General features: G+C 45.0%; 1 protein-coding gene across 2 annotated transcripts; it reads left to right on the top strand.

Moving 5' to 3' along the window:
* The first annotated feature begins 19,126 nt into the window (after window positions 1-19,126).
* On the top strand, window positions 19,127-233,609 carry NRBP1 (nuclear receptor binding protein 1). Of its 2 annotated transcripts, XM_033937868.1 has the most exons (19): window positions 19,127-19,435; window positions 27,746-27,987; window positions 36,497-36,619; window positions 36,699-36,800; window positions 46,433-46,522; window positions 62,413-62,453; window positions 86,668-86,762; window positions 139,146-139,169; window positions 142,104-142,187; window positions 142,887-142,945; window positions 143,046-143,144; window positions 150,281-150,413; window positions 150,616-150,718; window positions 174,205-174,255; window positions 195,596-195,731; window positions 203,442-203,495; window positions 217,112-217,175; window positions 217,290-217,345; window positions 231,590-233,609. In XM_033937868.1, exons 2-19 carry the CDS (start codon window positions 27,778-27,780, stop codon window positions 231,683-231,685), a joined length of 1,620 nt encoding a protein of 539 aa, XP_033793759.1. In that variant the 5' UTR covers window positions 19,127-19,435; window positions 27,746-27,777; the 3' UTR covers window positions 231,686-233,609. The 2 variants fall into 2 exon arrangements, with proteins under 2 accessions (XP_033793759.1, XP_033793760.1); XM_033937869.1 differs by lacking the exon at window positions 139,146-139,169 and having other exon boundaries at window positions 19,129-19,435.
* The last annotated feature ends 279 nt before the right edge of the window (window positions 233,610-233,888 follow it).

The raw sequence follows: 233,888 nt of genomic DNA, 5'->3' as shown, positions 1-233,888 counted from the left end.
ACAGTTAAACTGTTGAACACGCCGGTTGTTTTTCCTGCTGGCAGATTGGAGGAGGGAGCCTCCACCGCTTTGGGATTGGATACGTCATTGTCTCTACCGGCGACTCTTCCTCCACCGTGCCCGGCTGGAGAACTGGAGCTGAAGACGCTGAGCCCGAGAGCCTCGAAGACGGAATCCCACCCATAGAGCTGAAAGATCTTCATCAGGGCTCTATTGAACTACCAGCCGTGGGAAGCACTGTGGTAACCCTCAATACAGTCTGGAAGGCTATTCAAAATCTGATAGAGTTGGTTTTCAAATCGACCCAAGAGATAACGCTACTTGTGAGTAAGGTGGACAATTTGACTAAGTCTTTGGAAATGAATAAACAGGAAACTTTGGCCCATTTTGTACAAGTAGACAAAGATGTTGCAGGTCTGAAGGATTTAACCTCTGCTATAATTAAGGATAATAATGTTATTCATCAAAAACTTGAAAGAATTGAAAACTTTAATCGAAGGCTGAATTTGAGACTTTTTAATTTTCCTAGAATGACTGAGATAACTCTGGTTGATTTGCTTAGAAAATACTTACAGGAAATTTTGGACTTTTCCTCTACAAATATACCCCCTTAAATAAGGTGTATTACTTACCATATTCCTCGAAAAAAGAAGTACCGGTCTCTCTCACTCAGGAAAAAGAGAATTGTGGTCAAATTAAAGAAAAACGTGACTTGATTCAGGACTTGTCAGCCATTTTGGAAGAATCATTGACGGAGGTTACAGAGAGATCTACATTTTTAGTTTCATTTGTTTTTGAGAATAATTTTAATTTAGTTATGAAAGGTTTTTTCAAAAATCACAATCATTATTTTTGGGACAAAAGATTTGGATATATCCAGATGTTACAAAGACTATTGAAGATAAAAGAAAAATATTTCTAGCTATGCGGAAGAAGGTTAGATCTTTGGGGGCCTCATTTCTTTTAATGTACCCTTGCAAATGTGTAGTGAAATACCTTGGTTTAAAATATATATTTTTTGAATTTCAACATTTGAAGGCCTTTATAGACTTGAAAAAGATCACAAAGGGAGTAGAACCAGCTAAAGTATGAAATAATTATTCAACAGTTCTCAATTAGTAGCCTTTTCCTTATTATGTTTTCTTTTTCCTTTTTTTCTCTCTTGATTTGTTGTATGCCCACTATCTTTAATTTATGGTCTAAGGAGGATTGTTTGTTATATTAATTGATGGAAAGTTTCCTGAATGTTTTGTTTTTTATCCATATTTCTGTTTCAAGAATGAATCTTGTTTATCCTATATAATAAAACGCTAGCCGCGCATGTGCAATCAGACTTGCGTGATCTGTAATCCCTGATCCGTGATCCGTAGGTCCGTGGCTAAGGTGATGTGCGGTCTTGCCGGCTCTGCCTCCCTTTCCCTTCATGGGTTATTTGTACGTTCACCCAGCTCCCTTACACTGTATGTCCGTGGCTAAGATGATGTGTGCTCTTGCCGGCTCTGGCTCCCTTTCCCTTCACGGATTTTGTACATTCACCCAGCTCCCTTACACTGTAGGTCTGTGGATAAGATGATGTGTGCTCTTGCCGGCTCTGGATCCCTTTCCCTTCACGGATTATTTGTACATTCACCCGGCTCCCTTACAGCGGCGGCGGTGGCTCCTCTCTCCAGTCTATGGCTATGCTACTGCCTTGAAGCGAAATTCCTTCTCACATAACCTGACAAAACACAGAGTCGAGCTGTGTTGCTTTAAGATCAACCCATGCAGCCGGGGAGCGAGAGATAAGCCTCCACTGCCGCTTGGAACTTTAAAAAAAACATACTCTGCAAGCCACTTGGGGGAGGGGGGGCTCAAGGGATGAAGTTCCCCTCCAAAATTGGGTGACGGGGTCAAAAGCGCGCGAGACAAAAGTGCACCGAAAATCTAACGCGGCCGCGCCTTTGTCTCGCGCGCTTTTAACCCGTTACCCAATTTTGGAGGGGACCTTCATCCCTTGAACCCCCCTCCCCCATGACTCTGCCACTGCCTTGAAGGGAAATTCCTACTCACATAACCTGCTCCAAACACAAGATTCTTCTTCAGAGCAGCAGCATTACCAAGCCGAGTTGAGCCAATCACATCGCAAGCAACATTCTTATAACACCTCCCCATCCGGGTAATAGCAGACACGTTCGACGGTCGGCATAACAATTTTTCAACGTATGCACGTTCGAACCACGAACTTACGCGTTTAAATGAGTGTTGAGTAGCGGTTGACCCTACATTTTTCACTCAGCCGATTTCACAGTTTATACGATTTAATCTGTGCCAGTTTACTATAAACTACTTACTTTCTGCCGTTTTGAAGTTACTTTGTGCAACTTCCGTGCTTATTTTAAAAAAAAAAAAAAAGGTAGGTGAAAGAAGGGGAATATTCACCCAACAGCCCCATGACATCTCCAAATACACACCGAAGGACAGGGGGCCAGGGAGAGATATTGGGGAAAAAAACCTCACACATTGACATAAATATGTCACAGAAACACACACACAAAAAAAGATGGCATTCAAATACACACACAGAAGGACAGGAGGCTACAGAGACAGCAAACACAGGTAGATGGCATTTAAATACACATACAGAAGGACAGGGAGCTACAGAGACAGATTGAAAGCAAAAACAAAATGCCTCAGTACAAAACAGATCTACTTGAAAAATGGGAAATCAAAAAATTTCTTAAACCCAATACATGCAACAACTAATAGGAAAAACTTATAATAAGTCAACCATACATGGTAAGTTTTCAGTAAATTGTTTTAACTCTTAAGTCTGCACATATATTCTAGCACCCGTTAATCTAACGGGCTTAAACACTAGTGTATCTATAAAATGATAAATAAAGAATTTAAAAAAAAAAAAATTTCTCACTTAAATATTGTGAAACAGTCCACATCATGAGAGGTAAAGAGAAAATAAATCATCAATAGAAATAATATAAAAAGAAATATGTGGAATAATACAATCCTAAATATTTAGTTCCTATTATTTATTCATCCTTTTGCTGAGAAGATTATATCTTATTTCCTCCCAAAAGAAGATTCTCCATTTGATCAGGTTCAAAAAATATATACGGTAACTCTTACCTTCATAGGTGGCTAAACACTTACAAGGAAATCTCAAATAACATGTTCCACCTTTTGAAATTAGCTGAGGTTTCAGAGCCAAAAAGGCCTTATGTCTCAGCTGAGTAGTGCGAGCTACATTGCAAGAGTTTAATTTTTTGACCACAAAAAGGAAATACTTTTTTACAGAAAGGATGGTATTTCTAGCTGTCAGCATTTTCTGTTGATCTAACCAATGTCAGCAAAAGCCTATGGGAGATTATATCAAACAGATCTGATCTTGGGGGATGTCAGTGCAGATAGACCATTCAGCCTTAGAATGCCCTAAATTACCATATATATTCGAATATAAACCAAGATTTTGGGGTCAAAAAAATGCCCCCCAAATTATCTCGGTTTATATTCGGATCAGCGTGATTTCCCCTCCCCCCCCTTTCGATCCTGTTGCAGGCCTGTGGTAAGACCTGGTGGTCCAGCAGTGGGCCGAGACAGGAACAATCCCTCCTGTATCCTGTGCCAGTCAACTTTAACAATTTTTATCTCCCTTCCCCAACCCCCATACCTTTTAAATCCCTGGTGGGCCAGAACAGGAGGGATTCCTTCCATCTCCTGTCCCGGCCGACTTTAAACAACTTTTATCTCCCTCCCACCCCTCAGCATACCTGTTAAGTCCCTGGTGATCCCGCAGTAAACCGCAGCAGGAGTGAACTTCCTTTGCTCCTGCTTGTGCGGAGCTGCTTGCAGCTGGCCCCATCATCCCCAGAAGCCCCCCTCAACACTCCCTGACTCCACCCCACACTCTCCGACACCCCAAGATCCCCCTCGTACCTTAATCTGATGGCCGACAAGAGGGATGCCCATTCCTTTCTGCCGGCAGGCCTTCCCCTTCCCCGCTGCATTCTGGATGCACCAGGGAGGGACCTAAGGCCCTGATTGGCTCAGATGCCTAAAGCCCCTCGGCCAACCAGAATCCTAGGTCTCCTTCCCAGTGAATCCCAGGATGCACTGGGAGTGGCCCAAGACTCCAATTGACCAGATCCCTAAAGTCATAAGAGGGGCCTTAGGATCTGGCCAATCGGAGTCTTAGACCCCTCCCATTGTATCCCAGGATGCACTGGGAAGGAGGCTTAGGACTCCAGTTGGCCCAGGTGCCTAAGGCCTCTTCCCGGTGCATCCCAGAATGCACTGGGAAGGGGAAGGCCTGCCGGCAGGAAGGAATAGACATCCCTCTTGCCAGCCATCAGATTAAGGTTTGGGGGGTGTCGGGGAGATGTTCTGGGATTGTCAGGGGGATCTTGGGGAGTGTTTGAGGGGGATGATGGGGCCAGCGGCAGGAGGGGTTGGGCATCCTTCCTGCCAGGGGATGTCGAGGGGGGGGAAGAGGAATTTGGCACTCCTCCTGCAAGGTGATATCTTAGGGGGGTGTGGCTTTGTGACATCAGAGAGAAGGCTTCCGGCTCAGCCATGGGATGTTCGTAGGAGATACACCTGCAGCTGAGAAACAACTGCAGTAGTGAGGAGGAGGGAGTCGGCCAGAAGTAAACACCCGCCGGAGGGAGCTATGTACTTGAGGCACAGAATGGAAGGAGAGAGGGGGGCATGTTGGGACTCGAGAGGGAGGAAACACAAACTTTGGACAAATGATGGAAGGAAGGAGGGAAGGGGCATGAACATGGGACACAGAATAAAGGGAAGGATGGAAGGGAGCATGTGGAGTGTAGAGAGTGAGGGAAAGAGATGCTGAGGTGAGGGAGGGAATAGAATGGGAGAATTGGGTATCAGAGAGGGAAAGAGATGGTGCACATGGGAAGATGAAGAAAGAGGAGGATTGTTGGGCAGAGAGAGGCAGGGAGAGAGAATTATTGGACTTAGTGGTGGTAAAGGAGTGAGGTTGAGATGCATGGGGCAGAGACAGATGAGCGGGAATAATGTTAGATGTTGTGGTAGAGAGGGAATAGTGGGATGGATGGAAAAGGATGCAAGAGGGGCCTAAAGGAGGTGAATGTGTGAAGAATACTAGGATCCGAGTTACATACAAATTCAGCTTAAGAACGGTTTAAAAAAAACAGAACTCATTTGTAACCTGGGGACTGCCTGTACGGCCTGTGGTGTGTTGCTTCTAGTGTGCGGCCTATTACTTAGGCCGGGGTAATTTATTAAGATTTGAAGAGGGTGTGAGAGCTGAGTTTGGAGAGCCTTAGTGAACCTAACACCCAATAAAGTGCAAAAAAGTCATTTATAATTAAAAAAAAAAAAATCTGCAGCTGATTGTGATTTGTGATGGGGCAGTTCTACAGGTGAGGGGTAGATTTTTTTTTTTCCCCAATGAGATATTCATTAAAATGCTGAGTGTCAACATGATGATGGCTCTAACATTACTGAATATCTCATAGGCTGCTGTTACATACAAATTTGTAAAATTAATCTTAAGGCTCCTTTTACGAAGGTGCGCTAGCGTTTTTAATGCAGCACGCGCTAGTTGAAAAACTACCGCCTGCTCAAGAGGAGGCGGTAGCGCTTAGCGTGTGCGGCATTTTAGCTCACGCCATTCCGTGCGTTAAGGCCCTAACAGGTCTTCATAAAAGGACCCCTTAATTTCTTTGAAACTAATCTACCCCTCACCTGCAGAACTGCCCCATCACAAATCAGAATCAGATGCAGGAGATTTTTATTATAAATGTCTTTTTTTGTATTTTATTGGGTGTTGGGTTCACCAAGGCTCTCCAAACTCGGCTCTCACACCCTCTTCAAATCTTAATAAATTATGAGTGAGCTAGGGAGGGCCATGGAAGTGACTGAATCTGATTTATGGAACTCCTGCTACATGCAATTAATTTGCGACATATGAGGACCCACTCAACACAACAGTACAATTAAAAACTTCCCAGTTCAAGGAAAGGCAAAAGCAGCAGGTAAATTTTCTGGAATTGGAGCTAAGATGTACAGACTGAAAGAGATAGGAAGTTGGGTGGTTAATTTTCCACATTTTGGATGACTGCAGACTGAGAAGGAAAGGTAATTTTTTTTTTTTTAAATTCTTTATTCATTTCTTAATCTTACAACAAGTGTACAAATAATAAAACATTTAAAATTAAATACATCACTTGAATTTCTTTCTAGTATAACATCAAATAAATAAATTTATTCCCTCCCCACCCACCTTTTTCTTTAGCAATTAATCAAAAATATACAAAAATAAATATTCTTTTCTATTGATTAAACCTACAGTAAAATTTTAATTCACCCTCCTCCCCCCCATTTGCAAATATACTTTCAATAGAAAATGGTATCTACTCATTACAGTAAGTTGTCAATGGCCCCCAGATCTTTTTAAATTTATTATAATACCCTTTTTGAGTAGCAATTATGCTTTCCATTTTATAAATGTGACACAACGAATTCCACCAGAAGGTATAATTTAATCTACTGCAGTTTTTCCAATTATTTGTGATATTTTGAATGGTGACCCCTGTCATAATCAATAAAAGTTTATTGTTGTTTGATGAAATCTGACTCCTTGTTCTCATTGATGTACCGAATAGAATCGTATCATATGATAATGCTACATGATTCTCTAATAAACAATTAATTTGGGACCAATTTGATTTCCAAAAGGCCATGATAAAGGGACAATAGAATAATAAATGATCTAGAGTCCCTACTTCAAGTTTACAATGCCAGCATCTATTAGACTTAGAGCTGTCTAACTTTTGTAATCTAACTCCAAGATTCAAATTGGTGGATTTAGTCGTCTGGAATCATTGGATTATTGCAGGCATACGGGTTTTAAACGATGTTATTTTAAATGGTAAATTGCTTGATTTTTCACAGTTGCAGCAAAAATATGGTCTTAATAAAACACAAAGTTTTAAATGGTTGCAACTGAAGCAGGCTATTCAGGAGGGGTTCCCTGAATGGAAGAATCTTAATAATCAATATAGTCTGGAATTCTTATGCTTTCAGGCGGACTTCTTGGGACACCAAGCCGCACAGTGGTATAAATTGATAACAGGATTTATAAATAAAAAACCAAAGACTGACTTCAGAGACATTTGGAGCATTGAGATTAAGTATCAAATTTCTGCGTCTCAATGGCCACAAATTTGGTTTTGGAGGACGAGGTGTACAGTGTCTGCATTTATGAGACAAACTTGGTTCTTTTTGTTGCATAGAGCATTTTGGACCCCAGGAAAGGTAATTTTTAATAACATGAAATTGCCAATTGGCTTGCACCTCAGTTATGTATATCTGTTTTCAAAGGAGACTTTTTTTTTTTTTAAATATCAAAAACAAATTTAAAGGGACACTGTGGAGAGGAACCCAAAAAAGCAATAATACTTACCTTGACTGAGCAATCCTCCATGCAGTGGCGTACCAAGAAGGGGGGGGGGGGCGATCCACGTTGGGCGTACACTCCAAGGGGGTGCCCAGCTGGCCGGGTCCAGAACCTCCTGCGCTGCTCTAAATGGCACCTCAGCGCGGCTACAGTACTTATTTTGGAGCAGAGTCGGCAGCTGCTATGAAGTGCAGGAAGGTCCTGCGATGACTGCGTCTACCGCCTCTGTTCCAGAAGAGGTAAGTGACAGAGGGGGGTGGACTGGCAGCCACAGTCATTGCGGGACCTTGCTGCAACTCCTTGCATTTGCCGGCCCACCCCCCTGTGACTTACCTTTTCCAGAGCAGAAGCAGTCATTGTGGGACCTTGCTGATTTGGATGGAGAGAGAAAGGAGCATAGCAGGATGGTAGAAGGAGAAAAAGGTAGTCAAGGTGGTATGGAAGGGTGGTGAAGGGAGAGAAAGGGGGTCAGGGTGGTATGGAAGGGTGGTGGAGGTGAAAAATGGGGTCAGGGTGATGGGAGAGAAAGGGCATCAGGGTAGTATGGAAGGGTGGTGGTGAGAAAGGGGGTCAGGGTGGTATGGAAGGGTGGTGAAAGGTGAGAAAAGGGGTCAGGGTGGTATGGAAGGGTGGTGGAGGGAGAGAAAGGGAGCAGATGCTAATGGAATTGGTGTGCAGGGAAAGGGGAAAGAGACATAAGGGGGAAGGATACAGCATGGAATTGGGTTGGAGGGAAAGAAAGGGGGCAGATGCTGATGGAAGTGGGGGGAAGGGAGAGGAGAGAATGAAATACCAGACCACGGGGGTGTGGAAGAGGGAAGAAGAGGAGAAGAGAGAGATGCTAGACCATTGGAGGAGGGAAGGGAAGAAGATGGATGCCAGATCAATAGGGGGTGAAGGGAGAGATGGAAGGGAGAGGCATAAAGTTTCTGGAAGGGGAATAGGAGAGAAGATGCCATATATAAGGGGCAGAGAGAAGGTAGACAGTGGATGAAAGAAAGAGAGTGACACGAGTTGAGGAAAGCAAAAACCAGAGAAGACAAGGTAAAAAAAAATTATATATATATATAATTTTTTTTTTTTTTTTTGCTTTAGGGGAGATGCATCACTGTTTCTATGGTGTTGCATAGTATGCAGAGTCCAGCTTCTTGGTGCTTCAGTTTAACTTTTGTCTATGTATTTCTATTTTATCTCCCCTTTTACAAAACTGTAGAGCGTTTTTTAGCGTTGGCTGTGGTGGTAACAGCTCTGATGCTCAGAATTCTATGAGCATCTGAGCTGTTACTACTGTGGCTAAAAACCACACTACAGTTTTGTAAAAGGGGGAGAGGTTAGTTTGTGATTACATATTCCATACTAGGCGAAGGTGTTTTCTGTGTTCTGTGTGTTCGAAAAGACATGGTTTTCTGTTAGGATTGAATGTAGGATTGATCTGTACTAGTCTGGCTTGTTTAGTTTTACAATGGGTGTATTGGTGTACTGCTCACTGCAGTATATAAGATGCTGCCTTTTCCTAGGTACACTCTTGTGTGACATGTGGATTGTTACTAAAAAAAACATGTTTTTCATACAAAGGGGGGGTGTCAAAAAATGATGGGCCCCGAGTGTCACATATGCTAGGTACGCCACTGCCTCCATGTGCGCTGCTGACAGCTGCTTCAGCATCCCCACTCTAATGAGGCTGACCATATTCGTAAAAGAAGTGAATGGGAGAACCAGGCTTCCACTGTCAGCGGTGATGTGGAGGATCACTCAGTCAGGGTATTGCTGCTTTTTTGGGTTCCTCTCCACAGTGTCCCTTTAATGAAGGTTTATTATTAGATGCTAACGAAAACAAAAACTGTGGATACAGATGTTCTAGACATAATTAATTAAACACTGACATATAAAACCATGAAAATTCAATTTAAAAAGTACAATGATAAAAAATACTGTGATATAAATCATACTGGATCCTACACAGTCCGTGTTTCAGTGAACATGCCTTCCTCAGGTTTGCAAACTCACATATAAAGAATTGGACTGAAAACATTTTATTGTCTTTAAACGTGAGAAAAGAACACCGCAGACAAGCTGAAGTAGCATAAAAAAAAAATAATGCTACTCTACTCTGTACTTGTAAAAGCCTATTTCTATCTCTATAATAGAATATTTTTCTTACTTTAGAACTAAGCATATACAGTAAAACCTTGGATAGCAAGTAACCTGGTGTGCAAGTGTTTTGCAAGGCGAGTAAAACTTTTTATTTTAACTCAATAAACGAGCGTTGTCTTGCAATACAAGCACATATATTTATTTATTTATATATGTGCGTCACATCAAGTATGTACAATATATGCACTTCGCATCGCATCGCATCGCTGATCATGGATGAACATAATACAAGCACCCACAGTTTAAGCACACACAACATATGCGCATCTCACACTGAGCGTAATGACTGTTCGAAACGAGCGAGGTCTTACAATATAAGTATGTACAGTACTGTATTTTGTATTAAAGTTTTGGGGTTGAGGAACAAATCGTCTGAGTTTCCATTATTTCCTATGGGGAAATTTGCTTTGATATATGAGTGCTTTGGATATTTCCAGAATGAATTATGCTCACAAACCAAGGTTTTATTGAATCTGGAAACGACAGGATGCACCAATAATAGCTTTCCATCCAGTGGAATATGGAAAGCACTAATAGCACTCAGGTGAACCAAAACTGACAAGGTCTTCAGGCCAGGGTTGGAAAGGTGCAGAAGATAGTCCAGCATTGATGGGAGAGGGCAATTGTTTGGATTTAGCAAGGTGGCATTGCACCAAACAGTAAAACTAATCCATTTGAAATGGTAGGAATGTTGTGTAGAAGGCTTTCTAGAAGCTTCAAGGATGGCTGATACTGGAACCAATAGTGGAACAGCACTCAAAGGCTGGGAGAGACATTCCACACTGTGAGTGCTAGCGAACATAGATTGGGATGCAGGAGAGAGCCTTTGTTCTGTGTCAACAACGTTGAAAAGATTGGAAGTGTGATGGGTTCCCAAGCATTGAGCTGCAGGAGAAGAGAGAACCATAGTTGTCGCAGCCACCGAGGTGCTATGAGGATCATAATGGCTCATTCTTGGCAAAGTTTGAGTAGAGTTCTCTCAAGCAGAGGAATTAGGAAAGCATAGAAGAACTTGTTCCGCCAATCAATGAAGAAGGCATTCGACTCCAGCTGAGTGGGTGTGTAGAATCTGAAGCAGAAGAGTGGAAGTTTGAGATTGCAAGGGGAATCAAAAAGATCTACTTCTGGGATCCCCTAATCCACAAAGATCTGATGGAGTATGGTGGAACTTAGTGACCATTCATGCGGTTGTAGTCGTCTTCTTAAAGTGTCAGCCAGGACACTTTGTTTTCCTGCTAGGTAGACTGCTTTCCATAAAATATTGTGAAGAATTGCCCAAAACCAGATTGCTTCTTGACAGAACTGGCAAGATCCTATACTGCCCTGTTTGTTCACATAGAACATGGCTACTCAGTTCCGCACAGTGCCTGCCTGTCGGCTCTTTCCCTGCAACTGAAGTGAATGGAAAGGATTTTCTGCCTCAGAAATTCTCCAGTCTAATCCACAAGATCTTTGGGCTGCCAGATGGATGGACCCCAAGACCTCCACCTCCATGGAACTTTGCAGTGCGATGATGATGGGAAATACGCAACCAGCACCCTGATAGCCCGAGGACTCTTACTCAGGGTGCCCTCAGCCTGTGCTTAAGCCTCTGATAGGATCAGAAGGCAAGCTGACTCCCAGGGGAATGGACACTGAGCCAAAGACCTGTGAAGCTGTGGTCTGGCTCTGCGGAACCTGTGTCTTTTCCCAGGCAGAGAGATCCCCTATATGAGGGGTCTCGGGCACCAAAAAAGTTGAACTTTTGTTGAAATTAAATGAAGAAATAAAAAAACTAGAGCAGTTCAGAAACACCTCAATACGGTTCGCTTGCAGAAGGGAAAAACTGCTATATGGGAGGTGCTGAAAGCTCTCAGTGTCACTTCAAGACCCAGTTCGTGGGTTAGGATTGAACACCATTCATACAGAATCTGGAGTGGATGTAACAGAAAAAGAGATTATGTACTTATCCTGGTAAGCTCTTTTCCAGTAGATAAGCCCCCCTCATGGTAGTGCAGAAGAAATCCACTCCGGATTTTTCCTTTCGCCTCTGCTGTACTTCAATGAGCTCCTTAGCTCCACCTGCAGTTAATACCTAAGAACGGAGAGCTATCAAATAAACGTGAATTAGAGGCACCTATAGCAAACAGGCTCAGAAACAACTGTTCTGCTCAAGAAGTAAAATCAAACAGCAACATTAAACGCCCAAAGGCTTCAAAGGAGCTCAGAAATTACTCCTGTATAAAACAGAAACATATATAAGAAAGAGCCTGGAGTTCCGACATATGTTGCGTGAAAGTTTTATAGCAACCAGAAAAACGGTCTTGAGCTCAAGTCCAAGAGGAAAGCATCTCAAAGGGGCTCAAAGGGAGCTTTGGTAAGGCTAGACAGCACCAGGTTAAGATCCTAGGAAGGAAAAGGTTACTTAACTGGCAGTCTGACACAAGGAGCCCCTTCAGAAATCTACGGTAGCAGCATCAGGATGAAACACCAACAAGGACTGGCGATCCCGGGATCTAAATCAAGAGAGCCCAGCTACCTAAACCTAAAGAGATGCCACAGTGAAGCCCTTATCCAGGCCAGTGTGAAGAAAGGTGAGAATCACAGAGATTGGAAATGAATAAGGGTCCACCTGGTCATGAGTGCACCAAGGTTAGAAGGCCTTCCATGCTTTAGTATAAGCAGAAACTGTGGACTAGAGAGTTGCGCGGGGACAGAAATCCCACCAGTCCCCGCCAAAATCTCACCCATCCCCACCCGTCCCTGTGAGGAATACCACCCGTCCCCCGAGGAATCCCTCCGTCCCCACCCGTCCCTGCGAGGAATCCCCTCCATCCCCGCCCATCCCTATAAACTTCAGAAATAGTTATTTCATTTAATTATGCTACTGAATTTACAAATGCATTTACAAATAAGCAAAGAGACTTTATTAATGGGTTTCTACCAGAGCCTCTAATGTAAATATAAAATATAAATACTCAGATAATGAGAACCCCCCAAGCTGTCAGCTGAGGACTTCCTTTGCAGTTGGCCGGGGGTCCCTTTTGCCAAGCTTGGCAGGCAGCAGTAGTGTCCCTGAGTCACAGATGCTGGCACCTCAGTGGCTCATGGATGTTGCCGGCAACTGCTGTGCTTGGTGGAGGGGAGTTCTGGCTGTGCTTGGGGATCCCCACCAGTCACAGCAAGGGTCAGCAAGTACTTCAACACTGTAAAAATAAAACCAGAAATGCATTTCCTTTTCTTTTGAACACAATACAAAGACATCTGCTATATACATTTTCCAAAGCTAACATATTTTAGTCAATAAATTCCATTTTTTACCTTTGTTGTATGGAGACTTATTTTTCCATAAAGTTGGTCCAGACTTCATTCCCTCCCCCAACTTTTTCTTTCTTTCACCCTGCCCCTTTCTTTCTCTCTCCCTGCCCTCCCCCAAGCCACCGCCATTGGAGAACAAGCCCCCTCCGCCAGGGAACAGGCTGCCACTGCTGCCGCAATCGGGGAACAGGCCGCCACCAAGTTCTGAGCTCTCTTTGCTTCCCTTCCCCGTAAAGAGGATGCTAAAGCACCGGGCCGACCAACCTTCCCATCTCCTCCCCAGACCCCACCCCCATAATAGTACTAATTGTAACACCATTTTTTCCATCCATTTTTCATGTATACTCACATACAATATAATTGTATTAACAACACATAATGGTTAACCACAAAATTAAAATACAGAAAGCACACTGTATGCTTTTCAACATTCATTTCTACCAGAAAACAGATAACCCCATGCAAATGCAGGACCAAAAACTAAAAGTACTAATATTCAAACAAACCCTAAGATGCAAGACTCTTCAAGCAGTACAACCCCCAGAGAAAACCAAACAAATGCATTTCTTCCTAAACAGACAGCAGATGCAAAATCACTAAATAAAAGCATTTCCTCTACCGTTGTTGTCTCTCTCCCTCCATGCGTCTTGCTTTCTCGCCTGCCCCCCGGTGTTAGCTTCAGGCTGGTCCATGGTGCGATCAACGCAGGGTCTTCGGGCTGGCTCCCTGAGTGCTGCATTGCACAAAGCTGTGGGAAGCGGCTCCTCGCGCGCGTCCCACACCTCATCTGGAAGCCTTCCCTCTGACTTTGTGACGTCAGAGAGAAGGCTTCCGGGTCAGGCACAGGCCGCGGGTAGAAGCCTTTTCCCATGGCTTTGTGCACTGCAGCACTCAGGGATCCAGCCCAAGGATGCCGCATTGATCGCACCGAAGACCGGCAGCTACTGAACAATCTCTTGGGCCCGATGGAGGTGTCGGCCCTGTGGACCGGCAGAAAATGTCTGCGGACCGGCGGTTGAAGCTGAGCCACGAGCCGCACTCAAGTGGATAAAGAGCTGCATGCAGTTCACGAGCCGTGGTTTGCCGACCACTGATGTAGAGTAAACGGCAATCTCTTATGCATTAAGATGGCAACACCCCTTTGCCTCCCACTGAAGGTAGAAGAATAGACTTCCCCCACCCAACCCCTCAGCAGCTTGGCATGCTTGATCTGAGAAAGGTGGGCCTCTTACAATTATGCTATATCAGTACCCAGCTTCCTGAGATGAGTCAATATCCGTGAACGCTTAATGGGAGACTTGACTCCATCCACATTAACCGTAGTCACTTTCAAATCAGCCATAACCACAGACTATCTGGATGCCCAGCTAAACTCCGCCGCAGATTGAGTATGTGCTACCAACCACAATGCCCCCGGGACCTCATCCCACTCCCACACCCACCCTCCCCACACACCCCACAAACATACACCCCACACCAGACATACCATAGCCATACCCCCACCCTCCCCCTCCCCCAGAGCATGCCTCCCCCAGCATACAATCCCATATGCACTTCCCCAGCCCATCCAGAGAGGACCTCCTCCCCAGCCAAAAAAACAACACATTTCTGCATCCCATCCAAGAACACAACTGCAAAACCAAACTGGAGAGCCCAGCAAGACCCCAATCAAATTGGGCCACAGGCAGAGAGCTGATAGCCAAAGCAGATTGGAGTTATCACAGAATGAAGGCCCCCCGGCCCCCTACAGAGTCCTCTAGCCAACAGCATACAGTCCAGGCAAATGCAGGTGCACAGGGGTATGACGGTAGGAGCCCCAGCAGGCCACAGCAAACATGGGGCCCAGGCAGGAACAGGGATGCCAAAGACCAACCCCTAGGGCCAAAACCCTGTGCCCAGCGAGGCGTCCACGGCTAGGTCCATGCCATTCCCTACAGGAAAGACAGAAGTCGTCCATCAGGCCGCACAGGGTCTTGCAAAAGCAGTAAGTTGGGCAGAAAGCCGCTCCATAACTGCCCTGGCTTCCTTCACCTTGGTAAGGGTAATCACCCTGCCATCCTGTCACACACGCAGCTTCGCTGGGAACACCAGTGCGAAATGGAGGCCTCGGTTGTGAAGATCGTGCAGAACGGTGACATAAGTTTGCAGCCACTTGCATGGAGTAATTGTTAAACAACAGCATTTTAGTCTTCATAGTCCAAAGCCCCTGTTTTTTGGAAAGCTCAGTTGGTCTTCTTTTCCCTACCTGCCCTGCCGCTGCACACAGCCGACCAGAAATCTTCCCGACGTCAGCGCTGACATCATGGAAGACTTCTGGTCGGCTGTGTGCTGCGGCAGGGCAGGTAGGGAAAAGAAGACGAGCCTCGCAGCTCGATCCCCGCAACCCTAGGGGGCGTCCCCATGGGATCTCCGTGACCCAAAGGGGGAACCCACGGGATCCCGCGGGATTCCCGTCATCCCTGTTCCCATGCAGCTCTCTACTGTGGACAACTTCTTAGACTTGAGAAGAGTATCAATAACCACATCAGAATAGTCTTTGTGTTCTAAGGCTGTGCGCTCAAGAGCCATGCTGTAAGAGCAAAGCAACCCGGGTCCTCCATGCAGACTGGACCCTACATAAGCAAGTCAGGACAGGCGCTCAGCTGAAGGTTGCGACCCCTGCAAAGATGCATCAGATCTGCGTACCACAGTCTACAAGGCTAATCTAGAGCCACCAGAATGATGCAGCTCTGATGGACCACGATCTGCCGAATGACCCAGCCTATCATTAGCCCAGGAGGAAAGACATAAAGGAGAATCTCTTGAGGCCACGGCTGCACTAGAGCATCAAGCCCCTCGCTACCAGGCTCAGATCTTTGACTGAAGAAGCTATCTGCTTTCTTGTTGCTTGCCATGGCCATGAGGTTGAAATGGGACCGACCCCAGAGTTGCTCGGAACACTGCTGCAGAAAGGGCCCACTCACCCAGATCCAGAGTCTGTCAGCTGAGGAAGTCTGCTTGAACATTGTCAAATCCCGCCACATGCACTGCCAATAGCACTTAGAGGTGACGTTCCGCCAAAAGAAAAAGAAGGCGGGCTACCTGAGTCAGAGGGGTGCTCTTGGTTCGTCCCTGGCAATTGACGTAGGCTACTGCTGTCGCATTGTCAGATATGACTTTGACTGCTTGGCCCTCCAGAGTCTTCTGCAATTGCACCAGAGCCAGCCGAGTGGCTCTCAGTTCCAACTCGTTGATTGACCATTTCCTCTGAGAGGTAGTCCAACATTCCTGAACAGGACAACAATTGTAGTAGCTCCCCCGCCCTGAAGGCTGGCATCTATCATCACCACAATCCAGGAGGCAATTCACAGTGGTATGCCCTTGCATAGCAACTGTGGGAGAAGCTACCAGTCCATGCTGGCCCGAGCTTCCAGTCCAAGGAAGACAGGCCTTTAAGACATTTCTGTATGGAGCCCAGCGAGAGAGTAATGCATACTGAAGAGGACCAAAAGAACCACATCTAACATGGCAGCCATGAACCCTAGGACTTGAAGACAGTCCCATGCCAAAAGATTCGGCTGCTCCAGAAGGGAAGAAATCTGGACACACAGTTTCTGCCTGTGGGCTTCTGGTAGATAGATGCAACCCGCAGCCGTGTTGAAGAAGACTCTCAGATATTCTAGTGACTGTGTGGGCATCAGATTGTTCTTTCTTTAGTTCACAATCTAAGCATGCTTTAAAATCGCTAAATTTGCGCAATCCTGGCAAAATTCCATGAGGAGAGCCCAAAGATGCCATCCCAACAAGTTTTGAGGCAAAAATTGCAGTTTTGGAGAAGCAGAAAAATATTGCTAAAAATTCAAGATGGCCACCATCAAGAAATTTGCGCCAAAATCGCAATATTTTTTTATACTTACCAAATACAAAAAAAACAGCCATCTAGGGAACCCTGTTGCTGTTTACTATAGAGCTCTTATATGAGAGCTGGTATCCCAAGTGCCAACACAGGCGTAATAGAGGCTCTCCTGAGGAAAAGAAACATAGAAACATAGAAAAAAGCGGCAGAAAAGGGCTATAGCCCACCAAGTCTGCCCATTCCAAGTATCCCTCCCCCCTGAGTTTACTCCCCTAACGATCCCACATGAGTATCCCATTTTCTCTTAAACTCCGTCACGCTGCTAGCCTCTATCACCTGGAGTGGGAGTCTGTTCCAATGATCCACCACTCTTTCGGTGAAGAAGTACTTCCTGGAGTCTCCATGAAACTTCTCTCCCCTGACAACACTTGGGAGCTAATCTCCAGATAAGAGGCCTTTGGAAGCAGCTTAGGGTCAAAGGAGGAACAGCAGCAGCAATAACCTTTGAAAGTTATGCTCAAGGCAAATGACATTTGGGAGTAGTTCTGGACAGAAGAAAAGGGCCTTTGGGAGAGACCTGTGTCTGGTGGTTACAGAGCTCTGTTGAGGGCTGGTAGTCTGAAGCAGAGAAAAACATGGGAACAAATGTACTCATCCCCGTGAGTTCTTTTCCTGTCCTTGCTCCATTCCTGTAAGCTCTGTCCTCATCTGCACAAGTCTCAAACACTTTAAAATCATATGTGTCCAGGGTTTGTGCGGTTAAGGCAGAACTTACAGGAATGGAGCAGGGACAGCGACAAAAGTCGATGGGATGGGGAAATTGAGTTCCTGCGGAGACGGGGAAAAATTTGTCATTCTCTAGGCTGAACCTCAGCTGGGAACTACCCAAGAGGCTCCTCTTGAGGGACAAGAGACTGTGATCAGCACTAGTTGCCTAACAGAGAGACAAGACTACCAGAGTGAGATCAGCACTAGTAGCTCAACAGAGGGACAAGGCTATCGGGGTGTAATCAGCACCAGTAGCCCAACAAGGGAGAAGGATTCGTAGAAGCAATCAGCAGAGGAGAAATCTTGGGAGAACAGTGGTCCTCAGAGCTCAGGGAGAGTCCAGACTACAGTGGGAGCAGGCCCAGCCAGCCACCTTTGAACGCTCCAACGGATGGGCGAGAAATTTGTTAGGAGCTTGCAGCTACAGCTTTGGCAATCAGAACTGAAAGAGGTTTAAAGGTTTTCAAACAGTGGTGTAGTCAGAGATGGCCAATTTTGAGTGGGCCTGAGTCCAAAGCAGGTGAACATCTCTCTTTCCCTCCCTTCCCCCAAGCAGCAGACTCTCTCCCTCCCTACCCCTCAGCCTGTGCAGCAGATTCTTTCCCTTTCCACCTCTTCCAGCCTATGAATCAGAATTTCTCCCTCCCTTTCCACACCCCCCAGCCCATGTACCTTTTCTTCAGGTCACCGGCAGCGGTTCTTACATGCTGCTGACCTGAAAGACTTCCCACTAATGGCTTCTAGGTCAGCCGCCAGCAGCAAGTAGGAACTGCTGCTGGTGACCTAAATAAAAGGTATGTGGGCTTGGTGGGGAGGGTCTGATGCACAGGCTGGAGGGGGTGGGAAGGAGAGAAAGGAAGGCTTTGGGTTAGTTGCTGGATGGACCTGCCTGAGCCCATGCTGGGTGGGCAAGGCCCATCTAGGCCTATTTATGGCTACACCCGTTTTCAAAAGACATAAACAAATGAGAAAGTTTAAAGGTTCAAAAGAATTTGAGCTAATGGTTTTGGATATCTGAAACATAGACTAATGCTATTGGGTTAACTGCATAAGTATTGGTTTAGGTATGTGAATACCGACACTGTTAAAAGCTGTGTTTTTTTTAAATGATTAGGCCTGCATACATAGTTCAAACAAACATGTTTAATTTATTGGCCAACCTTATTCACAGATATCTTTTTGGATTTTTCCTGCTAACACTTCTTTTCCCTTGGAGGTGGCACAGAGCGCTAACCAAAGTAAGGGACGACGAAGACTGCCTTCGGAGGACTACAGTCAGGTCAGGCCCAGAGCTCCCCGCAAAGGGAGCGTTACATCAAAGCCATGTTCTGTCGTCCGCTATTAGCAAGCGCTATTTGTGTATCTATTTTGCCCAAAGTTGACGACCACTGTTGAAGGCGTTCTACTTCAATACTTGTAGAGCACAGAGATCAGTGCGTCACGCCTCAAAGCAAAGCATGACTTCTCAATCTCAATATGAGTTATAAAGCGAGACGGAAGTTCCGATCAAACACCACTCCTTATGTGCTTTTCCTTCCTTCCTCCCTCCCCCCCCCGTTCCTAATTAGCTGTCCTTGTACCAATCACAGATGGGTTCTTTTCATGCTTAATTTTCCTATTGGCGAGCTCGAAAGCCAATCAGGCGTGACCTGCGTGCGCTCATTCGGCCGTCAGGCGCCGAATGGCGTTCTTCTGCCAGTTGTCAGGAGGTATAGAGTGGCGTCACGTTGTGCAGCGCGAGCCAGTGCCGGTCGGAGTCTGCGTGACAAGGGGGAGGCCTGAACGGGCGGCCGGAGATCCGGTTACGCTCATAGAGGCTGAGGCCCAGTCCCTATCTATATTCCTGTTTGCGGAGGCACGGACTCCTCGAGAACAACACTGACTTTCGCGGCCCAGGAGCAGAGTTTACGACTGCAGCCGGGGAGGAGCGCATAGAGGCTGGGGTGAGTTGGGGGAAGGGGCACAGCAGAGCGCTAGGGAGATTTGGGGCCGGAAAGGATAGTTTTTTGGGGGGAGGGTAGAAAGTTAAGGGAGAAAAAGAGGGGGCGGACACCAGGGGGCGGAGGAACGAAGAAGCACGGTGGGTGAGTGAAAAGGCGATTAAGGAGCAGGGGGAGAACAGGAGGGTATGGGGAAGAGCAACAAAGAGCAGCGGGAGGGAGACCAGTCTCGAGTGTGAAGAGAATGAAGGCGTTGGAAGAGGCTGGGAGAGAGAGGAGCGCAGATCATGATGAGAAGGAGAAGAGTTAAGAAAGGGGGATTTTCTTTTTTTTTTTTTGTCTTTGACAGTTATCTCAAGGAAACCAAGAATCCCCCATTAGTTAAGGGTCTCCTGCTTAACATTCATTCCTTTCTTTAGCATGCGTTGCCCCACTATACCAAACAGTCTCGGGATCTGAATGATTGCCTTACAACCCTGAACACTGTAAGGGTCTCTGTGTATATTAGGATAACATGGTATTTTGTTTTTGGAAGAACTTCTGATGACGTGGTGAGCCAATGAGATCTTTTTAGGAGATAAGACACTAAACAGCTTTGCCTGTATATAAATTGATTTGATTTTTAAGTACTGCTAAGATTGGAAAGTTTTTTTTTGCTAGAACAGAATCAAGGTGCAGGCTTGTACCATTTTCTGTGAATAAGGGTTCCTTTTACTAAGGCGCGCTAGCCATTTTAGCGTGCACTAAATGCTAACATGTCCATTATATCCTATGGCTAATAAAAGGGCCCCTGAATACTGGATTAGCAGTTTCAGAAATTAAAATGTTCACTGATGAAATATGTCTGATAAAAAAAGAACAGAACCTTGTTTGTTGTGCTAAGGTGTTAATTTCTTGTTAATGGGCAGTTTCTAGGTCATGGTTATATTATGCTGTAACTTATAACATGTAATATAGGCCTTTTTTTATTTTTATTTTTTTACTAAGCCATGTTGGAGGTTTCTACTGTGGCCTGGAGCACTAAATACTCTGACGTTGCTCCGACGCTCATAGAATTCCTATGAGTGTCGGAGCATTTAGCACCCTGGGCCGTGATGAAAGATGGACTTAGTCATCAAATGGAACAAAAATCTTTTTTATGGTGGTCAGTTTCTTCCAAGTGTTGTATACTAATTCTTTGTACATATGCACTAGTGGCCAAAATTGTGGAAACGTCTAGCAATTTAGGCATTATGGTTTAAAAAAAATTATGGCTAGAACATCATATTTGTATTGAATGCATATATTTTTTACTAATAACAGAAACTCTGTAATCACTTAAGACCAGCATAACATTTGGCACATTTCACAAAAATAATGCTGTTCATAAGCTACCCAAGCTAATAACTAACTGATAATTTGTCCAGTTATCCTTTGACTTCATCAGTCTCACTAGTAGCGCATTTGATATCCCTTAGCCTTGATTACTGCCTCATATCTTCTTGGCATGCTGTCCACAAGTCTTTGAAGATCAATATGTGGAACCAGGAGTTGATTATTGATGCTATCAGCTCATGTTTGTTGCATGGTTGCTTTGCCGCTTTTGCTTTCTTTTAATCTGACCTAGAGATTGGGTTGAGATCTGGGCTGTTTCCTGGTCTGTCTAGCAACTCAACCTTGTTCCCTTTGAACCAGGTGAGGCATTTTTTGGCTGTGTGTCACAGGGTGCCATCCTATTGAAAAATGACTGGTTGACTGGCACCAAAGATGTCTGGCTGAGGGCAAGACCTTGTCAGCATGTATCACGCCATCAAGCACTCCCATCTCTGAACATGCAGTTCCACACCATCACACTCAGAGGATGCTTCATGGTGGCAGTAGTACACTCTGCCAAGCAATCCTTGCCTGGTCACCAACGAGCATAGCAGACACCGTCAACTGCCAAATATGGAGATTCAAGTCTCATCGCTCCACAGCACCTTCTTCCTCTGCTTTGTGGTCCAGCTGGCATGCTCTTTAGCCCAGTTCAAATGTTTAAAATGCTGAACTGCATTGAGGAAGGGCTTTTTTCATGGGAATTTTTGCTTGCAGGTCTGCTTTCATGAGTCTGGCAAACTGTCCAGCCTGACACCCCTCTTTCGGCCAGTGACTATTGATTAAGTCACAAGATAAAGGGTTAACTTATGTATATAAATGAAGGGGAAAGTTGTAAAATCCAAATCATAATAATAAACCCCTTCTCTCAAAGCTATAAGGCTATGAGTAAATAAAGCTCAGAAAATGTCAACAGTAATTGTAGACTAAACCAGTGTTCTTCAACCTTTTTACACCTATGGACCGGTGGAAATAAAATAATTATTTTGTGGACCTGCAAACTACTAAGACAGAAATTTTAAAAAAAACCAGTTTCCGCCCCGTCCTCATGAGCTCGGTCCCCACAAACCATCTGATCCCATCCGAACGTATTTTATTAAAGTATAAAAAGAAACAATATTCTGTACAATTGCCATTTTATAAATACAAATAATACAGAGCAAGGATCAACAAAATCCCTGTCTCCCCTCCCCTTCACATATATCCCCTCTACTATCAAGAAAACTGAATAAGCCAAATTATTACAGAATGCTACACAGAAATATCATGCTAACAGAATACCGCAGTCGCACATCACAGGAATAGTGTTAGGGGAGTGCAACTAGGGCAACTGCCCCCTGGTCAGAGAGAGCCCTAAGCCAGCTGGAAGCTAAAGAAACACTGCCTGGGCTTTGTAGTCCCCCAGTTATGTCTAACACTAGCTCTAGCAGGATGCATATTTCAAATCTGATATATTCTAATCACAAAATAGAAATAAAATTATTTGTTTCTACCTTTTGTCGTCTCTGGTTTCTGCTTTCATCTTCTTTTCACTCTCTTCCTTTCAGCGTCTGCCCTCTCTGTCTCTTTAATCCAGCATCTGCCCCATACATCCACTGTCTGCCCTCTCCCCCTTCCATATGGTATCTGCCTTCTTTATATGTCCTTCTCCCCTTTCTATTCAGCTTGTGTCCCCTCTCTCTTTTTTACATGATTCATTCCAGCTTCACTGCTCTCTTCATTTTTATCTCTCCTACACCAGATCTAGCATCTTTGTCCCTCTCTCCTTATTTCTCTGCTGACCCCCTTCCCAGCATCAATCTCTCTCTCCTTTCTCATTCCTGTCTCTCCCCTTTCCCTCATCTGATCTCTCCATTCCACCCTGACCCCTTCACCTCCTCTAACCTCCCTGCCAGCTGTTTCCTTACCCTGTCCTTACCCTTTCTCCCTTCCCTCCTTCCCCTATCCAACAGTAACTCTCTTCCCTTCCCTCCCAGCAGCATCTTTCCTTCTCCCTCCCTCCAGGTCCAGTAGCAGCTCTCCCTTTATCTAGCAACTTCCTAATCTCCAACAGTGGCTTCCTCCCCTTCGCTCCCGTCCCAGCAGCTCTCAGTACTTGCCCGCAGCAGTGATTTATTTAGGCAGTCTTGGGTCCTTTGATGGGTCTCGCCACCTCAGGTAAGAGGAAGTTGCATCATCAGAGGCACTCCGCAACTCAGCAAAAGCCCCAAGGCTGCCTAAGTGAATTGCTGCGCTGATGCAGGCAAGTACTAAGAGCTGCTGGGAGGGGAGCAGAGGGGAGGAAGCTACTGTTGGAGGCTTTTGCTGGCTCTGCACAGACTGGCAGGAATTTTGCGCACTGATCTCGCTGGCTTTGTGCAGACCGGCAGGAATTTTATGCAGACCAGCGGTTGAAGAACACGGTACTAAACTATTGTAGACTAATATATGCTTAGAGACCTGGAGATGCTACGAGAATCTTACTTGAATTCTCACCGACCAATTTGCACATAATGTATTGAAGGTGGAAATTACTTTCACTTGTACAGTCACAAAAATCAGACTGAAAATCAAAAATAAATAAATAAATTTGTAGGGTCCCGACATGGACTATGTTTTGTTCTCTGCCTCAGGGAACCCAAAGCGGAATTCAGATGGAAAAGTTCCAGGTCCTACAAATTAAACTCAAAATGTTTAATATAAATAAGTTACAAAAATTCATGTATAAAAATTCAACATAAGAAACAAGTTTAAAGGGGTTCATTATATGATTTGGAATGACTTATTAATGTCAGCGGCAGTTAATGTTCAATTTTGTAGAGCCATTCTCACTATCCTTCTATCAGTCTGAGGTGTTATAACCTTGTTTCAACCTTGTTTTTTGATGCTTCTAGTCTCTTTAAAGTGCTTGCAGAGTTTCAGTACCCTGGCTGGTGACACACTTTGACCAATTTTTACTGCAGTCTCTTGGTAACTGCAACCTTCTTTTCTCAAGGTTATGGCTGTTGCTCTATTTTTAGGTGACCAGTCATGTCACGCCTGCATAATTGATCATAGAGCTGTAATTTTAGTGTATTTAGACATTTACCATGTTTCCCCAAAAATAAGCTCTAGCATGATTTTCGGGGTAGGTCTTAATATAAGCCCTATTCGGGATTCACCGGCAGCATTTCCCCCCGTACCCCCCTGCTGCTGTGCAGCCATCCTTCCCTCCCATCTGAACCACCGACCGCAAGCGAGTCCTACATACCAGTACCTCTCTCCAAATCGGCTGTTCGGATAGAAGTGAAGGATGGGTGCGCGACGGCAGGGGGCGTTGTCATTCTGCTGCACGAGGGATGGGAGGGAGGGAAGGATAGAAGCTGGGCAAGGGTTCTGCTGCACGAGGGATGGGAGGGAGGGAAGGATGGAAGCTGGGAAAGGGTTCTGCATAAGGGGATGGAGGGATAGAAAGATGCTGCAGAGGGAAGGCACAAGGGGATGGGTGAGAGAAGGGAAAGAGGAAGAATTGGAGTGAAGGAGAGGAAGAGAGAAATGATCATGTACATACCCCAAAAATAAGACCTACTGTATTTTTGGACCCAAAATTAATATGACACTGTCTTAGTTTCAGAGAAACATGGTAATATTAATTCACAATTAATGAAAAGTAGAATTTCAAATTTTGTCATATTGCACAACAGGCTTTTAGACAATACCCACAAGCTGTGACATCAGAGCATCAAAACAAAAAATACAACCCACTGTACTATAAGCACTCGGAATCTAAGCCATACATATCAATAGAAACACATCCGTTCGCTTACTTTTTGAATGTCAAATCACTAAAAGTCATTTTAAACCATAAAATAAAATGACCACAAATATTACCAATAATGTTTAAACAATCAAAGAATGTTTTTATAAATATCAAACATGCAGGATTAAATAAGTAACTGGAGCAACAGTTGAATAAAGTTCTATGATCTCAAACTCGAAGTATTTCCATAATTTTAGCCACTAGTGTATCTTTTCATTCCTCTGTGATAAGTAATTAAGAATATAGACAGGTTGTTTTCATATTGGAGGTGTCTTGTCCTATAGCTGTTTGCCTTTTTGGAGGGTTTGCAGTTCAGATGAAATTGATTTCTGTTGGATGTTGTTAGGCACTGTAACTCCCAATTGTGTACCTGTTAATTTTTGACCGTATCTTTACTTAGGTACAGTAGAAAAGTAGAATCTCAGTTATCCAGCACCCACGGGGATTGGTGGATACCGGATAACTGTTTTTCTGGTTAATTGAGAGTGTGTTAGAAACCTTGTCTATCCCCCCCGCCCTGAAGCATCAGTGTGGCAGTAGTACTGAGCTGCAAAGCCATCTTCCCTTCCTAAAGCCCCAAAGTGGCAGAAGCCTGCAGCAGTCTGGAGCTGAGCGCTCGCTCCCTCCTTTTCTCCCTTCCTTACCTGAGTACAGCCGGTCAACAGGAGGCAGCTTCAAAACAGGCTGCTCACGGCCAGTCCCGGTAGGGCCTTTTCTCTGACGCATTACTTCCAACGCATCAGAAGAAAGGCCTTGTCAGGACTGACTGCAAGTAGCCTGTTTTGAGGCTGCCCCTGATGACCGGTTGCACTCAGGTAAGGAAGGGAGAGACTTTGTGACTGTACCACTGCCTGCTTCTGCCACTTTGGGACTGGAGGGAGGAATGAGGGCTTTGCAGCTTAGGACTACTACTGTGCTGGTGCTTCAGGGAGAGAGGGGGGTTTGTAGCTGCTTGGGGGCTGGAGGGAGGGAGAATTTGCAGTTCAAGACACTGCCACTGGTGCTTCGGAGTACTTTTTTTTTTTTTGCTGGTTGTGTGAGTCCCGGTTGACTGAGACCCGGTTAAACAAGATTCTACTGTACACTTCTCTCTCCGTATTCGCTGTGATAGGGGATTAACAGAACCGCAAATACAGAAAAAACGTAAATAACTTTTTCATATGTTCGCTGTTTTCTATTAAAAACCATCATGAATATGGTGAAACCGTGAATAACATGGTGCGAGACCTGGCCTGTTCCTGAAGGAGAGGCAAAACATGGTGAAGAAAGTGCTGGGAATCGGCAATTTTCTCTGTAAATGCTTGGAATCAGCGATTTCTCTATGCAAGCTGATGTAATTTGGGGGGAGGAGCCAGCAAGTTAAAAACTGTGAATAATCGAAACTGTGAATGCTGAAACCTTGAATACGGAGGGAGAAGTGTATTTTTGATTTGATTTTATTTCTTCATGGTAGTGAGAAGCCTAATAGTAACAGAGTTGCTAAGTTACTCAGTTTCAGGACGGAGACTTTATGAACAGTTCTGTTCTTATTGGTGCATCCCAAAGCATTTATCATTGAAATCAGTACTGCAGATCCCATAATGCATCAAGATGTCTGGTAGAAATCCAGGCCTAAAGTCTCCTTTGGAAGCTCAGTGGTAAGATCACAAACTTTAACTTCCTTGGTTTCCTGAGTGGTATAATTTTTATTGCATTGTCTCTCTGCCCTGAGAGTAGAGACTGACAGAAAGAAATATGATCTATTTTAATTAAGTGAAAGAAGATAACCAATGGACTGGCCAATTGGTTATCTTCTGTTTCTGCCACTCAGGGAAGATAATCATATAAATTCCCAACACTCTTACCAGATTCTCAACTTTCTTACTTGGGACAGATACAGGGCAGTGGTAGTACACTTAAAACATATGGGATCAGCTTCTACTGTTATCAATAGCTAAGATAGCCTATCGGTATGTGTTCATGAATGCTTTCACATTACCTTCTTGATAAGGTTTAGTCTGAATACCTTGGTTCATACAATAAACATTTTAATCTCATCCAATGAACAACTTTTTTGTGAATCCTTCTCCCCCACCTATCCCAATCAACTACAGTAATAGACCTGAGGCATCTGGACTCTTATGGTGACTCAGCGTACTTAAAGGAATCCTTAACCCTACCCAACCTACACCACCCACCTCTCACTTCCTAATGAACCTGAAGAAGAGGTGGTTAAAATAACCTACTTAGATATTATAAGTCAAGTATCCGTGCAAGCAGTCCTTTGTTCTAGTGGCTTAAAACTCACTCAAGACTCTCCTAACTAATTAACAAATCTCTTAGTAACACATAATAGGTAATAATCATAACAACTTGATCAGCTTTAAGACCTTGTGCAATAATAAATAGGGAATACCTAATATAAACCAATTGTTCCTCCCGCACCCCTAATTCCTTGAGTCAATGGTAATTAGCAAGGAGATCCTTTTTAATGAGGGATATGCAAAGGATTTAGAGCTAGAGTCAAAAATAATACCCCCAATCTCTCCTCATAAGATCCCCAAATCATTGTGATTATCCTAACCCTGCAGATGCAACAAACACATTTAGAACCGAACTTTGGGCCCTGGGGGACAAAGTTCTGAATATATGGTTTCCAGATTTGCTAAAAAAATGTGTGTTTGTACTTAGGGGATATAGCTCTAGCTTCTAAAAACATAAAGAGCATGAAAGGTTGCCCTCCCGTGCCAATGAAAGGTTGCCCTCCCGTGCCAAAATGACAGAGAGGTGTTAGCAATTCATGTTTGCAAAATATATTTCTGATCCACATTAATTGCTTTACGGATCAGGTCCCTACTTCCTCTCTTGTAAGTTGGGAAAGAAAAGTACGGGAGGGGACAGAATTGTATAAAGAAGGGTTCAAATAGGAAAACACCTCCCTCCAATAAACTTGGATGAGGGGGCACAAACAAAACGTGTGCCCTAAGGTATTGCACCCGTGCTTACATTTTAATACAAATATCAGTACTAGTGAGCCCACGGTGAAAGGCTTGAACTTGTGAAATATATGCTTGTTCTGTACTAATTTTTATGCATGCTCTTAAAAAATTGTTATACCAGCCTTGCTTAAGTGGAAAAGGTGAACAAAGTACCATAATATGTATTTCTAGTTTTCTAACTAGGGTTTCATTGGTTTATTTTAGATTCTAAGGCCCCCCCCCACCAACAGGACAAAATGTCTGAAGGAGAGGGAAAAACAGCCCCCAGTACGGGCTCAGACCCTAAAGTGGAGTCCTTGTCATTGTCAACTGTAACTTCTATGTCACCACCAGTGACTACATCAACAGCAGCGCCATCTCAGGAGGAGGAAGAGGAGGAAAGTGAAGATGAATCTGAAATTTTGGAGGAGTCTCCCTGTGGACGCTGGCAGAAGAGACGTGAAGAGGTCTGTTATCAAAAAATATAGGGTGGTTTAATCTGAGATGACATTGAATGGTAGGCTTTTTTTTTTTCTTCTGTAGGGATACTTGGCTAAGGAGAATTAAATATCCCAGATGAAAAACCATTATGTATGCCAGCTGTTCCCAACCTTTTCTATACTCCACACCCCTAGAAAATGTTTGATTAATGTTTGCACCCCCTACAAAAGTAATACCATAACCATCTACTTTCACTGCTCAAGGCACACTGGAAGATAACTGAGTATTGACTTGTGGCTTGTCACTAAGGGACACAAGCCACTCTGTTGCACCCCTTGAAATTCCACCTTGTACCCCAGGTTGGGAACACCTGACATAAGCACTTTGGGGTTGTGGGTCATTCCATGTCAAGTGGTCCAGTATTGAAAATCATCATCACTCGATCTTCTCCAAATTGAATAAAATTTTTTGTGAATGTTCCCTATAGCCTCAAATGAAACCAGACAAAATTTCTCAGCTGGATCTCTATTGGTTTGAGTCCTAGAGGCTGTTGAATGTAGGTCACTCTTGTATGTACTGTGCTCTATTTAACAAAAAATGGCAATTTTGTCCAGCCACTACAGCCCAACAAAGCCTCCAAGAGAATTGAAATTTTGCAGATTAATACAACCTCTAGCATTACTTTCATATACAAAGTTTGGAATGTAACAGTAGTTTACTTCCCCTTTTCAGCCAGCAAAATAGGCAAAACATTTTATAAAATAAATTTCCAGTGCAATAGGTGAGACATTCTAGACCAGGGGTGTTAATCTCTCCTCGAGGGCCGCAATCTAGTTGAGTTTTTCAGGATTTCCATAATGAATATGCATGAGATCTATTGGCATACAATGAATGCAGTGCATGCAAATAGATCTTATCCATATTCATTGGGGAACTCCTGAAAATCTGACTGTATTGCAGCCCTTGAGGAGGGACTTTGACACCCCTGTTCTAGACCATAGGGTTATTTCCCTTTACCCACATGGAATGCAGAGGAGTGCACTGATTCTGCAGTTGGACCTGAGCAGTGCGTTCGATCTGGTGGACCATGACCTACTGTTGAGCTGCTTGGATGCAATTGGGATTAGAAGCAAAGTAAAAAAATTGGTTCAATGGGGTTTTGAAATACAGAACGTATGAAGTGTTTACTGAAGATCAATATTCATTTCCATAGAGGAATACATGTGGAGTCCCGCAGGGCTCTCCTTTATCCCCAACATTGTTTATGTTGAAACAATTTTTATTGATAAAATCTGCAAAACAGCAGAAACAGACAGATGATATCAAAGTCAAGAATAGAACACTGGAGCAACATCCACAACATAAGAACAGTCATCAATATTTTTTTTTATAGATACATAACATAGAAACATAGAAGATGACGGCAGAAAAGGGCTACAGCCCATCAAGTCTGCCCACTCTGCTTACCCACCCCCTGTCTATGCCCTAATGATCCAATTTCCTTATCTTGACCCTCGTAGGGATCCCACATGGGTATCCCATTTATTCTTAAAGTATATAGTATAAAGTATATTATTTATTCATAATACATGTTATCCCAGGACAAGCAGGCAGCATATTCTCTACATGTGGGTGACGTCATCCACGGAGCCCCGTCGTGGACAGCTTTTCAAGCAAACTTGATTGAAGATCTCAAAGTTTTCTAGTGCTGCACCACGCATGTGTGTGCCTTCCCGCTCCACTAGAGGGCGTGTCCCCTCCTCGTGGTCTTCAGTTCTTAGTTTTCCGCGGAGCCTTCTCTGCGTTTTTAAGTGCCTTTCTTGCACCACGGCTTCTTTATTTTCACTTCGGGAGTCGCTGTGCGGTATTTTATACTTTTTTCTCCACTTGTTTTTTTTCTTTTCGTTTTTGGTGACCGGGGGATCCCGGTTCGCCTTGGCCGCCTAGCCTCGCGTAGCCGCGGCCTTTCTTTTACCTTATGTCCCGGCCTCTTACCAGGTTTAAGAAGTGCACGCAGTGTGGTCGGGTAATTTCCATCACAGACCCGCACCGCTGTTGTATCCTGTGCATGGGTGCTGACCACCCGACTGACTCTTGCCCTCGTTGTGCTACCTTTCAGCCTCAGGCTCTTTGGCGCGTCGAGCCAGAATTGTGGAGCTCTTCGCCATGGAGGCTGACCTCACTTCGGCCCCGGTCTCGACCTCGGCCTTGGTCTCGACGTCGGCCTCGAAGACCTCGGTCCCCGGCAAGTCTCCCTCGACCTCGAAGGCCTTGGCAACCCCGACCTCGAAGGCCTCGGCTTTGGGTAAGTCTCCTCTTCCTCCTTCAGGTTCAGTTCAGTTACAGAAGAAGCCACCCTCTGAGTCTCTGGCTATCCAGGCGGTGAGTGTAGTCCCGCTGGCCTCGACGAGACCACCTTCTAAGATCTCTAAGCGTGCCTCCACCTTGCGGGAATACTCTTCCTCGAGGTTGCCCTCGGTGGAGTGCACTGCGGCACCTTTCGGGTCCAACTTGGTCTCAGTGCCCATGTTTGAGGATATGCTGAAGGCGATCATCTCACAGCTCTCCTCGGCTTTGGCCCAACTTGCCCCGACCTCGACCTCGCTTGTTGCGGACCAGCCTGAGCGTCGCCCCGAAGTTTCTAGAGGCAAGGTGTGTCGGTCTCGGCGCATGTCCTCGACTGATTCCTCTCCTCTTCCTTCAAGGCATGCTTCTCCCGCTGCCCGACCTCGGTCGCGGCACCGGTCGAAGCGTCTGTCTTCTTCGTCCCGGAGGTCTACGAAGAAGCCCAGGGATTCTTCTCCGAGGCGGGGTAGGTCACCAGGCCCTCGCATTACAGGGTCCCTCAAGCCCTTGGACCTTTGTCCGACCCGAGTCTCCGGCAGTCTCCCATGCAGTCTCAGGTTCCGCACCGTGAGGCCCTGGTGTCGGGGGGGTTCTGCTTCTTTTTCCTGACGCTTGTCTTCGTCCCGGGGCTCTCTGGGGCGGCTTCATCGGTCCTCGGCGCCCCGGACCCCGGAGTCCTCTCCTCCGGGGACCTCTAAACGCAAGCTGTCATCGACTCTCCCCCATTCTCTTAGCGGGGTGTCCTCGGGGTCTATGCTTGTCGACACTGATGTGCCGGCGCAGTACTCTAGGGAGGCTTCCCCCTCCTTTTCTGCTGCCTTGCAGTCTCTCTCGGCCTCCCCCCATTGAAGGGCAGTCTGAGAGCCAACCTTCTTCCTTCACCAGATTTGTGCAGGACATGGGGAAGGCGTTGCATTTGGACCTCCAGTCTGATTCCAGGTACACCAAGGAATATCTGGAGGAGATGGAACTTCCCCATCCTCCTAAGGAGTCCTTGCGGCTTCCCCTGAATCCGGTGTTGCAACAGACTTTTTTTCAAAACTTGGAGACTCCTTATGCTATCCCGGCCATTCCATCTAAAATGGAATGGTCAGACGGTCCCCTGTAAGGTGTTTGAGAAGGCTCAGCTGTCCCACCAGTCTTTGGTGGTGGAGTCTTCCCTCAAGAAGTCTCACCCTTCCAAGGTCTACGTGGCGGTCCCACCGGGCTGGGAAGGCCGGACAATGGATAAGTTTGGCAGACGCCTGTACCAAAATTCCATGATGGCTAACAGGGTCTTGAACTATAACTTTACTTCACAATGTGCAGCGGCCTCAAAAAAAGCGAACAGAATGTTGGGCATTATCAAAAAAGGTATCACTACCAGAACAAAAGAAGTTATCCTGCCACTGTATAGAGCAATGGTGCGCCCACATCTGGAATACTGCGTCCAATACTGGTCGCCATACCTCAAGAAGGACATGGCAATACTCGAGAGGGTCCAGAGGAGGGCAACGAGGATGATAAAGGGTATGGAGAACCTTTCCCGAACGGTTGGACAGGCTGGGGCTCTTTACCCTGGAGAAGCGGAGACTGAGAGGGGACATGATAGAAACTTATAAAATCATGAAAGGCATAGAGAAGGTGGAGAGGGACAGATTCTTTAGACTAGCAGGGACAACTAAAACAAGAGGTCATTCAGAAAAACTGAGAGGAGACAGATTCATAACGAATGCAAGGAGGTTCTTCTTCACTCAGAGGGTGGTGGACACCTGGAACGCGCTTCCCGGAGAGGTGATAGGACAGAGTACAATTCTGGGGTTCAAAAAGGGACTGGATGACTTCCTGGAAGCGATGGGGATAATAGGGTACAGATAGAGGTTTACCTTACAGGACATTGAGCGAATAGGGTATGGATATTTTAGGTTAGGTAGGGAACACTTTCAGGTCATGGACCTGGGGGGCTGCCGCGGGAGCGGACTGCTGGCACGATGGACCCCTGGTCTGACCCGGCAGAGGCAATGCTTATGTTCTTATGTACTATTTGAAGCAGTGCATTAAGTCTCTGCCGTCTTTCCAGGATGATTTACCGGTCCATCGCCGTGCCGAGTTTCGCTGGCTTGTGGATACTCTTTTGCAGATCCGGCTTTATATGTTTCAGGCCTCATATGATGCCTTTGAACTTTCTTCCAGGGTTTCAGCCTTTGCGGTGGCCATGCGTCGCCTAGCGTGGCTCCACATCGTAGATATGGACCCGAACCTGCAGGACCGGTTGGCGAATCTTCCGTGCTTGGGTAACAAGCTGTTCGATGATTCCATCGAGGCTGCCACCAAACGCCTCTCTGAACATGAGTGCTCCTTTGCCTCCTTGGTCCGGGCCAAGGCGAAGCCCGCTTTGCCCAAGTCTTATAGGTTGCCTCCCCAACGCTATCCGTTTTCTAGGCCTCCGCCTCGGCGCCAACAGCAGCAAAGGGCTCCTCCTAAGCCTCAGACATCTGCAGCGGCCAAACCGGCGCCGTCCTTTATATTGTCCCGGTGGGAGTGGGCTGGCCTCCTCTGCCCTCGGCCCTTCTTCTCTTCCTATCGGGGGCTGTCTCCGCGCCTTCTCTCACCGCTGGGCGCTGATCACTATGGGCGCTTGGGTCCTCTCCGTAGTCGGCGAGGGGTATTCCCTGAATTTCCGGACCTTGCCACCGGACAGGCCCCCAGGAGAGTCTCTTTCCAACAGGACACAGCTCCCCCTGCTTCTCCGGGAGGCTCAAGCCCTCCTTCGCCTTCGGGCAGTGGAGGAGGTCCCCCTTTGTCAGGGGGGCTCTGGGTTTTACTCCCGATATTTTCTGGTTCCCAAAAAGACCGGGGACCTCCGTCCTATCCTGGATCTTCAGAAGATGAACAAGTTCCTGGTCAGGGAGAGGTTCCGTATGCTCTCTCTTTCCACTTTGTATCCTTTGATGGACGAAGGGGACTGGTTGTGTTCCCTCGACCTGAAGGAGACCTACACTCATGTTCCGATCCACCCGGCCTCCAGAAAGTTCCTTCGTTTTCAGGTGGGAGACCTTCATCTGCAATATTGGGTCCTCCCGTTCGGGCTCGCTTTGACCCCATGGATCTTCTCAAAGTGCCTCGTGATGGTGGCGGCAACCTTGCAGTCACGAGGACTTCAGGTTTTCCCGTACCTCGACGCCTGGCTTATCAAAGCCCCATCGAGGGAGGGGGTTATTTTAGTGACCCGTCAGACTATTATCTTCCTTCAGTGTCTGGGCTTTGAGATCAACTTCCCAAAGTCCCAGCTGTGCCCATCGCAGTCCCTGCAGTCATTGGGGCCGTGCTGGACACGGTTCGCCTCCGTTCATTTCTGCCTCGGCGGGCCGCCCTCATTCGGCTCAGTCGGCTGGTCTCCCTGAGGGCTTCGGTCTCGGCCAACACAATGTTCAATAAACAGTCTCTGGTTGAGAAACCAAAAAGAGTCCAAACTTAAACAAAACTCTCTTCCTCAGAGGTAAGTTCTCATTTACATCATAGTCCAGGTGGAATTCATTACCAAAAGAAAGGAAAAGCTTTTCCACCAAAACAAAGCTACAAGTCAGTGCAAAAATACTGGCTTCTTCAGCGACTGAAGGCTGGAAAGACTGTGTGCACCGTGTGGTCTTGAATCGCCAGAAATTAGGCCCGCTATCCCACCACGTAACACGGGGCTAACCCCACTGTCTTAGCATACCATAGTACACTTGATTCAAAAAGGAAAACACAGTTAAGCTTTCAAAAATGGAAAAACAAACTTCAAAATAAAAGTCCTTGCTTAATTCAGCATAGTGAAAATCCACTCTTTAACATGAGTTAGAATTATTCAGTCTGAGAAAAAGTTAATCAAAAACAAACTTGCCATCAACTTCAGCAACATTCAAATGCTTGCTTTTATGAGGCAAACCTCCATAGGAGTATTCTCAGGAGTCAGCCCAACACTAGCTTCAGGGCTTGTTTCCAACTCTATGTCACATGGTTCCTCATTCAGACTGGAAGGTGATTCTTCTCCAGCTTCTACAAACTCCATGGCCTCAGGAGCTTGACTGCTATCAGGAGCTCTCAGCCCTGAGCCTTGTGACCTTCCCCCTTGCTGTTCCTCTCTCCTCTGATTTTCTAGGAGTCTAGTCTTCAGAGAGAGCAGCTTGCAGCCCCGCCCCCAACCCTCGGGTGGAAAGGATTTCCGGTGATTCACCTTGTGACCCAGAGGGGGATGGGAACCTAGCACTGCCGCTCTCTTACTCCCTCCACAGGCCCTAGAAGGAAATTTGGTCTGAGAGGCAGAAAATGGGGAATAAGACAGATTATGGGCAGTGTCTGGATTTGCACTGGGACATGTACTAGGGACACTCCTAGCAGGCATAGTCTGCTTATCACAGTATAGAGTATTTAGCTGCAATAGTAAGCCTAGTATTACATGTGTATACGCATAAGACATAGTAACATGGTAGATGACGGCTAACCCTACCCACTCTTTAAATTACTGACTTAATTTAAATCGTCCTTCTTCTTAGCTATGATTGATTCGGCATAAACATGTGCATATATAAGTAGGATGATCAATGAACCAGTTCATAAGTTGGTTGATGGATTATGGCATAATCATGCTGGTATTAATAACTCTGTATTCTAACACCACCACAGAGCTCCGTGTAGTTCAATATTGAGCCCATGCATTGTAACATCTCACAGAAGTTCTGTGCAACTCTGTATGAAGCCCACGTATTGTAACACCTAACAACTCCTTATTATAACATCTCTACAGAAGCTAATGTATTGTGACACCTTTATAGAAGCTCATGTATTGTAGCGTCCTTGCAGAGGCTCATGTAGACCACTCTGAATGGACTTCCCAGTCATTAATAGTGGTATAGAAGCTCTCAATAAACAAACAATAGTCAAAACGATAACTTTGGTGATCACTTCAGCTTTAAGGATGTTGGAATTGCAGGCATTGTCATGCAGAGATCTCTTCCTCAGAATTTCAGATTCAGGCGTAGTTTTGCGTACGGTACCATCTTTCTTATCGAAAGTAGTCTTCAGTTTTCATCTCAATCAGTGCTGTAATTATTGGATGTGCGCAGAGTGTTAATGCAGTATTTGGACGTTATGCATGAATTTAGATTGTTGGATCATCACTTTGTACTGGTGGGAGCTGACTGTAAAATCTGACCAGCCTCAAAAACGACCATCTCAAGATAGATCCATATGGCCATTTTTTTCAGCCTATATTAGAAGTGGAAACCATTCACCTATATCCATAAAGGTACACTCATATAGAAGTGTAGCTTCTTCATAGGTGGAATCTTTATCGGTGTCTCCAGAAGAAATTTCATATCACAAATGAAGTGTCAAGAAAATTGTGGAATAACTTGTAATTTTCATGGCTCCATATCATTCTCTTTTTGGTTGGGCTGAGAACTTTTCAGTGGCCCCTCATACTTGTTACAGAGCAGAGCAGAACAAAACTTCCTTGTCGGGGAGGATCTCTGTACTCCTCCTTATTTCTCCTCTTATAGTGGTTGACTGCTTTGGTACAAGCTGAGGAGATACAGGTACAGGCCACTGAGGAAGGAAATGTAGATGCCTTCTGCACAGCTCTCGGTTGGGGGAGAATAATCCACTGGTCAAGACTGTTCTTCAACGAGAGAGATTATCGTGTTAAGAACCTAATCTTACCATCTTTTTTGAGATGCGGTGACCAAAATTGCACACAGCATTTGAGGTGCAGCTGTACCATAGAGTGATAAAAAGGCATAACATTTTCATTTTTGTTTCCTTTCCTGATAATTTCTAACATTCTATTTACTTTCTTAGCTGCCCCTGCACAGTGAGCTGAGGGTTTCAACGTATCCTGTTGAAACAATGACACCTAGGTCCTTTTCCTGGGCGGTGACTCCTAACATGGAACCTGTATCACATTGCTATAGTTTGGGTTCCTCTTTCCCAAATGCTACGCTTTTCACTTGCTCACATTAAATGTTATTTACCATTTTAATGCCCAGTCTCCAGTATCACAATGTCCTCTTACAATTTTTTGCTATCTTTTTTTGTGATTTAACAATTCTGAACAACTTTGTGCCATCAGCTAATTTAATTATGTCACAAGTTATTCCTTTCTCTAGATCATTGATAAATATGCACCTGACTAAAATTCTGTAGAGTCCTTATGTTTGTATTTTGTTTCAGGTGAACCAACGCAATGTTCCTGGTATTGACAGTGCCTATTTGGCAATGGACACAGAAGAGGGTGTTGAGGTGGTGTGGAATGAGGTCCAGTTTTCAGAACGGAAGAATTTTAAGCTTCAGGAGGTAACTTAGAATGGACCTGGCAAGAGGGAGGGAAGTGACTTGAATGATTTGCTAACACTTTTGACTTGCTGTTCCACAGGAGAAAGTGAAAGCTGTATTTGATAACCTCATCCAGCTGGAGCATCTTAATATTGTCAAGTTCCACAAGTACTGGGCTGATGTAAAAGAAAATAAAGCCAGGGTAAGACACCTTTATTTAGTCTTCCACCCTCTGCTTTCTTATCTTCCTTGTACTTTCCAGTTTGTTATCTGTGCTTCCCAGTATGTTCAGTGTAATTATTGCAGTCTGTAGTTAGAGGTAACATTGTTAAGGTGATTGAAGCAGCAAAATTAATTTTTATCTCCTTTCTTGAAGAAGTCTACACACACTGAATCAGAATGTAAAAGCTCCCTGCAGAGATCAGGTGCAGAGTGGGTTCAAGAGGAGAGCAGTTAGAATGAAGGGAATGATTAAGAAGGGGATCACAAACAGATATGAAAAGGTTATCATGCCGTTGTACCAGGCCATGGTACGCCCCCATCTGGAATACTGCATCCAACACTGGTCGCCCTACGTGAAAAAGGACATAGTATTACTCAAAAGGGTCCAGAGAAGAGCAGCAAAAAAGGACTGGGGGAGTTGCCGTACAACAAAGGCTAGAGAACCTGGGCCTCTTCTCCCTTGAGAAGGAAAGATTGAGAGGGGACATGATCGAAACATTCAAGATATTGAAGGGAATTGACTTAGTAGAGAGAAAGATTGTTCACGCTCTCCAAGGTGAAGAGAATGAAAGGGCACTCACTAAAGTTAGAAGGGAAAAGATTCTGTACAAACATAAGGAAGTTCTTCTTCACCCAGAGTGGTAGAAATCTGGAACGCTTGTCTAGAGGCTGTTATAGGAGAAAGCACCCTTCAGGGATTCAAGACAAGGTTGGATAAGTTCCTACTGGAACAGAACATACACAAGTAAGGCTAGATTCAAATAGGACACTGGTCTTTTTGACCTAAGGGCTGCCATATGAGCAGACTGCTGGGCACGATGGACCACTGGTCTGACCCAGCAGCGGCAAATCTTATGTTCTTATAGTGATACGGTAACGTTTTCTTTGAAAATGTGAAATTAAAAAGTATAAATTGAGAGGAATAATGGAGACATGTTATATTAGAAGCAGCTTATACTTCTAATTAATGTTTACTCCTCTTTTCTCATCTGTCTTATTTGTTTTCACTTATAATTGGAAATAAAATTTCAAAACGTGGCATAAGAAAGTTACAGAAATTGAATAGGAAATCCAAAATCCATTCTAAATTTTATCCATAACAAAAGGAAAAAACATGACCAAAGTTTATGCAAGATACAATTAAGGAAAAACTACTTAGTCACATGATGTGAGCTGCAGCTTGTCTTTAAGCATGTAACTCTGGGAAGTTTCAACTTGAACTTTCATTCTCTTTAGAGACTATAAACTGAGTCTGGATTTAAAACACAAGAAATTCTGCTATGTTCAACACATTGAATTTAAAATAATTTATATGTCGGGAACATATAAATTTCACTGAAAATTAAACTGAAATTGTGACTATATTTCAGTCTAAGTTAAGAGCAAGAGAAGCAAACAAGGTGGTCTTATAGGTTATCACTCTAATGATGACTTGAGGAATTTAGTCAAATTTGTCATTTCCAGTTCCTTATCTTTTTGGTCTGCAGTCCTACTCATAGCTCCTCTAACTCCTATGAGGTATTGAGCTCTCGCTACTGGTGGCATTGATTCAGATGGTATACCTTGGTATTTGAAATAGAGAATGACACGGGGACAAATTTTTCCCTGTCCCCATGGGAAGTCATTTTCCTGTTCCAACCCTGAAAACTCCGTCCTCATCTGCACAAGCCTCAAACATTTTAAAATCATAAGTGTTCCAAGGCTTGTGCAGTTAAGGCAGAGCTTACAGGAATGGGACAGGGACAGCGATAAAACTCATGGGGACAGGAAGGGGAAATTGAGTTCCTGTGGGGACAAATTTGTCCCCGTGTCATTCTCTAATTTGAAACGAGTATCGTTTGTATATATTCCTAGAAGAAACCTAAGGTCTGAATTATTGATGGAGTTAGTGGTTGAAGATACTAAACATGTGACAACAGAATGATCTGCTTTAAAATGTGGAATAAGCTGCCAGGTAACATGTGGTTATATAAGAGCTATGACTAGTCTTGTAAGGTACTAAAAACCATTTATTTCTGCAGGTGTTTGCTCCTCAATGTCAATAAATTAACACAATGTATGTATGTGCTGAAATAAAATAAGAGAAGAAATGATATGTAGCAAATTTGGTTGCATTCCTCCCTTTTTGAATTTGATATTTTAAGTTTTGGTGTTTGATTTTATGTATGTCTCTTTTTAATGTAACTCGCTTAGCTTTTTTTTCCTTCAAAATTTTTATTACTTTTATCAATAATAGCAAGAGAATAAGTACAACGATGTTCAGCAGTAGAACAGGCAATAGAAAGCCGTTCGCGTTGGTTCTTCATGAAAGCTTTAAACAATATGAACAAAAATCAGAAAATTCTCCCCCTCCCTCAAATGCAAAGGAACACTATGGGCTCTGAGACAACCCATTCCAAACAGGGGACCAAATTTCCTTCTACCATCTCCATAATCTAGGTGAACCTTATTTAGCATCCAAATATTCCAGTTTTAATAATATTGACGTTCGTTTTTCCATAATGTGAGAGTAGGAGTTTCAGGTTGTCTCCAGTGCAAAATAATACATTTCCTAGCTAATAAAGAAGCCTTGTGAAACAATACATTCTCCCTCTAGACAAGCCCAAGGACTGTACTTGAGAAACAGCAGGACATCTGCCCTGAAAGGGTTATGTTTACACAACACTGTGTGCAAAAAAAAATGACCAATAAAGGTTTGTATCCTCTCACAGGACCAAACCATATGGAGCAGACCATCAGGAGCATAGTTAGACTTAGGACACTGAGCATGAGGAGCAAAACCAGAGAGATGAGCATGATAAGGTGATATATAGAGGGGTCAGTCCATGTCTACTATACAAGTGGTCCCCACCTTACCATCTTCAATTTTAATGAAATTTAGCATGTAGGTACCCTAACTTATGGCACTAATCCATGCAAAGTTTCAACCCCTAAAACATGAAATTCATGTAGTATGAGGTGCCTAAGTAGAGGCCTTAAAATTTTTGTGCCTGTTGTACGAAACAAATGGGCAACTTAAAGGGCCTCCTGTACACGTATTGCTAACATCAGACTGAAATTTAGTCTACTGGTGCAACTTTTTGTACTTAATAAGCTTTTAGAGTTTTCAAAGTTTTTAGGTTAAGCGTTCTTCTGATGCCTCAATGCCAAAGTTGCCCAAAAACTCAATTGGCTAATTTTTGGCTTCATCTTTTGGGTGCCATTGATTTGTAACAAATGCAAGTGGTGACTTCTTGCTTGGTACACCTGCTCAACTATTGATTACTATTCATCTATGAAAATTTAAAGGCTTGCTTTAATTTATTTGCAAAGATTTTGCAAGTCAAACAGAGCACCCAAAATATTAACAAATTTTACCCATATTTGAAGCCTTGTATCAGATGGTGGATGGGGAGTCCTGAAGCCAATGATTCAGGATGCACTTCTTTCCCACAATATATAACCCTTGCGGAGTAGACTATCGCCTGCAGAGAGCCTTCCCAGATGTCCCTGAGCCAAAAAAAAAAAATCCCTTCAACCTGTGAGGGGAGGGTATAGCCCACCAAGGTCTGCAAATAGCAACGGACCTCCAGCCAGAAGTTAGCAATAGCAGCACACAACCAAAGACCATGTGCCAAGGAGTTATCCACCCGGTGACATTTCAGATAAGTAGGGGTAGGGGCACACCCAAAATGAAAAGCCTGTTTCTGGGAGATATAACCCCTATGAAGGAGTCAAAATTGACATTCCTGGAGCTTAGCACTCTGCACCACCCTGGGGATCTGCTGCACCAGAGGAGCCAAGGATGCCACCCAAAGGCGGCAGCCCAAATCTTGAGCCCACAAGGATAGGAGCTGGGAATATTCCTTCCTCAGCTGCACAGCCACTAGCCAGCAATGGTATTGGAAGACTGAGAGCCAGTCCCAATGAGCATCAAAAAAGAAGTCCTGTAAAGTGATGATAAAGTTCTGAGTCAAGGACTCTTTAGACAAAGAAGCTACATAATGGACAAGTTATCGATGTGCGAAATGATCCATAACACTTGGGGACCAGGACGCCTTGAGAGCCGGGAAAGGAGAAAGACCACCATCCGCCAGAAGGAAATGCCCCAAAGTACAGAGCCCCTTCCTCTCCCATCGTTTAAAAACATTGTCCTGTCCAGGTAGCAGAACCAAGCTAGAAGACGGGTGGCCCCAAAATTGTGAAAGACACCGCCAAGCCCTACAAAGTGGTTCAACCAAACAGCTGCGGGCCCCAAGGCCCAACTGCGCCTTCCCATCCCAATGCAAAAGATAAGGCAGAGCCCAAGGGAAGAAATAATCTGTTTCCAACGCTACATCAGTATACTGAGAACCAGCGAAAAGCCAATCTCTTAAATGGTGAAGCAGGCAGGCCAAATTATAGAGATGAACAGATAGAAGCCCCAAACCTCCCGTAGTCCAGGAGCCCTGAAGAAAAGTAGTATTCATCTTGCCTTTCTTGTCCCTCCAACAAAAGGATAATATAAATCGCTGGAGACATATCAGATCCTTTTTCAGAAGAAACAGAGGAAGTATTTGCAACAAATACAATCACTTAGGAAAGACGATCAGCCTGAATAGATGAACGCAACCCATCAATGAAAGAGGAAGCTTCATCCAGCGGCGCAGGAGCACTCTGATCTCAAGACGCAAACGATCTACATTCAAACTGTACAAAGCCTTGATGTCCACAGTCAACTGAATACCAAGGCAGCGAAAAGAACGATCAGCCCAACATAAAGGAAATCCGGGTCCCCACCCCAACCGCAGAGAGTCTGAAAAAGCGAGAAACCTCCGACTTTTGATAGTTCAAACAGAAACCCGAGAAATAACAGTTAAAATTTTAAAGCAGATACAGGCAAACTTGAAAATTATTCTTGCCTCCACCGGCAGCCAATGTAATTTTCTGTAATAAGGGCTGACATCTGGTGGTTTTTTTCAGGCCAAAGATAAGGTGAACTGCTGAATTCTGAATTATACTCAATCTTTTGATGATTCTCTTAAGATCCAAGATATATTATATTGCAGTAGTCAAGGATACTTTATATTAAAGTTTGGACCAGCAATCTAAAAGATACTGCATCAAAGTATTTTTTTAATAGTGCGAAGCTTCCACAATACAAAGAAACATTTTTTTAACCAGTGAATCAATATCATCATGTTAGAAAGAATCTGAAGCTTATCAGTGACAGTGTTGCAGAGCAATTAAAGTTCATACCTGGTCAAAATTTGTGCATAACTTGTCAAAAAGAGATAAACACTAGAATGATTGCTCAAGCTTCATTATCTGATCCATCATCTGATGAAGAACCAATTGCAAAAATTGAAAAAGTTAATACTAGCTTGGTGGCACTTGGGGAGTCTCCTTTAAAGCTGAAGAAAGTGAGTAATCTACTCCAGATGTTATGTAAAACATAAAATTGCTCAAACACAAACCTCACTGAGTCGTCATATTGCTTCTGTGGGTTGTTTTGAACCTGATGAAGTTTTGCAAAGACCTTGCAGTAATTGCAGTCATCAATGTCAAACTTGTTCAGATTATGCTGAACTTTTACTTTGCTTAAAAAAACCCAACTAAACTTGACTTCAAGTCGTGCAAAAAAATTACAAATCCATACACTATCTCCAAAGAGCTAGTCTATTGAAAAAAGGTTTTTCTGAATTTCAATAAGAAAGGTTAACGAGCAAGATAGCTTTAAATAGAAAGTGGCATACTTGCCATGCCAAGTAAAAAGAAAGTCAAAAATTGTATTCTCCACAGGTGTAATGAGTGTCCTGGTAAAGGTGCACTTGAAGCCTACCTTTTCAATTAATAGAAGGATATTGATCCTGAAGAAATTATTGAATTGAAGCAGTGGATCCAAATAGATCATGCAACTCTAGATATTAGATGTGAAACAAATGGCAGTCGAAGATTTTATAGCTGTGCTTGCTGAAAAGATTACAGATTTTTCAATACATCATTACATTTCGAAACATCAAGCACATTAATTGAAAACAGTCAAAATTTAAATCCTGTTCTAATGGATTTTGCTTAAAATTATTCCTTTGTTGTTCAAGATGCTGTTCGGGGTTTCCATTGGGAAAGTAGCCAAGCCACTTTGCACCCTTTTGTTGTCTATTTCCACCTTAACAGTGAAATTCAATGCACGAGTATTTGTATCATAATTGACAGCTTAAGGCATGATAAGTAGCAGTGCACTTTTTACTTTTATTTTATTTTTTTTTTTAAGTTGATTCTTCACATAAAAAGCTTACTTTATAAGAACATAAGAACATAAGCAATGCCTCTGCTGGGTCAGACCAGAGGTCCATCGTGCCCAGCAGTCCGCACACGCGGCGGCCCAACAGGTCCAGGACCTGTGCAGAATCCTCTATCTATACCCTTCTTTCCCTTTTCCAGCAGGAAATTGTCCAATCCTTTCTTAAACCCCTGTACTGTACTCTGCCCTATTACGCCCTCTGGAAGCGCATTCCAGGTGTCTACCACTCGTTGGGTAAAGAAGAACTTCCTAGCATTCGTTTTAAATCTGTCCCCTTTCAACTTTTCCAAGTGTCCTCTTGTTCTTTTATTTTTCGAAAGTTTGAAGAATCTGTCCTTCTCTACTCTCTCTATGCCCTTCATGATCTTATAAGTCTCTATCATATCCCCTCTAAGTCTCCTCTTCTCCAGGGAAAAGAGACCCAGTTTCTCCAATCTCTCAGCGTATGAGAGGTTTTCCATCCCTTTTATCAAGCGTGTCGCTCTCCTCTGAACCTTCTCGAGTAACGCCATATCCTTCCTAAGGTACGGAGACCAATATTGGACGCAGTATTCCAGATGCGGGCGCACCATCGCCCGATACAATGGCAGGATAACTTCTTTTGTCCTTGTTGTAATACCCTTCTTGATTATGCCTAGCATTCTATTTGCTTTCTTAGCGGCTGTTGCGCACTGTGCCGTCGGCTTCATTGTCATGTCCACCATTACCCCCAAGTCCCTTTCTTGGTTACTCTCATTCAATAATATCCCTCCCATCGTATAGTTGTACCTCGGGTTTCTGTTTCCAACATGCAATACTTTACATTTCTCAACGTTGAACTTCATCTGCCATCTCGCTGCCCATTCCCCCAATTTGTTCAAGTCCCTTTGCAATTCTTCACATTCCTCTTTAGTCCCAGCTCCACTAAATAGTTTTGTATCGTCCGCAAATTTTATTATCTCACACTTCGTGCCTGTTTCTAGATCATTTATGAATTTATTAAATAGCAGCGGCCCGAGCACTGAGCCCTGCGGAACACCACTCGTGACCCTCATCCAGTCCGAGTAGTGGCCTTTCACCCCTACCCTCTGTTTCCTACCCGCCAACCAGTTTCTGATCCATCTATGTACGTCTCCGTCCACTCCATGGTTCTTCAGTTTCCGGAGTAGACGTTCGTGAGGCACCTTGTCAAAGGCTTTTTGGAAATCAAGGTATATGATGTCTATGGGGTCTCCTCTGTCCATCCGTTTGTTAATTCCTTCGAAGAAGTGCAATAAGTTCGTTAGGCACGATCTCCCCCTGCAGAAACCATGTTGAGTTGTTTTCAAAAGTTCGTTTCTTTCCAGATGTTCATCGATGTGTTCTTTAATCAGTGCTTCCGCCAGTTTCCCCGGAACTGAGGTCAAACTCACTGGTCTGTAGTTTCCCGGGTCACCTCTTGATCCCTTTTTAAAGATGGGCGTGACATTGGCTATCTTCCAATCCTCCGGGATCATGCCTGTTTTCAAGGATAGGTTGCAAATTTGCTGCAGTAGTTTCGCTATCTCCTCCTTTAATTCCTTCAGAACCCTGGGATGGATTCCGTCCGGACCCGGGGATTTGTCAGTTTTAAGTTTTTCTATCTGCCTGTGTACATCATTAAGGCTCACTTCCATGGATGTTAATTTTTCTGCTTGATTTCCATTGAAGATTTGTTCAGGTTCCGGTATGTTGGTTGTGTCTTCGTTTGTAAATACAGACGAGAAGAACATGTTGAGTCTTTCTGCGACTTCTTTCTCCTCCTTCACCGCTCCCTTCCTGTCTCCTTCGTCCAGCGGTCCCACCTCCTCCCTAGCTGGCTGTTTCCCTTTAACATATCTGAAGAACGGTTTGAAATTTCGTGCCTCCCTGGCTAGCCTCTCTTCATACTCTCTTTTGGCTTTTCGAACCACATGGTGACATTCTTTTTGATACTTCCTGTGCTCCTTATGGTTCCCTTCAGTTTTGTCCTTTTTCCATTTCCTGAATGAATTTTTCTTATTGCCTATCGCTTCCTTCACTATTTTAGTCATCCATACTGGGTCTTTTGTTCGACCTTTTTTGCACCCCTTTCTGAATCTGGGGATGTGCAGATTTTGTGCCTCGCTCACCGTGTCTTTGAAAAAAGACCAGGCATGTTCTACTGTTTGCCATTTTTTGGAAGTGTTCCTAAGTTTCTTCTTTACCATTTCCCTCATTGCTTCATAGTTTCCTTTCCTGAAGTTGAAAGATGTCGCTATGGTTCTCTTTCCGTTTGGTATGCCTACTTCAACCTTGAACTTGATCATATTATGATCACTGTTTCCCAACGGTCCCACTACTTCCACTTCCTTTGCAGGTCCCCTTAGTCCATTTAGGATTAAATTCAGAGTGGCATTTCCTCTCGTCGGTTCTCTAACAAGCTGCTCCATGAAGCAATCTTGTATAGCCTCCAGGAATTCTGTCTCCCTAGTGCATCTTGAGCTTCCAAGACTCCAGTCTATCCCAGGATAGTTGAAGTCTCCCATAACAACTGTGTAACCGCTTTTGCATTTTCGCTTCATCTCGGCATCCATTTCTTTATCGCTATCTCCGGTTTGCCCGGGTGGACGATAGTATAGGCCCATCTTTATTTCATGCCCTTTCCTACCCGGTATTTTAACCCATAGCAATTCCAGTTTGTTGATCATCTCCGCTGTGTCCATTCTTGTCGATTGTATGCTTTCTTTTACGTATAGGGCTATTCCTCCTCCTTTCTGATCTGACCTATCCCAGCGATAGAGCTTGTACCCCGGCAGTGCTGTATCCCATTTGTTTTCCTCATTCTACCACGTTTCAGAGATTCCAATGATGTCTATGTCCTCTGCATTGGCCATGGCTTCTAGTTCCCCCATTTTGTTACTTAAACTCCTTGCATTAGTATATATGCAGTTTAGATCCTGGCATTTTGTCGTCTTCATTTCTTTTCCCTGTGCTTCGGTCTTTGGTGTCTTCTCTTTTGCTACAATCTTTCTAACCTCCTCTTCTGGGTTAGTTGACTCCTGTAATTTGTCTCTTGTTTCTTCCCTGCCTTTTTTCCCCTCAGTATCTTCTGCCAATGTTAAGTACATAAGATATGTCAACGATGGCTCGGCTTCACAATACAAATACTTTTAAAACTGCAAGTTAAACAAGCAAAACCCAAAAACAACTTTTGTAAATAAAGCTAGATGACTTTCTAATTTGCAGGTGGACAAATTTCTTATTGAATGTACTTTCTTTTAATATAGTGTATTTTGACTTTGATCAGCATTTTTATAATGTAGAAAGGGAGAATTGATGTACTATGTATACAGGTTGTTTGGCTTTGGATTATGATTCTCTTTCCTTTGCAGGTTATATTTATCACAGAATATATGTCTTCAGGAAGCTTGAAACAGTTCCTAAAGAAGACTAAAAAGAATCACAAAACTATGAATGAGAAGGTACGTTACTACTTAACAGTAGTGTATGCTTTCATGTATTGATGACTCTTAATGACTGTTTTTCCATATTTAGGTATTATTCTTGCAGCTAAGAGCAGGGCTTCCCAAACCTTGTCTGGGGTGTTGAAGAACAACTTCTACCCTTGTCCAGAGGGTGAGATGTGGCATGGTTTAGTGGGAGCAGTGCAGATCAAATAGCAGGGTGTGAGAGACCTTTTCATGGACAGTGTAAAAGTGTGTCTTATAAGAAAACATAATAAAAAAATCCATGTAAGGATAATTAACAAAGGATCAGGATATTATATAGAGAGAGGAAAAAGTGAATTATAATATACAGTATAATTGTGTAATTTGTTGGTTAAGCAGGATATAAAGAAAGATTAAGTGCACTGACATTTTAAGAAGGTGAGGTGAAAATCCTGAGTTCTTGCTCTTTGTTTTCAGGCTTGTAACTAAAGGATACTTTCTCGTGTTTTCAGTGGTTCTTTGTTTAAACTACTATGTTCAAGTTTATTATTTATTTTCAAGTTTATTTAAATTTGATTGATCGCCTAATTATAAATTCTAGGCGATGCACAATTCTAAAAACAGTTTAACAATATACAGGGGAATAAAAGTTCATATAGCAAATATATGACTTTCAAGACAGACAGGACCAGTATAGAAATACAATAATTGGAGGCAAATGAGACAATCGAGGAAAATTACAAAAGGACGTGTTTTTTGTTTTTACAAAAGGAGGTTTTTTGGGGTGGGGTTTTTTTGTTTGTTTGTTTGTTTTTGTTTTTATGATGTCTAGTAGTCAAAAGCATCTTTAAAAAGAAAACATTTCAACTGATTCTTAACTCGTCAATATTTATTTCTTCCCTTAAGTAGATTGGCAAGGAATTCCACAATTGGGGGGTCACGACTGAAAAAATGTATTGTCTTCGTGTATTAATAGTTAAGTGATGGAATGATTAGCAAATGTTGGTCATTAGACCAAAGTATTCTAGATGGGATTGGTAACAAGAGCCTCGAGGCTTCTGGTCTGTCTTGTTATAATGAAGATATATGATCTTGCATTCAATTACTTGGTAGATAAAGGATGTCTGTATCTTAATCTCTTATATGTGCTTTAATAATTATTGAATATGGGAAATATGAATGTATATATGTCTTGGATCCAAGAGAGAATGGAAGATGATTGTATGTGTGATATTCAACTAAAAAATTTATAGATATTTTAGGAGGTTTAAACTTGGAACATCCAGATGAGCTGGATTTTCCAAGCATATGGGGTTTGACCTTAGCTGACCTTGGCCAGCTCTCTGTTATTGCCATGGAGATTCTTGGTCCTTGAGGCTTGATTTCAGACACTGGACATTCCAAGAGGCTCAAGAAGGAAGAGAGGGAACAAACCCACACATACAATCAAGGTGAGGTAGAGCGGAGACAGCACACACAAAAGAGACAGCAAGGCAAGCAACATAAGGAAGCAGCAGGCAAGGGACACAAGCACACACAAGGGAAGCAAGAAATGGAAGCCCAAGGAAGTCAGAAGGTGAGCTTTCCGGTCTTCTGTATCGGCTGCAATATGTATGACTACCTCCCTTCGGGGATCCAGGCATACATTTGCAATCGATGCATGGAGATGAATAGCTTGAAATGTCAGGTAAGACTATTGGAAGGAACAGTGATGGAACTCGAAGACAGAATCCGAGCACAGGAGAAGATTCTAGTGGAGTACAGCCCAAACGACGAGGTCAAGGAACTAGAAATGTTCATAGAGGAAGCTCATCAGCACCACGTAGAGACCCCAGGGCTGGAAAACTGTACTCAGGAAACCCATGTGAGGAGAGAAGACACCCATGCAAACACAGAAGAAACCGAAGACGAGGTAGGAGACAACCGCACACCAGGAGGAATAGTGAGAGCACAGGAAGACATCGCCCCACCCAAAGAACAGGAAACAATTTCAAGAGTATCATTGGAGGAAGAAGACTGGCCCTACTCCAAGGACGTGGACCTACGCCCCCCAAGGAACTCCCGAATAAAGAAGATGGGGATCATCGTAGGCGACTCCATTATACGACATGTGGACAGCCACACCGCAGGAGGAAGAGAGGACAGAGTCGTCACCTGTCTGCCTGGAGCAAGAGTGAAGGATGTGACCAACAGGATCTCCAGGATCATAGATGGCGCAGGGGGAGAGGACACCGCTGTGCTTATCCACGTGGGAACAAATGATGTGAGCGGGCGGAAGTATGACAGGGAAGAGCTGAAGGGCCAGCTCCGCTCACTCGGAAGACAACTGAAGATCAGGGAGGTGAAGGTGGCCTTCTCTGAGATCCTCCCAGTACCAAGAGCGGATGGAAAGAGACAAGGGGAATTGCAAGTAATCAACGCCTGGATGAGACGATGGTGCGAAGAAGAAGGCTTTGACTTCGTGCGCAACTGGACGGCGTTCTGGGGAAAAAGCAAGTACTACAGAAGGGACGGACTACACCTCAACAAGGAAGGAGCAAAAGTTTTGGCAGGCAACATGAAGAAGGCAATCGAGAAGGCTTTAAACTGAAAGATAGGGGAAAGCCGACAGTCGACCACCGGTCGATGGTACGGATTGCAGGATGCCCCGACGAAGAAGCCAAGGACTACTACTCCTACACAAGAGAAGACGACCTCACAGCCAATAAGGGAGAAAAAGCAGGAAGGGACAACTCAGACACAGGAGGGGACGACCACACAGCAAACAATGGTGATAACACAGGAGCAGTAAAGGATACCGTAATTGAAACTATAGGGACGGCCAAGAGTAGAAGGTCCAAAAAGGTAACACGAAGGGAACTTAGATGTATGTATACGAATGCTAGAAGTCTAGGTAACAAAATGGGGGAACTAGAGACAATAGCAAGACAAGACATATTGGATATCATTGGCATAACAGAAACATGGTGGAATGAAGAAAACAAATGGGACACAGTACTACAGGGTAGAGGTCTGCACGGGAACGGGGATCGCGGGGATCCCGCGGGTCCCGCGGGGATCCCGCGGGTCCCGCGGGGATCCCGCGGGTTCCCCCCCTGGCCCACGGGACTCCCACGGGGACGCCCCCTGGCCCACGGGACTCCCACGGGGATGCCCCCCTGACCCACGGGACTCCCACGGGGACGCCCCCTTGCCCACGGGACTCCCACGGGGATGAAAACAACCTACCTAAATTCTGGCGATGCAAGTCTGGCGTCGCGTCGGGAAATAGCCATGTTGAGCAGTGAGCTCAGCACGTACACAGATGAAAGCCTTGCTTGCTGATTGGTCCGGCGGCCCCGCCCCACCGTGCCGCCGGACCAATCAGCAAGCAAGGCTTTCATCTGTGTACGTGCTGAGCTCACTGCTCAGCATGGCTATTTCCCGACGCGGGCATTAGGCTGTTTTTTGTCATTTCGGGTGGGGGATGGTAGCGGCAGCAGCAGCCTGAAAAAGAAATCATCCTGGCCGGGTTCGGTGTCATGCTCCGGAGCTTCTACAGCCTTCCTATCTCCCTCTCCCTTCTACCTGCGGCTCTCTTCGGCAACTTAGCAGCAACGATCGACACAAGCTTCTGGCGTCGGGGCCTACCCTCTGCGAGTCCCGCTTGTTTCAACTTCCTTTTTCCACAAAGGTGGGACTCGTAGAGGGAAGGCCTCGATGTCGGCAGCTTGTCTTGATCACCGCTGCTGACGAGTTGCTTAAGAGAGCAGGGGGGTGTTGCCAGGTGCAGGTAGAAGGGAGAGGGCCAGATGCAGGACTCGTGGGTGAGGGAGGAGAAGAGAGAGGGGAGAGAAACAAAAGGAAATATTTCATACTGGGCTGGGCCGGAGTGGAGAGAGGGTGGAAAGATTCTGGCTACAGGGTGCATTAACAAAGGAAAAAGGGGGAAAGCTGAAAATGGAGATAGTGACACAAAGAAGAGAAAGGGTAAGCAGGACCTTCTGAATAAGGATAGAGATACAGAGGGGACATGAAGAGGAGGTGAAATAGAGACATAGAAGTAATGCTGAAAAAGTGTGTGTGGGGGGGGGGGAGATAAAGACATTGAAAGGGCAAATGGTGAATATGGGGTAAAGACAAGGACAGAGACAAATGAAGATTCTGAAAAAGTGGGGAGATAGGGATATAGGTGAGATGGACACAAAGAAGGGTGATGCTGGAAAATAGGTGGAATGGTAATTCTGACAGACACAGAAGGGAAATGCTGGATCAAGGAGAGATGGGGCTCAGGCTGGATGGAATGAGGAGAAATGCCTTGTTGGCCCGGAACTTCCTCTCCTACGTCAGAATTGACGTCAGGGAGCGGAATGCTGGTCAGCGCGACGCTTCTGCAGGGAAAGCTTGGGACAGCGGTGGCTTGGGGACTATTCCCCGATGGCGGTGGCAGCAAACCGAGTGGCTTGGGGGAGGGCACGGAGAAAGAAAGAAAGGGGGCAGACAGAGAGACAGAAAGAAGGGGGAACAGGGAGACAGAAAGAAAAAGTTGGGGGAGAGAATGAGGTCTGGAGGAGAGGAAACATACAGGAGGCTGAAAGAAAGGAAGAAAGATTGGATGCACAGTCAGAAGAAGAAAGTGCAACCAGAGACTCATGAAATCACCAAACAGCAAAGGTAGGAAAAATGATTTTATTTTCAATTTAGTGATCAAAATGTGTCTGTTTTGAGAATTTATATCTGTTGTCTATATTTTGCACTATGGCTCCCTTTTACTAAACCGCAATATTGTTTTTTAGCGCAGGGAGCCTATGAGCATTGAGAGCAGCGCGAGGCATTCAGCGTAACTCCCTGTGCTAAAACCTACTATTGTGGTTTAGTAAAAAGGGAGGGGGTGTATTTGTCTATTTTTGTATTTTGTTACCGAGGTGACATTGCATAGAGTCATCTGCCTTGGGAAATGTATATGGCAGATATCTTTGTTTTGTGTTCAAAAGAAAAGGAAATGCATTTCTGGTTTTATTTCTACAGTGTTGAAGTACTTGTTGGCCCTTGCTGTGACTGGTGGGGATCCCCAAGCACCGCCAGCAGAGGACCTCCTCTAGAGATGGTCAGAACTCCCCTCCACCAAGCGCAGCAGTCGCTGGCAGCATCCATGAGCCACTGAGGTGCCAGCATCTGTGACTCAGGGACGCTACTGCTGCCTGCCAAGCTTGGCAAAAGGGACCCCAGGCCAACTGCAAAGGAAGTCCTCAGCTGACAGTTTGTGGGTTCTCATCAGCTGAGTATTTATATTTTATATTTACATTAGAGGTTCTGGTAGAAACCCATTTACAAAGTATGTATTCTTCCCAATTAATATTTCCAAATTAATAGTCTCTTTGCTTATTTGTAAATGGGTCTCTACCAGAGCCTTTAATTCAGTAGCATAATTAAATAAAATAACTATTTCTGAAGTTTATAGGGAAGGATGGTGACGGAGGGGATTCCTCGCGGGGACGGGTGGGGACGGAGGGGATTCCTCGCGGGGACGGGTGGGGACGGAGGGGATTCCTCGCGGGGACGGGTGGGGACGGAGGGATTCCTCACGGGGACGGGTGGGGACGGAGGGATTCCTCACGGGGACGGGTGGGGATGGGTGGGATTTTGGCGGGGACGGGTGGGGACGGGTGGGATTTCTGTCCCCGCGCAACTCTCTACTACAGGGATACAAACTGTATAGAAGAGATCGAGTAGGACAGAAAGGTGGAGGTATTGCTCTATATGTTAAGGAGGGAATAGATTCTGTTGAATTGGTTACAACAGAAATGAAAGAGAAGCTTGAGTCACTCTGGATCAAAATTCCTGGTCAATATGGCGCAGATACGAAAATTGGCCTTTACTATCGTCCCCCAGGACAGGCGGAGGAAACTGACTCAGAAATGATGGAGGAAATCAAACAAGAATGCAAGACAGGCAATGTAATTATATTGGGAGACTTCAATTTCCCAGGGATAGACTGGAAACTAGCAACCTCCAACTGCGGCAAGGAGGCCAAGTTCCTGGAGGTGCTAGGGGATTGCTTCCTGGAACAAATGGTAAAAGAGCCGACAAGAGGCAACGCCACCTTGGACTTGGTCCTAAATGGCCTCACGGGACCAATAACAGAAGTGGAAGTCATGGTTCCACTGGGAACGAGTGATCACAATGTAATCAACTTTAAACTTGACATCGGGAAAGGGAAACATGCCAAAACCTTAACCACCACCTTAAACTTTAAAAAGGGTAAATACGATCGCATGAGAGCCATGGTAGAAAAACGACTCGAGAAGATGATGGACAAACTTGAAACGGTAGATCAGGCATGGTCCCTACTGAAAAATACTATCACAGAAGCACAAGATCTCTACATTCCGAGGATTTCCAAAGATCGGAGAACAAAGAGCAAAAGAGAACCGGCATGGCTTACCATACAGGTGAAGGAAGCCATAAAAGAAAAGAAGGACTCTTTCAAAAAATGGAAATGCATAAAGACAACCGAAGCCTGGAACAAACATAAAGATGATCAGAAGAAATGTCACAAGGCGGTGAGGGATGCCAAACAGGAATATGAGGAAAAAATAGCCCAGGAGGCCAAAAATTTCAAGCCCTTCTTTAGATACGTGAAAGGGAAAAAACCTGCAAAAGAGGCAGTGGGACCCCTGGACGACGAGGGACGAAAAGGGTACATCAAGGAAGATAAACAAATCGCAGACAAACTAAATTCCTTCTTTGCGTCCGTCTTTACGAAGGAGGACACCTCAACAATACCTGAAGCGGAGAAAGTGTTGCAGGAGAAATAGAAGACAGCCTCACCACAGTTGAAGTGGACTTAGACCAGATATACTATCAGATCGACAAACTTAAAAGTGACAAATCCCCTGGACCGGATGGAATTCACCCGAGAGTCTTAAAGGAATTGAAGGTTGAAATCGGAGAGTTATTGCAAAAACTTGCAAACCTGACAATCAGAACTGGACAGATACCGGACGACTGGAGGATAGCAAACGTCACGCCAATTTTCAAAAAAGGATCGAGAGGGGAACCGGGCAACTATAGGCCTGTGAGTCTTACGTCTGTCCCCGGCAAGATGGTTGAAGCACTGATCAAGGATAGCATAGTCCGGCACTTGGACGCACACGACTTGATGAAACCCAGTCAACATGGATTCAGGAAAGGGAAATCATGTTTGACGAATTTACTCCAATTTTTTGAGACCGTGAACGAGCAAATTGATAGTGGGAAGCCGGTGGACATAATATACTTGGACTTCCAGAAAGCGTTCGACAAAGTTCCACACGAAAGACTTCTCAGGAAACTACAAAGCCATGGCATAGAGGGAGATATACAAAGATGGATAGGCAAATGGCTGGAAAACCGAAAGCAGAGAGTGGGCATAAATGGGAAGTTCTCCGACTGGGAGAAAGTGACTAGTGGTGTACCCCAGGGCTCGGTACTTGGGCCGATCCTTTTTAATATTTATATCAATGACCTGGAGGAAGGAACATCCAGTGAGATCATCAAGTTTGCAGACGATACAAAACTATGCCGGGCAATCAGAACGCAGGAGGATAGAGAGGAACTCCAGAGCGACTTGTGTAGGTTAGAAACATGGGCGGAGAAATGGCAGATGAAGTTCAATGTGGAGAAATGCAAGGTTATGCATTTAGGCAATAAGAATAAGGAATACGAGTATACAATGTCAGGTGCAACTCTGGGGAAGAGTGAACAAGAAAAGGACCTGGGTGTACTGATAGATAGGACCCTGAAGCCGTCGGCACAATGTGCGGCAGCGGCAAAGAAGGCAAATAGAATGTTGGGCATGATAAAGAAAGGAATCTCGAGTAGATCGGAGAAAGTTATAATGCCGCTTTATAGGGCAATGGTCAGACCACACTTGGAATACTGCGTCCAACATTGGTCTCCCTACCTAAAGAAGGATATAAAACTGCTGGAGAGGGTGCAGAGACGAGCAACAAAACTGGTGAAGGGTATGGAGAAACTGGAATACGAGGATAGACTTATAACATTAGGATTGTTCTCCCTTGAGAAAAGGAGACTGCGTGGGGATATGATCGAGACCTTCAAAATACTGAAAGGAATCGACAAAATAGAGCAGAGAAGATTATTTACATTGTCCAATTTGACACGGACTAGAGGACATGTAATGAAGCTAAGGGGGGACAGGTTCAGGACTAATGTCAGGAAGTTCTGCTTCACTCAGAGAGTGGTTGACACCTGGAATGCCCTCCCAGGGGAGATTATTGCGGAATCTACCGTCCTAGGCTTCAAGAGCAAACTAGATGCATATCTCCTTAAGAGAGGCATATAAAGATATGGTGGACTATAAATTATGCCAGGTGTACACCTGGCAGGGCCTCCGCGTGTGCGGATCGCCGGACTTGATGGACCAAAGGTCTGATCCGGAGATGGCAGTTCTTATGTTCTTATTTGACCCAGCCTGGGTTAGGGATAAAGACTTAAATTTAAAAATATAATGCTTTCTAATTTAAGAATATTTTCTGTTCAAAAACTGGTCTGAGTATAGAAAAAATGTGTTCAAAGGTATTGAGAAGAAATTAGTTAATTTTGTTGTGACAAAACTGTTAGTTTTTCCAGGAGGCAGAGAAATAAGTGAGTGTCTGTAAATGTCAGTTTTCCAAGGAAAATCTTCATTGGTCAGAGAAAGAGCTGGGTGATTCATTCTTTAAGACTATATAAGAAGGGTACTGGTTAAAAGATAGAAACGTAGATATATGACAACAGATAAAGGCCAAATGGCCCATCTAGTCTGCCCATCCACAGTAACCATTATCTCTTTCTCTCTCTGAGAGATCCCACATGCCTATCCCAGGCCCTCTTGAATTCAGACAGTCTGTTTCCACCACCTCTTCCGGGAGACTGTTCCACACATCTACCACACTTTCTGTAAAAAAGTATTTCCTCAGATTACTCTGGAGCCTATCACCTCTTAACTTCATCTATGCCCTCTCATTGCAGAGTTTCCTTTCAAATGAAAGAGACTCGACCCATGCACATTTATATTATACAGTTATTTAAACAACTTTCATATTTTCCCTCTCCCGCCTTTCCTCCAAAGTATACAGATTGAGATCTTTGTCCCCATGCGCCTTATCACGAAGACCACACACCATTTTAGTAGCCTTCCTCTGGACCGATTCCATCCTTTTTTTATCTTTTTGAAGGTGCGGCCTCCAGAATTGTACACAATATTCTAAATGAGTTCTCACCAGAGTCTTATACAGAGGCATCAATACATCCTTTTTCCTACTGGCCATACCTCTCCCCATGCAATCTAGCTTCCTTCTAGGTTCTAGGTTTCGCCGTGTCCTTTTCAACCTGTTTCAACCTTAAGATCATCACATACAATCACACCCAAGTCCCGCTCTTTCGTCGTGCACATAAGTTCTTCACCCCCTAAAATGTACCATTCCCTCTGTTTTTTGCAGCCCAAATGCATGACTTTTCTTTCTAGAAATAAGGTTTGCATTTCTTTGGTAAATTGTCAGCTTAAGTGGTGCTGAGGCGTTCTTTTAAGAATATATATACATTATAATAGTTTTATGTAATATAAATACAGATTTAGAATGTTTTAGAAATTACTGTAATAGAAATATATATTTAAGTTTATACTTTGTAAAACTTTTTGTCTGTTCAGAACCTGAGGAATGTCTTTGTTTAAATAAGACCTGCCTTTTAAGGTGACGTGGTAGCTGAACATTGGAAGACTAAAGTGAAGTATCGCTAATCATTTTAATAGTATATAAGCAACTATGATGCCCTTTTTCAAGTGGAGACATTCTCCACATGCATGAACAACTCTGTCTCATGGGTGATACATCTCCCCCACACAGACGGTTTATGGGAATGCATGTAATGCATATAATTAATTGGCATTTTTAATTCTAATTTTAAGCTCAAGTTTAATTTGATATAAATTGAGTAAATATTATTTTTATGAAAATACATTTCTGTGTCTATTAATTGGCATAAGGTATCCTATATGTTGGGCCACAGTACGAGAAGTGTGCTCAAGGGGTGAGTGGTTGGACTGCACTTTTTGAGAAGCTTACAGCAGGATATACATTAGGTTTGGGAGATGTTATTTCCCTTTTGACAAAAAGTATTGGTGTACAGGCTTGTAACCAAGTTTTTAACAAAGCAGGTCTTAGTGATGTGAAAGTAACAAGTGATGAATTTGGAGTTGGTTTTAATAACTACAGACCTCGAATGGGACGTCCTAAGAATCACGCAATGTGCGGCGGCGGTGAAAAGGGCGAACAGAAGGACACAGAACTACTCGAACGGGTCCAGAGAAGAGCGACTAAAATGGTTAAGGGGCTGGAGGAGTTGCCGTACATTGAAAGATTAAAGAAACTGGGCCTTTTCTTCCTTGAACAGAGGAGATTAAGAGGGGACATGATCGAAACATTCAAGGTACTGAAGGGAATAGACTTAGTAGGGAGAATGAGAGGGCACTCTCTAAAATTGAAAGGGAATAGATTCCGTACGAACGTAAGGAAGTACTTCTTCAACCAGAGAGTGGTAGAAAACTGGAACGCTCTTCCGGAGTCTGTCGTAGGGGAAAATACCCTCCAGGGGTTCAAGACGAAGTTAGACAAGTTCCTGCTGAACCGGAACGTACTCGGGTAGGGTTAGTCTCAGTTAGGGTGCTGGCCTTTGACCTAAGGAGTGGACTGCTAGGAACGATGGACCACTGGTCTTTCCCAGCGGCAGCAATTCTTATGTTCTCCCCATTTTGCCCTCATCCCCCAAGTCCATTTACCTTTATTTTGTTTTAAAATTTGTTGCTGTTGGCAGTAGTGAATCTAGCGATCCACAGAGCTCTCCTGCCACTGCTTCTGGCGTCTTCTCTTCACTGAGCCCTGCCCTTAGTGACAACATAAGAAAATAAGAATTGTCGCTGCTGGGTCAGACCAGTGGTCCATTGTGCCAAGCAGTCCGCTCCCGCGGCAGCCCTTAGATCAAAGACCACTGCTTTAACAGACAAGCCTTACTTGCGTATGTTCCGGTTGAACAGGAACTTGTCTAACTGTTTCCACTGGGGCAGCCACAATGGAGAGAAGATGCTGGAACTAGTGACAGGGTAGCTCTGTGAATCAATTTGCTATCACTGCTTGGCACAACTTTTACATTGAATTAAAGGTAGATGTGGGGGCAATGAATTAGATAAATGCTGTTGGGGGGAGGTGATGGGATCGATTCTGTGAAGGAGTAGCCAGTAAAAAAATAAAAGGCAAAAGAAAAGAAGCCAGGGAGATACGGGCTCACCTTGCTGCCTATCTGCTCGCCCAGGCCCGCTTAGGCATTCCTTTTGCCGAAGTCCTTTCTTCTGGTATAATTTCCTGTTTCGTGAAAAGGAAGTTACATTAGATGGTAGGACTCGGATAGAGGGAAAGCCCGAATAGCAAAATGGAAAAGGGGCTGGTTTTACTCTCATGAATTGGTGATTCTGTTTTTCTGGAAACAATTTGAGTCGGGGAACCGAGCACCTCTACTTACTGCACGGCTATTGATCTGCAGTGCTAGAACAAAAGGCTATTCTGATGTGGTCATTGTGAGTCTTCTCAAGTCTCAGATGATCTGAAAATTGGCATGAGTGAGGTGATTAAATTTGCAGACGATACTAAGTTATTCAGAGTAGTGAAGACGCAGGAGGATTGTGAAGATCTGCAACGTGACATAAACACGCTCGAGAAATGGGCCGCAACATGGCAAATGAGGTTCAACGTGGATAAGTGTAAGATGATGCATGTCGGTAACAAAGATCTTATACACGAATATAGGATGTCTGGGGAGGTACTTGGAGAGACCCCCACCCCAGGAAAGAGATTTGGAAGTACTGGTCGACAAGTCGAAGCTGTCCGCGAAATGCGCAGTGGCGGTGAAAAGGACGAACAGAATGCTAGGAATGATTAAGAAAGGGATCTCAAATAGATCGGAGAAGGTTATCATGCTGCTGTACTGGGCCATGGTACACTCTCACCTGGAATACTGTGTCCAGCATTGATCGCCGTACATGAAGACGGACACTGTACTACTTGAAAGGGTCCAGAGAAGAGCGACTAAAAAGGTTAAGGCGCTGGAGGGGTTGCCGTACAGAGATTTTCTTGTTAGAGATTTTCCTTGATTCATGTTTCTTGTGTTCAAGTGAATTACTTGAAAATGTAACTCAAAATTGCAATACATATAAAAATATAAAACAAACAACCCCCCCCCAACTCAGCTTTTGGATCTGTGAGTGAGGCAGAGCTCCAAAGAGGGGAGGAAGAAAAAGCACAGTTGCATTGATTCCCATTTAGCTTATGAGGGAGGAGGAAGGGCAAGCTTGTGATCTTCAGCAAGTAGAGTCAGCGGGTGGAGGTATAAGGAATAGTAAGAGCCTAGGTAATCAAATTTTCCTCTAGCTTTTGAAGGTTAAAGGATCTTACATTTTAATCCTGTGCACAATATTACATGTTCTGGACGTTTTGTATGACATAATACAAGCCACAGTGTTTTGTAGGGCTTGGTCTTAAGTTGAATTGGGTAATGTCGGAATAAACATTACTATATTGAGAAAATAGGCATAATAGAATGTGGAGCTAGTCCATTTCAGGGTAGTCTCTCATGATTATAAGTTGACAGAGCGAAAAAAACCCACCTGACTTCAATACAGTAATGATCTGAGAGTGACATGTCTAGTCACTCCCAAGTACTTGAAGAATGAGACAATTACCAGACAGTGAGTGTATATGAGAATTGGTGGGGCAGAGAGCCTGAAATCCAGGAAGCCACTCTTTTTGCTGAGTTCAGTTCAAGCTATTGATCTTGGAGCCACCGTGCCACATTATGAAGGCAGTCTTGAAGTGATTGAAAGTTGAGGGTTTTAAAATCGGTGTAATGTACAAGTAAAATAATGTAAGCATAGTAGGAGCTAATATCAAGAGACTGAATTAGGAGGATATGAGAACTAAAAAGATGGAGAAAGAGCCCTGTGGAATATCACAGTGAAGGGGGAATGATGGGGAATTTGAAGTGAAAGAGACAACCTGAAAAGTATGCTTCGGTAAGAATGAAGAAAACTAATTTAGGACTGATCTCCAATTCCATTGGAAGAGTCTATTAAGCAGGGTATGATTGCTCTTGTGTCTCATTTATACTCTGATATGAGGTCAGCGTTCAGTTTACTATGGTGATCACTTACTGAAGAAGCTAGGACTGTTTCTGTGCTGAAATGGCAGGAAAACCTCATTGACGATGGCTTAATGCATTTGCAGATTCCATAGACTGTTGTGGGGAGAAAACAAAGCTTTGAGAGAGAGGAAATTTGGCATGTACTACTTTTCTATTGTGCTCCTGTTTCAGGTTGCCAACTTTGCATTGTTCTATCAATCTCTTAATTTCACAAAAACCTTGGCCAGGTCCACTGATTCCCAATACAACGACACAATATCTTCAAACAACAACTAGTATTAACGTTAAAACACTTCCATGACATGACACCTGACTTATGTAGCGAAGAAACTCCCAATATACCACTCTCAGCGGTCCCTCTGTTCGCAACGAGAACTAAGACTTTCCAACAGTCCAGCAAACAGCCTCCACCGGGAGACAGCCCGAAAGCGATCATATTCCTAAATCATATCGTTAAATTATGGAATCAACTCCCTCCTGCCATTAGGACAATTTATAACCTACTGACCTTTCGGAAAGCAGTAAAGATGCTTCGTTTCATGGACCGGATCATTCTGGTCTCAAACTTTGACAGACCTTGCTTCAACGTTCCTTACCTCAGAACATCTGTGCCTACTAACCAGTTCTTCTACCGTTCACTGCAGATATGTTAATACCCATTCGTGACTCTAGGATTTATTTTCTTAGATTCTGCAAAGCATGTGTTTTTAGTCACATTCTTTATAAGTTGTAAGTTATTGAGTCTATAGCTTTGTGTTTTGATCATGTTATTGACTCTAATGTACTATCTCTGTTTCTGAAAACTTTGTGTATGTATCCTTGTAACCCGTTCTGGGTTCCTGGGGAGGACGGGTTACAAAAATGAATGAATAAATAAATAAGGGCTTCTGCATGTTAGCCACCATATTAGAAATTTTCTTTGCCATAATGTTTTTTTTATTTCTCCATATTTTGAGTTAGTGGAATTTGCTTCACCAAAACCTCTCACCTGAAAAGTGCTCTTTTTAGGAGTGGATACTTCAGATAGAATAAATAAATGTCATGCCTTTTGAGAATCAAACAGTTTTATCAGCGTTTTAGGCATATCTTTCCTACATTTTTGCCCTAAACCTCTTAAATTCACACAAGTTTGACAAGTGTATTCAAGTTCCAAGTTTATTTAAAATATTTGATATGATCGCAATATCCAAATCCACTGCGATTTACAAAGATTAAAAATAGAAAAAAATAAAAGATCGAACAACCAGGATATAAACAGTTATGACAAAAAATGCAATTGAGGGGAGGGGGCTAAAAAAAATTTTGGATTAAATACAATTCCAAAATAAAAGAAAGAGGGTGGGAGAGGAGACAAAAGGTTAGGGAACCTTACCCACTTAATTTCTACTTAAGTGTTCCTTGTCCAAATAAGTTCCAGAATGAGATCATATGATTTTGAATGGGTCAGTTAAAGGCGTCCTTAAACAGCCAACATTTTAGTAGGCCTTTAAACTTATTAAGTAATTTTTCTTCTCTTATGTTGAAAGGAAGCAAGTTCCAAATATGAGGAGCTGTAACAGAAAAGATCATATCCCTCCTTGAGTAAATGATTTTTAATGAGGGAATTACTAACAAAGATTTATCTTCTGATCTTAGAGATTTTACAGGAATGTATGGTATCAGAAATCTTTCTAAAAATGCTGGGCTTTATTTACTGGTATTTTATGTGTGAGAAAAGCTATTTTGTAAGTAATTCTATGGTTTACCGGTAACCAGTGATTTTCCTTTAACAGTGGAGTTACATGATCAAATTTTTTTTCTTTTCATAATTTTTATTGCGGTGTTTTGAAGAATTTGTAGTCTACGTATTTCTTTTAAGGTAGTCCCTTTATATAGGGCATTGCAATAGTCAATTTTAGAAATGACTAGGGAATGTATTAAAATATTTAATGATGATTTATCAAGAAACGCGGACAGTGATCTGATTAATCTTAACCTGTAGAAACAAGTTCTTACCAGTGAACGTGGTAGTTAAGCTTTTGGTCTACAAAATGGCTTTGCTTAGAGCTGCATAGACTTTCTTCTCTAGCTGAAATAATTACGGTATTCTAGTGCCACCTCAAAAAATGGCATAATTCTTGGGCTGTGCTCACTTTAAAACTTAGTATTTGGGCAGAATAGCTAATATTTTAGCATGTTTTTAAAATGCTGTGCGCTCATATCTACTGTGTGTACTAACTCCTGTGCAAACCGGTTAATGCAGCATTTGTCCATCTGCATGTTGCTACCCATAGGTTTTTTTCATCTGCTCCTGAGAGTGCTTTTAGCTTTTAATGTTACTGGCAGCTGTTCAGGCCATATGAAGGGGTTGCTACTTTTTGCCATTCTAATTCATAAGCAGCTATAATGGACTTTGCTTCAAATTTTATAATATGCTTTTTGCAGAGAGGTAATATCTTGGAAATCCTTGATTTGCCATGTTAGCTTCTATTTTTCTACCTTTCTAATGAAGGAGTGGCAACATTTTCTTTATGCTTCAATATTTAACATTAATAACTATTCCTATAACATCAAGAAAGTATTTAACAGTGGATGTGAGCAATGTGTGTCTTGGTATCTTTAGTACCTTAATGATCTAATTCTAAGGTTAATGAAATTATATTAGGTAGGGGAATTTTTTTATTTTTCTTTCAAGTTGAGAAAGTAAAATGTCTTACTATTTGTTTTGGCAGGCATGGAAGCGATGGTGCACTCAGATCCTGTCTGCTCTCAGGTAATGGGAACATTAGGCCACTTTTGCTCATGGTTGAGTGCCTATTATCTTGACTTACTGCTTTCCCAACCTTTGCACTATGGTAAATGACATCTGTAAATAGTGTGGATTTATAATACATGCTTTAGGGCTTGAAAGTCTGAATAGATTCAACAGTGGGAGGTCTGAAATTTTAGGCCCACCAGTGCTGCAAAACCAGACTTACCAGAAGTTTTCTGCAACTTGTAAACATAATAGTTTGTCCTATTCAAGGCACTTTTCTTTGATTTAAAAGGCATGTCTAAAGTAGTGTCACCTTTTGATGTATATACCACAGTAACTTACAGCTAGTAAATATCTTGTTAGATAGTCATGCAAATTATCCCAGGACAAGCAGGCAGCATATTCTCACATATGGGTGACATCACCAACGTAGCCCCGGTAAGGACCACTTTAAAAGTACATTGCCACTTTAAGTCTTTAGAAAGATCGCAATAGCCAGAACTGCGAATGCGTGAGTGCCTTCCTGCCCGATGTAGGGTGCATTGTCCCTTAGTTTCGGCAAAGGTAAGAAGACTTGTCTTTTTCAATGGCGATTGAATTTTTTTCTTGCTGCCTTCCTGCTCTTGAAGATCTCTGATGTCTGTTTTCTTTTTCCTTTTATTAAAGCCTTTTTCATTAAAAAAAAAAAGTAAAAATTTTCATTTTTTTTCTTTTGCGGGTTCGGCTCAGCAGGGCCTGTTCAACCACCTTGGCCTCGGATTTTAATTTAGCCGAGGCCGTCTTCCCTTCAATGTCCCGCCCGCAGACGGGTTTCAAAAAAATGTGGATGTTGTGCTCGCCCCATCTCCATGACTGACCCGCATCACTGGTGTTTCCAGTGCTTGGGGCCCGAGCACCGTCCTGAAACCTGTTCCTGCAGTTTGTCTCTGCAGAAGAGGACTCTCAAGAACTGCCTTATTCACAGTGTCTCCTCTTCAGTGTCACAATGGAGAGAGATTTGACACCGCTGCCGATGGCGGCACCCGTCAAATCGACACCGCACCAATTGACATCGGTGGAACCATTTTCGGTGTCGAACACTTCAGTGGGTAAGCCGGTTAAGAAGCCTTCCCCCATCCCCTCTGGGCCTTTGGTCAAAACAGCAATGAGCCAAGTCCTGCTGACTTCGAGGAGACCCAAGAAATGCTCTGCTCCGATCTCAGTGAGCACCTCAACATCGGCCTCCTCATCGTCTGAGCGTAGAGCCGCACCGAAGGTACCAGCAAAAAAGCAAACGGTACCGGTGCTTACTCTTAAGCAACAGATTAAAGAGTTGCTACAAGAGGAATTACTTGAACAGTTCCAACTGCTGGTGCCGACTCAAACTCTGCCCATGTCGACACCGTCTCCCTCGGTGCTAGTCTGGTCTGAGCCTTCGACACTGGTTGCACCTGCACAGGAGTCTCCATCGGTACCACCACATCTTACTAAGGAGCCGACACCGGTAGTCTTCAACCCAAACATCACCTGAGATGATGTCGGTGCGGTCCAGAAAGGCACCGAGAAGTTAAAACATCTCGAGCCTTTGACACCGAGTGCTTTTTGATTTGATGGTAAAAAGTACTTTCACACCTAAAATAATTCTTTTTTAAAGCTAATGTTGATAGCTCAACAATGAATTTGACTGTAGTGTGCAAATAGAGAGGGGACATGATTGAGACCTTTAAGTATATTACTGGGCGTATAGAGGTGAAAGATGATATCTTCAGTCTTACAGGGCCCTCGGTAACCAGAGGATACTCGCTGAAAATCAGGGGAGGGAAATTTCAGGGTGATGCTAGGAAGTACTTCTTCACCGAAAGGGTGGTCGATCATTGGAACGAGCTGCCTCAGCGGGTGATTGAGGCCAGCAGCGTGTTAGATTTCAAGAGAAAATGGGATATTCATGTGGGATCTCTAGGAGAGTAAGAATCAGGGAGTGGGTCATTGGTATGGGCAGACTCGATGGGCTATGGCCCTTTTCTGCCGTCAATTTCTATGTTTCTATGTCCCCGGACAAATCAGGATTCAGATCTCTGGGGAGATTCTGAATAAGATCCTGTTCTCTCTGATGAGGAGGATTCTTCAGATGCAGATTCATTCGCCACTCTTCTCAAGATGTCTGAAAAATAATCTTTCTCCAGGTTTCTAAAGGAAATGTCTGAGACCTTGTCCATTCCCTTGGAAGCTGACTCTAAAAAATCTAAAGAGTTCCTGGATGCCTTGGACTACGATCAACCACCCAAGGAAATCCTCAAGCTTCCCCTCCATGATATCTTAAGGGAAACCTTCTACAAGAATCTAGAAATGCCACTTACCATCCCTGTGGTCGCGCCCCCCCCCCCCCCCCGCAAGCTGAATTCTCTATATAGAGTGGTCCCTATCCCTGGGTTTGACAAACCACAGCTCCCACATGAGTCTCTCTTGGTGGAATCAACCCTAAATAAATCTTCAGGGGCTAGTTTGTATTCCTCTGTACCCCCTCTAGCAGAGAGGGAAAGGCTATGGACCAGTTTGGCAAATGCCTATACCAAAATGCTATGTTAGCCAACCAGTCTAGCAGCTACACTTTTCACTTCTTTTTTATATGAAGCATTTAGTCAAACAAGTTGCCACATTCCAAAAATATCTTCTACAATGTAAGTTTCCTGCGTTTCAACATTTTCATTTCTGACTTGCTTCAGCTCCGTAAGTACATGGTTCGTTTGGTCAATGATATCTTCAAACTTACCTCACGTACTCCGGCAATGTCAGTGGTCATGAAACATCTACCCTGGTTTCGAGTTTCTGAGCTGGACGTCAATCATCAGGACAGGTTAGCCAATGCACTTTATCTGGGGGATGAGCTTTTTGGTGCCTCCATGGACACAGCTACCCAGAAGTTGTCTGCTCATGAGATCAGATGGGACACTGGTAAAGCCCAAAAAGAAACCACCATATTCTCACTCCTTCAGATCAGCCTCTTCATATCAGAGAAGGTTTGCTGCAAAACCTGCAACTCCTGCTCAGTCTCAACCCAGGAGACAGAGACAACAGCAACCACATCAACAACAGCAAAAACAGACTGCCCCTCAAAAATCTACACAGCTTTTTTGACATGTTTCTTCAGAGCATAGCTAATGTCGCCATTCTGCAGACTTCACATCAGCCCATCAGAGGCTGTCTTCAAGTTTTCATAATTCGCTGAGAACTCATAACATCAGACCTCTGGGTCCTCATCATCATTCGTCAAGGTTACACTCTCAATTTTCACACCGTGCCACCAGACCATCCTCCAAAAGAGTCTGTTTTGGACCCTGCACAGTCCTCCCTTCTTCTACAGGAGGTTCAATCCCTTCTCCTGCTGAATGCCATTGAGGAAATTCCCATCAATCAGCAGGGGCAGGGATTATACTACCGTTACTTCTTGGTTCCCAAGAAGACAGGATGACTGAGACCCATCCTGGATCTCAGAACTCTCAACAAATTTCTAGTCAGAGAGAAAATCAGGATGCTATCCCTCACCCTGCTTTATCCTCTCAATCAGAATGACTGGCTAAGCTCTCTGGATCTCAAGGAAGCCTATACACATATTCCAATTCATCCGGCTTCCAGGAAGTACCTCCATTTTCAAATCAATCAATGTCATTATCAATACAAGGTTCTTCCCTTCGGCCTGGCATCTTCTCCCAGAGTATTCACGAAGTGCCTGATTGTAGTGGCCATATCTCTTCGATCACACGGCCCTCAAGTCTTCCCTTACCTGGATGACTGGTTGATCAAGGCTGTATCCTCTCAGGAAGTGGTCCAATCAACATCTCGGACCATTTCTTTTCTTCAGGCTCTAGGATTCGAAGTCAACTTCCCCAAATCACATCTTCCAACTCAACATCTGCAGTTCATTGGAGCAGTCCTAGACGCCACTCTCATAAGAGCATTTCTTCTTCCATTCATCTCTTACAAACAATCAGGGAAACAGGACTCTAGGGAAGTCTATCTGGCCAAGTCAAAAGCCGTCAAAACAGCAGTTAGGGAGGCCAAATTCCGCATGGAGGAGTCTCTAGCGAAGAACATCCAGAAAGGAGATAAATCCTTCTTCAGGTATTTCAGTGACAGAAATAAGAACTCAGGCGGGATAGTACTTCTTAGGAAACCAGACAGAGACTATGTAGAAGCGGACTCGGAAAAAGCCCAACTGTTAAATGAATACTTCTGCTCAGTCTTCACCCGCGAGGCGCCAGGACTCGGCCCTCAGCTACAGACAAGGGTTGATGCAGATGACCCGTTTAATTTCGAGTTTACACCCAGCGGTGTCTACTGCGAGCTGTCAAAGCTTAAGGTTAACAAGGCAATGGGGCCTGACAACCTACACCCCAGGGTGCTCAGGGAGTTGTGTGATGTCTTGGCGGAACCGCTACCCGCGCTCTTCAATCTCTCCCTTAGTACGGGTAACGTCCCGTTGGACTGGAAGACGGCTAACGTCATTCCACTCCACAAGAAAGGCTTCAAGATGGAGACAGCAAACTACAGACCGGTGAGTCTCGCATCAATAGTGTGCAAACTAATAGAAACTCTAATCAAACGTCAATTGGATACGATCCTGAACGAGGAGAATCTACGGGATCCCCGTCAACATAGATTTACTAAGGGGAGATCCTGCCAATCCAACCTGATCAGCTTCTTTGACTGGGTGACGAGGAAGCTGGATGTTGGGGAGTCCCTGGACATCGTATACCTGGACTTCAGTAAAGCATTCGATAGCGTACCACACCGCAGGTTGCTGAGCAATATGAGTTCTATAGGATTGGTCGACACATTGACGAAATGGGTTGGGAACTGGCTTGGAGGTAGGCTTCAGAGGGTAGTGGTGAACGGCACCCCCTCCGAAATGACGGAGGTAATCAGTGGAGTGCCGCAGGGCTCGGTCCTGGGCCCGATCCTATTCAACATCTTTATAAGAGACTTGGCAGAAGGGCTGCGAGGTAAAATAACATTATTCGCCGATGACGCCAAACTAAGCAATGTAGTGGCAAAAGCACAACAGACATAAATTCAATGTCCGACAACATGATGCACGACCTACTCCTACTGGAGCGCTGGTCTAGGTCCTGGCAACTCAGCTTCAATGCCAAAAAATGTAAAGTCATGCACCTGGGCAGCCAAAATCCATGCAAGACTTACACCCTTAATGGCGAGATCCTAACAAGAACTGAAGCAGAACGAGACTTAGGGGTGATCGTCAGTGAGAACATGAAGACTGCCAATCAAGTGGAGCAAGCTTCATCCAAGGCAAGGCAAATCATAGGTTGCATACGCAGGAGTTTCGTCAGCCGTAAGCCTGAAGTCATTATGCCATTGTATAGATCCATGGTGAGGCCCCATCTGGAATACTGTGTGCAATTCTGGAGGCCGCATTACCGTAAGGATGTGCTGAGACTGGAGTCGGTCCAGAGAATGGCCACCCGGATGGTCTCGGGACTCAAGGATCTCCCATATGAGGATAAGTTGCAGCTGTACTCACTTGAGGAACGCAGAGAGAGAGGTGACATGATCGAGACATTCAAGTATCTCACGGGCCGCATCGAAGTGGAAGAAGATATCTTCTTTTTCAAGGGTCCCGCGGCAACAAGGGGGCATCCGTGGAAAATCAGGGGCGGGAAACTGCACGGGGACACCAGGAAATTATTTTTCACTGAAAGGTGGTTGATCGCTGGAATAGTCTTCCACTTCAGGTTATTGAGGCCAGCAGTGTGCCTGATTTTAAGGCCAAATGGGATAGACACATGGGATCTATTCACAGAGAAAGGTAGGGGAGGGTCATTGGGGTGGGCAGACTAGATGGGCCGTGGCCCTTATCTGCCGTCTATTTCTATGTTTCTATGATCGCCTTCAGGCTTTCATTCTCCTTTGTCAGCAATTGCTTTCTCTTCAATCCATCTCTACCAGGTACATGATGTTTCTTCTAGGCCACATGGCTTCCATTGTCCATGTGACACCACTGGCAAGGCTACATCTTCACACTCCTCAGTGGACCCTTGCTTCTCAGTGGTCTCAAGTGATAGATTGTCTCTCACAACATATCTGTGACCTCATCTGTTCTGGAGTCGCTTCGATGGTGGATGACCTCTTCCAAACTATCCAAAGGTCTCCTTTTTCATTTACCCCCTCATCACGATAGACCCATCCCCTTATGCATGGGGGGGCTCATATGGACTATCTTCAGACTTAAGGGCTTTGGACCGCCAAGGAACGGAAATTTCATATCAATTGGAATGTTTAATGCCCTCAAGGCTTTTCATCATCTTCTCTGCCCTCAAGTCCTCCTCCTTCGCACAATCAAGTAGCAGTGTACTACATAAACAAGCAAGGAGGCACGGGCTCTCTTCTGTTATGCCTGGAAGCTCAAAAAATCTGGACTTGGGCTATCGCTTGCAAATTTTTCCTAAAGGCTGTCTACATTCAAGGGAAGAAGAATTCCCTAGCAGACAACCTCAGCAGAATTCTTCAGCCTCACGAATGGACTCTCAATTCTGCAACTCTCCAGTCCATCTTTGCTCAATGGGGCACTCCACAAGTGAACTTGTTTGTGGCTCCTCACAATCACCAGTTGCCCCAGTTTTGCTCCAGGTTTTACTCTCCTCTCCATCTGGAAGCCGATGCCTTTCTCTTGGATTGGACGGGCCTGTTTCTATATGCATTCCCTCCAATTCCTCTCATGTTGAGAACTCTTTTCAAGCTCAAGAGAAAAGCAGCTACCATGATTCTCATTGCTCTACAGTGGCCCAGGCAACATTGGTTCTCCCTTCTACTTCAACTCAGTTCCGGAGAGCCCATACCTCTTCCAGTATTTCCTACTCTGCTTACTCAGAATCAGGAATCACTTCTATATCCCAATCTGCAATCACTACACCTGACAGCTTGGTTTCTCTCGGGCTGAATCCATCTCGCTTGCATCTTTCTCAGCCTGTTTGACAAATTCTTGATGCATCCAGGAAACTTGCCACTTAGCAATGTTATCAACCAAAGTGGACTAGGTTCTCTTCCAGGTGTCTTCTTTATCCCAGGACAAGCAGGCAGCATATTCTCACATGTGGGTGACGTCATCTACGGAGCCCCAGCGCGGACAGCTTTTCAAGCAAACTTGATTGAAGTTTCAAGTTTACACACTGCACCATGCATGTGCATGCCTTCTCGCCCACTAGAGGGCGCATCCAACCTCGTGGTCCTCAGTTCAATTTTTTCCGCGGAGCCAGAAAGCCCTGTGGATTTTGAACTCCCTTTGCCTGCCTTTCTGTCACCGCATCTGGATTCTATTCAGTCGCTGTGCTTTATATTTTTGTTTTTCATGTCGTTATCGATCCGTTTTTCAAAAAAAAAAAAAATAAAATTTTACTTTTCGTTCGGCTCCGGGGGCTCCCGGCAGCCGTGGCCGCGGGACGTCGGTCGTTCCCGGCCTGTTTCTCTGTTCATGTCCCGTCCTGTGACGGGCTTTAAGAAATGCAGCCGGTGTGAGCGGTTGCTGTCCATTACTGACCCCCACCGGTGGGGCATAATTTGCCTGGGGCCCGATCATCCTACGGCCTCCTGTGACCGCTGTTCAACTTTCCAGCCCAGAGCTCTCCGCCGCCGACGGGCGAGAATGGCGGAGTTGTTTGCTGTTGACCACGCGCCTGTGAAGGCCTCGACGTCGGCCTCGGCTTCGGCCCCGGCCTTGACCTCGGCGACCTCGGGGGCCTCGGCTTCGCCTCGTCCCTCGACCTCAAAGTCGACGTCGGGGACAAAACCTGCCTCGGGTAAGTCCTCCTTTCCATCCCCTACAGGGCCTGCTAAGAAGCCATCCTCGGCTCCTGCCGCGGCGGGTGGGTCATCCTCGGCCCCGCCTAAAACTCTGGCCATGCACGCCCCGAGGGAATACTCGAGACCGAGGTCACCCTCCAGGGAGCATGCCCCAACCTCGGAACTCCCGACCTTCGTCGGGATTCCGGCCTTTCAGGACCTCCTTCGAGCTCTAATTTCGTCGGAGCTGTCGGGGGCCCTTGAACAGCTGCAGCGGGCTTCGGCCCCGGCTGCTTCGACCTCGGAGGCCCCGACCTCGGCGGCCTCGGGTATCGGGGCTCCACCGACCTCGGCCTCGGTATTACCCTCGACCTCGGCCTCGGGGGCACCGCCTGAGCGCAGCGTGCGGCCCCGGGACAAGATGCGGCGGGTGCGACACATTTCCTCCTCCTCCTCCTCCTCCTCGAGGTCCTCCCGGGGCTCCTCGCCCTCGACTCGACCTCGGACGAGGCGCCGGCCGAGGAAGCCGAAGCGTTCGCGGGGCTCTCCTCGGCGGCGTGATCGTTCCTCGCCGCTCGGGGGCGAGGCATTGCAGGTGTCGGAGTTGCGCCTCGATAACCCGAGGCTTCTCCGGTCCCCTGCTAGACGGGTTTCCCGTGACTCCTCGCCGAGGAAAAGGGAGAGTGCCCCCGTTCCCCGGACTCCGGGAACCTCGCCTAGAGGCTCTTCGAGGCGGAGACGTTCTCCTACCCCCTCGAGGCCTTTGGAGCTGACTTCGTGGGGCTCGGGGTCCGGCAGAGAACCCATTATTCTCACGAGGCTTCTCCCCTTTCTTCGGCGGTGAGGTCGAGAACCCCTTCCCCGCCCACCAGGCCATCCTCTTTTTCCACCTTTGTGCAGGACATGGCCCGAGCCCTGGGGTTGGACCTCATGGCGGGTTCCCAGTATACGCAGGAATTCCTGGAGGAGCAGGACCTCCCCACTCCACCTAGGGAGGCCCCTCGGCTCCCCTTAAATAAGATCCTCCTACAGACCTGGCTGAAAAATCTGGCTAACCCTCTTACAGTCACGTCTGTCCCGTCCAAGATGGAGTCGAAATATAGGACGGTGCCTACCAAGGGGTTTGAGAAGGCGCAACTCTCCCACCAGTCCTTACTGGTAGAGTCTGCCCTGAAAAAGACACAACCCTCCCGGGTTTCTGCGGCGGTTCCACCCGGCAGGGAGGGTCGGACCCTGGACAAGTTTGGCCGTCGCCTCTACTCTAATTCCCTGATGGCCACCAGGGTACTAAATTATGCCTTCACCTTCTCCTCATATCTGCGTGGCATGGTGAAGGACCTCCCTCAATATCGTGACTCCTTACCGGACTCCCAAAGGGCTGGATTTGACAAATTTATGTCCAACCTGTCTCAATTGCGTTTGTACCTTTTCCATGCTGTGTACGATACATTTGAGCTGGTTTCGAGGGTGTCGGCCTTCGCAGTGGCCATGCGCCGTCTGGCCTGGCTTCGCACCCTCGATATGGACCCAAACCTGCAGGAACGTCTTGCAGACTTACCTTGTGTGGGGTCCGAGTTGTTTGATGAGTCTTTAGAGGCGGCGACTAAACGGTTGTCGGAACAGGAGCGCTCGTTGGCCTCCTTGGTCCGTCCCAAGCCTAGGCCCCCGCCGCAGAAACCCTTCCGTCCTCCTCCGAGGCGATATCCCCAAAAGTCAACCCCGGCTTTTTCTAGGCCGCTGCCTAGACGCCCATCTCAGCGAGGCAGAGGGGGACAGGCGCAAGCCCCGGCGCAGGGTCCTTCCAAACCCGCGCCCTCCTTTTGACGGGCTGAGCGGATGGGGCAGGTTCCCCTCCGTGATCTCACAGGAACCCCTTCCCATAGGGGGGCGTCTCCGGTCCTTCTATGCGGCTTGGACCGAGATAACATCCGACGCTTGGGTGCTCCGGACCGTCTCCGAGGGCTACTCTCTCAATTTTTTGTCAGCGCCGCCGGATCAACCTCCGGGGGCTTCCCCTTACAATCGGGCCCAACTTCCTATCCTTCTGGCCGAAGCCAGGGCCCTGTTGAAGCTTCGGGCGGTGGAACCGGTACCCCACGACCAGCTGGGGACGGGCTTTTACTCCCGTTACTTTTTGGTCCCAAAAAAGACCGGGGACTTACGCCCCATACTGGACCTCAGGAAGCTCAACAAATTCCTGGTCAGGGAGAAGTTCCGGATGCTGTCTCTCCCGGTTTTATATCCTCTCTTAGAGGAAGGGGACTGGATGTGCTCCCTCGACCTGAAGGAAGCATACACCCATGTTCCGGTGCATCCCGCTTTCCGAAAATTTTTACGGTTCCAGGTGGGAGGACTGCACCTTCAGTACAGGGTCCTTCCCTTCGGCCTGGCCTCGTCCCCTCGAGTCTTCACGAAGTGTATGGTAGTGGTCGCGGCAGCCCTGAGATCTCGTGGGCTTCATGTTTTCCCGTACCTGGACGATTGGCTGATCAAAGCCCCGACCAGGGAGGGGGTTATCTCAGCGACCCGACAGTCTATCATCTTCCTTCAACGACTGGGGTTCGAAGTAAATTTTCCCAAGTCGCAGTTATCCCCTGCCCAGTCACTTCAGTTTATAGGCGCAGTGCTGGACACTGTGCGCCTACGTTCGTACCTCCCGCCTCCTCGGTTGGAAGCCTTGGTTCGGCTGGGCCGTCTGGTTTCTCAACTGCCTGTGGTGTCGGCCCAGCGCATGATGATGCTTCTGGGCCACATGGCATCGACGGTCCACGTCACTCCGTTCGCCAGGCTACACCTGAGAATTCCTCAGTGGACCCTGGCCTCCCAGTGGCGCCAGGATTGCGATCCGGTGTCTCGTCTCATTACGGTGACTCCTTCTTTCAGACGATCGCTCCGTTGGTGGATCGACTCTTCCAATCTTTCCGGGGGTTTGCTATTTCTCGTCCCTCCATATCGCAAGGTTCTGACCACGGACTCCTCGGAGTACGCGTGGGGGGCCCACCTCGACGGTCTACGGACACAGGGTCTGTGGTCGACTGAAGACTGTCGCTGTCACATCAACGTGCTGGAACTTCGTGCCATCTTTCTGGCGGTTCGAGCGTTCGACCACCTACTCCAAGATCAGGTAGTCCTCGTACGCACGGACAACCAAGTGGCGATATACTATGTGAACAAGCAAGGTGGGACGGGCTCTTGGCCCCTCTGCAGGGAGGCACTTCGCCTTTGGGAGTGGGCGATCTCCCGGAACATCTTCCTACAGGCGGTCTATATCCAGGGAGAACAGAACTGCTTAGCAGACAAGCTCAGTCGGCTTCTTCAGCCGCACGAGTGGTCGCTCAACTCCAGAGTCCTGCGCGAAGTCTTCGACCGCTGGGGGACCCCGCAGGTGGATCTGTTTGCCTCTCCGGAAACTCGCAAACTGCCCCTGTATTGTTCTCGGATGTACTCCCTGGACCGTCTAGAGGCAGATGCCTTTCTTCTAGACTGGGGAGGGAGGTTCCTGTATGCGTTCCCTCCCTTTCCTCTGATCATGAGAACGTTGGTGCGTCTCAAATCATCCACGGCCACTATGATTCTCATTGCGCCTCGGTGGCCGCGTCAGCATTGGTTCTCCCTGCTGCTTCAGCTCAGTACCAAGGAGCCTCTACTTCTACCTGTGTTTCCTTCTCTGCTGTCTCAGAGTCAGGGTTCGATGTTGCACCCCAATCTTCGGTCGTTACACCTGACCGCTTGGTTCCTTGCCCCTTGACTTCGCCCCGGGTTTCTCAATCCGTGAGGGAAGTGTTGGAAGCCTCCCGCAAGATTTCGACCAGGCTTTGTTATTCTCAGAAATGGACCAGGTTTTCCTCCTGGTGTTCCTCTTATCACCTGGATCCTGATTCGGTCCCGGTGTCTTCGGTTCTGGATTACTTGTTGCACCTGTCTAATTCTGGTCTGAAAACGTCATCTGTGCGTGTTCATCTCAGTGCCATTTCGGCCTTCCATCGTCACCAGGATGGACGTTCTCTTTCGCTCCATCCTTTGGTGACACGCTTCATGAAAGGGCTAATCAAGGTTTGTCCCCCTCTGAAACCTCCTCCCGTCGTGTGGGATCTGAATGTGGTTTTGGCTCAACTAATGAAACCTCCCTTTGAGCCAATCGACAAATCTCATTTGAAATTTCTGACTTGGAAGGTAATTTTTCTGATTGCCCTCACATCTGCACGACGGATTGGTGAGTTGCAAGCTTTGGTTGCGGACCCCCCTTTTACTGTGTTTCATCATGATAAGGTGGTTCTCCGCACCCATCCGATATTTTTACCAAAGGTTGTGTCTGATTTTCACCTCAATCAGTCCATTGTCCTTCCTGTGTTCTTCCCGAAGCCCCACTCCCATCCTGGCGAGACGGCGCTTCACACGCTTGACTGTAAGAGGGCGTTAGCATTTTACCTCCAACGTACCAGGTCTCATAGGAAGGTTCCTCAATTGTTTTTGTCCTTTGATCCTAATCGCTTAGGACATCCTGTTTCCAAGCGCACCTTGTCCAACTGGTTGGCTGCTTGTATTTCGTTTTGCTATGCTCAGGCTGGTCTTCCGCCCCCGGGTTGAGTCACGGGGCATAAAGTCAGAGCGATGGCAGCCTCTGTGGCTTTCCTCCGTTCTACACCTGTGGAGGACATATGCAAGGCTGCCACTTGGTCTTCGGTTCATACGTTCACCTCCCACTACTGTCTGGACACTTTGTCCAGAAGCGACGGCCAGTTTGGCCAGTCGGTGTTACGTAATCTGTTTTCCTAAATTGCCATCCTCCCACCTGCCCTTTTTTGGTTGGCTTGGAGGTCACCCACATGTGAGAATATGCTGCCTGCTTGTCCTGGGATAAAGCACAGTTACTTACCGTAACAGGTGTTATCCAGGGACAGCAGGCAGATATTCTCACAACCCGCCCGCCTCCCCGGGGATGGCTTCTTTGCTAGTTATGGAACTGAGGACCACGAGGTGGGATGCGCCCTCTAGTGGGCGAGAAGGCATGCACATGCGTGGTGCAGTGTGCAAACTTGAAACTTCAATCAAGTTTGCTTGAAAAGCTGTCCGCGCTGGGGCTCCGTAGATGACGTCACCCACATGTGAGAATATCTGCCTGCTGTCCCTGGATAACACCTGTTACGGTAAGTAACTGTGCTTTATCATCACAATCCAACTTCCTTATCAGTGGATTTGGTATTGGATTATCTGTTTTATCTATCTGATTTTGGCCTCAAATCTACATCTGTCAGAGTCCATCTCAGCGTTATTACAGCTTTTCAAATGCCAGTCAAGGGAAAACCTCTTATCCCAGGACAAGCAGGCAGCCTATTCGCAACATGTGGGTGACGTCATCCACGGAGCCCAGATGCGGACAGCTTCGCAAGCAGACTTGCTTGAAGAACTTTAGAAAGTTTGCGACTATTGCACCGCGCATGCACGAGTGCCTTCCCGCCCGCCGCAGAGCATGCATCTCCTCAGTTCTCAGTTTTCCACGGAGCCGAGACAGTCCTCTTTCAATGCTCTGTGCTAGACTCAGTTCTACTTTGTGCCTTCTCTCACCACGGTTCGTATTTTATTTTTTTTCAGGGTTGCTGTGTTTCTTTGCGCGTTTTCATTTAAAAAAAACAAACTTAAATTTTATTTTTCCTTTGTGTCATGGAGGGGCCTGCCTCGCGGCCTCAGCCTGCAGGCTTCGATCTCGCTGAGGCTTTTTTTCCATTATGTCCCGGCCGGTCACAGGCTTCAAGAAGTATAGCCATTGCCAGTGCACGATCTCCCTCACTGACCCACATAGGTGGTGTGTTCAGTGGGACCTGACCATCATCCGGAGTCATATGCCCGCTGTGCTATCCTTCAACCTCGAGCCATCAAACATCATCGAGTTCAGGTGGAGAAACTCTTTGGCAGTGTGGATCCACTTATCCTGGTCTCTATCTCGAATCCCGTCAAGCTTCTCACAGCGGTTCTGCCTTCTGCCTCAACCTCGATCTTAATCAAACCCTCCTTGTTTGGTGGGTCCTGGTTCTCGGGCAAATCTGCTAAGTCTTCTGAGGAGCCGCTTTCCTCGCTGCCTCCCTCAGGTTAGGTACCAGCAGTGGTTATCAAGCTGCCCAAGAAGCATGTCTCAAAGTTGAAAAGTCGTTCTTCCTCCTCTTCCTTGGAGACTATAGCCACACCAAATGTACCAGATCCTCAAGTCTTGGTGTCACATATGGAGGCTATGATCCACACCATTATGGATTGGCAGTTTGGTAATATGCTTGCCAAACATACTTCTACCTCGACTCTACTTCCTGCAGTCCAGTCTGAGCATTTAGCAGTATCACAAGGAGTTGAGTCCTTGGCAGTGCCTCGAGCTGAATCTACCCACTCTATACAAGGAGTCGAGTCCTTGGGAGTGCCTCAAGAGGATTCTACACACTATGCAAGGAGTTGAGTCATTGCGAGTGTCTCGTCTGGAGTATAAGCACGCTACTCAAGGAGCCGGATCCTTGTCAATGGCTTGAGATACCTCGACACAAGGAGCACAGTCCTTTTTGGTGTCTCGATCTCAATCTCCAGCCCTCTTTCCTCGCATAAGGCGTTGCCCTTTCCGAGGCATAGGGCGAAGACTCCTCGACGTTCCTCTCAGCGGGACTGCCTGGTTCGAGGCACAGTTCTCCACATCAGTTGAGGCATCCATCGAGACACAGGTCCTCTTCTTAAGGCAGGCCTCGTTTCTCCAGGTTTCGATACTCTTTGAGGCCTCCAACTCCGAAGTTGAGGACGCCACCTCCAGAGCTTTACACCTATGTTGTTTCTCCTGCGAGGGATTCTATCCATTCTCTCAGTGAGTCATCTATATCTGCATATTCAGACCTCAGGTATCAGTACTCCAGAGAAGCTTCACTTTCGTTCTCTGCCTTGCGAGGTGCCTCGAGGTCACCTTTCCCTTGGTCAACCTTCCTTGGAGCAGATATCTTTTTCTTCTTTCCTACGTCAAATGAGTAAGGAACTCAATATTACTTTGGACTCTGATTACAAATAGTCTACAAAGTATTTAGAAGAAATGGGTATGTCTCCTTGTCCTGCGCAGTCTCTTAAATTGCCCATCAACAGACTTCTTTCTCAGACTTTCAAGCAGAATCTTGAAACACCTTATTTCATTCATGCTGTACCAGGAAAGCTGGAATCTTGTTACAGGATGGTCCACTGCAAGGGCTTCGAGAAATCTGTTATCCCATTAGTCCCTTCTCATGGAGTCTTCTCTGAAAAGGACCAATCCTGCCAAAGTTTGTTACTGTCTCTCCTGGAAGAGAGGGCAGGACCATGGACAAGTTTGGTCATCGTTTGTATCAAAATTCTCTTATGACAACTAGAGTTTTGAATTACAATTTTATTTTCTTTCTTATTTCAAGCATTTGGTTGACATCCTGCCTGAATTTTGCAAATATATTCCTCAGCGTCGTCCTCCAGAGTTTCAGCATGTGACTTCCACTCTGGCTCAACTCCGCATGCATCTCCTTCAATCTTCCTATGATGCATTTGAACTTTCATCAAGAGTCACTGACTTCTCAATGGCAATGCGCCAGCTTGCCTGGCTCCACACTGTAGACATGGACCGCAATCTTCAAGATCGTCTGGCCAACATCCTTTGCCAGGGCAATGAATTGTTTGACTCCTTCGAGGCAGCTACTAAACGATTGTCTGAACATGAGAAATCGTTTGCTTCCATCTTTCGACCTAAGCCTAAGCCTAAGCCTTCTACCTCTAAAGGCTTCAGGCCTCTTCCATCTTACCAGAGGCGTTTTCCACAGAGAGCAGCTCCTTATACTCGAGCGCCTCCTAAGAAACAACCACAATAGCAGCAGCAAAGGCAGCAAAAACCTCAGACTCCTGCTGCGCCTAAGGCCTCTCAACCTTTTTGACCATCTAATACAGAGCATAACCTCAATTGTTCTGCCTCTGTCCTCTCCCCTTCCCATTGGAGGTCATCTCCATCATTTTTACCACCACTGGGAGATGATTACATCGGATCTCTGGGTGCTATCTATGCTCAAGGAAGGATACTCTCTTCGTTTCCTCTAGATTCACCAGATCTTCCTCCAAAAGAGTATCCTTCCAATTCATCGCAGATCACCCTTCTTCAGAAAGCTCAAGCTCTGCTTCGTCTCCGTGCCATCGAGGAAGTTCCCTTGGAACAGCAGAGCAGGGGGGTGTTACTCCCATTAACTTCCTAGTTCCGAAGAAGACAGGCGATCTGAGCCCTATCTTGGATCTCAGAGCGCTCAACAAATTTTTAGTCAAAGAAAAATTCTGAATGTTGTCTCTGGCATCTTTATATCTCCTTCTAGATCAGAACGATTGGTTATGTTCTCTAGATCTCAGAGACTTACACTCGCATTCCCATTCATCCAGCCTCTCGACAGTTCCTCAGATTTTGGGTTGGAAATCTGCATTTCCAATACAGAGTGCCTTCGGCCTGACATCATCTCCAAGGGTCTTCACCAAGTGCCTAGTTGTAGTAGCAGCAGTTCTGCGGAACCATGGTCTACAGGTGTTCCCATACCTGGACGACTGGCTCATCAAAGATTCAACATCTCAAGGGGTTATTGTAACGACCCAAAAGTTTGGGGTTCGAAATCAACTTTCCCAAATCCCAGCTACAGCCCTCTCAAACACTACAGTTCATCAGAGCTTTTTTGGACACTGTACAACTCGGAGCATTCCTTCCTAGTCAACATCAGAATGCTCTTCTTCAGCTCTTACAGAGTGTCTTCCCTCTCTTCGATTTCAGCAAGACATATGATGGTTCTTCTAGGTCACATGGCGTCTACCATTCATGTGACTCCTTTTACCAGACTTCACCTCAGAACCCTCAGTGGACCCTGGCATCTCAGGTGGGTGCAGGCTTTCGACCCACTCTCTCAACACATCAAAGTGACTCTTTTGTTGAGACAGTCTCTCCACTGGTGGATGCTCTCTTCCAGTCACTCCGGAGGTTTACTGTTTCAAATACCCCCTCATCAAAAGGTCCTCACGACAGATTCTTTGACCTACGCTTGGGGGGCTCATCTCGATGGTCTCCGTACTCAAGACCATTGGTCCAGCACGAACCATCAGCGTCACATCAATCTGTTGGAACTCAAAGTGATCTTCAATGCTCTCAAAGCTTTTCAGCATCTTCGCAACTAGGTAGTCCTCATTCGGACAGACAATCAAGTCGCCATGTACTATGTCAACAAGTAGGGACGAACATGATCTCTCCCTCTTTGCCAGGAAGCTCTGAATGTTTGGAATTAGGCAATCCTTCACAACACCTTCCTGAAAGCTGTCTACATTCAAGGAGAGAAAAACTGCCTGAACAAATTGTTGTCATCTACAACCTCACGAATGGACACTCAATTCCTCGCCTCTTCATCACATTTTTTTCTCAGTGGGGAACTCCTCGGATCTCTTCACGTCTCCCCACAACAACAAACTGTCTCAGATCTGCTCCAGGATATACTCCCCACACCGACTGGAGGCAATTGCTTTTCTACTGGAATGTACAAATCGGTTTCTATATGCGTTCCCTCCATTCCCTCTCATACTCAAAACACTTGTCAAACTCAAACAGGATCATGCCACCATGATTCTGATAGCTCCTCAGTGGCCCAGACAACCTTGGTTTTCCCTTCTACTTCAACTCAGCAGTGGGGAGCCACTACTTCTACCAGTTTTTCCCTCTGTGCTTACACGGGATCTCTACTTCATCCCAACCTACAGTTTCTACACCTGACAGCTTGGTACCTCTCAACTTAACTGCCACTCTACAGTTTTCTCAATCTGTACAGGACATTTTAGAGTCTTCTAGGACAATGGCATGACGGGAAGTCATCATGCCATTGTATCGAGCGATGGTGCATCCACATCTGGAATACTGCGTTCAGTATTGGTCGCCGCACCTCAAGAAGGACATGGCGGTACTTGAGAGAGTCCAAAGGAGAGCAACGAAAATGGTAAAGGGGCTGGAACACTGCCCATACGCCGAGAGGTTGGATAGGCTGGGGCTCTTCTCTCTGGAAAAGAGGAGGCTCAGGGGAGATATGATAGAGACCTTCAAGATCATGAGGGGCATAGAGAGGGTGGATAGGGACAGATTCTTCAGACTGAAGGGGACAACAGGTACGAGGGGGCATTCGGAGAAACTGAAGGGAGATAGGTTCAAAACAAACGCAAGGAAGTTTTTTTTCACCCAAAGGGTCGTGGACACTTGGAATGCGCTACCGGAGGAAGTGATCAGGCAGATTACGGTACAGGGATTCAAACAGGGATTGGACGGATTCATGAAGGATAAAGGGATCATGGGATACTGAGGGAGGAGCTGGGATGTAACACAAGTATAGAAAGCTAACCAGGTAATGAGTATAGAAACCAAACCAGGTCGTGCATGTGCAGGACCGGAGGGTTAGGACTTCGATAGGAAGACAGGACTTAAATGAGAAACCAAGGTGGCAAGGGAGCCCCTTCTGGTGATACAGACAGGTCGTGACCTGTTTGGGCCGACGCGGGAGCGGACTGCTGGGCAGGATGGACCTGTGGTCTGACCCGGCAGAAGCACTGCTTATGTTCTTATGTTCTTAATGCTACAATCGTAAATGGACTAGATTTTCTGCTTGGTGCACCATTCATCACAAGGAGCCTCAATCTACCTCCTTGTCTTCAGTTTTGGATTACCTGTTCCATTTGTCTCATCAGGCCTCAAATCCACATCCATTAGAGTCCATCTCAGTGCAATTGCTGCTTTTCATCAGCCTATCGAAGAGTAACCCCTTTCTGCTCATCCTATGGTTTCCAGATTTATGAAAGGTATTTTCAATGCCAAACACCTCTCAAACCTCCTCCAGTGGTTTGGGATCTCAATGTTCTTGCTCAATTGATGAAGCCTCCTTTTGAACCAATGGCTATGGCTCATCTCAAATATCTCACTTGGAAAGTGATTTTTCTCATTGCTCTCACGTCTGCTCTAAGAGGCAGTGAGCTACAATCTTTAGTTGCATACCCACCTTTCACAGTATTCCCTCATGACAAGGTGATCCTCCGTACTCATCCTAAATTCTTACCTAAAGTGGTTTCAGAATTTCATCTCAATCAATCCATTATACTTCCAGTGTTTTTTCCAAAGCCTCATTCTCATCCTGGAGAAACTGCTCTTCCTATTCTGGAGTATAAGCGTGCTTTGGCTTTTTACTTGCAAAGGACTAAGCCACACAGATCTGCCCCTCAACTTTTTGTCTCTTAGGACATACGATTTCCAAGCACACCATCTCCAACTGGTTAGCTTCTTGCAACTCTTTCTGCTATGCTCAGGCTGGATTGCATCTACAGAGTCGAGTCACGGTGGCATCAGTACCTTTCCTTAGATTACTCCTATTGAGGAAATCTGTAAAGCTGCCACTTGGTTCTTGGTTCATACCTTCACCTCCCATTATTGTCTGGATACTTTTTCTAGATGGGATGGTCATTTCGGCCAGGCAGTGTTACAAAATTTATTCTCCTGAATTGCCAACACTCCCACCATCCCATTCTGGTTAGCTTGGAGGTCACCCACATGTTGAGAATAGGCTGCCTGCTTGTCATGGGATAAAGCACAGTTACTTACCATAACAGGTGCTATCCAGGGACAGCAGACAGCTATTCTCACAATCCACCCACCTCCCCTGGTTGGCTTCTCTGCTAACTATCTGAACTGAGGAGACACGCACCCTGCGTCGGGCGGGAAAGCATTCGCGCATGCGCGGTGCGGCAGTCGCAAACTTTCTAAAGTTCTTCAAGCAAGTCTGCTTGCGAAGCTGTCTGCACCTGGGCTCCGTGGATGACATCACCCACATGTTGAAAATAGCTGCCTGCTATCCCTGGATAACGCCTGTTACGGTAAGTAACTGTGCTATACGGCTCATCCTTTAGTCTCCAGATTCATGAAGGGGCTTTTCAATGTTAATCCACCTGCAAAGCCTCCACCTGTTGTCTGGGATCTTAATGTGTTTTTTTCCAGTTTGATGAAGCCACTATTTGAACCAATGGCCACAGTTCATCTCAAGTTTCTTACCTGGAAAGTTGTCTTCCTTATTGCTATCAGCTCTGCCAGGAGGGTCAGTGAGTAGCAAGTCTTGGTAGCAGATCTTACCATTTACAGTTTTTCATGCCAAGGTGGTTCTGCGTATTCATCCAAAGTTTCTTCCTAAAGTTTTCACTGAATTTCATCTTAATCAGTCAATTGTTCTGCCAGTGTTTTTTTCCTAAACCTCATTCTCATGCTGGAGAAACCGTTTTGCACTGTAAACGGGTTTTAGTGTATTACATTGATCGGACAACGCCACATCGAACATCTCCCCAACTGTTCATCTCTTGACCCAAACAAGTTGGGGCATCCTGTTTCTAAGAGAACGATTTCCAACTGGCTATCTGCATGCATCTCGTTCTGTTATGCTCAGATTGGACTGGCACTGGAGAGTCATTTCACAGCCCAGAAAATTAGAGCTGTGGCAGCTTCTGTTGCTTTCCTCAGATCTACTCCCATTGAGGAAATATGTAAAGCTGCCACCTAGTCCTTAGTTCATACGTTCACTTCTCACTACTGTCTGGGGTCTTTCTCCAGACGGGATGGGTACTTTGGCCAATTTGTATTACAAAATTTATTTTTCTAAAGGCTAACACTCCCACCATCCCATTTCTGTTAGCTTGGAGGTCACCCATACGTGAGAATATGCTGCCTGCTTTTCCTGGGATAAAGCACAGTTACTTACTGTAACAGGTGTTATCCAGGGACAGCAGGCAGATATTCTCACAACCCTCCCACCTCCCCGGGTTGGCTTCTTAGCTGGCTTATCTTAACTGAGGGACCATGCACCCTCCTTCGGGCGGGAAGGCACTTGAGCATGCGCGGTAACTTTCTAAAGACTTAAAGTGATGATGCACTTTTAAAGTGGTCCATACTGGGGTTATGTTGGTGACATCACCCATACGTAAGAATATCTGCTTGCTGTCCCTGGATAACACTTGTTACAGTAAGTAACTGTGCTTTATCCCATTCCTTGATGTACTGGTAGGGTTGCACATTTCTGGCACCCTTTTTGATATTAAAACTTGATAAACCAATTTCTAAAGTTAGCTAAATATAGAATTAAAAGAAATAAAGCAAAATGAATAAAAGCAATGCCTTTTTTATTGGAGAAATTTAGTGCATTGTTTAGCTTTCGAAGGTGACTCTTCCTCAGTTTAGAAATAAGTAAATGTTGACAACTGTCACTTTTATAAGTAAACTAGCTGATGTCCCGGCGTTGCACGGGTATTTAATTTTAGCAATAACACTGTAAATGGATTCAAATAAAGATACTTTATAGTGGTGAATGAAATTATTTTTTTACAGCTTTATAAAAAATACAATATTCAAATTATAATGTGAAATATTTGACAAAATGAGTACAATACAACTAACACAAAACTTGATTATAAACAACATTTTTAGTTTCACCTCCAGGAGCAAGAACATATAAATTCTTGGGTGAAGAGACCCCCAGAACATATCACCCCAGTTAGTGAGGGATCTGCATACCAAGTTTCGTTCAAATCGGTCAAGCCGATTTAGATTTACTGTGAGAATGGCAGCTGTTTACATTTTTTCCATTGACATGAATGGGTGAAATCTGATTTTCTGTTTGTAGCTCCGCCCACGTGTGCAGGTGGGCCGCGAGACCCCCAGAACATATCACCCCAGGTAGTGAGGGATCTGCATACTAAGTTTCGGTCAAATCGGTCAAGCCGTTTTTGAATTACTGTGAGAATGGCAGCTCTTTACATTTTTTCCATTGACATGAATTGGGTGAAATCTGATGTTCTGTTTGTAGCTCCGCCCACGTGTGCAGGTGGGCCGCGAGACCCCCAGAACATATCACCCCAGGTAGTGAGGGATCTGCATATCAAGTTTCGTTCAAATCGGTCCCACAGCTTTTTACATTTTTCCCATTGACTTGAATGGGTGAAATCAGATTTTCTGTTTGTAGCTCCGCCCATGTGTGCAGGTGGGCCGCGAGACCTCCAGAACATATCACCCCAGGTAGTGAGGGATCTGCATACCAAGTTTCGTTCAAATCGGTCCCACAGCTTTTTACATTTTTTCCATTGATTTGAATGGGTGAAATCTGATTTTCTGTTTGTAGCTCCGCCCACGTGTGCAGGTGGGCCGCGAGACCCCCAGAACATATCACCCCAGGTAGTGAGGGATCTGCATATCAAGTTTCGTTCAAATCGGTCCCACAGCTTTTTACATTTTTACCATTGACTTGAATGGGTGAAATCAGATTTTCTGTTTGTAGCTCCGCCCACGTGTGCAGGTGGGCCGCGAGACCCACAGAACATATCACCCCAGGTAGTGAGGGATCAGCATAGCAAGTTTCGTTCAAATCGGGCAAGCCATTTTTGCGTTGGCAGCTTTTTACATTTTTTCCATTGACATGAATGGGTGAAATCTGATTTTCTGTTTGTAGCTCCGCCCACGTGTGCAGGTGGGCTGCGAGCCCCCCAGAACATATCATCCCAGGTAGTGAGGGATCTGCATACCAAGTTTCGTTCAAATCGGTCAAGCCGTTTTTGCGTGATCGCGGCACATACACACATACACACCTCCGATTTTATATATATATAGATGAAACATCAAAGCATTTCAATGGAGGAGGGGGTTTAGGTGAGATATAAGACAAGAGGTAGGGTGGCCTATAATATATAGGAAAACAAGGTCCTTATTGAGTTTTGTAGGTGTCAAAATAGTTTATCATTTTGATTACTACTACTATTACTTTTATTAATTATTTCTATAGTGCTACCAGATGCATGCTGTGCTGCAGAGTCACAAAGAATAAGAAAACAGTTCCTGCTCGAAAGAGCTTGCAAGGCCAAGTTGTCTAAGGCCCCTCTCCTCCTATGGGGCGTCTGGGCAAATGAGAGCCTCTGGCCTCTTGCCGATTCTTTTTTTTTTTTTTAATGACTTGCTTTTTTAAATTCGCTACCAGAACGGCTGCGTCTGTTTTTAATGCGTTTTTTAAAAGAATCTAAGCCTAGGTCTCAATAGGTTTAAACACATCTTTAATACAAACTGGTAAGAACTTGGTACTCAGTTTGTACATGGTTTCCCTTCCCTAATGCTCCTATTACTTTACTGTCTGCTGTTTAAGACTAGGTTGATAGGAATTATTTTACTGTATTGCAGTGCCTCTCAAACTTTCTTGAGCCGGGGTACACTTAAGATAGTGGCCACGGCTTGAGGCACCCAGAAGTGCGCGGACGTCACCGTGATGACATCACGATTATGTGTGACATCATCATGTTGACGTTCTCGCATGTGCAGAGGCCCTCCAGATGGGCCCTGAGACGCCAGTAGGGGGTGCCAGCAGGGAAAATGGCCGGAGAGAATGAGAGGCACTGGCGCCAGCTTATTGCCTACAGCAGTGTTTCTCAACTACTTCAAGCTAAGTATCCCTTAAGCCTAACAAATATCAACTGAGTACCCCAACCACAGAGCTCTCTAGGCCCACCCATGCTCTGCCCCAGATCCCATCCCCTTTACTGATTGTAATGCAATTTTTCTATTCATTTTTCATATACAAACAGTTTTAAACGGTATAGAAATTTTTAAAATAAATAAATATACACAGCAGATATAAATTCTCAAAACTGACGAATTTCAATCACTAGATTGAAAATAAAATCATTTTACCTTCTGGCGATCCTCTGCAGGCTGATGTAATTAGCTTTAAAGGTAAGACTGGGAGACCAGGGGTGGAAGCTGGAGGACGCTAGAGAGACGGAGGAAACATGCAGGCCTTCGATGAATCAGGCAGCACTGGCGCTGTACCATAAAGGGAAGTCAGCTGGCAGGCGCCTCGCTTCCTCCTCAGTGTGCCACGGAACACTTGGAATCTCAGGAGGCACACAGTTTGAGATACACTGCTGTATTGCGAGTGTTGGGTGATAGGTGGGGGAGGGAGTATGCATTGTTGTGTAGCTGTTAGGCTGAAAATCAATTTCAGGCTATATGATGATCCTAAGCACTAAACTGCTATTTTGTATTCTTTTGCCCATGTATTGAGATGTGGAGATGGTTAAATAGCATTAAGAATTTTCTGAGGGTTGAACTAGGCACTCAGCCTCGAGCCTGCTACAGTACTCAGCTTGTTAGTGGAGGAAAGCCATACAAATCTTTTTGAGTTATAAAATGCTCTGCCTTAAACTTCACATAAAAACTGGGTATGCATATATGGGACCAACGTGAATTTGGCTGAAAACATTCTTAGCACCAATCCTCGAGGCCCATAAATGGGTCAGGGTTTTGTTATTGATCTTGTTAGCCCCTGTGTTTGTAGAATGTAGGATAACCTAAAAACACAATTTGTAGTACAAACTTAAAATACCTTACCTAAAGTCTTATCTGTTTCAGCTATCTACACACCTGTGACCCTCCAATCATTCATGGGAACCTGACCTGTGACACCATATTTATCCAGCACAATGGACTGATCAAAATTGGATCAGGTAGGAGTTGCTTACAAGGGTTGCATAATCAGCTCTTAATATCCTTTAAATACTAATTAAAGTATTTGTTATCCCAAATCTAGGCATTGCCAGTGTTGTACTAATGCTGTGCTATGTTCTGGGCAAATGTACATTTATGGGCTGCTTGTAAGGATGAACAATATTGATGGATTAAGGGACGATATCAAATCAGAAAACACCCAAAGTAACCCCTTCTGTTGGAGGAGAGGACAAAAGACCTTGGTGTGAACAGGGTACTCTTTTCTGATGCATATATATACAATTAGGGGTGGTTTGATATGGAGAGAACCCTCCAAGTTTCCAAGTTTATTATAAAATTTGATTTATCGCCTATTCAGAATTCTAAGCGATGTTCAATTAAGTTACAGAGTTGAGGGAAACAGACATAACTAACAAAAACTCATACTACTAAACATATTAAAATTCAATAAATACATACAAGGTCAAACATAAGGAGAGTTAGAGAAGAAATACAATTTAGTTATAAAAGAGACAATTAAGGTAAAAAACACATTGGGAAAGGGAAGAGACAAGTCATTAAAATATTATGGAAGAATTAAAGGCATAGGCAATTCATTTAATCCTTGAATGCATCTTTAAAAAGAAAACCCTTAAGTTTACTCTTAAATTTTTCCAAAACCCTTTCTTCTCTTAAATAAATTGGAAGGGCATTCCAAGCTTGAGGGGCCGTAACTGAGAAGATAGATTGCCGCTGTTTATTAATAACTTTTAAAGAAGGAACGACCAATAAATGTTGGTCATTTGACCTTAGTACTCTAGATGAAGCATATGGAATTAAAACTTTATATATAAACGCTGCGGTTTTAAATGTCAAGGACTTAAAAGTAAGCAGACATAATTTATACATTATGCGATGAACAACTGGAAGCCAATGTGCCTTCTCAAGTAGTGGGGTCACGTGATCAAATTTTTTAGCTTTCTCAATAAGTTTGATTGAAGCATTCTGAATAATTTGCAAGCGTCTAATTTTTTTTTGAGCTAGTCCTTTAAACAGGGTATTACAATAGTCGATTTTAGAAATGACCAAAGAGTGAACCAGTATATTTAGAGATTTTGGGCACAACAGACTAAATAAATAAAAATTAGATAGACTTTTGAAACTTTTTAGTTAATTTTATTTTGATTATTGTATTTGTTTCGGGCTTTTTTTTTTTTTTTGACTATGTAAATTACTTAGTTGGTTTTTAGACTGTCAGCCACCCAGAAGGCTATGACCCTTTGTGCAGTGTTTAGGGCTACAGCCTCAGTACCCTGAGGTTGTGGGTTCAAACCCCATGCTGCTCCTTATGACCCTGGGCAAGTCATTAAATCTTCCACTGCCCTAGGTACATTAGATAGATTGTGAACCCACCAGGACAAATGGGAAAATGCTTAAAGTACCTGTATGTAAACTGCTATGAGTGTGGTTGTAAAACTACAGAATGGCAGTATACAAGTCCCACTCCCAATCCCCTAATAACCTTACCAGCTGTAAACAAACAGATCCACAACAATCATAGGTCAGAAAAAAACTCCACTTGTTTTGAAAATAAGCTTGCAGTATTTTTTTTTTTTTTAATCTTTATTTGTTTTCATATCTTACAAGTGTATAATATTCAATCAAAAATAAATTTTACAAATCACTTGACATTCTTACTTATAATCATCAAAGCATAAAAGAATTCCTCCCCACCCATCCATAATAAACCAGTTAAAACAAATATCATATATCCCAATCCCACCCTACTTATAACCATATGTAAAAAAAAGGGGTGGTTAAGATCATTAGAATATGTAATCAATGGCCCTCAAATCTTGCAGTATTAAAAATAATAAAATTACAATGTCTTTTCTCATGCCCCCTCGCCATCCACAGGAATCACATTATAAAGTCACTCTGATAAACATAAACAGCAAATATTTCAATCAAAATAATTCATATAGCTGTGAAAACAGTTCAAAAACCAGTCCACTTAGCTGTAGAAATCTTCTCCAGTCTAATCGTGCAGAACTGTCTATCCACAGTAACCATTATCTCTCTTTCTTTCTCTCTGAGAGATCCCTAGTGCCTATCCCAGGCCCTCTTGAATTCCGACAGTCTCTGTTATCCACCACCTCTTCCGGGAGACTGTTCCATGCATCTACCAACCTTTCTATAAAAAAGTATTTCCTCAGATTATTCCGAAGTCTATCACCTCTCATTGCAGAGTTTCCTTTCAAATGAGAGACTCGACTCGTGCGTATTTATTTTACGTATTTAAACGTGTCTATCATATCTCCCCTCTCCCGCATTTCCTCCAAAGTATACAAACTCAGATCTTTAAGTCTGTCCCCATAAGCTTTATCACAAAGACCACACACCATTTTAGTAGCCTTCCTCTGTACCGACTTTATCCTTTTTATATCTTTTTGAAGGTGCGGCCTCCAGAATTGTACACAATATACCAAACACTAAAATCAATAGCAAATTGGATGAAAGATCACAAGCTGAAATTGAACCCAGATAAAACGAAATTCATCCTCCTAGAAAACAACAAAATACCAACCATAACCAACATTGAAATCAACGCAATCAACTACCTCATACAAACCACCCTAAAACTGCTAGGAATAACTATCGACAGATGCTGCACCATGCAACCGCAAATCAATAAAACAATACAAAAGTCATTCTTAGTCATGAGAAACTTAAGACAAGTTCGGAAATTCTTCGAGAAAACTCAATTCCAGCTCATAGTTCAGTCCTTAATACTAGGCCTTCTTGACTACTGTAATATCCTCTACCTCCTATGCCCTACAAATATAACAAAACAACTACAAACTATCCAAAACACAGCACTAACACTCATCTACTCATTAAAGAAACATGAAGCATATCTCCAATCGCACTGGCTTCCGATCCCAGCAAGAATACAATTTAAATTCTACTGCCTACTATTTAAGACTTTATACGGAGACAGTCCAAACTACCTGAATAACCGCCTCATCCACAACACCGCAACCAGACATAGGAAAACTCACACCCCATTCTCATACCCCCCAATTAAGGAGGTCAAATGGAAAAAACTATATGATGGCCTCCTGGCCACTCAAGCAGCCAAATAGACAACCAAATCGCCAATCTACTGACGGCATCCCTCGACTACAAGACTTTTAGAAAATAAATAAAGACCATACTCTTCAAGAAAACTCTGAAAAAAGAAATAATACTGCAAGTCTCAAACTCCACCTCTCACTAAAGCCAACTACCCCAAACAAATAACCTTACCCATTTCTCACTCTTTTTGAAAATGACCAATTTTTTTTTTTTTGTAAGTTCTTGTTGTAATACATCTTGGATAATTCTTTTGTAATCCGCCTTGAACTGCAAGGTAATGGCGGAATAGAAATCCCTAATGTAATGTAATGTAATATTCTAAATGAGGTCTCGCCAGAGTCTTATACAGAGGCATCAATACCTCCTTTTTCCTACTGGCCATACCTCTCCTAATGCAACCTAGCATCCTTCTAGCTTTCGCTGTCACCTTTTCAACCTGTTTGGCCACCTTAAGATCATCACATAAAATCACACCCAAGTCCTGCTCTCCTGTTGTGCACATAAGTTCTTCGTCCTCAAAACTGTACCGTTCCCTCGAGTTTTTGCAGCACAAATGCATGACCTTGCATTTTTTAGCATTAAATTTTAGCGGCCAAATTTCAGACCATTCTTCAAGCTTCGCCAGGTCTTTCTTCATAGTCACACCATCCTGGGTGTCTACTCTAGTGCAGATTTTGGTATCATCCACAAAGAGGCAAATCTTATCCAACAACCTTTCAGAAATATTTATAAAATTGTTAAAAAGAACAGGCCCAAGAACAGAACCTTGAGGCACACCACCGGTAACATCCCTTTCCTCAGAGTGATCTACATTGATCTGCCACCTTCCACTCAACCAGTTCCTGACCCATCCCAAGGGCACTCAGTTTATTTTAGATGCCTGTGTGGAACACTGTCAAAGGCTTTGCTAAAATCTAAATACACCACATCTAGCGCACATCTTCTATTCAATTCTCTGGTCACACAATCAAAGAAATTGATTAGATTTGTCTGACTAGACCTACCTCTAGTGAATCCATGTTGCCTCCAGTCCTGTAATCCACAGGATTCCAGAAACTTGACCAATCTCTGTTTTAAAGCATTTCCATTCATTTGCTTACCACAGAAGTCAGACTTACCGGCCTGTAATTCCCTACTTCCACTTTTTTGTATAGAGGAACCACATCCCCACCCTTTTCCAGTTCTCCGGTACCACTCCTGACTCTAGAGACTCATTGAAAAGGTCAGTCAGCGGAGCTACCAGAACTTCCCTAAGTTCCTTCAGCACCCTCGGATGTATACCATCTGGCCCTATCATTTTGTCTACCTTTATTTTAGCTAGCGCCTCATGAACACAACCCTCTGAAAATCGATCAGGGTCTATTTCTCCTCAATCCCTTTTCACGTTTGTCTTCAGTGGTCCTGCTCCTGGCGCTTCAGCCATGAACACAGAACAGAAATATTTGTTAAGTAATTCAGCCTTTTCTTTATCAGCTTCTTCATATTCCTCCCCTTCACCTTTGAGTCTCACAATGCCACTTTTGCTCTTCTTCCTATCACTAATATATCTAAAAAAAGATCTTATCTCCCCATTTTACCGTGTCGGCTATTTTTTCTTCTATTTGCATCTTTGCTTTCCTGACTACAAGACCAACCTCTCTTAACTTTTCCAGATATTTTTGCCTGTCTTCTTTCTGCGATCTTTTGTAGTTTATGAAAGTTAACCTCTTATTTCTTACCTTCTCAGCTACTACTTTTGAGAACCAAAGTGGCCTTCTTTTCCTCTTACTTTTTTGCCTCACAAAAATAGGGCAAACGCCGAAGGAGACGGCGACGCTCCAGAATCCGTGAGGATCACCAACACCATGCCAAAGCCACTCTTGCCACTGTGAATACAAAAATAGCTAGCTTGTGTTCCTTAACTGAATACCCAGGAATAGTTGCATTGAGGAGGCAACACTCCCATCAACATAGGACACAGTGTTTGAGTAATGCTCACTAAAATCTCTCCCACCATATTCCAAAATCTTTGTTGCTGGACAATCCCACCAGAAATGCCTAAAGGTGCCTTGTTGCCCACATGCCCTCCAGCAAAGGCTCTGTGTGTGCATAGATGTGAGCCAATCGATAATGGGGGGGGGGGGTTATATACCAGCAATAGTATATTTTGTAACCATTCTCAAGGAAGAAGAGATGGGGACAGAAAACAGAGATTTATTCAAAAAGGACCAATCAATCTCCAAAGCCTCTCCCCCAGTTCAATATCCCATTGAGCTCTGTAGGGGTCTTTTGGGGCTTCACGAAGGAGAAGGGCTGAGTATAAGCAAGAAATTCCTCCCCGCCCCAACCTTTTCCTTAATGTTAACTCTAAACCCGTTTCTGCCAAGAGAAGATCCCAGAAGCATGTCTATGTAGGAACAGCCGCAGTTGTGTGTAGGAGAAAGCATCAGCATTTAATAGGCCATATTCCTCCTGCAGATAATCAAAGGACACATCCCCTCAGCTGTCCACACCTGTCCCAGTGTACGCAAGCCCACTCATACCCAACTATAGCGCATAGATTCTTCCCCTCCAGGACCAAAGCACAGCAGCAAACTAAGGGGCATTTTTGCAAAAAGCCCCACTCGGGGAAACATTTGCTTATGTATTGGTAGAGACACTGATAAAGTATCGCATCATTGATACCTTGATGGACACAGTCTGATGAGAACCAGCCAGCACGGCTTCAGCAAAGGAAGATCTTGCTTGACGAACTTGCTGCACTTTTTCGAGGGAGTTAACAGGCAGATAGACAAAGGTGACCCGGTTGACATTGTATATCTGGATTTTCAAAAGGCGTTTGACTAGGTGCTGCATGAACGACTACTTCAAAAAATTGCGAGCCATGGGATTGAGGGTGAAATACACACATGGATCAAAAACTGGTTGGCAGATAGAAAGCAAAGAGTGGGGGTAAATGGACAATACTCGGACTGGAAAAGCGTCACCAGTGGAGTGCCGCAGAGTTCGGTGCTTGGGCCTGTGCTCTTCAACATATTTATAAACGACCTGGAAATTGGAACGACAAGTGAGGTGATTAAATTTGCAGATGATACGAAGTTATTCAGTGTTGTAAAGATGCAGGAGGACTGCGAAGACCTGCAACAGGACAAACACGCTCGAGAAATGGGCTGAGACATGGCAAATGAAGTTTAACGTGGACAAGTGTAAGGTGATGCATGTTGGTAACAAAAATCTTGTACACGAATACAGGATGTCTGGTGCAGTACTCGGAGAGACAACCCAGGAAAGAGACTTGGGAGTACTGGTCATCAAGTCAATGAAGCCATCCGTGCAATGCGCGGCAACGGCAAAAATGGCAAACAGAATGCTTGAAATGATTAAGAAGGGGATCATGAACAGATCGGTGAAGGTTATTGTGACGCTGTACCGGGTCATGGTACACCCCCACCTGGAATACTGCATCCAGCACTGGTCGCCGTACTTGAAGAAGGACACAGTACTACTCGAAAGGGTGCAGAGAAGAGCGACTAAAATGGTTAAGGGGCTGGACGAGTTGTCATACAGTGAGAGATTAGAGAAACTGGGCCTCTTCTCCCTTGAAAAGAGGAGACTGAGAGGGGACATGATCGAAACCTTCAAGATAATGAAGGGAATAGACTTCGTAGATAAAGACAGGTTATTCACCCTCTCCAAGGTAGGGAGAACGAGAGGTCACTCTCTAAAGTTAAAGGGGATAGATTCCGTACAAACATAAGGAAGTTCTTTTTCACCCAGAGAGTGGTGGAAAACTGAAACGCTCTTCCGGAGGTTGTCATAGGGGAAAACACCATCCAGGGATTCAAGACAAAGTTATACAAGTTCCTGTGGAACTAGAACGTATGCAGGTAGGGCTGCTCTCGGTTAGGGCGCTGGTCTTTGACCTGGGGGCCACTGTGGGAGCGGACTGCTGGGCACGATGGACCACTGGTCTGACTCAGCAGCGGCAGTTCTTATGTTCTTAAAAGGGTTCTGTACCCACAAGCGAGCCCTGAGCTCAGCAAGTCTCCATAACAAAATATCAGGTAAGGATGCCTATTCAATGTGCATCCAGGGTTTATCAGCATATCATATCCATGCTGGTACCTTCTACAGCAGGGCCGCCTGATAGTACAAGCGAAAATTTGGAACCTTCATTCCCCCTGCCCTCTTTTCCCTATACACCCTGGGGGGGGGGTTATACATCCAAATATAGGCAAATACTTTTCTGTTGAGGGTATGAAAACCCCCCAAAGGAATCACAAAATCTGAAGTGCCATAAAAAATACAATAATCTGGGCAATATTTTAATAGCAGCAATACACCCTAACCATCCTATTGTCAATCCCTCCCATCTGTCTACCTCCTGCATCAAGTGGCATTGACGGGCAGGAAAGTTGGCCTTAAGTCGTGAACCTCTACGGTCAACTGGACACCAAGGTATTTAATAGATTTTCACGTCCAACTAAAAGGAAAAGTAGATTGTAACACTGCTGAGGAGGCAAAGAAGTATTTAGAATCTCGGACTTAAGTCATATTTATCTGAAAGCCCAAAGCCTGGCCACAAGCTTCCAACACTTGCATCAAGTTAAGCAAGGATTGTTCCGATTCACTGATAAAGAGAACAGTAAAATCTGGTAAGAGGGATCCTTAATCTGAATCCCCCAGATCCCCTCTTGAGATCTTATCAGGCAGGCCAATGGCTCCATTGTCAATACAAATAATAAAGGCGAGAGGGCACAACCCTAGCGAATCCCTCTTTCCAATGCAATAGGAGCCATCAAATGTCCATTGAATGTTAGCTGAGATAAGGGAATCCTATATAGTAGACAAATCCACTTCATAAATTGACCACTAAATCCCATTTTGGCAAGCACCTGAAATAAAAAGTTCCAACTTATACTATCAAAGGCTTTCTCAGTATCTAGGGAAAGCATCAAAGCAGGGATCTGCTAAGAATGTGCATGCCAAATCAAATGCACAGCTGATTTAACATTATCGAATGTCTGACGCTGATTAATAAAACCTGCCTGATTAGTTTGGCAGCACTTGTTGTAATCTTGATGCCAAAAATTTTGTGAAAATTTTATAATCTGTATTTAACAGTGAGATTGGGTGATACGATCCACAAGCAGCTTTATTTTGCCTGGTTTAGGCAACAACGTAACTGCAGCCATTTGCCATGTCAGGGGCAGCAAAGATTCTTCACCTAACACATTAAATACTCTAGTAAGTACATAAGCACATAAGCACATAAGCAATGCCTCTGCCGGGTCAGACCTGAGGTCCATCGTGCCCAGCAGTCCGCTCACGCGGCGGCCCAACAGGTCCAGAACCTGCGTAATAATCCTCTATCTATACCCCTCTATCCCCTTTTCCAACAGGAAATTGTCCAATCCTTTCTTAAACCCCAGTACCGTACTCTGCCCTATTACATCCTCTGGAAGCGCATTCCAGGTGTCCACCACCCGCTGAGTAAAGAAAGACTTCCTAGCATTTGTTTTGAATCTATCCCCTTCTAATTTTTCCGAATGCCCTCTTGTTCTTTTATGTTTTGAAAGTTTGAAGAATCTGTCTCTCTCCACTTTCTCTATGCCCTTCATGATCTTGTAGGTCTCTATCATGTCTCCTCTGAGTCTCCGCTTTTCCAGGGAGAAGAGCTCCAGCTTCTCCAATCTTTCAGTGTATGAAAGGTTTTCCATGCCCTTAATCATTCGTGTCGCTCTCCTCTGGACCCTCTCAAGTATTGCCATATCCTTCTTAAGGTGCGGTGACCAATACTGAACACAGTACTCCAGGTGCGGGCGCACCATTGCCCGATACAACGGCAGGATGACTTCTTTTGTTCTGGTCGTAATACCATTTTTAATAATACCCAACATTCTGTTCGCCTTCTTCGCGGCTGCTGCGCATTGCGCCGTTGACTTCATTGTTGTATCCACCAGTACACCCAAATCTCTTTCAAGGTTACTTCCCTCTAATACTAATCCCCCCATTTGGTAGCTGAACATCGGGTTCTTTCTCCCTATATGCATGACCTTGCATTTCCCTACATTGAATTTCATCTGCCATTTATTCGCCCACTCCTCCAGTTTGCTTAGGTCCCTTTGTAGGTCCTCACACTCTTCCGTAGTTCTGACCCTTCTACAGAGTTTAGTGTCATCCGCAAATTTTATAACTTCACATTTCGTCCCCGTTTCCAGGTCATTAATAAATACATTGAACAGCAGCGGTCCAAGTACAGACCCCTGCGGAACTCCACTCGTGACTTTCCTCCAGCCCGAGTAGTGACCCTTCACTCCAACCCTCTGTCTCCTGCCTGCCAACCAGTGTTTGACCCATCTGTGTACGTCCCCTTCCACCCCGTGGTTCCACAGCTTCCTAAGTAACCGCTCATGGGGTACCTTGTCAAAGGCCTTTTGGAAGTCAAGGTAGATGATGTCTACAGGTTCCCCTTTGTCCAAATGGCTGTTTACCCCCTCGAAGAAGTGCAGTAAGTTTGTTTGGCACGATCTTCCCTTGCAGAAGCCATGTTGGCTCGCTTTCATCAGCCCATTTTTTTCGATGTGCTCACAGATGCTGTCCTTTATCAGTGCTTCTACCATCTTGCCTGGAACCGATGTCAAACTTAGCGGCCTATAGTTTCCCGGGTCTCCTCTTGACCCCTTTTTAAAGATAGGTGTAACATTTGCTAACTTCCAGTCCTCCGGTATCTCTCCAGTTTTCAAGGATAGGTTGCAAACTCGTTGGAGTATTTCCGCTATCTCATTTCTTAGTTCTTTTAGTACCCTAGGGTGGATTCCGTCTGGGCCTGGTGATTTGTCGCTTTTCAATCTATCTATCTGTTGGAGGACATCCTCATGGCTCACCTCTATTGCCGACAGTTTTTCTTCTTGATCACCATGGAAGATCACGTCGGGTTCTGGTACATTGGATGTGTCCTCGCTTGTGAAGACTGACGAGAAGAATTTGTTTAACCTGTCAGCTACCTCTTTTTGCTCCTTTATTACTCCCTTTTTATCTCCATCATCCAACGGTCCTACTTCCTCCCTCGCCGGTTTCTTCCCCTTAACATATCTGAAGAATGATTTGAAGTTTTTTGCCTCCCTGGCCAGTCTCTCTTCGTATTCTCTTTTCGCTCTCCTAACCACTTGGTGACATTCTCTTTGGCCTTTCCTGTGTTCATCCCAGTTTTCCCCAGTCTGGTCCTTTTTCCATTTCCGGAATGATTTTTTTTTTGTCTCCTATCGCTTTCTTCACCTCATTGTTTATCCATGCGGGGTCTTTTGTTCGGTTTTATTTGCACCCTTTTCTAAATATGGGGATGTACATATGTTGTGCTTCTTGCACTGTGCCCTTGAATAGAGACCAGGCTTGCTCTACAGTTTCTGTTTTCCTTGAGCTGTTTCTAAGTTTTTTTCTTACCATTGCTCTCATAGCATCATAGTTCCCTTTCTTGAAGTTGAGCGTTGTCACTGTGGTTCTTTTCCCTTTTGTTGTACTTACTCCTAATTTGTAGTGTATCATGTTGTGATCACTGTTTCCTAGTGGCCCTACTACTTCCACTTCTTTTGCAGGTCCCCCTAATCCATTGAGGATTAGGTCAAGAGTGGCATCTCCTCTTGTTGGTTCCTTGACAAGCTGATCCATAAAGCAGTCCCTCACAGCCTCTAAGAATTCTGTTCCCCTCGCACAGTTTGAGTTTCCAATACTCCAGTTTATCCCGGGGTAGTTGAAATCTCCCATTACTGTCACATTCCTGTTGTTGCCTTCCCGCCTCAATTCTGCCGCCAGATCTTTGTCGTTTGCTTCCGTTTGTCCAGGTGGACGATAGTATAGACCCAATCTTATGTCAAGGCCACCTTTTCCTGGTAATTTGACCCATAATGACTCTAGTCCTTCCACCTTTGGTTCTATATCCACTCCGGACGAGGGAATGGTGTCTTTTATGTATAGTGCTATTCCTCCACCCTTCTTGTTGGTCCTGTCTCTTCTATAGAGTTTGTACCCTGGCAGCACTACGTCCCATTGGTTATCCTCGTTCCACCATGTTTCCGTGATTCCAATGATGTCTAGGTTTTCTTTTATGGCTATGGCTTCTAATTCTCCCATTTTGGACTTTAGGCTCCTTGCATTAGCGTACAAGCAATTTAAGTCCTGGTCTTTTCTTTTCTCTGCTGGTTTTACATGTGTTTTGCTCCCCATACCATCTCCTATTTGGGCTGCCGGTCCCTCATTTCTGTTCCCTTCTTCCTTATTTTTTGGTGTATCTTTTCTGTTCCTTTGTTCCTTATTTTTTGATGTATCTTTTTCGTCTGCATCCTGATTTCCTGATCTCTCCTGTTCCTCTAATTTTATCTGATTGTCCTTTTTGTTGGTCAACAGCTTCTGTCGTTCGTCTCTTGCCTGTTCCCAGCATTTTTCCCTCTCAGTATCTTCTTTGGATACTCTTGTCCGAACCGTCGACGTCAGGTCAACTATCGGCTTTCCCCTTTTTCTCAGTTTAAAGCCTGCTCAATTCCTCTCTTGACGTTGTTTGCTAGCAGTCTCGTTCCTGCCTTGCTCAGGTGTAGTCCGTCCCTCCTGAAGAGCTTGTTCTTCCCCCAAAAAGTTGTCCAGTTCCTTATAAAAAGGAATCCTTCTTCTTCGCACCATCTCCTCAACCATGCGTTTATTGCTTGTAGCTCGGACTGCCTCTTCACTTCTGCCCTCGGTACTGGCAAAATCTCTGAGAATGCTATCTTCTGTGTCCTCAGCTTCAGTTTCCTTCCCAGGATCTTGAACTGTTCAATTAGCGTAGTCCTGCTGTAATTTCTCCTGTTGACATCATTTGTTCCCACGTGGATTATCACTGCTGTCTCTTCTGTTTCTGCTCCGTCTAGGATCCTCTCGACTCTGTCGGTGATGTCCTTCGTTCTTGCTCCTGGGAGACAGGTCACTAGCCGATCCTCTCTCCCTCCTGCTACGTGACTGTCCACTTCTCTCATGATTGAGTCTCCCACGACGACTGCAGATTTCCCCTTCTTCAGCTTCCTCACAGGTCTCAAGTCTGTATCCTCGGTGTGGTTTAGCTCTTCTCTTTCGGGGCACCCGCCAGTCTTCGTCGTCTCTGCTTGCACGACTCTTCCATGCGATCCTTCATCCTCGGCGTCTGTTGGCCCCTGTCTTCCATCTGTTGGCCCATGTCCTCCATCTTGTGTAGCTGTAGCTTCCTCGCTCCAGTGCTGCTGATGTTCCTGCTCTTTTGCCTGCCTGTAGGCCTCCTCGATGAATCTTTCGAGCTCCCTTACTTGCTCCTCGATGTGGCTTTCTCCTGCGGGGTCCTCAGTTGTCTTGAAAGGTGCTTCTGAGATGTGGAGTCCCTCCAGCTCTTGAACCCTGCACTGCAGTCTACCAATTTCCTTCTTCAGGCTTTCTAGTTCCTGACACCGACTGCATATGTATGCCTGCCTTCCCGAGGGAAGGTAGTCATACATGTGACACTCTGTGCAGTACACTGGGAAGCTCCTCCGGGTTCCTGCTGCTTCCATTTCTCTTTCTTCGGAGTCCACTAGATGTCCTCTCCCTTGTCTTATGTTCTTATGTGTGCGAGCTCTGTGCTCTCTCCTGTGTTTGGCTCTTTCCTGTCTACTTCTTCTGCCGCTTTTTGTATTGGTGGGTCTGTTAGCCTCCCTTGGGCCTCTTTCTTGTCCCCGAAGCCTGCTTCTTTATCCTTTGCTGTCTTGTGTGTGTTTTCTTCTTGTGCGTGTGCTCTCCCTACATGCGTGCTCGCTTCTTCCTTACCTGGTGTTCTGAAGTCCTTGGCTGTCTTTTCTCGACCCTTCTCAAGGCCCTTCGCAAAGGCGCTCTCGCTAAGGCAAGCGCCTTTGCCGCTCGCCTTCGCCGCGCGCCGAACGGCCGCGCGCCGTTGGCTCCCTTCCTGTTAAGGGGGAGTCGGGGCGATGACGCTGCTGACGTGGAGGGGGTGGGCGAAGCTTCCTCTCGCCGCTACCCGCTCCTCTCTTCTGCCTCCTTCAAAATGAAAGAAAAGAAAAACTCTTCCGGCTTCTCTCACCGGCTGTTTCTCCCCTGCCTCCGCTGCTTCTGCTCCTCTCCTCGCGGCTGCTAAAGTGGTCTTCGCGCCCTGGCTCCCTTCCTGTTAAGGGGGAGTCAGGGCGATGACGCTGCTGACGTGGAGGGGGTGGGCGGAGCTTCCTCTCGCCGCTACCCGCTCCTCTCTTCTGCCTCCTTCAAAATGAAAGAAAAGAAAAACTCTTCCGGCTTCTCTCACCGGCTGTTTCTCCCCTGCCTCCGCTGCTTCTGCTCCTCTCCTCGCGGCTGCTAAAGTGGTCTTCGCGCCCTGGCTCCCTTCCTGTTAAGGGGGAGTCGGGGCGATGACGCTGCTGACGTGGAGGGGGTGGGCGGAGCTTCCTCTCGCCGCTACCCGCTCCTCTCTTCTGCCTCCTTCAAAATGAAAGAAAAGAAAAACTCTTCTGGCTTCTCTCACCGGCTGTTTCTCCCCTGCCTCCGCTGCTTCTGCTCCTCTCCTTGCGGCTGCTAAAGGGGTGCCAACAACCCTTTAAAACTTTTATAGAAGGCTTTGGTAAAACTATTGAGCCCCGGGGATGTGCCTGCAGGGAAAGTTTCAATGGCCTCCTCAATGTCAGCAAAGGACATTGGGAGAGACAGCTGAGACCACTCACCTTCTGAGATCGAGTGCAGGGGAATCTGGGATAAAAACGTTTCTCGATCTACTGAGCGTTCTTCGGCACGGTACAATCCCTGATAATGGTACCTGAATACTTCACCAATGTCCCCTACTGAAGAGAGAGATATCCCCTCTGCCGTGACAATATGCAAGATAGTTATGTAATGCTTGTCTTTTCAGTTTATGAGCCAACAAGCGACTAGATTTGTTGCCAAATTCAAAGTATTTCTGCTTCGTGTTCTGTAGCACCGCTGCTACCTCCTCCATCTCCGATGTATGGAGCTGTACCTGTATAGCATGCAATCTCTCCTGGGCTCCCAAATCCAACCCTCCCTTCCTTGCTCGTCCCTCCAAATCCCAGAGCTCGATCTGTAGCTGCCCTTCTTTTTTATGCTTTAAACAAGTATCCTAAGCAGACATAGCGATGACCTTGCCCCATACCACCACCTTAAGAGCCTCCCACAACAATACTGGTGTAATCCCTTCTATATCATTAAATTTCAAGTACTCCTCAATGTCCTTAGCTAAGACCTTCACGTTGGAGGGTTCCAAAAGCAGTGCATCATTAAATCTCCACATAGGCCTAGGGCAGTGGTCTCAAACTCAAACCCTTTGCAGGGCCACATTCTGGATTTGTAGGGACTTGGGAGGGCCTCAGAAAAAATAGTTAATGTCTTATTAAAGAAACTAGTCTTTAAGCCCGTTACATTAACGGGTGCTAGAATACTGTTCACCCTCTATGTTGCCCCTTCCATTCACTGCCCTCTCTTCTCTTTCTATCTCTCTCTTTCTCTCCCATATGGCCTCTCTCCATCTCCTCCTTCCTTTACCCTTGATCTGGCATACCTTCCTCCTTCCCTCCAATGCATTCTCTCCCCCTCTGCTCCCTTTCCTCATTTAACTACTTCATTGGGCAGCAGCAGCATTCACAATTCATTGCTGTTGCTGGCTTCAGGTCTTTCTCTCTGGCCGGTCCTGTCTTCATGAAAACAGGAAGTAGGCAGGACCGGCCAGAGAGGAAGGCCTGAAGCCAGCAACAGCAGCGAATTGTAAATGCTGCTGCTGCCTGAAGCACCCGAGGCAGACGATTCTCTCCCCTCCCAGCCCAACTCCCGCTGACTCTGCAACCCTCCCAGCAAGATGACTTTAATATCAAACCTCCCTCCAGCGTTGGCAGTCGCTGCACGTTAAACAGGCTGCACAGTGTGAGCGGGTGAGAGCGGCGATCTCCAGTTGGGGGGGAGGGGGGTGAGAGCGGCGATCTCCAGTTGGGGGGGGGGTTGCACAGTGGGAGCGGGTGGGAGCGGCGATCTCCAGTTGGGGGGGAAGGGGGGGAGAGCGGCGATCTCCAGTTGGGGGGGGGGGGGGTTGCACAGTGGGAGCCGGGTGAGAGCGGCGATCTCCAGTTGGGGTTTTTAAATTTTTTTTGTTTTAAGTTGAAAGCCGGCGCTGCAGCTCCTCTCTCGATCCTGGTGCAGTTCGAGAGAGGAGCCGGTACCATTGACAGTGAGAGGCGGAGGTGAGGAAGGCCGCTGCAGCTGTGTAATTTTTTATTTTTATTTGAAAGCCGCCGCAAGCAAGTGGTGACGTAAAACCCGCGCATGCGCAATCATGTTTTCGCGACGGATCAGGGAACATGTTTTTTAGTGCGCATGCGCGGCCTACCATTTTATTATATTAGATGACAATTTTGCATGAGGTAAAATTCTTTATAGTTAATAAATCTTTCCTTTTGGCCAAGTCTTAATAATAATATTGTCATTTATAGCTAAAGAGACTTATGATCAAGAAACTCTCTCTTATTTTACTTTTGTGATTATGATAAACATACTGAGGGCCTCAAAATAGTACCTGATGGGCTGCATGTGGCTCCTGGGCCGCGAGTTTGAGACCATTGGCCTAGGGTGTACATCCACATACGCTGCAAAATCAACAGGGGCATAATCGGAAAAGACACTACTCTCTATCTGGCGAGATTGCATACAAGACATTAATCGTTCTTTACTGAGTCACAAGTCAGTTTGGGAAGAAGTGCCATGTACTTGTGAAACAAAAGTTTAGTCCCGTTCCTCCATAAGTCACACAACCCCCCAGTGCCGGAGAAAAGATCTCAATCATGTGGTCAGCATAAGCATAGCGCACTGCTGGAGTGGAATTATCCAAACCAGGATCGGGGGTCAAATTAAAATCCCCCCCAAACCACTAGAGTGCCCTCCAGGCAACTTTGAATCCGTGCCGCCAAGTGTTTGTAAAAGATCCCCTGATTTATCATTTGGTGCATAGAGATTAACTAATGTGAACCAGTGGCCCATGATCTGAATTGACAATATCATCCCAGATCACCTTCTTACAATCCACCTGCAGGTACCTTGCCAAGAGAATGCCCATGTCTCTAGTCTTTTTGCTCCCGCCTTGTTGGAAGCCTGATACATGTTGGGAAACCTTGCATGCCATAAATCAAATTCATTGTGTGGCTGAAAATGAGTTTCCTGAACAAAAATATTGGCCTTCAGGCGAAACAGTTCCCGGAATAACAGGTGATGTCTAGTAGCCACATTAAGCCCTCTCACATTCAAAGTCAAAAATCATCCATCACCTCTCAGTGCACCCTCCCTTTTCAATAATAGTACCCTGAGCCCTGCACCCTCCCAAAACAAAGACCACATTGCTGTATAGGTAACATCTTCCAAATAACCCTGACGCCTATCCCCTCTCCCATCCCCCCCTTCCACAAGCCCCCCCCCCAAAAAAAAAATAAAAAAAAAAAATTCCAGTACGCAAGAGGAACCAAACCTATTTAGGTACCCCTTACAACCTAAGGGAAGGAAGAGACACCCCCCCCCCCACAATGTCTTTAGCCTTACACATCTCGTGCAACCCTTGCAAACCAAACACCCCCGGTAAAGCATACACATATCAACTAACAGTGACTGTTAACCCAGCTTATAACCAAACATAGGCCAGCTAACCCTTTTTAAGTTTTTAGCTTCCCCAGGGAAGATCCAGTTCGCTTAGAACCCAGAATAAGTCCTAATTATTCTTAAGCAGTCCTGAGCAAACATCCAGTCCAGTGTACTATCGCTAACTTCATCTTCAAGTGCTGATCCGAGGTTCAGCACCACCTTTGGGGACTGCTGCATCAGATGACAACCTGTATGTGCTGTTCTTTACCATCGAGGTCTGGAGGGATGAGATGTCAAGGAGGGAGAACTCTCCTGAGATGCTTTCTGTGGAAACAACTCTTGCCCAAACTGGACACCGGGAAACAGATGACTTGCATCCTCCAAGGAGTGAACAGTATACAGTTTGCCCTCCAAATAAAACAGCAAAGCAAATGGATGTCTCCAACAGATACTTAACATTTTTATCCCTGTGGTACCGTAGCGCAGGCTTCAATTCCGCCCTTCTCCTCGAAGTAACGGAAGCCAGATCCTGATAGATTTCAATCTCGTACATATCCCATTTTTAATGAGTGATTGGGACCTGGCTGCTTTCATTACAGTTTCTTTTAGCTTGAAATCTTTGAAACAAGCCACTATGCCGATTGCCACAAGGAGCCATTAATGCTCTATAGGCCCTCTCCAGGCCAATAGAGTCTGGGAACACTGGGGCTGTTTCTGTGGATAAAAGCATGCTAGTCGCCAGTTGGACTACTCGCTCACAATTGTTATAGTCTGCCATCTCTGGAACGCTGCACACCCGCAGGTTTGAGCGCTTGCCTCAATTTTCTAAGTCTTCCAGCTTGTCCAAGTTTCAAGTTTAGTTTTAAGTTTATTTACATATTAATATACCGACCCATCAGCGTGTATCTGGCCGGTTTACATAGCTAAAAATATTAAAATAAATTTTAGAAGGGGGATAGGGAAAGGAAAAGTGAACACCAAATAGACAAAATACAATTATGAACACGAGTTTGAGGGTGAAGAGGGAGGGAAAGTTTGTAATTACATCGTTAAAACAAATTTTAAAAAAATTAAGTGAGGGGAGGGGGGGGGCAGGAAAAAAAACACACCAGGGAGGGGGATCGCTTCTTAAAAGCGATTCATTTTATATTCTACTATGCTGTTAGAAAAGGAAATTATTAAACACTATGGTATGCGTCTTGGATTAAGAAGGTTTTTAGTTTAGTCTTGAATTTATTGAATGAATTTTCTTGGTGGAGTTGAGGTGGCATGGCATTCCATAGAGTTGGATCTGTAACATAAAAATTAGTATTTCTAGTGTAATAAAATTCCTTGATAGGAGGAAAGGTCAATAAATTCTGATCTAAGGGTCCATGAAGAACAATAGGGAATGATAAGTTTATCAAGAAAAGATAAGCACATGTTTATCAAGAAAAGATAAGCACATAAGTTTGATTTTAAAGGCCAGCAGTAAAATTTTATATGTGATATGGGCAGCCAATGTGCTTCTTGCAGAAGAGGAGTGATACGATCATATTTTCCTATCTTATAGATAAAGTTTAATTGCCTTGTTTTGAATAAGCTATAGACGACGTAATTCTTTTTGGGTGATCCCATTATATAGGGAGTTGCAGTAATCTAGATGAAAAATGACCAGTGAGTGAATAAGGGTTGTGATAGCAGCAGTTTCAAGGATGAAAGTTAAGGAGCAGATAACACGAAGTTTGTAGAAACAGCTTTTTATAACTGAGCTTATCTGATCATGATAGGTTAAATCTTTGTCTTAAGATGACTCTGAGCAATTTTATTTTTGATTCCATTTTTACTGGGCAAGATGTGATGGAAATTTGTCCATTTATGGTTTCGTTGTTTCTGATCGGGAAGAGTATACCACAGGATTTATTTATATTGAGAGAAAGTTTGTTTAAACGGAGCCAATCGCTGATTTTGTCCAGTTTAGAGATTATTTCTTATATGTCATGAATATTGGCGGAATCAGTGGGTGAAGAAGTTTGATGTCTGCATAAGCAAAGATTGTGAATCCGATAGACAGCTAGAGTGAGAGAGAATAGAGCCTTGGGGAACGCCAAAAGTTTGAGTAATTGGAGATGGAAGTTTTTTTCTTTCGAGTAGACTTTGAAATTACGGTCTTTGAAGTCAGAAGTGAACCATAGGAGCCTGTGATACCGCAGTTTTTAAGACGATCGAGGAGATGATGATCAACGGTATTAAAAGCTGCTGACAAGTTTAAAGAGATAAGGACGGATTTTTGATGATCGAGGAAGTAGTATATGGTGGAAGTGAGACCAAGTAGGGATAGTTCTGTGGAATAGTAGGAGCAGAAGCAGGTTTGGTATGGGTGAAGGGCATTGGGTTTTTTTTTTTCAAGGAATTCAGTAAGCTGGTTCAGTACTATTTTTTTCGTTTTGTGATGAAAGGAAGGTTGGCGATAGGACAATAATTTGCTTGCTGGGTTTCGTCTAAATTTTGTTTTTTTTTAGTTTAGGAAAAACTAGAGCAGATTTCCAGGTTTTTGGGACAACATTAGAGGAAAGGCTTTTTGTTATCATTTCCAAAATGAATGGCCCAAAAATGGGGAAGAATTTTTTTTAAGAATTGAAGGGGGAATAGACTCTGTTGAGTTATTAGAGATATTTATTGATTGAAAGACTTTTGAGTAGGTGTGGTAAGGAAGGCGGTTTGAGGTTAGAGAGAGTGCTGAAGGGTAAGTGGTTTGTCTGATTTGAGGGATCCGGGGTCTGTAAGATTGTCATAGGTTCAATCTGGTATCTTTTATTTTCTGGTCAAAATAGTTAGCTAATTCTAATTCTGTGGCTGATGGTTGTATAAGTGAAGGGGGAGGTTTCTTGTTTGAATATAGAGATAGTGATTGTACTATACTAAACAATGCGGAAGAGTTGCGAGCAGTGGTTATGTATTTTGAATAGTAGGGGTTTTTTTGGCTTGTTGTATTGAAGTTTTGTATTGTGTAGCGATTTCTTTATATTGAAGTAGGGAATTGTTGGACCGAGATTGCTGCCATTTATGTTCAGAAGAGCGGAGTTGGCGGCGAAGGAGGGTAAGGTTTTCAGTGAACCATGGCTTCTTTTTGGATTGTAAACGGGATTTTTTTTTCCTGGGAGGAGGCTAGAAGGTCTATAAGAGATTGTGTTGAGTCTTTCCAGAGATCGGATTGTTCTTCCATTGTAAGATTAGTGAAATCTTGTAGGTTCAGGTTAAACGAATTTTGTATTGCGGAAGATGTGATTTTTTTATTAATGTCTCTGGATGTGTAAGTACTTTGTGAGGCGGTGGATGGATGAGTAGGAAAATTTAATTGAAGATTGATTAGGACATGATCCGACCAAGGGGGAGAGTGGATTTGTGGATTTTGAAAAATGTGGACGATAGCTTTTGGGTCGAATATCATGTCGATGGTGTGTTCTGCAGAGTTGAGTAGGAGATGAGAGCAGTGGTGTCAGCATAAAAGAGTGCTGGGCAAGCAAATCTTTAGTGCGTCCATCTACCTCTGTTACGCGCTCATGATGTTTTTCCAAGCGCTCTTCTGTTTCAGCCACCCGGTGCCCAAGCTTGGCAATTTCACCCCGTAAATCTGCCACTAAGGTAGAAAGATCTGTACACACCGACTTAAGATCTGTCTGTATTTCCTGCAGCAGTTCTTCAGCTCCAGCATAGGTTCCACTTTGGACGAATCGGTAGTTTCCGGTGCCTGGGCAGATTTCACTCCCGGGGATTGAGGCTGACCAATGCCACTCGCTGTCATTTTCGAGGGAGTCAGATCACTAGGAACAAACACAAAATCTTTCAAAGATTTTTGGCTCCCCGACGCCATCTAACTTCCATGCCACTCCGTAAACACTATTGAGTCTCTCGCACTGCTTTTGGTCACAAAAAGCCTCTCGCACATGCCACTGAGAAGCAATTTGTTATCAAGGCATGAGGATCTCTGTTCTCAGTCAGCCATCACTCCCGCTGACGTGTAAGTTTATTATTTTTATTTTCAAAACAAGTGGAGTTTTTTCTGACATATGGTTGGTGTGGGTCTGTTAGTTTACAACTGGTAAGGCTATTAGCAGTACCATATTCAAACTGAGGTCTTTTTCTCCACTGTTAGATGGATTGGCTCATATAAGCTTTTATGCTAACAGGTGTCTTCTCCTCCAACAGAAGAAGGGGTTACTTTGGGTGCTTGCTGCTTCTAAGGATCCCATTCATTTAGTTTTCTCCAAACGTCCTCTCCTCTACCAGATAGTCACTTTCTTCTTATGTCTGTCATTTTTTTTCTTATGTCTGTCCTGTTTGTATGTGATTTTCCCTTCCCTAGTGCCCCTCTCCAAAAATATTGGGGGAAACCTGCATGGGCCGGTTCTGGGTATTCAAGCAGTAGCAGTTCGAGCATAACAGCTCTGAATACATGCTTTGAATGAAAGTGGCCTAATAGAGCAATGGACTGAGAACAATAGAAGCTGAGCAAGTCCTTTTCATCTTCTATCCTTGATACAAACTAGAGATGTCAAGGATAAACCACCCTAGAAAGGTTTACAAACAATATATCCACAATATAAAACGAGAAAAATCTAAGTGTCAAAAAAAAAGTTTTAGGTGGAGGGAACAGCAAAACATAATTAATCTTCAGTGCTTTGGAAAAGATTATAGGCAAATTCATGAGCTGGAATCTTCTTTCCACTTAATATGCACAAGAGTGCATTTACAAATATTTTTGAAGGGCAACTTTATACAGTATTGTGGCTATTGGAGAAAGATGTACATGTGTGCTTGTTTTTCAGACACACACATCCCTCATCTGTGGTGTGCTGCTGCCTACTGCTCATGCTTACTTAGTGGTTGGTGCTCTTCCCAATCAGCTCATTTATAAAATTCTTGCAGGTGCTACCTTCACTTTTCCTAAGCCTGCAGCAGTTTGCTCATGTTCTATCTTCCTTTCCCATTCTTACCCCTATCCATCTACTGGCTTCATTGGCTCCTTAACACCATTCCAGAGCCTTTTTCAAAGCTTGATCACCACAGAACAGGCACTTCCGCTTGGCTGGCCTTCTGCCTTCATGTGAGTATTGGCCTTCCAATGCTTCCATACTCGGTGCCTTCCTGTGACTCCCATTTTGCCCTTGCTGCATGAGATTAGCTGGAACTGGGGAAACTATTAGGACATTGATTTGGATTGTTTGTGCCACTAAGTAGGCAGGGCAAGTTCACTCGGGGGAATGAATGCACATTGAGGTCTAACATAAATATTTTTTATATATTTCAGATACTTTTTGACTTTTGGGCATATTTGAAAACAAGTCATGAAAAACTTAAGTTGGTAAAACACATAACTGCCTGAGTCCAAAAATGTCTTGAGTCCAAAAATGTCTTGACAGGACTCCTTAAAACATGCAAGTCCTAGCATGTAATTCCATAGAGAACACTTGGAAAGAAACACAAATCCAGCCTTTATCTGAGGATAAGCAGGTATAATCTCAAATATGGGTGTTGGTCATCCATGGAACCCAGTACGAACACATACCAAGGCTCTCTTTTACTAAGCTGCGGTAGAGGTTTCTACTGCGGCCCGGAGTGCTAAATGCTCAGTTGCTGTTCTGACATTCATAGAAATTTTTTTGAGAGTTGGAGCAGCTTTGGAGCATTTAGAACTCTGGGCCTTAGTAGAAACCTCTAATGGGGGTAAGTGTACTGTCACTTTAAATTTTAAGCCACTTCTTTTACCGTATGTGTGCCAGTGCCTTCCCGCTTGACATCGCCTTGCGGGACCTGCACTTCATTTTCTGCGGAGCTGAGAAGCTGTCTTCACTGGTCTCAGTGCATCAAATTTTTTTTCTATTTTTAATTCCTTCCTATCTTTTTTTTTTTTTTCCTTTGGTTTGTCATTTAAGTTTTAACCAAGTTCTTTCTTATTACCGACTTTGATTAATTTTTCTCAGTTCTTCATTTTTGGGCCTTCAGGCTTTTTTGAACCCTCTTCCCTCCCTGGAGCATTAACTATTTTCAGGTTTTATTCAGCTTGAACTCCATGGACCATCGAGCCCTTTAATGTCATGTCAGCTGTTTTCCCCCTCCATGTCCAAATCAGTACCAGTGACTTCAAGGAATGCTCTTGATGTTGTAAGAGGACCATCTTGGGCTCTGACCCACACAACTGTTGTGTTCCATGCCATGGCCCTGAGCATTGGGACATTGACTGTACCCTCTGTTTTTGCTTGCAAAAGAGGTCCCTGAAAGCCCTTTGTTTGTTCAGAGTGAGATTGGGGGACCCTCTTGGGGATCCTACTGACCTCGAGGGTGTTGCACTCTAGTCCTTCCCCCCACTTCCCATGTTTTTTTTCTGAATCTAGGAAGCATCAAGTGTACACCTTGCCACAAATACCAGCACTGACTACAGTTTAGAGCAGTGTTTCCCAACCCTGTTCTGGAGGACCACCAGCCAGTCAGGTTTTTGGGATAACCCTAATGAATATGCATAAGAGAGATTTGCATATAATGGAGGTGAAAGGCATGCAAATATCCTCCATGCATATTCATTAGGGCTATCCTGAAAACCTGACTGGCTGGTGGTCCTCCAGGACAGGATTGGGAACCACTGGTTTAGAGTTCTTGTGGGGACTGCTTGTTTTCTTGATACAGCTGGTTTGCTGTGAGAAGAAATAAAGAGAAAATAAGATACAAGAAATAAAAGGAGCTTTGTATTGGGAGGAAAAAAAATGAAGGCTTGAGGCTGCCATTTTTACATGGTGTTGTTGTGCATGAGTTTTTGGTGTTCTTTATGAGCACTTCAAAAAAGTAGAAAAAGTGCGCTTTTTGTAGGCACTGTTCAGTTGATGTGGCTGCATGAAATGTTGCAGTCATCTTGAGGGAGACCCAGCTTCTGGTGTTGGCAAGCTGGGTTCTCCATGCGTGCATCGCTCATCAGCAGGGGTGAGCCCCAGGCTTCCCCTGTCGCCCCTGCCGGGGTTTCCACAGCTGCTGGCGGTTCGTTGGATTCAGTGTTGTGGTCCGTCAAGGAGGCTGGGGATTCTGTTTCAGCTGCAGCTGGGGCTGGCAGGTTTTATGTGGCAGCAGGATTGACTATGCCTTCGGTGCTACATATGTTTTCTGATGAAAGTTTAGCAACTGCCCTTCCCTCAGTTTTGGTGGGAAGCGCTTCAAATTTGCCCATGGCCTCAGGCGACCTTCCTCCTGTCTTGGAAAGATAAGAACAGATCTTAAATGTGTCTTTTGTTCCTAACATAAATGCTGTGTTGATGCTGAGTTTTCCCCCCCCTGATTTTGTGTTTGCCCTGTACAAGACTTATTTTCAAGTGACTGGGGGTTCTGCTTTGGTGCCGGGGGTCTTGGGATCATCTGAGGGGGTTTGTCCCTTCCACTGCTGATCTTGTTCAGTCACCTGCCACGACTGCCTCTGTCCAACCCCCTCAGCCTTCGTCCAAGTGGCTATGGACATCTTGAGATGAGGATTCTTTTTTGGCTTATCAGTTTTCTCCATATAAGGAATGGGATCTTGGTGAGAATCTTACAGATCCGTCAGGTCCTGACTTTTTTTTTTGGATGGCGACTTTTGAGAGGCATTGGTTAGCGAGGACACATCTGTTGTGTGCATATTTCAAAGGGAAGAGTTGCAGGAGCTCATTCTTCAGGTGTTTTTGGTTTTACATTTTGAAGAGGAAGCTAAGGACCCCCCCTCTCATATTGTGGACCCTTTCCTGAGAGAGATCCGTTCCGGATGTGCCTTTTCGTGTGGCAAGGTCCATGGCAAGGCTCTACCCCCATCCCTGATGGCAATAGAGATACCTTTAAGTCTCCTGTGGTTGATGTGGTGGTCTAGGCTATCACGCGCAGACATAGCATGCCGGCTGAAGGTGGTTTGGCCCTGAGAGACCTTTAGGATTGTAAAATGGAGGCTCTGCTTAAACAAAGTTTTGATGTTGCTGCCTGTCCAAGTGGCGGTCTGGTGGCCTGGGCTTGTTTCGGGTGGATCAGGAAGTGGCTAAGACTGAGCTAGGCACTTCTTATCTCTTTGATGCCATGTATGATCTTTTGCATGCCTCAACTAAGTCCATGGCTCTTGCAGTAACTACCCACCCTACCCTGTGGCTTCGGCGTTGGTCGGCGGATGCAGCTTCTAAGACTAAGTTCAGTAAGTTCCCCTTTCAGTGCTCCTTTCTTTTTGGGGAGGAGTTGGATAAACTGGTTCAGGCTTTGATTCTAAAGTGCCTCGGTTACTGAAGAACCGACCTCGCCAGACTTCATGAGGTGGTTCTACCCGGGGGTGTTTGTATGACTTTTGGAGGTTCTGCCCTGGTTGGATTGCGGCCTTATTTCCTTCTGCAGGTCTTGGGGTCGATGGCAGCCTCCCTAGAAGTGGTCAGGTGGGCTTGAGTTCATATGCGCCCTCTTCAGTATGCATTTCTTTGGCAATGGTTGCTACAGATTCACGATCTGGACTCTCCCATTCCTCTTTGGGGGTTAGTTTGTCGTGGCCTGCGCTGGTGGCTACAGTTTTCTAATCTGATTTAGGGAGTACGCCTAGATCAACCACAGTGTGGCGCAGTGGTTGGAGCTACAGTCTCGGCACCCTGGGGGTGTGGGTTCAAATACCGCACTGCTCCTTGTGACCCTGAGCAAGTCACTCAGTCCTCCATAGCCCCAGGTACGTTAGATTGTGAGCCCACTGGGACAGACAGGGAAAATGCTTGAGTACCTGATTGTAAAACCGTTTAGATAACCTTGATAAGTTGTATATAAAAACCTAATAAACTTGGAACTTAAACTTGCTTCTCATTGATGCCGGTCTCCTCGGTTGGGGGGTCACTTGGCTCAAGGCAGCTGGTCGCCAGTGGAGGCATCGTGGTTGATCATTGTTCCGGAGACCAGAGCCATTCGGCTAGCATTGGTGGAATTCCAGTCCTTGCTGGAGGGCAAGTCAGTTCAAGTTCTCTGACAGTGCCACAGGGGGACACCAAGAGTCATCTAGTGGCACTGGAGACCTCCCTCCTCATGGAACGGGTAGAGTCTCATCTTCTGGACATCTCGGCCTCCCAAATAGCCGGAGTGGACAATGTCTAGGTGAACTTTTTCAGTTGTGATGCTCTGGATACCGGCGGGTGGTGTCTCGGGCTGGAAGCCTTAGAGTTGATTGTTCAGGCCTGGGGTTGACCAATCATGAGTGTCATGGCCATGAGTGTCAATGCCAAAGCTCTGAGGTTCTTTATTCAGTGCAGGGATTGCTGGGCCGAGGGGCTGAACACTATGGTACTGGCTTGACTGATGACGGGCCTGCTGTTTTTCCACCATGGCCTCTGGGCATAGTTCTTCAGATTGCATGACACGCAGGCTGCATGATTCTCGTGGCTCCGGATTGGCCCAGGCACCCGTGGTACACAGATCTAGTTCATCTGCTCTTCGCAGTTCCTCTCCAACTACCCCTGTCATCTGATCTCTTGTCTCAGGGTCCTATTCAAATTCTGGATCTGGGTCCCTTTTGTCTTAAGGTTTGGCTCTTGAAAGGGCTTGCCTAAGGACGAAGGGATATTCGTATAAGGTGATTGATCTCCACTCTTTTGGGATCTCTGAGACTTTCCACCTCATGGGCTTATGTGCATGGTTGGCATCTCTTTTGAGTAGTGTTGCTCTGTGTGGGGGTTGAGCCCCTCCATGCTTCCTTGCCTCACATCTTGGAGTTTCTACAGGATGGCCTGGAATGCAGCCTCGCCTGGTTCTCTCTTAGGGTGCAGATTGCCATGTTATCTTCCTTTCGCAGAGTCTTGCATGGTGGGTGATTGGCCTCTTCTCCGAATGTGATTAGATTTCTGAGAGCTGCGAAATTGCTCTGAAGGCCTAACAGGCCTGCCTGGGACCTCCAGTCTGGTTCTCTTTGTTTGAGCCTCTGTTCCTGTACATTGAAGGACCTTACTCTTAAGGCGATCTTCCTAGTGCCCATTACTTCTGTGAAACGCATGTCTGATCTGCAGGCTCTCTTATAGACTGCCTTTCTTGGAGTTCTCTTAGGAGTGGGTCGTGCTACTGTCAGTTCTCTCCTTTCTGCCGAAGGTGGTTTCGCCTTTTCACATCAACCAGTCCATAGTCCTCCTGGTCTTAGGTTGTCAGGAGGGCTTGTTGGAGCAGACACAGTTGTGCAAGTTGGATGTCTGTAGGTTCCTTCGCTTGTATGTTGAGAGGACCCAGGAGTTTTGGAAATCGGATCATCTTTTTGTCCTCTTAGTGGGCCCTTGTAAGGGGATACAGTGCTTCCAAGGCTACCATTGGATCAAGGATGGCTATTGCTTTGGTGAATGTTCAAAAGAAACCTGTTCTGGCATTTCTCAAAGCTCATTCCACTTGGGGTCAGGCAGCTTCTTGGGCAGAGTCTTCTCTTGTACCTCCGTTGGATATCTGTAAAGCTGCAGTATGGTCTTCTCTCCATTCCTTTGCGCGGCACTACCATGTGGATGTTCATGCTCGTTGATACATGGTGCTTGGTGAGTGCGTTGTGGTGGTCCTTTGGGGGTCCCACTCATGATGGGTACTACTTTGGTATGTCCATTTCTGTGCCAGCCTGGAGGGACGATATAGAAGGAGAAATTAGGTTCTCATCTGCTAATTTTCTGTCTTTTAGTCCCTCCAGACAGCACAGAACCCACACCTATTGTCATATTCTATGATTTTTGCGAAGAGTACGTTTTGTTCCTGCGGGTGTTGGTTGTTGGGAGGGTTACAAAAGCAGCTGCATTTGGTTCAGCTGATTTGACTGGCGAACTATGGGACGTTTGGGGAAGGTTCTTGTTTTAATCAGTATCCAACAGTGTTTACCTGGTCATCTTAGACTAGGCTTATGTTTTATCTCCATGTGAGTGTGAAGTCCTATGTTCTAAATCAGCCTATTTGATTTCTGCTTGATTATTTGTAAAGGCTGATTGATGTAAAAGGGACTGCACAGCCCACTTGTACTGATGCCAAAAGTCAGTGTTTCCACCTGCTGGCAGAGGAGCGTAAACCATCTGTTTCTGTGCTACTCTGGAGGGGCTAAAAAAAAATTAGCAGGTAAGAACCTAATTTCTCTCATTTATATTCGTGTTTTGTTTATTTTTTCAAAGAGGTCAAGGCAGATGGCTTTAAAATATGCAAGGTCACCTCAGTAACAACTATAGAAAAATAGACAAATATAGTTCAAAATATAGACAGCAGATATACATTCTCAAAACTGACACATTTCAATCACTAAATTGAAAATAAAATCATTTTTCCTACCTTTGTTGTCTGGTGATTTCATGAGTCTCTGACTACATCCAAAATTTTTCTCTTCTTTTACAGACCGCATTCTCTTCACCAACCAACATCTCTCTCTGTCCCTCCATGAGTCCAACTTTTCTTCCTCTTTCCTGCACCCCCATTGGCAGCATGTCTCCTCTTTCTCACTGTCCTTCTCTCATTCCCTCCCTTGCTGCAAAGTTAGTGGGGAAAGAGAGAGAGATCCAGGGTGCATCTCTCCCACTCCCTCTACTGCCACATCCAACATTTCTCCCTCCTTTCCACCAGTCTAACATTTTTCTCTCCCCCTTACCCTGAGTGTGACATTTCTCCTTCCCTCTTTTCTGCCCTCCTTATCCATCTCTCCCTCTCTCTCCAAGTCCAATACTTTTTGCCTCTTGCACACTTTCTCCTCGCCCCTTCCCTCATGTAACATCCCTTCTTCCCACACCCCACTCCATCTCTCCCCCAACCCCCCCTCACAACATGCTTGCCCTATGCACCATTTCTCTGTCTCCTCCACACCATGTCCATTTCTCCCTCATCACTCTCTCACCCTGCAACAATTTTCCTTCCTTCCCTCTCTCCAACCCCACTCACAACTAATATGCTCTCTCACCATACACCACCTCACCCACCCCTCTAGCGTGCAGCACCTTTCCCTCTTTCTCCTTCAAGTCCAGCAGCATCTTTGCCTTCCTCTCCCCTTCTTCCAGGTCCAGCAGAACCACTTCTCCCTGCCCTTCCCAATGTCCAGCAGTACCTCTCCTTTCTCAGCAGCTCACTGTGTTCTTTTGGTTTCCCCACACAGCTGCTGCTAGTGTTAGTTTAACCGCTGCTCCATCAGGCAGCCTTGGGGCCTTTGCTAGTCTGTCCCGCCTCCGATGATGCAAGTTCCTCTTTTGTCGGAGACGGGTTGAGGCTGCCTGATGGAATTACCAGCTCAGCGGCAGCTCACTGTGTGGTTTTAACTTCCCCACACAGCTGCCGCTAGTGTTTTGCTGTGGTTCGATCAGGTAACCTCAGGGCCTTTGCTAGGCCCACCTGCCTCTGATGATGCAACCTCCTCTTTCGTGGGAGGCAGGCCGAGGCTGCTGGCCTCTGCTTGTCCAGGAGGGGGGAGGCTGGGGAGAGAAGACGAGGAAGGCAGGAGATATGTGATGGCAGAAGAAGGTTGGGAGACATACAGTGGCAGTGCCATGTACTATCTGACAATGGTGCACGTACCCCCTGTGGTATGCGTACTGCATGTTGAGAACTTCTGGTCTAGAGGGCAACCATCAAGCAAGTAATACTTCTGTTCATCCTCTTCACCACCCGTTTCAGTCCACAACATACATGGACCACCTGCTACCAATAAGGTAAGATAGAAGTAGTCTATCACCCCCAATTATAGGATCTAACAACATTGTTCATTGAAAACAGAACAAGGATAAACCAAAAGAATAAGCATGTGGACATCCAATGCCTAATCTTAATAGGACTGCTCCTATTTAAGGATGGGACATAAAAAGAAGGTGTTGAGAGGTAGATCATAAAGTTCTTGGAGGATCATGAGGAGCGAGGAGCTTATGAATAAAAAGAAGGTTCCTTGGAGTCCATAGCTTTAAAAGAGATTAAGGCAATTTTATAAGTAATGCGATGATGGATTGACAACCAGTGTGCACCTTTCAGCAAGGGAGTGATGTGGTAAAATTTTTTCTTGCTGGTTATAATTTTTATGGTCGTGTTTTGTATTAGTTGTAAGTGTCTGTCTTTTTGACAGACACCTTTGAGTAGAGAATTGCAATAGTCAAGTTTGGAAATTATGAGTGAATGAATTAAAATGTTAAGAGATTGTGGATCAAGATTGTTAGCTAAAGATCTGACCATTCTGAGTTTCCAAACACAATTTTTGACAACTGCGCAAATCTGAAGGTGATAAGAGTTTGTTGTCAATTATTACTCCAAGAATTTTGATTGAATTGATGGAGTTTATTAATGTGCCTTTGATGTTGATTGGGGATGCTAAGTGAATATTTTCTTTCCAAGGGAAGAGTAGACAATTAGTTTTGGAGATATTTAGTGAAAGCATGTTATTGCAAAACCATTGGCTGATCTTATCAAGTTTTAAATTGATGAAGCTGATGTCATTGGGATTAGATGCGTCAGTGGGATGGATAATCTGAATATCATCTGCATAAGCGTATGCGGTAAGACCAATGAATTGACAAAGTGAGCAGGGGGGACAAATAGATATTGAAAAGAAGAGGGATGCCAAATAGATTTTTGAATACAGTTGATGATGTGTTATTGAAAGATACTACAGAGGTACAGTTTGAAAAATAAGAAGAGAACCAGTCAAAGATTTGTTCCGAAATTCCAACTTCAGCAAGTCTTTAGAGAAGTAGTGAACGGTGTCAAAGTCCCTCCTCGAGGGCTGCAATCCAGTCGGGTTTTCAGGATTTCCTCAATGAATATGCATGAGATCTATTAGCATACAATGAAAGCAGTGCATGCAAATAGATCTCTTGCATATTCATTGGGGAAATCCTGAAAACCCAACTGGACTGCGGCCTTCGAGGAGGGACTTTGACACCCCTGGTCTATGGTATCAAAAGCGGCTGAGAGATCTAATGAAACAAGAAGACAGATTTGTGTTGATCCAGATTATATTGTATAGAAGTAGTGAGACCTGTTCAGTTGAATGGTTTTTACGAAAACCGGTTTGATTGGGGTGTAAAGCATGGGTATGGTCAAAGAATTCAGATAGTTGATTGAAAACTATTTTCTCTGTTAATATTGAAAGAAATGGAAGATTTGAAATAGGCCTGTAGTTGGCACAGTCTGAGATGCTTTCTTTACTGTTTTTAAGTATAGGATAGATTATAGAATGTTTCCAAGCAGATGGTATTGTTGATGTGGAAAGACTTTTAGTGATTGATTTAAGTATGAATGGGCCAAAAATAGAAAAATAATGTTTTAGGATAAATGGTGGAATGGAATCAGAATTTGAGCCTTTAGGGTTTAAAGATTGTATAATGTGCTGGATTTCATTTAGGGAAGGAAGATTAAAGTGAGAGCAAGTTGCATATAAGTGGCTTGTGGTATTCTCGTCTGTTTTGAGATTTATTTTTTTATTGAATTCCTTCTAATTTGAATTTTTGTTTGGAAAAAGTTTTCTAGGCTTTGGGCTGTGGGGGAGGAATCACTTTTGATATTTTGTCTTTGCTTGAAGTATGTCAGATTTTTTAAAATAGAGAATAAAGCTTTTGAGATGCATTTTTTTGTAATATTTTTTCTTTGCCAAATTGATCGATTGTAAAATTTTGAGTGTTCATTATATTTATCAAGATTAGATGAAATGGGGTTAGCTCGCCATTTATGTTCTAAGGAGCGCAATTGATGTTTAAGAAGTAGTGATGAATTGAACCAAGGATTTCGTTTTTGTTTTTGTTTTTTGGAAGAGATGGTACGTGTTGAAAAAGGGGCAGTTTTGCCAAGAATGGAATGGCAGGCTGTGTCCCAGATCTGTTTGTTTGTCTGGGTCTTCCTGGTCGAAGGAGTTAATGTCAAGATGGAATAAGGAAGATGTTAGTTTTTCTTTAACCTCCCTAAAGTCTCTTGTGTGAATTCATAAAGGTGGTGATGAGTTTTGGTGGGTTATGGGAAGAATAGTAGTCGAAATGAAATAGTGATCAGACCAGGGTTCTTGAAGCAATGAGGTGTTAGAAAAGTTGGATTTATGAGATGATGGAATAAAGATCATGTCAATAGTATGACCTTTCAAATGAGTAGGATCTAAAAACAAAGGGGTGAAGTTAAGATCAAACATATGAGTCAAGAAATCATAAGAACATAAGAATCGCCTCTGCCGAGTCAGACCAAAGGTCCATCATGCCCAGCAGTCCGCTCCCACGGCGGCTCCCTAGGTCAATGACCTGCAAGTGATCTATTACTCTAAAGCATTTGTACTGTGTAGTACCCCTCTAATTATACCCTTCAATCCCCTTTTCCTTCAGAAATTTGGCCAGTCCCATTTTGAAACCTAACATCGTACTCTGCTTTACTACCTCCTCCGGAAGTGCATTCCAGGTGTCCACCACCTTCTGAGTGAAGAAGAACTTCCTGGCATTTGTTCTGAATCTGTCTCCCTTCAATTTTTCCAAATGCCCTCTAGTTTTTGTTGCCCCTGCCAGTCTGAAGAATCTGTCCCTCTCTACCTTCTCTATACTGTTCATGATCTTGTAAGTTTCTATCATATCCCCTCTAAGCCTCTGCTTTTCCAGGGAAAAGAGCCCCAGCCTGTCCAGTCTCTCAGCATACGAAAGGTTCTCCAGCCCTTTATCATTTTTGTTGCTCTTCTCTGGACCTTCCCCAGTATCCTTCTTAAGGTACGGTGACCAGTATTGAACGCAGTACTCCAGATGCAGTCGCACCATCGCCCTATATAGCAGAAGGATAACCTCCTTGCTTCTGGTAGCGATACCCTTCTTGATAATGCCCAACATTCTGTTTGCCTTTTTCGAGGCCGCAGCGCATTGTGCCACTGGTTTCATTGTTTTATCCACCATAACCCCCAAGTCCCTTTCTAGGTTGCCCTCCCCCAATGGTATCCCCCCCATTGTGTAATTGTACATCGGGTTTCCTTTCCCCATGTGCATGACTTTACATTTCTCCACATTGAAGCTCATCTGCCATTTTTTAGCTCACTCACTCAGTTTGTTCAGGTCCCTTTGGAGTTCTCTACATTCCTCAACTGTGCTAACCTTACTGGAGAGTTTTGTGTCGTCCACAAATTTTATAAAATCTTGAGTAATGGAAGAACTAACATCTTCCAAATGAATATTAGTCTCCTAATATTATGGGAAATTGAGATTGAGTGGCAAAATCAAATATTAGAGACTGAGTTTGAATCTGGCTATTTTGACTATTAGGTGGAGGAAAGTAAAGTAATAGTAGGTCTATTACTGGATTAGTATTGATTTTAAGAAGAATGGATTCAATGGGTATAATTGTGGGAGGAGTTTCAGAAATCACATAGAGGGAGGATTTATAGATGATAGCTAAACCACCTCCGCTTTTTCCAGTATGGTGATTAAATGAGTAAGAATAGCCAGGAGGGGTCAGAAAGGATAATAATGCCTCCTCACCATCACATAACCAGAAAACATTGAGGGAGTTTTGTTGAATTAAATCTTTTAGAATGTGATGTTTGTTGCGAATAGATTGTGAGTTAATTAAGCCAAAATTTGGAGATTTCTGTGAATAGTCGAAAGAACAAACTTAGGTATAATCTGTCAGTTGTGAAGATCGTGGTATGAAAGTTTGATTGGGTAAGAGTGGCCTGTTACCCCAGAAAACTGGGATCTGTTGAGGTTGTGGTTCCATTGTGGAGTAGAAGAAATAAATAAATATTAGCGGAAGGAGAATAGATCGGAAGTGGAAGGAAAGTCGAATAGAGTGAACTTTTGAGAGAAATTGCTGAAAGAACCCCAGATGTAAATTGAAAATACCTGAGAAGCTTTTTGCGAAAAACTTGGAGTAGTCTGAACAGGGTTGATAAAGTAAGAATAAGACGAGCGCCCTCAGTTGCGAATAAAGGAGCGCATTAAGGAACATTACATGCTCCTTAAGTGCACTCCTTTGGTGCGCGCCTTTACGGCAGGAAGCAAGCAGGAAGTGTTTAAATTTCATGTACCAACTGATTGGGCATGTCCAGCGCACTGCCACTTTGCGGCGGGGAATTAAGCAGGCAAGTAAGCTGAAGACTGCATAAAAATTGTAAGATATATAATTAAAATTAATGCAGGACTAGTGAGATAAGTGCTCAGCAGTGAATAAGTGTCAGCGTGTGCCGCAAGCAGGAAGGGTTTAAATTTCATGTACCAGCTAATTGGGCAGGACCAGCGCGCTGCCGCTTTGTGGTGGGGAATTAAGCAAGCAAGTAAGCTGAAGACACCAACAGAAAACACCACTCAGCCCAAGATACCATTACACCAGAAGTTCCAGAAGTAATTATGGGCAATAGAAATATGAAACCCTCCCTCCCCATCAACAAAAAGGAAGAGACTCTAGGAATTTAAAAATGATCACATGTAGCTCACAGCTACTCTTTGAGGAGGATTATACACTAGTAGAGTGCGTATATGTGAACGCTCGATTGGCCTGTAATAAAACCTTGATTTTGAGTGACCTTATAGCTAGACCACAGGTTAGTATAGCATGCATAGCAGAAACATATATCTCTGACTATAATTCCCCAGTCCTACCTATTCTATGCCTGCCAGGATAGAAGCAATTCATTGCTTCAGAAAGACAAAAAGAGGCAGAGATCTACTCATATATAAATAATTTGTTTCATTAACACTATTAGCAATAATGAGCAAAGTCTAGAATATATGTCTGCAGTATAAGAAATCCAGAAAGAGGAAAAGACTTATGAATACTATTGTGTAGACCTGGTAACTGGAAAAAGGTAGAAAATAATTTCATTAATCTGATCTCACATTATGTTCTGATCGCGCAAATGTTTTTATAAACTCACTCATGTTGGATCACATGATGCCATAAGCAAGGGCAGATGCACCCTGCCTGAGCTTCCGGGCCCCGAGTCCTGCACTTGCCTTTTTACCACAGTGTGGACTGCTACACGGAGCATGAACGTCTTCTTTGTTGCCGGACTGGTGCATGGACAGATATTTAATTTCAACGACGCTTCCCATGGCCGCGAAAACAACTAAAAAAGACCTTGAGTGTCTGAAGCCGGCCAATGATAAAATGGCGTCGTGTTTCAGTTTGGAGGTGATCCAGCTGTCCCCGGAGGTGCTCCGGGATATCACACAGGCATGATGGCGATGCAGCCCAGTATGGACAAGCTTTCAGCACAGTTACAGCAGCTGGATGATACTATTAAAGACACAGCCAGACGCACTACCAAACTTGAAACGCGTGTTTCCCATATAGAGGACACGCAGGGGGAACGTGTCTCAGATATTCAGGCCTTACAGGATCTTACTCGTGCGCAAGCGGAAAGACTGGAAGACCTTGAAAATAGATCCCGTCAGTTGAATCTACGGTTCCTGGGGATCCCGGAGATGCTTGAGAATTTGCTCCCTCTATTGTGCAGACGCTTGAGAATTGGCTGCGGGAGCAGTTCCCTTTACGCATGGAGTTGGGCCCTATTCGCTTGGAATGGGCGCACCGCCTGGGTAGAGAGCTGAACTGTGAAACGTGCCTGCAAATGATCATAGCCAAGCTGCTAAATTACAACCACAAGGTTGAGATATTGCGCAAATATAAACAGCTTCGCGACGGATTAAAGTTTGGAGACTGAGGTCCGCATTTTCCAGGACTACTCTGTGGCTCTACTGGAGAAACGGAAAAAATTTTACCCGCTCTGCTCTACATTGGCAGATAAAAAGTTGCATTTTCTGTTTATCCGGCTCTTCTGCGCCTTTATCATCAGGGCCAATGGCATACCTTTGAATCCTCCGAAGACGCAGCACTGTACATTAATACTCATTTGCTTCACTTACAGGAACCCACTTGATAGTGGTTGGGACCAGTAAGGCTGTGGTTCACTCATTGTCCTGGCAGCAGCTACTTAGCGTACTCTGCTACAGGGTTTGAAGTTCTGTTGGTTTCATGATTATTTGTGTTCACCAGGTTTTGTTTTTCCCCCACAGATTTATTGTTCTACTAGTGTTTAAGCCCGTTACATTAACGGGTGCTAGAATAGATGTCTGTCTGTCTTTCTCCTGTCCCCCTGTCTCTTTCTTCCTTTCTTTCTGTCTCTCTCCCTGCCCCGTCTCTTTTTTTTCTTTCTATCTTTCTTTCTCCCTCCCGCTGTCTCTCTATTTCTTTCTTTCTATCTTTTTTTCTTTCTGTCGCTCTCCCTGCCCAGATCCTCACTGAATAGCCCGTTACATTAACGGGTGCTAGAATATATGTGTGTGTGTCTGTCTTTATTTCTTTCTCTCTCTGTCTCCTTAGCTGCTTTCTGTATTTCTGTCTTTCTTTTGGCTGTCCACCACCACCCCTTGCATGCTCCCCCTGTCCATTCTCCCTTCCTTTTACCTCCCCTGTGTCCACCACCACCCCTTCACTGCTCCCCTTATCCAGCAGCAGCCCTTCTCCCATCAGCACCTCTTTCTGCTCCCCCTGTCCAACAGTAGGCCTCTCTTCCTCCCCCCCCCACCCCAACAGTCTGCAATAGTTACATTTTTGAACTTCTGTAGATTTTTTTTATGTTTTCACATAAAAAGCAATCACCTCACATACATCACTGGCTCAAACTCCAACTTCCATTTCTGCTGGCATCTTTGTCTTGGGGGGTGGCTCCTCCCTGGCGCTTTCAAGCCTTTCTTTTGCTCGTTTCCATTATTTCCCCCCAACCTTAAAGGTTTCAATGCGCCTTAGATGGAATTTGCGCGCGCTAAGCCCTGCGGGGCACGTTAACCAGTGCTAATGTGCGCGAGCGGCTCCAGCACTGGCTTCTCCACCCGGACCCTGGGCACGCGCCGCGCTCCGCCCCTTAGCTGCATGGAAGTACCGGGCTTCACTCGCCTGCTCCCGGAGAGTAGCCCAAGAGAGAGGGCGGGAGGGGGGAAGTGGCTGCCGTGGTGATCTGGCTGACTCCCTTGCCGGAGTTATTTTTCAGTTTAAAGGTGCCGCGGCGGCTCCTCTAACGATCCCCGCCTGCATTAGAAGTCTTCTCTGAAGCAGGTGCGGCTGGTGACAGGAGCCGCAGTGGCACCCTTAAACTGAAAAAATAACTCCGGCAAGGTAGCCGGCCAACTGGCAGTTCAAGTTGGAGCTTCTGTCTGGCCTGCTCCCTGCTTGCCTTGCCGTATTGTATTTTTTAGTTGAAAGACTCGGCAGCGGCTCCTCTCATGATCCCCACTTGCGTCGGAGGCGGGGATCGTGAGAGGAGCCACCGCCGCGTCTTTCAACTAAAAAATACAATACAGCAAGGCGAGCAGGGAGCAGGCCAGGACGAAAAACAGAACCCTAAGCTGCACATGTGCACTCCTATCTGCGGGTCCCTACAGCTCACGGAAAACCGGCGCATGCAGTGGGAGTGCGCTTGTGCGGCTTAGAGTTTTATTATATTAGACTAGTCTTATAGCCCGTTACATTAACGGGTGCTAGAATATATGTGTGTGTGTGTCTGTCTTTATTTCTTTCTCTCTCTCTCTCTCCTTAGCCCCTTTCTTTCTGTCTTTCTTTTTCCTTGGCTGTCCACCCCTTGCCGCCTCCCCCTTCACTTCCCGCGGGCCCGATTACACATGGCGTATCAAGCAGCATATGCAGCAGTCTTCACATGCTGCTTCGGGTCCTTCTACTGCCCTGATTTACTCTGGTACGTCCCTGATGACATCATCAGAGATGCGGCAGAGCAAATCAGGGCAGAAGAATGGCCTGAAGCAGCGTGTGAAGACTGCTGCACACGCTGCTTAAATTGTCAGTTGGGCCCGCGGGAAGGGGCGGGCGGCAAAGGACTTGGGTCCCGGGCAGCGGAAAGTTGCTGGGCTCCTCGGTGGGGGCGCTGAGCGGCCATGATCCCTCTCCTCCCAGATCCCCCCCCCCCCCCGCTGGAGGAACGGAGATCTGCGGATTGCTGCGGTCCCGGCTTGTGGAGGCGATCAGGGATGGTGACATATAAGCGCGCATGCGCACTCCTGCGACCACAGATCTACTGATCACGGAAGCACGCAAATAGGAGTACGCATGCGTGTCTAGCCTTTTATTATATAGGATTGTTTAGAGTTTCAGAAGTGGGGGTACTGTGGGAACTTATGTATTGTTGTTTATTTGATGGTTTGACTTGGGCCTCGGGGAGGCATCTTTCTGTGATCTCACGCACCTACACACACACTCCGGTGGCATCTGCAGATGTGTCCAATCTGGAGGGGGGGGGGGAATTGGAAAGGGGGGGAGAGGGGGGTGGGAGGGGATGGTTGGGGAGGGGGGTTCTAGAGGGGAGATGTTTTTTGCAAGGGAGCTATGTGAGCTTGTATGGGTTATATTGGTCGCTCCGGTCTATGCAGTGGCGCACCTCGGCTTTTTTTGATCCTCCACCCTGGGTTAGGCTGGGAGCCCGGGGGGGATTATAGATGAGAGATTAGGTTTGCTTCATGATTAGATTTTATGACTTTACATGGCTTTAGCCTCTACTTTACGCATTGTCTCAGGTATTACATCCCCTATTAAAAGAACAAAAATTTTGAATCAATTGAAACGTCATAAAGCTGATATTGTGTGTCTCCAGGAAACTCGACTGACTGATGAAGAACATTCCAAATTAAAGAGATCCTGGGTAGGGGACATTTATGCAGCTTCTTCTCCGCAGAAACGAGCGGGTGTAGCCATCTTATTTAAAAAATTATTGCCACTGATGTCCCGCCTGATAGAACAGAATCCCCAGGGCTGCTTTATTTTGCTTCATGTTATCATGGGTACTTATTCTTTCTACCTTATGAGTATTTATGCTCCAAATGTTTACGATCACTCCTTTTTTTTGAACGATTGATGGCCATACTGGGGGCACATGCAGGGGACTCATTGTTTGTGGCTGGCGACTATAATCAGGTTTCTGATCCTAGTTGTGATCGCTCTACTCCGAGACCTATTTCATCGGGGATGGGGACTCGTGGAATCCCGTATCTTTGTTCAGCCTTGTACCTGGTGGATCCCTGGCGTTTGTTACATGCTACAGAATGGGATTATACCCACAGATCCAGAGCGCGTGGTACGCTTTCTAGGATTGATTATATTCTTACTTCTAGACGTTCTTTCATGAACGTTGATTCAGCAACTAACGGACCCACGGTGATCTCTGATCATGTTTTGATTTGGTTAGATGCTAATATTAGCTTTGGTATGAGGACCACCCTGTTGGCGTTTTCCTAGCTATTTGTTTCATGATGCTCATTTTCAGGATTTTTTACAAAAAAAAATGGGAGGATTTTTTTTTTGGAGTTTAATGGCCAATGTATAAATAATCTGGATTTGTTTTGGAATACCGCTATGGTAGTTCTTAGAGGGGAATGTATAGCATATGTTATAGCATGTAATCGCCGCTTATCTAGGGGCATACTTCGTTTGGAGAGAGATTTAGCGGCTGCTAGACGACAGTACGCGGCTTGTCCATCCCCTGCTACTAAGGAAACTTTAATTTGCATAGAAACATCTCTTAATACCCACATACACGAACGTACGATGAAGATGTTATTTTATCAAAAATTTTAATATCATAGATACAGTAATTATGCAGGCAAATTGTTATCTTACTTTACGAAGAGGGCGAGAGGACAGTGTTTTATACTGGGCATAAAAGATAGCACGGGGAGACTTCACCACGACACCTCCCAGATTTCCAATTTCTTTAGGTCTTACTTTCAGGATTTTTATGCAAAGCAGGATTGGGGAACAGGTTCCCTGATTGGGGATTACCTCGCTGATTCGGGCTTACCCATGCTTAATGATGAAGATGTTGCTTCTTTAAATGCCCCTATTACACCTAGAGAATTGTAGAGGGTGATTCAGAATTAGAGGAATTACTCTGCCCCTGGGCCTGTTGGCTTTACCGCTGAATTTTATAAATTGCTGTCCTCTCAGCTCGGTGCTCCCCTGAGAGATTATTTTACACAAGTTATTGAACAGGGGAGCTTTCCCCTGGATGCTAATGAGGCATGGATCACTTTAATTTTGAAGCCGGGAAAGGAGGCGACTTCTCCCGAATCCTATTGCCCACATCTCACTCCTTAATGTTGATGTAAAAATTTTGGCTGATCGCCTATCTTTACTTCTTCCTAATCTTATTGGGGTAGAATAGGTAGTATTTGTGAAGGGCAGACAGTCAGTACAAAATGTTCGTAAGGTGCTTTTAACAATGGCCCATGCACAGGTTCATGACATTCCCTTGTTATTGGTGAGTTTGGATACAGCCCGTGCCTTTGATCAAGTTGACTGCATCTATTTGTTTGAAGTCCTGGATTATGTGGGGGGTGACGTGTTGGTATGCGCAGGCGTTACAGACTTTGTATGCTTCCCCGGTAGCACGTTTATTAATAAATGACACGATCACTGAGAGTTTTCCGATAGAACGGGGCACTTGGCAGGGTTGCCCATTGTCCCTGCTCCTTTTTTTGCCTTTTCTAAGAACAGTAGTGTGGGATCCTGATGTGAAAGGGATGGCATTTGCAACCCATAAGGTCAAGGTATTGGCCTTTGCTGATGATTTAATCTTTACATTGACTCAGCCCTTTTTTTCTTTGCCTCATCTTTTACAATCCCTGGAAGAGTCTCGGTTTTACTCGGGGTTTACACTGAACTATATCAAATCCAAGGCCTTAGCTATTCCTATTGCCCTTCAAGATACTTGGGAAAGGGAGTTTCCCTTTTCTTGGGCTCCTACGGCGATTAAATATTTAGGGCTATGGTTGCCTCGTGATGTGTCCACCCTGTATGCTTGTAATGTGTCTCCGTTGTTGGAGGAAACAAGGCGTCAGCTTAAAATTTGGAAACCTTTCCCTTTATCAGTGGCAGGATGGGTGGCCTTGTATAATATGGTACTATTTCCGAAAGGCTACATACCATTTTCAGGTATTGCCATTGTTGTTAACCCATGCACACCATGTCCAACTTTCCAGAGTTTTACAGTTCTATATTGGGGGGTAAGAGGCCACGTATGACCTATCTGTGTATGTGTCTGCCCAAGGAGAGGGGGGGGTTATTGTCTGTTGAATATCCGCTGGTATGCTTTGGCCTGCCAGATGAGACACATCAATGATTGGTTTAGAGGTACAGCTTATTTTTCTGCCACCCAGGTGGAGTTGTCAGTGTTACCTCCCTATCATATTAGCTATTTGTTACATGTCTCAGCCCCGGCTCTCCACATCATGGTGGTACAGTATCCAATTTTTGCCCCTGCGAGGTGGATATGGCGATGGGTTTGTGGATGCTTAAAACTCTCCTCAGTGATTTCTCCCTATCTTCCAATACAGGGTAATTGTGATTTTGTTCCAGGTTTGCAGAATCCCCCTTTTCGGAGGTGGGCCTCCCAAGGATTACAGTATCTTTTCCAATTGTATACAGAGGAGGGGACTTTAGCCTCTTTGATCCTTTCAACAAATTTTTGGACTTTTGGAGGTGGATTTGTTTGCTTATTGGAAAGTCCGTCATTATGTACAATCATTGCCGGGACACCACTTGACAGAAGACTGTCGAATCTATCTCTGAGATGTTCAGTTTATTGGCTCAACAACAGATACCCTTACGTTTTTATCATATAGGACTCCGTGACACTCGACCAGGCATCAATTTGGAGATTCTAGCAGCCACCTGCTCGAAGGATTTACAGTGTGCGCTTACAGCATCACAGGTGAAACAGGTTTTGAAGAATCTGAGGAAGTTGTCTTCTAATGTAACTCATTGGGAACTTCAGCTTAAGTTCCTTCTCCGGCTGTATATCACACCCATGAGAGCATTCCGGATGGGAATCACCCGAGTACATAACTGCCCCAAATGTAAGCAGGCTCAAGCTACACTGGGCCATATGTTTTGGTTCTGCCCGTGTATCCGGCAATTTTAGACTTGTTAGGGACACTTCACGACCTCCTTATGGGGCAGGTGCTGGCTGCCCATGCCCAGAGCACTCTTTGGCTTTTACCAGATAATGTCTCCTAAGCCTAAAGGAATTTCAGGTTTTATAGCTCGAGTGCTGTTGGGTAAAAAAGGCATTTTGACAAGTTGGCTGTCAACTGACCCTCCGACCTATAGTCATTGGAGGTCTTTGATCATCCAAGCCTCTTTGAAACGTAGACACTTTGCAACTCTTGATGGGGGTCCGGGACGTTGTTTTCAGCAGATTGGGAACGCTTTTGGATGGATCCGACTCCTCATGCCCGGAGTAGACTTTTGAATGTCTGACTTGGAGTAGTGATTGTTTTGCAAGCTCACGATCTGGATTTGTTGGGTGATATGGACGGAGGGGGGGGGGGGGTTGTTTTGTGCAAATTTTCAAGAAAACTGTTTTATTTTGTCACCTTTATATGCGCGCATGCACTTTGATATTTAATAAATATATTTCAACATATAAACTCACTCATACGCTCCATCTCTTCTCTTCTAGATCCCCCCTCTATCAATACTTTGATTCACTCGCTTGTAATTTCACACATCGATTACTGCAACGCCCTATATCAGGGCATAACAGAAAGAGATACGTAGTCTTCAATTCTTGCAGAATACTGCAGTTAACTAATTACTGAGCAAAGAAATTTGACCACTTCATCCCCCCTCCTTCTTCGTAAAGTACACTGGCTACCCATTACCCACCGTCTATCCTATAAAATACTTCTAATTGCATTTAAAACCAAACATTTCAACTCACCAGCTTTTATGGACAAACTTCTGATCCCTTATGCTCCCCTCAGGTCACTGCGCTCCAACAGTCAAAATCTACTTACTATACCTATTTGAACTATTCTATGAGAGAGATTTGCCTGCACTGCCTTCTTGGTATGCAAATCTCTCTCATGCATGTTCCTTGTGGATATCCAGAAAACCTGGCCTGCCAGTAGCTCTCGAGGACTGGACTTGGGTAGCCCTGCACTAGACTGTCTTTGGAACTTCAGAAAAGCCGTGAAAACCTTCCTCTTTAGAAACCTTGAAGACCCACGCCTATACCCCTGATGGGTGGATTTCAAAGACATGACCAAAAATTCCAAATGGAATCTCGCAAATACTCGCATGCCACCGCAAATATAACCTGAATTACTGCTACATTCTCCGACAACAAACATGCACCCACTTACTAAGAAAGCTGTCTTACCTCCATGTGACATCTACACTGTATGTGCTGAAATTAAATCCACCTCATGCCCACTAAGTCAGAATTTTATGTCTGCATGTTATATCTATATGTCTAAATGTTGGAGAGTCTGTATTTCTCACCTAAGTATGTCCTAACCGTACTATGAATGTACTCTTGTAACTCGTTCTGGGCTCCTTTGGGAGGACGGGCTAAATAAATGAATGAATAAAAAAAATAAAATAAAATAAATGTATCTTCCTCTTCTCCACTTCCCACCACCATTTTTTTTCTTTCAAATTTGATGTATTTATTAACTTACCATGTCCTTCCTCCCATCTTGTCTCCAATCTCTCAATTTGTCTTGCTCCCTCCTTTTTTATTTTTTAAGCCATTAGTTTTATTTTAATATTATGCTATGTAAAACTTTTATTTTTTAAAACTTTTTTTTAAAATATTGAATCTAATGTAAACCGTTTAGGTACTAGTTTGATAAACGGTATATCAAAGAATAAAGAAACTTGGAAAGTTGGCATGCCACAACACAACCTTTAGTAAATTAATGGTTTTAGGAGACCTAAACCTACATTTAGAAATGCAAGATGACTCCAAAACCCACACCTTTAAAAACCTGCTAGAACAACTCAACTTTACTACTTTTCTGTGCGACCCTACCCATAATGGTGGCCACTGTCTAGACTTCATAGCTGAAATATCTGAAAATCTAAACATCCCCTTGATGGACCATTTTACATGGGAATCCATTATCTGGTCAGATCACTACGCATTAAATTTCCTCCTGAAACTGCCTGTAACACATCGACCCTTGCAGTAAAGTGTGGTAAGATCCCAACAGAAAAATTCTGGAACGCAATTATGGATCACTTAGAACCAACAGGCAAAGATGTAGATAAGCTTTAACCTCCTGTCATGACCTCACATCAGTTTTAGGCAAGATTGATCCAATCAGAAGTATTAAGTCAAAACCGAATCTTCCCCCCCCCCCCCAGGTTTTCAGAACTGCTAATAGCCTTAAGAACCAAAACAAGAAGGCTAGAGAGGTTTTGGAGGGAACAGGAGCTCTATAATACATGGAGACAGGAAATAAAACAATACAAGCTGGTCACAACAGAGGCATAAAAAGCATATTACAATAACTTGATGATAATAATTTATTTTTATATACCGCCTAACCAGCAGTTCATAGCAGTTTACACAATAGGTACTCAGCATACAATATAATATCATACATAATAAAATTCTAAGTAACTAATACAAGTATTAAAACTAATAAATTAAAAAACCCCAATATAAACATAACTACGTGATAATATAAAAATCAGTAATGTATATTATATTATTTAAATAAGTGGGTTTTAAGATCTTTTCGAAACTGATAGTAAGTAAGAAATGGAGAAACGAGAAGATTCAAACATGAATTCATTGATCCTGCTTGGAATGCTAAGGTCCTATGCAAAAATTTTTGTGACGACATGCATTTGCTGAAGGAAAATAAAACCAACCAGATCTATGAATATGTTTCTTAGAAATAAAAAAACTAAAATGAGAAACAAGGTAAGCCGGCGCTAAGACAAATAAAACTTTAAAATAAATGCATCCAGATTTAAATAACACTCTAGCCTCAAACGGTAGCCAATGAAGCTTTTGATAATATATACTGATTTGTTCATGTTTTTTTCAGATTAAAAATCAAATAAATAGCTGTATTTTGTATGATTTTTAGTCGGCTAGTAGTTATTTTATACGATCCCAGATAAATAATATTACAGTAATCCAATATTGAAGGGATTGAAGATTGAACCAGGATTTTAAATGATATAAAATCAAAATATTTCCTAATAGTACGCAATTTCCAGAGGACAATAAAACATCTCTTAACCAGAGAATCTATATGGGCCTTAAAAGATAAGGATCTAAAATTTTCAGCATAGGAGATATCGAATAAGATTGGCCTTTTTAGTCTTCACATCCTTGATCTCTACCAAAGATGTAACATCCAATACCACCTTACTTGAATCTGACAAAGCCAATCTAACTAACTACTTCAATTAAAAGATTAGGATAATCAGAAAGACATTTACCCACTCCTTGGGCAATAGTGTTGAACTGGATTTTATAAATGTCGCAAAGAAGGAATATCAACCAACAGAAATTAGAGAGGATTCTCCCCTGCTACCCCCCCCCCCCAAATATTTCAGGTTAACTGAAGAGGCTCTAAAAAAAAAATATTGATGTTTGGCTTTCTGCCCAGCCAATATGCTAGAGCACATGCCTCCGGGATTTCTCCAGTAATGAATTTCGTAAACATATGGTTTGGGCAGTGGCACGTACCCTAGAACAATATCTGCTATTGCCCTGATCACCATACTTTAGGCACCAGGATTAAACCTCTTCAAAGTTGAACACTTTAAACCAGTTGCGGGATACCAGGGCCTGCAAACTGTTAGAATTCTGTGTTAATTTTGTATGATTTTTAGTTGGCTAGTAGTTATTTTATACGATCCCAGATAAATAACATTACAGTAATCCAATATTGAAGGGATTGAAGATTGAACCAGGATTTTAAATGATATAACACGGTATTCGCTATGCAGGCAAACTGGGAAAATCCCTTCTCTTCAGAATCACAGGTCTTTGGAACGACCTTACTACCCCTCTGCGGAACCTGGGCTCCCTCCAATTATTCCGCAAGCAACTGAAAACCTGGCTTTTCACTAAAATGTAATTCTATCCCCCCTTACTCTTCTCTTCTATATATAAGTTCATGTAAACCTTTTTTTTTTCCTTCTCTTCCTATATTTTAAGTTCTTGTAAACCGTGCCGAGCTCCACAACATCCGTGGAGATGATGCGGTATATAAACTTAAGGTTTAGTTTAGTTAGTTTAGTTTAATATACAACTGACAGACTTCTTAAACCGGGCTGATGGATTCACAGCATGGCTTCAGGGAGTTGCACAGTACAGAATCATTAATACTTGAATTGACATCAAAAGCGAAATCATAATTATGCAAGGGTAGACAATCCATATTGCCGTAGTTCAACATTTTTACTGCATTTGACACAATAGACCACTCACTGTTACTCTTAAAATTGAACGACTTGGGCATATATGGACTTGTCCTAAAATGGTTTGCAGATGTTTTGGGAAACAGGACTTATGAAGTAAGCAAGGGAAATAAGAGATCCTAAAAATGGGCTGCATCTTGTGGAATACCACAGTGATCTCCGCTGTCCCCTTCCTTGTTCAATATCTACTTAAAGAGCCCTGGAGAAAAGATTCTCCACCCCATATATCCACATATATCCACATCTTTCTACTTTGTGAAACTAATAATAATAACTTTATTTTTTGTATACCACAATACCACAAACAGTTCAGAGCGGTTTACAATGCAAGAGACTGTACATACACAGCGAAGATACAATGCGAGGGAATGTACTATGCAGTTGAGAGCAGTTTACAAAGCAGGGGATTGTACATATTCAGCATGGGTGTTTATATAACGAAGATACAAAGCAGATTTACAATGCAAGAGCCTGTACATATACAGCGGAGATATTTATACAGTGAAAATACAGTGCGAGAGACTTATAGAACAGGATACGATGCAAGAGACTGTATAATGCGGTTGAAATGGATTACTATGCAAAGATAGTTACATTCTGGTTATTCTGGTAGAGTTTGGTTATTCGGGGGGGAGGGGTTCAAGAAATTTATCATAGAGGTAAGGTTTGAGAGATTTCCTGAAGGATGAGTAAGATGGGGCAGATGAGATGAGGGTGGTCAGGCAATCTGTCCATCTGCCAGCTTGGAATGAGAGAGTTCTATTAAGGAATCTTTTGTAGGTGCATCCCTTTGGGGATGGGTAAGCAAACAGATATGCATTGCGCGTTCGGTTGGTGCCTGGGAACGCAAAGTGGTGAGACAGATATATCTGGGACAAGCCAGTTAAGGTTTTGAAGCAGAGGCAGGCGAATTTGAAGATGACTCTCGCTTCAATTGGCAACCAGTGAAGTTTTCTGTAGTAAGGGCTGATATGGTCTGACTTTTTGAGGCCATAGATTAGGCTGACGGCGGTGTTTTGAATGAGTCTCAGACGTTTGATGGTTTTCTTGTAGGAGCCCAAATATATGATATTACAGTAATCCAGGGTGCTTAAGATTAGGGATTGGACCAGCAGTCTGAAGGAGGGGAAGTCAAAGTAATGTTTGATGGTACGGAGTTTCCAGAGGGTGTAAAAGTATTTTTTGACCTGAGCATTGGTGTGGTCTTCGAAGGTCAGGCAGCGGTCTAGGATGACTCCAAGGATTTTGATGGTGGGGTTGATAGGGTAGGTTAGACCGTTGAGTTGTAGGATGGTGGTAGTTAATTTGTGGTTGAGACGTGCAAGGAAGAGTTTAGTCTTTTCTGGATTTAGTTTTAGTTTGAACTGGGTGGTCAAGTGTTCGACCATGGTGAGTACTGAAGAGATGTGCTGTTCTGTTTCTTGTGACAGTGAGGAGATAGGGAAGACAATTGTAATGTCATCTGCATAAATATAGGATTTCAGCTTTCGGGCAGATAGCATGTATCCCAGTGAAGCCATGTAGATATTGAATAGGGAAGGTGATAGGGGGGAGCCTTGAGGAACTCCACAGGGATTGGCCCAGGTATGGGAGTAGGTTCCCTCATTGTGGACTTGGTAGGTGCGGTTTTTTAGGAAGCCTGTGAGCCAAGTTAGTACCTGTCCCGAAATGCCTATAGAATCAAGGCAACTAAGCAGAATGTCATGGTCTACCAGGTCAAAGGCACTACTGAGGTCGAATTACCCCCTTGTATTTTCCCTTAATGTTTCTTCTTTACTATAATGAATTGTATTTCATCCCTCCTTACTTAATGTTAAGAATATGTTAAACTGAGTATAATTTAGTCTTTTTTAAGTATTTGTATGTATTGTATTGTCCCCTAACAAATGTAAATTTTAATGTGTACATCGCTTAGAAGTTTGATTAAGCGATTAATCAAGACACCTAATAAACTTGAACTTGAAACTTGAGAGTAGTTGGAGGAGGTAGTCTGTTAGTGACGCTAGGACAGTTTCCTTTTAGGCTACCCTGGAACATCTAGTGAGGATCATAGAGGACTCTGAGTACGAGGACACAAGAACTTCCTCAAACTAAAATAAGACCAGAGTATTTGGTACTATGCACAGACCTGGTATTGAAATGCCTTCAAAATTGAAAAAAAAACTTTGAAAATCCTAGGGATCACCTTTGACTCCTTATTAACCTTTGAAGACCAGATCAAATTCTGATCAAAAAATTCTTCATACTAAAACAACTAAGAGCAATACACTCTCTTAAGCCAATGAAAATTACAAAAATGTAATTAAACCACATTAAACTATAGATCATCTAAAAAGGGTTTAATTTATGCTGATATGTTCTGATGAAGGAAAAGGATCTCGGAAATCCATGCCAAATACCATTAAAATCTCAATTGGCTAAATTGTGGATGGTAGTTTTTCATTGATCCCAAAAAACCCTGCAATTAAATAGAGATTCAATCTTGGACACTAATAAAACAAATTGCAGACCTTGGGCGATGTCGACTCCTATGGTGTGGCACTATCTCCAGGTGTTAGGTTCCATGACAACGACCATAAAGGTGGTTCCTTGAGTGAGGGCCTATATGCATCCCTCCAGCATGCTCTGTTGACTTGCTGGTCTCCTCAGATGGATTTGCGGTGGAAGCTTGGAGGAGCTTACGTTGGTGGCTGTAACCAAAGTCCCTGACGAGAGGTGTACTGCTCCTCATCCCTGCTTGGATGATTTTGACAATTGATGCCAGCCTCTTTGGCTGGGGAAGACATTGCCTTAGACATCCAGCCTATAGCCGATGGGCTTTGCGTCACAGAGGAAGTGGTCTATGAACCGACTGGAGCTACATGCACATTTGGCTCAGACTCTGGAGAAACACCTTGAAGACAAAGCGGTCAGAGTTTTCTCTAGACAATGCCACAGCGGTGGCTTATATCAATTGGCAGGGAGGCACCATAAGTGCTCCACTAAGAGCCGGATCCTCTAACATTTACACTAAAATCTGATTTGAAAGACGAGTCATTCTGTAAAAGCTGTGGATGCAAATGAGGTTCGCAGAGGATCACTAAATTTATATGGGATGAGTCGCTGGTGATAGTGACGGCAGAAGCACAGAATACACCTTGCAAATGAAAAAAAAAATAAAGACCCCCGAATCAAAGATCGGCAGGAGGGATGCCCACTCCCTACCCTGACAGCACAACACCTGCCACAAAGTCCTAGCTGCAGGATGGATGCCGACTCCCTCTCGTCGCCCACTCCCTGCCAACCAAACACCCAACCCCCCTCCCCAACAGCAGGACAGATGCCCATTCACTCCCGTCACCCAACCCTCCCCCCCCCACCACCCCTATACCTTTAGTACAAAGGCCTGCCAGGGATGCCTATTCCCTCTGTCTGGTAGGGCCCGCCTCTTCAAAATGGTGGGCCTTCCTCTTCCTGGTGCGTCCTGGGATGTGCTGGGGAGGGTTCTAAGGCTATGATTAGCCCAGGCGCTTAAGGCCCCTCCCATAGGAGGGGAATGTGGGGTTGTCGGGTAGTCGGGTGGACATCCCTCCTGCTGGGGGTATTGGGAGATGGTAGTGGGAGGGAGTGGGCATCCCTCCTGCTGCCAGAGGGTGTTGGGGGTGTTGGCATCCCCCTTGCTGCTGGGAGTATTGGGTGTTTGATTGCTGGGATGGTGGTGCAGTGGTGGGTGGGAGTGGGCATCCTGGGTGTTTGGTTGGGATTGTCAGGGGCACCCAGCAGTGGGAATGAGTGGGCATCCCTCCTGACAATTTTTGATTCAGGGGTCTCTATTTTATATTTTTATTTTTAATTTGCAGGGGGTGGGGTTCCTGAGCTGTCAAACCTTACTATCCTGTCAGTGCCTGAGCCAATTGGCTCTCAGGGACAGATCGGAAAGTAAGGCCTTGACAGCTCATATATGGTGATTTAGTTTAGGATGAGCTCAGGAGGGACAAGGTGATTAGCATGGGCTGGAGTGAGCTAGCAGTAAGAACCTAAAGACAATACCAGGTAGACTTGCCCAGAAATATTTAAGAAAAAACAATTCAGCTATGAATGTATAATGAGTGTGACTATTGGGCAGACTGGATGGACCATTCAGGTTTTTATTTGCTGACATTTATTATTATTATGATTCCTAGCAGCTAATGAAATATAGTAAGACTATGTAATAAAAGTTCATCTGTTGTCCTAATTAGAATAATTGACTATAAATTAAGACTTTATGTAAAGAAATAAGCTAGGGGTAGGCAGAAGTGAAGAGGGTGGAAGGGAATGAAGACTAAGCCAGACTCTGCTCTGCCTGACAGAGACTATCTCAACAGAAAAGTCAAGTTTTAAAACTAAAAGTGTGAAAGACTTATTCTATGGAGACTAGCTAAGTAAAATTTGCTCTTTTAAGATATAAACTGTCTATATAAAGGAACCTACAATTTAACTTTTATCCCCAAACTTACCCAAGCTCAGAGCAAAATGTTTACTTATCCAGAGATCTCATCTCCTATCTCAGCAAGTATTCTTTTGATTTTTGTTTCTTTGTATAGCTTTCACTGTTCATTTTTTTTGGATGGCAGAAATTTACGTTCTATAATAGAACGCACTACTCCAGGTTGTTTATTGCAGTGTTTTTCAACCTCTTGGAGTACAATAAACTCGGTTATCCACCATCCATGGGGATTGATGGATGCCGGATAACTGTAATTACTCTAAAAATAGTTTTTGTCTCCCTTCCCACCTCACTCTCTTCCTCTATCATTCCCCCAACTCCCACATGTAGGTCCCTTTGGTCTGGGTCACTTTTTCTCCCCCCACTTATGATTCCAGCATCCACCCATATCCTCTTCCCTGCACTATGATGGACCTGCTGGACCCTCCCCCCTCCCCCCCATCTACTCTCCTCCATCTGTGTGGGTCTGGCCTTCTGGACCCCCTAACTTACCGAAGCCTTAGCGACAGCCAGTCAGACATGGCACTGTAAGCAGGCTGCTTGTGGCCAGCCCTAGGAGGTCTATTCCTCTGCCTCATCAGAAGTGACGTGTCAGAGGAAAGGCCGTGTTGGGGCTGGCCATGAGCAACCTGTTATCAGCGTTGCCTCTGCTGACTGGCTGCTGCTTTGGGTAAGGGAGGGTTTTTTTTTCACAGCTCAGGATCGCTGCTGCTGCTTTGGGCCGGGAGGGAGGGGGTAGGGGTTGTGGCTCAGTGTTGCTGCTTTGGGGCTGGAGAGAGGGAGTGGGGTCGCAGCTCAGGACTGCTGCCAGTGCTTTGGGGCTGGAGGGAGAGAGGGAGGTTTATGGTAGAGAATAACACGGTGACAAAATTTATCACCGGTCCCGTCCCCGCAGATAACCGCGGGAAATAATCCCTTGTCATTTTCTAGTGTCTATTTCAACCTCGGTCCTTCTACACCAGCATTCTTCAAAGCAAAGCTTGTGGGTCAGTGGTTGTGGCCATTCATACTCTGATTCTTCCCTCTCTCCTTAAAGAATGACATGAAGATGGTTATCTGCGGGGTCGGGAACGGTGATGAATTTTGTCACCGTGTCATTCTCTAGTTTATGGCTTATGATCACTGCTGTTTTGCGCGACTGGAGGGAGGAGGGAGGGGTTCGTGGCTGCTTGGGGGCTAGAGGGAGGACAATTTTTATTTATTTTTTCCTCTGGTTGGGTGAGTGTCATTTGCTTGAGTATCAGTTAATCAGGATTCTACTGTACCCTCTTGCCAGTCAGGTTTCAGGATATCTACAGTGAATATGTATAAAAGAAATTTGCATATAATAGAGACAATGTATGGAAGTCAAGTTTATGCATATTCATTGTGGATATCCTGAAAACCTGATTAGCAAGGGGATACTCCAAGACTGAGTTGAGAAACACTGGTTTATTGTACTTGACACAATGGATTTTTCAGTTGTGGTATATAGATGAAATTGAAAATATACTTATTGACAGTGGTTATCATTGAATTAGCCAATGATCTTAACTTTGTTTCATTGATCCCTGATCAGACATACAGTGTTCCAGGTTTTGTACTTTTTACCACAAGGTTGTTTTCTTAAGGTGCAAGTATATCTGAAATTAGTAGTCTACATGTGTACAGTTTAGCTCAGTTTTAGATTGAGCGCTCTGTCCAGTTCCTTCCATCTAGATTTCCAAAGTACATGAGTGAAATTGTGTCCCTGAGATGGGCAGTGTGAAATTGGTCTGAGTGTCAGGTTGAAGTTCACAAGGTGAGGAATTCAGGTGGGTGGGGTTTATTCTGGGAATAGGATGGTCAGACTTTAAGGATGTGATCAAAGCTGTTGACTGGCTTATTTTTAGTTCTTGTATTTGTTCTTTTGTGTTTGTGTGGTTTTTCCCTCCTCTTCCCCCCACCCACACCCCACCCCCCCACCAGCTCTCTGTATCGATGTGATTGCTTTGCTGTTCCATCAATTCATTGACTTTCTATCTTGTTTTACTTCCTGCTTACGGCTGCTATTTGCCAACAGTCTTTCATAGGATTTTTGCTAATGGTGAGCCAATTTCTTAGCTCCTGTCATGTAACTGTTAGATATCTTTTTATATTATGCACAGTGTCCCCTTGCTATAAGGCTCTGCTATAAAACAGCCTCTCCACCCTAGTCCCAGTTGAACTTCCTCTTCATCTGTTCAGACACTGCGCTACCACATACGGAAGCCTTATAGAGAGGAGATGTTGTTTCATACTGTTCAGATTGTAATCTCTGCCCCTCTTCCTAGACTAGTACATGGGCTTTTTGCATGACCAGGCCCTTGCATGTGGTTAGAGTTGGAGAAACCTGGAGTTATTTACCTTGGACACAGCTCTTCATACTCATTGCATTTATACATTGCTGTTGCTGCTACTGCTTCTGCTGAGCTGGGATGGGGGGTATAGAGGAAACATAGCACAACTTTTGCTTTTGGTGCTCTTGCCCTGATGCTTGCTAGCTGCTGTTAACCAAACTCTGTAGATATTTCAGTGGCGTACCTAGCATATGTGACACCTGGGGAACAACATTTTTTGACCCTCCCCCCCATCTAAATGAAAAATGTGATTTTTAGTAATAATCTACATATCGCACAAGAAGAGTGTACCTAGGAAAAGGCAACATCTTACATACTACAGTGAGCAGTAGAACATCAATACACCATTGTAAAACTAAACAAGACAGACAGTCAGTGCTAACAGAGAACCATGTCTTTTGTACACACAGAACACAGAAAACACCTTGGCCTGGTATGGAATATGTAATCACAAACTACTCCCCCCCCTTTTTTTTTTTTTTGTTTACAAAATCGTAGTGCTGTTTTTAGCACTGGCCACAGTGTAACAGCTTTGAAGCCCATAGAATTCCTATGAGCATCAGAGCTAATATTGCCGCGGCTGGCGATTTAAATAAAAAAGCCTGCCTCTCCCTCTCTCTCCTCCCCGCTTCCATAAAGTGAGGGCCATTTTCAGTCCAAAAGGGGTGAAGGAGAGCCGACAAATATGTTCCTACTTTGGGCCATGACACCAAAACATTTCTAGTCATTCATTCCTATCAGAACATCTGGCTTTGATCACGCATGCAGAACATAAATCAACCCTATGCAAATACTGGAACACAAATTAAAAGTCCTAATATACACAAACAAAACCCTAATGCCAGACTCTGCCTGCATATAGTACAACGCCAGATAAATAGAAACAAATGCATAGACAGCAGATGTAAATTCTCAAAACCAATATATTTCAATCATTAAGTTGAAAATAAAAATCATTCCTCCTACCTTCGTTGTCCATCTCTCTCCTTCCTTTTCTCCCTTTTTGTGATCTGGTATCTCTTCTCTCCTCCTCTTTCCTCCTATTGCCTACCATGGTCTGGTATTTCTGTCCTTCCCTTCCTTGCCCCAGAGGTCTGGCATCTTTCTTTTTTTCCCCTCGGTCCAGCATTTCTCTAATGACCTCCCCCTCCCCTCCATGGGATCTGGTAAGGCAACCGGCAGTATGAGTGAACATACTTCCTTCAACAGCCCGTAAGCTTTCCCTCTGCTACTGCTTCCCACCTATGAGGTGACAAGCCTAGCAGGCGACAGGAAGTAGTAGCAGAGAGAAATCTGGGCCGCTAAAGGCAGCGTGTGTTCACTCATGCTGCCGGCTGCCCGAAGGATGAAAGAGCAGCAGAGATGGATCCCACGGAGGGGAAGGGGAGTGGAAGTAACTCCAGACTGCTGTAAAACATAGTCATCGCGCCTTTCTGCACCTCCCTGTAGCTGCCAGCTCTGCTCGGGAACAAGGAAGTGACGTCGGAGGGGATGTATGGGGAGGTGCAGAAAGGTCCCGTGATAATTCAATTTAAAGTTTACTACTGCTGCTGGTTCAGGAAAGCAGCAGTGGCAGAGTAGGGAGGGTGGTTCCAGACCCGGTGGGCTGGTTGTGCACCCCCTTAGGGCGTGCATCCTGGGCGGATGACCCCCCCACACTCCCCTTGGTGCGCCACTGAGATATTGTTTCTAAAATATTTTAAATAGGTGTCCTGACACCACTTCCCCCTTCAAAGTTAGATTAAGACAATATGTACGCAAGACTTGCAGTTATAGATACAGTACTATGTACTCCCTTCCCTTGATTAGTATAGTCCTGGGATTCAATAATGACAGTTGGTGTGCACATTAGGCTTCCTTCTCTCCATCCATTGGAAGTGGTGTTGGCTCATAAGATGACATGGGTCCCCAGCTGTGCAATATCTGTGCTTGGTGGGGGAGGGTTACTGAAGGGTCACCTTTTATTGGGGGAGGGGGGAGGGTTGGTGAAAGTGACAGTTCGTTTTCCTTAGTGCCATGTATACAGGCAGGTTTCCAATACAATTTAGTCATTCCAGAAGCTTGTAAACACCTGCCTGTGAGTTGATACAGTTTTGGTATTTGATAGGTAGGTAACTATGCATGGGGAGAGTAGAGATAAAAACAGTGTTAGAACCTAGCTTGTTAAAGGCACAAGGTCTAAAGCTGACCAAGCACATTTAGAGAGCAGTGTTTAAATGGGCAAGTCTTGAATTGTCCTTAGTTTAATTTGTTGCCCTAGACCACACCACTTTCATAGTCTGGCAGGGTAAGGTGCTGACTGCTGGTAAAATGCTTGTTTGGCAGGCATGTGCTGTTTTGGGTGCTTTAACAAGGCTATGTTTAGTATTGAAAGTGTTAAGTGCCACAGTGTAGTTTATTTTGGGGGAAGTTGCTGGAGAAAACAGTGCAAGATATTTGTAGAGTTGGAAGTAAATAAGTGCCCTGAGGTAATTAGCTGTATGTAGGGAATGAATGCTGAAGTTTTGATCTAATGGGATACTGAATACTGCAATGGAACTTTTATTTGGAAGTGTTCAGCATCCTGTAGTTTCTGCAAGTTTCGTCATATTAGGGGAGATGAGGGCTTTAAATTTCCCTTTTTTTTTTTTTTTTTTTTTTAGTGGCTCCAGACACAATCAACAATCATGTGAAAACCTGTCGAGAAGAGCAGAAAAATTTGCATTTCTTTGCACCAGAATATGGAGGTAGGGTAGACCGTACATGGTCTAATTGTGTTTTTGTGGGTTTTATTGAGCAGTAAGTCTTTTGTAATTCTGCACTTGGTTATATGCCTGAAAGTTCCTAGAATTCCCAAGTTGCATAAATCGTAACATCGAAGGGTAAGGATAACTTACCTAATATTGCATTGATGGCCAGAGCTGAAATAGTCCATTTCTAGAACAAGTCTGAGTATGAACTTGTTAATCTTTGGTCCTTTTATTATTGAATATATGCTGGATGAGCTTTAATGTAGTATTGACACTTGGAACTTTTTGATGTTTATGTAAGGAGAGGGAGTTGCATATAAGTGTTGGTCATTTGAGTACCTTGTATTCAAAATATATCGTGATAGTTTTACTTCAGAAACTAACATGTGAGGTTGTTAGCCTGGTAAGGTTTATCTGGCATTACCCGACAGAATGCTTCCATTCATCCCAGCTATTGGAAAACATTACCTGTATCAAAGTATAGTAAAGTAATGGGAGACGCAGGATGAAAAAAATGGATTGCTTATGTCTTTATATCTGATCAGTTGCAAAGGGAGATTTGAATTCCTAATGCAGGGCTTTCCTGCCTTATGTAGCAGGACTCTGACTTTCTTCTAAAGGAAACTTATACTGTTTCATTTTTATAAATATACAGCTTAAGAACTCAACTCTTATTTGCATTTCACTGTTTTACAGAAGTGACCAATGTGACAACAGCAGTAGACATTTACTCCTTCGGCATGTGTGCGCTAGAGGTAAGAACTGTGCTCACTACATGGAGACTAGTGCTTGGTGCTTTTTTGGAGGTTGAAGTGGATACTGTTTTCACTTCTGCACTACTTGTCTCTCTCTTAGATGGCTGTATTGGAAATCCAGGGTAATGGAGACTCATCCTTTGTATCTCAGGAAGCCATTAACAATGCTATTCATTCCCTGGAGGATACTCTTCAAAGAGTAAGTATTGCTGAAAGGGGGACTCCTAGGTAGAATGGAACAAGCAGTGGGCTTTCTTGGCATGCTTAATGTCTCATGGTAATTTTGAATGCACTGCCACCCCAGGCTCAGTAGTAAATTTTTGTTTCTTTGTAGTATTTCAGCAACATTAAGCCTGGTAAAGATGTTTCAGAAGATAACCTAATTTCTAGTGTAATATGTCTAGTGGCCCTGAACCGTGAGATTGTGCATCTGAACTGCAAATTGCTTGCAGAAAACATTCAATCATTTCAATGCTGCCTCCTTCCCAGGGAGCAGCTCCTGCCCCCTCAGTTTTTCTGCAAGCAAGTTCAGGTGTGTTTCTACTCTGCAGTTTTATTTTGGGGTATTTTTCCAAATCTTCGATTGGAGGCTCGGTGCTCAGAAGTTCCCACTTCTTGGGACCTCTGCCTGAGAGGAAGATGCAGATTTACGCCTCTATAGGCTGCTGAAAGCAGGATTAGCCCTTGAGGACACCTAGCTAGCCAGTCTGCTAGCCAGTATATATTTGAAGCTCAGGGGCCATCCCCTTGTAGCTGCTCGCATCCCTGATTTATTTGGGAGCTTGAGTGCAGGCTGTTTGGCTCCTTTTTAACTCAACTGAGATTAATAGTGGGCTGGCTACGTTGTCCTCCCCTTCTTTGTGACAAGGTTTTCTGGGAATTGAGGCTCAGTCCCACCTCAGTCTGACTGGTTCGTCCAGTGAATCTTTGAGGTATATTTCTTCTCCTATTATTCCAGCTGAATTCCTGTTCTGAAGCAGGCAGGTACCACATGTTATCCTTAGACAAGCAGCCAGCACATGTGGGTGACGTCATTCATGGAGCCCTAGTACAGACAGTGAAAAGTGGATGATCATCAATGGATTTTCGACTGCTTTTCTATTCCAGCCTACTCTTCAACTGTATTGGACTCTGGGGCTCTAGATTCAAAGAAGGAAAAACTATTGAATAATGCCAGTTTTTTTTCCTTGTTTGTTTATTTCACATATAAGTCTGGAGTTGGACATCCAGTTCCTGGGTCTAGCTGGTATCTGAGGAAATCGTGACTTCCATCTGCTCCCATCGATAGCACATTAGCTTTGAGTTTCCTTCATCGATGCAGATGCATTGCAGTGGAATGAGCCCTGCCATTAAGCATCAAGCCCGCTTGATGCATGGCTTTAGGGGCGATACAGGCATTCACGCTTCAACACCTGTGGCATGATGATACATTATCATAGTGCTTCATTATCCTTGATGGACATTGATGCTGCTCAAGATGATGCTGTCTTACATCGATAACAACTCCACCTGCCAGTACTGTTGATACCCACGCAGTCAAGTATTGGTACATGTTTGGAGATTGCAGGAGGTTCACTTTTGGATTCTATCCTCAAAACGTCGCTCTACCTAGTATCAATGTTCTTCAAGTCCTGATTGATGTCATCTTCCGAACATCGCTCTATATCGGTACTGGGGCGTTTCCATCGATGTACCTCTTCTAGATCCAATGATGTGATGGTGCATCCTCAAGGAATGCTTTTCTGTGCACCACCTCAATCACTGGGGCACACTCATTCTCACTTTACTCAAAGCGCGGGATATTTGTTAGGGGGTCAATGACTTTATTCACAACTTCGCATATGCTACATTGACTATAACCTGCTTACTCTTGACACCAAATTTCAGAGACTGTTCCCTTTCATTGGCCTGGTACCGCACAAGTCAGGTATCGACATTGTCGATGCTTCTCTTTGTTGGACATTGGTTTTCACTAAAGCCAGGCTATTCTTTTCATCGAGGCTCTGCGTGACGGTATTCCATTTCAAATTTCTTTTTTATTATTATTATTTATTTATGCATTTTCAAATAATATTTACAAGCATCCACTTGCTACAGCAAATCAGATATTAGCAAAGTAAATTCCAAAATTAACATAAAAATCAAATGAGATATCTTTACATAGTGGTTCTTTTAAATTTTGACAAGTATAATTTTAAACTCTTAGAAAGTCCTCAATATCAAGTGAGAAACAATTAATAAAGAGAGAGAGAGATCTCAAATATTAGGAAAAAAAACAAACTAATACTTAAAGAAATGGCTTAACGTAATAATAATCTGCCCATCAAATTGCTGCTACCCTACAGCATTTTCTTAGTGTCCAGAAAACTACGAAGGTGCTCAGAAACAAACAAAAAAAAAAAAACAACATATTTAATCCCAGTGTATCTTATCATGCATTTGCAGGTAACTGAGCAGAAAGGTTGCCCCCAAACTCTTCACTTCCTCTCTCATAGCAAGAAACAACTTCCTCCGATCTTGAGTAGACTGTCACGTCTGGAAAATCCAAATTCTGTGGCCCATAAATAGAGCCTGAGAATGTCGGAAGAAGATTCTCAATATAGCATTAAGATCTTGTTCGAAAACTAGGGATAATATAAGTGTACCACGGTATTCAATGTCTTCTTGGGTGGTTTCCAATATACCAGTTAAATTGTTTAAATCATTAGGTTGGGATCTATTTTTTTGTTTAAAAGATGAAGAAGGTTCAGCTTTTCTTGGAAGGTAATATACCTTATTTATAGGAGGAATTGCATCTGTAGGAAATCTTAAATTCTCAATGAGGTATTTTTTAAACATGCCAAGTAGAGTAATAGGCGAGGATTTAGGAAAATTTAACACTCCAAGATTAAGTCTCCTGTTGTAGTTTTCCAACTGTTCAGTCTTCTTTTGGAAGAAAAGCCTGTCTTTAACCAATGTTCCTGTTAAATTTTGGACTGAAGCAATTTCTTTATTAATTTGCTCAAATTTAGCAGTAGTTTCAGTTTGAATATTATGTACTGAGGCAGAAAGATCATCCAGTTTATTCACAATTATAGTGATATTGCTGGCAGATTTTGGAGCATTCGCCAAATGCCGTCTAGTGTCACCTTTGTCAAGCGTCTATCCTCCACTCCTGGACTTGATGAAAATTTGGCGCTCAGAGCAGCTGCCGGCTCCCCACTGTGAGAGCGCTAGACTTGTAAGGACTGAAGCACCCACGCTCTCGATGTCCTCTGGCGCTGGCTTAGGTGGCAAACGGATAGTTGGAGGGGAGAGCGAGATTTCGAGTCACAAAACTCCTGTGGCTCCCTCCAACTGAGACATCGCTGAGTTCCTACCCCCTTCGATATTGACCAGAGAGCTGGTGAGAAAGCGATACATTGACGCTTGACTGGGCATGGGGGGATCAACCCGGAAAAAGCCCTTGCGTTTTTAGTATGGGGCATCGTCAAAGGAAAGAAGTCCCTCCTTCAAAACAGAGGTACTGCCTTGTCAAAGTTACAAGGCGTAACAGAGCTCAACTCACTAGCTGTTAACATGCCGCCGTCATTTTGTTTCTTCCCCATTTCAAGTTTCTTAATTTCCAACAGACTTTTTCCTTGATGGTCTCTGCTGTACAGACTCGCATACGAAGGGAATTTGATTTTTTTTTCACAGATACCATCGCTACTTGTCTTGGAGCATCTTTCTGGGTCCAGAACCTTAAACATCAAAGACTCTTGCATCAACATTGGTGCTAACAGTTTGATCACATTAGCACTGAGCTTCCTAGTCTTTATTGACATTGATGATTTGTCATCAAGATATCGTCAGACTTCATCTACCTCTCAGAAACCAACTCAAAGTCTTTTTGACCTGCTTCTTGAAACTTCTGTGCTGGGTACCAGCCCTAAGTATAGCATTATGGGGGCTTGAGGGTATCAAATTCAGTTCTCTATTAGGACTTTGCCACCAGGAGTGTAGAGTGTTTAAGGTGTTTTTTTTCCCCTCTGGCTACTGGGGGACTCTTAACATGGGTTTAGAGCAGGGGTGGGCAACTCCGGTCCTCGAGGGCCGGAATCCAGTCGGGTTTTCTGGATTTCCCCAATGAATATGCATTGAAAGCAGTGCATGCAAATAGATCTCATGCATATTCATTGGGGAAATCCTGAAAACCCGACTGGATTCCGTCCCTCAAGAACTGGAGTTGCCCACCCCTGGTGTAGTCTTAAGTTAGATTCCCTTCCATGTTTTACAAAGTAAGAAGTGAAGCACTTTCTGCCTTTGTATTTTCCATCTGGCATCTTTCTTAGAAAGTCTTCAACATAGCAGTGCTATCAGCAGAAATGGATACGGTTCTCAACATGGTGTACTCTTCATCATCAAGATGCTTCATCCTCTTCCATATCTTCACTGTTAGATTATCTATCTTCATTTTTAAAATTGACTTTTTTCTCACCCAAAATATTTTTTTTGTCCACGTCAAAGCCCTTAATGTTTTTTAACAAGTGCTGTAAGAGTCAGAGACATATTTACATCACTGCCCCTCATAGTTTATTGGTAAGGTTTGTTATAGATCAGAACAGAGTTGTTCTGTTGGGGATTCTTCCCTGTTTCCCTCCTTCTGGTTATGTCTTTCATTACAGTGCTACTTGATTGCTTTTGTACAAATTGAGGGGGAAGGAGGCAAAGTTGAAAAGTTGATTTACAGTTTTCCACAAACAATTTGCAGGTTCAGTTGCAAAACCCTACGTTTCAGGACCACTAGACAAATCTACAAGAGAGATTATTGAAGTAAGAACCTAATCATTCTCTCTACCCATACATAGTCACAGCTATTATCTGGCTGATGACATTGAGATTTGATTGTTTTACTATTAGAATTGTTATTGTTGAGATGTTTGCTATGATATTTTATTTAAAATAAAATAAAATATAAATATTTATTTTTATATATATATATATATATTTTTTTTTTTTTTTTTTTTACTTTTGCTCTTATTCTTTCCTTTTCTATTTTTAATGGAGTTCTTTTCTTGATGAATATGAACTATGTATTGTAAACCGCTTGGATCATGTTAGGCTGTTATGTGGTATATAAAGGGAACATGTTGGTTGAAGGTTGAAGAGTGATTTTAATTAGTAGCCAGAGAACATAATCATTCTCTCTATCCATACATAGTCGGAGCTATTATCTGGCTGATGACAATATCTAGGGAACATGTTGGTTGAAACATGATTTTGAAACATTCTGTCTGGTTTTAGTAGCCAGAAACTAAACTAAACTAAACCTTAGGTTTGAATACCGCGCCATCTCCACAAGCGTAGAGCTCGGCACGGTTTACAGGGTTAGGTTAGAAACTAAGTCACATTTTTCCCCTTAAGTCTTATTGTTCCAGGTTCCCCTTCCTCCACTCTCTCCATTATGTTAAGGTAAGCACCAGTAATACCAACCAAACAGTAGAGATGACCAGTCAAAACAAATGAGCTTTGTATGTTTCATGGCTTTCTTTTATTCACTCAATTGCTTAATGACTCGACATGTATATGATACAGACATGGAAATAATTGAAAGATATTAATATAGGACCAAATTTTTTCCAGAGAAAGGAAATTGGTAAAACTAGATGGCATAATTTGAGATTAAAGGGTGGTAGACTTAGAAGTAATATTAGGAAGATTTTCATGGTGAGTGTGGTGGATGCCTGGAATGCCCTCCTGAGGGAGGTGGTGGAGAGGAAAATGGTGATGGAATTCAAAAAAGCGTTGGATAAACAGAGGACTGCTAATTAGTATATGAATGGGCTACCTTTCATGGTCTGAATCCCACCAAGGGGATGGTTTAGATAGGCTGGAGTACGCTTCAATGGCAACTCCAGTATTTGGAACCTAAGGACAGTACCGGGTAAGGTTTGTGGCCCAGAAGAAACAAAGAAAAAAAAAATTCAGTCATGAAATTGTAATGCATGTAGTTAACAGGGCATACTGGATGGACTGTACTAGGGACCACTCTTAAGTGGCTAGTGAAGTGCTTTGAGAGAGTAGTCCATCAAAAGTCCTTCTGTAGTCATGAATGGTGATTTTTCTGTTTTGCACTTAAGCACCAGTAAGAGCCATATTTTAAATTTTATTTATTTGAAAAATTTCTATACCGTTTAGAACTAAACGGTTTACATAATTTATATACATAAAACTATAAAAAAACATAATAAAACAAACACACAAACAATCCTCTGCGAACATATCTGCAAACTAACACCAAGGCTTATATAAAAAGATCATGAATATTCATCAACTATGCCAGAGAAGAAAATTATTGGCTAGAAAAAGGCGTCTACAAATAATTGCGTCTTGAGTAATTTTCTAAACAAACCCTTTTCACAGCAGTTTTGTATTAGGCTCACAAGGGAGTTCCATATTTTAATTCCTGCACAACAGAAAGTCATTTTACCAGTCTCCACAAGTCTCAGGTTAGCATTCGTTTTCAGTAAAGCTAAATGCTCAGAACGTCTGTTTGGTGAATAGCTAAGCATATTATTTTTAAACAATTCTGGTATGATTCCATACAAGAATTGATGGCAAATCATTACTGCTTTATATTGTATTCTGAAAACAACTGGTAGCCAGGGCAATTGTTGGAGATACAGATGAACCTTGGTTTGCGAGCATAATTTGTTCCAGAAGCATTCTCGTAAACAAAAGTACTTGTATATTAAAGCGAGTTTCCCCATAGGAAGTAAGGGAAACTCGCTTGATTGTGTCGTCCCCCCAGGCCACTGGCACTACTCACTTCCACACACACCCACCCCCGAGGCCACTGATGCACTTCCAACCCCCCTCCCCCCCCCGAACAGGCATGGCCCCCCGCCCACAAACCAGCATGTCCCCTCCCAGCGAGAACTTGCATCGCCTGCCCAAACCCTTACCCTGATCTGGCACCGGCACGCAGCACCAACCCACAAGACATGCTGGTGCCTGAAGATCCAGCCTCTTGCTGCTGGGCTGGGCCTTGAGCATCTATGCTCTTGCTCTCCCCGAGAATCTCAAAGAGAGCGAGAGCCAGAAGGCCTTGAACATGCGCAGATGCTCAAGGCCCAATCCAGCGGCAAGAGGCAGGATCTTCAAGCACCGACATGTCCTGTGGGTTGGTGCTGCGTGCTAGTGCCAGATCGGGGTTTAGGGAGGGGGAAGGCGATTTGCTTGAGTGTTTTGCTTTTCTTGCAAAACACTTGCAAACCGAGGTTTGACTGTACTTGCTTCAACTCAATAAGATTTCTCTTTCTTAGTTGTTTCTTGGTGAGAATTTTAATGTGATAAAATTTCTTGGCTCTACAGGAATTCATTCAGAAGTGTTTGGAAACAGATCCTAGTAAACGTCCTACTGCACGGGAGCTGCTCTTCCACCAGGCCCTTTTTGAAGTGCCATCACTCAAGTTACTGGCTGCCCATTGCATTGTGGGTCACCAGCGTAAGTAGAGATCTGCCATCCAAACTGAAGCTGGTAATTCTGTTTTAAGGATTTTAAATATTGATTTGATGGTATAAAAACTTCTTCAAGGACTAGACGGTCTTTGTAAAGCTTTTCTAACTTTGTGACCTCTGATACTGTGATCTATAAGATGACCTGACTCTGGGAGAGTTTGCTTTTAAGGAAATTTATTTCATTATAGATATGATCCCAGAAAATGCCTTAGAAGAAATGACCAAAAACCTAGACATGAATGCAGTTCTTGCAGAGATTTCTCATCCTGACCGAGAAGGTGTACGCATGATGTAAGTAATTTCATGAGTGGAATGCTTTCTACTGCTAGGCACCCTTCAACATTAGTTCTGTTTTCTTTTCAGTACTATTTTCTGGTTCTTCATGCTGAAATCAGAGCAAGATTCTCAAAAGTTTAATGCTGTCGCTAAACTGTTTTCCAGTGGTTTAGCCTGTACGCAGTTTAATGGCAGATTATCAAAACGGATTATCTCCATCTTTAGCAAGGTTTCTAGCAGTCTTCGACACTGACATGCAAATGGGCTCTTCAACGTTGAAATGAGCCCTTTGGATTCTTAAAAAATGCCGAGCCATTTTTAAAAAGCGGCGTCAGTTTTTGGTGACTTAAATAAATGTCTGGTCTAGGGGTACTGGTCAGTGTCGGAGACTGCTAGAAAACCTATCTGCACTAAATAGAAAAAAATCCTGCCCGACCTGACCCGAATAGTATCACCAGCAGCAGGAGAGATTCGCACTCTCTCCTGCTGCAAATAAAAAAATAATTAAAGAAAAAATCCTGGCCGGTACAGCCCCCCTCCCCCCCGCAACAGTAGAAATGTCCACTCTCTCCTGCTAGTAGTGACCCCTCTCCCCTGTCTCTGCTGCACCCCTCCCCCTTACCTAAACAGATGAGCCAGCAGGACGGAGACGGACATCTTCATTGCAGCTGCTGCTATATCATCTAAACTGGATATTTTCCCCTCTCCGGTGCATCTTGATATGCACCGGGGAGAGGCATGAGGCTCTGATTGGCCCAGGGTGTTTAAGTCCCCTCCTTTGGGAGGGGTCTTAAGACATCTTGGGCAAGTCAGAGCCTCAGCATGGGGCCTTAGGCATCCAGGCCAATCAGAGCCTTAGGATCCTTCCTAATGCAACTGGGGAGGGGCCTGGATATTTTCCCCTCCCTGGTGTATCTTGATATGTACTGGGGAGAGGCCTGAGGCTCTGGCTCAGGGTGTTTAAGGCCCCTCCTATGGGAGGGGGTCTTAAACATCTTGGGCCAATCAGAGCCTCAGGGCCCTCCCTGGATACATCAGGAAGGGTCCTAAGGCTCTGATTGGCCCGGATGCCTAAGGCATATTAAGGTAATCTCAAGCAACGGAAGACATCAACGTACCCCAAAAAATAAAAGGATAAGGGAAGTAAAACCTATCAGAACCACTACATCCACCAAACCTATCACATCTACTTCCTTCCGTTCCCTGTACATATCTCAACACCAGATCTGTTAGGAACAAAGCATTTTTAATTAAAGATTGGATCATCAACAAGCAAATAGCCTGTCTTTTCCTAACGGAAACGTGGCTTCTGTCTGAAGCTGACCCAATAATAAATGATCTTATACCAGATAATTTTAAAATTCACATGCTAAATCGTTAGGGTTAGGGGGAGGATTAGCAATTGTCGCCAAGGAAGGATTTGTAGTTGAACTATTGGATACCAAAATGACCAATCAGTTAGAAATATTAGCCTGTAAAATTAGCAATAAGGAACTAGAAGATTCCCTTTCTTGTATACTATTCTATGTTCCACCGAAAAGCTGGCCAAAAGCTAGAGAGGATTTCTATGAATTTGTCCTACATAACTCAATCACTTCATCACATAATCTAATCGCAGGAGACATAAACTTACATCTAGATCAGGGGTGTCCAATGTCAGTCCTCGAGGGCCGCAGTCCAGTCGGGTTTTCAGGATTTCCCCAATGAATATGCATTGAAAGCAGTGCATGCAAATAAATCTCATGCATATTCATTGGGGAAATCCTGAAAACCCGACTGGACTGCTGCCCTCGAGGACCGACATTGGACACCCCTGATCTAGATGAAATAGACAATCCAGAAGCGAAAGACTTTAAAAACTTTCTTTCTTTACTCAATTACAATCTCTCTTCACCCACTCAAACACATGAAAAAGGCCATCATTTAAATGTGGTAGCGATGTCCATAAAGGAGATCATAAAGCCTCCCATCTTTCTTTCGGTACTTGGTGTCATGACATCTGGTCTGACCATTTCACTTATTATTTCAACCTAATTTGGACTTGGCTAAAATCTAAGACACACCCACGGACAAAAAGAGAACACCTCACAAGGGGCCATATCAATCCAGAGGAATATTGGTCACAATATGATCTACAAGCGAAGATAGAAGAAGGAGTTGATTTCTATGCTCACTGGATGAAAACTATCACGTCCATTTTAGATAAAATTGCCCCTAAACGAAATAGAAAAAGCTGCTCAAACAAATACAACAAATGGTTTGACGTCGAACTCTTAACAATGAAACAATCAGTAAGACGATTAGAAAGAATCTGGAAAAAATCGGGAAAACTGTCAGATCGAAACAACTGGAGATCCAACATAAAACTCTACAAACAACTGATAAAAAAAAAACGTAAAACTTTTTACTCATCTAAAATTAACTCATCTAATACTAGCTCAAAAGGAGCCAATACAAAAGAACTGTTCAACATAGTTACAAATTTATTTGACACTACACGCCACACTCAACCCATGCATAATTCCAAGCTACCTTCAGCAAATGATCTAGCACAACACTTTGACTCAAAACTCAAAAACCTAAGAAATAACTACTCGACAATTGTTGCATACAAACATCAATCAATTGATATACAAAGAAATGAAATACCAGCGGACATGATCTGGAGTTCCTTCCACAATTCAGAATGGAATAACTATATAACAAATACTCTAAATCATACTGTGTCCTGGACTCATGTCCCCCAGAGATTATGAAAGCAGCTCCATTAGACTTTAAACTATCTCTATTGAATTATCTAACCAATAACCTAAACAATGGAAAATTCCTCACTAATAATGGTCATATTATAATAACCCCAATCCCCAAAAATTGTAAAGAATCATCATCATCAGTAACCAGCTATAGACTAGTAACATCTATTCCATTTATGGTAAAAATCATGGAAGGATTGGTACACACCCAACTAATGGAATATCTTGGACAATTCTCTCTTATGCACGAAACTCAGTCTGGTCTCAGGCCTCTGTTTAGCACTGAAACAGTAATTGCGGCTATCTTGGACAATTTGCGTTACTTGTTCAGTAAGGGCCTCAACGCCCTAATCATGCAATTTGACATGAGCTCTGCCTTTGACTTGGTGGATCATGTAAAACTGTTACAATGCCTAGACGCAATTGGAATCAGAGGAGAGGTACTGAACTGGTTTCGAGGTTTCCTTATATCAAGCACCTACCAAGTCCGTTTTAATCATGATCTCTCTGACACATGGAGCAATCCATCTGGCGTGCCACAGGGATCACCACTATCCCCTTTGCTCTTCAATGTTTACATGTCCTCATTGGGTGCACAACTGTCCCAGTTGGGGATAAAACTATTTAGCTATGCTGACGACTTCACGATAATCATCCCATTCACTAACTCTGTCTCAGAAGTCACCCCCAAAGCAACAGAAGTACTAAATCAGATGGAGCAATGGATGACTGAATTCAGACTAAAACTAAACTCAGAGAAAACAAAAATTTTTCATAGCATCGCCACACCCACTTGACACTAAAGCATCAATGTGCATCAATATCCTTAATTATCCCATTCAACCCACTATGAAGATATTGGGAGTAACACTGGACCAGAGCCTGACCATGAAAGACCAAGTAGACTCCTTGATTAGATAAATCTTTCTCACCCTCTGGAAGCTTCGGTCCATCAGAGCTTACTTCAATGTCTCATCATTTCTAATTCTGGTACAATTCCTTATACTGAGTCAACTCGATTATTGTAACATCGCCTACTTGGCACTCCCCCAGAAGAATATGCTTAGATTGCAACTGATACAAAATGCAGCAGTTAGACTACTTTGTGGAATGAAGAAGTTTGATCACGTAACACCTTCTATCGACTTCTACACTGGCTGCTGATGGAGGCACGTGTGAAATTCAAAGTTTGGTTGTTTTTGCTTGAAGGTACTTTAAGGCTTAGCCCCTAAATATATAACAGACCTTTTCTCTTTCACAACCAACAGACACAAACGAAGCTCACACCCGAACTTTATTTCTCCACCGGTTAGAGGTTGTAAATTTAAAAGTCATCACCAACATCTTTTCTCGCATCAAGCAGCACTATGGGGTAAAGACCTAGAACAATTACTCGTGCCTACTACCTATAGGAAATTCAGGAAATGCCTAAAAACACATTTGTTCCTGAAATACTTAGGAAACCAACCTATACAATCTTAGTCCTCAGCAAACGATCTCTAGAACTGTCAATCACTAAGTCTGTACTTTGTTTTATTCCATTCAATCTGTAACATCTTTAATCATTGTAAACCGCATAGAACTTCACGGTCCTGTGGTATATAAATTGTTATCATTATTTAGGTAAGGGGGATGGGTGCAGTGGAGATTGGGGAGGGGGTCACTACTAGCAGGAGAGAGTGGGCATCTCTCCTGCTGTAGGCGGGAGAGGGGGTGCTGTTCTCCAGAGACAGACAAGAGATTTGCAGCCCCACTTGATGGTGAAGTATCTGACTGAGCCTAATGATGTCGTTATTCTCCCCTAACTATAGTAAGCTTTTGAGCTTACTGAGCATGTGCATGATTGCCCTACTACTCGAGCCCCTCTCCTCTGCTTTTCAGTTTTTTTTCTGACCCATTCCTGTACAGTCACGGCTCTCCCCGTTCTCAGAGAAAAATATTAATAGGAAAAAGAAAAAATAGTTTTTAGTCAGGATAGCCTTGGCTTTCTAGTCCTTAGGGCAGGAATTAAAAAAATAAGTGTGAAATTCCAACCTGTTTCTCACATTTCTTCAGTGACAGGGAAACTGATTTCTTCAACTGCCAGTTTTTTGACTGACAACTAATCGGGAAAAAAAAAAAAAAGACACAGAACAAAATCCTATCAAGCCGTTCTGCAGAACCAGCGTGGGTCTGTTGTCCTTACAGACTTGCCAGCCCTGCTTTCTCACATAGCGGCTGCTAGGACCGCAGAGACTTTGGCAGATAAGATGTCTACGCCTCTAATGTTACTACAAACCGGCACGGAAAAAATGCCTGCGAAGAAACAGCTGATTTTTATCTTGCCCTCCCCTCAGGGTCCTGCTTCGGTCCGGCGGGGGAGGGCAGTGTACATCCACCAACGCTGACAAAAATGTTTCAGCACCAGCGAGGCAGCAGACGATTCCTTTGGCTCCCTTCCCTCAGAGCTCTGACTCAGGTCTGGCGGGGGAGGGAAGTGCCGTTCCGCCTCAGCTGGGCTGATGACAAGGTCCCAGCATTGGCGGCAACTTATATGATGATGAAGCTTTGCGCTGGAATGGAAAGCACACTGGTAAAGCAAAAGATATTTTTGGTTCCCTCCCCTCAGGGCTCTGCTTTGGTCTGGCGGGGGAGGGAAGTACCGTTCTGCCTTAGCTGGGCCGATAACACCCTAGCACTGGCAGCGACTCCTATTAAAAAAAAGGAAAAGATAAAAAGCTTTGTACCTGCACGGAGAACACCGACGAAGCAGCAGGTACTTTGGCTCCCTCCCTTCAGGGCCCTACTTCGGTTTGCAGGCGGGGGGCTCGCAAATGAGTCAACGCTTGGTTTGCGAGGCACGATTTACTTGAGTATTTTGCTTGTCTTGCAAAACACTCACAAATCGAGGTTTGACTGTACTTGCTTCAACTCACTAAAATTTCTCTTTCTTAGTTGTCTCTTGGTGAGAATTTTTAATGTGATGAAATTTCTTGGCTCTAGACCAAGGCTGACAAAAAAGCTTCAGCACCGGCGCTGCAGCAGAAGATTCCTTTTGGCTCCCTCCCCTCAGGGCTCTGATTCAGTCCGGCGGAGGAGGGAAGTGCCGTTCCACCTCAACTGGTTGCACCCCATCATTGGTGGCAATCAATAATATGAGGCAGATCCTTGATCTACTTTAAAAAGGAGACCGGTGGTGGGTGTTCTTTATCTACACTTGTCTCTGACTAATCAATACTTATTCTATAAGGGGAGTGGCCTCAGATCTCCGTGCGCTGTCAGCCAGTTAACTATACAGCCGCACTAGAAAGGGAAACAACCTCATCAGCCCTTCTCCTCCTCCTCCTGCCTGGCGTTCTGTTAAAGCTATAATTAAAAAACTTAGCTCTGGCAGGGATGATGATTGTTCAATTATGAAGTTCACAGCACACGGGGATCTGAGGCCACTCCCCTTATAGAATATGGAATAAGTATTGATTAGTCAGAGACAAGTGTAGATAAAGAACACCCACCACTGGTCTCCTTTTTAAAGTATTACATTTAACACAGAGGGGTATTAGTGACAGTATTTAGATTGATCTCTGTGCATCCTGTGTCTATTATTGGATTTGCAGATCCCGGATCTCCCAGGAGCGCCCGTTGGGACTGTGGATGCTTTCAACGGCTAATAGGAAAGCCACGCTGGGATGGTGGTTCCTGCACAGGGACTCTGCAGGCCGCACTGTTGAAGATTTTATTGGGTCACGTTCTTCACTTGTTCCCTCCCCTCGGGGCCCTATTTTGACTCCGCAAGGGGAGGGAAACCTATCACTGCCATCACAGCAAGTGTAAAGAGAAATGTATATATTATTAATACTCATAATATGATAAATTATTAACCAAGTACCCAGAAGCTTCTGCCTCTGAATTGCTTTTTTATTTTCATTTCGGTAGCAGCATATTAGACACGGAGTTCTAATTCATGAGTGGCAGTGGCGCGCTCTCTCTTTTTTTTATCTCATTGGGGAGACACCACTGAAGAAGCTGGTGGGTTCTCTAAATGTGGATGGAAATTAAAAAAAAAAAAAAAAAAAATACTAATTTACAAGTCTTGACAGAGCAACCGCCCTCCTACACCCAGTTGCACTGATGGTGGCGGAGAGCTCGTAGTGGGCTATGTCTCCAGTTTCAGAACTGCTGCCCTCCCCCTTGGATATGGAGGAATCTGACAGAAAACTGGTATCCTGAAGTATGGGGGGACTGGCAGATACTGGCACCTGGACATTCTGCTCCCTCCTCTCAAGGTCCTGTTTCAGCCTGCCAGGGGAGGTGAATTATCCACAATGACCTTGACTAAGGTAGGTATTGCCTCGATCTATATCCTTGTCACGACCCTCATCAGTGTGACTACCTCCCCCTACTCAGGCCTGACAGTAGGTACTACAGGGGAAGCTCAAATCAGCTCTTCAGCTCCTACCACCCTACCTTCCATGGTTCTGGTGGCATAGGAGGTGCTGTACCACAGTTCAGGAAAAGCCAGGTCACAGCACACAACAAACATAACCAGATTTATTTACTAGTACTCTTCGGAGTCCAGATCCTGCACTTCCTTGGTGCTTTTTATCTTGACATTTTCGAAACAGCATTAGCTTGCAGTATTCTATCTCAATGCAAGTACATTATGTTGCTGTTCAATATATAATGAATGCACTTCCCTATCTTTACTCCAATCTTTTTCAGAGTGGTGATGGATAGCAGTGCCTCAATACATAGAAGAAGAAAAAAAAACACAACTTTATGTTTTTTCTTAACCACAGCTTAGCCCATACTTCAAGAATAGGGCATGGCTACTAGATAGCTTCACTTTCTTTAGTTGCTTTATTCAGTTGGACACAGGGGTTGTTTCTCTCAAACTTCTTTACAGTGGCATACACTTTCTGTGCTTTCTTCGATGTGGTTTACTCTTTTGGCAGGACATGCCTTTGACATTCTGAATTAATTTCAATTTGATCAACTTGCAATGTACTACATTAGCTTTCATCTCTTCTATTTACTATCTCAATCTGAGCCCTCAGCACTTTGGAGGCTTTTCCACACTTATGTATACATATATTTTCATGGCTAATTTTTTCTATTTTTACATTGGTGCGCTGGATCCAGAGCACTTGTACTCTTATTTCAGATCCAGTTTCTGTCGCATGTTGCACTTCAACGGATTCTTATTGGTCACTGTGGTTGCTCACATCCCCATAGTTACCTTGAAGTTCTTTCCCTCATTCAATCCTAGTGGGCTTTCCATGCTTTTCAGCAGTAGATCTCTCTTACAGGGCCAGAAGATGCTATCTTTCCTGCGCACCTTACATACCACCAATCATATCTTTGAGAAACCATCTAAATTTCATTCCCTTAGCTCAACTGTGAGGCAGCTACCTTCTCCTCACTTCACATTTTTACATCCCTTCATTGTTAAATGAAGACCCATGCTGAACTCTCAAACCTCAGACACTGCCAAAGGACAGTCTGCATACCTTGTGAATACTCAAATATATATAAAAAAAACAAACAACCCAAATGAGTGGTTATCTGATGTACACTCAAGAAAAAAAAATTCAGTTTCACATAGTATAACCTCACCTATCCTCCTCTGCACGGCTATGTCCCTTGCAGTCTACAAAATTTACCAAAGGCTGCACAGGTCCCTTTATATACTGTATGTATATATATATATATATATATATATATATATATATATAGCTGAGAACTTAAGTTTCACCAGACTTCATACCAGCTGGTTCCAAGCTCATATTTAGGAGCATTGGCACTGCCCCATCTCCATGATTAGCTGGTAAAAACTACTTTAGTAACAGAGCCAGTTCCATACAATTTTTCTACACTGCCTAACTAATCTGATGTTCTAAGAACATCCAGTGCTAAAAAGAAAAATTTGACTGCGGAACCTTCAGGATGCTCTGCTATTTCCCTTGGAGGACCATTCCTCTCTTCATTTTCAGCAGAACAGCCATTTTTTACATTCCAGTCTCCACAGTCATAGAAACATAGAAATAGACGGCAGATAAGGGCCACGGCCCATCTAGTCTGCCCACTCCAATGACCCTCCCCTACCTTTCTCTGTGAATAGATCCCATGTGTCTATCCCATTTGGCCTTAAAATCAGGCACGCTGCTGGCCTCAATAACCTGAAGTGGAAGACTATTCCAGCGATCAACCACCCTTTCAGTGAAAAAGAATTTCCTGGTGTCCCCGTGCAGTTTCCCGCCCCTGATTTTCCACGGATGCCCCCTTGTTGCTGCGGGACCCTTGAAAAAGAAGATATCTTCTTCCACCTCGATGCGACCCGTGAGATACTTGAATGTCTCAATCATGTCACCCCTCTCTCTGCGTTCCTCGAGTGAGTACAGCTGCAACTTATCCAGCCGTTCCTCGTACGGGAGATCCTTGAGTCCCGGTGGCCATTCTCTGGACCGACTCCAGTCTCAGCACATCCTTACGATAATGCAGCCTCCAGAATTGCACACAGTATTCCAGGTGGGGCCTCACCGTGGATCTATACAATGGCATAATGACTTCAGGCTTACGGCTGACAAAACTCCTGCGTATGCAACCTATGATTTGCCTTGCCTTGGATGAAGCTTGTTCCACTTGATTAGCAGTCTTCATGTTCTCACTGATGATTACCCCTAAGTCTCGTTCTGCTTCAGTTCTTGTTAGGATCTCGCCATTAAGGGTGCATGGATTTTGGCTGCTCGGGTGCATGACTTTGCATTTTTTGGCATTGAAGCTGAGTTGCCAGGACCTAGACCAGCACTCCAGTAGGAGTAGGTCGTGCATCATGTTGTCGGACATTGAATTTATGTCTGTTGTGCTTTTGCCCACTACATTGCTTAATCCTCTCTGTTTACATGGGTACATTTATTCCATCCGGGTGCAAGTTCACCAACGGTTTTTCTTCTGCATTGTCCACTTGACTTCATTCTCTATGCCTTCTGTATCTCTCAGATACTGGTCTTTAATCACACATTTTATGAACAGTCGTATCATCTTCGGTCTCCAATAAGAGACCCTCCTCCAGTGTGGGACCTACCATTAGGGGTAGATTTCTTAGTCCAATTCCTGTCTAAACCATTGGAATCTGCTTCCATTATGTTCTTTTCTGGGACATTAGTTTTGTCTCACTGCTTTCGACTTCACTTGAGCATGTAGTGAACTTCAAGCATGCCTTACTTCTTCTACTTACCTCATACATTTTTTCCTACTAGAGTGTTTTTTCCGAACTCATCCCAGATTCTTTCCTACACTTGATACGGATTTTCATCTACACCAATCTATTACTTTATCATCGTTGTTTCTTCCTTTGCATTCATCTCCCGCAGACTAAGGTCTCCATGCTGTCCACTGCAGAGGAGCATTGTTTTTACCTCTAGGCAACTACTCAGTTCGCCAACCAAATCAGGTCTTGTTTCCTCTACATCAGCTACTGAGGAACATTGTATTAATTCGTGCTACCCCAGAGTACACCTGATCCCTCCTGTGTCAATTGTGGATCATAGAGAGCAACCTACAGCTTCTGCATGGCGAATTTTCATCTTAATTCCTATTCAGGATTTTTCTAAGCTACATTTTGATCTGCAGTGCATCTATTTTTGCTGTGCAAGAGCTCATATTCAATCCCCTGGTGGGGCATCTACGAGCTACAGCGGCTCCAGTAGCCAACTTGAAATCTGCCCTAATCTAGGGTATTTCCAAACCAGCAACCTAGACTTCTGTGCATACTTTTACAAAGCAGTGCTGCTTGGACCACACTTTAGCTCCAGCTATTCGCTTTTGACAATCAGTTTTACGTAATCTGTTTGCATTATAGACTGTTTTCTACCTCCCTTATGCTTTTTCAGCTTGGGACTCACCCTCAAGTGGGACTCCATATCCCCTGCCTGTTTCTGGAGAAAGAAAAGTTGTTTACCTGTAACAGGTGTTCTCTGTAGGCAGCAGGGGAATGCAGCCACACTTGCCTGCCCTCCATTCCCTCGTCTCCTCTTCTATTGCTAGGAATAAAACTGACAGGCAGAGGAGTAGGGAAATCCTGCACATGCTCACTATAGCTTGCTATAGCTAGGGGAGAGTACTGAAATCATTAGGCTAAGAGACTTCACCATCAAATATGTCTAGGGAGAAAATCTGTTATAGGTAAGCAATTTTGCTTTCTGGTCAGGATTTAAAAAAAAAAAATAAAATTTTTTTTTTAAAATTTGCAGCAGGAGAGAGTGGGAATACCTCCTGCTTGGGGGGGGGGGGGGCATTTGGGTCAGGGTGGAGCATGTGGTCCTGCCTGGGAGGGACTTTCTTTCAATCAGGAGTTCTCCCAGCATGGCCTTTCGGGCTCAGGACATTGCTTTGCCTTTCACCAACTACATCACTATTTTGCTTCCCTTGCAGTTGATACCGCGACTTTTTGCCTGGGACATAAACTTAGAGATTTTTTTGACCGGGTGGACCCAGATCACCCTTTGGTTGCTGGTATTCATCAAGCCCTCCTTTCCTGTTATCCACCGCCCACTTATGTGACCTTGTGGGCTAGTTGGGAAGATGATTTGGCAGTTTCTCTTTTGCACTGGGATGTAGAAGCTATTATCCCAGGACAAGCAGACAGCATATTCTCACGTATGGGTGATGTCACCGACGGAGCCCCGGTACAGATCACTTTAAAAATGCATCACCACAAATGTATTGTTCTTTATGGCCCAGATAAATATGTTTTCTTTGATCCGACACACCTAACAAATTTTGTAGCTTTGAAACGTCTTGAGAAAGGTGGAACAACTGGAATAATAACTGACTCATGATTAGAATACTCCCTGTAACTTCAGTCACTTTTGTTTACTTTTTAAATGATTTCTTTCTTAATTATTAATATCACTCTCTGAAAGTCTTGGATCACAGATAGATAATTGTGGACTATTGATTGCTTAATATTGTAAGGAGAATATGTTATTTCTCCTTTTTTATAAAAAAATTTTTTTTTTCATGTTCCTAACTACAATCTTACTGTACAAGATACTATGCTTGATAATTTTGTGTAAAATGATAAATAATAAAAAAAAAAATGCATCGCCACTTTAAGATCTTAGAAACTTTGCAATAGCCTGAACCGCGCATGTACGAGATCCTTCCCGCCTGACATAGGTCCCTCAGTTTTTTTAGTTTCCACAGAGCTAAGAAGTCGTATTGGCTGTTGAAAAATTTTTATTTTATTTTATTTTTTTGTTTCGCTGCATTCCCGCTCTCGCAGCTTCCGACTTTTTAGTCAGTTCTCTTTTTTTCTATTTCCGTTTTAGTAAAAAAAAACAACAACAACAAAAAAAAATTAATAGTTTCTTTTTGTTGTGGGCTTGGGTTCGGCGGGCCCTTATGGATCGCCCTAGAGTTCATTTTTCCTATGGCTGTCTTACCATTATTGTCCCTCCGCCGATCGTTCTCAACACAGGTAGTTGCTGTGCTTGGGCACTTGTGGTCACTGCCATCCACCGCTGCTTCTTGCAGTGTCTGGCCCTTGACCTTGCCGATGTCTGCTTCCTCTGCTCTTTTCTTCAGCAGGGCATTCCCACTCCACTTCAGCAGCAACTCCTGTTCTGCGCCATCGGGAATCCAGCGCCCACTGCATTTCCAACACTGGCTGTACTAATCCAGCCTGCACCGACCACATCGGTGCCAAGAGTGGATCTCCCTATGCTAACTGCGGTGTTTCACCTCACAGTGGGTAAATCAGCTGTCAACCTCTTCCCTACGGGCTTCCGGTCAAAGTAGCAGTGAGTCTAGTCCTGCCGACCTCTATCAGCCCCAACTATAGCTCCACTCTGGTATCGATGAGTGCCTTGACATGGGCATTCTCATCTTCGGAGCTTAGAGCGGCGCCGAAGGTACCGGCTAAAAGGCCAACGGTACCGGTGCTTTTCTCTCATGCAGCGAATGATAGAATTGCTGCAAGAAGGCCTTACTGGAGGAATTTCGGCTGCTTATGCCGACCCCCATGTCGACATCGACTCTCGATGCCGGTTCAATCTGAGCCATCGACTCCGGTTGTCCCTATCCAGGAATCTCCAATAGCGGCACCGATTCTGGTACGGGAACAGACATTGGCCTCTTGACGCCGATATTCTTCTCTACATAGCACCATATTGGTGCAGTCTACCAAGGCTCTCTGCAAGTCAAACCATTTGGAGCCTTCAGTACTGTCTGTTTGACACCGTCCCCCACTGCTAGAGAGGCAGATTCTAAAACATCTAACCAATTTTTAGATGCTTTAGTTTCTGATCAGCCACCCAAAGATTTCCTCAAACTTTGAAACTCCACTTACAGTACCGGTGGCTCCCCGCAATTTGGCCTCACTATATAGGATGGCTCCCCCATTCCAGATTTGATAAATTCTTTTCCAGAGTGAGGGTCTGTGCCTCTACCTCCTGGCAGAAAGGGCGAGGCTATGGATCGGTTTGGCACACGTCTATATCAGAATGCTATGTTGGCCAACCGGTCTGGTGTTTCCACTTTCCATTTTTTTCCTTCTCCCTGCAGCATTTGGTGAACCAACTGGCCACATTCCAAAATATATTCGGGAACGTACGCCCCCGGTTTTTTCAACATTTCATATCAGACTTGCTTCAACTTATGCCACCCTTGAATTGACCTCTCGTGCGGCAGTACTGTCAGTTGCTATGGGGCGCCTTGCCTGGTTTAGAAGGTCTCGGCTCAACATTAACCACCAGAACAGGCTACTATGCACATGGCTACTCAGAAGTTGTCTGCCCACAAGACCACATGGGACACTCTAGTCAAGTCCACAACGGCTACCATCTTCTTTATGAAGTTTTCCTACAAAACCTTTGACTCCGTTCCAGTCTCAATCCAGGAGACAAAGGCCATAACAGCAACTACATTAGCAACAACACAAGCCATAGGCTGTTCGTAACAATCAACACAGCCTTTTTGACGTGTTTCTTCAGAGCATAGTTAACGTCTCCATCCTCGGCTCTCTGGGTTCTCATCATCATACGGCAGGATTACACGCTCAGTTTTCACACCCTTCCTTCAGACCATCTCCCCAGCGAGTCTGTTTTGGCCCCTGCACAGTCCTCCCTTCTTCTTCAGGAGGTTCAATCTCTTTTCCTGCTGACTGCCATCGAGGAAGTTTCCTTTGATCAGCGGGGTCACGTATTCTGCTCTCGTTCCTTCTGAGTAACCAAGCAGACTGGAGGCCTGAGACACATCTTAGATCTCAGAGCTCTCAACAAATTTCTAGTCCAGGAGAAATTCACGATGCTATCCCTTGCCCTGCTTTATCTTCTCAATTGGACTGGCTCTGCTATCTGGATCTCAAGGAAGCCTGCATGCATATCCCAATTTATCCGGCTTCCAAAAAATACTTCCAACTAACTCGGTGTCATTACCTATACCAGGTTCTTCCTTCGGCCTGGCATCTTCTCCCAGAGCCTTCACGAACTGCCTGGATTTGGTGGCCGCATCTCTCCGACCTCCGGGTCTTCAAGTTTTTTCCTTCCCTGGACAACTGTTTGATGCAGGCTGTTTCATCTCTAGCAGTGGTCCAAGTAACATCTCAGACCATTTTCTTTTCTTCATCACTAGGATTCAAACTCAACTTCTATCACATCTCTTTCCGACTCAACGTCTGCAGTTCATTGGGGCCATCCTAGACACCACTCTCATGAGAGCGTTTCTGCTTCCAGATTCTCTTCAGGCTCTTATACGTCTTGTGTCAGCAACTGCTTCCTCTTCAAACTGTTTCTGCCAGACATGTGTTCGTTCTTCTGGACCACATGGTTTTATCTGTCCATGTAACACCACTGGCAAGACTCCCTTTTTCGCACTCCTCAGTGGCCCTTGTGTCTCAGTGGTCTCAAGCCACCGATAGTCTCTCACCACATATATCTGTGACATCTGTTTAGTCTGTTCACTGGTGGATGACCTCCTCCAATCTATCCAGAGGTCTCCTTTTCCATTTATCCCCTCATCACCAGATTATCGCGACGGACGCATTCCCTTATGTCTGGGGTGCTCATATAGACAATCTTAAGACTCAGGGTCTTTCACCTGTTGGGGAACGAAAATTTCACATCAGTTTCCTAGAACTCAGAGAATTGTTTTATGCCCTCAAAGCTTTTCTTCTTCTCTGCCCTCAAGTCCTCCTCCTTTGCACCATCAAGTAGCAATTACTACATAAACAAGCAAGGAGGCACGGGTTCTCTCCTGTTGTGTCAGGAGCCCCAAAACAAAATCTGGGCTTGGGTGTTCTTCAAGGCTGTTTATATTCAAGGGGAGAAGAATTCCCTAGCAGACAACCTCAGCAGAATTCTTCAGCCTCACGAATAGACTCTCACCTCTGCAACTCTACAGTCCATCTTTGCTCACTGGGGCACTCCTCAAATAGACTTGTTTGCAGCTCCTCACAATCACCAGTTGCCCCAGTTTTGCTCCAGACTTTCCCCTCCTCTCAGTCTGGCTGCAGATACTTTTCTCCTGCATTGGACGGGCCTGTTTCTATATGCATTCCCTCCAATTCCTCTCATTTTGAGAATCCTTTTCAAGCTCAACAGAGAAGCAGCCACCAAGATTCTCATTGCTCCATGGTGGCCCAGGCAACATTGGATCTCCCTTCTACTTCAACTCGGCTCCAGGGAGCCCAAAATCTTCCAGTATTTCCTACTCTGCTTACTCAGAATCAGGAATCACTTTTACATCCCAACCTGCAATCTCTACACCTGACAGCTTGGTTTCTCTCGGGCTGAATCCATCTCCATTCTCAGCCTGTTCGTCAAATTCTTGATGCATCCAGAAAACCAGCCACTCAACAATGTTATCAACAACAGTGGACTCGGTTCTCTTCCTGGTGTCTTCTTCATCATCATGATCCAACTTCATTATCAGTGGATTTGGTATTGGATTATCTTTTTCATCTCTCTCATTCTCATTCACACCTCAAATCTATATCTATCAGTGTCCATCTCAGCACTATTACAGCTTTTCACGAATCAGTTGAGGGTACACCTCTTCCTGATCATCCTTTGGTCTCCAGATTCATGAAGGGACTTTTCAATGTGAAACCACTTCTCAAATCTCCACCTGTCATCTGAGACCTTCATGTACTCCTTTCCAGTTTATTGAAGCCATCATTTCAACCGGTGGCCGTTCCTTATTGTTCTCACCTCTGCCAAAAGAGTCAGTGAGTTACAAGCATTAGTAGCAGATCCACCCTTCACCATTCTTCATGACAAAGTGGTTCTGCATACACATCCAAAGTTTCTTCCAACAGTTGTCACTGCCTTTCACCTCGATCAGTCAATTCTCCTTCAGTGTTTTTTCCTAAGTCTCATTCTCATGCTAGCAAAACTGCTTTGCATACTTTGGACTGTTAATGAGCTTTTGCCTATTACATTGACCGGACAAAGCCTCTTCGAACATCTCCCCAATTGTTCATATCTTTTTATACGAACCAGTTAGGGCATCCTGTTTCTAAAAGAACGATTTCCAACTGGCTGGTTGCCTGCATCTCGTTCTGTTCTGCTCAGACTGGCCTGGCACTGGAGAGTCTGTCACAGGCCAAAAAAATTTGAGCTATGGCAGTTTCTGTGGCTTTCCTTAGATCTACTCCTATTGAGGAAATCTGTACAGCTGCCACCTGGTCCTCCGTTCATACATTCACTTCTCACTATTGTCTGGAGTCTTTTTCCAGACAGGATGGACACTTTGGCCAATCTGTATTACAAAATTTATTTTCCTAAGGCCAACTCTCCCACCATCCCATTTTCTGTTAGCTTGGAGGTCACCCATACGTGAGAATATATTGCCTGCTTGTCCTGGAATAAAGCATAGTTACTTACTGTAACAACAACCCACCCACCTCCCCGGGTTGGCTTCTTAGCTGGCATATCTTAACTGAGGGACCGTGCGCGCATGCGCGGTTTGGGCTATCGCGAACTTTCTAAGATCTTAAAGTGGCGATGCACTTTTAAAGTGGTCCATACTGGGACTCCATCGGTGACGTCACCCATATGTGAGAATATCTGCTTGCTGTCCCTGGATAACACCTGTTATCCCAGGACAAGCAGGCAGCATATTCTTAACACATGGGTGACGTCACCGACGGAGCCCTCGGTACGGACCTTTTTAACTAGAAGTTTCTAGTTGGCCGCACCGCGCGTGCGCGAGTGCCTTCCCGCCCGACGGAGGAGTGCGTGGTCCCCAGTTTCTTCGTTTCCGCGGAGCGAAGAAGACGCGTGTGTTTTTTCAACGGCCGTTGAAACCACTTTTTTGCCTTCCCGCTCGCGCTTTTTTCCCTAATTTTCCTTATTTTGCCTTCGGGTATCTTTCTTTTGCTTTGTAAAAAAAAAAAAAAAAAAACTTGCTTTTTTTCGACTTTTTTCGATTTTGCCCCAGCGGGGCCTGTTGCCATTATACAGGCCTCGGGGTTCGATTTTGCGGAGGCCGTTTTCCCCTTCATGCCCCCGCAGGTCGGTTTTAAAAAGTGCCAGCGGTGTGCACGCCCGATCTCCATCACTGACCCACACAATTGGTGTTTACAGTGTTTGGGTCCGGAGCATCGGGCGGACTCCTGCACCCGCTGTGCCACTCTTCAAAAGAGAACCCTTAAAAACCGAAGAATTCAACAAACTCTTCTCTTCGGCTCCGGGTCGGCGATGGACTCCTCGACATCGACAGCGGTACCACAGAAATCGGCACCGTCTACTTCGACACCGCCCGACCCCACATCGGCGTCTCTGGCGCCAGGTAAGCCGGCTAAGAAGCCTTCCTCTTCCCTCGAGCGCCCTCCAACTACGGCGGCGACGCCGACCTTACCGGCATCGCACCGGTCCCGCAAGCGCTCCGCCCCGATCTCGGTGAGTGCCTCGTCATCGGCCTCCTCATCGCCGGGGCGTGGAGCGGCATCTAAGGAACCGAAGAAAAAGAAAGCGGTTCCGATGCCACCCCTAGATGACCGTATCTCGGCCATCTTAAAAGTTCAACTCCAGGAACAGTTACAGCAACAACTCGAGCACCTGTTGCCCACTATCCTGGCACCGCTCCTTCCGGTACCAGACCGGCCCGAGCCCCGTACCGAACCCCCGGTATCCACCCCTTCGGTACCTATCAACACCTCCATGCCGATTCTTTCGGCTGAGCAGCTTCATACCCATCCAGTGGTTCACTCCCATACCACATCGGATCCTCCTCGGCACCAAGCAGTGCGTCATTCTTCCCGGGACCGGGATCGACGCCGGTCTTCCTCTCCTGGTACCGTTTCGGTGCGCTCTGGGAAATCTTTATCCAAAACCCGCCATACCGCACCTTCCACCCCGGTGTCTCGACATGCACCAGAGGTCCGAGACCCTGACTTATGGGAGGAATCCCCTCTCGGTACCGAGGAGGATCCCTCCTCATCTGATGAGGACCCGTCGGCACCCGATGCCACCTCCAAACCGGAGCAGTCCTCCTTTTCAAAATTCCTCAGGGAGATGTCTGCAGCCTTGTCCCTTCCTCTGGAATCGGACTCTAAAAAATCTCAAGCCTTCCTGGAGGCTTTAGATTTTGAACAACCTCCTAAGGAGTTCCTCAAGCTCCCCGTACATGACATCCTACGGGAGACTTTTTACAAAAATTGGGAGAACCCCCTTACGGTACCGGGGGCCCCCCGTAAACTGGACAATCTCTATCGAGTAATACCTATTCCAGGATTCGACAAGTCTCAATTGCCCCATGAGTCCCTTCTTGTCGAATCCACCTTAAAAAAGACTCAGGGCTCCAGTGTCTATGCCTCTACCCCTCCTGGCAGAGAGGGTAAGACCATGGACAAGTTTGGCAAGAGGCTCTACCAGAATGCCATGCTGGCCAACAGGGCAAATAATTATTCATTCCATTTTTCATTTTACATGAAACATTTGGTTCAGCAGCTGTCCGCCCTTCAGAAATACCTCCCGGAGCGCAAGGTTCCACTGTTCCAACAGCACATCTCTGGCCTTCTTCAATTGCGCAAGTTTATGGTCCGCTCGATATACGACTCATTCGAGCTCACCTCCCGTGCCTCTGCCATGGCCGTAGCCATGCGCCGCCTGGCCTGGCTGAGAGTCTCCGACCTGGACATCAACCACCAGGATCGTCTAGCCAACGCCCCCTGTCTCGGGGATGAACTTTTTGGAGAGTCACTGGATTCCACCACCCAGAAACTCTCCGATCATGAAACCAGGTGGGACACCCTGATAAAACCAAAGAAGAAGGCTCCGCCTGCCCGTCCTTATCGACCTCAGTCGTCTTATCAGCGCAGGTTCTCAGCCAGGCCACTCAATCCGCCTCCTCAACAACCTCGGCGGCCCCGTCAACAACAGCACCATACCCAGGCTCGTTCTCAGGCCACTCAACCCTCCAAGCCTCTCCAGCCTGCTAAGCAATCCCAGCCCTTTTGACTCTTCTCTCCAGGGCATAGCCAGTCATCCACCCTCGCTACCTCTTCCACAACCAATCGGAGGTCGTCTCACCATATTCTCCAGCCGTTGGGAGGTCATCACATCGGACCAGTGGGTCCTCAACATCATCCGCCACGGCTACTCTCTCAACTTCCAGACTCTTCCATCAGACAACCCTCCCGTAGAGTCTGCTTCACACTCATCTCAAACCCCCCTCCTCCTGAGGGAGGTTCAATCCCTCCTCCTTCTCAATGCCATCGAAGAAGTACCTCCAGATCAAAGGGGTCAGGGATTCTACTCCCGCTACTTCCTGGTACCCAAAAAGACGGGAGACCTCCGTCCCATTCTCGATCTCAGGGACCTCAACAAGTGTCTGGTCAAGGAGAAGTTCAGAATGCTCTCCCTTGCCACGCTCTACCCTCTTCTTTCTCAACACGACTGGCTATGTTCCCTACACTCACATCTCCATCAATCAGAATTCTCGCCGCTACCTGCGGTTCCAGGTGCTGCACCACCACTATCAGTACAAGGTGCTACCGTTCGGCCTCGCTTCCTCACCCAGGGTCTTCACCAAATGCCTCATAGTGGTAGCGGCCTTCCTCAGGTCTCACAACCTCCAGGTGTTCCCCTACTTGGACGATTGGTTGGTGAAAGCACCTTCGTCTCAACTTGTGCTACAGGCTACTCATCACACCATCTCTCTCCTCCACCTCCTGGGGTTCGAGATCAACTACCCCAAGTCGCATCTGCTTCCCACCCAGCGACTTCAATTCATTGGAGCCGTTCTGGACACCACACTAATGAGGGCTTTTCTCCCCTCCGATCGTCAGCAGACCCTGCTCCACCTCTGTCGTCAGGTGCTCATGCATCCCTCCATTCCTGCCCGACAGATGATGGTCCTCCTAGGTCACATGGCCTCGACGGTGCATGTCCTTCCTCTGGCACGTCTCCACCTTCGCACACCTCAGTGGACTCTCGCCAACCAATGGTCACAGACTACGGATCTTCTTTCTCATCCCATCTCTGTGACATCATCTCTTCAGCAATCTCTCCAATGGTGGTTGAACTCCTCAAATCTTTCCAGGGGTCTACTTTTTCATCTACCCCCTCACTCTATGATCATCACCACGGATGCGTCCCCCTATGCGTGGGGAGCTCACCTAGGAGATCTACGCACCCAGGGACTTTGGACCCCGCAGGAGCGTCGTCATCACATCAATTTCCTGGAACTCAGAGCCATGTTCTACGCCCTCAAGGCTTTCCAACATCTCCTCTGCCCTCAAGTCCTCCTCCTGTGCACAGACAATCAAGTCGCCATGTACTACATAAACAAGCAAGGCGGCACCGGATCTCGCCCCCTTTGTTTGGAGGCTCTACGCATCTGGACCTGGGCCACGGACCGCAATCTCTTTCTCAGGGCGGTCTATATCCAGGGCGAACAGAACTCCCTGGCCGACAATCTCAGCCGCATTCTTCAACCTCACGAGTGGACGTTGGACCCTCCGACTCTGCTCTCCATCTTTGCTCGATGGGGCACTCCGCAGGTGGACCTCTTTGCAGCACCTCACAATCATCAACTGCCCCTCTTCTGTTCCAGAATCTTCTCTCCTCACCGTCTGGCCCCGGATGCATTCCTGCTCGATTGGAGGGATCGGTTCCTGTATGCATTCCCTCCACTTCCTCTGATGTTGCGGACCTTGTCCAAACTCCGCGAGGACAACGCCACCATGATTCTCATCGCTCCTCGGTGGCCTCGCCAACACTGGTTCTCCCTCCTGCTCCAACTCAGCTCCAGGGAGCCCATTCCTCTTCCTGTGTTTCCTACTCTACTTACACAGCGGCATCAGTCTCTACTGCATCCCAATCTGTCTTCGCTCCACCTGACAGCTTGGTTTCTCTCGGGCTGACCTCCCCAGAGAATCTATCTCAACCGGTCCGCCTCATATTGGACGCCTCCAGGAAACCGGCCACCCTCCAATGTTACCATCAGAAGTGGACCAGATTCTCCTCGTGGTGTCTCCGGCATCATCAGGAACCCACCTCCTTAGCGGTGGAAACTGTATTGGAATATTTGCTCTCGCTGTCCAATGCTGGCCTCAAAACTACCTCCATCAGAGTCCACCTCAGTGCCATCACTGCGTTTCATGAGCCTATTCTCGGAAAACCCCTCACGGCTCATCCTCTGGTTTCCAGATTTATGAGAGGGCTCTTCAATATCAAACCGCCTCTCAAGCCTCCTCCGGTCGTCTGGGACCTGAATGTGGTTCTCTCAGCACTCATGAAACCTCCATTTGAGCCTCTTGCCACAACTTCGCTCAGGCTCCTTACCTGGAAGGTGCTTTTCCTAATTGCCATCACCTCTGCCAGGAGGGTTAGCGAACTGCATGCACTGGTTGCCGACCCACCGTTCACTGTTTTTCACCATGACAAGGTTGTTCTGCGCACCCACCCTAAATTCCTTCCCAAGGTGGTCTCGGCTTTTCACCTTAACCAGTCCATTGTGCTGCCCATCTTCTTCCCTAAGCCTCACTCGCACCCTGGAGAACAGGCGTTGCACACGCTGGACTGTAAGCGTGCCCTTGCTTACTACCTTGATCGTACCAGAGCTCACCGTACATCCCCTCAGCTATTTTTGTCTTTCGATCCCAACCGTTTGGGTCGTCCTATCTCCAAACGGACACTTTCAAATTGGCTTGCTGCCTGTATTGCATTCTGCTATGCTCGGGCCGGTCTCTCACTGGAAGGTGCTGTCACGGCCCACAGAGTCTGAGCTATGGCTGCTTCTGTAGCTTTCCTCCGTTCCACGCCCATCGAGGAAATCTGCAAGGCTGCCACTTGGTCCTCAGTTCACACGTTCACTACTCACTACTGTCTGGATGCCTTTTCCAGACGGGATGGTCACTTCGGCCAATCGGTGTTACAGAATTTATTTTCATGATGGCCAACCATCCCCCCTCCCTCTTTGTTAGCTTGGAGGTCACCCATGTATTAAGAATATGCTGCCTGCTTGTCCTGGGATAAAGCACAGTTACTTACCGTAACAGGTGTTATCCAGGGACAGCAGGCAGATATTCTTATGTCCCACCCACCTCCCCGGGTTGGCTTCTTAGCTGGCTTATCCTAACTGGGGACCACGCACTCCGTCGGGCGGGAAGGCACTCGCGCACGCGCGGTGCGGCCAACTAGAAACTTCTAGTTAAAAAGGTCCGTACCGAGGGCTCCGTCGGTGACGTCACCCATGTGTTAAGAATATCTGCCTGCTGTCCCTGGATAACACCTGTTACGGTAAGTAACTGTGCTTTACGGTAAGTAACTGTGCTGTGTGCGAGCTATACCCCACCTTGTATATAGTGCCCCATCATGTAGGCACATCTCCATCATATAGGCTTTTTGGATAGGAATGTTAGTGCTAAATGTTCTTTGGAGAGCACTGCTTATTTCCATGTGTTTTGGACATGCCCTATTGTGCACCATTTGTTTTTTTTTTTTTTGGAAAAGGGCATGCACATTTCTGGTCGAGTGTTGGGCCAGGTTATACCCTGCACTCCCACTTTACTTTTATTAGGCCTACCAGGGGCTTCACACTTTAGAGGGAATGGAACTTTATCTTGGAGTTGAAAACTTAGCTTATTGGTCATAAGACCATATTGCAAGTTTGGACAACTTTGTAGCCCCCCTCCTATTGGATTTGAAGGGCACATATTGCTAGATTGATTGATTGGGAGTTGCAGATGCAAGGGCTACTTATAAATGGAAGAAGCTTTTTTTGTCTATTTGGGACCCATACTTGCAGTCTCTTTCTCCTAGAGCCCATAGCCACATCTTGATTACATGGGGGGATGTGTCCCCTTAGGGGTGATAGGGACTCTTTGCTACTTGGATCTCTCGTTTTTTGTTTTTTTTTTTTCTCAGGCGTGTTCCCTCTTTTCTTTTCATTCTTTGTTTGGGATTCCCCAAGTATGCTGACCCCCTTTGGTGTCCAAAGGTATGTCTTTTTGTTGACCTTTCGGGACTTAAGGTTTGTTGCAGATGGATGGGTGGGGGGTGTTGTTGACTTGGACTGCTTTTGGATTATTGACACTGGTTTGCAGCTTTGCCTCTTCTGCATTTTTACTCTTGGCATGTCTGTGTCTTTGTATTGTGAGTTATGGGGGGGGGGATGATAAAGGGTGTTCGTTGTTTTATAATGAAATTTCACTGTTCCTATATTATGTTGTTCATTGATGCTTTCTTTCTAATAAAAAAAAAGTTTAATTCTAAACTTGATGTAAGCCTGTCTATTACAGGGCATCTTTTTTTCTATTTTTAGATTCTCTCAGTCTCCTGCTCTGGAGTTGGACAAATTTCTGGAAGATGTGAGGTAAACACCAGAATCAAGTTTTTTGTATTTCAAAAAAATATTGAAAACTGTCAGTGAGAGGTAGTTCAGTGTAGGATTTTTACCCTAGAAATGCTTTGCTGTTTTTAGCCTACTTTTGCATGGACTCTGGTGCTTTCTTTAACCTGATATTTCTTATCTTTGTACATATTGGTCCAGAACTTGTGGGTTTTTCTCTTTTACCAATGGATGGAAATAAAAAAATAGTTCTTTGTGATTTGCCCGTTAAGGGTATTTTGCAGTCCTAGATCCTTCAGTATTTTTTCTAGTGAAGGATGGTAGTGTTTTGTGCAGTTTCATGGCTTTTAAGCCCTTTTAGATTGAGGTATATCAGAATTAGTTTGTTTTGTTTTTATTAACCAGCTGAGAAAATTTTTGCTAACCTTGAAGGAAATCTGCACTAAGGAAACACTTCAAGGTCTCCAAATCCCTCTCCTATTCTTCCCTTACCCCTGGAGGAATGTTGGATTGAGCTGCCTTCAGACTATTCATCTGAATCTGACCCCTGGTCCAGTATTCTGGAAAATTCTGTTATGTCCCCTCAAGAGTTAGTATGATAGGTGTTTTATCTCAACCCACAAACTGGTCTTTCAGAAAACCACACACTTTTTCCCTCTGCTCTTCCCACATGGCTGAGCAATATAGAGCTTCCTACAGATTTTATTTCTTCAAGCTATTCATCCGGCAGAGATTTGTAGAGCGGCCACTTGGTCATCTCTTCATACCTTTACATGGTTTTACAGAGTGGATATTTTGGCCCAGTCTGACACCACTGTTGGGAGCCTCATTATTGTGGGCAGGCTATTCTATCCCACTCTAGACTTTTCCATTGCTTTGGTACATCACCTGGGGGTTGTGCCCCCACGGTGTATCAGAGGTCCTGGGTTTAGTATCCTTAGAGAGGTTCCGTCGTAAGTGAAATTAATGACAATGATAGCCAACAGTGGTTGCATAAAATATATTGTGTAGAAATAGGCTTAATATAACAGATGCACACTGCTTAGAAGAAACTCTCTCTCTCTCCTTATCCCCCCCTCCACACACACACCTCCTCATAAGTGCAGAGTATACAGTTAGATATAAAGGCTGCTTCTGTGTGTGTAAATAGTAACATAGAACATAGAAATATGATGGCAGTTAAAGGCCAAATGGCCCAGCTAGTCTGCCCATCTGCAGTAACCATTATCTTTCACTCTCTGAGAGATCCCACGTGCCTATCTCACGCCTTCTTGAATTCAGATAGTCTATCTTCCAGTGTTCCCGCTAAGCTGCGCTGGCGTGCGCTTGCGCACAAAATATTACCTCGCAGCGCACAAGTTTCTCGTCACAGCGCACACAGTGTAGAGCACAGTTCTTCAACCGGCGGACCGGTGCCGGTCCGCAAACAAAATCTTGCCGGTCCGCGAAGGATTCGGTCCCCGCCGCAACGAAAGGCCGGCGTCAGCTGACTTGCAACTTCCTGTTGCAGTCGCTGTGCCGGGACTCCTGCCTTCGCCGGGACTCCTGCCTTCCACCGCGTTTGCCTCCTGCCTTGTCTCCGCACCTCCAGACCAGCAGCGGCAGCTGTGTATGCTTTTAACTTCGGCACAGAGCTGCCCCTAATCAATAGTTTAGCGCGGTTTCATAAGGCAGCCTCGGGGCCTTTGCTAGGCCGGCCCACATCGCATCATCGAAGCGGGCCGGCTATCAAAGGCCCCGAGGCTGCCTCATGAAACCGCGCTAAACTATTGATTAGGGGCAGCTCTGTGCCGAAGTTAAAAGCATACAGAGCTGCCGCTGCTGGTCTGAACTCTTGGGCCGCTGAAGGAGGGCAAAAAGCAGCTGTCCTGGAGGTTTCCCTTCCTCTCGCCTTTACAGGTTCCTTTTTTCCACCTTTTTTTTTTTCCTTCAAACGGCAACAGGCCCCAGCATCGACATCAATCAAGTAAGTTCCACTGTCAATCAAGCGGTTCTGCTCGGCCAAAGCTTCCCCTGTGACATGAGCCACCCTCAGGGGAAAGAAAGTGACCCACAAAGGTGAGGGGAAGGGGGGCAGATGATGGAAGTTGGGGGAGGAAAGAGAGAGAAGGGGCAGATGATGGAATGGAGGAGATGAGAGAGAGAGAGAAGGGGACAGATGATGGAAGTGAGAAGAAGGGAGAGAGAGCAGAAGGCAGATGGATGTCAGTTGAGAGGGGAGAGCAGATGCTGAATGGAAGTGGGGAAAGAACACATACTGGATGGAAGGAGGAGATAAATAAAGGGGGAAGAAAATAGTAAGATAATGGAGGGGTGAGGGAAAGGGGTGACAAGCTGTGTGTAGACACAGTGAAAAGAGGGAAACGGGACTAAATAGTAAGAAAGAATTTAATTTAGATGGAGGCAGAAAATAGAGAAGGAAGACCAGAGAAGAAAAGGGAAGAGAGAGTAGAGAATGATCAGATCTGAGTGGAGGAAATGAGAAGAGAGATATGCTAAAAACCACAGGGGGGAGGGAAGGATAGAGATGCCAGACCATGAGGGGAACAGAAGGAAGATGATGGATGCTAGACCAAATTGGGGGGGGGGGGGGGGGGCAGGAGGAGAGATGGCAGTGCTTCTTTAGCTTCCAGCTGGCTTAGGGCTCTCTCTGACCAGGGGGCAGTTGCCCTAGTTCCACTCCCCTAACACCATTCCTGTCATGTGTGACTGTGATATTCTGTTACTTGATATTTGTGTAGCATTCTGTAATAATTTGGCTTATTCAGTTTTCTTGATAGTAGAGGGGATATAAGGGGAGGGGAGACAGGGGTTTTGTTGATTTTGCCCTGTATTATTTGTATTTATAAAATGACAATTGTATAGAATATTGTTTCTTTTTATACTTTAATAAAATATGTTCAATATAAAATTATAACTATTTGAGGCTTGTGCGGATGGGATCAGATGGTTTTTGGGACCGAGCTTGCGGGGACGGGGCGGCGATGGTTTTTAAAAAAAAAATTTCAGTCTTAGTAGTTTGCCGGTCCACGAAATAATTATTTTATTTCCGCCGGTCCATAGGTGTAAAAAGGTTGAAGAACACTGCCTTAGAGAGTTTCCCTTTGTAAATTTTCCTGTTACACTATACGGACTAGAGTATGTCCCCATGAACCTACAAATCTTAAATTCAGTTCCATAACTGGCCTGGAACTTAAGCTGGCCTGATGCCTTGACAACATATTTATTTGGCTCATAACTTGCTGGCGCCCGATATTTTTAGCTCACAGTGAAAAAAGTTTGCTCACAACACCCGCCCGCTTAGAGGGAACACTGATCTCCACCACTTCTTTCGGAAGACTGTTCCACGCATCTACCACCTTTCTGTAAAAAAGTATTTCCTTTGATTACTCCAGAGCCTATCACCTCTTAACTTCATCCTATGCCCTCTCATTGCAGAGTTTCCTTTCAATTGAAAGAGACTTGACTCATGCGCATTTATGCCATGTAGGTATTTAAACGTCTCTATCATATCTTCCCTCTCCCGCCTTTCCTCTAAAGCAGTGTATCGCAAACTGTGCAATGCGGCACACCAGTGTGTCTCCTGAGATTTCAGGTGTGCTGTGGTACAATGGGGAAAAGGAGAAGTGCTAGCACCGGCTGACTGTCTACAGAATGTGTCTCTTCTCTCTGCTGGCCCTTCTCTCGGCGCAAGGCCCGTTTGAAGGGCCTTTGCGTATGCGCTGATGGCAGCACGCTGACATAACGCATGCACATGACATCACGCCGATGCCAGCACACTTCTGGGTGCCTCGAGCTGGAGACACTAGGTTTAGTGTGACCCAGCTCAAAAAAATTTGCAAGACACTGCTCTAAAGTATACTGTACATATTGATATCTTAAATCTGTCCCTATTCGCCTTATGATGACCACACACCATTTTAGTAGCCTTCCTCTGGACCAACTCCATCCTTTTTACATAGTTTTGAAGATGTAGTCTCCAGACAACACTTTGGAAAAAGTGACTACTGCACCAATGATTTTCTGGTGAGAATACGAAAAGGGGAACCGTAAGACAATCTAAGAACGTAAATCCTTTAAAATCAAAAGAAGGTATTTTGACACTTACCAGACAGGACTTAACAGAGATCTGGGCTTTCTTTCCCACTATAAAGACATTTGTAAACTATTCATCCACCTTTCTTTCTCCTACCCACCCACCCCTTCCTCTTCCCATCCCTGAAATGCTTTCATGTTTTCCTAGATTCCTAGAAGAAAAAGGGATTGGGGGGTATAGATAGGTATAGACCATTGCTCAGGCAATGGGCCTGATGGGCCGCCGCGGGTGCGGACCGCTGAGCAGGATGGACCTATGGTCTGCCTCAGCGGAGGCAACTTCTTATGTTCTTATGTTATATGTACTGATATTTGTCAACATTTGCTTATTTCTGATCTGAAGAAGGGTTACCTTTTAACGCTCATCATAAAATGCATTTAGTTAATCCAATAAAAAAGTATCACCTTATTTCCTTTATTTTTGTTTTATTTCTGTATACTAACATATCCTCAACAATGACACCTAGATTTTTTTCCTGGGTTACCCAGCATATCACTTATCAGAGTGACAGTTCAGCAACAGATGTAAAGCTAACAAACTAGTTTATTAAGAGAGGAGATAGTCAATTGGAGAAAAATTTTTACTTGTAGAGGAGAGGGTTTATACAATTTACCGGAAATTTTATATTCTGTATCACCTGGTAGACTGGTAGTCCTTACTAATGGGTTATATACCTCACTGCTACCAGCAGGTGGAGACTGAGAACAAACTTGTATATCGGGATAGCTTCCCCTCTTTCAATCCAGTCTTCTTCAGTCTCCATTAGCAGTTGGAAAGACTAATTTGGCTCCCCTCTTAGTACTGTTGGAATTTTGTTTTGGACTCCTGGGTTCCCCTTTTGTGCTGGATAGAGCTTGGACGGATCCTGTATGGGGATCTGCCCGACCTCGGAGGTGTTAAACTCAGCAGGCCTCATGCCCTCCCCCCACCTTTCTCCACCTCCCCACATTTTTGTAGAGGTGCCTCAGCCTGGTTGGTCAGGCTTCCAGCTTTGAGAGCTGTGGAGTCTGTTCTGAATAAGTGGAAAAAAAAAATCCTGAGGTGTGCCAGTCCCTTTAAAACTGCTGTTTGTATTTTTTCTCATCTAACCGGCACTTTTATTACAGCTAGGGCGTTTTTCAGCACCATGAGCACTTTTAAAGGGAAAAAATGCTTATCCCAGGACAAGCAGGCAACCTATTCTCTCATATGGGTGACGTCATCAATGGAGCCTGGATGCGGAAGCTCGCAAGCAGACTTGCTTGTAGAAACTGGAAGTTTCGAATCGACCGCACCACGCATGCGCGAGTGCCTTCCCGCCCAGCATAGGACGCGTCTCCTCAGTTCTCAGTTTTCCGCGGAGCCGAGAAGTCCGTCTTTGACTCTCTGCATTTAACTTTTCAACTTCGTGCCTTCTCTACACCGCGGTTTGTGTTTTTTTCTTCACGAATCGCTGTTCGTACTTTCTTTCTTTTATTTCTAGTTTTTTTTTTTTAAAAACATTTATTTTTTCGGTTCGGCTGCCGGGACAGGCCGCTCGGCCGCAACCCAGGGGCTTCGACCTTGCAGCAGCTGTTTTTCCTTCTATGTCCCAGCCAGCGACAGACTTCAAGAAGTGTAGCTAGTGTCAATGTGCGATTTCTCTCACGGACCCTCACACTAGGTGCCTCAAGTGCCTTGGGCCACAAAATCATCCGAAGTCATGCGAACGCTGTGCTATTCTTTAACCTCGAGCCCTTAAATGTCGTTTACTTTCAGTGGAGAAACTCTTCCAGATGGATTCATCCACTTCTTCGACTCCGAAGCCGACCTCGGTCTCGCCTTCAACCGAGGGCCCTCCTGCCTCTACTCCTTCGACTTTGAGCCTCATCAAACCTTCTTTGTTTACAGCGGCTCTTTCCTCGACAACGTCTGCTATATCTTCCCCTGTTTCCTCAGGTCAGATAGCTCAGCAGACAGTTCCACCATTAGTGCTTAAGGTGCCTATGACTTCCAAGTCGAAGCACATTTCCACTGCCTTGGTGGAACCTCCAACCAAGGCAGTTGTTTTGGTTTCAGACGCGGATCCATCTTTGCCGGCTTCTTTCCAGACCATGTTAGAGCAGCAATTTGTTCAGTTCCTCACCAAAATGGGACCAAAGCTAGCTACTCTAATCCAGCCTGGGCATCCTGCAGACTCCCGCGAGGTCGAGCCTCTTCCTATGCCTTAGTCTGAGTCTACCCATTCTAAGCAGGGAGCAGAGTCTCTGCGAGTGTCTGGTCTGGCATCTAAGCACTTGAAGCAAGGAGCAGATTCTTTGCCAGTGCCTCGACAGGAATCCTCACACTCCATTCAAGGAGTAGAGTCTTTGGAAGTGCATTGAGGTTCCTCCATCAAGCCTCTGGAGCTTCAATCTACAGCCTCCATTCTTTGGTGGCTTCGGCTGCTTCTGTCTCCGAGGCGAAGTCTCCTTGATCTTCGAGATCTGCTTCCAAGCACCATTCTCATCGACGATCGAGGCCTTCATTGAGACATCCTTCCAGGCATAGTTCTTCCTCTAAGGAGCGCCTTTCCTCAACTAAGCCTCGATCTACACCTACTTCTACTAGACCATCGATTCCTTGTTCAAGGTCTCCACTTCCACACCTTGAGGACTCAGCGGCTTCCATAGCCTCGTCCAAGTCTCCCTATTCTTTTGATACCTTTTTTCCAGCCGAAGCTTCATCTTCGACCCAGGCTGCCTTGACGACCTCAAGTCCTTCTCGAGGCAAGGCATTGCCGGATTAGCAATCTTTCTCCTTTTTTCTTTGTAAGATGGCTGTGGATTTGGACCTTCAATTGTTTGCTGGTTCCAAATACTTTTAAGGAATATCTCGAGGTCATGCATCTTCCTCTTCACAAGCTTTTGTCTCAGACTTTTACCCGATGCCTGGAGACTCCTTGTGCAATTCCAGCTGTTCCAGGCAAATTGGACTCCAGATATAAAACTCTTCATTGTAAAGGATTTGAGAATTCTCAGGTATCTCACCAATCCCTGCTTGTGGAGTCTTCCTTGAAAAGATCCCATCTTTCCAAGGTTTATGCTACAGTTCCTCCTGGAAGAGAAGGGAAAACTATGGACAAGTTTGGACATCGCATATATCAAAATGCTATGATGTCCTCTAAAGTCCTCAATTATAATTTCCATTGCTCTTTTGCCTAAATTTCTTACTTATTTAGACACTGAGAAGCACTTTGAATTTCATGAAGTCATCGCTTCTCTATCACAACTCGGATTACATCTCCTTGAGTCGTCCTATGATGCCTTTCAGTTGTCTGCCTGGGCGACTGCTTGTTCTGTAGCTATGCATCACCTTGCCTGGCTTCGTACCATTGACATGGATCCTAATCTTCAGAACCGCTTGGCTAATATTCCTTGTGCAGGCAATGACCTCTTTGATGAATCTATCGAGGCAGCCACCAAGAAATTGTCTTTACATGAAAAATCCTTTGTTTCTATTGTCAGACCTAAGCCAAAGTCAACTTCTGCCAAGCCTACACGCCCTCCTCCTATTTACCAGAGGCGTTTTGCTCTGAGGACAGCTCCTTACACTCGCCTTCCTCCTAAGAAGCAGCAGCCACAGAAGCGACAAAACTCTCAACCTTCTGCTGCACCTAAGGCTACCCAGCTTTTTTGATTGTTTAAAACCAGAGCATAACCTGCACCGTTCTATCTCTGACTTCTCTTCCCCCTATAGGAGGTCATCTCCATCATTTTTACCACCGATGGATGACTATTACATCTGACCTCTGGGTGCTGTCCATCATCAGGGAAGGATACTCTTCATTTCACTCAGGTTCCTCCAGAACTTCCACCAAGAGAGTATCCTTCCAGTCCATCCCAGACCGCCCTTCTTCTTCAGGAAGCTCAAGCTCTGCTTCGTCTCCATGCCATCGAACCAGTTCCTTTGGAACAGCAGAACAGGGGTCTTACTCCCGATAACTTCCTTGTTCCGAAGAAGACGGGCGATCTGCGGCCCATTCCGGATCTCAGAGCTCTCAACAAATTTTTAGTCAAAGAAAAATTTTGAATGTTGTCCCTGGCATCCCTTTATCCCCTTCTAGATCAGGCTGGTTATGCTCTCTAGATCTCAAGGAGACCTACACTCGTATTCCCATTCATCCAGCCTCCCATCAATACCTCTAATTTTGGGTGGGGAATCTGCATTATCAGTACAGAGTGCTGCCCTTTGGCCTCGTTTCCTCCTCCAGAGTGTTCACCAAGTGCCTGGTAGTGGTAGCAGCAGCTCTAAGGAACCATGATCTTCAGGTATTTCCCTACCTAGACGACTGGCTCATCAAAGATACGTGGTTCCTACAAAGTTTGGGATTCGAAATCAGCTTTCCCAAATCCCAACTTCAACCCTCTCAGAATCTACAATTCATTGGAGCTGTTCTGGACACTATCCAACTCAGAGCATTCCTTCCACAACAACGTCTGGAAGCTCTACTTCAACTCTGTCATACAGTGTCTTCCCGCTCTTCCATCTTAACGAGACACATGATGGAACTCCTAGGTCACATGGCCTCCACAGTACACGTGACTCGTTTTGCCAGACTTCACCTCAGAATTCCTCAGTGGACCCTGGCTTCTCAATGGACGCAGGTTTGCGACCCCCCCCCCCCCCCTTTCTCGACACATCACAGTCACTCCTTCATTAAAGCAGTCTCTCTGTTGGTGATTGCTCCTCGATGGCCGAGACAACCTTGGTACTCCCTTCTACTTCAACTCAGTAGCAGGGAGCCATACCTTCTACCAGTTTTTCCTTCTCTGCTTACACAGAGTCAGGGATCTCTGCTTCATCCCAACCTGCAGTCTCTACACCTGACAGCTTGGTACCTCTCAACATAACTCCTCTTCAGTTTTCTCAATCTGTAAGAGACATTTTAGAGGCTTCTAGGAAGCCTACCACTAGACAATGCTATCTCCAAAAATGGACTAGATTTTCTATGTGGTGTTTTTCTCACGATAAGGAGCCTCAATATTCCTCCTTATCTTCTGTTTTGGATTATCTTTTGCACTTATCCACTTCTGGCCTCAAGTCTACATCGATCCGAGTCCATCTCAGTGCAATTGCTGCTTTCTATCAGCCTATTGAAGGGAAACCCCTCTCTGCTCATCCGGTGGTTTCCAGATTCATGAATGGACTTTTCAATGTCAAACCTCCTCTCAAACCACCTCCGGTGGTTTCGGACCTCAATATTGTTCTTGCTCAATTGATGAAGTCTCCATTTGAAGCAATAGATATGGCTTATCTGAAGTATCTCACTTGGAAAGTAGTATTTCTCATTGCCCTCACCTCTGCTCAAAGAGTCAATGAACTGCAAGCTTTAATTGCTGATCCACCTTTCACTGTCTTCCATCATGACAAGGTGGTCCTACATACTCATCCTAAATTTCCTCCCTAAGATGGTATCGGAATTTCATCTCAACCAATCCATTGTTCTTCCAGTGTTTTTTTCCAAAGCCTCATTCTCATCCTGGAGAATCATCTCTTCATACTCTGTACTGTAAACGTGCTTTTATTTGGAACGCACCAAATCACAGAGAACTGCTCCTCAGCTTTTTGTCTCCGATCTGAACAAGTTGGGACATCCCATCTTTAAGCGTACCATCTCCAACTGGATGGCTGCTTGTATCTCATTCTGCTATGCCTAGGCTGGATTACCCCTACACAGTAGAGTCACTGCCCATAAAGTCAAAGCAATGGCAGCTTTAGTAGCTTTCCTCAGATCTACACCTATTGAGGAAATTTGCAAGGCTGCTACTTGGTCTTGGGTTCATACTTTCACTTCTCACTATTGTCTGGATGTTTTCTCCAGATGGGATGGACAGTTTGGCCAGACAGTATTACAGAATTTATTCTAAATTGCCAACACTCCCACCATCCCATTCTGGTTAACTTGGAGGTCACCCATATGTGAGAATAGGCTGCCTGCTTGTCCTGGGATAAAGCACAGTTACTTACTGTAACAGGTGTTATCCAGGGACAGCAAGCAGCTATTCTCACAACCCACCCACCTCCCCTGGTTGGCTTCTCTGCTAGCTATCTGAACTGAGGAGACGCGCCCTACGCTGGGTGGGAAGGCACTTGCGCATGCGCGGTGCGGTCGACTCAAAACTTCTAGTTTCTACAAGCAAGTCTGCTTGCGAGCTTCCGCATCCGGGCTTCGTCGATATCACCCATATGTGAGAATAGCTGCCTGCTGTCCCTGGATAACACCTGTTACGGTAAGTAACTGTACTTTATTGTGCTCCAGATCCGAGGTACTCGCAGCCAGCTTGTGGAAGCTTTGTGCAGACCGGAGCGGTGGAGGAGTTTCGTCGGCAGTGATTGCCAGCGGCCAGGGCACCCCGCCGTATGTACTCGCGAGTCGGCTTCAGATCGCAGGGAAGCCCGGGCTTCCCCCGATGCCCATGCGGAAGGGTTCTCCACTCAACGTTCAGGGTGAAAAGGATTCCTTTACTGCCTGAGTGGCTGGAGAATTCCCTTTTTGTGTCGGTTGGTTCCTCGGCCTCAGCATCAGGAAAGTTCCAGGCTTTTCAGATGCGACAGGCTGCAGGCACTCCGATTTTTGGCGGTTTCAGGTCCAATTTCTGCAGGAACCTCCTCCTTAATTTCTGTTACCTCAGGTGACCTTCCCCCTGTTCTGGAAATACAGGGGCAAGGTATGGCAGGGTCCCCTGCTGGGGCAGGGAGTCCCTTGGGGCTGCCGGGGGGTTTTCCCCCTGAATTTATTGGCACTATGTAAAGCTTATGTGCTGGCGGCTGGAGGTTCCGTGTCTACTTTGGGGGTCTCCCTCAACGTCTTCCCCGGTGTGACCTCCTTACAGTGATGGTTTTGCCCCCCTCTACTCCTCTCATCCAAGTGCCCAAGGGTCTCTTGGGATGAGGATTTTTTGCCCAGAGGAGCACGATGGTATTGATGAGGACCTGTACACTTGGGGAGATTTCCAGGATCCTCTTGGGGGGTCAGATTCCACCAGCTAGCGTTTTGAGCACCCCCATGCTGGTGAAAATGTGTTTGTGGTGCGCATTTTTCAGCGGGAAGAGCTTCATGAGCTAATTCTTCAGATCTTGGTTTTGCACTTTGAGAACACCGTGTCAGAGCCCCCATGTACGGTGGACCCCTTGCTTAAGGGGATCCGCTCTGCTTCCCGCTCTTTTCCTATGCATCAGGATATTTGAGACATTATGCTTGCACAGTGGCAGGTGCCGGAAGCTCCATTGTTTTGCATGCTCCATGGCCCTTATGTATCCCATTCCTGAAGGAGATAGGGACACTCTGAAGTACCATGTGGTAGACGTGGTGGTCTCGGCCATCTCTAAGCGGCATACCATGCCTATTGAGGGTGGTGTGGACTTGAAGGACCCTGAGGAGCATAAGTTGGAGTCCCTTCTTAAACAGTTTTGATGTGACCGCTCTAGAGGTCCAGACAGCGATGTATAGCCGGCTGGTGGCTCGGGCGTGATTTTGCTGAGCCGAGCATGTGCTTGAAAGTAAATCTGAGGATTGGAAATTGCTAAAGCGCGAAGTGGCAAAGATTGAATTGGGTGTTATCTTTCAGATGCCATGTATGACTTCTTGTGAGCTTCTGCCAAGTCTTTGGCTTTTGCAGTGACAGCTCGCCATACCTTGGTGTTTGGTCAGCGGATTCAGTGTCCAAAGCTAAGTTGACTACGTTTCCCTTTAAAGGATCTTTCTTGTTTGGTGAGGACCTGGACAAGTTGGTTCAGACTCTCACTGATTCTAAAGTGCCTCATTTACCTGAGGATAGGCCTAGGTTGCTGGCTCTAGGTAGTGCTGCTCGTGAGTGTGATTTCTGCCGCTTCTACCCTGGTCGAGGGGCTGCTTCTTTTCAGTCTCCTGGCTCTCTAGAGGCAGGTTCTTCCAGCACTTGCTGTCCTTTTGTGGGGCCCGCCGGGGTGCAGGTAGCGCCCCCCACTGGGTCCCCTGCTGCCCATCCTGCCCAATGACTCCTTCCCGGTGCCCATCTTGGTTCCGGTGGGTGCCTAGCTGTGGGATTTTTATCCAAAATGGGCAGACATGTCCAATCAGTGGGTTCTGGAGGTAAATTCGGGACGACTATGCTCTGGAGTTTGCCCATTCCTTGCCAGGCCGTTTTCTTGCTTCTCCTTTGCAGGTGGAGTGGAAGCAGCAGGCCTTTCGCCAGACCCTTCAAAGATTGTTGGATCTCCACATGGTGGTTTCAGTTCCCCCGCAGGAGTGGGGCACAGGTTAGTACTCTATTTACTTTGTGGTGCCAAAGAAAGAAGGGACCTTTCGGCCCATCCTAGATTTGAAGGAGGTCAACACGGCTCTTCATGTGCCTTCCTTCTGCATGGAAACTCTGGTCTGTGATTCTGGCGGTTCAGCCGGGGGAGTTTCTAACCTCTCTCGATTTGATGGAGACCTACTTGCACATTCTTATTTGGGCCTCCCATTATCGCTTCCTGCACTTTGCAAATTTGTGGCAACACTATCAGTTCTGTGCACTTCCCTTTGGTCTGGCCACGGCTCCGGATGTTCTTCAAGGTGATAGTGGTTGTCGCAGTGGTGTTGCAAAAAGAGGGCATTCTAGTTCATCCCTACCTGGACGACTGGTTGATTTGAGCGAAGTCATTCTAGGAGAGCAACCGGGTCACGGCTCTGGTGGTGGTGCAGTCGCTGGGATGGGTAGGCAACCTTTCCAAAAGCCGGTAGTCTCCATATCAGCGTCTGGAATATCTAGGAGTGCTATTCAACACCTCCTTGGGGAAGGTCTTCCTTCCTGAGGCCCGGGTAAGCAAATTGCAATCTGATTTGCCTGCTTATGGCAACCCGATGTCCTTAGGTGCTGTATTTCCTCCAAGTCTTGGGGTCGATGGCAGCTTCCTTTAATGTGGTGAGGTGGTTGTGGGCCCACATGCGTCCTCTTCAGTATGTTGTTCTTCGGAGGTGGTCGCCTCAGAGGCACAGTCTGGATCATCCTGTTCCGCTTCCGGGCTTGACTCAGGGCAGTCTTCATTGGTGGCTGCAGACCTCCCACCTTGTACAAGGGGCAAGTCTGGATCAGCCGCAGTGGATGGTGCTGCTCACAGATGCCAGTCTTCTCGATTGGGGAGCTCAGTGTCTAGGTCACTCAGCTCAGGGCATGGAGGAGGCTTCTTGGTCGATCAATGTCTTGGAGACCAGAGCCATCTGTCTGGTGCTGTTAGCCTTCCAGTCCTTTCAGTCTTTCCAGTCTCTCCAAAGTAGGTAAAATGAGAGGGCACTCTTTAAAGTTGAAAGGGATTAGATTCCGTACAAACGTAAGGAAGTTCTTCTTCACCCAGAGAGTGGTGGAAAACTGGAACACTCTCCAGGAAGCTGTCATAAGGGAAAACACCCTCCAGGGATTCAAGACAAAGTTAGACAAGTTCCTACTGAACAAGGATGTACGGTTAGGGCGCTGGTCTTTGAACAAAAGGGCCGCTGCGTGAGTGGACTGCTGGGCATGATGGACTACTGGTCTGTCCCAGCAGTGGCATTTCTTATGTTCTGATGGGCAAATCATTCTGGGTTCTTTCGTTGGTAGCCTATGTCAATCATCAGGGGGCACTAGGAGCACTTTAGTGCAGGAGGCGGCTCTGCTCTGGGCGGAGTCTCATCTTCAGGAAACATCAGCCTCCCACATAGCCGGAGTGGACAATCAGCGAATGGGTACTGTCTATCATCTGGGAGGGGTACTCCTTCCACTTCAGTTGCGTACCCCCGGACTTGCCTCCAAGAGTGTTTCCTTCTGCTCAGTCTCAGCTTCCCCTCCTGCAGGAAGCTCAGGCTCTTCTTCGCCTTCGGGCGGTCGAGGAGGTTCCTCCGGAGCAGTGGATCTCCGGATTTTATTCCCTATACTTTCTGGTACCCAAGAAGACGGGGGATCTGGGTCCGATCCTGGACCTCCATGTTCTGAACAAGTTTCTGGTCTGGGAACAATTCAGAATGCTCACCCTTCCCACATTGTATCCCCTCTTGGACGAGGGGGACAGGCTGTGCTCACTGGACCTCAAGGAGATGTACACGCAAATTCCGATACACCCGACCTCTCGCCTGTATTTGAAATTCCGGGTGGGGGATCTCCATCTCCAGTATCGTGTTCTTCCCTTCGGCCTGGCGGCCTCTCCGAAGGTTTTCACGAAATGTCTGGTTGTGGTAGCTGCGGCCCTGTGCCTCCGTGGCTTGCAGATGTTTCCCTACTTCGACGACTGGTTAATCAAAGCGTCCTCTTGCACCGAAGTCCTGCGAGCGACGAGACAGACAATCTTGTTCCTTCAGAGTCTTGGCTTCGAGGTGAACTTTCCCAAGTCTCACCTCTGCCCATCCCAATCTCTCGAGTTCATCGGAGCGGTCCTGGACACGGTTCATCTCCGCTCCTTCTTGCTTCGGCCTCGTCAGGAGGCCCTTATCCGTTTGTGCCGAATGGTGACCCTTCTGCACTCGGCGCTGGCTCGGCTCATGATGGTCCTCCTAGGTCACATGGCCTCCACGGTTCACTTGACTCCTTTTGCCAGACTTTACCTCCGTGTTCCTCAATGGACTCTGGCGTCCCAATGGAACCAGGATCGGGATTCTCTCTCCCGATGCACTGTCGTGACTTCTTTGTTGAGGAGGTCTCTCCGTTGGTGGATGCTCCTCCTCTGCAAAAGGTCCTCACGACGGACTCATCAATTTATTCTTGGGCTCATCTGGACGGTCTGCGCACCCAGGGTCTTTGGTCCCGTGCAGACCGCCTTTGTCACATCAATCTTCTGGAGCTTCGAGCGATTTTCCTCGCTCTAAAAGCCTTTTGTCATCTTCTTTGCGACCGAGTGGTGCTAGTTCACACGGACAACCAGGTCGCCATGTATTATGTCAACAAACAGGGGGGCACGGAGTCCTTGGGGCACGGGGTCCAGGTCCCTGTGCCAGGAGGCAATGCGGCTCTGGGACTGGACTATCCGCCACAACATATTCATTCGTGCTGTCTACATTCAGGGCCAGCGCAACTGTCTGGCAGACAAGTTGAGTCGTCTTCCGCAGCCCCACGAGTGGTCCCTCCACTCCATGACCCTGCGTCAGGTGTTTGCTCGTTGGGGGACTCCGAACGTCGATCTGTTCACGTCTCCCCTCAATCACAAGTTGCCCTGCTTCTGCTCCAGGGTTTACACTCCTCTCAGGATCGAGGCGAATGCCTTCCTTTTGGATTGGACGAATGAGTTCCTGTATGCGTTTCCTCCATTCCCTCTGATTCTGAAGACTCTCGTCAAGCTCAAATCTTCGCATGCCACCATGATTCTGATAGCTCCTTGGTAGCCCTGACAACCTTGGTTGACCCTTCTGTTGCAACTCAGTTCCAGGGAGCCTCTTCCTCTGCCTATTTTTCCTTCTCTTCTTACGCAGAGTCAGGGTTCTCTGCTTCATCCCAATCTCCAGTCTCTGTACTTAACAGCTTGGTTCCTCAAGACTTAATGCCCTCGTTCCAGTTCTCCCAGCCTGTGCTGGATGTCCTGGAGGCGGATCTTGGAAGGAGTCCACTCGACAATGTTACCTTCAGAAGTGGACCCGCTTTTCTTCCTGGTGTGCTACTCGGCAGCTGGAGCCGCTGTCCGCCTCTTTGTCAGTTGTCCTAGATTATCTGTTGCACTTGTCTGGCGCTGGGCTCAAGTCCTCTTCGGTTCGAGTCCACCTTAGTGCCATTGCTGCTTTTCATCAGCCGATTGACGGGAAGCCTATCTCTGTTCATCCGCCCCTCAAACCTCCTCTGGTGGTTTGGGACCTTAACGTGGTCCTTGCACAATTCATGAAACCCCCGTTCGAGCCGCTAGCGTGGGCTCACTTAAAGTTTCTTACTTGGAAAGCTGTGTTTCTTATTGCTCTCACTTTTGCCTGTCGGGTCAGTGAGCTTCAAGCCTTGGTTGCGGACCCACCTTTCACTGTCTTCCATCACGATAAGGTGGTTATCTGTACCCATCCTAAGTTCTTGCCTAAGATTGTTTCTGATTTTCACATCAACCAATGTATTGTTCTTCCTGTGTTTTTTCGAAGCCCCATTCTCACCCTGGGGAAGTGGCTCTACATTCTCTTAATTGTAAGCGGGCGCTGGCCTTCTGCTTGAAGCGCACCTCTCCTCATCGTTCTGCTCTCCAGCTGTTCCTCTCTTTCGATCCTAATCGCTTAGGTCGCTCTGTCTCTAAACGGACCATTTCTAACTGGTTGGCCGCTTGTATTTCTTTCTGTTATGCTCAGGCTGGTCTCTCCCTGCCGGGTTAAGTCACAGGCCACAGGGTCAGGGCGATGGCGGCGTCTGTTGCGTTCCTCCGCTCCACTCCTTTTGAGGAAATCTATAAGGCTGCCACTTGGTCCTCTGTTCATACGTTCACCTCTCACTACTGTCTGGATACTTTCTCCAGGCGTTACGGCCACTTTGGCCAGTCAGTTTTGCAACATCTATTCTCCTAAATTGCCAACTCTCCCTCCATCCCTTTCTGGTTAGCTTGGAGGTCACCCACATGTAGAGAATATGCTGCCTGCTTGTCCTGGGATAAAGCACAATTACTTACTGTAATAGGAGTTATCCAGGGACAGCAGGCAGATATTCTCGCAACCCACCCACCTCCCCATGGTTGACTTCTTTGCTTGCTATCTGAACTGAGGACACGCTGAGGAGATGCATGCCCTAGGCAGGGCGGGAGGGGCACGCGTGCATGCGCGGGTCAATCGCAAGCCTGAAGGTCTTCAAGCAAGTCTGCTTGCAAAAACGTCCGCTAGAGAGCTCTGTTGGTGACGTCACCCACATGTAGAGAATATCTGCCTGCTGTCCCTGGATAACACCTGTTATAGTAAATAACTGTGCTTTTCTTTCCCCCCAACCCAATTCAGATGTAAATTATCTATTTATTTTAATCCTTTCAATATACGTTAATCAACACTTAATATCATCCCAAGATTTGAACAAAATAATATCCCTCTCTCCTTTTTCGCATTATTAAACAAATTATCTGTGGTTCTTAGAACTATATAACAAATCCCCTATATCTAAAATATATTAACCATTTATAATCATACAGAAACTGTGTTTCAGAATTCCAAAATATACCTTCTCCCCATCCCCCCTCAAACTCCCACCCTCCCCTATCTCTGGATATGCAAAAATATGTCAAGAAAATGATTCTACAAAAGACATCAGTGAAATTTTGACAGAAGCGGGGAAACATGATCGAATTTGCTTTTTGCAAAGATGAACCTAGCCGCAGTGTTCTGGATCTGCTGAAGTCTTTGAAGATTTTTCTTGGTTAGACATAGATGGAATTACAATAGTCCAGTCTGGAAAGAATGATTGATTGTACAAGGACAGCAAACTGTTGTTGATGGAAGCAGGATCTTGCTTTCCTCAACATGTGAAGACTAAAAAACATTTTTTTACTAGAGAGTTGAGATGATCATTAAAGGAAAGTGTGGAGTCCATAATGATGCCCAAAACTTTGCTTGAGAATTCAATCTGCAGTGTGGGACCATAAGATAGTGGAAAGAGCGTGGGTAACTGATCTAATTTTGGGCCAAGCCAGAGTAGTTTTGTTTTGGACACATTCAGCTTCATTTGTACAGAGAGGGCCCAGGATTGGAGTTTCATTATGCAAGCTGTTATATTTTTGGTGAGGTTCGAATCTATCTCAAGAAGAACAAAAATGTCTTCTGCATATGAAAATAGAGTTTCAAAGGAGATAGATGGAAGAATTTCAAAGAAGACATATAAATGTTGAAAAGAAGAGGGGACGGGGTGATCCCTGGGAACACCACATAGCGGTCTCCAATGAGATGACATGGTTCCATTCATTTTAACAGTGTAAGAGCGGAATTGTAAAAATTTCAAAAAAACAGTCTAAGTCTGTGGAATCAATGCCTAACTCAGAAAGTTGGTAAATTAGGATATCGTGGTGGACAACATCAATGGCCGCAGATAGATCGAATTGTAGTAGGATAGCAAACTTATTATGAGATTGAAGTTGTTGAATCTTTGAGATTAAAGATGCCAGCAGGAATTCAGTGCTGAAATTGGGTCTGAAGCCATATGGCAAGGTAATAGAATGGAGAATCTCTCTAAGTAAGATGAGAGCTGAGTCGATATCATAATAGCCTCGAGCATTTTGGTTAGGAGAGGAATATTTGCTATAGGACGATAGCTGGAAGGGGAGGATGGGTCTAGATCAGCTTTTTTCAGTAATGGGGTCAGGGCAATGTGTCCCATTTGTACGGAAAATAGGCCAGATAGTAAGGCTGAGTTGATAAGTCTGGGGAGAGATGAAATAGCCTGCGTGGGAATATTCTCGTAAAGGTAGGAAGGGAACGTGTCCAGGGCACATTTGCAGGATCTTAATTTGTGGCACAGTTTAGAGACCTGGGCTTCGGATACATGCTCAAAGACTGTCCAGGATCTGTCTACTGGGATAGGGTTAGTGTCGCTGGGCACCAGAGAATTGTAAGTGACTGCTGATGGAAAAGAGCTTCTTATAGTAGCAACCTTTTTGTTGAAGAATTTTGCTAGATCGTCCGCTGCTGGAGAGGAGGGGAGAATAGAGGAGTCATTTTTAGAGGTTAAGGAGCGCCAGATATTAAACAATGTGCTGCTTTGGTTATTGGATCTGGTGATTTTGTCACCGTAGAAATTCTTCCTTGCTTTTTTTAGTACTGTATTGTATAACTTGATACTGTCCCTCCAGGATTGTCTTATCTGCGGGGGATTTAGATTTTTTCCATTTATGCTCCAGTACTCGGTATTTCTGCTTCAGTTCTCTGTGGTACAGAAGATACCAGGGGGCCTTACGGGAGTAGGAGACCATTTTAATAGATAGAAGGGCAAGAGAGCAGTATGTGGACTCAGAGAGATTTACCCAGTTGTGCCAGTTGGTTTTTGGGGTATCAGGTTTGGGACAAAAGGAAAACTGGTTGAAAAATTGGGTCCAGAACTGTTCGCTTGCAATTTTTTTACAGAAGGTAATAGATTTTGTGGCGCGGGGTTGAACCCCAAGGTGAGATATTATGTGGCTAATGCTCTCTGACATTATTCGTGTCATGGGTATGGCATCAGCTTATTCGATTTCTTGCGCATGTGGTGGGAGGGGTTAATGTCCAAGCAGACTTCCTCAGCAGACAGATCTTAGACCTGGGCAAGTGGACGCTGTTTTCGACAGCATTTCAAGCCATTGTTTGCCACTGGGATCGGCCGCAGTCTGACCTCATGGTGACGACAGAGAACAAAAAGGTGAACAGATTCTTCAGTTGACGGTGCGAGCCAGAAGCAAATCCAGCCATGGCCTCGGGGTCATTTCTTATACGCTTTTCTCCATGGCCTATGATATACCAAGTAATTCAAAGGATTGCAATTCATAAGAGCAAAGTCATTTTGGAGGCTCCAGATTGGCCCCACCGACTGTGGTACAAAGATGTGATGTGTCTTCAAATGGTCATGGTGTCTGGTTTCTGCTGGTTCTGGACCTCCTGTCTCGGAGTCCGGTATGCATAGAGGATACAGAATGATCACTTTGCTCTTACTGCATGGCTCTTGAACGCAAAGTGTTTGAGCGGAAAGGCTATTCAGAAGCAGTTATTACCACTCTTCTCAAGTCTAAAAAGTCAACTACAGCCTCTGCTTACACTAAGGTGTAGAAAATCTTTCAGTATTGGTGTGCCCAAGAGCATGTGGATTCGTTGTCAGCTCCAGTTTCTGTGATGTTGGCTTTTCTTCAACCTGGTCTTGATAAGGGACTCACCGTGGCTTAATCCAGATATAGCCAGATTTCTGAAAGGTGCTCTCTGCATCAGACCAAGTTTGCAAGTTTATTTTAAACTTTCTATTCATTCACTTCGCATGACTTTAAGGTGCAAAAGCTCTATTCGAGCTGCTGGAAGTGGCGTCCCTGCTAGATTTGACACCTAAGGTAGTCTTTCTAGTAGCAGTGACCTCAGTGAGATGAGTCTTGGAGCTCCAGGCTCTTTCTTGTAGGGAGCCTTTCCTCAAAATCTCAGAGACTGGAGTCTCTCTACGTATTATTCCTTCTTTTCTACTGAAGGTAGTTTCAGCGTTTCGTGTCAATCAAGAGGTCCGCATATCTGTCTTCCAGTCTACAGGATCTAGTAAGCAGGACTGTATTTTGAAAAAGATGTGAGAAGTGCTTCTTCGATATCTAGAAGTCACCAATGAGTTTCATCTCTCTGACCATTTGTGCTAACTTATTCTGCTAGACGAGGTGCACCAGCTCCTAAGGCAATGATTTCCAGGTGGATCCTAAGGCCATTTTGGCGGCCTACGTTTTCTGTGGGAAACAGACCCCTGTTTCTGTTAAATTGCATTCAACCAGAAGTGGGCAGAAGCTAGGGCAATCTCACCAGAGAAGATTTGCAGAGCTGCAACTTGGTCCACTCGTCATACATTTGTCAAGTTTTACAGGGTGGATGTTGCAGCACGAGAGGACTCAGCTTTTGGCTCCTCTGTGTTATGGGCCGGCACAGTCAGCCCTCCCTAGATTTCTGGGGCTGCTTTGTATATCCTGCTTATCCAGCATGACATACCTATTGCACTGGAAAAAGATTATGTTCTTACCTTGATAATATCTTTTCCAATAGATAGGTATGTCATTTTGGATTTCCATCCTGTCCTTCCTGCGCATGCCTCATTCTGTTTGTTCTTCTCCAAGTATGTATCTTGGATGTCAGTCAGCCCTTTGGGCCGTGATGATTTGCATATAGTATAGTTTTGGCATCTGCAGGGATACTACCTGAACACCTCTGATGCTTTTGTAGGGTTTTGTTCATCTTTGCCTGTTTATGTGCTTTTTGGTTGGAGCAGAATTGATGATGTGTTTTGAGATATTTTCCTATTTCCTTACTTCACTTACTCTCGGAGGAGCTTTTGCATGCTTTGTAACTAACTGTAGGTAATGGTAGAACTCTTAGTGAAGTAAGAGGGTTACAGAAAAAATCCGTAGTGGATTCCTTCTGCAGAGTTTGACAATGGGGAAATTACCTGCTTATCTAGAATGACACACTTATCTACTGGAAGAGATATTATCAAGGTAAGAACATAATCTCTTTTTAGTTATTAGTTTAGGGAGCAGGCGTTTGGGATAAGAGATTGCACACATTAGGATAGAATGCTGACTGATTTCAGGCTGATCCTCTCTTAAGCAGCACTGATAGTTTATGAATATTAAAATGGAAAAGCCAACAGTTCAGTCATATAAGCTGAAATCTGATTACTGGTTATTTTTCCTATACAGAAATGGTATCTACCCTTTGACCGCCTTTGGCATGCCCAGACCTCAGCAACCACAACAGGAAGTGGTGAAATCCCCTATTGTACCACCCTCAGTGAAAACACCTACTCCTGAGCCTGCAGAAGTTGAAACTAGGAAGGTGAGTGTGAAACTCAGAAGTAAGCTTTTAATGTGGTTGTCCATATTTCTATACCCTGTTCAAATGGAATACAGTTGAAATTGGGTATGACACCAGTCAGTGGTGTTGTACAATCCCACTTTATTCTGGGACCAGTGTGTTATTTCCATCTACCCACCAGGACTTTGTAGGAAGCCTCAAACTTCAGAGGCATAATAAACCCCTCCCCCCTTACCTCATCACTGTCCCTGTGAACATCAGTCTTTCTTCCTACAAGCCAGTCTGTAGGAGCTAGTCTCTCTTCTGCTCGTGTTTTATTTCATGTAATTTATTTTTGCATTTGTGCTGCGGAGGTTCCCTGCAGGGACAGCTCTGACTGGGAGAGATTGCAGACTTTTGGGAAAAGTCTGCTTCTGAAGGGTTCCCTGCTTGTCAGCAGGCAGAGAGAGAGGACACCAGCAGCAGGCAGAGAAAGAGAAAGAGAGGACACCAGCAGCTGGCAGAGAGAGAGAGAGAGAGAGAGAGAGGGGGGGGGGGGGGACACCAGCAGCAGGCAGAGAGAGAGAAAGAGAGGACACCAGCAGCAGGCAGAGAGAGAGAGAGGACATCAGCAGCAGGCAGAGAGAGAGAGAGGACACCAGCAGCAGGCAGGCAGAGAGAGAGAGAGAGGACATCAGCCGCAGGCAGGCAGAGAGAGAGAGAGAACAACAATGGAAGCAGAGGGAAGCCAGAAGATGAGCTTTCCAGTGTTCTGCACAGACTGTCATATGTATGACTACCTCCCCTCGGGGAGACAATCATATGTATGCGGTCGGTGCTAGGAGCTGGAAAGCTTGAAGAAGGAAGTAAAGCGACTAGAGGACAAGATACAGGAGCTAGAAGGACTACAGAGGACCCAATCAGGACAGCTGTAAACTTCATGAATGAGAGACACATTGAGGAGGAGATAGGGAACTCGAGAAATTCATTGAGGAAGCCTACAGGAGGAGAGTGGAAGAAAACGAACTTCAAATGAACGATGAAGTTACACCAACACAAACATGGAAGGGAGAACAAGAAGCAGATGACCTCAGAAGACACCTACAGAGGAACATCACACGAGGGGGAGAAAATGGCTAGTCGATGCCCAGGAGAGGAAGCAGCAAAGCACACCGAGGACATTGACCTGAGACCGAAGCAAAACCTAAAGAAAGGAAAGTCAGCGATCCTAGTGGGAGACTCGATCCTGAGGCATGTGGACAGCCACATAGCAGGAGGGCAAGAGGATCGACTGGTGACCTGCCTCCCAGGAGCGAGAATCAAGGACATCGTGGACAAAATTGGAAAGATCCTGGAAGGAGCAGAGACGGAAGAGACCACAGTAATGATCCACATCGGGACGAACAATGTCAGCAGGAGAGACTACAGAAGAAGCACGCTGATAGAACAGGTCAAGATTCTGGGAAGAAAGCTGAAGATGAGGACCCAGAAGATAGCGTTCTCAGAGATCCTACCAGTACCGAGAGCAGATGTGAAAAGGCAAGAGGAACTACAATCAATAAATGCGTGGATGAGGAGATGTTGTGAGGAAGAAGGGTTCCACTTCGTGAGGAATTGGACAACGTTCTGGGGCAAGAGCAAGCTCTATAGGAGAGATGGACTGCATCTGAGCGCGGCGGGAACAAGACTTCTAGCAAACAACGTCAGGAGAGGAATAGAACAGGCTTTAAACTAAGAAGGGGAAAGCTGACAGTCGACCAAGTGTTGACGATTCGGAAGAAGGTATCCCGTGAAGATACCGAGGGGAAAAAAGGCTGGGAAGAAACAATGGACAAATTACAGGAGTCGACTAACCCAGAAGAGGAGGTTAGAAGGATTGTAACAAAAGAGAAGAAACTAAAGACCGAAGCACTGGGAAAGGAAATGAAGACAAGAAAATACCAGGATCTAAATTGCATATATACTAATGCAAGGAGCCTAAGAAACAAAATGGGGTAATTAGAAGCCATGGCCAATGCAGAGGACATAGACATCATTGGAGTTTCTGAAATGTGGTGGAATGAAGAAAACAAATGGGATACAGCACTGCCGGGGTACAAGCTGTATCGCCAGGACAGGTCAGGACAGAAAGGAGGTGGAATAGCCCTAGTCATAAAAGAAAGCATACAATCGACAAAATGGACACAGCAGAGATGCAACAAAAAGGGAGGAAGGTCCAACCTTGTCTGCAGAAAAAACCAACCAGGAACAAACAAAAAAAGGAACTGCAGATATGTACAAGATGCAGGCGAAATTTATTGTGACAAATATAAATACAGTGGTGCCTCACACAACGAACTTAATCCGTTCCAGGAGCAAGTTTGTTATGTGAAACGTTCGTTGTGTGAAACGCGTTTTCCCATAAGAATACATGTAAAACAAAATAATTCGTTCTGCAGCCCTGTTTTCCCATAAGAATACATGTAAAACAAAATAATTCATTCTGCAGCCCTACATTTCCCTCCCTCCACCTCACCTTATATGCAGAGTTTGCCAGCTTTCTTTTTCACCCAGCCGCACGCTTTCAAAAAGCTGTGCACGCGCAGCTGCTGAAGTTGATCAATGTTCTCCTCTCCTGCAACTTCCGGTTTCCGGTTGCGTCAGAGGAGAAGATTGAACAACAGAGCATGCGCGCATGTGCTGCTCTTTGAAAGTGTGTGGCTGGCCGAAAAAGAAAGCCGGAAAACTCGGCATCTAAGGTAAGGTGGAGGGAGATGATGGAACACTGCATTCAGACAGGAGGGTGCTGCTGTTCCCGGCTCACATTAGGAAGCGGCGAGAGTAGTTCAGCCCCCCCCTCGGGCCCCTCGGGCGACTTCGTTGTGTGAAACGAAGTTCGTTATAGGGAGCAAGACAAAAAGTTCGTTATGCGCAGCGTTCGCTGTGCGAGGCGTCCGTTATGCGAGGCACCACTGTATATAAAAACCTTTTTACCAAACAATGGACCCGACACGGTCCGTGTTTCGGACAAACCTTCGTCGGGGGTCCAAGATGAAAAATGGTTTGGAAAAATATGCCACAAAAAATTGTAGAGTAAAAAATGTCATAAACCAAAAGGTCCGATGCGCCGAGAATCGCCAACAGTTGGCGATTCTCGGCGCATCGGACCTTTTGGTTTATGACATTTTTTTACTCTACAATTTTTTGTGGCATATTTTTCCAAACCTTTTTTCATCTTGGACCCCCGACGAAGGTTTGTCCGAAACATGGACCGTGTCGGGTCCATTGTTTGGTAAAAAGGTTTTTATATATTTATATTTGTCACAATGAATTTCGCCTGCATCTTGTACATATCTGCAGTTCCTTTTTTTGTTTGTTCACAGCAGAGATGGCCAACAAGCTGGAATCACTATGGGTTAAAATACCGGGATGGAAAGGGCCTGAATTAAAGATGGGCCTATACTATCTTCCACCCAGGCAAACCGGAGATATCGATGAAGAAATGGAAGCCGAGATGAAGCGAGAATGCAAAAGAAGGTAATACGGTTATTATGGGAGACTTCAACTACCCCGGGATAGACTGGAGTCTTGGAAGCTCAAAATGCGCTAGGGAGACAGAATTCCTGGAGGCTATACAAGATTGTTTCATGGAGCAGCTTGTTAGAGAACCAATGAGAGGAAATGCCACTCTGGATCTAATCCTAAATGGGTTAAGGTGCCTGCAAAGGAAGTAGAGGTAGTGGGACCGTTGGGAAACAGCGATCATAACATGATCAAGTTCAAGGTTGAGGTAGGAATACCGAAAGGAAAGAGAACTATAGCGACAACCTTTAACTTCAGGAAAGGAAACTACGTAGCAATGAGGGAAATGGTAAGGAAGAAATTTAGGAACACTTCCAAAAAATGGCAAACGGTAGAACATGCCTGGTCTTTTCTCAAGAACACGGTGAGTGAGGTGCAAAATCTGTATATCCCCAGATTCAGAAAGGGGTGCAAAAAGAGTCGAACAAAAGACCCGGCGTGGATAATTTAATAGTGAAGGAAGCGATAGGTAATAAGAAAAATTCATTCAGGAAATGGAAAAAGGACAAAACTGAAGGGAACTGGAAAGAGCACAGGAAGTATCAAAAAGAATGTCACCGAGTGGTTCGAAAAGCCAAAAGAGAGTATGAAGAGAGGCTAGCCAGGAAAGCACGAAATATCAAACCGTTCTTTAGATATGGTAAAGGGAAGCAACCGGTTAGGGAGGAGGTAGGACCGCTGGACGACGGAGACAGGAAGGGAATGGTGAAGGACAAAGAAGTGGCAGAAAGACTTTATGTTCTTTTCGTCTGTATTTACATCCAACATACCGGAACCTGAGCAATTCTTCAATGGAAATCAAGCAGAAAAATTAACATCCATGGAAGTGAGCCTTGAAGATGTATGCAGGCAGATAGAAAAACGAAAAACTGACAAATCCCCGGGTCCAGAAGGAATCCATCCAAGGGTTCTAAAGGAATTAAAGGAGGAGATAGCGGAACTACTGCAGCAAATTTGCAATCTATCCCTGAAAACAGGCATGATCCCGGAGGACTGGAAGATAGCCAACGTTACGCCCATCTTTAAAAAGGGATCAAGAGGTGACCCAGGAAACTACAGACCGGTGAGTCTGACCTCAGTTCCGGGAAAAATGGCAGAAGCACTGATAAAAGAAAACATCGATGAACATTTTGAAAGAAACGAACTTCTGATAACCAGCCAATATGGTTTCTGCAAGGGGAGATCGTGCCTAACGAACTTATTGCACTTCTTCAAAGGAATTAACAAACGGATGGACAAAGGAGACCCCATAGACATCATATATCTAGATTTCCAAAAAGCCTTTGACAAGGTGCCCCATGAACGCCTACTCCGGAAACTGAAGAACCATGGGGTGGAAAGAGACGTACATAGATGGATCAGAAACTGGTTGGCGGGTAGGAAACAGAGTGTAGGAGTGAAGGGCCACTACTCGGACTGGAGGAGGGTCACGAGTGGGGTCCTGCAGGGCTTGATGCTCGGGCTGCTGCTATTTAATATATTCATAAATGATCTAGAAACAGGGATGAAGTGTGAGATAATAAAATTTGCGGACGACACCAAACTATTTGATGGAGCTCGGACTAAAGAGGACTGCGAAGAATTGCAAAGGGACTTGAACAAACTAGGGGAATGGGCGACAAGATGGCAGATGAAGTTCAACGTTAAGAAATGTAAAGTATTACATGTGGGAAACAGAAACCCGAGGTACAACTATACGATGGGAGGGATTTTATTAAATGAGAGTACCCAAGAAAGGGACTTGGGGGTAATGGTGGACATGACAATGAAGCTGACAGCAAGGTGTGCTGCGGCCATTAAGAAGGCAAACAGAATGCTAGGCATAATCAAGAAGGGTATTACAACCAGAATGAAAGAAGTTATCCTGCCATTGTATCGGGCGATGGTGCGTCCGCATCTGGAGTACTGCGTTCAATATTGGTCGCCGTACCTTAAGAAGGAAATGGTGTTACTTGAGAGGGTTCAGAGGAGAGCGACGCGTCTGATAAAGGGGATGGAAAACCTTCCATACGCAGAGAGATTGGAGAAACTGGGTCTCTTTTTCCTTGGAGAAGAGGAGACTTAGAGGGGATATGATAGAGACTTACAAGATCATGAAGGGCATAGAGAGAGTAGAGAGGGACAGATGCTTCAAACTTTCGAATAATAAAAGTTGAAAGGGGACAGATTCAAAACGAATAATAGGAAGTTCTTCTTTACCCATCGTGTGGTGGACACCTGGAATGCGCTTCCAGAGAGCGTAATAGGGCAGAGTACGGTACTGGGGTTCAAGAAAGGATTGGACAATTCCCTGCTGGAAAAGGGGCTAGAGGGGTATAAATAGAGGATTACTGCACAGGTCCTGGACCTGTTGGGCCGCCGCGTGAGTGGACTGCTAGGCACGATGGACCTCGGGTCTTACCCAGCAGAGGCATTGCTTATATTCTTATGTTCTTATCTTTGGATTTTTCCTGATTTGATTTTAAAGTTATACTTGCCAGCTTCATTTTTGAAAAAAACCTCACATAGATAACCTCCCCAGGGCAGGATGTCATGGATTCATGCCTCATTTGTGGTAGATGGCTGTCGGATGCGCAGCCATGTTCCACATGCGCTGTGACCTGTAAGGAGTGTGAGGCTTGCCTGGATTCAGTGACTTTGACCTCAAAGGAGGGTCTTCTAGCACTTTCTGTCCCCAACTTCCATGAAAATGGCGACAGGGCCCTGGGAAGTGTGCAGGTGATGTTTCGGCGAAACGCAAGTGTGTCACAGGAGATAAACCCCTTTAATCCTTCAAACAGCCCTAATCTAGGATGCATGGGTCGGCTCCCACTGTGGAGGATGGGTTTCCCCGGATTTTGTTAATACTTTATCAATAATACAAAATCACCCCAGTATAAGCAAAAAGATTACTTTCAAAAGTTACAAAGCTGGTGCTTAAAGGGACACAGACTGGACACAGGGAAAACTCAAATACATGCCTTTCGGATTAACGGCATCGGTGGCTTTGGCTTGTAGCTGTCATTTTCCAGTCCCTGAGGAAGGGATTTTTCAGCCTTTATACCTGGCTTGGTTAGACATTTTCAAGAACTTTATCACTACTGTTTGTCTACAACTTGTGGAACGCTGAGCCTGAACTTGGAATGGAAGAAATAGCTGACAGACAAATTGGGCAGCATCTCATTTATTGTTGGCTGAACCTAATTGCTCCACCACTTGTCTTTTTTTTCCGTCGACTCACAGACTGGGGGCAGAGAAACTCGTTGTCCCAGATTCACTAAAGATAGCGATTCAATCGCTGTTGGCCGATTTTTTGAAACAGTGATTGATTCACTATCTTTTTTTCATGCAAATGATTTGCACAGAAGTGCAAATTATTTGCATGCAAACTCCTCGACTCAATCACTCGGTGAGTGATTGAGTCGGGGCAGAGCCCTGACAGTAGTGACAGGAGAAGTAGCCTCCTGTCACTGCTGTCTGGGCTTCTACCGGTTAAAAATTATTTTATTTTAATTTTTAAAAGTCCCCTGCGACAGTGTCACCTCCCCCTTCCTTCCACAAACCAAAAAAATAAATGGCAGGAGGGATGCCTACACCGACGCTAATGAATAGCAGGAAGAATGCCCACTCCCTCCTGCCAACAGAGTGCCCCCTCCCTCGGCCTCCCATCCCCCCTTGACCCCTCCCCCTTTCTATTACCTTTCATTGGGAGCAGGAGGAGTCCCCTCCTGCTCCTTCCTTGGCTGCTGCTGTCTGGAATGCAGGCCCCCATGGATCATCTGATCTGGATTAATGGGTTGTGGCGCTCATGTAAGCGGGTTCTTGGAAAATGAGGGTTCCGGAGTTTTGGTGGAGCTTGTGCAGTCCCTCCTGAGTGAGCAGTGAAGTGATTGGTAAATGGCTGTGTTCAGGTAACATCCATTGCAGGTAAGAAACTAATTTTAAAGTAGTCTTAAGTGACCTGGATAAATGTATATATTTCCTTTACTGCTTAGATTTACTTCAGCTTCCCAGTGAATTCCCTGTTAGTTCTTGTAGGTTATCCTCACAATCGGTTGCTTAATAAAGTTTGTGCTGCTTTGAATGCCACCTATATTAGTGAGCAAAGGTGGGTAACATGGCAGTTGAGAAATGGGCAAGCTTACTTAAGGTTTTGTAAGTTGACGTTTGCATTTGAATAGGCGTGAAGAAATTGTTTTGCTTTGTTTCTAGGTAGTGTTGATGCAGTGTAACATTGAATCCGTTGAGGAGGGTGCCAAGCATCATGTAAGTTTTGTTTTGTTTTTTTGGTGTATGTTTCTTTTGGGGGAGGGTTGTAAATTTTGTGTTCATGTGTAATTGGTTGTGAAAATTAAAACTAATAACATGATCTGTTGCTCTGAGTAAAGCTTTGCTACCTATGAGGAGCCAGTGGTATGCTTTGGGCAGAGGGACTGACAGTTTTTGGCTGCTATTTTAATAAGTGAAATTTTAGAGATGATCCTTATAGAGGTTTTGGGGATGGCTGGGTTGTGTTCTATCTAATTTCCCTTAAAACTTTCATGGAATTTTTTGGCAAAAGAAATCCCTCCTCCATCTCAGAACATTCCAATAAGTTGGAATAGCTATCTGATATGAAAGTCTTAGGCTTAATTTGTATGCACATAGGAAATATAGTTGTGGAGCAGGGAAGGAGGCAGGGCCAGGTGTGAACTTTTATTCCCCAGCTACCGCTACCAAAAATGCACTCCACGTTTTCTTCATCTTTTATATTCAGAGTCCTGGTAAGCAAAGGATAGCTAGGGTATTAAGCACTGATGATAGCTAGGGATGGAGAATCACTGGTGTAGGAATAAGAAAAAGGCATTTTCTTGCTACCCTCATCCTTGATCTTCATACCAAGTTTCTGGCTGTGTGGTTTACCCAGTGTCTTTAGAGGTGACAGGTGACCTAAACTGTTGTGCCATGCCGCCTCCCCCCCCCCCCCCAATCAGTTTTGGCCGAAAGAGCAACCAAAACTGATTAAGGATCAGCATAAGAGAGCTAACTAGAATGGGTCAAGGAGCCCAGATACTGGTCTTTACTACAGAAACTATACCAGTTTGCACAATTCAAAATTAAAAAAAGCCCATTGATGCTACTGAATTTAAGGATTAAAACTCTGCATCTTCATCATACACAACAAAAGCCTCCAAGCCAAACTACAGTTGTGTGAAAAATTAGGCCACCCCTTGAAATATTCAGTTCTTTCTTAAGAATGTTCACATATTGATGTCAAATCCTTTTTTTTTAATCTATCTCTGGAAAAGGAAATGATGTAATGGCAGGTTAAACAGCAAAAATTTTCTTTGATTTACTCATGAAACAAAAAATATCCACAAAAATGTGTATTCTAACTGAGGAATTAATTAGGACATCCTGGCTGAAATAATTGCAATGAGACGCTTCTTGTAGCCATCTACCAGTCTGAGGAAAGTTTGGCCCACTCCTCAATGCAGAATTCTTTCAGCTGTGAGATGTTTGAAGGGTTTCTTGCATGTACAGCTCATTTCAAATCACCCTACAGCAGTGGTCTCAAACTCAAACCTTTTGCAGGGCCACATTTTGGATTTGTAGGTACTTGGAGGGCCAAAAAATAAAAGTTAATGTCTTATTAAAGAAATTACAATTTTGCATGAGGTAAAACTCTTTATAATTTATAAATCTTTCCTTTTGGCTAAGTCTTAATAATAATAATATTGTAATTTATAGCTAAAAAGACATATGATCAAGAAACTGTTTTATTTTACTTTTGTGATTATGATAAACATACTGAGGGGGCCTCAAAATAGTACATGGCGGGCCGCATGTGGACCCCGGCCGCCAGTTTGAGACCACTGCCCTACAGCATCTCAATGTGATTAAGATCAGGGCTTTGACTCGGCCACTCCAGGACTCTCCATTTCTTAGTTTTCAGCCAATCCTTGGTGGATTTACTGATATGTTTTGGGTCTTTGTCATGTTGCAGGGTCCAGTTCCATTTCAGCTTAAATTTTCTTACAGATTCTCTCTCATGGTCTTCTCATGGTAGAATTCATGGTGGCCAGGTCCTGCTGCAGCAAAACATCCCCAAACCATGACACTTCCACCTCCATGTTTCACAGTTGGTATGAGTTCTTTTCCTGGAATGCTGGTGTAAGCCAAACATGTCCTTTTTTTGTGTCCAAATAATGCAATTTTAGACTCATCTGTCTATAGAACACTATTCCAGAAGTCCTGATGTTTGTCTACGTTCTCTCTGGCAAACTTCAGTCTGGCCTTGTTTCTCATAGAGAGCAAAGGTTTCCTTCTTGCATACCTCCCATGCAAGTTAAATTTATGCAGGCTCTTTCTGATTGTAGAGGTATGCACTTTCACAGTAACAAGAGCCTGCTGTAGGTCCTGTAATGACATTTTAGGGGGTTTTGGAAACTTCGTTTAGCATCTTGCGGTCTGCTCTGGGGGTCAACTTGCTTGGATGGCCAGACCTGGGCATGTTGGCAATTGTTTGGAAAATCCTCCACTTGCATACTATTGTCCGGACTGTAGAATGGCTAATATCAAATTCTTCCGAGATCTTTTCTAAAATCCCTTAACAGACTTATAAGCTGCTACAATCTTCTTTCTGAAGGCCTCAGTCAGCTCTTTTGATCTTTCCATGGTGTTCACTCTTACCGCAGCAGTCATAAGCACTCCAAACTAAATGTCTGAGGTTTAAGTAGGGCAAACCTCCGTCAAAATGCTCTAATCATGTGCACCTGATGTGATATACCTATGTGTGATTTGAGCCACTTTAAGAGGGAGGATATGTGAAGGTGTCATAATTTATTCTTCAGTTAGAATAGATATCTTTTGTTTCATGAGTAAATCGAGGAAAATTTTTGTTGTTTACCTACAATTACATCACTTTATTTTCCAAAGATAAATAAAAAAAAAGATTTGACATGTATATGTGAAAAAGTTGACACCTCATGAAATATTCCGTTCTTTCTTATTTCATAGTGTCTTAACTTTTTCACATTACTGTATATATGGTAATTTAAGTAATGAAAGACCATATTTTACCTCCAGTCAAAATAGCCCCCCCCTAAAAAAAAGCCCTCCTCATGCTTGGACCCTCAGCTAATAAAAACTGAAACATAATACAGTCAAACCTCGGTTTACAAGTAACCCGGTTTGCGAGTGTTTTGCAAGACGAGCAAAACACTCAGCAAACTTTTGACTCATAAACCGAGCATTGACTCGATTTGCGAGACCCCACTCGACCCGACCCAACCGCGGGAGCCAACAATATTGCTCACCCCGAGGCCACCGGCGCTGCTCCCTCCCTTCACGATCGTCTCTTCCCCATCTACCAACCGGCCCTGTCCTTACCCGTGTGCCACCGGAGTTAGAAAGGGCCTGTCGCCAGTCTGCTGCTGAGCCTTGAGCATCTGCACATGCTCAAGGCCTTCTGGATCTCATCTTCACCGAGATTCTCATGAGACTCGAGATCTCATGAGAATCTCGGAGAGGGTGAGATCCAGAAGGCCTGAGCATGCGCAGATGCTCAAGGCTCAGCAGCAGACTGGAGGAAGGCACTTTCTATCACGAGCGTGCAGGGGTAAGGACAGGGCCAGTGGAGGAGAGGGGTGGAAGAGGCGATAGCAGCATCAGTGGCCTCGGGTGGAGCATGGGAGTCGGGGTGCGTCCGGCAGGAGTGAGCCAGCACCTGAGAGTCCCAGTAGAGGGGGGTAGTGGCATCCGGGGGGGGGCAGCGTCCGGGAGCGGCAGAGCCAATAGTGTCAAGTCGGGCTCTGTGGCGGCGGTGGCGTTTGCTTAGCCAGCACCACCCACAGTGAGAGGCAGCGAACAGCAGCAGAGGAGAAGAATTGGAGGAGCCATGTGGATGGGTCTGTGGCAGAGGCAGCGGTGGAGGCGTCCCTAATGGTAATTAAGTTTTGGGGGATGTGGAACGAATTGTTCAAGTTTACACTAACTCTTATGGGAAAAGTTGCTTTGATATACGAGTGTTTTGGTTTAAGAGCATGCTTCTGGAACGAATTATGCTCGTAAACCAAGGTACCACTGTACTTTATTTCTATCCAGCAAAACACCTTACAGTTCTATGCTGTTCACATGAAAGAGCTGTACATATACAGTGAATTACAAAGTTAAACAATACAAATAATATTTAATCAGTACTCCAGTGCAACAGGAATTTCAGTGTTTACCCTCTTTCACTGTGAAGTCTGTAGAGAGCCTAATTTACATATTCTCCTCCTCTTCTCACTCTGGGCTGTGCTGGATTTCCTCAGTCTTACTCTTTACAGTGAAATTTTAGAAGCTTCTCTGTAATGCTCACGTTTAATTTATTTGGGGTTTTTTCTGATTTCCCCCCCCCCCCCTTAAGCGAGGCTTTTGGTGTAGAAAGCTGCACAGGAACGGGGACGACGGGAATCCCGCGGGACCCGCTGGTTCCCCCTTCGGGTCATGGGGATCCCTGTGGGGTTGGATGTACTCACGAGGCTCGTCTTTTCCCTACCTTCCCTGCCGCAGCACACAGTTGATCGGAAGTCTTCCACAATGTCAGCGCTGACGTAGGAGGGAGGACTTAAGCAAAGCCCTCCCTTCCTCCGACGTCAGCGCTGACATCGGGAAGACTTCCGGTCGGCTATGTGCAGTGGCAGGGCAGGTAGGGAAAGGCAGTGGCGTACCGAGGGGGGGCGGGGATGGCGGTCCTCCCCGGGTGCAGCCTTAGGAGGGGGTGCATAGCCGGCCAGGTCCCCTTACCTTTTGTGGCGCTTCCCCCGACCGACCGACAACAGGCCCTGCCCGACAAACCTCCCTGCCCTGTAGCCACAAATCTAAATTACCTTCTTACAGCAGCTTCAATACTCCAGCTGCTGTAAGAAGGTAATTTAGATTCGCGGCTACAGGGCAGGGAGGTTTATTGGACCAGGCATGTTCTGTTGTCGGTTGGGCCGGGTAGGTAAGGGGCAGGGAGAGAGAAAGGGAGGAAAGGTAGAGTGGATAGGAAAAGACGCTTAAGGGAAATGGGTAAAACTGAGGGGGGAGAAGGACGCTGAAAGCACTGGGGAAGACATAGGGGTGGAGAAGGACGCTGAAAGGACATGGGGAAGACAAAGGGGTAGAGAAGGACGCTGAAAGCACATGGGGAAGACAGAGGGGGGAGTAGGACGCTGACAGGACATGGGGAAGATGAGGGGGAGAAGGACGCTGAAAGGAAATGGGGAAGAGAGAGTGGGGAAAAGATGCTGGCAGGGAAGAAAACAGAGATGCCAGACTATGGGGGGAGCGGAGGGAAGAAGATGAGTGCCAGACCAATTTGGAAGGGGGGAGAAAGGGAGAGGCACAATAACAGAGCAAATGGAAGATGCAGAGAGAAGAGAGATAGTGGATGGAAGGAATTGAATGAGAACATGAGGAAAGAGAAACCAGGCAACAAAGGTAGGAAAAAAATTATATTTCTTATTTTTTTTTTTTGCTTCAGGATAAAGTAGTATATTAGTTGTGTTGATAAAAATTTATAAACATTAGAGGCTCTGGTAGAAACCCGTTTACAAATTATGTATTCTTCCCAATTAATATTTCCAAATTAATAAAGTCTTTTTGCTTATTTGTAAATGGGTTTCTACCAGAGCTTTTAATTCAGTAGCATAATTAAATGAAATAACTATTTCTGAAGTTTATAGGAACGGGCAGGGACGGAGGGGATTCCTCGCGGGGACGGGTGGGGACGGAGGGGATTCCTCGCGGGGACGGGTGGGGACGGAGGGATTCCTTGCGGGGACGGGTGGGATTCCTTGCGGGGACGGGTGGGATTTCTGTCCCCACGCAACTCTATTTTGGTGCTGCAGAGGCTCTCATTTCCCCTGAGTCATCTCTGGCTGTGAAAATATACAGGCTGTCGGAGCAGTGGTCTGTAGTCCACAGACCCATGCTTTACATGCTTCCTGTGTGGCCAGCCTGCATTAACAGGCTCACCCCAAGTGGCTTCCATGGCAGTTTTGTACCAGGATTGGGCCGACAGCATTCCTCCCCATATTGTTCAGGCTCCAGTGGAAGTCTTAGGGTGCCCCCTCAGGGGGACTGGAGGGGAGTTTGAAGAAACAAACCGGTTTCCTTTTGTCTGGCTTGTCTAAGGTAGAAATATTTTCATACCTCTGACTAGAGGTTCACTGTGAGCAGCATCCAGCGTGGCAGAATGAGTAAGGCTATGGGAAAATCAGGTGGTGGTGGGTCATTAAAAACTGATTTTAGAGGTTTCTGAGGCTAGGGACAGGGTCCCCAACCTCCAAAAACCCCTGAATTTTTTGTTTTTTCATTTTTGTCTCTTTCAGGTGCTAAAATTGCTATTGGGCAGCTGTCTTGGATTTCCCCAGTTTGATTTTAAAAGCCTCCATCTGCCTCAGAACCCCTCATTTTTTATTAAAAAGGGCATAGATCAGGGGTGTCAAACTCAATCACATAAGGGGCCAAAATCTAAACCATAGGCTAAGTCGCAGGCTGAATTTTTTATTAAGATACTTAGGGGTCCTTTTATTAAGGTACGCTAATCGATTTAGTGCACGCTAAATGCACACTTTAATAAAAGGACACCTTAGTCTTAGTAGAAGTATAGGGTTACAACCTCTCCAACCCCACGCCAGCTCTGTGATGGGCCAAAATTTAAAACCTGGACAAATCAGTTTTTGTTCTCTCAAAAGAGACCTTGCTTTTTTTTTAGATCCAAAATATACATTCCTCTTCCACTGTGCACACAGTGCAGAAATAACATTCCATACCACTGGATTATGAATGGTCTCCAGCAGCTTTCTAGACTCTTTTCAAATTACAAATAACTTCCAGAGGGTTATAACTGTGTGACTGATAAATCATAGATAGACACAGCACTGTAACCTACAAAGAACAGATATGGTCAGCTTTGGAGGACTCAGCAACCATGAGCCTTTGAAGCAGCTGTCCATTTATGTGAGAGCATGTCTCGGCTACAGTAGGGCATCCTAGGAATCCAGTTGCTAGAGGTGCACTGCTTGCCTAGGTTCTTTTTGGACTTTTTATATAGTTGTCTGATTTGAGGGCAGTGTTTAAAAGGCATTTCCAAACAGAAGAGTGTTTCTTCCTAATTCTGTATTATCTCAGGACAAGCAGGCAACATATTCTCTACATGTGGGTGACGTCACAGACGGAGCCCCCTAGCGGACATTTTCGCAAGCAGACTTGCTTGAAGACCTTCAAGCTTGCGATTGGCCCGCGCATGTGCGCGTGCCCCTCCCACCCGGTCCAGGGCACGCGTCTCCTCAGCGTGTCCTCAGTTCTCTGTTTTCCGCAGAACCAGAAGCACTGCTCCCTTGCTTCGCGCGATATCGTTGTCCCTCTTGCACCGCGGCTTGTTTAGTTAGTTTATTTTGAGTCGCTGTGCTCTCCTCTGTTTTTCTTTTTTTTTGTTTGTTTGTTTTTCAGTTCGTATCTTTTTGACCAGGTTCCCGGTCTTACTCTGGCCACCTGGCTTCGCAGGGCCTCGGCCGTCTTTGTTCTTATGTCCCGGCCTTGTTCCGGATTTAAAAACTGTATTAAGTGCAACCGGGTTATCTCCATCACCGACCCTCATCGTTGGTGTGTGGAGTGTCTGGGTGCAGAGCACCGCGCTGAGTCGTCCCCCCGTTGTGCGACATTGCAACTGCGGGCTCTTCGTAGGAGGGTGGCCAAGATTCTCCAACTCTTTGGCCCCATGGATCCTGCAGGACAGGCCTCGAGCTCGGCCTCAGTGCCCTCGTTGGGCGCTTCGGCCTCGAAGTCCCCGTTGGCCTCAAAGGCTCCGGCCTCAGCTCCTCCTGTTACTCCAGTCTAGGGTAAGTCTCCTCTTTCCTCCTCAGGTGTGCTGGCAAAGAAGCCTACCTCCGAGTCTCATGTCAGTGCTGCCTCATCGTCATCTTCGATACATCACTCTAAGCGTGCCTCCTCCTGTAGGGAATACTCTTCCTCAAGGTCGCCCCCGAAGGAGCGCACTGCTGCACCTAAGACCCAACCATCTTTGGTCTCGGTACCTATGTTAGAGGACACGCTTAAGGCTATTCTTACCACTCAGCTTTCCTCGGTGGTGAGCCAATTGGTCCCGACTTCTACTCCTCTGACCTCGGTCTCGATCCAGTCTCTGTCTGACCAGCCTGAGCATCCCCTCGTTTCTCGAGGCCCTGCCCGCAACACTTGCCGGGTTCCCTCGAGCGATTCTTCATCCCCCGAATCCCCTGTAACTTTTCGGGGATCCAGGCCAGGGGGCCGTTTTTCCCCGCTACTTTGTCGAGTTTTGTCCCTCCTAAAAATCCCCGGTCTTCTCCGCCCCTTCGGGGCAGGTCTCCAACTGTGAAACCTTCTAGACAAATGCTTGTCCTTGAGTTGGACTCTGAGTTGTGTTCCCCATCTAGGCAGCTACCAGCCTCTAAGGGGTCGTCTTCGAAACCAGTGGAGGAATTTTCCTTTACCCAGTCTTCCACGAGGCATCGCCATCTAATTCCTCGGACCCCGGGGTCTTCCCCAGCCCACCTAGCAAGGGGTCGTTCCTCAACGCCCCCCAGACACTTTAGTAGAGCCTCTTCAGTCTTCTTCGCAGAACTCCGAGGCCCCGGCTTACTATTCGAGGAAAAATTTCTCCCTCTTTCTCGGCTGCCCCCAGATCTCGCTCGGGGTCTCCTCAGGAGTATGAGTCTTTTTCTCGAAACTCCTCCTTTACTCGTTTCATCTCTGACATGGATAGGGCCTTGAAACTGGACCTCCAGTCTGAGTCCCGTTATACCCAGGAATATCTGGCAGAAATGGGTGTTGATCATCCGCCTCGTGAGGCGCTGCACTTGCCATTGCACCAGGTTCTCTGGCAAACTTTTCTCTGGAACCTGGAGACCCCCCTATGCAATCACGGCCATTTCCTCCAAGTTGGAATCCCATTACTGGACCATCCCGGTAAAGGGGTTTGAAAGTTCTCAGCTTTCTCATCAAGCCTTGGTGGTTGAGTCGTCCTTGAAGAAGTCCAACTCCTCTAAGGTTTACGCTGCCATCCCTCCAGGCTGGGAGGGCTGTACCATTGACAAGTTTGGTCTCCGTCTTTACCAAAACCCAATGGTGGCAGAGAATCTGTCCCAGGAGGGGGCGAAGAGTCACTGGATGATAAGCGATGAGACTTTCAAGGCTTGCCTCAAGGTGCTTCAAGAGGAGACTCAGGCTGGCTCGTAGGAAGCAGGGTCAAGGCCGGAAGAAGTTGAGCCATGACCAAGGAAATCTGAGTGGTCAGAATGGCTTTCAACAAGTCCTCGAACATAGGCACCGAGACGAAAGGATCAAGTCTCGAAGGTGCAGCAGTGCACTCCAAAGAGGGCGACCTCGAGGATGAGTATTCCCTATGTTTGGAGGCACGCTTAGCTGGAGGTCTTGTAGAGGCTGGCAGGACCGTAAGCACGGCCTAGGATGCCTGAGACTCTGGAGGCTTCTTAGGAAGGGCACTTGAAGGAGAAACAGGAGACTTACCCACAGGTGAAGACTTAGAAGGGACTGCAGCCGAGGCCTTTGATGTCAAAGTTGTCGAGGTCAAGGCCTTGGTCGAGGCAACCACGGGTGTCGGGGTTGAGGTCTTGGAAGTCGAGGCTGTCCCCGAAGCAGAGGTCAAGACCCTCTCAGCAGACTGCGAAGAATTTTAGCACAGCATCTGCGAAGGGCTCGAGGTTGAAGGGTAGCACAGCGCGAACAAGTGTCGGGGCAATGTTCGGGACCCAGGCAAACAATACACCAACAATGAGGGTCGGTGATCAAAATTACCCTGCCGCACTGGCTACACTTTTTGAACCCGGTAAGAGGCTGGGACATAGAAAAGAGAGAGGCTGGTAAAAGAACGAGGTTCAGCGGCCAGGCCTAGGCCCAAGGGCCGCAGGCCGAAAAAAGGCAAGTTAAGAAAACTTTTTTTTTAAGAAAAAAATATAAAAGACGCATGGGCACAGCGACTAAGAGAAAATAACAAAGGCGCGGTGCGAGAAGACAACGAAGAGCTGCAGAGCTGAAGTGAAGAGGACTTCTCGGCTCCGCAGAAAACGTTGAACTGAGGTACCTCACAGGAAACGCGCGCCCTAACTTGGGTGGGAAGGCACTCGTGCATGCACAGTGCAGCACTTATAAGCTCTTAAAAGATCTTCAAGCAACTCTGCTTGCGAGGCTGTCCGCTGCGGGGCTCCGTCGATGATGTCGCCCACATGTTGAGAATATCTGCCTGCTGTCCCTGGATAACAACTGTTACAGTAAGTAACTGCTCTACGGTAAGTAACTGTGCTGTATGTACTTTGAAAATACACCTCATAGCGGAATTAGAAAAGGTACAGAGAAGGATGGCACAAATGATTAAGGGAATGGGTTGACATCCCTATAAGGAAATACTAAAGTGACTAGGGCTCTTCAGCTTGGAGATATGATAGAGGTTGATAAAAGCTGAATGGAGTAGAACAGGTAGACATGAATCACTTTTTTACCCTTTCCAAAAATACTAGGACTAATAGGGAGCATGCATTGAAGCTACTAAAGTAGTAAATTAAAACGCAGAAAAAAAATACTTCACAAGGTGTAGTTAAACTCTGGAATTCCTTGCCAGAGAATGTGGTAAAAGCAGTCAGCTTAGCAGAGTTTATAAAAGTTTTGGATAATTTCCTAAAGTCCTTAAGCTGTTACTGAGATGAACTTGGGGAAAATCTACTGCTGATTTTTGTGATAAGCAGCTTAAAATCTGTTGTACTTTTTTGGGATCTTGCAGGGTACTTGTGGCCTGGATTGGCCACTGTTGGAAACAGAATACTGTGCTTGATGGATCTTTGGTCTGTCCCAGTATGGCAACTCTTATTGTAAGGTTTTGCTAAGGGGTTCAGCAAACAAGCCCCCAATATGTAAAGTTACAGCCCTACAATCCGCCAGAGGTCCTGGGTTTAGTGTCCTCAGAAGAGAACATAAGAATAGCCTTACTGGGTGAGACCAATGGTCCATGAAGCCCAGTAGCACATTTTCACGGTGGCTAATCCAGGTCACTAGTACCTGGCCAAAACTCAGAGTAGCAACATTTCATGCTACCAATCCAGGGCAAGCAGGTGGCTTTCACTATATCTTTCACAATATCAGACTATGGACTTTTACTCCAGGAAATTGTCCAAACTTTTCTTAAAACCAGCTACACTATCCGCTCTTACCAGAGGTTCAGCAGGAAGTGAAATTAATGGTTGCAGTTTAGGCTTATTGTACAGAAATAGGCTTAATATAACAGAGATGCAATGCTTAGTACTAAAGTACAGAACATATTCTAATATAAAAATAGGCTTTACAAGTACAATGGGCTAGATTCACTAAGCAAACCGATCGTGTACCGATCGGTTTACGAGCCCTTTGCAACCAAATTTCCCTCCAACCCCATTCACTAAAGCCTTTAGAAATCCAATCCCAACTCTCCCATGCAAATTAGCAAAACCCCATACAAAATAGCCAAGCGATTGATTCACTAACAATTGCTTGGCTATTTCGAATCGGGTTTTACTATTGGCAAACCCGACTGCTGCAGACCTGTTGGTAATTGCAGGTTTTTTGACAGGCCTGCTTGTCTTTTTTATTCATTTTTTTTCCATGGCACAGATATTTTGCGAGTGTTGCATACGCAAAATATCTGGATCCGGAGGAGCAGGAGGGACTGAGCACCCCTCCTCCTCCGTTAAAGGTACGGGGAGGGGTGGTGGAAAGGGGACCTGGAATGAGGAGAGGGTGTCCACAGGGGAGGGGGGTGTGGCAGGAGGGAGTTGGTATCCCTCCTGCAGTTTGTTTTTTGGTGGGTGGGCCGGGCCCAGGCTGGCCAGCCGGCTGGACTAGATTTTGCAACAGGGAGGGAGGCAGGAGAGGTTTAACATGGCAGGAGGGAGTTTGCATCCCTCCTGCCTTTTGTGGGGCATTGGGGCGGGGAGTCATTGATGCAGGGGGGCATGTGTCTGAGCTGCGACTTTTTTTTTTTTGTTGCTGCGACTTTTTTTTGTTGTTGTTTTTTCCTTTTTTGTAGACTGGGGAGCCTGTGGTTTTAACCCACTTTAACCTGTGGGTTAAAACCACGGGCTCCTAGTGCGGGGAAGGGCAGGAGAGATTTGGGTCAAGAGCAGGGTGGCAGGCGAGATTCGGGGCGAGAGTGGGAAAGTTAGGGCAGCAGAGAGTAGGCTGCGAGGCAATTTTTTTGTGGGGTTTAGGGAGGGAGGAGGTTCGGAGCACTTGTTTGGGGGAGGGGTTAATTTTTATTTATTTTTTTTAAATCGGTCAGATACTTTGTGTGTGTAAAACATCTGCCCGATTTAAAAAAAAATATATATATTTAAAAAGCCGGCAGAAGCCCTGACAGCCTGTCACTACTGTCAGGGCTTTAGCGATCCATGCAGTTGGCTGGGGGCGTGTCAACGATCGTCTCCATTTGCATGCAGACCTTTAGTGAATTCATCGGCCTGCATGCAAACGGAAACGGATTGCACACGGATCGGAGGGTTAGTGAATCTAGCCCAAAGTATATAGTTGGATTCAGAGGCTTTTTCTGTGTAAATGAGAGAGGAAGGACAAACTACCTGTCTCTTGTTTTAGGTCTGAATGATGGGTGTATAGGTATGAATAGGCAAAAAGAATTCAGCAAGGGAGGAGGAAGCTAGAGGGTCCAGAAAAAGAAGGGGGGGGGGAGGAGGAGGCTTTTATAGATTTGGAATCTTATTCTTAAAAATAGAATCTATTGTGGTTAAGTATCCATATCTTTCTGTAAACTGTTTGAAAAGATGGTAAGGAAGGTGTGTGGGGTATGAAAGACAAGAAGATAAGAAAGAAACTAGACTGGAGTTTCTGCTATTTTCTGTTATCTTTCTGTGACAATGGCTCTTTATTGACCATCTTAGAACATGCAGCTGGGGCCATTTTCCTCCTTAAGCACTGAACCTTAGCACATCTGTTGAACCTCAGAGCTGTGGCAAGGTCTTCTTTTTCAAGGGTCCCGCGGCAACAAGGGGACATCAGTGGAAAATCAGGGGCGGGAAACTGCACGGTGACACTAGGAAGTTCTTCTTCACCGAAAGGGTGGTTGATCGCTGGAATAGTCTTCCACTTCAGATTATTGAGGCCAGAAGCGTGCCAGATTTTAAGGCCAAATGGGACAAACATGTGGGATCTATCCGCAAAGATAGATAGGGAGGGTCATTGGAGTGGGCAGACTTGATGGGCCGTGGCCCTTATCTGCCGTCTATTTCTATGTTATGTTTCTATGTTAAGGTCTTTTGTTACTCTTAAGCACTGATAGTTTAGAAATAATTTAGGGCAATTTAAGGCATGTCTACATTGACATCTCCAAGATCAGATATGTTTGATATAATCTCCCATAGGCCTTTGCTGACATTGGTTAGGCAAACTGAAAATGCTGACAGTTATCAATGTAAAGCCGACACTTATGTTCTAACTTTATTTCATATTTGAAGCAACTGATGTCGGTGTTGTTATTTTTTTTGGGGGGCGAGATATTCAAAGACCATTGATTAAATCTTATTAAGTGAGTGGCTATTTACTGAGTCTCTGTTTTTTCTTCTGAATTTTTGAAATACTATTTGTGGTGATATCACATTTTCATTTTTATTCTACACACAACTTGTGATGTTTGGATAATAGTGAATAAATGTACTAAAACATAGAACCCCCTAGGTCTTTATTCATAAATGATTCTTCTCATTTTGTGTCCATGGAAAATCTTTAACAAATATCTTTTGTAGGCAGGATATTTTGGAATTCCTTTGGTTAAGTAGTAGAGAAGTGATTAGAGACTTGATCTACTCCTTTACCTTTACACCATTTTTCCTTTTTAGTTAACACTGTTGCTGAAACTAGAAGATAAGTTGAATCGACATCTGAGCTGTGATTTGTTACCCAGTAAGTAGCAACTTCTATTGTGGCTTTTCCATACAATGAATGGGAGAATATTGGTTCTCATTTTAGTTTCATCCTTCCGTGGGTAAGAGGTACTACTTCATGTTTTTCTTTCAGATGAGAACATTCAGGAGCTAGCAGCAGAACTGGTCCAGCTGGGCTTTATAAGTGAGGTAAGTGAGTTTTGGGACTATTTACTACCCTTTTCTCTGAACCCTTTGAAAATCATAGTACTGTATATACTCGAATATAAACCTAGATTTTTGGGCCAAAAATGACCCAAAATGGGGGTCTTGGTTTATATTTGAGATTATACTTGAGTACATCTCTAACTACTGTAGTTTTTTAAAAAATATCTAAATTTACATCTATCGGGGAGTCTGGCTGTGGGGAATAGTCACCAGTCAGGGGCAGGCCTGACATAAGAACATAAGAAGTTGCCTCCGCTGAGGCAGACCATAGGTCCATCCTGCTCAGCGGTCCGCTCCCGCGGCGGCCCATCAAGCCCATTACCTGAGCAATGGTCTATACCTATCTATACCCCCCAATCCCTTTTTCTTCTAGGAATCTATTCAAACCTTCTTTGAAACCATTTAATGTTTTCTTGTCTACAACAGCCTCTGGAAGCGCGTTCCATGTGTCCACCACCCTCTGAGTGAAAAAGAACTTCCTAGCGTTTGTTCTAAACCTGTCCCCTTTCAATTTCTCCCAATGCCCCCTTGTGCTTGTGGTGCCCCTTAATTTGAAAAATCTGTCCCTGTCTACTTTTTCTATGCCCTTCAGGATCTTGAAGGTTTCTATCATGTCTCCTCTAAGTCTTCGCTTTTCCAGGGAGAAAAGTCCCAACTGCTTCAATCTGTCGGTATATGGGAGATTTTCCATTCCCTTTATCAGTTTGGTTGCTCTTCTTTGTACTCCCTCAAGTACCGCCATGTCTTTCTTGAGGTACGGCGACCAGTACTGGACACAGTACTCCAGATGCGGCCGTACCATTGCACGATACAGCGGCATGATGACTTCCTTCGTCCTGGTCGTAATACCCTTCTTAATGATACCCAGCATTCTGTTTGCTTTCCTAGAGGCTGTGGCGCATTGCGCCGATGCCTTCAGTGTTGCGTCTACCATCACTCCCAGGTCTCTCTCCAGGTTACTAACCCCTAGTGGTGTTCCCCCCATTTTGTATGTGAACATCAGGTTCTTTTTCCCCACGTGCATGACCTTGCATTTCCCCACGTTGAAGCTCATCTGCCACTTTTCGGCCCACTTTTCCAGCTGCGTTAGATCCTTTTGGAGATCCTCGCAGTCTTCCTTGGTTTGAGCCCTGCTGTATAGTTTGGTGTCATCTGCAAATTTAATGACTTCACGCTTAGTTTCCGCCTCTAGGTCATTTATGTAGATATTGAACAAGAGCGGTCCCAGCACCGACCCCTGCGGAACTCCGCTCGTGACCCCTTTCCAGTCTGAGTAGTGGCCCTTTACGCCAACCCTCTGCTTCCTGTTTGCCAGCCAGTTTTTGATCCATCGGTGGACCTCCCCTTGTACCCCGTGGTTCCATATCTTTTTAAGCAGTCTCTCGCGTGGCACCTTGTCAAAGGCTTTTTGGAAGTCAAGGTAAATGATGTCTATAGATTCCCCTTTATCCACCTGGCTGTTCACTCCCTCAAAGAAGTACAATAAGTTTGTGAGGCATGACCTACCCTTATAGAAGCCATGTTGACTCGGTTTTAGCTGCCCATTTTTTTTGATGTGCTCACAGATGCTGTCTTTAATCAGTGCCTCCATCATCTTTCCCGGGACTGAGGTCAGGCTCACCGGCCTGTAGTTTCCCGGGTCCCCCCTTGCACCCTTCTTGAAGATGGGCGCTACATGCAGGCAGGCAGCTGATTCCTCCATGCAGCAGCTGCGGCGGTCCTCCAAGGATAGGGGAAAACACCCTCCAGGGATTCAAGACAAAGTTAGACAAGTTCCTGCTGAACCAGAACGTATGCAGGTAGGGCTAGTCTCAGGGCGCTGGTCTTTGACCAGAGGGCTGCCGCATGAGCGGACTGCTGGGCATGATGGACCATTGGTCTGATCCAGCAGCAGCAATTCTTATGTTCTATTTGCCGGCCGCGAGGGGGGAGGGGCAGTGAGGAGTCAGCGGCACATCTGGATTGCGAGCAGCCCTTTCTTCAGTCCCGCTAAACCTTTCTGGCAATAATGAAGCCAGACGCCACAGGGGGCCTTCCCTTTTGCCAAATCTCTATAGGCTCTGCCAGTCTTAATCCCGCCCCTCCAAATTAGGAAGTAACTTCAGAGGGGGGGTAGGATTGAGACTGGCAGAGCCTACAGAGATTTGGGAAAAGGGAAGGCCCCTGAGGTGTCTAGCTTCATTATTGCCAGAACGGTTTAGTAAGACTGGGACCAAAGGTAGGGCTGCTCGCAATCCGATTGTGCCGCTGACTCCTCTCTCCCCTCCTCCCTGTGGCCGGCAAACAGCAAGGAGGACTGCTGTGGCTACCGCGTGGAGGAAGCAGCTGCCTGCCTACATGTCGGAGCCCTAGGTAGGTAATGTTGGAAGAAGCAAAATGATAAAAGGTGATGGGGAGAGATTTTGGATGGAGGTGGAGGGAGAGAGAGAGATGAGGTGTTGGAGGAAAGAGGGGAGAGGATATGCTGGATGGAGAAGGCAAGACAGTAGATGCTAGTTAGAAGAATGAAAATAAAGGGAAAAAAAGAAAATGCTGGAAGGGGGGAGAGAGGGAAGAGTTAGTAAAGTAAACTGGAGAATAGGATGAGGGAGATGGAAAGCTATAAATAGAAGCAGATAGAGATGCAGAAAAATAAATGGAGGAAAACTGAAAGGAAAAGGTTAGTCAGAGTTAGATGAAGGAGAGAAGATGCAGACTGAAGACCCTAGAAAGAAAATTAAGAAAATATAGAAGAAAGTAGAAACTGAAATCTGGGATAAACATGAATAAAATGGCCAAACAACAAAGGTAGGAAAAAAGATTTTTATTTTTAATTTCATGAACAGAAAATGCAGTTTTACTGTAAATTTGCACTGCTTTCTTTTTATATTCCAAAGTGCAAAATGCTGTTTCTTTCTCTGGTGTTGAACTGCATATCTTTCCAATCTTGAGGTTTAAGTTTGATTTTTGTCTACATTTATTTAAGTTTGTGGTTGCTTGTAGTTGCGTTTTCCTAGGACCTTGTTGTGATATATTTGTATTGTTTAGTGATTTATGAGAGAGCTGATGGGGAGGGAAGCTGAACAGTCTTTCCAGTGCAATAGGTGAGACATTCTAGACCAGGGGTGCCCAAATGGTTGATTGTGATCGACCAGTAGATCGCAAAGGCAATGCGAGTCGATTGCATTGCTTTTGCGATCTTGTTCTTCCTGCCTTCCCGAGCCAGGCCAGGCGCGTACAAACACCAAACCCATAAGCCTTCACCTTGAGAGGAAGTTCTGGGCCAGCCAATCGCTGCCTGGCTGGCCTGGAACTTCCTCTCCGACGTCAGAATTGACGTCGGGGGGAGGGGGGGTGGTGGAGGAAGGCTTGTAGGCCCAGCGCTTTTACGCGCCAGGCCTGGCTTGGGGAAGTAGGGAGAAATCGGCTGGGTGGCTTGGGGGGGCAGGGAGAGAAAGAATCGGGGAAGTGGAGAAATTGGCGCGATGGCTTGGGGGGGACGGGGGAAGAGAGAAAGAAAGAGAGAAATAAAGAGGGGGGCAGGGGGAGACAGAAAGAAATATTGGATTCATAGAAGAGGGAAGTGCAAACAGAGATGAAATCACCAGACAAAAAAGTAGGAAAAATGATTTTATTTTCAATTTAGTGATTAAAATGTGTCCGTTTTGAGAATTTATATCTGCTGTCCATATTTTGCACTATGAACGTTGGGAGCTGCAAGGGGCATTCAGCGCAGCTCCCTGCACTAAAAACTGCTATCGCGGTTTAGTAAAAGGAGAGGGGGTATGTTTTGTCTATTTTTGTATAGTTGTTACTGAGGTGACATTGCATATTTTAAAGTCATCTGCCTTGACCTCTGAAAAAAACGCCAAATATAAATGATGATTAACATTTTTTCTGCATACAGTGTGCTTTGTGTTTTTTAAAATTTTTGTTGTTGGTAGATCATTTTGACTTGGTCATTTTAAAAGTAGCTTGCAAGCCAAAAAAATGTGGGAACCCCTGTTCTAGACCATAGGGTTATTTCCCTTTACTCGCATGGGTTGCAGAAGAGAACTATAAGTTTTTCACTCCATCTCTAGGGTACATCATAGGCTAGTTTAGCTCCTCCCATCAGTCTTTCTTCTGCATGTGGTTGCAGTGTGACTGTTTTCTGATCACCATCGCTTATGCCGTAGGGTTCCAGTCTGGTCGTTGTCTTGTCAGGATCCCTTTCTCCGCATTTCGGAGGTATAAGTTTCTCTACGGACAGTTCCTTCCTTTTTGCAGACAGTGGTTTCAACTTTCCCTGTCATTCAGGAAGTGTGTTTGCCTGTTTTATAGCCGATGAGTTCCAAACGTCAGGATTGGCTTATGAGGAAACTTGGGCATGCGTAGGATGCTTCTGCGTCTCTGGAGGGCACTAACGAGTTTCGTCTTTCTGGCCCTCTGTGCTGACTCATTTGTTAAAGCGTGATGTTCCCACTTCTAAGGCCATGATCTCCAGGCAAATCCATAGAGTCATTTCATGTCCCTACATTCTTGTAGGAAAAGAGTTCCCTGTTTCTGTTCGTGTGCATTTTGCTAGGAGTGTGGCTTCTTTGTGGTCCGAAGTTAGATCTTTTCCTCTGACGAGTTTTGCAAGGCAGGGACGTGGTTGTCTCTTCCCACGTTTGCCAAATTCTACAGAGTGGATGATGCTGCCTGTCACTTGACTTTCGGTTTTTCAGTTTTAAAGGCCTGTGCAGCAAGCCCACCCTGACTAGTTGGGGGACTGCTTTTGTATGTTCCTATGATCTAGAACAGTGGTTTCCAACCCTGTCCTGGAGGACTACCGGGCCAATCAGGTTTTCAGGCTAGCCCTAATGAATATGCAAATGAGAGATTTGCATATAATGGACGTGACAGGCATGCAAATATGCTCCATGCATATTCATTAGGGCTATCCTGAAAACCCGATTGGCCTGGTGGTACTCAGAAACATAGAATATGACGGCAGAAGAGGGCCGGCGGCCCAACAAGTCTGCCCACTCAAGAACCCTCCCTCCCTGGTGTACCCGTCTTTTATACATAACTCTGTAGCACCCCACCTGTTTGTCCAGGACAGGGTTGGGAACCATTAGTTTCTAGAATGTCTCACTTATTGCACTGGAAAAGGTGATTATGTACTTACCCTAGTAAGCTCTCTTCCAGTAGATAGGTGAGACATTCTAGACACCCACCCTGTCCTTGCTGTGCCACCTTTCAAATTTCAGAGTTCAGGTCAGATGTCTGTCTCCCTATGCTTCTCCTATCTGTTTTGTGGAGACTGGTCAGCTCTTTGGGGCTAGGCAGAGTTTTGTGAATATGTTCTCCATGTTAGGGAGTACCGTATTTTTCACTCCATAAGACACACCTGACCATAAGACGCACCCTAGATTTAGAGGAGGAAAACAAGAAAAATATTCTGAATCAAATCCTCCCTGCCAGGCTCTGCACCCAACCCCACACTCCTTGCCATGCTCTGCCCCTGTCCCCCCTCACTGCCAGGCTCTGTACCTTTCCCTCTTCTGGTTAGTCCCAGCTGATTAACAGTTTTTACACCCCCCACCCCCCGTACCTACTCACTTGATCTAGCCTCAAATGACTCTTTTCTTTACCCAAAGATAAAGGAAATGTTGAAAGGAAGACATTTTGATGATATTCAGGACATAAATGGTAATAAGACAACATCTCTAATGGGCATTCCAGAAAAAGTTTCAAAATTGTTTTGAAGGGTGGACTAGGCGCTGGCATCAGTGCATAGCTTCCTATGGGAAGTACTTTGAAGGTGATTGAAGTGATATTTAGGAGGTATGTAGCACTTGCTCTAAGTTCATGAACTTAATTGTCAGACCTTATCTATCATACTTACACACATAAAATATCTTCACTTCCGTATCGGTTCTCGACATTTCCAATACAAAGTCTTGCCCTTTGGACTGACTTCAGTCCTTCGAGTCTCCACAACATGCCTGAAGGTAGTGGCGGCAGACCTTTACACATCGGGTTTCATGTATTTTCCTTCTTGGGTGACTGGTTGTTTAAGGCTTCATCATAAACAGCTCAGCATGTCATCAACTCAACAATTTGTTTTCTGGAGCTTCTCGGGTTTACCATCAGCTATCAGAAGTCACATCTACACCCTTCTCGGGTGCTTGAGTTAATCAGGGCTGTCTTGGGTACTACTCAGGGTCGAGTTTTTCTACCAAAACAGAGTAGACAGTCTTGAAACATAGAAACATAGAAGATGACGGCAGAAAAGGGCTACAGCCCATCAAGTCTGCCCACTCTGCTTACCCACCCCCTGTCTATGCCCTAATGACCCAATTTTCTTATCTTGACCCTCGTAGGGATCCCACATGGGTATCCCATTTATTCTTAAAGTCTGGCACGCTATCTGCCTCGATCATCTGCACTGGAAGCTTGTTCCAATGATCAACCACTCTCTCTGTGAAGAAATACTTTCTGGTGTCGCCATGAAATTTTCTGCCCCTGAGTTTGAGCGGGTGCCCTCTTGTGGCCGAGGGTCCCTTGAGAAAGAAAATATCATCTTCCACTTCGACACGTCCCGTGAGGTACTTAAATGTTTCGATCATGTCTCCCCTCTCCCTACGTTCCTCGAGAGTGTAGAGCTGCAATTTGTTCAGTCTCGCTTCGTACGAGAGACCCTTGAGCCCCGAGATCATCCTGGTGGCCGTCCGTTGAACCGATTCAATTCTGCGCACATCTTTACTGTAATGTGGCCTCCAGAACTGCACACAGTACTCCAGATAAGGTCTCACCATGGCCCTGTACAAAGGCATTATGACTTCAGGCTTTCGGCTGACAAAACTTCTATTGATACAACCCAATATCTGCCTTGCCTTAGATGAAGCCTTCTCCACTTGATTGGCAGTTTTCATGTCTGCACTGATGATTACTCCTAAATCTCGTTCTGCTGAAGTCCTAGTTAAAGTTTCTCCGTTCAAGAAGTACGTCCTGCATGGATTTCCACTTCCGAGGTGCATGACCTTACATTTCTTAGCATTGAAGCCTAGCTGCCAGGTTGAGGACCAACTTTCCAATGTAAGCAGGTCCTGCGCCATATAATTCTGTAAACTGCATTCACTTACTATATTACATAGTTTGGCGTCATCGGCTAATAGTGTTATTTTACCTTGAAGCCCTTGAGTCAGATCCCCTATAAATATGTTGAAAAGGAGTGGACCCAGGACCGAGCCCTGCGGCACTCCACTGGTCACCTCCGATGTTTTAGAGAGGGTACCATTAACCACCACCCTCTGAAGTCTGCCACTCAGCCAATCATTGACCCATGCAGTTAGTGTCTCTCCTAACCCCATCGATTCCATCTTGCTTAGCAGCCTGCGGTGTGGGACACTGTCAAAAGCTTTCCTGAAGTCCAGGTACACGACGTCCAAAGACTCTCCCAAGTCCAACTTTCTTGTTACCCAGTCAAAGAAGCTGATGAGATTGGATTGGCAGGACCTACCCTTGGTGAATCCATGCTGACTGGGATCCCGAAGATTCCCTTCATTCAAGATCGTGTCCAATTTGCTTTTAATTAGTGTTTCCATGAGTTTGCACACTATTGATGTGAGACTCACCGGTCTATAATTCGCAGCCTCTGCCCTGCAACCCTTTTTATGCAGAGGAACGACATTAGCTAATTTCCAGTCCAGGGGAACTTTCCCCTTACTTAGGGAGAGATTGAATAGCTCAGCCAACGGTTTCGCCAGGACATCGCTCAATTCTCTGAGCATTCTTGGGTGCAAATTGTTCACCTGTTATACTTTATCGATCATATGGCATTAGCAGTGCACATCACTCCATTTGCATGTCTTCATTTTGGAGTCCCACAATGGACCCTGTCGACCCAATAGTTTCAAGCCATGAGACATCTGTCTGCTCCAATTCAAGTCACTTCAGACTTCCATCACTCTCGCTAATGGTGGATGATTCCTCAGTTTCGCTCGATTTTCCAGCTCCCCCTCCCCCATCATAAAAAACTTCTAACCACAGATGCTTTGATGTTTGGATGGAGGTGCTCATCTAGACATTCTACATACCCTTCATATCGGTCTTCTCAAACTACAAACAATAGGCAATGCCTTTAAAACATTCCAGAATCATCATCTTCATCAAGTAGTCCTTATCTGTACAGACAACCAAGTTGCCATGTTCTATCTGAACAAACAAGAGGGCATGGGTCCGCACCCCTTTTGCTTGAAAGCAATCCAGATTTTGAATTGGGCAATTGCTTGTGGCATATTTCTCAGTGGTTTACTTGCCGGAGAAGCAAAACATCTGGCTGACAATTTCAGCAGATTTCTTCAGCCACACAAATAGTCTCTCAGCACAACCATTTTATGTTGAATATTCTCCACATGGGGGACATTGGACATAGATCTCTTCGCTTCTCCCCCACAACAAACTTCCTCATTTCTGCTCCAGACTCTATACCTCCCATCACATTGTGTTGAATGCCTTCCTCATTCATTGAGGGGGAGACAGGGACATATTCCTCTACACATTTCACCCTATACTGCTCATTGGGAAAACTGTACTCAAACTTTTCCATGATCAAAGGCACCATGATCCTCATAGCACCTCATTGGCCATGTCAAGTTTAGTTCCCTCTCCTAGAGCTCTCGTCCAAGAAACTGTGCCAGTTGCAACCGTTTTCAACACTACTGATACAGAACAAGGGATCTCTCTGTCACCTGAACCTCTGCTCTAACAGCATTGATGGTTTCACAGATCAAATACAGTCAAACCTCGGTTTACGAGTGCACTGGTTTGCGAGTGTTTTGCAAGACGAGCAAAACATTTGCAAAATCGGTGCCTCGGAAAGCGAGTTTGACTCGATTTACGAGTGCCACCCCCCGTGATCTGGCATCCCCCCCCTGCGATCTTACATGCTCCCCCAAGCACCAAAACGATATTCCTTACCCCGATTGGGCACCGGCACCAGCACCAACGCACAGGACATGCTGGTGCCCGAAGATCCTTCCTCTTCTGTGCTGGGCTGGGGGGTGCATCGGCGATCCTTCCTCTTGCTTGTGCTGGGCTGGACTGGGCCTTGAGCTTTTGCGCATGCTCAAGGCCTTCTGGTCTCGCTCTCTCCGAGATTCTGAATCTGAGAATTTCGGAGAGAGCGAGACCAGAAGGCCTTGAGCATGCGCAAAAGCTCAAGGCCCAGTCCAGCCCAGCACAAGCAAGAGGAAGGTTCGCCGAGCACCGCCCAGCCCAGCACAGAAGAGGGAGGATCTTCGGGCACCGGCATTTCCTGTGCATTGGTGCTGCTACCGGTGCCCAATGAGGGTAAGGGATATCGTTTTGGTGCTCGGGGGAGCATGTAAGATCGCAGGGGGGGGAACAACTCAAGCGGGGGGGATGCTGGATCGGGGGAGTATGGAGCAGCGCCGGTGCCCTCAAGGGGGGGGGGATTGGAGCAGCGCCGGTAGCTGGGGGTGGGGGAATGAATCAAAACGAGTTTCCATTCATTCCTATGGGGAAACTCGCTTTGATATACGAACAATTTGGTTTACGAGCATACTTCTGGAATGAATTATGCTCGTAAACCAAGGTTCCACTGTAAATTCTTTTTGCCAATTGGCTTCAGTATCTGTCATTGAAGCTTCAAGAAAGCCTTCCACTCAGCACTGTTATGGCTTCAAATGGATCAGATTTTCTTCTGGTAATGCATCACATTCTCTGGAACTGGTCACATACTGGACTACTTTTTTCATCTCTCAACTCTGGACTAAAACCCAATTGTTCTATCAATGTATTTCATTCTTCCTTGGACAAGAAACCTCTCTATCTGTTCATCCCTTAGTAGCCCATTTCATGAAGAGATTGTTCCACATGAAACCACTTTATGCTTGGGATCTTAACATGGTACAGTCTACTTTTATGAGGTCTTCCTTTGAACCGCTTACATCTTCCTCTCTAAATTCTCACTTGGACAGTCATTTTCCTCATTACTGTTAAGTCTGCACGCCGTGTGAATGAACTTCAAGCAGAAAGAGGAAGATAGACAAAAATATGTGGAAAAGTTGAAAGGCTGAAAAGCAAGTAGTCTGGAAAGCAAAGATACAAATGGAAGAAAAAAATAGTTGATATGGTAAAACCAGGAGAGAAAACATTTTTTAGATATATCAATGATAGGAAGAAGTGCAAAAGTGGCATTGTGAGACCCAAAAGTGAAGAGGATAATTATGTAGAAGCTGATTAAAGAAAAGGCTGAATTGCTTAACAAATATTTCTGTTCTATGCACCGGCAGCGGGACCGCAGAAGACAAATATGAATAGGGATGGAGGAGTGGTAGATCCTGATTGATTTTCAGAGGGTTGTTCATGAGGAGCTAGCTAAAATAAAGGTAGACAAAGCAATGGGGCCGGAAGGTGTACATCTGAGGGTGCTGAAGGAACTTAAGGAAGTTCTGGTGGCTCCACTGACTATTTCAATACTTAGGAGTGGTACCAGAGGACTGGAGAAGGTCAAATGTGGTCCCTCTACACAAAAGTAGAATTAAGGAAGAAGTAGGGAATTACAGGCTAGTAAGTGTGACTTCTGTGGCAAGCAAATTAATGGAAAAACTTTTAAAATAGAGAATGGTGAAGTTTCTGGAATCCGGTGGATTACAGGACCGAAGGCAACATGGATTCACTAGAGGTAGGTCTTGTCAGACAAATCTAATCAATTTCTTTGAGTAGGAGTTGGATAGAGGGAATGCATTAGATGTGGTGTATTTAGATTTTAGCAAAGTCTACTAAATAAACTAAGTGCCCTTGGGATGGGCCCCAAAGTGACAGGCTGGGTCAGGAACTGGTTAAGTGGAAGACAACAGAGGGTAGTGGTCAATGGAGATCGCTCTGAAGAAAGGGAATGTTGCCAGTGGTGTGCCTTGGGCCTGTTCTTTTTAACATTTTTATAAGTAATATTGCTGACGGTCTTCCAGGTAAGATTTACCTCTTTGTGGATGATACCAAAATCTACAATAGAGTAGACACCCTGGATGGTATGAATAACATGAAGAAAGACCTAGTGAAGCTTAAGCTTGAAGAATGGCCTGAAATTTGGCAGCTAAAATTTAATACTAAGAAATGCAAGGCCATGCATTTGGGCTACAAAAACCCGAAGGAACAGTACATTTTAGGGGGAAAGAACTTTTGTATATGACAGAAGGGCGGGACTTGGGTGTGATTGTATGTGATGATCTTAAGGGGGCCAAATAGGTTGAAAAGTTGACTGTGAAAGCTAGAAGGATGCTAGGGTGCATAGAAAGAGGTATGGCCAGTAGGAAAAGAAGTATTGATGCCCCTCTATAAGACTCTGGTGAGACCTCATTTAGAATATTGTGTACAATTCTGGAGATCGCACCTTCAAAAAGATATAAAAATGGAGTCGGTCTAGAGGAAGGCTACTAAAATGGTGCATGGTCTTCATCATAAGGCGTATGGGGACAGACTTATTGAAATCTTTATCTCAATATGCACTGTATTTTTCACTCCATAAAATGCACTTTTTCCACCCCCCAAGGGTACATCTTGAGGAGTGAAATGTGTGAATATGTGAAAATAAATAAAAATATAAAAAAGAAACCCCATACCTTTTTTTCCCATCCAAGCGGTTCAGTGCGCTTTCCATGCTCCTGCCTCGGTTCCCCTGCTCTCTTCCAGCAGCGGCGCATGAGGCAGGCATGCGCTTTTTCCGTGCCTACTTGGTCCTGCACTGCACTCTGAATGTCTCAGAATTTCACCTCAACCAATGCATAGGTCCTCCCTGTTGTCTTTCGAAAGACACATTTTGCATCCTGGCAGACCTTAGACTGCAAACATGCTCTGGCTTATTACCTGCAATGCACTAAGCTTCATAGAGGATCCTCCCAGCTCTTTATAGCTTTTGACTGGAGCTGGCTTAGAGTTCTGTTTTCAAATGAACCATCTCTACTTGCTTGCGTATACTCAGGATAGGCTGGGCTGATGCTACAGAATGTGTAACATAAGAAAAAATAACTGGGTTGTTATACCAATGTAGGAATAGGCTTAATCGAAATACCTCAGCCCCACCACTCCACCGCAATAACAATTTCTAAAGCGGGAGGTTTACGTGGTGCTTCATCACTGGTAAATCGTCTCTAGCGCTGTGGTTATATTTAGGTTTTGTTATTTAGTTTTTTATATTAGTTATTCTACTTATCAATAAATAAAGAGTTGTAAAAGTATTGTAAAAGTATGTAGGATTATATACTTAACGTCTATACACAGCTAGACCTGGGAGTCCGACCCGACATGTTTTGCACTATTTGTGCTGTCTCAAGGGTCTCCCGAGGTAGCCGCAGTCATCCGACTCTCAAGTTTCACAGACAGTAAACTTGAGAGTCGGATGACTGCGGCTACCTCGGGAGACCCTTGAGACAGCACAAATAGTGCGAAACATGTCGGGTCGGACTCCCAGGTCTAGCTGTGTATAGACGTTAAGTATATAATCCTACATACTTTTACAATACTTTTACAACTCTTTATTTATTGATAAGTAGAATAACTAATATAAAAAACTAAATAACAAAACCTAAATATAACCACAGCGCTAGAGACGATTTACCAGTGATGAAGCACCACGTAAACCTCCCGCTTTAGAAATTGTTATTGCGGTGGAGTGGTGGGGCTGAGGTATTTCGATTAAGCCTATTCCTACATTGGTATAACAACCCAGTTATTTTTTCTTATGTATGATTTAGTGGAGTGGGTTGGTTATAAATCTACATAAACTACTGGTTCTTGAGTACAGAATGTGTAACAGCATATAGTGTCCAAGCTATGGCTGGTTTGGTTGCTCATTTCCGCTCTGCATCCATTGAGGACATTTGCAAAGTGACTACTTGATCCTTTACTTCTCACTACTGATTGGAACAAAACTCCAGATGAGACAGTTTGGACAAGCAGCATAAAATCTGTTTTACTCCTTAGAATCTTGTCAGGTACTTGTGACCTGGATTGGTTACTGTTAGAAACAGGATCATGGGCTAGATAGATCTTCGGTCTGTCCAAGTATGGCAATTCTTATGTTCTTATGTTTATTTCCTGAGTGCCAAATTTCCCTCCAACCCACTTGGGTTTTGCCAGACTCATGTTTATATATCAGTTATCCTCATCCAGAGTTATGATCTTGGCAGCTTGAGAGTCCCGTATATGAGAATATACCGTATTTCTCCACATATAGGCCGCAAAAAATGCCTATACGAGTTTTAAATCTGGTAGATAAGCTGCCCCATTGTATTAGTCGCGGCTTATCTACCAGTAACTGGGGCAGCCTATACAATGTTTAAAAATCATCCCTCCGCCCTCCTTCCCTTTACCTCCCTCGCTGGCGGCGGCCTCCTCAAATCACGCCACCAGCGTTGCAGAGCAGGAGCGATCTTTGCATCTGTAGTCCGGCCCTGTGCTCCCTCCTGAATGGCTTTGCCATCAGTTCTCACGGGACACGACTCGTGAGTCCTATGAAAACTGAGGGCAAAGCCATACAGGAGGGAGCACAGGGCCGGACTACAGATGCAAAGATCGCTCCTGCTCTGCAACGCTGGCAGTGGTCAGGGAGGTAAGGAAGGGTGGGGGGATGATTTTAAAATCCTGTATAGGCTGCCCCAGATATGCAAGCCACATCCACTGGGCCGACTTGCAAACCCCATATACAGCAGAACCTCAATATTTGTGGGGGTTAGGGGCAGAGCTGGCCCGCGAATATTGAAAAATCGTGGATAATTTTTAGGGCCAGCTCTGACCCACTCCCACCTCCCTCCTGTGTCCCGGACCTTCCCCAGACCTTACCTTGTGGTCTAGCGGCGATGGGGGACAGGATCGAGACTACAATGGGAAATCACGGCAGCCATTTTGATGATGGCTCTGCATGGGGCAGGAGCGTAGGACAATCGATCCTGCCCCGTGTTGCCACTAGACCACCAGGTAAGGTTTGGGGAAGCTTCGATGCTCCCGTGTGCTGATATCAGAAGGGAAGGCACTGGCACGCAGCCATATGGGCACTGCCAAAAAATTTCAAGTGACTCTGCACTTGGTAGTCTCTATATCGGGTTCCATGGATGACGGTAACCACATGTGATGATATATGCCTGTCCCCTTGGAGAACACCTGCTACAGATAAATACCTTTGCTGCATTTAAAAACTGTTTAGTTGATAAAATTGATTCTTACTGGTGCTTTGCTTTTTGTTTTCCCCCACCACAGGCTGACCAAAACAGATTAACATGTTTACTTGAAGATGCATTCAGCAAATTCTACTATGCGCGGAATGGAAGCATGACTGTCACTGTATCATCATAGCAAACTTTCTTCTTCCCTTCATTTCCTGCCTTTTCTACAGTCTGATGTCAGCAGAATCGCCTAGCTGCCCATGATGCTGTTGTAATGAATTTTTCCTGTCTGTATAAGGCAGAACCAGAATTTTAGGAGACTACGCTTAGAAACTCATTTGCATGTGGTGTAGTTCAGGCAAAAAAGGAAATCAAAATATCCCATTCCTCACAGACAATCTACTGTTGTATTTAAAGGAGTTTCTAAGAGTCAGTATTATTCTCCTCTACCCCACCAGCATTTCTTTTCCTGCTGCTTCTGTATCTAACCTGCCAGGTGTACGCTGTGAAGGGGACAGACTTTGTGGATGGGGGGAATTCCCCCTCAGCGCAAGAGGAGGATTCCAGGAGCCAGGCCCACCACAGAGTCCTGCATGTAGGAGTCGCAGGCAGGCGATAAAGGAGCATCTCAACCTCACTTTATTTTTATTTCTAAGAATAACAATGTGTATTTTTTTTCTCACTGTACACATTTGTGTGTGTGTGTGGGGGGGGGGTGTTGCACACTTAAGTTTTTGTTTTAATTTGGGGAGTACAGAATTTAGGTTATTTAAACAAGAAATGCTTTGGGGGTTGGTCTTACAAAAACGGTGTTTTGTAAAGTCCGCCTGTGTTCATTGCCTTCATTTCTGGCTTGTTTTATAGTAATACATGGTAAATTTGTTCAACTGTGAAAATGATTTCAGAGTCTTTCAAAATGAAAATGACCCATTTGTGTGAACACTTTGCCTGGAGGGCTTATTCAGTAGCATCTTGTAGAGGTGTACTTGGCTGCACTGTTGCAAGTGCCTCACTGGCTTTGCAGTGAACGAAACAGGCTAATAATGGTTTTACGGTGGGACTATTTTCCCCAGAAATGTTTGAACTGGCCCACTTTTAAAACTCATGAGCAGTAGCACATCACCAAGACTTTTTAAAGGCAGCTTTATTTCTTGCACATTTCAGATATGTGCAGCCTCTGTTGCAGTGTGTACCGTATGCCATGTGCTTTGTAGAAGAAACATGTCTTGCAAGTACTTGGATTTGCTGTCAAATTTCTGTGGCGGCAGCAGTAGGTTTGGAGATGTGTGTACTAACCATACCTTTAAAGTGCCCAGGATATGGGCTCTGGTTATGTTTAATCCTTTTTTTAAATTATCACTGATTTGCCCCCATGGTATCACTTCATCTTTCATTAACAGCCTGCACTTTGTTTACTAGTTTAGCACAGCAGCAAGTGGCTGTGTATCCGTGTGTAAACATGCTAGTTTAAATTCACTTTGATATATACATAAATGTTCACACAACACATACAGTCACTTGTTCAAACTTGTATGTGCACACAACAGGCCTGTAGGCATCTGCACAGCCACAGTGATTGTAGTCTGTGGGCAGACATTGTACAATTTTCCTTTGAAATGAACTTGGAGGAAGGTCTCATGCCAGGTGTAACCTTTAAAACCTGTTGGCAGTGGGCACTTATTTTTTTCTAGAGAAGTTTGTGCCTTTTAGTATGTTGAATGTTACCTCCCCATCTCCACATGCATATTTGCTTTACATCTTTTTATATCAAGATTATTTGAGGGATAGTTGAATCTGAGGAGACTGTGATAGCTTTTCCTGAAGGAAACATTTGGGCAAAGAAGTGAGCCCATGAAAACCACCTGGTTTATCTGAAAATAACATGATCACATTAGTCTCCATATATTACTTTTTTAGTTAATAAAGAACTGCAAACTTCAATGGGATTATTTTTATATATTAATCTGAACAGGCTCAGAAAACAGCATGATCAGTTGTAGTGGGAGAGGTATGGGGAACGTGTACCTCCTAACAAAAAAAAAAAAAATCACTATTTTGGGAGCATGTACAAAATATTTAGACAGACCATGTCCCATGAAAATGTCACCTTAGAATCATTCAGGCTTGAAAATCTAGTGCTGTTATCCTATTGTCAAATCTCCAAGCTGCTTAACAAGAACATTGACATAGGATCACACGTCTTGCTTAGTTCCAGTGGTCATCCAGTACGCCTTCAGCCTGTGGTCTAAGATTGGGGAAGACACTTGCTTTGCAGAACCTACTTAGTAATAACCCAAATGTTAGAATTCTCTTGGGCACTTTTCTCATTAAGTGGTTCTTCAGGGAGAAACAGTGGTGGGCACTACTGCAAGCCTTAACGTTCCCACAAGATC

This window comes from Geotrypetes seraphini, chromosome 3, assembly GCF_902459505.1.
Source record: "Geotrypetes seraphini chromosome 3, aGeoSer1.1, whole genome shotgun sequence".
Classification (NCBI taxonomy): domain Eukaryota; kingdom Metazoa; phylum Chordata; class Amphibia; order Gymnophiona; family Dermophiidae; genus Geotrypetes; species Geotrypetes seraphini.
The sequence above is the reverse complement of the archived record's forward strand: the minus strand, read 5'-3'. Positions and strand labels throughout refer to the sequence as shown.

Bases quoted from the DNA above. Each gene is read 5' to 3' on its own strand.
- NRBP1 (XM_033937868.1), top strand. From the start codon at position 27,778: ATGTCTGAAGGAGAGGGAAAAACAGCCCCCAGTACGGGCTCAGACCCT. The intron at 174,256-195,595 runs GTAAACACCAGA...TTTCCTATACAG, and splicing joins AAATTTCTGGAAGATGTGAG to AAATGGTATCTACCCTTTGA. The intron at 195,732-203,441 runs GTGAGTGTGAAA...CTTTGTTTCTAG, and splicing joins CAGAAGTTGAAACTAGGAAG to GTAGTGTTGATGCAGTGTAA.